Source organism: Narcine bancroftii, chromosome 14 (genome assembly GCF_036971445.1).
Source record: "Narcine bancroftii isolate sNarBan1 chromosome 14, sNarBan1.hap1, whole genome shotgun sequence".
In the NCBI taxonomy this organism is placed as follows: domain Eukaryota; kingdom Metazoa; phylum Chordata; class Chondrichthyes; order Torpediniformes; family Narcinidae; genus Narcine; species Narcine bancroftii.
In genome coordinates, this window is record NC_091482.1 from 45,830,393 (window position 1) to 46,072,627 (window position 242,235).

A 242,235-nucleotide genomic window follows, 5' to 3' on the forward strand; every position below is an offset into this window, starting at 1 on the left:
CCCAAACTTTCCTCCACTCACCTTAAACAGATTTCCCCTGCTCTTTTGATGCCTGGGAAATACCTTGAAGGGGTCACAGATAGATAGGATGGTCAAAGTGAATTCATCTTTGGTCTTCTTCACTCAGACCACAGAGTATGAAAGTTGGGATGTCATGTTGCAGTTATATGAGATGTTGGCGAGGCCCCCCATTTGGAGGATGGTGTTCTGCTTTGGTCACCGCGCTGCAGGAAAGATGTTGTCGAGCTGGAGAGGGCGCAGAGAAGATTGATGAGGGTGTTCCCAGGACTTAGGGAGAGGTTGAGCAGGCTGGGGCTTTATTCCTTGGAGCGCAGGAGGATGAGGGAGTGATCTCATGGTGTGTACAAAATCATGAGAGGGTGTACACAAAGAGTGTTTTGCCCAGAGTTGGGGAATTGTTAACTGGAGGACATGGATTTAAGATCCATGAGGAATTAGGAAATGGCTTTGGGATCATGACTGTGGATTCATCATCTAAGTCATATCTTGAGTCAGAAATGTTTACAAAGGCATGGTATGATGTGAGATCACGTGCAGGGGCCCATTGGCTTGTAATTCTGTTGGGGAGAACTTTGGATGTGGCATTAGCTTCAGAACATAGGAGAACAGTACAGGCCCTTCAGCTTACAATGTTGTGCCGACCACACAAACCCACTCCACAACAATTTAATCTTCTAATTTAACCTTTCCCCACCTCATACCCATAACCCTCTATTTTTCGAACATCTATGTGACTGCCTAAGAGTCTTTTGAAAGCCCTCCGGCAACACATTTCAGGCACCTGCCACTCTTTGTGTAAAAAAATAATGCCGTCTCCCCAGACCTTAAGCAAATGTCCTCTGGCATGTGCTATAGCTGCACTCCTGATCCACTCTACCAGCACCGCTCGTGATTTTATCAACTTGCTTAACCTTTCGTTGTTAGACGTACTCTCCAGTCTTGGTAAATCTCCTCTGCTCCCTCTCCAAAGTTTTTGCAAGAAGTCATGGTTTCTCAAATTGAAATGTTGCTACAATGTTCAAAGCTTGGTTTGGATCTGGTTGCTAGAACTTCTCATTTGCATGAGTTACATCTGTTGGTTATGGTCAACAGCCAAAATGTGGTTCCACTGATTTAAATTAAGCCAAATATGTAGACGGGAGTACAGCTGGCAGCTCGAACATTCAGTGCTGACAACTGAAGTGCTTGGAGTACCACAGGATGAATACGTCTGTAAATCTAATACTGACAGCACAGACAAATAACTGAGGAAATGATCTTGCCACAGGAACATTCACCAAGTACCAAGCCAAGAATTAATTATTTTACTTTGGTTTCTGTCGACCAGGCTTCCTTTTGTGAATGGTGATTGCACATCTCAGAACTTCTAAAATTCTGAATTGGGGTTTACACTCGGCAGAGACCGGGCAGCTCCGGGTCAGCTCCCTGATGTCTTTGACCGAGTAAGGGAGATTGCGGGTGCTAATTAAGTGGAAGAGCATGGTTGTTGTGGAGGACTTGGAGGTGGTCCAACTGCGCATTGGCGCATGTCCCCCAGGTCAGGGCAGTGGGAGGCTCTGAGATCCCCAGGCCGATACAAGATCTTGTAGTTGTAGGCAGATAGCCCAATTCTTCACCTCAGGAGCTTGTCATTCTTTATTTTTCCCTGCTGTGTTATTGAACATAAAGTCGATTGCACATTGGTCAGTCAGCATGGTGTACGGTTTTCGGCCAGGCAAGGCCTCCAATGGCGCATAGCTTCAACTATGGCCTGGGCCATCTTCTCAATGGCTGAGTGCTGGAGATCGGGGCCCTGGAGGGTCCAGGAAAAGAATGTCACAGGGCTGCCCACCTGGTTGAGCGTGGCAGCCAGGGTGAAGTCAGATGCATCCCTCTCCACCTGGAAGAGGCTGGATTCATCCACAGCATGCATGATGTGTGAACAACTTCTGCTGATGAGAAAGGTGGTAGATTTCATGAGGGGTTAGGCTTTGTCCATGTAATTCAGGATCCACTGGGTGTAATACAAAAAGAAACCCAAGTACCTTTACAGGGCCTTAAGTGTATGGGGCAATGGGAGATCCAACAGGGGGCGCATGCGATCAGGGTCGGGCCCAATGATGCCATTCTCCAACACGCAGCCCAGGATGGCCAGCTGTGAAGTGCTGAACACTCACTTCTTTCGGTTGTATGTGAGGATGAGGCTTTTGGCCATCGGAGAAATTTCTGCAGGTTAATGTCATGTGGTCACGGCCTCAGATGGTCACATTGTTCAGGTAGGGAAAGTGGTCTTTAGCCCGTAGTCATCCACTATCCGGTCTATCTCCTTCTGGAAGAAAGAGATGCCATTGGTAACCCTAAAAAGGACTCGGAGGAAGTGGTAGAGGCAGTGTATGGGCTGCCCTCTGGGCAGATCTGGAGTTGGTGGTATGCTGACTTGAGGTCAATGGTTGAGAACACCCGAAACTGGACGATCTTGTTCACCATATTGGCGATGCGGGGGAGTGGGTAGGCATCCATCTGGGTAAAACAGTTTATGGTCTGACTGTAGTCGATAACCATATGGTGTTTCTCTCCACTCCTGTGCCCTCCAGGGGATGTGTTTGGTTCTATGATCCCTTTTGCCAGAAGCCATTTGACTTCGCTTTAATGAAGGCTGTATCGCCTGCTCTTGCAGTCAGGGGTGAGGGTCTCGAACAGGGGGTGGGACCCAGAGGGTAGAGAGACCACAGGTCATGTTCGAAGGGGAGGTCAGATGGTTTAAAAATTGGCAGTTGCAGACTGTGAGGGGTGGGTGTGGGCCATCAAACTGTGTTTGGACGCTGTTGAGCTGGCTCTGGGAGTTCAGTCCCAGTATGACTGGTGCGCAGAGCTGTGGCACGATAAGGAGTTTAAAGTTCTTGTTCTTAGTTAATGTCTTGGTGCAGCTGCTGTGGATCTCAGCTGAGTGAGATTTGGAGGATAGAGAGACTTTGTACTTTGCCGGGGTAACCCCAAGGTAGGAGCGCTGCATGAAGCCTCTCCATGCTCCCTGCATTAAATAGGCAGTTCTTGATGCAACTGTTTACCTTGATATCTATCGTGGCCCTGGCCATTTGATGTGGGCTGTCCTGATCCAGGGTAATCAAAGCCAACTGGTCGCTGTCTGAATCGCTGCTGTAGAGTTGGCTCAGGGCACAATCCAAGATGGCTGCTCCTCATCACCAGAAGTGATCCCATTCTATTTTGATGCCCCCATGGTCCCACCGAGCCATTTCCCATGACTGAAGTGAAGCAGAGATGAAGCCAGAAGTGGTGCGGTCCAAGATGGCGGTGGCTGCCAGCTGCATGTGGCACTGCTGGAAGGAGATTGGGACCTACAAACCTTCCCATAGTGTCGCTTCTTCCCACAGATGGAGCATGTGGCGTTTTGGGCCAGGCAGCTCTTTCCGGGATATTTTGGATGACTGCAGAAGTAACACTTCAGGTGCTCGATGGCGGCACCGGTGACCTGTGATCCAACATCCCAAGATGGTGGTGCCCATGATCCCCACATGGTGGCTGCATTTCCTGAGAAGACCTCCGTATTCAGCTGCGCTCTTGAGCTACTTCCAGCAACCTTCAATCGCCCTTTTCCAGAAGTCTCTGACTAATCTGATCAGACTTGAACCCACCGCACATGCATCGTGTATCAGTTCTTCTAAGTGGACAGCAGCAGAGATCTCCATGCAGCCGCAGGCTTGCCCCAGGACCCGCACGTACTTATTTACCGATTCACCAGGTGCTTGCTACGACTGCCAAGATGGCACCTGGAGTAGATAACATTCGTCAGGTCTGACACTTGGCTCGATTGCAGCAAAGTAAGTGGTGCAGTTCCTGATCATCTGAAAAATGTGGTGGCCGACCTGAGCGAAGAGTAGATCTCATTTGTCTTCCTCCCTCTACACGTCATTGCGCCCCATGGAAGCGTTGAGGCAGGGCAGCCATTGATCGAATTTGACTGAAGCCTCTGGATCTTTAGAATCGGTGTCCAGTTTATCTGCTTATGTTGCCTTGAACATGACCCATAAATTTAAGATGATTAAATTGGAGCTCTATCAATCAACCACATTATGCAGAGTTGTGATTAATAGGCTTTAATCACCTTAAGACATCAACACATCTCCCATGTTGCTGGCCCAGTTCCAAGGCACGTACTATATAACCATATATCAATTACAGTATGGAAACAGACCATATTGGCCCTTCTAGTCCACACTGATTTAAGTTAAACGTCATTAGTTCCACCTACCTGCTCCCTGCCCATAACCCTCCAACCCTCTCACATCCATGTACTTATCCAACCTCCTCTTAAATAACAAAATTGAAGGACCTGAGGGAGGAATTTGGGTGTAACAGCGTTAATGAGGATTTTCGTGGTGGGGGAGTAAAAGGTGTGGGGGGGGCAGCTCATACAATACATAAATACAGACAGTGCTAATAGCGATACAGTGGTTGCACCACATACACAAGTGAGCTGGAGAAACTAGGAAGCTAAGGGTAACCAATTCTTCAGGTCTGAGGCCTTAGACAAGCCCTCCACCCTTATCAGTAATTCCAAGTGAAGCAACATTTCACTTGTGAAGCTACAGGGGTCGGCTACTGTATCCGATGCTCCCGACGTGGCCTCCTTTATGCCAGAGAGACTGGACCTAGATTACGAGATTGGTTCGTTGAGCACCTTTGGTCTGTCCGCTGCCAAAGCAAGGACCTCCCAGTGGCCAACCATTTTAATCCCACCCACCATTCCCACACTGATGTATCTATCCATGGACTCATGTGCTGCCAAACAGAGCTACCCACAATTTGGAGGAACAACACCTTTTATTCTGTATGCACACACTCCAACCAGACGACATTAACATCAATTTCTCCAGTTTCCATTGAACCCCACCCCATATCTCTTTCCCCATCCCTCTGTTTCCTTTCCTCCCATTCTCTTCCCTGTCCTATCAGAGAGCTACCATCTGTCCCATCACTTCTCAGCATTTCTTCTGATCTCCCCTCCCACCTACATCCTCCTGTGACCTCTTATCTGTCAGCCTATGCTCCATCCCTTGCTCCTTCCTCCCTTCTTCCCCCCACCCCCACCTTTTTATTCAGGCACCCGCCTGTTTTCGCTCAGACCTTGACGAAGCCCCTGTGTCTAAAATGTTGGCGACCCTGTGTTTCCTCTAAATGCAGCATCACCTGGTGAGTTTGCCCAGCACTTTAGTGCATTGCAAAAAAAAAGGAAAGACAGTTATCAAGTTTTAGAAAACTCTGGTCAAACAACACCATGAATTTTGCACCCATGAAGAGCTCATGAACTTTATCCACTTTGCAGCTAACGTTCACCCTGACATCAGGTTCATTAGGTCCATCTCTTGCAATGCTCTCCCCTTTCATGATCTCTCAGATTCCATCTTGGGAGAAAAAATTTTCTACAGACATCTTCTACAAACCTACTCACCCCCTACAATTACCTTGACTTCTTCCACCCTGCAAGGATTCTACTCCTTTCTCTCTATCTCCGTGGCATCTACTCCCAAGACAAGATCTTCCAGTCTAGATCATCCGAGCTGTCCTTCTTCTTCAAAAACAACATGGCTTCCCCTCAGCCCCTGCCCGCATCTCCTCCATTTCCCGCCCATCTGCCCTGGCCCCCTCTGCCTCCAGACACAACAAAAGCTGGATTCTCCTTGTCCTCACCTACCACCCCACCGGTCTCTGCATCCAACATTTTCTGTCACTGACACATCTTTCTCTCTCCTCCCCTCTCTGCTTTCCACAGGGACCACTCCCTCTGTGACTCTCTTGTCCACTCATCCCCATTAATCATCCCCTTGGCATCTACCCCTGCAACTGCAGGAAATGCCACACTTGTGCCCACCCCTCTCACCATAATTCGGGGCCTCAAATAGTCCTTCCAAGTGAAACAATGTTTGACGTGAATCTGCAGGAGTCATCTACTACATCGGAGAGACTGGACACAGACTGGGAGATCGCTGAGTTGAGCACCTTCGCTCTGTCCGCATCGATGACAGGGAACTCCCGGAGGCCAACCATTTTAATTCTGCGTCTCACTCCCATGCTGACATGTCTGTGCGAGGCCTCGTACACAGCCAAACCAAGGCCACCCGTAAATTGGAGGAGCAAAACTAAATGCTCCATCTGGGCCCTCTCCAACCGGATGGCGTTAAAGTCGACTTCTCTGATTTCTGCTAGACCACTAACCGTTCCCCCTCCCTTCCCTTTCCATTTGTCTCCTTTACTCCAGCTCTCCACCCTTTCCCTCTATTCAGAGAGCAATCCACCTCTTTCCCCAATTTACTCTTATGTCCTTCCTCACTTATTACCTCCTCCCCCTAACCCTCCTCATCACCATTTTATACAGGCACCTGCCTACATTTTGCTCACACCCCAATGAAGAGCTCAAGCCCAAAATGTTGGTTCTTCATCTTTATCTTTTCTCCATAATGTCCACTGTTTGACCTGCTGGGTTTTTCGAGGGTCGTGTTTTAACTTCAACCATGGGGTCTGCAGACGCTTGTGCTTTTAATTCTCCATCACGAATTTTGCATTCCTTTGAGAACCAAGGGGGATATTTGAATTCTGCGGGCTGTGTAAAGGAAGGAGAAGGAGGTCTCCGGTTCAGATCTTCAGCTACTGCCTTGTCTGAATTATGAAAAAGCAAGGAGTGACGTGACCAGAAATTCATTCAAGCTCAACACCCATTCACAAAGTGGGGTGCACAGAGTGCAATCTTCTACGACTCGAATCTCTAACGCGTGTCTACAGAATGCATTAGATCGCTGGGATAAAGCAAGCTCAGGAACTTAATTTAAATGGTGGTGCATAGGTGGAACAGGCACTTTTACCATGTTAATTCTTAACGCAGAATAAATTATGTGATATAAACCAGCACAGTATGGAGGAAGTGGAGGCTCTGGCAGTATTTAACAAATAGTTGGATGCATCTACAAAGGCATTCTCTGGATGGGTGAATTAAGATGGAATGAAACATCTTTCCGGTTCACAATAACTCAAGTGGGGGGGCCATAGGCCTCTGCTTGACAAAATGAAGCATATTTAGGTTTCTGTTGACATGTCGTCCCTACATCTGATATCCAAACAGGCTGAATGGACTCAAAGATTTTCTATTCACAACTCATTAAAAAAAACAATAACTGATCACAGGCATCTTAACAAAATGAAACCTTTATTAGCTGGAGAAAGAATTGCTAAAATGTTAAGTTTTATCTCTGGGTATATTCAAATCACCAGATATTTATGCAGCCTCTCTGTACTTGCTTTGCTTGAATTTTAATTCTTGTGTGAAAAAGTTGAGATATTGAACAGTTCGTGGAGCTTCATACATTGTTAAGGAAAACATTGGGAATATTTACTCGAAGGATCCATCCCTGATAAATGGTGTGTGTGGATTTAACTGGTGACAGAGGATTGGAGCTGGGTATTCAGGTGCGCAGTTGAACTTTGGTGCCCTCATTACCCTGTCCCCCAATGGTTGTTTTGGGGAAGGAGAGGTTTGTTGGGTTCCAACCGTGAAATTCTGCATGTGATCGGCAAATAGTGAAGAGTTAGATGTCGGTCTCTGCGTCCAAAGCTCCTGCCTTCCTCCAATGCACAGAGCTTGGGAATAACGACCAAGAGGGGACGCCATATATCAGTCAAGTCACAACCAACACAGCATAACCGATTTTCTGTTCTAAAGTATCAGTGGATTTTGAGTCAAGTTGCTTTCACATCATTTTAACACTCCGATACCAAATGTATCTTGTTTTTAATGAAAAACAGCATAGAAAATAACTTTATATATTCATAGTACATAATTTGTATATACATGATTTCAAAACTGCAATACAGTTAACAAGAAAGTTGCAGTCATTCAATCAGTGTATAAAAGTTCACGGATTTACATATTATTGCTTTTTTTGTGACATCAACCACAGGTGACTCAAAACAGAGAATCTAAAAGGCAGCACCAAAGGTGAAACTTTGCAGAATTAATGCTGTGATTTCAAATGTGGAGTGGAAAGTATGAATTAAAGGAAGAATAGATGAACATATCTTAAAGCGTAACAACAAAATATGTCAAAAGCGCAAAAGTCCTTAAATGACAGATTTATTAACAGATGAAATGCTTATGAATGTACATGAATTTCCCCTCCTCATGGTTATGATGGGCATGTTACCTGTTTATTAACATATGCGTTCTCTGAAGTAAAGAAGATGAAAGGTGATCTCACTGAGGGTTTCGCAAGGGGTTTTGGAGAGAGTTGGAGTGCCTCAAACTGAAGGTCAGAACATCAGGAGAAGGCTTTGCCCATTGAGAAATCCTCCGCTCCTGCTGGCAGCGGACAGTTAATACATTTGATCATTAGGTCTGGGGCCACTGAGAGAATCAGTGGACATGGACTTAGGCTGGGAACTTGGAAATGACGTATAAGGATCTATTGAACGGCGGATCAGGTATCAAGGAACAGATGGCTGACTCCTGTCCAGATTCTTCGTCTTTTGATAAAATAGTGAATGAAGCAAATTCCTCTGACCACACAGTTCATTATGATGAAATCTCCAATTACAAAATGGATCTACTTAAAGGGAGAGCAGGTTCCTAAGTACTTTGCTATCCACCTATTTCGAACCGCATATATTGTTTACATTTTTGCCTCCCATTTTAGATTCTGCAGTTGTATACAAAATCGTGAGAGGAATAGATCGGGTGAACATGGAGACGTCTTTTGCCTTGAGCAGGGGAATCGGTAACCAGAGGACATAGGTTTAAGATGGGGGAGATTTAACAGGAACCTGAGGGGTCATATTTTTACACAGACGATGATGGGTGTATGAAATGATCTGCCGGGGTGGTTGAGGCAGGTAGTACTGAAAAGTTTTAGTAAAAAATTGGACAGAAACATGGGTAAGATGGGTTTAAAGCCGTGGTTCTCAACTTTTTCTTTCCACTCACATATCATTTTAAGTGATCCCTATGGCATCGGTGCCCTGTGTAAGGGATTGCTTAAGGTGGGATATGAGTGGGAAGGGAAGTTTGAGAACTATTGCCCTAGACTCAATTGTTACTGAAATATTTTGCTTTGGAGTTGTGAAACCGTGCACATAACGAGTCAATGAGGTACGATAAAACTAGTGGTTTTCAACCTTTTTCTTTCCACCCATTACCCTTGTCATAGGGATTGCTTAAAGTGAGATGTGAGTGGAGAGAAAATGGTTGAAAACCACTGGTTTAAAGGGATATGGGCCATACGCACATGGGACTAACTTTTTAAGAAAATTTAGACAGACAGAACGGTAACAGGTCATTTCAGCCCACAAGTCTGTGCCGTCCAATTACACCTAATTAACCTACAACCCCTGGTAAATTTCAATTAGTGTGGATGGGAGATTTGGGTTGGCATGGGCAGGTTGAGCTGAGGGGCCTATTTCCCTGCTGAGTGACTCCGTTGTTGCCTCTTTTCTAAATCCACGTTGTTAAGCAACCCAGTGGCAGAAATTAAACTTCAAAAGCAGAATACAGCCACACAGCCGGGATTCCATCACACATCAAGAACAAACTCCGCAGGAAATATTCATATGCTATAATAATTCAGAAGAATTGTCATAATGATTACAATAAAACTAGAGGGGCATAGATTTAATGTGAGAAGGGGGAAGATTTCAGAGGATCCGAGCAGCAAACCTTTCTCTCTGAGGTTGGCGCATACGAGGAACGAACTGCCGGAGAAAGTGGTGGAGCTGGATATATCACATCATTAAAAAAAAAATCCCGACAGGAATGGGTTCGAGGGATATGGGTCAGACATAGGCAACTTGGTCAGTAAGGATGAGATGGGCTGAAGGACTTGTTTCCCTGCTGTGCGACTCGAAGAAAGGTTTCTATAAATTGCTAAGCCCTGGTCAAAGTTGTCCAACTGATCTAATTAATCTAACACGGAATTGACTGACTGAGTTACATTATGTTGTTTAGACTGCATCGCTCGATGACTTGGAGCTTTCCAAAGATCTGAGGCCCACATGTTTCTCCACACGGAAAAGCAATGTTTAACCACCCATGTGACAATATCCCAGGCAACTCTGAAAGAGGACGTGCCACGTTTCTGAAAAATATCGACTTTGTGAAATAACATTTCCCAACCTTATTTACCGTGGTCTTGGAGAATCCCAAGAGGAAGCATGCTCTAATTTCACTGGAAAGCAGTTAAAAATCTTTTTTTTAATCTCAGGGCAGCAATAGCCAACACCAGAGGACATCCGTTTAAGGTGAGTGGAGGATAGTTTAGAGGAGACGTCAAAGGTCAGTTTCTTTTACACAGAGTGTGCTGGATGCTTGGAATGTGTTGGGGGTGGGGGTTGATGATGGTGGAGGCTAAGTACAATGGGGACATTTAAAAAACTTAGAAAGGCACATGGATTTAAGAAAAATGGAGAGTTATGGGCTGTGAGGGAGGGAAGAGTTAGATTGATCATGGAGTAGGTTCATTTTGCTGTACTGTTCCACCCAAATGCTGGCAGGTGTAAAAACACAGTGCTGGAGAAACTCAGCAGGTCACCCAGTGTCCTTTCTACTGTAAAGATACATCACCGACGTTTCGGGCTTGAGCCCTTTGTCAAGATAGGTATCTTTATCTTTTGCTCAGACCTTGACAAAGGGCTCAAGCCCGAAACGTCGGTGTTGTATCTTTACAGTAGAAAGGACACTGGGTGACCTGCTGAGTTTCTCCAGCACTTGCATTTACTTCAACCACGGGGTCTGCACACTTTCACTGGGAGGAGGTGATTTATTAGCATTTTAGCCACCTGCTTTTTGAGAGGTGAGGGGAAACAGTCAATTGTCGAACAAATTCACAAGGGGGTGTGTCTTGGTGAGCTATGGACAGGGTTTGGTTGTTTGACCGATGGACATCTCACCAAGACTTGGTATGCAGCTCTGTCAGTCTTACAGGAGAAATTTTGAAGTGTAGTAGAGATCACCCCTGGAAATGAAGCGCCTCAGAGCTTGCCACGGTGTGTAGCTGCTTTCAGGTGCGTTCTCTGCCAAGAATGCGCCTGCAGAAGCGGATGAAGAGCTTTGGCATCATCGTTCAGGTGGCAGCCCCGAAAGCACTGTATTGTCCAGCTGAATGGGAGACGCCTCAGAGTGCATACCAACTCCTGTCCACTGTAGCTTTCAGGCAGCTGCATTCAGGTGCCTAGGGGGCCTTCAGTGCTCTGGCGATGATCCCTCCTGGAGGAGGGTTAGAAAGTGCACTTCGGAGGCACCTCCTGCTCTTTCAGGAGGGTATCCTGAGAGCTGCATAGGGGTAGAATATCAGGGTATTCTGGCCACCTGAAAGTGCCTATAATGAGCACTTCCTGGACTGAGCACAGTGGAATGAGAAGATCTTGGCCAAGGGTATCTCTCCCTGGAACCTTGGCACAACATGCCAGAATGTTCACCATTGTCCACTTGCTACCAGACATGGGAAGATCAGGCCCTAATGCTGAGGAGGGTTGTGTGTGTGTGTGGGTGAGGGGGTGGGGGCGGTGGGAGAGGTGGGAAATAGAATTCTTACCCTGTCATCCACACTGACCCTGAGTTCACCCCAGCAGCAGGATCAGCAGAAACGTTGCCACACAGTGAGTGGGATTCGACCCTGTGCCCACTATGTGACCTGACAAGGATGGAGAGGAATTAGGCCAGGGAACTTGCCCACACCATGGCCAGGGACGGAGGACACCATGGCCACCAGGAATACTTTGAACACCCTGCAGGTAAAGGAGGGGACTCCTCAGAGAGCTGAGAATGTTGGTCAAAGTAGCAGTGGCCAAGGTCAGCAGCTGAGGGGGGCTGGATTCAGCACAGGAATGCGAGTGCCAGGTCGAGGGGGAAGTTGATGGGGCAAAGGGGTCCAAGGTGGGTCAGAGCCCATCCGTGAAGCACCTGCAGGTGCATTTGCAGGCCAATAATTGGACTTAAAACCATCTGGAGTCATAATAGTCTCCAGGGATTGGGGGAGAACAGAACGCTGGGGCTTGCAGCACTGCCCCAAACTCTGAACGCTCCCTCCTGGTCCCAGACCTGCTCAGGTCGCCTTTGCTCTGACCAGCTGATAAGGTATGCGCACGTCTTAAAGGGGAAACCGCTCGGGCGTGGAGTCCCCAGCCTGGGGTAAGGTGTGGAGGCCGCCTTCTAAGGGTCCGGAAACCTTGGCAGCATGGTCGAGTCCACTGAGAAATGACCAGCACACAAACTCCCAAGCAGGCAGCTAAAGATTGACAGCAGGGCTGCCGACCGGCCCGAGTCACAAGGTCCTGGCTTCTCCTCAGCCCTTCTGAAGCCTGACCCGTTCAGCTCGTCCACTCTCTGGCTCTGGGCTGGTCTTTCCTGGCCTTGTTTTTGTGTGCGAAACCAGCATTTTTGTTTTCCCTCCGCGGCAAGTCTCAAACTGCTGGAAGTAAGAATTAGTCGGACACTTGCAATGGCACCATTTGGGCCTGTGGTATAGCAAGGCTCCGCACTTTACAGAATACACAAGAGTGAGAAGGATTGAAGGGGAATCGTGTAATGATTGGCTGAGATTATTGTATTTTCTCCAAATACACAGTATTTGTGGTACAGATACATTCACTAGTATCGTTTCTTTTACATTTTATAAGATAAAGCTTCCACCATATGCTGCACAACCATTGTTGGGTGTGAGTTTCTTGCAAGTAAATGAGGGTTTCCACTGTCTCCACGGATAAAACACCCAGATGGCAGCCCGCTTAAGAATTCTTCTGCTGAATTTTGACAGTCACCGTTTTGATTTCAGTGTATTCCTTCAGTCCATATTCTCCCCTGAAGATACAAAATCATATTTGTCACTTTCGGTGTTTTGAACATCACTATTGTAAATTTTTCCAAAGCTGGGGTGGGTGGGGGGGGGAAGGTTTAATTTGCACATTTAACGGAGGACGTGTCTGCAGAAATTCAACAGCACACTTTGGTGAGAAACACAGCGTTCTGAAATGCGAGTCAATCAACTTACATCTCTCGGCCATTGCCAGACATCTTAAATCCCCCAAAGGGACTCTGGACGTTTAAGGCATTGTAACAATTAATCCTGCAATAAAGAAAGAAGGAATTTAATTTGATTTCAATTGCTGTTCGGGGAAATGTTTGCAGCTACAAACCGCTTGCCCTGGGATGAGTTGTAACGGGATTGGCGGCAGGGAAGTGTTGCAGACAAGGCAAAGCTGGACACGGGGACACAGGGAAGGGGGAAACACAAGCAATGAGGAGCAGAATAAACCCGAACGAATCAGGGCAGATTAAACTTAAATAACGCCACGTTTCAGTCCTCTTCCAAAACCTTAATGAAAAGTTGCCCTGTGTCAGTAATTATAGTACAGTGCAAAGGATTCAGGTCTTGGACTAATTCCTGCTCTTTACATTCTTTGGTGCCGAGCCAAGATTTCTAAAATATGAGTCAATTTGGAGCACGCTTTAAATGAGTTGGTGATTTGATGTTATCAGTCCAACAAAATCTGATTTTATGTATGTAAAGCTCACACACATTCATGGTCAATCAAACAAAAATATGTCCTGCATTTTAGCATTTGTCCATTAAAAAAAATACACGTTCTGCATTAAATTGTTTCCAAAAACATGTCTCCGTTGGATAGCAGATGATATGATGTAATAAATGGGATTAAGACTCATTGTAATTCAATGAGAAGTGATGGAGTTGCTGCATTTGAACGGGTCCAGCCACAGTGGTGTCACATCAGGTAGAAAATGCATCCATACAAACTTAGGTGACTATCTGCCTCAGCACAACGGAGCACTTCTGAGTTCAAATCGAATTGCTTTCCACCGAGCTCATTTCAAAGTTGGCTCCTCACTCGTGTTAAGTGGTGGGATCAGTGCCGTCTCTGGACGTGCGTGTGAGAAGGCAATGTTTTTCTGCATACATTTCAATGCTTTTATTGGTACACTCATTCGCAGTCGGAGTGTTAACCCCTGAATAATAATAAAATAGGTTCAAATTGACTTCGAGTCCCCCCCCCCACCACATAGCTATTATGCACATTATTAACCTTGCAATATTCAAATTCCCAAAGGAAGTAAAGGGTAAAAGGTAAGGGGTCACTAGGGTTGGTGTCACCCACAGAGGTAACTCATGGTGTCACCCCCTACCCCATGGACCTCCTCCCATACCAGACCACCCAGAATTCTTAAATGTGTTTTGTACTAAATTTTACTCATAAACCAGAATTCCCTACATCACTGAACATAACGGCAATAGTCATGAGATAAACAACTAACAAAATTAAAATTGCATCTTGAAATACGCATGGCAGCAAAGAAAACAACAGCGTGTGCTGGTAGCGACGAAACCACGTGATTCGAAGCGTCCATTGTCATTGGGTAATAATGGCAACTCTGACCGGAGCACATTAGAAGGTAAATGAATTTCAGCCTTGTAGGTGTATTGATACATGGAAGCTTACGAAAAATATTTTTGTTGTTATAACTAACTACAGGGATATTTTTTTATAAAAAAGTAATATATTTCTGCTGAAACATTGGCCAGAAATTTTATAGACACTCATTATGGTGTCACCCCACCCCCTCAGATGGTGTCACCCGGTGTGGTCCGCACCCCCGCATGACTTTCACTTCCTGAGAATGCTGCGTGACCTGTTAAGTTTCTCCAGGGCGTTTGTGTGTTGCGTTCGACCCCAGCATCTGCAGACATTCTTGTTTAACAACATTAATTTAAGTTTGGATCTGAGCAAGAGATAACCTGAAATTGTATCTGGAAGCAGATACAATTGAGCTTGTATCTAATCATTTCCGATCTGCAGATTTCCAGTCCCTACCTCAAAGACCCATTCCATTGGGTAGGCCTGGATCTCTGGGGGAGGTGGCTGGATGGAATTGGCTGCAGCTGCCTTCTGACCCAAAACCAAGACCAAATTCAGGACAGGAAGGGTCTGCAAAATTTTGGCTCAAGCGTACTCCATGCCCCACCCCTATTAGCAAGTTAGACCAATGAGTAACCTGGTCTTTATCCCTCTTACACACATTACATTTCCCACTCAATCACCAAGACAGCAGGAGATATAGACTTTTTTTTCACTCCACAGCAAAAGCCCAAAATACAGAAGATATGCACAATTCCAACCACACTACAGGCAAAGAAAACAACTCAAAGATCAAAAGAATTCTGGACATGCAGAAAATCATTGAGCTCTCTAACTTATAAACGATATTCTCACATGATGTTTCATGTCTTGGAATTTGTTCATCCTGACGACAACACAAGACATCAGATGAGGTAAGTGAGATGGGCCCAGAGAAGGAAGTTGGAAACCATTTAAAACAGGAGGTTGGGCAGTAACTTGTGCCAACAAGAGCTTGAGCTGCAGTCTGTACTGTAACGGGATTGCCAAGTTTCTAAAGTAGAGTGATTCAGAAACACACCAACTGATTTAAACAACCCAAATCTATTGTTTAGAGACTGCTCCCCTCACACAGTATTAGAATGAGACTTAATTCACAAGGTGCCAGAGAGGCAACAACCAATCTCAGTTGACCCCTAAAACACATGAGAGATATTGTCTGCAGATTTACTAAAATGTTGCTTGGATTGCAGTATCTTGAATACAGAGAAAGATTGAGTAGACTGGGTCTTTATTCATTGGAGTGTAGAAGGTTGAGGGGGGATTTGATAGAGGTATATAAAATTATGAGGTAAATGTGAATAGGGTCTTCCCCTTGAGGGTTGGGGAGGTTGGAATGAGGGGTCATAAGTTAAGGGTCAGGGGGCAAAAGTTTAGAAGTAACGTAAGAGGAAGCTTCTTCACTCAGAGAGTGGTGGCTGAGTGGATGACCTTCCAGAAGAGGTGGTTGCAGCAGGGTCAATTCTGCCATTTAAGAAAAGGTTGGATGAGTACATGGATGTGAGGGGGTTGGAGGGTTATGGCCAGGGGAGCAGGTAGGTGGAACTAGTGGAGTTTCACGTAAATCGGTGCAGACTAGAAGGGCCGAGATGGCCTGTTTCCATACTGTAATTGTTATATGGTTATATAAGTGTGAAATAACACATTTTTACAATGAAGAATGAGGGAGTGCATCGCAGAACACCCTGAGAAGGCAGAAAGGCGATTGTTAGGGCCATGACAGACATTTTTAACTCATTACTGCAGGGCAGGAGAAGTTCCAGAGGATTGGAGGATGGCAGATGTGGTGTCGTTGTTTAAAAAGTGCTGCAAGGATAATTCGGGTAACTACAGCCCTGTCAGCCTGTTGTCAGTGGTGGGGAAACTGCTGGAGAGGATGGTCTCCAACAAACATTTGGATGGTCAAGTGAAATTTGGGGAGAGCCAATATGGAAATCAGGTCCCAAAAACCTCAAAGATGACAGCACAGGTAGACAGATTAGTGAACAGAATGCTTTCATTGGTTGGGGTATTGGATACAAGTGCTAGGGCATCATGTAGAAATTATATAAGATATTGTTGAAACCACACCTGGAATATTGTAGCAGTTTTGATCTCCTTGTTGTAGGACGGATATTATACATTCCTATAGTAAGGTGACCAAAATGACACACAATTTTCCAAGTGTGGCTTCACCAATATCTTACAAGGTTAGAAAGGGTACAGGAGAGGTTTGCAAAGGTGTTGCCAGGATTGGGGAAGTTGCATTAGCATGAGAGACTCGAAAAACCAGGTCTGTTCTCCTTGGAGCACAGGAGATAGAAAGCGGATCCTGTTGAGATCTACAATATCACGAGGGGCATTGATACAGTGAAAAATGATAATGTTTCCTAGATTGGGAGAATCTAAGACAAGTGGGCCTAACTGTAGGTAAGGGAATAGCATTTAGAAGGTGGTGGGTACAAGGAACGAGCTCCCAGACAGAGTGGTGGAGGCAGGTACATTAATTAGCCTCCTTTAAAAAAGCATGGATAACTGCAAGGATAGGAGGGGATTGGAGGGGTGTTGAACCAACATGGACGAAAGCAGGATGGAAATATTGTTCAGCGTGGATAAGGTGGGCCTGTGAGCTTGTATCCATTGTAAGAGGAGGAGACAATAGAGGTCTACAAGATTATGAGAGACAGAGGTGGACTGCCAGCACTTGTTTTCCAAGGTAGTGTGATGTTTCTTTTTTATTGTAATAAAGAAACCTGGGTTATTTTTAAACAACTATCTTTATCAGCTATCAACTCAAGACTGTGTGGAGGCATCCATCTTGAATCCAACCCAAGCTGGCACAAACTAGTCTCCAATCCCCTCTAGTGGCCAGGAAGATCACTAGCACTATATCTTTCAGGCAGGAATGGCAAACACCAGAGGACATAGGCACAAAGTTAGGGGAACATCAGGGGTAAGGTTTTTATACTGGGAATTGTGGGTGCCTGGAGTACCTTCCCTGGGATGGTGGTGATGGAGTCTGGAATATTAGGGACATTTAAGACACTCTTAGACAGGCACATGGATGAAGAAAAAATAGAGGGTTATGGGGTAGGGAGGGTTCAATACTTTTTTTTAAGGATATATGTGTCGGCGCAACAGTGAGGGCTGTTGTGTTCTATGTTCTATCAATCTGGATGAGTCATTAAGTGGTGTCATGGGGACAGAAAACAGAAAGACTTAGGCACCCACAAAAAGACCCCTTAAAGTGATAGAGTAAGTTGGAAACTGTCTCCATAGCAGACTTCATGGCTCTATAAATAGAGTGTGATATCTTGGTGACCTGGTAAATATGAACACATCCCTGGATAAAGGCAGTTTTGGGGCATCACCCTATCAAGGCCAGACCCTGATGAAGGGCTCAAGCCTGAAACATGGGTTATATATCTATCTTTGTTACATAAAGGAAATCGTTTGACCTGCTGGGTTTCTCCAGGGTTGTGTTTTTACTTCAAACACGATGTCTGCAGACAGGATGGTGATTTATTGGAATAGAACACAGAGCCATACAGCATAGAGACAGGAACTTTGGCCCCCCGTGTCTGCGCTGAACATGACGTCCAAATCAAACACGCTGATAGATATCCGTTCATCCCCTTCATAGTGATCTGTCGATCTGGAAACCTCTTCAATGCTACTGTTGAATTTGGTTCCAATATTAAGAATGAGTGAGCAGATGTAGATAAAGGGAAATTTAATACATTCAGTATTAGGGGAGAAACTGTTTCCATTGTCAAGAGGTTTGGTGTGACACGTCTTCTAAATTCCCCAATAAAAATAATTCAGGTGCGTGAAGATATCGAATTCCAGTATTTTTTTTTCCCAGGAGATTACCCAAATCTTCCCAGAAAGGCCTCACTTTAGGGCATGACCAGGCTGAATGCAAGAAAGTAATTCTTTTTAGACATTTGAGTGAACCCGCTGCTTTTGCAAATGTCTAACCAAAACTAGAAATCCTCAGCAGCAAAGCTTTGCTTTCCTGGTGGGGAAAGCATTGATTCAATATGGATATCGAGAACCAGGCTCCTCTCTCAGAAGCTGACTTCTGATCTCATTTTAGACAGCTATGTTTCCACCATACCAATGGAACTGCATATGACCTTACCAGACTGTTCCGGCCTGCATGGCTGAAGACACTGTCAATGCCTTATCAATATCCTTCGTGAAGACAGCAGCTACCAGCCCAAACTGAGAATTATTGGCCCTTTTCACCACCTCTTCCATGGTCTTAAACTTAATGATGAGTTGAACTGGGCCAAAAATCTGAAATAAGAGAAAGAAAGGCTCAGAATGATAATTGGCAGCATGAATAGGAAGACAGAATGTATAAACAGGGAAGATTTGGTGGTTTAGCCTCTTGTACCTCTTCCTTTGCTATCTGCATATCATCAGTCACGTTTGAAAACACAGTCGGCTCAATGAAGAACCCTTTCTTTCCCAATGATTTGCCACCGCACTCCAGCTTTGCTCCTTCAGCAATGCCACTGAGTACAAGTTCAAGGACTTTGTCGCATTGCAGTTTGTCAATCTGAAATCAGAGCATGAAACCCATCACTGCCAGCTAAAGGGTTCTGCACTTGGCAGAATTCTGCTTCATCAGGCACGCAGAAAAGAATATAACAAACAGGAGAAAAATACATGTTTGCGATGTACTGTAGAGCTCTTTTGTACTGTTAAATAAAACAATCTTGCATCAAACTCTAAAGGATCCAATGTCATCATGTCCCAAGACCAGCCCCATTGAAAATAAACTTTGATATGGTGCTGTGAAAGGTGCATCAGGATAGCGTAGTGGCTAGTTGAACTGTGACAGAGTAGTATATAGATATGTTTTTGGGAGATAAATTGGGGCAGGTTTGTTAGAGTAGGTCACATATAAACACTTTAAAACAGATCTTATTTGAAATACTGGAGCTCTGCTAATGCTAGACATATCAGCTCCACAGCTTTTGCAAGAGCTTTGGAGAGTGCCCAAGAGACTTCACTAATGAATTGTTGATACAAAAAGGCAACAGATGAAAGATCTTGTTGGAGCCACAGATTGTCTGGAAGAGAACTTGCTGTTCTAAGAGGGTCATGTGCTTTTTCAAGCAGAGAAAGTCAAACATGCTTTCTCTCTAAGAGAGAGAGAAAGAGATCACTTCTTCAGTGTTACAGCCAGCAGAAGCAGATGCGACTGGAACAAGACAAGCTGGGAAGCTTGTGGAAACCCCCATTTGGAAGACAGGCTGGTCAAGGCCCTTGTGGTTCATGAAAGAGGAGAGGACTGGCTGTTTAATGTTTCATTTGGAATAAAAGAAACAAAAAAGAACTCTGTGGTGACCTGAAAGAAAGAGGTTATCACATGGAGAACCCTGAAAGGAGCAAGTTTTGTCAGCAAGATACTGGAGGGCCTGATTAAAAAGAAATCAGTTGTGGATGTACTGGAACAACAAATCGACAAGAACCTTCCTGAGCAGTAACCATTTACCTTTCAAGCACCAAAGCCTGGTGAACTTTATCAATGTTAAATTCTGTGCACAGTCTAAGAATTGCCTGCAACCAGTGAACTTGGAGGAGTGAGAAGTGAGATTGGACTGTGAACCAAAGAACTTTTCTAAACTTACATACACGTGTGCTTATGTTTAAAGATAATTAAAAGCAACTTTTGTTTAAATAACCATTGTCTTGGTGAGTATCTATTGCTGCTGGGTTTTGGGGTCCTCTGGGCTCTAAACAAAACACCTTTCCAGTGCCTGTCAGGAGTTTCCACATTGTGTCTGCGTGGGTTACCTCCGGGGCCTCTGGCTTCCTCCCACCGTTAAAAAATGTACTGGGGGTTGTAGGTTGATTGAGTGTAATTGGGTGGTATGAGCCTGTGGGCCAAAAGGGCCCGCTAGTGTGTTACATGGCTAAAAAAAACCATGCAGAGCGGAAGGAACGTTATCCCAAGAAGTACAAACATTGGAAGTTTTCTGTCTCTGGAATGCAATGCTAATATGTGCACGGTTTATGAAGATTAACGTTAACTGTTTCCTTCAGATGCTTGTAATCTGATGGGTAAGACAGGATGAACATTGTGTTTTCATTCTCTGAACAAAGACTCGGAGCTCCTAAGAAACTGAGATACAGCGTGATATGAAATCTCCACTAATCATAAAAGTGGATGAATATTGACACAGCAATATTTTTGTTTGCTTTACTCGACAAAATCTTACTTGAGGCCCTTGCTCAGTGGCAGGATCAAAAGGGTTTCCCACTGTTCTTCTCTGTGCACGCTCTGTACTCTTTTGGACAAACTCCTCATAGATTGGCTCCTCCACGTAGATCCGGGATCCTGCTGTGCAGCACTGGCCTTGGTTGAAGAACACTCCCTGATGAGCCTGCTCCACTGCATAGTCCACTGTGAGAACATGACAAGAACCAGGCAAAAGGGTTAGTACTTCTGCATCATTAACAGCCTTGACAATAAATTGTAAAATGTTCCCAAGCAAATGTTTACAACATCAGTAAACTACATATTTCTAAAGTAAATATCACAAAAAAATTAGGATAATGCAGTACAGCTTTTTATTTTCATCATGAACATCTGTGGGCTGAGAGGATAGTGTTCCCCTAGGGTATGAATAGGTCTGAGACTTTTCTCTGACATTTGAATGCTTGGCCACGAGGAACTAGCCAGTTCTTCCTTTATAAGTTCTCGTTGGTCAGTGTCTGTCAGACCCGCTGTTTCTGTGTTTACTTTTCTCTTGTCGTGTCAACTCTCGCCAGGAAGACAAGAGGCAAAACGGCTCAATGTGGCGGTTTCATCTTATTCGTTCCCTGCCGCACGTCCCAGGAGGAGAGGGTTCCTCACGCTCACTCAGTGGGCTCTTGGAAAGCAGGAATGAGTTGCAAAACATCAGCACCAGGCGACACAACTCTGATCAGAACTTTAAACAACAGGCAGTGTTCAACAAGCAGCACGAGGATTGGCTTGTGTCCATTCAACCCAGACAAAGTTTTGTGTGTGTGTGTGAATGTCCTTGTGTGTGCGTGCATGTGCATGTGTGTGTGTGCACGCGCATGTGTGAATGTCTGTGTGTGTGTATGTGTGTGTGTGTGTGTGTGTGTGTGTGTGTGTGTGTGTGTGTGTGTGTTTTTATCTATGTGTGTACATGTATTTAATAGGCCTGGCACGTGTTTGTGTGTGTGTGTGTGTGTGTGTGTGTGTGTGTTTTTATCTATGTGTGTACATGTATTTAATAGGCCTGGCACGTGTGTGTGTGTGTGTGTGTGTGTGTGTGTGTGTGTGTGTGTGTGTGTGTGTGTGTGTGTGTGTGTGTGTGTGTGTGTGTGTGCTCTCACCTCCATGTGTAGATGTGCTGGTGCGCCTTAATTATACACAATATTGTATATTTTAAGATAAACCTACAATCAGCATCTGCAAAGATAATGTTTGGGCTCTTTCCGCCCAGCTCCAGTGTAACTCTCTTCAAATTGCTTTTCCCAGCTGCTTCCTGGATCAGTTTGCCAACCTAACAGGAAATGCAAAATGCAAACGTTAGTATATATAGATGTCAAAACAGCCTGTGACCAAAGTCAATAAAGGCAAAGTAATAAATCTTAGATAGAGAGAAATATCTTGAATATTCTTCAGAAATGTTCTGTTAATTTGTATTGAAACAGATTGGTTGAGGTAAATGTTAACCAGGGACATGGGCACCTTTGGTTTGACACCAGTCATAACTTGCCACCAGTGTGATATATGTGAGAGGAGAGGTGGCTTCACACTGTCACAGCTGCTGCCCATTCACAGACCCCATTCCATGGGCAGTCAGAGACTTTAATGCTTTTTCTTTTTAAAGCAGCTCACACTCAAGGCCCACTGGAAGCCCTGCCGAGTGACGGATGGGTTTTGTAGTTAATGCAGCTGTTATCTCAGAGAGTTGGGTGGGTGGGATTTTCACTCCTTCTATTTACTTTGATGGTCGTCCACATCCAACTCACGTGAGAGTGTGGACGCATGTCGGGCATTCAGATGAGGAGCTGATTACTTCACCAGGCGAAGAGCGCCTTCATGTGCAGGAGAGTCCGAGGGATCGGTTTAAATGGTTGCCCACTTGTGGTGGTGTGGTCAGCGTAATACTAATACAGCGCCAGCGACCCCAGGTTCAAATCTGGCGCTGTTCATAAGGTGTTGGTACATTTTCCCACATTCCAAAGGCATATAGGGTTAGTAGGTTAATTAGTCATATGGATGAACTTGAGCACCACGGGGTCATGGGCTGAAAGGGCCTGTTATTAAATTTTTAATTTAGACAGACAGTACGGTTACAGACCCTTTCGGCCCACAAGCCCGAGCCGCCCAATTACACCCATGTACCCCTGGTACATTTTTGGATGGTGGGAGGAAGCCATAGACCCCGAGGAAAACCCACGTGGACTCAGGGAGAACATACAAACACCTTACAGACCGTGTGGAATTTGAATCCTGGACCCAGTGGCTGGTGTTGTAAAGGTGTTGTGGTGTCCAAAGTGGGCAGCCCATTTAAATCAATCCATCTGACTCTTTTGGCCAAGTGCACAGCGACAGGGTTGGAAACGCTCCAGGAGGTGTAGGTGAATTGGGACTAAATTGGGTGGCACAGAATTGTGGGCCAAAATGGCCTGTTACTGCGCTGTACGTCTAAAAATAAATAAATAACTAAACTGCTACGCCAACCGTGCCTCCCTCTATCGTGCTGTACGCCTTAATTTTTTTTTAAAAAGGCACCTATAAATAGCAATTACACTGGCAAAGGTAATGAAATTACAAAAATCACTGAGCGTCCTGGCTCATTTGCTTGTGGTTTTTGTACAAGGAACAGATGGCAGAACTTGGCAATACTTAAAGACACAATCAGCGTGAACACTCGCTCTGCTTTCTGTACAGATCTAACTGTGTCTCAGCTTCTTAGGCAGTGACCCCCTGCTACATTCCCATCCAATTTCCACCTGGAGGAGACCATGACTGCTTTCTAAAGGAATGCTGTGGGATCAGGCCCCTTTCCGGAGAGGGGCTTCAGACCCGGCTCTTCAGAGCATCAATAAGAGGGTACTGAACTGCCAGACGTATCGCCTTTTGAAGAGATGTTAAGCTGTAGAGCCTCAAGATATTAGAGAGTGCAAGGGAGATTTACAAGGATATTGCCAGGCCTTGAAGAAAGGAGTGCCAGAGAATGAGGGAAAATTTGAAAAAGGTATCCAAAATTATGAGGGTCATAGATTGATAAAATGCAAGCAGGATTTTTCCACTGAGGGGAGGTGAGACAGGATGTAAAGCAGTGGTTCTCAACTTTTTTCCTTTCCACTCTCACACCACTTTAAGTAATCCCTATGCCATCAGTGCTCTGTGATTAGAAAGGGATTGCTTAAGGTGGTACATGAGTGGAAAGGGAAGGTTGAGAATCACTGCTCTAGACCCAATTGTTACTGAAATATTTTGCTTGAGAAAAATTGTCACTGGCCCATTTCCTTTGGAGTTATGAAACCGTGCACATATCGAGTCAATTAGGGATGATTCAAACTTCTTCTTTCCACCCATATACCACCTTAAGCCATCCCTTATTAATCACAGAGCACCTATGGCATAGAGAATACTTAAAGTGGCATGTGAGTATTTCACTTTTTCTTTCAAGGTTGAGAACCACTGAACTAGAGGATATGGGTTAAAGGTGAAAGGTGAAATATTTAAAGGGGACATTAGGGGAAACCAGTCAAAGAGTGGTGAGAGCATGGAACGAGCTACCAGCTGAAATGGTGAATGCAGGGTCTATTTTGATATTTAGGAAAATTTTGATGGGTACATCAATGGGATGGGAATGGAGGGCTAAGGTCTGGTTGCAGGCCAATTGGACTGGGCAGAATAATAGATTGGCACAGACTAGACAGGCCAAAGAGCCTGTTCCTGTCCTGCAGAGTTCTATGGTTCCATGTAAAAGATATTGGTCTTAAAATGCACAAGTTCCTTGCTCATTTTACAAGTAGAAAATGTTCATCTGAGCTTTCAGGGTGTGGTGCTGTGGATATGGGGACTCACTGCATTGGGAATAGTGCCAATATATACAGAAAATTTCTGATAATCCATGGTCTTTGGGTCTGGCAGATTTTCATGGTGATTGGAAGCTACTCGTACTGACACCCCAGTGCATTTATATTTCACAGTTTTGTCACATTTCACATCTCCATCCCTTGATGAAGGCCTCAAGCCTGAAATGTCACCTCTGTATCTTTATCTTTGCTACATAACGTACACTGTTTGACCTGCTGAGTTTTTTCAGCGTTGTATTTTTACTTTATCACATCCTCTATCACCCTGGTAACAACGTCTTTGCACTGCCACCTTTGGCCTGAACACCAACACCTCCTCCCCCTCCCCATTCTTCCCCCTTTTCTCTCCCCAGTCTTTAATTCAGACCCCTTACACCTTGAGGACTGGCTCAGACCCAAGACGTCAGTAATATATCTTTACCTCCTATGGATGCTGTGAGATGGGCTGAGTTCATCCAGCATTTCTGTGTTTGTTTTACCTCAAGGATCAAGAACAGTTCAGGGCTTTTGTACTTCCCCTTGTAACACTAATCACGGACTGCTTCAACACCACTGAAGGATGAACTGCACTATTGCAAAGTTGTTTTCTTTTAATTAGGATTTCTGCAAATATTTGTTATCTATCCATCTTATGCAATTATTGTATCTTTTAATTTAATTTAATTAGTTTACTATTGATAGTTTTTCATTACAAAGGATCTGTTCAGCTGCAGTCCACGTGTACATTACACAGTATGTAGGACAATAAATATTTTAATTTTACTTCCATTAAGTAAGGCTAGTTTTTGCAGATTTTCTTTTTAATAAGTACCAGTTCGGCTGCAGCAAGTAAGAATTTTAATGCACAATGTGTAATAAACTCATCCTCATTAGCATAATATACGGCTCAGTAAACCTGGAAAAGGGAGTAATTTAGAGAACTTGTGAGTTATTAGTTCATATGAAGTCAAGTTTATTGTCATCTGATGGTACAAGTACAACCTGATGAGTCAGCGTTCTCCAGTCCTCAGTGCAAAACACGCAGACACACAACCAGACATAACACACATACAGACGAACAATACATATGCAGGACAAGTATTCATCTATACAAATATTGTTTTGTACATATTAGAGCCTCGCAGGGTCAGTGTGAGCAGTTCCTTTGGTCATTCAGCATTCTCCCTCCCCGTGGGTAGAAGGTGTTCCTCAGCCTGGTGGTGCTGGCTCTGATCCTCCTGCATCTCTTCCCTGATGGGAACAGCTGAGAGATGCTGTGTGCAGGATGGAAGGGGTCCTCACTGATTTTGCGCACCCTCTTCAGACAACCATTCTGCAGCAACCGTACCACACTGTGATGCAGCTGGCCAGGATGCTCCTGTAGAAGGCTGACATGATGGTGGCCAGTAGCCTTGCCCACTTCAATCTGCTCAGTGTTCATGCTTCACTATGTGGAAACCAGCTGAAATATACAAGTCCCTATGGACATTGCTATTGGCTGCAAGCCTCCGCTGTTCAATACTTTCTGGACACACAAACCAAGCCCACATTCCAGCCCCGACTGTGGCTCTTGTCCTTCTTGCACACTACTGTGTGAGACAGTCACTGAAACCTAAGGATGTCTGAACAATCGGATCCTGGATTCTCTGAGTTTTGTTGGGCCTGCTCCCAAAAGAGATTGAAAGGCCACTTCAGACCACTCCACCACCGCACTCCTGCACCTCATATGATCGGGAAGTTGGTAAAGATACCACCTTGATGTTGTCCCACAGAAAGCAGCAAACCTCGCCAAGCCCATCAAGTGTGTCAACCTCCGATCCATTGAAAAGATTTGTACGAGTTGCTGCCTCAAGAAGGCGGCCAACATTGTAAAAGACCCCCACCCCCCCCACCCCTCCCCCCGGTCTGCAATCTTCTCTGGCTGCTCCATTCGGCCTGAAATCCAGCCCCTCCAGGTTCCAGAACCATTGTCCCCAACACCTATTCGTTTCTTGAACCTCCCCATATTACTCTAACCATACATGACTCCACAACCACCCACTGAAACATCACATTTTTGTGCATTAACTGCAACAATGAATATTTATCTACCTTTTCATATTTATTATCTTTTTCCACATTATGGCATATTCTGGTATTTTTAATTTAAGTAGACATACAACATAGTAACAGGTCCTTCCAGCCCATAAGTTCATGCTGCCCAATTAACCTATACCCCGGTATGTTTTGAACGCTGGGAGGAAACTGGAGTCCCCAGAGGAAACCCACGCAGACACAAGGAGAACATACAAACTCCTTACAGACAGAGCCGGATTCGAACTTGGGTTTACTGGCACTGTATGTGGTGATTGTTACGCTAACTGTGATGCAACAATTAATACTAAGGTTGATCATGTATCCTATGTACCAGCAGGTAAGAATTTTGGAACATTGTACATATGCTAAGACAATAAATTCCAATCTCATCATCTCAAGCTTCTGGGGCACATTTCACTTCCCCTGAACTGAACCTGTGGCCCAAGGCTGTGCATTATTCTCAGCCCCTTCTCTGCCCTGCCTCAGCCCCTCTCACCCACGAGCAGGCTAAAGTCCACCTTCTCCCCAGGCATGGCCAGATCCTTGACCATCCAAATGAGACCGGCGAAGCCATGGTCCCACCACCAGGGCCAGTGAACTCGGTGGTCCCACAACCAGGGCCAGTGAACGCAGTGGTCCTATGACCAGTGCTGGCAAATCCAATGGTCCCACCACCAGGGCCAGTGAACCCAGTGGTCCTATGACCAATGCTGGCAAACCCAATGGCCCCACCACCAGGGCCAGTGAACCCAGTGGTCCTATGACCAGTGCTGGCAAATTCAATGGTCCCACCACCAGGGCCAGTGAACCCAGTGGTCCTATGACCAATGCTGGCAAACCCAATGGCCCCACCACCAGGGCCAGTGAACCCAGTGGTCCTATGACCAGTGCTGGCAAATTCAATGGTCCCACCACCAGGGCCAGTGAACCCATTCGTCCTAAGATCAGTGCTGGTGAACCTAGTGGTTTCAAACTTTTACTTCTACTTGTACTCACTTCCTGAACAAAAATGATGGCTGCACTTGCTTATGTGGCTCCAGCTGAGTGGTAAGTCTTGTTGCTGTGGCCCTACCATGGTGAAGTAGTCCACAAACAGTGACCAGGGCTCACTGATGCCACATCCCCACCCTCCTCTGATGGCCTTTCAGACAGCTCCTGGTCAGCAGATCCTTCCGCAGGAATCGTCTCCCTATGTGACTCCCTTGTCCACTCATCCCTTCCCACTAAGCGCCCCCGTGGCATCTACCCTTCTGCACGCACCCATACTGCCTCCATCACCATCATTCAGGGCCCCAAACGGCCTCAAACAGACCTGACAACTTCACTTGTGTGTTTGCAGGTGTCCTCTCCCCTATCCGGTGTTCCCGTTGTGATTCCTCTACATCGGAGAGACTGGGCGCAGAGTGGGAGATCTCTTCATTGAGCTCTCTCTGCTGTGGATCTCCCAGTAACCACCCATTTAAATTTCCAGCCCCATTCCTTTCCTAATATACCTGTCCATGCTTTTGGAGGAATAACACCTCATATTCTATCTCGGCACCCTCTGACCGAATGGCATTAACATTGACTTCTCTGATTTCGTTTAGCCCCCACATCTATCCCTCTATCTCCTTTAGTGCTCTGACTCTCTGTACAGGTTTTCAACTCCAAACTCATGGCATTTGAAAACACGCACCAATGGAAAATGGGGCTAGTCTGGGAGATCAAAAGTGTTCAAGAAAGAGTCATTATTACGTGCTCCCAGTTCATTTTGATTTGACTGGGACTTTCACTTTAAGGGAATGAATCAAGCTGCAAGCCCTGCAAGCTTTGGAGGTTGACTGTGGGCTGACCGGCTGGGGACAGCGTGTACTCAAATTCACTACTTCTGAAGAGAGAGGAAGGCCCTGGAACCCAGGTGCAGAGACCAAGTGACCAACATATTGAAGAAACAGTAAACTGTTAAGGAAACAGCACTTGGAGAGCATCTCTGTGAAGGGATACTGTGCTGAAGTGGCCTCATGTGGTAATAGTCAATTTGTCTGATTTCTCTCTGTAAGGAGAATGAGTATACCCCACCGTAACCAAAGGAACAGTCACTTTTGACGGGGGATTAGTGTACCCCACCTTGACCAAAGGGAAGGTAATTTTTGAAAGGGGATTAGTATACCCTACCTTGACCAAAGGGAAGGTCACTTTGAATGGCTGACCCACAAAAGTGTTCTGAAAGCAGAGGAATACTGCATTTGAATCGTGACCATTGTGAGGACCATTTCAGCTGATCCATGAAAGAGTTCTGGAAACTTTGTGAAAATCACTTGCCTGATAAGGACATTCCTTTGGAAGCACCTCAACAAGGATTTCATAAGTTTACAACCGTCTGTCACCCCGGTCTCTCCCACCTACTCAATAATTGATCAATTTAAGAGTCTTCATGTCAACAGTGGATTTCTGAGTCTGGATTTCAAACTGATGTTCCAGAATTGGCCCTGAACTGTAATGGTTTGGAATATTTTCCACACACAGACACACACACATAAGCATAGTTGGGGGTTAATTTTATATAAAGTGTTATATAATTTGGTGATTAATAAATTAAAATATTATTTTAAATACAACACTGTCTGGGCTAATTTCTATTGCTGTTGTTTGAGTAAATAGCAGGTCATCAAATATGTCAGATGGACTCCTGGATTCACTCCCTCTCCAGTAGTCAAGAGGATGTGCGATTTCAGTAGGTGCTCACTAGGCTTCAGCACTAACCGAGTTTGCACTGTGGCGTTGAGCAGGTGCTTTGCTTAAAAGGACATTCACTGGGAGTGTTGCTTAAATAAGGATCACAGAATTACTGAGGATCCCGACCATCCATCACACAGAATCTTTGACCCATTACCATCAGGAAGGAAGTACAGGAGCATCAAAATCAGGACGGCTAGGCTGAGAAATACCTTCTTCCCACAGGGTGCAAGATAGATGAATGTAATCTTGTAATCTTGCAAATTATTCAGAATGTTTTACATATTTATTTTATATTATATTTTTATGTATGGATGTTATTATTATGTGCTGTGTGAGAAATATAGTGTGTGTGTGTGTGTGTGTGTGTGTGTGTGTGTGTGTGTGTGTGTGTGTGTGTGTGTGTGTATGTTTCTGTCCTTCAGCTGCAGACCCCTCGCTGGTGTGTGTGTGTGTGTGTGTGTGTGTGTGTGTGTGTGTGTGTGTGTGTGTGTGTGTGTGTGTGTTTCTGTCCTTCAGCCGCAGACCCCCTCGCTGATGTGTGAGTATGTGTGTGTGTGTGTGTGTGTGTGTGTGTGTGTGTGAGAGTGTGTATGCATATGAGTGACTGAGTGTGTGTGTGATGTGTGTGTGTGTGTGTGTGTGTGTGTGTGTGTGTGTGTGTGTGTGTATGTGGAGAAACACAGTTTTGTCTGATCGTAAATTTACAGTCAGTTGATTATAGTCTTGAACTGGAATCCAAGTCACATTGAATAATTTATCTCATAAAAATCCAACCAGCGTTTCCAATGTTTTCAGTGTTTTTACTGAATGATCTCATTAAACATCCTTCTGAGAGTTGTGATGATTGCAGGGTTCGATTTACAACTTCCATATAAATTAAAACAATAAGTGGAGCACTTCAGGACTTGCCAGTTAATCACATGTGAAATGACATTGTGTCCTTATCCCTTAATATATGAGCAAATAGGCAGAAGGCAAACTCTCTGCAAATAAGATTGATTTCCAGTCAATCTGCTTGATGTTGCTCAATAGTTTGACTTTGGCCAAGAGACTGGGCAACTCCCTTGTACTTTTTTTCTGAAAACTGCTGTTGAAAAATTCTCTTCCCCTGCACCAACCAGATTGAACCTCAATTCCCGTCTTTTTCTTGGCAAATTGATCTTTCATAAAGTTGCTTTTCTCAGCAAAATTATGATGTTTTGAACTTCTCTTAATTGCTCTCTCATTCCTTGCCCTCATGTCCCATTCACCTATCTCCTTACCTGTCCAAGCACCCACCCCTAACAAAACCCCAAACATAATTCTAATTTTAATTTAGAGATACTGCATTGTAAAAGGTCCTTCCACCCTGCAAACCCTCACCGCCCAAATTCACCCACGTGACCAATTCTCCTCCTACGGCTTCGGAACTTAGGTGGGAACTGGAGGACCTGGAGGAAGCCCATAGAGAATGTACAAACTCCCTGGCACTGCAATAGGATTGTGCTAACTGCTCCACTAACCGTTCCACCCTATTCTGTCCACTATCACCCTGCTGTACCTCCTCTTCAATTTGTTCACGTGTTCAACCCTCCCCCAAATCGTCTCCTGAGCTATGATATTTCTCTCCTACTACTTCCCTGCCCAGCCAACAAACCTCACTCACATTTTGGCCACCTGCATCCCTTCCCACCAACCTTGTGAGCAAGTTCTTTCCTCCAAGAAACTCACTTCCCTGTATCCATGGGGTGATTAGAGACATCCCTCTTTGACTTTCTCTTCCCTTGACAGTTCCCTGCCTGAAGAGCTGATCTTCGACTCAGTTTCCACTTTGAACAACTTTTAAACTGTCCAAATTGCAGTAAGTTCCGACTTCAGCAAGTTTGTGTTAATGTTTACAAGGAGCACTCTACTGGAAGTTAAATGTTCAGCCCCGGCATTTGGAAGGAACAGTCCATGCCCTTTCACACTGTAGACTCAGAACACATACGGTATGTGGTTTCCCTTTATGGGAAGACTGATGCTCAAACCAAAGGAGACTCCAGCACTGAAACAGGCCATATGGCCCATATAGTCCATACCAAATTCTTATTCTGCCACTGACCTGCACCCAGTCCATATCCCTCCATACCCCTCCCATCCATGTACCTATCCAAAGTTTTTCTTAAAGGTCAAAATCTAGCCCTCATTCACCACTTTAGGTGGCAGCTTGTTTCACACTCTCATCACTCTGTGTGAAGAAGTTCAGCCCAATGTTCTCTTTCAGCTTTTCACCCTTAACTTACGGTCCTCTGGTTTGTATCTCATCTAACCTCAGTGCATTTACAATATTTACATCCCTCAGAATTTTGTGTACTTCTATCAGATCTCCCCCTTTCTCCCACGCTCCAGGGAATAAAGTCCTGACCCTGTGGTTCTCAACCTTTTTCTTTCCACTCACATACCACTTTAAGAATTCCCTATGCCATCGGTGCTCTGTGATTGCTTAAGTGATTTGTGGGTGAAAAGAAAAAGGTTGAAAACCACTGTTTTAATCGTCCGTCATTGACTCGTTATGTGCACAGTGTCAGAACTCCAAAGGAAATGGGCCAATGACAATTTTTCTCAAGCAAATTATTTCAGTAACAATTGGGTCTAGAGCAGTGATTCTCAACCTTCCAACTCACATCCCACCTTAAGCAACCCCTTACTAATCATAAAGCACTGACGGTATAGGGATTGCTTAAAGTGGGATGTGAGTGGAAAGATAAAGGTTGAGAACCACTGTCCTAACCCATTTAACTTTCCCCTGTAACTCAATTCCGCAAGACTCAGCAACATTCCTGTAGATCCTACTCTATCGAAATGTACAGACAATACTCCAACCTTGAGTGCTTCTCCACATGTCACTGATGGAGATTAACCTTCCTCCAATTTAACCTCACTCTGCTTCAATTAAAGTGAATCAATACAGGACCCACTTTACTCTTCAGTTTGGGCTAGTTCAGTCTCCCAGCCACCTCACAAAGACCACACAAACTTGCAAATCTTGACTGTTTCCCCATTTTCTCTTGGGCTCTTGTCAGATCTCAACAGAGCAATGCATAACAAAAATTAAGAATGCAAGAAATCTGTAGAAGGAATGGAACAGCAAAAAAAAAGCTTTGAGAATTGCAGAAACAAAACTCCCACACACCTAAAGCTTTAAGAGCCCAGCTGGGACGTGGGATTTGTGGTCAGCTCTTCTCAATTTGGTGATCTCTATCTATCAGTGTGATGGTACAGATTCTATCACCAATGTGTATATGTACAGATTGTAGTGTAGGATGACTGTGATTGGCTGAGAACGTCGCCATGCATACTGGCAGGTCTTAAAGGGTTGCTCCAAGCCAGACCAGGTCATTCTGGACTGGTCGACTTACTTGTGATACGCTCCAGTCTTCTAGTTAATAAAAGCCTTGGTTTGGATCAACAAGCCTTTGATTCTTTCGACGCGCTCTACAATCAGCATCCACAGGAAGTAAAGGGGTAACCAACATTTCAGGCCTGGGACCTTAGGACGAAGGGCCCAGGCTCAAGACTGGTTACCCGTCACTTCCTGGAGATGTTGCATGACCTGCTGAGTGTCTTCAGCATGTTTGAGCATTTCACTCAACCAGCATGTGCAGACTTTCTTATTTAACTTTGGTCTCTATCACTGTGGTCAGAAATTCAGGCCATAGACCTTGGCAACATGAGGATCGGCATCAGGCCAGTTAGATCTTGGGCCACTGAATTAAACTATGGCTAATTATCTCCATTCCTCTCAAAACTCTTTTCTCATTAAAAAGCAAAATCATTCAGAATTAAATGGGTGGCAAGCTTAGCATAGCAGTTTGTGCTACAGTGACAACGACATGGGTTCGAATCCTGCGCTCTCTATTAGGAGTTTGTATGTTCTCAACATGACCTGAGTGGGGTTTCCCCGAGTGCTCTGGATTTCTCCCACCCTCAAAACAAGTATGTAGCTTAATGGGGGTGTATTTGGGGCAGGATAGGTTAGTGGGCCAGAAGGGTAATTCTAAATTAAAAAAAAAACAGTGAGTTACCCTTAACTTGGCGTGCGCAATCTTTGGAGAGGGGTGGGGGGGGAAATCAAACTTCTTTCCTATAATTCCTTTGTGCTAAAAGATGCTTCCTACCTTTTCTTGTTGGATGTGCTGGCTTTAAGTTCCCATGTTCTTGAGCTCCCCTATGTGCCTGCAGATTTTGCTTAAAACCATTTGAAAGGGGCTAAGGTGAGTGGGGAATTTTGGTTGGCATGGGCAAGTTGGGCCTTAGGACCTGTTTCCATGCTGTGTGACTTTACACTGTCTCGTGTTCCAGTTTCACCACCTCCCCCACCCGAAGACCAAGACCAGTGATGGTTTTGGCACTCCGAGTCTGATTTATTGACTACCCCACTTGGATCCTTCACTCTCTAATTGGTCACTGTCAAGAAAGAACTCAGCTTTGACTCTGAGGCTGCAAAATTTAATGAGCAGGTCTGTCTACATAAGCCAGCGCCAGGGCCGTTTATTATGAATGCCAGTTTGGTTTGGGTGGCAGAGTTAATGTGGCGGTTAACGCAATGCCTCAACCACACCAGCAACCCGGGTTCAAATCTGCTGCTGTCTGCAAGGAGTCTATGTGTTCTCCCCATGTTTGCATGGTGTTCTGGTTTCCTCCCACATTCCAAAAACTTAGAGGGGTAGGATAATTTGGATGGTGCGGTGTCATGGCCTGGTGAGGCCTTTTAGCATGTTATATTGCTGAATTTAAACTATCTTCACATCCATGTCGGGGGGTGCGGACAGAGTTGGTCAATGAACCAGATTCACCAGATTTCAGGTCACTCTCCTGAGCTCCACCTTCAGCCTCCAGCACTCTTCCCTGTGTGTAAAGCCTGTATTTACCCTCAGGCCCCCATGTCAAGTCAAGTCAAGTTTATTGTCATCTGATTGCACAAGTACAACCCAATGAAACAGTATTCTCCGGTCCTCAGTGCAAAAAACGCAGACACACAACCAGATACAGACATATAGACAAAAAATACCCATTCAGGACAAGGATTTTCTCCATACAAATAAATAAATAATAGTGTCTTGTACAAATGAGAGTCTCAGATAATTAGTGGGAGCAGATCCTTTGGTCGGTTACCATCCTCATAGTTGATGCAATCGTGAAGCGGGCTTGCCAGTGGTTATAGTTCGTGAGGGTTTTGAGAGGATTTGGTACATCACCAAAGACTTGAAAACCTCTGGAGGAAGTACTGTGGAGACCATTCTGACTGGTTGCATCACTATCTGGTATGGAGGTATCAATGAACAGGACAGGAAAAGAAAAGTTGTGAATCATGGGCACCAGACTTCACTTCATCGAGGACCTCTACAAGAGGGGGTGTCTTAAAAAAGCAGCCTCTATCCTCAAGGACCCTCACCACCCAGGCCCTGCTCTCTTTGCTCTGCTACCATCGGGAAAGAGGTACAGGTGCCTGTAGACGATCACCTAACGGTACAAAATCAGCTTCCTCCCCTCTGCCATCAGATTTTAAATGGACAATAAATCAGAGACACGACCTCACTTTTTCTTCTTTTGCATTAATGCATCTTTTTTAAAATGTAATTTATAGCAATATTTGCAGCCGAACTGTTGCCATAAAACAACGAATTTCGTGACGTTCATGGCGATAAATTCCAATTCCGATTCACTTCTGTCTTACATGATGCTGGAGAAACTCAGCAGGTACAACAGCGTACTTTGTATAGCACAGATACATCGCCAACATTTCGGGCTTGAATCCTTCATCAACACAACGTCTTCTGAAGTTTCGGGAGCTCTGTTGAGCGGGCGGCCAGGACCCAGGCTGGAGTTAGCGATCGAAGCAGCGGGAGGTCCAGGGCCCAGCGGTAGAGGCGTGGGGAGCTCTGGATGGCAGGCAGCCGAGTCCAAGATGGTTGGGGGGGGGGGTGGTGTCGCAGAGGCTGCAGTCTCTATGGAGGCAAGAATACAATCCTCAAGCCCAAAACGTTGCTTATGCATCTTTATCTTTTGTTATATAAAGTGCACTGTTTGATCTGCTGAGTTTCTCTGCTTTGTCTTTTCACTTTAACCATGGAGTCTGCAGACTTTTGCGTTTTACTACTCAGCTCAGTCTTCTCAGCTCTTTTCTTCTTTGTCAGTACAGATAATGTTATTTCTCAAATGTAAAAGCAGAATTTACTTTATTGCAGTGAAATATAAGCTTTGGAGCTGGCCAGATATGCTGAAACATGACATCAAGCTCAGCCGGTTTCCATTTAAGCTTTTAATGGTTTGAAAGTCAATGGGAGTAATTTCTGCACTGTCTCTTGAAGCCTTGCAGCTGGTTACTGCAGGCAACTTAGGTAGAACATAGAACCACTAATCACAGAAGCAGGCAGCACAGGTGGAGACCATTCAGCCCATAGTGTGCTGACTCACCCTTTGGCTTCATCGGTATAGAACTCCTGATCTGCCCTCACATCCTGTCCTGCCATGAGGTGAAAGAAGGGAGTCTGCAGGCACTGTGATTGTGGTGAAGGCACAGAAGAGCGAGAGAAATTCGCCCATAGGAGGCAAAGGTATATAATCGAAGTTTTGGGCCTGAGCCCTTCCTCAGGGTATGTCCGTCCTGTTTCAGCTGCTCCCGAGGTAAAAAAAAAAGTACCAAAATGCAGCTGCTCCCTGTTTGACATATTTCCCCTTCTGATGGTTCTTTGACCCTTGAAGCCCATCAAGGACTTTTCGGACCATGAGCTCATGCAGCCCAATTAAACCCAATTGACCTACATCCCCCTGTACATTTTGAAGGATGAGAGGAAACGGGAGCACCAAGAGGAAATCCACGCAGACAGATTCCCGACAGATAGCACCAGATCTGAACCACGGTTATTGGTGCTATAACAGCGTTGCGCTAACTGCTGCCCTAGTGAACAAACATCTTCTATAATTCTAAAATCTCTTCTCAGCCTTTTCTCTGCTCCAGTAGCAATAACCTGTGACCAGAAACTCCTTTGGAGCACCTCTTGTGTTTGGGCACAGTGCAGAACTTGACCAGGAACCCAGAGGGTGGCGTGCGTTTCGCGATCTTTGACGCATTTTACACACAGATGGCTGGAGCCCACTGAGCATGCTCAGTGACATCACACAACACACGACAGCTCTACTGTGAACAGGATGCCTGCAAATGGAGACAGGCTCTAAGCAAAGGACTGAAGCTTGACACAGTGTGAAAGCCATAACCCGTAAACAGTAGCGACTGAGGGGTCCTTCCCTGGGAACCTTGGTTAATATTTCGTTGTTATTGGTTACTTCCAGCATTCTATCCTCTCCTCTCTCCTTACTTGACCTGACCATCTCCCCATCATCCTTCTGAGCTCCCCAATGGCCCCTTATCCTGGATTAGCTTCCTGACGACAATGTCCCCAAACACAGAAAACAGGTCCTTCGGCCCTGCTAGCCTGTGCTCTGCCTACCGATGGGCACCAAAGCCGCCCATATCCGTTCCATCGATGTCCCTGTCCAAATTCTTCTTAAATGTTAAAAATGAGCCTGCATTCACCACTGCAGCTGCTAACTTGTTCCACATTCCCACCACTCTCTGTGTGAAGATGTTTCCCCCTAAACTTTTCCCTGTCCACCCTTAACCCATGTTCTCTGGTTTGTATCTCACCTATGCTCATTGGGAAAGCCTAGTTCCATTTACTCTGTCTTCTTTGGCTTGGCTTCGCGGACGAAGATTTATGGAGGGGGTAAAAAGTCCACGTCAGCTGCAGGCTCGTTTGTGGCTGACAAGTCCGATGCGGGACAGGCAGACATGATTGCAGCGGTTGCAAGGGAAAATTGGTTGGTTGGGGTTGGGTGTTGGGTTTTTCCTCCTTTGCCTTTTGTCAGTGAGGTGGGCTCTGCGGTCTTCTTCAAAGGAGGTTGCTGCCCGCCAAACTGTGAGGCGCCAAGATGCACGGTTTGAGGCGTTATCAGCCCACTGGCGGTGGTCAATGTGGCAGGCACCAAGAGATTTCTTTAGGCAGTCCTTGTACCTTTTCTTTGGTGCACCTCTGTCACGGTGGCCAGTGGAGAGCTCGCCATATAACACGATCTTGGGAAGGCGATGGTCCTCCATTCTGGAGACGTGACCCATCCAGCGCAGCTGGATCTTCAGCAGCGTGGACTCGATGCTGTCGACCTCTGCCATCTCGAGTACCTCGACGTTAGGGGTGTGAGCGCTCCAATGGATGTTGAGGATGGAGCGGAGACAACGCTGGTGGAAGCGTTCTAGGAGCCGTAGGTGATGCCAGTAGAGGACCCATGATTCGGAGCCGAACAGGAGTGTGGGTATGACAACGGCTCTGTATACGCTTATCTTTGTGAGGTTTTTGTGAGGTCTGTCTATACCCCTCATAATTTTGTAAACCTCGATTAAATCTCCCCTCATTCTTCTACGCTCCAAAGAATAAAGCCCTAACTTGTTTAATCTTTTCCTGTAATCAGTTCCTGAAGTCCATAGTACATCTTTTCTGCATTCTTTCTATCTTATTGATATCTGTCCTGTGGTTAGGTGACCAAAACTTCACACAATACTCCAAATTTGGCCTCACCAATGTCTTATACAACTTTACCATAACATCCCAACTCCTATACTCAATTCATTGATTTATGAAGGCCAATGTACCAAACCCTTTCCAAATATTCTCTGGCCCTTTCCTATCCAAATCGTCCCTAGAAGTAAAAACATAACGCTGGAGAAACTCAGCGGGTGAAACAGTGAACTTTATGTAGCAAAGATAAAGATACAGGACCGACGTTTCAGGCTTGAGCCCTTCATCGAGGTATGAGCAAAATGTAGGCAGGCGCCTGACCTGTAAAAATGCAGTTTGTTTAATATGACTCCACTTTTAAAATGTGTTGTGGGAGAACTTGCGCTTAATTCTACCATCATGTTTATTTTATTGGTCAAAGATGATTGAACCAGACATTTAATGTTTTTTTTAATTTGGAGATAAAGCACGGTAACAGGCCCTTCCAATCTACTAGTCCATGCTGCCCAATTACACCCACGTGACCAACTAAACCTACTAACCTTGTACATCATTGGAATGTGTGGGGAAACCAGAGCCCCCGAAGGATCTCCACGCAGACATGGGGAGAAAGTACGAACTCCCCACAGGCAGCGCCAGGTTTGAACCTGGGTCGTTGACGGTGTAACTGTGTTGTGCAATTAAAAAATGCATTAAAAATAAAAACAGAAAATGCTCAAAACACAGGGACAGGCAGTATCTGTGGAAAGAGAGACAGGGTTAATGTTTCGGAATGAATTGGGTTTGCACCCAAAACAGTAACTCTGTCTCTCCCTCTCTCTCTCTACAGATGCTGTCCGACCTGCTGTGTGTTCTGGCATTTTCTATTTTTACTCCAGATTCCCACCATCTACAGTTTAACTTTTAAAAAACTTATTGATAGAATCTGCCTGCTTTTCAGGTTAAAATTGTGATTTTAGTTTTATTAGCGATTGACACTGATTTATAGGAGTGGGCAGAAGTGTGAGAGATGAAGGTAAGATTGGAAGGTAATCATTGAATGACTTTAGTTTTAATCAAAGCTGGATGTTAGAAGAAGGGAGGGGAGAACAGCAGGGAAAGGAACTCTGGAAGTGAGCTGGAAACAAAGAATGTTTTTGAGTGTTGTCTCGATTAGAGAAAGAACCCACAGTAATGCTGGAGGAACTCAGCCTGTCTCACAGCATCCATAAGTGGTAAAGATACATAACTGACATTTCACGACTGAGCCCTTCATCAAGTTAAGAGCAAAAATCAGACAAGCACCTGGGGGAGAAAGGGTCTGAAGAACACAGTGGTATTAGTAGCATGAATGGCAAAGGGTTGGCTGTTATGGTGCCAACGACCCAAGTTTGAATCCCACGCTGTCTGTAAGGAGTTCATACGTCATCCCTGTGTCTGCCCGGGGTTTCCTCAGGGGGTTCCACCTTTCTCCCATGTTCCAAAAACGTACCGGGGGTGGGGGGGGGCTGTAGCTTAATTGGGTGTAATTGGGCAGCACAGACTCATGGGCCGAAAGGGCCTGCTAAATTTAAAGATGTCATCAGGTGGCAATGTTTCTGTGTGCAGAAGTGTGGAGGAGGTGCTGGACAAGCTTCTCCAAAGGGGTCAGCAACCCTTGCATTGATTTCAGCTTTCCAGTGGTGGTGAAGTAAGAGCCAGCTTTGTGATTAATAAATGAAAATGCCCCAGGCAACTTGAGCAACACAGGGGACTCACAGTTACTGAGACCAAGAATAAAAAAGGATTAGGGTGAGGCCACCAGATGTTTCAGGCAATAATCCATGAAGAGGTTGCCACATCATCTTTATTTATAGCGTTGGTCGAACTCAATCAAAACTTTCACAATATTCCTCAATCTCTTTCCATACAAAAATAACATGTCTTTCTCTTGATATCTGACCGGACCACCTCGGGATCACACAGAAAGATGAAAATAAGCGAGAGTTTACAGCTCATCTATTTAACCCCCTATCATAGAACGCTTCCACCAGCGTTGTCTCCGCTCCATCCTCAACATCCATTGGAGCGCTCACACCCCTAACGTCGAGGTACTCGAGATGGCAGAGGTCGACAGCATCGAGTCCACGCTGCTGAAGATCCAGCTGCGCTGGATGGGTCACGTCTCCAGAATGGAGGACCATCGCCTTCCCAAGATCGTATTATATGGCGAGCTCTCCACTGGCCACCGTGACAGAGGTGCACCAAAGAAAAGGTACAAGGACTGCCTAAAGAAATCTCTTGGTGCCTGCCACATTGACCACCGCCAGTGGGCTGATAACGCCTCAAACCGTGCATCTTGGCGCCTCACAGTTTGGCGGGCAGCAGCCTCCTTTGAAGAAGACCGCAGAGCCCACCTCACTGACAAAAGGCAAAGGAGGAAAAACCCAACACCCAACCCCAACCAACCAATTTTCCCTTGCAACCGCTGCAATCGTGTCTGCCTGTCCCGCATCGGACTGGTCAGCCACAAACGAGCCTGCAGCTGACGTGGACTTTTTACCCCCTCCATAAATCTTCGTCCGCGAAGCCAAGCCAAAGATAGCAGCTAAAAGGATTGCAGAGTTTTCCCATCACCAGGTTGTGAGCAAGCCATGAGCAAAGAATCTTTATTGGGCTTGTTGCAATTGGACAGGTCTTTGGTGAGATTGTGCCTGGAGTGTTAGTTACAGTTTTGAAAGAAATGAATTTGCCATAATGGGAGAAGGCAGGAGAATGGGATTGAAAAAATAGTAAATCAGCTATGACTCAATGGGCCAAATAGCCTCATTCCAATTCTATGTCTTATGGTGTGAGGAATGTAGGCCATAGAACATTACAGCACAGTACAGGCTCTTCAGCCCACAATGTTGTACTGACCCATGTAAATCTACTCCACAATCATCTAAACTTTCCCTCCCTCACACACATAACCCTCTATTTTTCATACATGCATTTGCCAATCTAGAGTCTTTTGAATATCCCTATTATTCCAACCCCAGAAATGCATTCCAGGCACCCATCATTCTCTGTGTAAAATAATTTACCTCTGACACCTCCCTTAAACTTTCCTCCATTCACATTCTCAGGTATCTGGTTTGCAACTAATGAAGTCCAGCAGACCATACACCTTCTTAACCACCCTGTCAACTTGTGTGGCGACCTTGAGGGACCTATGGACCAGGATACCAAGATCTCACTGTTATTCACACTGCTAATAATCCTGTCAGTTCATCTTCACAAAAAATTTGAGGAAGCTTCCTGAGACAGAATCTTGACATGAGATTGAGTATTCATTAGATGTGGTCTCATCAAAATGCTTAATGATTTGACATGCTAGAAGCAGGGAGAAGTCAGTATTGATGACGTCTTGTTGCAAATGGCTGAGACAGAATACAAGGCATTGATCTTCTTCTACCCTCCCACCTACTTTCTCATCTACATTTACCTGACACTCCTTCCCATTCCTACCCTCCTTTCCCCACCTCAGGCCCGAAGCCTCCACTGCCTTTTACTTCCTATGGCTTATTTTAAAATCTCATCATCGCGGGGTCTGGGCAACACCTGTGGTCGGCAGCAGCCTCAAGGGATTGCAGACCTTCCTGTGAGGCAGAGGATTGCTGCAGGGCCACCAGAAAACGAGGAGACCACCACTCATTTGAGAAGGAGAAGCAGAGGAGATGACCCACAGGATGGCGACCAAGGTGGTGGACCAGTGAGGGGTTCTGCGGCTGAAGAACTCACGCTGTTGGTGACTTGAGGCAGGGAAGCCATGCAGGATGCTGGCCACTGGGGACAGGCTGGAGACCGGCTGAAGAGATGGCAGGTATGGGGACCGCGATGCGAGAGGGTGCTGAGGGAGCTGAAGGTTTCCTGATCGTGCCAGAGATTTGGAACTGGAACTTGGGTTGCCAATGGTTTGGACTGAAGGCTGTGGGAGCGCTGGAGGCGAATCTACGAACACCTGACATCTCTGAAGGGAGTCTCTTTTGCTTCTCTTTCTCTGACTGTAAGGGGCACTGGGCAATTTCTGCTGATGCCCTACGGTAGATTAAAGGGAATCTCATGTACATTCTCTGTGTTATTATTTGGCAATAAAAGAATCTTGAATCTTGAATGCTGCGTAACCCAAGATGAGCCCTGACCCTAACAAACAGGCCTGATCTTGTTTCCTTTGTTCTTCCGCTTGCTAACGGCGAGGTGGACAAAGTTGACAGATGATCAGTGGATTCTGGCTCAGATTAAACAAGGAAGCACTTTTGTCATCATTGACTAGAACAAAAAAGAAAAAAAAACTAGTAGAAGATGCGGAGACAGTCTTGAGGAAGCTTGTGGAGTGGTGGGGGGTGGGGGATGGATGGATTGAAGCACGACGTGATGGAGTAGGCAGTTAGCTGGCAGGCTGTCATGAGACCCTACTGGGCTGCATGCTGCAGATTCTTATTGGAGAGTGGATGAGCTTCTCTGTGGTATTTGTACCAACTCAAATGTCAATTCTGTGCAAAGCAGCTGCTTTCAGATATTCGGATCAAAACAGGAAATCAAAAGCTAATACGGACAAAGTTTACAATGGCTGTAAGTCACAGTAACCATCTGGTTTTTGTTTGTCTTCATGAGAAGGGGCTTTAGATTTACAATCACTTTAGAACCATAAAACACTACAGCACAGGGACAGGTCCTTTGGCCCATCTAGTCAGTGGCAAACTTTATTCCACCTAGTCACGTCGACGTGCACCTGAACCATAGCCCTCCAGACCTTTCCCATCTTTGTACCTATCCGTAATCTTTTCTTAAATGTTGGAATCAAACCCACCTCCGCTGGCAGCTCGTTCCACACTCCCACCACTCTCTGAATGGAGACGTTTCTCCCAATGATCTCCTTAAGCATTTCACCTTTCACCCTTATCCCTCTAGTTCTGGTCTCTGCCAACCTCAGTCAAAAAATGCCTTTAACTGTACCCCTCACAATTTTATATACCTCTGTCAACCCTCTCTCAATCTCTGATGCTGCAGGGAATAAAGTCCTAACCTAATATACCTCTCCATACAATGTAGCTCTTCCATTGCAGCCTCACATCTTGGTGTCACCTGCAAATAAGCTGATCTAATTCATCACATTATTACCCAGATTGCTGAAACAGCAACATTTAAAAGAGGAAAACTAATATTAAACTGATAAGAACAGATACTACACTTGATCTTAGCCAAAAGGCCGAGAAGCGATGAGGAAAACTAATATTGATGTAAACGGCGCAACATAAATCCAAGCAAGTCCAATACTTTGGGAAAACAGAACTCTTTACTACTACTAAAATCTTCTTGGCTCCAGAGTTATTCCCAGTGCTTTTATAGCTCAAAAGGACAAGGAATAAAACACTTTGAACCTCCCTTTGACAGTAAAAATGGAGAAAAAATAAATCTATCAAAGTGTTTGTTTCTGGAAGGATTAAGACATTTGATTTTGCCTTTTATATTGCCGGCAGCTGTTGCATGAACATACTGTGCTGGATGAGAAACACAGTTTAGACAGATTGTCTGTCCAAAGACGCATCTGTCCCGAATAAATGATGATGGTTAATAGATTCCTCTGACTGCTACAATTCTTCATACCCTGCTCCACCCTGTATAAAGCTCAGAATTTACAAAGGTCTCTGCCCTGATACTCATTCCACTGCATTCATTTCACTTTACTCCACTCTTTCATTTGCTGTCCATGTAAATTTAGTTCAAAATTTCAATTTTATTTATAAACCCTCCCACAAGAGCCCCTGCTCCCCCGATTTTGCTGTTAATTTTAATTTAATTTAGACTTGCAGGCCCTTTCGGCCCACGTGCCCGGACCACCCAATTACACCCGATTGAGCCACAAACCCTGGTGCATTTGGAAGGGTGGAGGAAGCCGGGGCACACGGAGGAAACCCTCACAGCCGCAGGGAGGATGTCCAAACTCAGTGCAGACAGCGACCAGTTCGGACCCCGGATGCTAGTGCTGTAACAGCGTTGCGCTAACTGTGCCAATTATCGCACAACAATATTAAATCATGAGAGAAATAGATTGGGTGAATGTACAGCCTTTTGCCCAAAATAGGGTCATCAGTAACCAGAGACATAGGTTCGGGGGGGGGGGGGGTGGGGGAGAGAGGGGGAAGAGATTTAGCAGGAACCTGAAGGGCAACTACGGTGTGTGGGACGGGCAACTGGAGAAAGTGGTTGGGGCAGGTGCTATTGCAATGTTTAAGAAACAAATTGAACGGATACATGGATTGGATGTGTTTAGAGAGATTTGGGCCAAGCGCAGGCATGTGGGACTCGTTTGGGTGGGACATTTTGGTAGGTGTGAATAATTTAGGCCAATCTATGTATTGTTCCAATTTTTTTTCTTAGAAGATGTAATAGTACCCATCTCAACCACCTTGTCCAGCAGCCCATCGTGTAAAAACGTTCAGGTCAATTTTATTGTCATCTGATTGTATAAGTACTACCCGACTGAAGTGTTCTCCGGTCCTCAGTGTGAAACACACAGACTCACACACACAGGCAAACAATACATATGCAGGACAAGTATTTCACCATTACAAATAAATAAATAAATATGATTTTGTGCATATGATGTGAGCAGTTCTTTTGGTCGTTGCATATACCTACCGCTCTCTGTGTAAAAAACGTACCCTCGATCATGTTAAATCTCCCTCCACCTCACTTTAATCCAATGGTTACTGATTCTCCTACTCTAGGCAAAAGACTCTGTGCGTTCATTAATCTATTCCTCTTGCATGAAGCCTTCAAAGTCAAATCCAGAAATCTTCTGTAGATTTTACTCTGGGCTTTGTACCATAACCTGGTATTATGAACTACTGCAGGTCATTTTACCCATGCTGGTTTGAACTGTGAAACAGATGACCACAAAATCCCTTGAAACACCTCAAGGGTGGCCCAGTTGGCGTAGGATTTAGCGCAAACGCCTTTACAGTGCCAGCAATTGGTTCGAATCCTGTGCTCTCCGTAAGAAGTTTGTATGTTCTCCCCATGCCTGTGTGGGTTTTCCCTGGGGGGCTCCAGTTTCTTCCCTCCATTTAAAACATACCAGGAGTGCAGGTTAATTGAGTGTAATAGGGCGGCATGAACTCGTGGGCCAAATGGCCTGTTACCCTGCTGTATGTCTACATTTAAAAATAAGATAAGACTAACAGGATTACACCATTGAGTTTGCTGGGCCATGGCTGATGTATTTTTCCATTCCACCCCATTCTCCTCCTCATAACATTGGACGCCCTTATTGATCAATGTGCAGGTGATACCAAAATAGGTGGTGGGGAGGTGGTTCGGGAATACCGAAAGGCGGCAGAGAGACTTGGATAGATTGGGAGAATGGGCAGAGGTGGCAGATGAACACAATGAATTCCACAGATTCACTACTCTACTCTCTGGCTGAAGAAGTTTCTCCCTATCTCTGATCTAAAGGGACATCCTTTTATTCTGAGGCTATGCCTCTGGACTCAGACTCTCCCATTGCTTGGAACATCTTCTGACACCAATACCATCAGCTTGATCCTATACCATTACGGCTTGTGACAAACAGATCCTGTTTGAGGGCAATGATTACTGAACTGAACAGAAACGTAGCTGAGCTGTTCCTCAGTGATTCACCACATGTCCACAACTGGATCAGTCAACGTGAGCAAAGTAGAGGACACTGTGTTTGTCAATGCCTCGTAAAAGATCGTTAAGACTGAAACCATTCAGCATTCCACAGCTGGACAAGTCAAATCAAACAGCAAAAATTTCATTTCAAGTCAGACAGAGCATTACAGGATTCAGGGATGTAGTGGAATAGTTTGGCAAGAGGACAAAGCAGTGGTTGTCTGCGGCAGCGCTGTAGACTCTGTTAGCGCCTCTATTGATGAGAGGGGACAAGGAAGTGAAAGCTGGGAAAGGAAAAATGAACATCTCAGCAAATCTTGTTAAATGAAAAAATCAAGGAGCAGTGGGCCCATTGCCCCATCGAGTGCTCTGCCATTCTATCCATGAGCTGATCCATCCACTCACTCAGCCCCACTCCCTGGCTTTTTCCCATAACCCCTGATGCCCTGAATAATCAAATACCTTCAATCTCTGCCTTAACTACACCCAATGACCTTGCTTCCACAGCCTCCTATGGCAACAAATTCCACAGACTCGTGACCCTCTGGCCAAAGAGTTTTTTTCCACATCTCTTTTTTTTAAATTGACAACCTTTTTTCCTGAAGTTGTGCCCTCTTGTCCTAGAAACTTCCACCATGGGGAAATATCCTTGCAAATCTACTCTGTCCAGGCCTTTCAGCTTTCGAAATGCCTCTATGAAGTCCCCCCTCATCCTTCTGTACTCCAATGAGTGCAAACCAAGAGCGGACAATCGTCTCTCATATACTTGCCCTCTCATTCCTGGTTTCATTTTAGTAAACTCTCTCTGAACCGTATCCAACGCCAGCACATCTTTTCTCAAATAAGGTACCCAAAACTGTACATAGTGCTCCAAGTGAGGTCTTACCAGTACTTTATAGAGTCTCAACATTACCTTCTTGTATGATGTTCCTCTGTAAATGAATACCAACATTGCATTCACCTTCACCACCAACTCAACCTGGAGGTTAACCTTTAGGGTATTCTGCACGAGGACTCTCAAATCCCTTTTCACCTCTGAATTTTGAATTTTCTCCCCATCATAAATAATAGTCTGCCCATCTATTTCTTCTACCAAAGAGAGAGTGGATGGTTATGGCTGTACACTTTTCAACATTGTGTTCATTTGCCACCTCCGCCCATTCTCCCAATCTATCCAAGTCTCTCTGTCGCCTTTCGGTATCCCCAACTCCACCTCCCCACCACCTATTTTGGTATCAGCTGCACATTTACCCACAAAGCCATCTATTCCATAATTCAAATCATTTAGACACAACGTAAAGAGAAGAGAGCCCTGCAGAACACCACTGGGAACAGGTAACCACCCAGAATAGGATCCCTTTATTCCCAACCTGCCATTGCCCTAGCCATGCTGGTAACCTTCTTGTAATTCCATGGGCTCTCATCTTGTTTAGTATATGTGTGGATAAGTTTGGATCCATGAGGGGCGTGTTTCCTCAGCCGTGGCAGCTGGTGTGTAATGGTCCAGAGGGAAAATTGATCAGTTACCAATGCCTCCCCTCAGTAACCCCCAATTTTCTGTGATTTCTGAGAGTAATTGAACATTCACTCCCACTGGGGTTACACAGGACTGAACATTCACACCCACTAGGGTTTGTCTGCAGCAAGTAAGAATTTTGCCACATATTTCCATTTCACACCTGGTATCCTGTTTGATCTAACTTCTAGAGTAGCCCACTGCACAGATCCTTAACGAATGCCCTGCTCCAATCCACATATACAACATCTACAGCTCAGCTCTTGACAACCTTCTTGGTCACATCTTCACAGCCAGTCTCCACAGTCACTCTTTGTGCAACCGTGCTGCATGTTTTATTTAATGTCCAAAATGACATCCGTCTCATTGATTGATCAAAGCAACATTTTGGACGAGGTGCAATAAAAAAATCAACCATTGGGATTATCTTTCAATTATCGGCCCGCCTAAGGGATTATACTCCTCACCTCACTGAATCGAAAAGCTGTGGGAAGGCTGAGTAATGAAATCACCTGGAATGATGCAGATGGAATTCATCCACAGGAAAATGACGGTCATCATGAGAAACGTCCCCTGTGGGATTAGACTTAATGCAAGAGTATCCATACAATTAGAGTTAACTGATCCACAAGAGATACAGTGTAAACCATAATTTTGTGCAAAATCCAGGCACCACATCTCCAGCAGCATAAAAATTCACAGTAATGGTGGTTAAAGCAAAGTAAGAAAATGAATTGTGATTATGGGTCCAACAGGATTTTTAATACAACAGGCAAATCAAATTTACTCACAGCAACTTTTTGCTTTTCAATCAGCTTCCCTACGTTTACAAAAATATAGAATTCACCACCACGAGAGCTGACCGTACACAATGCTGAGAATTACACAATGACTAAATATTCCCGTACTTCCACACTTCCATACAAAATAGAAAGCCAGTCGTCCCTTTGAGTCAATGCTAGTTCACATTCCCCACAACTTTTCTCTATCACCTATGGTCACCAGGCTCCCATCAACCCCTCTCAGACATATTACCCACCACTGACACTCCAGGGGCAATTAATGCATGAGCCTATCACCTTTGGGATGCGGGAAGAGCATTCAAGAGGAACCCATGCGGACAAGGGGAGAATGTGTAAACTTCACACAGCACCTGAGGGCAGGATCAGCCTGCACACCGAGAGCTGCGAGGCATTACCTCTAACAGCTGCCCCCCAGTTCACCCCAATTGTCTGCAATTTCTGAGAGTGACAGAACATTCACACCCACTGGGGTTAAACACAGGACTAAACATTCACACCCACTGGGGTTAAACACAGGACTAAACATTCACACCCACTGGGGTTAAACACAGGACTGAACATTCGCACCCACTGGGATTAAACGCAGGACTGAACATTCACACCCACTGGGGTTAAACACAGGACTGAACATTCGCACCCACTGGGATTAAACGCAGGACTGAACATTCACACCCACTGAGGTTAAACACAGGACTAAACATTCACACCCACTGGGATTAAACGCAGGACTGAACATTCACACCCACTGAGGTTAAACACAGGACTAAACATTCACACCCACTGGGGTTAAACACAGGACTGAACATTCGCACCCACTGGGATTAAACGCAGGACTGAACATTAACACCCTCTGGGGTTAAACACAGGATTGAACATTCGCACCCACTGGGGTTAAACGCAGGACTAAACATTCACACCCACTAGGGTTAAACACAGGACTGAACATTCACACCCACTGGGGTTAAACGCAGGACTGAACATTAACACCCACTGGGGTTAAACAGGATTGAACATTCACACCCACTGAGATTAAATGCAGGACTGAACATTCACAGCCACTGGGGTTAAACACAGGACTGAACATTCACACCCACTGGGATTAAACGCAGGACTGAACATTCACACCCACTGGGGTTAAACACAGGACTAAACATTCACACTCACTGGGGTTAAACACAGGACTAAACATTCACACCCACTAGGGTTAAACACAGGACTGAACATTCACACCCACTGGGATTATACGCAGGACTGAACATTCACACCCACTGGGATTAAACGCAGGACTGAACATTCACACCCACTGGGGTTAAACACAGGACTGAACATTCACACCCACTGGGATTAAACGCAGGACTGAACATTCACACCCACTGGGGTTATAGTTAATGCCTCATTCTTATTCTAGATCCACCATTGATGGGAATACGCCCAATTATTCATTCATGCCACCTCAGGATTTGTAGCTAATGTCAGGCCCTGGATTGTGCAAATGGATGAGCGTTCACAGTCTCTGGGATGACCCTCAGTCTCAGAGCATCCACGGTCTGTGGGAGACCATGGTCCAAGCATTCAGCCTGTTCTGGGAATGTACTCTACAAGCTTCATCATGCACATGCTCAGTGGTTTGAATCAATGACTGAATGTCCAGGGCCTCTGGATTTGGGAACTGTTTTCTTTCAATGATCGTCCAGAACTATTGATTTTATATCGTCTGTTAACTCACATATCTTGGGAAATAATTCTCTGGGGTTACCCTCAATGTCCGATCTTCCACAGAATCAAGGTTCATGCTCAAGGAATGAGTGTCCACAACTACACAGCCCTTGAGGATCAATGTCCATAGTCCTTGTGTTTAGTCCCAATCATCCACAAGGGTTAGTGCCCACGTTACTCAAGGTTTAGTGCTCAATGTCCTTGCATAATACAGAATACTACTGAGCAGGGTCGGCACCAGAATGAATGTTAGAGGGTGGTCATTAGCGTGTTGTGGGGGGGCGGGGGTTGCACAGGGGAACACATAAACTCACTCAGTGGGGGGGCGGGAGGCAGGACATACCTGTCGACAGGGATAGGGCATGTTGTTGGATGCTGGGACCTACCTGTCGACACCATCCGCCCATTCCGATGTAGGAGATGAGGGCACTGCTTTTATTGCCTCAAGCGTCACTAGACGCTATTGATGTTTGGCGCACGCTAGTGACGTGGCCAGGGGGAGGCGGAGAGTCACTAGCATGCGCCAAGCTAGACACTAGTGATCCAGAAGGGGGCTGGTTTGACAATGAGTGATGGCCATGACTGTATGGGCGGGCACAGAACATCATTTGGGTAGGGCAACGCTCACTGATATTCCTTTTGGCGCCAACCCTGCTACTGAGTACTACCACATACCATCAAATACCACAGAATACCAGGGTACCACAGAGTATCACCACCATCTAATGAGTACCACCATGTACCACCGATTACCACCAAGTACCACCGTGTACCAAGTACCACCATGTACCACTGATTACCACCATGTACTGAGTACCACTGTGTTGTACCAAATACCACCGTGTTGTATGAAGTACCACCAAGTACCCTCAATTATCACCGTGTACTGAGTACCACCATGTTGTACCGAGTGCCACAGTGTTTAATCGTGTGTACTATTGGGATGCCTCAATTTGTAAATATTCCCTGTAAAACCATCAACAATTTGGAATGTTGATGAATTTGTGAATGTATTTTTATGGGAGGATTAAACCCTTCCAAAATATCTATAACTCACATCACCCAGCTTTTTCGATTGAAGAAATGTTGCCTCATGACATCTTGCAGAAGTGTTTCCCTTTCACTCATGAAGGAATAAACTTCATTTTCATTGTCATCGAATGGCACCATCAGTGCCCCCCACCAAGGCAGTCCCACATTGGTATCAGGTCTCAAACAAGGTGTTAAACTGATACCCTGTCTGCTTGTTAAATAGCTTAGTGACAGGATTGAAAGGATTGGTGTCCTGGTCGATGCTCATCCATCAAAACCATCAACACAAAACTGATCAAGAGAAACCCAAGAGTTGCAGCTTCTGTGATCATGAGCCAACAAACATAGCTGGATGGTGTAGCAGTTAGCGCAGAGCCTTTACAGCCCTGATTGCGATCAAGACTGGGGTTTGAATCCCAAGCTGTCTGCAAAGAGCTTGTACATTCTCCCTATTTCTGTGTGGGTTTTTCCCAGGGACTCCTGTTACCTTTCATGATTCAAAATGTACTGGGGGCTACTCGGGGGCCGAAATGGCCTGTTACCGTGCTGTATGCCTAAATTTAAAGGATTCAGGTCAGGCAGCATCCATGGAGAGAAATGGCCAGTCAATGTTTTGTGTTGGGAGCCTTTCCCCAGCTCAATCTGCTGCATCCTGCAAGCTTCTCATTATGAGCACGACTGAGCATTTGCCTCAGTAAAATCACGATGCTGGAGAAACTCAGCAAGTCCAACGGTGTATATTATGTAGCAAAGATAAAGATGCACAACCAACGTGTCGGGCTGGAGCCCTTCCTCCATCAAGGTATGGTTAAAATATAGGCACGTGCCCGAACAAAATGATGGGAGCGATGGACAGGGGGAGGAGCACAGGTCCACAGGAAGGAGGTAATAGGTGGATAAAGTGAGGGAAGGTATAGCAGCAAACAGGGGTTGGGGGGATGGCTCTGTGAAAGGAGACTAAAGGGGTGGAGAGCTGGAGGAAAGAAGACAGAGGGGTGGGGAAGAGATGGAGAATGGGGAGTGGGCTCGGTGAAACTGGAGGTCTACATTAATGTCATTAATATAGGGGTAGCCTTGGTTTGGGAGTGTACGAGTACATGGACAGACTGAAATAGTTGGCCACTGGGAGATCCTCATTTACCTCACTGTATGCTTATTGGTTCACGCTGTGCACAAATTAGCTGTCCTGTTTGCCTTCAAAACAATAGTGAAAACACTTCAAAAATCCCTGGTCTCTGAAAGGAAAGAACCACTTGAAATAAACGTTGGCTGCAGTTGATAATTTCTACATCAACATAAATGTCTTTCAACATACAACCAATGTGAATGGTATATCAATGAATGTGTACCTCCGTAGATCCAGTAAAGGCAACCTTGTCAATGTCCATGTGGGAAGCAATGGCTGCACCAGCTGTCACACCAAATCCAGGTAAAATATTGACCACCCCTGGTGGAAATCCCGCCTGGGGAAAGAGGATTACATCAAGGAGGCTCAGTTAACGGCAGCTCGCACTTCTCACATTAGCCAAGACGGTGAAATACAAAGCTGAGAGGACCAACCTCTTTAATGAGAGAGCCCATGTAGAGGGCGGTGAGCGGTGTTTGCTCTGCTGGTTTGATGACCACTGTGTTTCCGCAGCACAGCGCTGGAACTATCTTCCAGGCAAACATCAGCAGGGGGAAGTTCCACTAGAAGAACAGGAAGAAGATTAAAACAGGTAAAATAATCACATCCTGTAATAGGACTATAAATTCTACACCAGAGTTTAATCGCATTGTGATGCACCATCAGTTACCACAAAAGACTAAGGTTGTGAAACTGATTGGCTTTTATTGACTCTAGATTTGAGCAGCAACCAACCTCATGGCAGAAAGAGTGGGAAGCACGCAAAGGGGTAATGGGTAGGATTGGCCTTGGGATGCGTGTCCAGCCGGCAGTAGCCAATCACAGCATAACAGTGGTTGATGGGTAGTACAGTTAGCGTAGTGGTTAGTGCAACGCTGTTACGGCGCCAGCAATCCGGGTCTGAATCCGCTGAGGTCTGTAAGGACGTGCATGGGTTTTCCCTGGGTGCTCCAGTTTCCTCCCACCCTCCAAAACGTACAAGGATGATAGGTTAATTGGGTGCAATTGGACGGCATGGGCTTCATGGGCCGGAAGAGCCTTCCACCATGTTTTAAGTTTAAAAAGAAATAAAATACGAACCATTTCCTCCAATTTACTGCTAATCCCCATGATATCCCTCTGCCTATTTCAAACAATTTAATCCTTCCACTTAAAGGACAAAGGAATGTTTATTTTTGATCCATCAATAATCTCCATTCTTAGTTTGGAGAATGAAACAATGTGATACCATGTCAAGAATAATATTTGCAATGTTCTCTTTGGCCCTGAAATGCTTCCTTGGATTAACTACATGGTATTTTACTTTAGATTTTATGTTATAATTGTATTATATTTTATTTTCACTCTAGTTTATTTTAATGTTTACAATTCCCATGAGAAGAGGCTGGGAAACGACATTAAAAATTGTCCGTTGTGTTTGGGTTTGTTTACATTTTTGGGTAGATGGATCATTTTGTGAATTCTGGGCACAAGCTGAAGGCTTTTTGCCACGTCGATGTAGATGGAGGTTCCCACAGGATCTGTGTTTGTGATTTGCTCCTGACCTGGCCAAGGGGTAGCATCCCCGAAACCTTGTCTGCTTTGCTTCCCACAGACCCTGCCTGACCCTCGGAGTGCTCCTAGTCATTTTTCCTTTTGGTTTTTATTTTAGCTTTTCCATCATCTGCAGTTTTTGGTTTGATTTTCATTCTGCTATCACCTTGTGGCTTCCCTCTAGCCTCAATGTCTGATTAGCCATCACCCACTTGCTTCTTCATCAAGAAGTAGGAGGAATGTGTTACCTTGGTATAACCTGCTCCCTGTCTTTCTCTCCTTTCCACTGTTGTCCGCTAACTTCCTGTGGGAATTTCCAAGATTTTATGCCAACAGTGTGGTTCCAAGAGCAGACTCAATAATACAAAATATGGCCTGACTTCACTGATGAAGTATTGAGTCTACCCATGTAACTCGCTGACAACTTACGTGGAACCCTCTTGGCTGCAGGCATAAGATTTCTCATGCTTTATAAATGCCCTTGTCATTGATTTCAACTCTGTAAATATATATTTTTAAAAGTATCAAAACCGGACAGAGAGGGATTGAGATTTAAACCAGCAAAGCTTGGGAGATAAACAGTAAAAGAAGATTTCACCATCTCATTCACTCTCAACGAAGCAAGGTGAAGATAAGCCTAGTTCTTGCTTTCACATATTTGAATTATTTTAAAGCTCATCACTTTAGTGTGGGCGGTACGGTTAGTGCAAAGCCAATACAACACCAGCGACCCAGGATCGAATCTGGCGCTGTGTGTAAGGAGTTTGTACATTCTCCCCATGTCTGCACAGGTTTTCACCAGAGACTCCGGTTTCCTCCCACTGTTCAGAATGTGCCAGGGGTTGTAGGTTAATTGGGCAGTACAGGCCAGTGGGCTGGAAGGGCCAATTACCGTGCTGTATGTCAAAATTTAAGTTCAGATTTTATCTGAAAGAAGCTGACAGAAGGCATGAGGTTCTGACATGTTAACTCTGAAGTCCTGACTCCATACAATGGGACAGTTTGCAATCTACTTAACAAGTATATTTAGCTTGATATACCTATTTGTAGAGAATATCTAGCACTGTATTACCCCTAGTATATCTACCACTATACAATACCTAGTATATCTACCACTCTACTACCCCTAGTATATCTACCACTATACTACCCTTAGTATATTTACCACTATACGATACCTAGAAAATCTACCACTATACTACACCTAGTATATCTACCACTATACTACCCTTAGAGTATCTACCACTGTACTACCCCTAGTATGTCTACCTCTATACTACCCCTAGTATATCTACCAGTGTATTACCCCTAGTATATCTACCACTGTACTACCCCTAGTATATCTACCACTATTCGACACCTAGTATATTACTACTATATTACCCCTAGTATACTGCCAAGCAACAGGGCATAAAGGAATGCCTTAGAATATTTGGGGTATTTAATTGTACAAAGTAAATCAAAGGATTTATTTGAGTTACAAGAACACAAGATACATATTTTCCCCTTACAGTAAAATTCAACCAAATTTGAAATTAATGGTTACATGTAAATTTTAATTGTAGATGTTCAGCCCGGTAACAGGCCCATGAGTCTGTGCAGTCCAAATTAACCTACAAGGGTGGGAGGAAACCAAAGTAAACCCATGCACGCAGACACGGGGAGAACGTACAAACTCCTCATGGACAGCTCCAGATTTGACCCCGGGTCACTGGCGCTGTTACAGCGCTATGCTAACCACTAAGGTAACCGTGCCATTTTATTTAAGAATCATTTACCTTATGGCAGACAAAACTTGAAGTGTGTGTCAATAAAAGAAACCTTGAATCATGAACAAGAAACTACTTTCATGTCGGGATCAAACAATGATGACATTTAAAAACACTTGCAATTTGCGGCATTTTGTACAACATAAACACTTTCCGCTGATGATTAATACTCACAGGGATGATCTGTCCACACACCCCAATTGGCTCATGTCTTGTAAATGTGAAATAATCTCCATCTGAAACAGAGGTTTGTAATTACTGATCATTCTCATTTGAGTTTGGCTGCATGAGAATAGCATTAAAAACTCTTGAGCTTCCATATAACCATATAACCATATAACCACTTACAGCACAGAACAGGCCAGTTCAGCCCTACTAGTCCATGCCGTAGCAAATCCCCACCCTCCTAGTCCCACTGACCAGCACCTGGTCCATACCCCTCTAGTCCCCTCCTATTCATGTAACGATCCAGTCTTTCCTTAAATGTAACCAATAATCCCGCCTTGACTACGTCTGCCGGAAGCTCATTCCACATCCCCACCACCCTTTGCATAAAGAAATTTCCCCTCATGTTCCCCTTATAATTTTCCCCCTTCAATCTTAAACCATGTCCTCTAGTTTGAATCTCCCCCTTTCTTAATTGAAAAAGCCTATCCACATTTACTCTGTCCCTTTTAAAATCTTAAACACCTCGATCAAGTCCCCTCTCAATCTTCTACGCTCCAGAGAAAAAAGCCCCAGTCTGCACAACCTTTCTCTGTAACTCAGACCCTGAAATCCTGTCAACATTCTCGTGAACCTTCTCTGCACTCTCTCTATTTTGTTTATATCTTTCCTATAATTTGGTGACCTAAACTGTACACAGTACTCCAAATTTGGCCTCACCAATGCCTTGTACAATTTCAATGTGAATGAAAATTCTGAAGGCCATTCCTGATCTTTCCAACATGGATAAATAAATGGAAACCCCTTTTAATTCAGATCCCGGCATGCTGTTTTGCTCAGACCTTGAAGAAGGGATCAGGCCTGAAAGTCAGTGTTCTATCTTTACCACCTCTTCCTCCTGGGTTCCTCCAGCAGTTCTGTGCTTTTACGACAATTTGCAGATTTTTGGGTTTCACTGCATAAAAGTTCACAACACGGTACAGGCTCTTCAGCCGCCTGGGCCCTTCCCCCACCCCCCCCCCCCCCCCCCCATTTCATTGAATAGAATAAAGTGACGTTGTAATGTTAATTAACAGATTATGGGTCCCCAAGGGGTCAAAAATGCCAGGGGGTTGATAAACGCTGAGGGAGTGGGGGGGGGGGGGGGGGTCCAGTGAACCTTTGGGGTCAAAAGAATTGTAGAGCTCAAGATCCCTGCTCCTGCCGGCAGCCCGAGGTCCCCGCTCGTGCTGGCCCCCCCTCCTATCGGGCCCCTAGGCTTAAGCCTCGTGGATAATCTGCCTCTGTCTTCTGCCCACAGTGTAGTGTTGACCCAAAACCTACTCTAACTACGGCCTAGAATTTCTCGACTGCATAACCCTTCATTTTTCTCAATTCCATGTACCTATCTAATAGTCTCATAAACAACTAATTAAGGTTAGTTGTAAGGGAAGGTTGTGTGTGTCTTAAAATGCATTGAAAGTATTGGCTGGAACTTTTAAAATTTGTTTCAACATTCTGATTGTTAATATATGACGGGCACTAGTTACATATTTTAAAAATTCCTTTTTACCCAAACTACTTCCCATTTTTGCAGCTGTTCGTAATTGATGACTTCTTCCATCCACTTGGACCAGAAGTGAGTTAAGCACTAAGATCCCAGATCCAGGCCAAGACTGAAGCTGCAGCTGGTCTGCTCATTCTTCGATGTATGGGGTACCTATCCTCTCCAATAATTTTGTCATGACAAACATTTGCTGAGTGGGCACATTCATCTCATTTTGTTCACAGTCAAGGGATTTTTAACAAGAGTGAGTGCTGTTTTGAACCCAAATGTTTACCTTTGTCTCAGAGTCAAAAATCAGTCCAACATTGTGATGTAAACAGCACGAACTTTCCTTCGGAATGGATAAGTTCTTAGAATATTTCTGTTGGGAACGTATAGATATAGGCACAGTGTCTTGGACTTCAACGCAATCCTAATATAGCTGAAATGACATTTTAAAATTTAGACATACAGCACAGTAACAGGCCTTTCTAGTCCACGAGCCCATACTGCCCAATTCCACCCAATTGACCAATGACCCTGTGCATTATGAATGGTGGAAGTAAACTGGAGCACCCAGAGGAAACTCACGCAGACACGAGGAGCACGTACAAACTCCTTACGGATTTGAACCCGGGTCACTAGCGCTGTAATAGTGTTGCGCTGACCGCTATACTGACTGTGCTGCCCTGTTGCGCGACCTACAAGGGAAGTTACTTCTGGCCAGTCAAACTCAATGAAGCCACAAAAGCAGAGGTGTAAGGGTAAGTGCAGAGGTATAGGGAGAATCTGAGGAGGAATGTGTTCATCCAGAAGGTGGATGGAATCCAGAGCACACTGCCCGAGGGGGTGGCGGACACAGAGACTCTCACACCACTCCATGAATATTGGGCAAGGGCTTGAATCACCAATACTCGAAATCAATGCTGATCAGTTGAACTTCTACAGATGGGCACTTTATCGTCCATCTGGACATCATGGGCCATTTCTGCACCGTCTGATTCTACGGCACTGAACTAAAACATTGACATTTATTTCATTAGGATGTTTCCACTTTAACTAAAGAGCTGCAGAGGGAACACTTAATTGTTATTTTAAGAAGAGTTTAAAAAATGGAGCAGAAAATGATCAGATTGTTTAAGTGCGTTCCTGCACCCTCACCTCCTTCCAATGGTCCTTTGTCCTGCCTTCCTATTTCCTGCATGGGCCTGGACAGTGGACACTGAAACCCTACCCAACTACGTTGGCTCAAGGACAGGGTGAGGGTTAGATGTTCGGCATCCTGGATGCCACCGATTTCTTGACCAATAGCCATACACTTGCCCTTTTCACATGGTACTTGCTGTGCATATTCCAACATTTCTAATCTCATATTAGCAACTCCCAAAATTCCTCATTGCTTGTAAGAACTTTGTGACATCTGGTGGTTAAAAAGGAACTATATGAATGCAAGGATTTTATCCCTTCTGCCCCGAAGTCCACACTTCCATCATTGCTATAGGTAGTTGTGCTATAAACTACCCCAGGACCACCAAAGGATCTGTCTATGCCATTGAAACATCACTTTTGTTATTGCACATTTATTAATCTTCCCTTTGATATTTATGATCCCTTATTCATTTGTGGCAAACTAAATTAAATTTGCTGCATCTCTGAACCTGGCATCTGCAGCAAGAAATTGTACCTAAGTGTATGACAATAAACCCAGTCAGAACATTAACCACAGTTTGCAACAGAGCTGCTGGGTTTCTGACATTAACTGGTGCACCCCCCCCCCAACCCCCACTCCAAATTTCTGTGAGGCATTTTAAGTATTCACTGTCTTGTGACCCGCCTTATTGGTGAGTTCACCAATCTACTGCCACACATTGAAGATAAAAGATGGATCCGTCTGCTCAGCTGCTCATAATTTAAACGTATTACTGCAATTTGGTGGACTAATTTTGAAAATCTATGTTGAAATTTCCAAGAGATTTCCTATGGAATACGATGGAAGTTGGGTCTTTTACTAATTCAACAAAGGATTTTGCTTTTCTCAAGTGGGCACAGAGGAACAATTTATAGAGCCATGCAACAAGACATAATCAAAGTCTACAAGATTCTGAGAGGCATAGATAAAATAGACAGCCAGCATGGGCTTTAGCAAATCTCTGGGGGCATTTGTAAAAAGTGAGGGGAGGAAAGCTTAGGGGAGGCATCAGGGGTAAGTTTTTTTTACATAGAGAGTAGGTGTCTTGAATGCCTTGCCAGGGGTGGTGGTGGAGGCTGGTACAATGCGGGCATTTAAGAGACTCTTAGACAGGCAAATGGATGAAGAGAAAAATAGAGGTTACAGGGTAAGGAGGGTTTAGATATTTATTTTTTGGTAGAAATATATAGGTTGGCACAACATCGAGAGCTGAAGGGCCTTTTCTGTGTTGCAATGTTCTATATTCTATAATAGAACAATAGCACAGAAACAGGACTTTCAGCCTATCTAGGCCATGCCAAATTATTCCACCTAGTCCCTCTGTCCTGCCCCTGGAATCTACCCCTCCATACCCATCCCAATCTTCTCTTAAACGTCAAAATCTAACTCGCATCCACCACCTCTGCAGGCAGCTTGTTCTACACTCTCACTACTCTCTGCATGAAGAGGATCCCCCAATATTCCCTTAAATGTATCACCTTTCAACCTTAACCCCGCCCCCCACCATCCTCCTCCCAAACTTAGTGAGAAAACCCTGTTTACACTTACCCTATCTACACCTGTATATCGAATCTACCCTCATTCTCCTACATTCCACGGAATAAAGTCCTAGCCTATTCTACCTTTCCCTATAACTCAGCTCTTCAAATCCAGGCAACATCCTTGTAAATTTTCTTTGCACCCTCTCAATCCTTACTTCAGAGGCACAAGAGTGAAATGCCATTTCCGCCAACAAATCCGCCAACGGGAGTCCACTTGCTCTTGACTTACATACTTAAACGCTTGCACACAGAAACTTAAATCAGAGTCACTGCTGAACACCCAGAACTCTGTACTAGTGCTCAACCCACACCAGCTCTTGACACTTGGGTGTCTGGAATATGTTGAGGGAGGCACAGTGGCCAATTGGCCAAAACTCAATGCTTTGCCACCTGCCAGAGTTTCTTGCTGTGGCACCTTCAAACTTGTAAATTAATTGGAAAAGCGAATGCATAAATCAGTTGCATAAATTAGTCACCAGCTGAAGTAATTCTAAAAAAATAATTTCAACATAAAAGACACTGAGTGAAGGAATACTGCGCCATTAGAGCATTTCCAAAATATGTTTAATGCCTCACTGCTGACACTATCAGGTGTCACTATTAATAAGGGTAAACAAACAATAATATTCCGTCACTCTCAGGACACAGAATCATCTCCAGCCATGTGGTCATTAAGTCGATGTCATTTTGATGAACTAGCCAGGAGAAATATTTAATGTAGAGGTGCAGCAATAGTAACAAGTCCATGCCATCGAAATATACCAGTGTGACCATTCAACCCACTAACCCCGTTATGCCTTTGGAACTTGGGACCCGAAGAGAACTCAAGCAGACACAAGGAGAATGTACAAACTCCTTACAGACAGCGCGGGATTCAAATCTGGATCCCTGGCGCTCCAATAGAAGTGTGCTATTGGCCACGCTAACCATGCCGACCAAATATTATTGGACGTTTCTATTTTATTTTGCGTCAGCATCAGGATAAAAGATCCAAGAGAAATTATCATTTTATTTTCAGACTGATTTACTGTGCATATTTAAGACTGCCTGAGGCTTTTTTTTCCACCAATGTTACTTCTTTGGGGTATTGAGATAAGAATCTCCTCCTGGACCACTTTCCTTCTCGCTGACAACAGCTCAAACCACTTAAATAATTTTGTTTTTTGAAACAACAGAAACAGGCGAAAAATAACTGGAAAGATGTTAAAGTTCAGCATGGTTCTTTGGTATTTTAATAGGCACCCATTGATGGTAAGTTCTTCCCTGTAAATGAATTGATAAACAAACCCATTCTCACGCTCAGAATGTCAGGGCTAGCAGAAAGAATTATAAATCACGGACTCAGAAAGGATTGTCTAAACACCAGGGGGAATACACACATCACATGTACTTCAGATTAGAACTGAAATCCAAAAGTGGGCTCGTTTTGAATTATCTACCAGTGGTTTGAAAATGACTAAACATCATTTTCTGAGCAGTTTTAGACAGGGAGAGGTTAGGGAATTAATGAAGAAGTGGTGCAAGAAGGTCTAAAATTACACCAGAGATTTACTTCAAAATGACAGAGGAGAGTCTGACTCACATCGAAGCAGTGATAGTTTTATTATCAAAGAATTTAAGATTAGTTGTGCTTGAAAGTGGTGATTTCAAAAGCCCTTTAAATACCCACCTACTTTCAAATATTTTTTGGAGACCGTAATTATTTCAGCTGGTCATGGATTATTCGAAGATTTATCATTGATCATAACTCAGAGCGTTTATCAGACGTCTGCCCTGCCTTCACAGACTCATGGCATGTGCGTTTTACAAAGTAGAGCTGCTTCACCTCTCCCACATGCCAAAACATCATAAACCAGGAAGACATCTGGCCCTGACTCTGTCATCATTTCTGCCAATTCTTTCATGTGTTACCACTGTACACAGCCACATCAAAAAGGCAAAACTTCGTCATTGCAACCCTGAAATTCACTGTGATTAAACACTTTAATTAAGCACTGCTTTTTAAATTGCCTCAACTAAAAGGGATTCCTTTTTAAAAAAAAACTTCTGTTAAACAATTGATTAAGTGAAGAAAAACTCGAGGGGCTGTGTCTCTACAGGCGTTATGGGAGTGCAGGAGGGAAAGGCTACGAAGGAGATGGTGAGATCCACTGACACAAGATAGAACATAGAACATACAGAACATTACAGCACACAGTGCACAATGATGTGCTGACCTACGTAACCCTACTTCACAACAATCTAATCCTTATCTCACACCCATAATGCTCGAAAGTATGTTGTACCAGCCTCCACCACCATCCCTGGCAATGTATTCCAGGCACCCACCATTACATGTAAAAAAAAACTACCTCTGACATCTCCCCCAAAACTTTCCTCCACTCACCATAAACAGATGACCTCAGTATTTGCTATTGCCTCGCAGGGAAAAGATGCTGGCTGTCCACCCTATCTAAATCCTTCATAATCCTATATACCAAGTCACTTCTCATCTTCTGTTTCTCCAAAGTGTAAAGCCCCAGTCAGTTAACCTTGCTCCATTAGACATGTTCTCCAATCCAGGCAATATCCTGTCTCTGAAGGTTCTGCCTTCTGATTCTCTCCTTTTGGTGGGGGCCCAGGAATGCATCTTTCTTTGTCTTTTCGGGGCAAACACGGGAAAACAAATGATGTGCACGTTGTGTATGTGACGATAAAGGAAGTTTGAACTTGAACCTTTTCTTTTTGATATGTCCAAGTTACCTTTTATAACTAACTAACAAGGATGCACACAGTGGCCAGAAACACACTTCCCTTTAGCTGGCCATGCAGTAGGGAATTGCTGAGAAAATGTTCTTTGTTGGACAGCTTACCTGTTCTGCTAAGTTCTGCACCTGCACATTGTGGTAATGTGTCTCAGCATCGTCACCGACATGGTTAGCGTAGTGGTCAGTGCGTCAGCGATCTGGGTTCAAATCTGCCGTTGTTTATAAGGAGTTTGTACGTTTTCAGTATGACCGCATGGGTGTCCTCCCACGTTTCCCAAAATGTATGGGATTGGTTATTCACATGGGTGTATTTAGGCAACATGGACTCCTGGGCTGGAAGGTCCTGCTGCTGTGATCTGTCTCTAAATTAAAATTAAACCCACCATTGACTTTATCACTGAGTCAGCAGGCCAAGCATGAGCTTTTATCTGGCCCACAATGTGTGGTGTAACCTCAATCGTTTGAATTGTATAAGTAAGTACTTTCATTTTTATTTGATCCAATTTAATCCCTTAAATGTTTTTGTCACTTTATTATTCTGTAACATTTTTGTTTATGGAGCCATACAGACCCTTCAGCCCGACTCGCCCATGCCAATCAAAAGGTTCCACCCACACTAGCCCCACCTGCCATAATTTGGCCCATATCCCTCTCAACAGCAGTTTTCAACCTTCTTTTTCCAGTCACATAACTACAGAGTACCGATGCCAACCTCGGGTCAGTAAGGGATTACTTAAGGCGCTGGGTGGGTCACGTCTCCAGAATGGAGGACCATCGCCTTCCCAAGATCGTGTTATATGGAGAGCTCTCCACTGGCCACTGTGACAGAGGTGCATCAAAGAAGAGGTACAAGGACTGCCTAAAGAAATCTCTTGGTGCCTGCCACATTGACCACCGCCAGTGGGCTGATATCGCCTCCAACCGTGCATCTTGGCGCCTCACAGTTCGGCGGGCAGCAACCTCCTTTGAAGAAGACCGCAGAGCCCACCTCACTGACAAAAGACAAAGGAGGAAAAACTCAACACCCAACCCCAACCCACCAATTTTCCCTTGCAACCGCTGCAACCGTGCCTGCCTGTCCAGCATCGGACTTGTCAGTCACCAACAAGCCTGCAGCAGACGTGGATATACCCCTCCATAAATCTTCGTCCGCGAAGCCAAGCCAAAGAAAGAAAGGTGAGTGAAAAAAAGATGATGAGAACTGCTGCTCTAACCTCATCCTGTCTATGGATCCATCCAATTTTTCTTAAATGTTTCAATAGTACTTGCCTCACCTCCTCCGGCAGCCCGTTCCATACACTCTGGGCATAAACCGCCCTCTGTGTGAAATAGTAACCCCTCAGCTTCCTGTTAAATTTCTTCCCCCTCACCTTAAACCAGTGGATCGCAATCATTTTTTTCTCACTCACATACCATTCTATGCCATAGATGTTCTGTGGTGAGTAAGGGATTATGTGAGTGGGGGTAAAAGATGGAGAACCACTGCCTTGAACCTCTGTCCTCTGGTGACTGATTCCCCTACACTGGGCAAAAGACATTCTGCATTCACCCAATCTATTCCTCTTCTGATTTTGTAGACTTCTACGAGATCATGTAAGAGAACAACATTGAGGGACAAAGGGCCTGTACTTTGGTGTAGTGTTCTATGTTCTATCACCTCTCATTCTCCGGTGCTCTAAGGATTAAAGATGCTGTTTCCCTGTATCTCTTGATTATTCTCAAATAATATTTTCTTTTTTATATATTTTTAAATCCTTTTGCTGTTCTAAAATGCACCTGAACAAAGTAGTGCCTTTCATGGCAACAGACCATTACAAGGAAATGAGAGTGGTTTGGAGGCAGTCCTGGGCTCATCTGCCTGAATCCGAGTTCCTCCACCTCAGGGGATGGCCACAGGAGAGAAACGTGGAGCTTACTGGGACCGCCAAATGTTGGTATGGCCAGGGGATTAGAGAAAGGGGCCATGCCGAATGGAATACAATCCAGCCCAACAATATGGAGTGGGTTTACATGGACGGGCACAACATCATGAGCTGAAGGACATGTACCACACACGAACATGCAGGAGAAACTCAGCAGGTCATGCAGCATCCATAGGCTGCAGAGGGTAGCAGAGGGTATCTAAGGTTTCGGGCCTAGCCCCTTTGTCAGGATACAAGCACAAACAGGAGGGAGGTGGGGGTGGGGGGGGAATGGATGGTGGAGGAGAGGACGGAGGAAGGGGCAGGGAGAGGAGCACAGGCTAACAGGTGGATGCAGATGGAAGAGAAAGAAGGTGAGAAGTGATGGATGAATCCAACGGAAGTAAAGGGTCACCAATGTTTCGGGTCTAGGATGGGAGAATAGAGGGGGGAACGTAAATATAATATATTTACTCTCAACTTTACTAAGGGAATGTAAGCAGCAGTGATCATTAAATTGTCCACAATGTAAAAGGTTCCATTATTGTTAAGTACAATTACATTTAGATTTATCATACATGAAACTCTTTAACTTTGTCTACTGTAAGGAAGTCAAGGAGTCGCCACTTTGTCCAGCCCCCCTCATAGAAATGAGGCCCCAGCGAGGAATGAACTTACGACACCTGATTTACAAGACCAGTGCTCTAACCACTGCGCTATTGGAGCCAATGTGACATTCAAGCATGGGGCTTGACCAGGATGCTCATTTTGGAAGCTGGTCAGCACAAAATCGATTCCCAATATCCTCTGAGGGCACAAAACTGTGTCACTGTTGCCCATGAGTTATAATGACATTTAAATACTCCAATACACATAAGCCAAGAACTTCCTCAGAGCCATCCAATGGATTACCGTCGAGGTATCGAGCAAACAGTGAGAAACTCAGCAGGTAAGGGGGAGAAACATTTCAGGTCGGGACCCTGTATCGAGACTAAGATATAAAAGGTGGAATGACTAATCTTCACTGTGAGGTGTGGTTTGGGTGGCATGTTGTTCACAGTTCCACTCTGACTGCAGCCTGAGCCTCCACAGCCCCAACCGATACATAACCACGGGCCTGGCCTTCCCGTACCCGTGGTCCTGTGGCACATGAAGGACAGGCAGGCAAGGGTCACTGGAGCAGAGCATGGGGGCACGGGCTTGGGAGTAGTGTTGGCCATGAACATTGAGACGAGAATGAGAGGACATGGGTTAAGGGTGAAGGGTGACATGTTTAAAAGGAGTGTGGAATGAGCTGCCAGATGAAGTGGTAAATACAGGCTCCACTTGCGTGGTTAGCGTAGCAGTTTGCGCAACGCTGTTACAGTGCCAGCGATCGGGACTGGGGTTCAAATCCCGTGCTGTCTGTAAGGAGTTTGTATGTTTTCCCTGTGTCTGTGTGGGTTTTCCCAAGGGCTCTGGTTTCCTCCCACCGTTCGAAATGTACCAGGGAGTGTTGGTTAATTGGGTGGCATGGGCTTGCGGGGCAAAATGAACTGTTACCATGCCCGATGAATAAATGTTTGAAAAATTTGAATAGGTACATAGGTAAGATATACATAGATTAGATCTGTTTCTTCAGTATAAGGGTATTAAAGGTTACGGAGAGAAGGCGGGGACGGGGTACTGAACTTTAAGATCAGCCATGATCTCGTTGAATGGCGGAGCAGGCTCGAAGGGTCAAATGACCTACTCCTGCTCCTATCTTCTATGTTTCTATGTTTCTAAGACAAGTATGTGTGGCTATGGTCCGGACATAGATCAATGGGACTATGCAGAGTAATAAATATGGAATGAAACGCGAAAGTCTGCAGAGGCTGTGATTGTAGTAAAAGTGCTGGAGGAGCTCAGGCCCAAACCGTTGGTTATATATCTTTATCTCCTATGGAAGCTGCGAGACCGGCTGAGTTCCTCCAGCATTTCTGTGTGGATTGATTAGAGTAATAGTTTGGCACAGACTAGATGGGCTGAAGGGCCCGCTTATGCGCTGCAGTGTTCTATGGCCCAATGGAAAGTTGAAGAGTTGGACAGCAGCAGGAGGGGAGCGGAGATCAGAGGAAAGGGGTGGGATCAGAACGTGAGGGGGCATGGATCGGGGGCAAAAGCCAGTGGGGTGAGGGGTTCGTTCAGTGTCGGGGCAGCCACTGATATAGGAACATTTCTCACATGCCCACAGCAGCCCATCCCAGGTCAATGCATGGGAGTGAAGCCGTGTTCCCCTGGGAATACTCCGTCACTGGGTCAATGTTGGCCGGGTTCCTATTTACATGGGGAATGGATATCATTGTTTGCGAATTTCACATCAGAGCTGAAATAATAACTCGACACTGGAAGTGCCAGGCAGAAGCTCTCACTTGGCTAGTTGTGGCCAGGAAATGAGATGCTCTGTGGGCTCACACACCTGGTGCTGAATGTTAGGACTCGGGCCTGAGCTGCAGGGAGAGGTTGAGCAGGCTGGGACTTTATGCCTTGGAGCACAGGAGGACGAGGGGCAATCTCACAGAGGTGGACAAAATCATCAGGGGCATAGATCGGGTGAACGCAGAGTCTTTCGCCCAGAGCAGGGGAGTCGTGAACCAGAGGTTTAAGGTGAGGAGGGTGGGGGGAGGTTTACCAGGAGCCTGAGGGGTAACTTTTACACACAGAGGATGAGTGTGTGGAACGGGCTGCTGGAGCAGGTGGTTGAGGCAGGAGCTATTGCAATGCTTGAGAAATTTGAATAGATAAGATGGGTTTAAATTTTTTTAATTTAGACATACAGCATGGTAACAGGTCCTTCTGACACATGAGCCTGTGCCACCCAATTATACCCAATTAAACTACATCCTCTATACATTTTTCAAGGGTGGGGGGAATTTGGAGCCCCCAGGAAAGAAAAACCCATGTGAACATGGGGAAAACTCCTTATCAACAGCTCCGGATTCAAACGTCAGTTACTGGCACTGTAACAGCATTACACTAACACCATTAGAAGTTTAGAGGGTTCTGGGTCAAATGCAGGCGGGTGGGACTAGTGTGGGTGGGAGAATTTAGTCGGGGTGACGGGCCTGTTTCCACACTGTGTGACTCTATGAGAGGGAGTGCAATGAAATCTCTGGGGGAAAGCCAAACAGGCTGAGCTTTTGGCCTGGCCAGTTACTGGCATCCACCAAATGGACACTCACTAGGACACATGTAGGGCATTCGGCCTGAAAATGCAGGTACCAAAATCACCCTCCAAAATGCCTGAGTGCATGGCTCAGCTGACCCATGTACTCAGCTGGGAGCACATGGAAATGTCTCAACAAAAGCTCTGCCCTCTAATATTTTTTCCATCTACTGAAGACTGAGATGGTCATTGTTTTTCCTTCTCTGCAATCAGTATCCAAATTAAATTAGGTTGGGTAGTTTTCATATAGGATAGAGAATGTGGAGCCCAAACCCAGAGTTGGCAAAGCGAAGTTGTCTCGTGCATGCCCCAGAGGTACTCCAGTCAGAGATTCATCGGAGACCAAATCGAATGGCTGCAACATGAAATGTCAACCCTCTTTCTTCTAGACACTGCGTGATTCTCTTGTCTTAGTACCCAGTCAATGCCAACAAGCACAACCAGGTGGCACGGTTGTCATGGTGGTTAGCGCAATGCTGCTACAGTGCCAGCCCCAGGTTCATATCCCATGCTGTCCGTAAGGAGTTTGCATGTTCTCCCTGGGTCTGCATGGGTTTTCCCCAGGGGGCTCCAGTTTCCTCCCACCCTTCAAAACATACGGGAGGTTGTAGGTTAATTGGATGCAACAGGCTTGTGGGCTGAAAGGGCCTGTTGCTCTTTGTCTATATTAAAAAAAAATTAAATTTAAATTTGAAGTCCAAAGTTATTTTTATTTACAACATGGTAGAATTCGATTCCTGGCTACAAAACCTGTGCTGCCTAATTCACCTATCAAATACTCTACTTTTTTTTAAGAGGGCAGGATGAAACCAGAGCACTTGGAGAAAACCTATGCATGTCATGGGGAGAACATCCTAACTCCTTACAGACAGCGCTTGATTCGAACCCAGATCGCTGACGCTGTAATTACGTGGCGCTAACTGTGCCTCTGCAGGTTGGGACCTGCATTCTACCCAATAGAAGTGAGATATAATTCTGAGTCATTTTCATATTTAAAATGAGGAGAATATGCCAATGGAGTTGGCTTTCTCATTAAGAAAAAACTCAGGGGACATTGCATATAATATTGACACATTAATATAAAACGGTTATAAACTTGGATCAAAGTGAAACTGCAAAATCAGTGAACTGGGTAGGTCTAAAATCTAAAGTGCATCTGACATCTTTTTGGAAATAGTCTGATGCGCAATGGTAAAGGCTCCAAAGTTAAACTTATTTTGCCAACTTCCTGTCAATTTGAAGTGATTTCAGATGTTCAACACAAAATGTGGCAAACATAATCCAGGAATCAAATCAAGGACAGACAACTGTGTGCAGTGAAGCCAAGGATTTGGATTGTCCAGCTAATTAGACAAAGAAAGTAAGGCTTCCTTTTCATGTCGCTTTTGGAATGTCCCCAAATGCTTTGTAACCAGTGAAGTATTCCCGAAGCAAAGGCGCTGATGTGATGCAGGAAACACAGAAACCAATTTGCACACAGCAAGCTCTCACACAAGCACATCTATTTATCGCTGGGGCATCTCGGTGAAATCCCTGCTCTCCTTCCAGTTAGTCCCCTGGTGGGTTCACATCCATCAGAGGGAGAGAGAGAGAGAGAGAGAAAGAGAGAGGGGGGAGGGGGAGCTCATGCTAGAATGAAAATGCAGACTGAAAACTAGACTGAAAAGTTCTGCATCCTTCTCTACATTGGAGTGAATGGACACAGATTGGGAGATCGCTTCTCCAAGCACCTTCATTCTGTCCGCACCAGTGACCAACCATTTCAGTTCCGTGTCTCATACTCACATGAATGTCCATGGCCTCATGTACTATCCCACCAAGACCACCCGTAAATTAGAGGAACAACATCTGATTTTCTGACTGGACACTCTCCAGCCAGAAGGATTTAACATAAACTTCTCCAGTTTCTGCTAACTTGTTCTCATTTTCCCCTTTCTCCCCTTCCCTTTGTCTTCTTTCCCTCAGCTCTCCACCCCCTTCACTCTCCATTCACAGAGCCATCCCCCCCTCCCCATGTTTGCTGCACTGCCCTCCCTCCCTTAACCTCCTGCCTGTGGGACCGTGCTCCTCCCCCATCCCACCTCTTTACCTTTTTATTCCTGCGCCTGCCGACATTTTTCTAAACCTTGATGAAGGGCTCAAGCCCGAAACACAGGTATTATCTTTGCTATGTAAAGGACATTGTTTGACCTGCTTTTTACCGAGAAGTAAAGCTATGCAGTTTCCAGGCAAATTGACTTCATTCAATAAGATCTCATTGCAGTGCACGAGAGCACTGGCAAATCTCAGCAGCAAACATAGGAAGTAAAGGGCAGTGAACATTCCCGAGAGACAGCTCAGGTCTGAATGTTTTATGGACATACATACAGGATGGTAACAGGCCCATGAGCCCGTGCCACCCAATTGACCTACAATCCCCAGTATGTTTTGAATGGTGGGAGGAAACTGGAGCACCTGGAGGAAACCCACACAGACATGGGGAGAATGTACAAACTTCTTACAGACGGTGTGGGATTCGAACCCTGGTCCCGATCACTGGAGCTGTAGCAGTGTTGCACTAACCACTGCTAATTGTGCTGCCCTTGTTGGTTATCGTTTGCTTCCTGTGGGTGTTGCATGATCTGCTGAGTTTCTCCAACATGTTTGTGCACTCATCCCCAGCACCTGCAGACTTTCTTGTTTAGCTCCATGATGTGTGTCAACAGATTATTCGAATCAACCTGTGTCTGCAACAGCAGACTGACCCACCCTTGATTATTGGAAATTACTCCTCAGTGATCAGAAAGACTTTATTCTTTGCCTTACCCATGTCTTCAGATCCTGGCGCCTCTAAACCATATTCCAAGCATCGCCAAGTAATAACCCTTGACAGCAGAGGGAAGTAACAATCAATTGAATGAACTCCCAGAGAACATGCCCTTCCTTTAACTGTGATGCACTCTGGCCCCGGGACCAGGTTGTAGATGTAGACTGGCAGTGGATCCAACAGAGGCCGGAAACATCATTCATGTGCCAGGAGGCTTTGATCAGAGTGGATTCACTGCTCAGGTTAAGGTAGAAGGGAGCAACTGTCTTGTAAAACTCTGGATTTGTTTGGGAAGCTCTTGCAACTGTTGAATCATTCTCCACCAGTGTTGTCTGTGTACAGCAGTCCTGCCCTATTGAGAGATTCCATCCCCAAACTCCACCTTGGGAAGCCAGACCAGCATATAAATAGGAACAATCATCTGTCAAAGGCCTTCTCCTGGTCCATATTAACCAGGCAGATCTCTATCCCGCATTTAGGCAGTCTGGAGTATTGCAAAGCCTGGGCGAGTCTTTCCCACCACTCACAGTGATTACTATAACATCCCTACTCCTGTGCTCAATACTTCAATTTATGAAGGCCAATGTGCCAAAAGACCTCTTTATGATCCTATCCACCTGTCATTTTCAGGAAATGATGTATCTGTAGTCCCAGTTCCCTCTGTTCTATCACACTCTCCAGTGCCTAACGTTTACCAAGTATGTCTGACATCGAGGTTTGTCCTTCCAAGATGCAACACCTCACACCTGTCCACCAAATTCCACCTGCCCATTTTTCCAGCAGGTCCAGGTCCATCTGCAAGCTTTGAAAGTCTTTCTCACTGTCCACAACACCTCCAAACTTGCTGATCCAATTTACCACATTATCATCTAGAGGTTTCAACTTGTGCAGAAAGAATGGGCTAACCTTGCCAATGTGACCAATGTGGTGTAATAGAAGTAAATGAAATTATGAAAGGGTTGACAGTCAACCTCGATTTCCCATGATAGGGATATCTATAACTAGAGGCTGAACATTTCACACACAAGAGTAGTTGGTGTCTGGGATAAATGGCCAGAGGTGATGACAGGAATGGCAACAGCATTTAAGAAGCATCCGGTCAGGGGATGAATGACCAGGGGATGGAGGGAGGGGGAATGGACACAAGGAGGTGGAATTGGTATGTTAATCAGTATTGACATGGTGGGCCGAAGGTTCTGATTCTACACTTTACAACTCCAGGACTGAACCATCTTCCTTAAGACTGCTGATCTCAGAAGAAGAGGGGAATCGGGATTGGAATATGATATTGGAAGACTCAAAGACTGAGGATTGAAGGCTCTTTCCCTCTTGGAACTGCTTCTTCATCGACTTCAACAGGAGCAGATGCTACTGCTGCTACTTTACTGGAGTTACCATGCCTCCGGGTGGCTTTCTGACCATTCTCGAGGATGACAAATATTTTGTTATTCACATCCATCACTTCCACCAAAGAAGGCCTTCATGATTCTCTCATCAACCCTTGAGATTTTCGGTGTTTTCTGGGATTTGCCGTTTCACATTTAGTTTCCAGGTCCCACAGGTTTGTATCTTCCACCATTTCAGTTTGGACGTAGCATTGAGTTTGCTGAGATCTCTCTTAGGCCAGCGAAGCATCCTGGTGGATGCAGCTGATGCTAATAACAGACATGTTGTGGGCCCTGACCCCTCACCGGGACTGATAGAGTGGAGGAGAAAGAGTACGTAGGTCAATGGCGGGGATTGGAGGACCGGGGAGAGGTGAAGGGTGATGGACAGGGGCAGTTGACTGAGAGAGAAGCAAAAGGGTGGGGTGGAGGAAGATGAGTCATGTAGATGAGGTGAGTGATAGGCAGGGACAAAGGCCACCAGAATTCCCCTCCACACTCATACTCCTCACGAAGGGTTCCTACCAGCAACGTTGACCATTCATCTATTCTACCTGCTCGACCCACAGAGCTTTTCCTGCAGATTGTGCATTACTCCAGGCTCTCGTGTAGGTCAACAGGTGATGTGCCTGCCCAGAAAGTGGCTGAGAGCTGTCACCTGCAGGGGACAACCTTTCACCTTCTCTCCAACCTCACAGATGCTGAGGTGGCTTCTCCACACAGGCCAGAGGAATGGCTGCTATGGCCTCCTGACCCGGATTGATTAGCCTGTGGGACCACTATTGTGGCCACTGCCCATGGTTGTCGAAGAGCACTGTGCTGCCCTCCCAGCGAGGCAATTTAAAGACGCTTCACAACCCAAAGCTGTGGCCCTGCACATCTTTTAACATTAAACACACAGTCTCTGGTCACATCACCATCAGTCCCTTTGCCCCGATTGACCACAGGATGTGCAAACAGCTGCCTTTACCCGGCAAGTTCCAGGAATCAGTTGCATCCACAGAGCTGAGTTGCATTTGAATAGTTCCTGAGCCATCCACTGGAGTGTGACTGAATTTGCTAATTGCCCACCACATTCCACAGACTGAGATTTTCACCCTCGTTGCTAAACTACAAACACATTTAAAGATTTAACATACATCCAAGCTTATATTGTATAATCAAAGGTATTTTAATTATGGAAGTAGTCTGGACTCCAACCCCAAAATTGTCCACATGCCACACATGAATTTAAATAAGTTTTACACTTGAGAATAGTTCGAATCTGGTGCTGTCTGTAAGGAGTTTGTACGCTCTCCCCGTGTCTGCGTGGGATTCCTCCGGGTGCTCCGGTTTCCTTCAAAACATACGGGGGCTGTAGGTTAATTGGATGGCATGAACTCGTGGGCCAGATGGTCTGTAACCGTGCTGCATGTCTAAATTTAATTTTAAAGTCACTGTCAGTAAATCTCAGCCCAGTACAGAATGTGCCGGTGAATGACCATCACAAACACCAATGATTTACTGACCAACTTCAACCTCATTTATGTGCTGTTCACAAGGTAACATTGTTGAAAGTGTTAAAGACTGTAATTCAAACTTTGAAGTGTTGATATAACCAGCACTGATCATCCTCTTTAACCGTGAAAAGTGATTTAAAAAGCCGACTGCCATTCCTCCATTGCAGAATAAAAGAAGGGAGGGATTTTCCAACAATAACTTTGAATTTTAATTTTTTTCTTCTGAAGTGTGTGGATGCTATTTAAGCTACATTTTAACCCTAATTCTAGAAGAGGGTGCGCAAAATCATTGAGTCCCCCTACCATCCCTCAGCTGCTCCCGTCGGGGTAGAGATACAGGAGGATCAGAGCCAGCATCACCAGGATGAGGAACAGCTTCTTCCCACGGGCAGTGAGGACACTGAATGACCACAGGAACGGCTCACACTGACCCTCCGAGACTCTCATATGCACGAAACATTTGTATAGATGGATACTTGTCTGGCATATGCATTGTGTGTCTTGTCTGGTTGTATGTCTGCGTGTTTTGCACCAAGGACCAAGAGAACGCTGTTTTGTCAGGTTGTGTCCTTGTACAATAAACCTGACCTGACTTGTGAAAGTCCCATCCTTGTCTAGCTTTCTGAATCAAATGTTAACTATTATCCAAACTTTTAATTTCCTGTACTTCAATCTAATTGGCTACTTAGCCCACTGATGTCTTCAGTGCTCCACAAGTCTGGAATTCAATGCAACAGTCAGGTCAGTCTTAGGGGAATCTGTGCCACAGACTGGGCTAATTCCTCATGGGAATTTATCTGAGATCAATAACCCCCTGCTCCACAAACTTCAAAATCCAGAACATAATATTTATGCTAGTTTTGTTGGTTTTTAATACATTGCTCTAATTTCAAGCAAGGAATGAAGTACAAAAATCTGCAGGCATTCTGGATGTAGTAAAAATGCCCAGAAATGCTGCAAGACCAGCTGATTGCCTCCAATATTTCAGTGTGCTTTTACGAATTTCAAACAAAACAATCAACCTACCAACTGGAATTGTCTTCCCGTGAATCTTGTCAGTCCATCCAGCGAAGTATCTCAGCGTTTTTATCACTCCCTGCAGGTCAACGTAATAAGCCTGGAGAAATGGTTTTCCCCCATCTAGAGATTCAAGTGTCTGCACAGAACATAAAGCAATTCAGTGAGAGGATAAATCAAGCCCTAGACAGAATGTGAGATTACAGCCATACCTTTCACAATATTAATCACTGGATTGACAAAGCGATGAGTGTGTTATTGTGATTAGGATCGTAAACCTGATTATTCCTATATCCCAGGGAAGGCTGACATTTAGGGGTTTCATTTCCTCCAGTGGGACGCCGGTTAATGCATTCACAGGACATACTCCAGTACATTAAAGCAAGGCAGAAGGAAACCCTGGCTGAATGCATTCCCAGATTACTACCAGAGGAAATGAAGCCCTCACTAGGTTTGTAGCAGGTGCATTATTATTTGGAGTATTAAGAGAATAATTTACTAAACTGGAGAAATAAGCAGTATGGGCTGATATCAGTTCATCACAGGAGGAATGGCCCTCTGGGTGGGGTAGTGGAAGCGAACACTCTGACATCAGGCAAGAAGCAGCTGGATACGAGAATGCAAAGGGCTAGGGGAGTAGATAAGCTGGTATGGACCATCTGGCCTTCCCAGAGGCATCTGCAGGGATTTAAACATGACTGCTTTGAGAAGGGTACATAAACATGTGTCTTTAACGTGCCAAATGATTAGTTGTAAGCTGTGCTGCCCAACTTCATTCTGCTAGCCCCTCCCTGCTGCACATGCCTTTGCGACTTCCTCATCAGGATCTATCTTACAATTTAAAGGAATAGCGCAGATCTATTTCAAGGAAGATTTACGGACAAAATATAAGTTAAAGCAGCATTATCCCCTAACTGCATTTATATTGTCAGTGTGGATACTTCACCCACATTTTCATCTGTCACGTCAATCAATTCATGAACCTTTGTGCTACGGGCAAACAAGCCAAGGAATGTCACAAACTTTGTAAAAAATATTCTTTTGCCAATTCATGAGTATGTTGTTTTACTGCCCAGAATTTTAAAAAACTTTTTCTCAAAAATATATAGAATCCTGCTTCTAGAGTCAGTAGACCAGACCGTTTGAATTTTTGAATTAATTGACATGAATATGTCACAAAATTTGTTCTTTTTGCAATAGCCCTTATGGGTGCGAGTATCGCAAACGAAGAGACATTTAAAAAAAAAACTAGTGCAAAGGAAGAGAAAGGGAGGTCGTGTCTGGGGTTCATTGTCTGTTCAGAAATCTGCTGGCGGAGGAAAAGAACCTGTTTTTGTGCCCGCTGGGTGCTCGTCTTCAGGCTCTGGTACCTCCTTCCCGATGGTAGCAGAGTGAAGAGGGCCTGGGCTGGGTGGTGGGGGTCCTTGGGGCTGCTTCTTTGAGACACCGCCTGTTGCAGATGTCCTTGATGGAGTGAAGATTGATGCCCATGATGAGCTATTGACCTAGTTTTATGGAAATGACCCTATTTCAATGCTCAGACCACCAGTGAGAGAGCTGGGGAACTGAAATCATTTGGTATTAGTTTTGTCCGATGCATGTTCTGTGATATATAACTATGTTTCTTGCACCATGGCAAACTGTTAATCTTTTAGGAATGAGCTGGTGATATTTTGCTTGAGAAAAGTTATTGAATGTTAAAAGAGAGTCACAGTTAAGGAGCTCAGCTGAGGTACCCTACCTTAAGTGTGCTCATGTTCATGTTGAAAGGTGCATGTTATTAAGGTCCTGATGAATGGTCATTGACTTCAAAAATTAGATCTGTTTCTCTCTCAACAGATGCGGTCTGATCTGTGAAGTGTTTCCAACAGCTTCTGTTTGAATTTCGGACTTTCTGGATTTGCACCACTTGGATTAAATGCTCTTCCCTTCGTTGGGATCTTGTCATGAAAGATTGGCTTTGATTTTAAACTTTTTCTTTTGCTCACTTTGTCAGTGGGAAAGACAAGCTTTCTGTGTTCCTCCGCACCAGAGCAAGTAGGTGATAAACCACCTCGGAGATGGTGTGACCCTCTGCACCAGAGCAAAGACATAGCACTGTTCTGCAAGGTCCTATCGCCCAGTCATGATGCTGATGGCTCCATACAGGATTTAAACAGCCAATTAAAGGAGCCATCAGTGATTTTTTTTAAACATCCTGCAAGCATAGAGGTCTGTAATCAAGATGGAGGTGCTGGGTAGCATACCATGAGGGTCCTGCAGATCTGCTCAGGGCACCAGAACCGAGGAGAACATCTCCTTTTGAGAAGGAGAAGCAGAATAGATGACCCCACAGGGAAGTTGACCATGGCAGTGGACCGGCAAGGGGCTCAGTGGCTGAAGAACTATACAGGCTGTGGGCTGCGTAGTCGAAGGACTCACAGCAGGCTGCGGGCCAGTGGACTGGCTTATGGGAACTAGATATCAGATAAAGCACCCCAGAGATGGTGTATCCCACCACAGCAGAGTGAGTGGGTGATAAACCACCTTGGACATGCACCTGGACACTCACAGCAAGCTGAGGTCGATCCCGTTCCACTAGATCTGCCAGTCTGTCAATTAATCGGCCCCTCTCTGACGCATCCATCCTCCTCCACACGGATCCTGGGCAGAAGGCCTGTCGTGCAGCCTGAACAGCCTTATCCACATCAGCCTGTACAAACAGTGTAAAGTATCATACATATGCTGTGTATACAACCACGGATTCAGTACTGTTCATGGAACTTCTTGTGACCAGAATGACTTCAAATCTCCATTCCCAGTTCACAATACGTACCTGTATTTGGGACAGAAATTACTCATCTGCAAGCAGTAATAATTACACTTTTCATTTCTCTGTTTAAATACAATGACGCAGATCATTTTAGGGGATTTGAAACTCCTGGGCAGAGGCTAAATTGCACCGCTTTCCCAACACTTCATTCCCAAGTTCACTGCAATAAGAATGCTCACAAACAGATGTGGAACTGCACGCTCATTTTGGTTTTAAATTTAATGCATTTGCATTTATTTGTTTCTCATTGCTTCCTCGATAATTTTTTTTTACATTTTCTTTTCAAAATAACTTAAATTTTTATACTTATTTTTAAATTTAGAGATACAGCATGCCATTTGAATACACCAACAAGGTCTAGGAGCGGGAGTGGGCCCACTGGACCATCGAGTCTGCTCCGCCATTCAAATCATGAGCTGATCCATCCCCGCCACTCAGCCCCACTACCCGCCCTTCTCCCCATAACCCTGTCAATCTCTGCCTTCAATGCACTCAACGACCTCACTTCCGCAGCTGCCTGTAGCAACAGTTGCACAGACTCACGACCCTCTGACGAAAGAAAATTTTCCGCATCTCTGCTTTAAATTGATGTCCTTTTATCCTGAAGTTGTGCCCTCTTGTCCTGGACTTCCCTACCATGGGGAAACATCCTTGCCACATCTACTCTGTCCAGGCCTTTCAGCCTTCGAAATGCCTCCTTGAGGTCCCCTTTCATCCCTCTGTACTCCAAAGAGTAACTTCTTTCAACCTTCTCCAACGCCAGCATGATTTTTCTCAAATAAGGTGCCAAAAACTGTACATAGTGCTCCAAGTGAGATCTCACCAGCTCTTTAGAGAGTCTCAACATTACATCCCTATTCTTGTACGCTGTTCCTCTGGAGATGAATGCATTCGCCTTCTTCAACCTAGAGGTCAACCTTTAGGCTATCCTGCACGAGGACTCCCTTTGCACCTGCAAATTTGAAAGTTTCTCCCCATCTAATAATAATCTACCAACCTATTTCTTCCTCCAAAGTGCATGAACATTCACTTTCCAACATTGTATTTCATCTGCCAACTCTTTCCCCGTTCTTCTAATCTATCTAAGTCTCTCTGCCACCTTTCGGTATCCTCAGCACCATCTCCCCTACCATCTATTTCGGTATCATCTGCAAATTTAGCCATCTATTCCATAATCCAAATTATTATTATACAATGTAAAGAGAGATGGTCCCAACCACTGGTGACTGATAACCAACCCATGTGACCAATTAACCCACCAATCCTTTACATCTTCGAAACGTGGGTGGAAACCTGAGCACCTGGGGGAAATTCATGAGGTCACAGGAAGAATGTACAAACTCCTTACAGACAGCACTGGATTCGAACCCAGGTCATTCGCGCTGTAATCGCTTTGTGCTAAGCGAACCATCCAAATTTAATTCTTAATTTGTTAGTGTTTTTGAATGTTTGTAACTGTCAGAGGCATTCATATATCTTGATAGCACTGGCAACTGGTATATGGGTCAGCACAACATCGAGGGCCGAGGAGCCAGTACTATTCTGTATGCAATGTGAGGAGTAGAATGAACAATCTCACAAAGTCAGTCTGGTGCTGAGGTTAGCCAGTTTCAGTTTGAAAGTATCTGTACCATTCTCGCCCCCATCTTGTAGTGTGTCTCCATTGATTTATCGTTCCTTTCTTAAGTTGTAAATTTTGTGTGCTAACAACATCTCGAGGAAGAGTTTTGGCTCAAAAAGTCGACCTCTCTTTGTCTCTCACAGATGCTACTCGCCCTGCTGAGTTCCTCCAGCAGCTTTGTTTAGCTTCAGATTTTGGCATCTGCACTCTCCTGTGTGCCTCCCGAGATCCCTACGATGGGGGTTACTAGCCTCAAGCAACTGAAAACTCCAGTTTAATTCACATGAGCAGAAGCATTTAATTCAGCGAAGATGCTTTCATCAAGATCTCTGTGATTCCTGTGCTGCCAAGATTGCCACAGAGCTGTGATGCAAGAGAATGCCAATGCCACAAGGCTTCATGCAAAAAACACAAACAATTCCAGAAGCAACAGATTTCCCAGGTGCTCCGAGCGAATCAATCCACATCATCTCTTCCACATCATCAGCTCTAAAGTACATCAGATCCGAACAGAGTTTGCAGTGTAAATTCACCAATAATGTTCCAGCAAGTGGAACATGGCAGGGAGGAGTTTGTACACTCTCCCCGTGTCTGTGTGGGTTTTCCCCAGGGGCTCTGCTTTCCTCCCACCATTCAAAACGTACAGTGGTTGTAGGTTGTTTGGGTGTAATTGGGCGGGACGGACTTGTGGGCCGGAAGGGTCTGTTACCGTACTATAGGTCTAAAATGAAAATTTTAAAATATGAATTAAACTTTCACCCTTTTTGCACAAAGATTGCACATTGTCTTTCCATAAGTCATGATACAGCATGCACAAAAAATAAGTTACCTCTGTACAACATTACCCAAGTATGAGCAAGAACTCCAGCTTTACTAATTATTACAAATCCCATTGGCCTGAATTTTAGCAGAGCAATTTATTGTCTAATGCTTTTCAAATATTATTGGCTATGTGTTCACAAATTAATGGGGTGATGTTGGAACAATTGTTGGTGCTGTGAGAGTCGAGTTTACCTTGTCAGCCTCTTGAACATCACAGATTTTCTCTCCAGTAGATGGGTTGTAGGTTGACAAAGTCTTTCCACTTGCTGAATGATGCCACTCGTTGTTGATGAAAAGCTGGTGAGACAAGCAGCGTGAAAAGCCCGTCAGGAGTCTGTTGGCTCAGGGGAGCTAAACATTGTTATTTTTACTGTCTTCAGACATGTACCAAATAGTTTCCTATGCTCCTGTGGCTCATTGGCTTGTTTGTGGCTGCCACCTTGAAAATAGCTGATTACTGCCAATTAAGTTCATCCGTGAGTGAACCACGGAATGATGCAGAGGAACAGCAGGCTTCATTGTAGGTGCGTTCGCCCCTTCAAAGAGTTGCATATTTTTTCCTGCATCTCTGCTGTACAGTAAAGCACAGAATTCTGCAGACGGCGTGAACGCTGGAGAAACTCAGCAGGTCAAACAGTGTACTTTATATAGCAACGATAAAGGTACATAGCCATTGTGATAGTTCAGGATACTATCACCAATGTATATATTTGTATATATTTACATATAGTAATAGTGATTGGCTGAGAGCTGTAGCCACGCCTACTGGCAGGTCATAAAGGGCTACTCCTAACCAGACCCAGGTCAGTCTGGACTGGTCGACCTTGATGTACTACATTCCAGTCTATTGCTAATAAAAGCCTTGGTTTGAGTCAACAAGTCTTTGAGTCATTCGACGTGCTACAGCCAATGTTTTTGGCTTGAAGGCTTCATCAAGGTCTGAGCAAAATGTAGGCAGGTGCCAGGCACCAGGTAATGCTAGTTAACATTGAACAGCAGATCAAGCTGGAGGGTCCAGGAGCCACCTCCTGCTTCTATTGAGTGTTTATACTTTATCAATTGACAATTAATTTTATCCCAGACTAATTTCTCCAAAGAAACCACTGGTGAGACCTCACAGAGTATTGTGAACAATTTTGGGCTCCTCATTTAAGAAAGGTTGTGCTGACATTGGAAAGGGTTCAGAGGAGGTTCACAAGGTTGATTCCAGGAATATGAGGGGCGTTTGATAGCTCATTGAAATTTAGGAGAATGAGGGGTGATTTCATTGAAACATTTTGAACATTGAAAGGCATGGACAGAGTAGGTGTAGAAAGGTTGTATCCCATGGTGAGAGAGTTTAGGGCAAGAGGGTACAACTTCAGGATTGAAGGGCGTCCACTTAAAACAGAGATGCGGAGGAATTCTTTTCAGCCAGAGGGTGGTGAATCTGCGTAATTTGTTGCCACAGGTGATTCTGGAGATATGGTCATTGGGTGTATATAAGGCAGAGATTGATAGGTTCTTGATTATCCAGGGCATCAAAAGTCATGGGGAGAAGGTCAGGCAGGGGGCTGAGTGGGGAAAATAGATCAGTTCATGATTAAGTGGCAGGCAGACTCGATGGGCTGAATAGCCTGTGATTTTGCCATCAGCTCTGTGAAGCAAACTGGCCCCATCTAGAGTGGTCAAATCAGTTGTATCCTAGTTATGACAACTTACCAGGAATCCCCAGGGGGATTGCACTTTCTATGGAGTACTGCACCATTGATGAGAACCGGAAACATGGGAGGTTGGTTTGATGGCCTCTTGTTTCAAGCTGCAACCACTGGGAGTGCTGGGTCTGCTGGGTGCTTTTGACATGTAGGGAAAGGGAGTACTGGTTTGGGGTGGGATCAAGGTGACAGCAACCGAAAGCCTGTGCTCAGAGAAGTCAGGCTGGTGTTGATCGACCCCTGAAACCCATCAATTGAATGGTTGGGAGGGCGAATCTTCTGAACAAGATGATAATGAGTGCTTAATGTCATATACATAAATACAATGTGCAGATGCAAGGAAATTCTTGCTTTCCACAGCCCAGCGCACAGTTATATTAAGGCCAACCTGGACCATAGGTGTGAAACAACTAGACCAATGGTTCTCAACCTTTTTTTTTCCCCATTCACATACCACTTTAAGTAATCCCTTACTAACCACAGAGCACCTATGGCATAGGTTTGCAAGGGTTTGCTATGTAAGGGTTTACTTCAGGTAGTATCTGAGTGGAAAAAAAGATTGAGAACCACTGACCAGCAGCCAGTCCATAGTCCTCCATACCTCTCCCACCTGTGTGCCTGTGCAAATTTTAATTAAATGTTAAAACTGAGCCCACATTCACCACCTCAGCTGGCAGCTCATTCCACGCTCCCACCACTCTCTGTGTGAAGAAGTTCCCCCTAACCCTAATGAGACTAAAGTAAAATGGGGACAATATTTTGATTGTGAAAGGGGAAAGAAGCTGTGGAGGGGGCAAGAGTTGAAAGGATATTTGTCAGAAGGTGGGGGAGTGCAGAGTGGCAGGTGGATAGTGAAGAGGAGGGAGGAGATGAGTCTGGGAGTAAGAAAGAGATGGACCAGATGAAGTGAGTGACCTAAAATGAGAAAATCCCTCTGCACTATAGGTGTTTGGGTTGTTTAAAGCTTCACCAACAATAAAAACCACCCCCCCTCCCCCAGTGTCTATTGTGAATTAGTAAACGGCAGCATGACATACAGATGCTCTGCCCACAACAACTTGGAGCCCCCTGAAAGGTGCAGGCTTCGGACCACTGTCCACCAGTTTAAAACCCTGCCCTCTCACTTGCATTTCTATAACACCTTTCCCATCCCTCCTCCACCCCTCAACCCCCACCCCCAGCAATGAGAGGCACAAGGTATCAATTATGCACTGTTCACGAACACAGGGATAGCCCCGTGATCAGGGTTTTCCAAGCTCCAATTCCCAAAGAGGTGAAAGTCACAAAATTGCGGTCAATGTCGCCTCTCCTGGCTAGGACACTGGGGTTGGGGGCCGAGGAGAGAATGGGGCAGAGGGGGTTGCTCTCATCCACTTAACATTGGTGGAACTGACCTTGGTGGAGGGGTGTAGTATTTTACTGACAGAATGCTAACAGCACAGTACAGGCCCTTCAGCCCACAATGCTGTGCCCACCCCACCCATAAATACCCATCCCAGACTCTATTATGTACTAAACAATATTTATTTATTTGTAGAGATGAAATAATTGTCCTGTATATACATTGTTTGTCTGTGTGTGATGTCTGGTTGTGTGTCTGCATGTTTTGCACTGAGGACCAGAGAACGCAGTTTCATCAGTTTGTACTTGTACAATACACTTGAGGTGCATGTCTAAAAGTCTCTTAAATGCCCCTATTGTTCAACCTCCTCCAATGGAAATATATTCCAGACACCCACCCCTCTCTGTGTAAACCCCCCCCCCCCCAGTGCTGAACGTCTCCCTTGAACCTTCCTTCCTTCACTTTGTACAGACTTCCTGAGCCCCCAGAAGACTCCTCCTTCCCGCCTGAGCTGAACCTGGGGTGAGCTGGTCCCCACACCAGTCCTCCCCTGTGTTGCCTTATCCCGTCCAACCCGCACCAACCGTGCCATTTGGGGCCCCGTGAGCTCCCGTGGAGTTGGAGGGGGGGGGGTTGCAACCTTATCCCGGCGCCCTTTGAAATGGGTCCATCTCTCACCTTGAGAGAATCTCAACATTCCTCGGCGCAACCATTGCTGAAACTGCACTTAATCTCCACGAAGATCATCTGCACATGAGAATCGACGGTTTAATGCAGAATTAAACTCTTTTGTGACAAACAGCACAGACTCTCTCTGAGTTTGGACATGAACTGAAATCGACACCTTTTGCTTTGAGTGTCTTCGGTATCAGGCAGGCAAGGAACACGGCCAGTATAAGCCAACCTTTAAACAAATCCCACTGAGAGCCCCTTCTAATGGGGTAAAGTGATCCCATGGATACTTTTGTTTTACTTTTGACATCTTATCGAAGTCATTAAGATCTCCCCTTTATATTCTGTTTAAGTCTGCACAAGAACAGTATTTATAATACTCCCCTGTGAGCCGCAGATGGATGGATAACAGTCTCTAAATATTTATATAATAGAATTGTGATTAATGGAACTCAGGTACGTAAATTTAATCAGTCTGCGAAATGGGGATTAGCCACTTCCAAGGATAAAAAATAGCAAGAGCTGGTCACTGGATATAAATTAGGGGAGAGCTGGACAATGGATATAAAATAAGGGAGAGCCGTTCACTGGATATAAAGTAGGGGTGAGCTGGTTCCTGGATATAAAACAACAGAGACCTGGTCCGTGGATATAAAAAAGCGGAGAGCTGGTCCCTCGATACAAAATAGGTGAAAACTTCTCACTGGATATAAAATAGTGGAGAGCTAGGCCCTGGATATAATATAGGGGAGAGCTGGTCACTGCATGTAAAGTAGCGCATATAAAATAGCAGAGTGCTGGTCCCTGGAAAAATATAGAGGAGAGAGGTCCCTGAATATAAAATATGGGAGATGTGGTCCCTGGATAGAAAACAAGGGAGAGCTGGTCCCTGGTTATTAAATATCGGAGAGATGGTCCCTGGACATAAAATAGTGGATAGCTGGTCCCTGGATATAAAATAAGGGAGAGCTGGTCCCTGGATATAAAATAGTGGATAGCTGGTCCCTGGATATAAATTAGGGTGCACCTGTTCCCTGGATTTAAAATGGGGCAGAGCTAGTCCCTGGATATAAATAGGGGAGAGTTGGTCCCTGGATATAAAATGGGGCTGAGCTGGTCTCTACAAACAAAATAGGGGAATGATGGTCCCTGATAATAAAATATGGTAGATCTGGTCCCTGGATATAAAATAGCAGAGCGCTGGTCCCTGGATATAATATAGAGGGGAGATGGTCCATGAATATAAAATATGGGAGATGTGGTCCCTGGATAGAAAACAGAGGAGAACTGGTCCCTGGCTATTAAATAGTGAAGAGCTGGTCCCTGGATATGAAATAGGGGAGAGCCTGTGCCTGGATATAAAATAGTTGAGAAATGCTCAGATATAAAATATGGGACAGCTGGTCCCTGGATATAAAATAGCAGCGAGCTTGTCCCTGAATATACAATATGGTAGAGCTGATCCCTGTTTATTAAATTGGGAGAGCTTTTCCCTGGATATAAAGTAGGAGAGAACTGGTCCCAGGAAATAAAATAGTGGAGAGATGATGGTCCATCGATACAAAATAGGTGAGAAATTCTCACTGGATATAATAATGGAGAGCTTGTCCCTGGATATAAACTAGGGGAGAGATGGTCCCTGATAATAAAATAGGGGAGATCTGTTCCCTGGTATAAAAATAGCGGACAGCTGGTCCCTGGCTATAAAATAGTGAGAGCTAGTCCATGGATATAAAGTAGCAAGGAGCTGGTCTCTGGATAGAAAATAGTGCGAGCTGGTCCCTGGATATAAAGTACCAGACAGCTGGTCCCTGGATATAAAATAGGGGAGAGCTGGTCCCTGAAATTAAAATAGCGGAGAACTGATGCCATGATAATTAATAAGGGAGATCTGGTCCATGATATAAAATAGCAGAGAGCTGGTCTCTGGATAGAAAATAGCGAGAGCTGGTCCCTGGATATAAAGTAGCAGACAGCTGGTAGATCTACCAGTATGGTAGATCTGGTCCCTGGATATAAAATTGGGGGGAGATGGTCCATGATATAAAATAGAAGAGAGCTGGTCCCTGCATATAGAATAGCAGAGAGCTGGTCCCTGTTTTAAAAAGAGGGGAGTTCTGGTCCCTGGATATAAATAAGAAGAGATCTGGTTCCTGGATATAAAATATCAGAGAGCTGGTCCCTAGATATAAAATATTGCAGAGCTAGTCCCTGAATATAATATAGGGGAGAAATGGTCACTGGATATAAAGTAGCGGAGATCTGGTCCCTGGATATAAAATAGCGGATAGCTGGTTCCTGGATATAAAATAGGAAGGAGCTGGTCCCTGGATATAAAATGGGGCAGAGCTGGTCCCTGGATATAAAATAGGGCAGAGCTGGTCATATTTTATATGACTGTATAGAGGAGAGATGGTCTCTGGATATAAAATAGCAGAGAACTACTCCATGTATATAAAATATGGGACAGCTGGTCCTTGGATAAAAAATAGCAGCAAGCTTCTCCCTTGATATACAATATGGTTGAGCTGATCCCTGGTTATTAAATAGGAAGAGATTTTCCCTGGATATAAAATAGGAGGGAACAGGTCTCAGCAAATAAAATAGGGGAGACTTAGTCCATGGATATAAAAGAGGGTGGATCTTGTCCCTGGACAAGCGTGATTTGGTCCCTGGATATAATATAGCAGATAGCTTGTCACTGGATACAATATAGGAGTGAGATAGTCTATGAATCTAAAATAAGGGAGTGTTGGTCCCTGTATAGACTATAGCGGAGAGCTGGACCATGGATATAAAATAGCGGAGAACTTTTACCTGGATATAAAATAGGGGAGAGCTGGTCCCTGGATATAAAATAAGGGAGGTCTTGTCCCTGGATGTAAAATAGGGGAGAGCTAGTCCCTGGATATAAAATAAGGGAGGTCTTGTCCCTGGATGTAAAATAGCAGAGAGATGGTCATGTATATAAAATTGTGGAGAGCTTGTGCCTGGATATAAAATAGGGGAGAGCTGGTCCCTGGATATAAAATGGGGCAGAGTTGGTCCCTGGATATAAAATGGGGCTGAGCTGGTCTCTAGATATAAAATAGGGGAGTGATGGCCCCTGATAATAAAATATGGTAGATCTGGTCTCTGAATATAAAATAGCGGAGTGCTGATCCCTGGATATAATATAGAGGAGAGATGGTCCATGAATATAAAATATGGCAGATGCGATCCTGGATAGAAAACAGAGGAGAGCTGGTCCCCGGTTATTTAAGAGGGGAGAGCTGGTCCCTGGATATAAAATAGGAGAGAACTAGTCCCAGGAAATAAAATAGAGGAGACTTAGACCATGGATATAAAAGAGGGGTGATCTTGTACTTGGAGATAATATAGCGAGATTTGGTCCCTGGATAAAATATCGCAGATAGCTTGTCACTGGATATAATATAGGAGTGAGATGGTCTCTGAATATAAAATAAGGGAGTGTTGGTCCCTGGATAGACTATAGCGAAGAGGTGGACCATGAATATAAAATAGCGGTAAGCTTGACCCTGGATATAAAATATGGTAGAGCAGATCCCTGGTTATAAATAGTGGAGATCTTTTACCTGGATATAAATTAAGGGAGGTCTTGTCCCTGGATGTAAAATAGCAGAGAGCTGGTTGTGTATATAAAATTGCGGAGAGCTTGTGCCTCGATATAAAATAGGGGAGAGCTAGTTCCTGGATACAAAAATAGGAGAGAGCTGCTCACTGAATATAAAATAGTGGAGAGCTGGACTGGCTATAAAATAGGGTAGAGCTGGTCCCTGGATTATATAATATGGGAGAGCATATCCTTGGATATTAAATAGCGGGGAGTTGGTCAATGGATATAAAATAGCGAGAGCTGGTCCCTGGATATAAAATAGTGCAGAGTTGGTCCCTGGAGATAAAATAGGGCCGATCTGATCCATTGATGCAAAATACCGAGATCTGGTCCAAGAATAGAAAATAGCAGAGAGCTGGTCCCTGGATATAAACTAGTGAGAGCTGGTCCCTAGATGTAAAATAACAGAGAGCTGGTCCTGGCTATAAAACAACAGAGAGCTGGTGCCTGGATATAAAATAGAGGAGATCTGGTCCATTGATACAAAATACCAAGATCTGGTCCAAGGATATAAAATAGCGGAGAGTTCAACGCTGGATAAAAAATAGGGGACATCTGTTCCATGGATATAATATGGCAGAGAGCTGGACCCTGCATATAAAAGAGCGGAGAGCTAGTCCTGGAATATAAAATAGCAGAGAGCTCATCCCTGGATATCAAATAGCGGAGAGACTATCACTGGATATAAAATAAGGGAGAGCTAGTCCCTGCGCACAAAATACGGGAGATCTGGTCCCTGGATATAAAACAGTGGAGAGCTCGTCCTTGGATGTAAATTAGGGGAGAGATGGTACCTGGATATAAAATATTGAGAGCTGGTCCCTGGATATAAAATAGGGGAGAATTTATCCCAGGATACAAAATAGGTGAGGTTCTGTCCATGGGTATAAAATATCAAGATCTGGTCCCTGGATATTAAATGGCGGAGAGCTGGTCGCTGGATATAAAATGATGGAGAGATGGTCCCTGGATATAATATAGGGGAGAGCTGGACCCTCGATATAAAAGAGCGGAGACTGGTCCCTGGTTATAAAATAGCAGAAAGCTCATCCATGGATATCAAATAGCGGAGAGACTGTCAGTAGATATAAAATAGCAGAGAGCTTGACCATGGATAAAAAATAGAGGAGATCTGGACCTTGGATATAAAATAGGGGACATCTGGTCCATTGATATAAAAAAACAGAGAGTTGGACCATGGATATAAATGAATTGAGAGCTGGTCCCTTGTTATAAAGTATGGGAATGCTGTTCTCTGCATTTAATATATGGGAGATCTGGTTCCTGAATATAAAAAAGATGACGCCTGGTCCCTGGATATAATATAGTGGAGATCTGGTCCATCAATATAAAATAGAGGAGATCTGGTCCCTGGTTATACAATATGGTAGAGCAGATCTCTGGATATAAAATAGGGGTGAGCTGGTCCCTGGATATAAAATATGAGAGAGTTGGTCCCTCGATATACAATATGGGAGAGGTGATCCATGGTTTTAAAATAGGGGAGACCTGGTCCCTGGATATAATATAGTGGAGATCTGGTCCGTCAATATAAAATAGAGGAGAGCTGGTCCCTGGATATACAATATGGTAGAGCAGATCTCTGGATATAAAATAGGGGTGAGCTGGTCTCTGGATATAAAATAACAGAGAGCTGGTCCCTGTGCATAATTTAGTGAGAAATGTTCTGTGGCGTTTCAATAGTGGAGAGTTGGTCCATGGATGTAACATATGGGAGTCCTGCTCCCTGGATATTAAATAGGTAAGAAATGTTCATTGGATTAAAATGGCGAAGAGCTGGTCCCTAGATATATAATAAGGGAGAGATGGACACTGGATATAAATTAGGGGAGAGCTAGTCCCTGGATATAAAATAAGGGAGGTCTTGTCCCTGGATGTAAAAGAGCAGAGAGCTGGTCGTGGATATAAAATTGCAGAGAGCTTGTACCTATATATAAGATTACAGAGAGTTGGTCCCAGGAAATAATAGAGCAGGAGCTGGTCCCTGGATATAAAATAGGGGAGATCTGGTTTCTGGATATACAACATGGGATAGCTGATCCCTAGATATAAAATAGGAGAGAGGTGGTGCCTGGATATAAAATAGGGTAGAGCTGATTCCAGGATACAAAAATAGGGGAGAGTTGGTCCCTGGATATAAAATATAAGAGAGTTGGACCCTCGATATTTGATACAAAATACCAAGATCTGGTCGAAGGATATAAAATAGCAGAGAGCTGGTTCCTGGATACTGGACAGCGAGTGCTAGTCCCTTGATGTAAAATAGCTGGGAGCTGGTCCCTGGATATAAAAGAGGAGAGATCCGGACCATTTATACAAAATACCAAGATCTGGTCCCAGGATATAAAATAGCAGAGAGTCCGATGCTGGATAAAAAATGGGGGACATCTGTTCCATAATATGGCAGAGAGCTGGAACCTGGATAGTAAAGAGCGGAGAGCTGGTCCTTCATCATAAAGTATGGGAGAGTTGGTCCCTGGATTTAATATAGGGGAGAACCGGTTCCTGGATATTAAAAAGATGACAGCTGGTCGCTGGATATAGTATAGGGGAGATCTGGTCCGTGGATGTAAAATAGAGGAGAGCTGATCCCTGGACATATGATATGTGAGAGTTGCTTACTGCTTACTGGATATAAAATAGTGGTGAGCTGGTCCCTAGATATATAATATGGGATAGCTGATCCCTAGATATAACATTTGGGAGAGCTGGTGACTGTATATAATATAGCGGAAAGCTGGATGCTGTATATATAATAGGAGAGAGCTGGTTCAAGATATATAATATGTGAGATCTGCTCACCGGATATAAAATAGGTAAGAACTGCTCACTGGATATAAAATGGCGACTATCTGGTCCCTGTATATAAATTAGGGGAGAGCTGGTTCCTGGAAACAAAAATAGGGGAGAGCTGCTCACTGAATATTATATTGTGGAGATCTGGTCCGTGGATATAAAACAGAGGAGAGCTATCCCTGGACAGTTAATATGTGAGAGCTGCACACTGGATACAAAATAGTGGAGAGCTGGTACCTGGATATAAAATATTGAGAGCTGGTTCCTGGATATAATATAGTGGAGGTTTAGTCCCTGGATTTAAAATAGGGGAGATCTGGTCCATGGATGTAAAATAGGGGAGAGCTAGTACCTGGATATAAAATTGAGAGCTGGTCCTTGGATATAAAATATTGGAGAGTTGGTTTCTACATATATAATAGGGGAGAAAGGTCCCTGGATATAAAATATCAAAGAGCGTGTGCCTGTAAATTAATTATCAGTGAGCAAGTCCCTGGATATAAGGTAGGGGAGTGCTGGTCCCTGGATTAAAAATAGTGGAGAGCTGGGCCCTGGATATAAAATAGGGGAGATTGTTCCATGGATATAATATGGCAGAGAGCTGGAACCTGGATATAAAAGAGCAGAGAGCTGGACCCTGGTTTTAAAATATGGGAGAGCTGGTTCCTGCATTTAATAAAGGGAAGATCTACTCCCTGGATATAAAATAGTGGCAAGCTGGTCCTGGCTATAAAACATCAGAGAGCTGGTCGCTGGATATAAAATAGCAGAAAGTTGGTCCCTAGATATAAAATAGAGGAGATCTGGTCCCTAGATGTAAAATAGGGAAGAGCTGGTACATGGATATAAAATATAGAGAGCTGGTCCCTGGATATAAAATTGCGGATGTTTGGTCCCTATCTATAAAGTAAAGGCAAGCAGGTCCCTGGATATAAAATAGTGGAGTGCTGCACCCTGGATATAAAAAAGGGGAGAACTGGTCCCTGGATATAAAATAGGGGAGAGCTGATCCCTGGATATTGAACAGCGAGTGCTAGACCCCAGATATAAAATAGCTGGGAGCTGGTCCCTAGATTTAAAATACGAGAGATCTGGTCCCCAGATGTAAAATAGGGGAGAGCTAGTACCTGGATATAAATAATGGAGAGCTGATCCCTGGATATAAAATAGGGGAGATCCAGTCCCTGGATATAAGATAGCAGAGAGCTGGTCCCTGGATATCAACTATCGGAGAGCCAGTCACGGGATATAAAGTAGGCGTTATCTGGTCCTGGATATAAGATAGTGAAAGCAGATACCTGAATATAAAATAAGGGAGATCTGGTCCCTGGATATAAAATAGCAGACAGCTGGTCCCTGGATATAAAACAGGGGAGAGCTGGTCGCTGGATATATAATAGCAGAGAGCTGGTCCCTGGGTATAAATTAGGGGAGAGCTGGTCGCTGGATATATAATAGCAGAGAGCTGGTCCCTGGGTATAAATTAGGGGAGAGCTGGTCTCAGGATATAAAATAATAGGGGAGTGCAGATCACTGGTTTAAAAATAGCAGAGAACTGACTGGACCCTGAATATAAAGTAGGGAACATCTGGTCCGTAGATAAAAAATAGCAGAGAGATAAAAAAGAGCTGGTCCCTGGTTATAAAATATGGAAGTGCCTGTCCCTGCATTTAATATAGGGGAGATCTGGTTCCTGGATATAAAATAGATGACAGCTGGTCCCTGGATATTATATAAGGAAGATCAAGTCTGTGGATTTAAAATAGTGGAGGGTTGATCCCTGGATATAAAATATGGGAGATCCGGTTCTTTTAAATAAAATAGCAAGATCTGATCCCTGGATAGGAAATATCAAAGAGCTGGTCCCTGAAAATAAAACAGTGGAGAGCAGGTCACTGGATATAAAGTAGTGGAGTGCTGGTCACTGGTTTAAAAATAGCGGAGAGCTGGTCCCTGGTTATAAAATAGGGGACATCTGGTCCGTGGATATGAAATAGCAAAGAACTGGACCTTGGATAAAAAAAGAGCAGAGAGCTGGTACCTGACTATAAAATATGGGAGAGCTGGTCCCTGCATTTAATATAGGTATGATCTGGTTCCTGGATATAAAATAGATGACAGCTGGTCCCTGGATATATAGGGGAGACCTAGTCCGTGGATTTAAAATAGAGCAGGGTTAGTCCCTGTATATAAAATATGAGAGATCCGGTTCATTGAAATAAAATAGCAAGATCTGCGTCCTGCATATAAAATAGCAGAGAACTGGGCCTGGATATAAACTAGCGGGAGCTGGTCCCTGGATATAAATTAGGGGAGTGATGTTACCTGGCTATATTAAAGCGGAGATCTGATCCCTGGACATAATATATTGAGAGCTGGTCCCTGGATATAAAATAGTGGAGGACTGATCCCTGAATATAAAATAGGAGATTTCCGGTTCATTGATAAAAAATAGCAAGATTTGGTCCCTGCATTTAAAATAGGGAAGAGATGTTCCCTTGATATAAAAAAGTAGAGATATGGTTCTTGGATGTAAAATAGTGGAGAACTGGTACCTGGATATAAAATAGGCGAGGTTCAGTCCATTAGTATAAAATATTGAGATCTGGTGCCTGGATATAAAAAGGTGGTTGCTGGATTTAAAATAATGGAGAGCTGGTCCCTGAGTATAATATAGGGAGAGCTGGTCCCTCGATATAAAAGAGCGGAGAACTGGTCCCTGGATATAAATTAGCAGAGAGCTTGTCCCTGGTATCAAATAGCGGAGAAACTGTCACTGGATATAAAATAAGAGAGATCTGGTCCCTGGATATAAAATAACAGAGAGCTGGTCCTTGCTATAAAACAGAAGAGAGCTGGTCACTGGATATAAAATGGTGAGAGCTGGTCCCTGGATATAAAATAGGGAAGATCTAGTCCCTGGATGTAAAATAGCAGAGCTCATCCCTGTATAAAAAAAAGTACCGAGATCTGGTCCCTGGATATAAAATAGCAGAGAGCTGGTCCCTGGGTATAAATTAGGGAAGAGCTGCTTTCAGGGTATTAAATAATGGAGAGCTGCACCCACGATATAAAATATGGGTGAGCTGGCCCCTGCATTGAAAACAGCAGAGAGCTAGTTCCTGGCAATAAAAATAGCCTAGAGCTGGCCCCTGTGTATATAATACAGGGGAGCTTCTCGTAGGATATAAAATAGTGGAGATCCGATTCATTGATATAAAATAGCAGGATATGGTCCCTGGATATAAAATAGCAGAGATCTGGTCCTTGAAATAAACTAGCGAGAGCTGATTCCTGGATATAAAATAGCTGAGAGCAGGTCACTGCATACAAAGTACTGGTGAGCTAGTCACTTAATATAAAGTAGGGGTGCCTGGATCCCTGGATATAAAATAGCAGAGAGCTGGTCACTGGATATAAAATATTGAGAGGTGGTCCCTGGATATAAAATAGTGGAGGGTTGGTCCCTGGATATAAAATAGAAGAATGCTGGTACCTCAATATAAAATAGTGAGAGCAGGTCCCTTCATATAAAATACGGCAGCAATGTTCCCTGGATATATAAAAGGGGAGATCTGGTCCTGGATATACAATAGCGAAGAGCAGGATCCTCTATATATAATAGGGGAGAGCTGTTCCTGGTTATATAATATGGTAGAGCTAGTCCCTGGATATAAGATAACAGAGAGCTGGTCCCTGGATATAAACTTGCATGAGAGCCAGTCACTGGATAAAAAGTAGGAATTATCTGCTCCCTGGATATAATATAGCAAAAGCAGATACCTGGATATAAAATAAGGGAGATCTGGTCCCTGAATATAAAATAGCAGAGATCTGGTTCCTGGGTTTAAAATAGGGGAGCGCTTGTCCCTGTATATAAAATAATGAGAGCTGGACCCTGGATATAAAATGGGTGAGGTCCGGTCCATGGATATAAAATAGCAAGATCTGGTCCCTGGATATAAAAGTGCGGAGAATTGGTCCCTGGATATAAATTATCAGAGAGCTCGTCCCTTGTTTCAAATAGCAGAGAGATGGTCACTGGATATAAAATAGTGAGAGATGGTCCCTGGATATAAAATAGGGGAGATCTAGTCCCTGGATATAAAATAGCAGAGAGCTGGACCCTGCATACACGATACCGGAGATATGATTCCTGGATTTAAAATAGCAGAGAGATGGTCCCAAAATATAAAATAGCAGAGTGCTGTCCCCTGGATATAAAATTGTGAAAGCTTGTCCCTGTACATAAAATACTGAGAGCTGTTCCATGGCTTTTAAATTGTGTTGAGTTTGTCCATGGATATAACATAGGAGAGATCTCTCCATGGATATATTATTGCGGCAAGCTGGTCCTAGTTATAAAACATCAGAGAGCAGGTCACTGGATATAAAATAATGGAGAGCAGGTCCTTGGGTATAATATAGGGAGAGCTGGTCCCTCGATATAAAAGAGCAAAGAACTGGTCCCTGGATATAAAATAGCAGAGAGCTGGTCCTGGCTATAAAATAGTAGATAGCTGGTCGCTTGATATGAAATAGTAAGAGTTGGTCAGAGCTCATCCCTGGATAAACAAAATACCATGATTGGTCCCTGGATAAAAAATAGCAGAGAGCTAGTCCCTCAATATAAAAGAACGGAGAACTGGTCGCTGGATATATAAAAGCAGAGAGCTGGTCCCTGGATGTAAATTAGGGGAGAGCTGATCTCAAGATATAAAATAGTAGGGGAGTGCTGGTCACTGGTTTAAAAATATCGGAGAACTTGACCCTAGATATAAAATAGGGGACATCTGGTCCGTGGATATAAAATAGCAGAGAGCTGGACCTTGGATAAAAAAGAGCAGAGAGCAGGTTCCTGCATTTAATATAGGGGAGGTCTGGTTCCTGGATATAAAATAGATGACAGCTGGTCCCTGGATATTATGTAAGGGAGATCTAGTCCGTGGATTTAAAATAGTGGTGGGTTGGTCCCTGGATATAAAATATGGGAAATCCGGTTCATTGAAATAAAATAGCAAGATCTGGTCCATGGATATAAAATAGAAAAGAGTTGGTCCCTGGATATAAATTAGGGGGGATTTGGTCCTTGGTTATAAAATAGAGGAAAGCTGGTCCCTAGATATAAAATTGTGAGAGCAGGTCCCTGGATATAAAATAGGGGAGAGATGTTCCCTTGATATATAAAAGAGTAGATCTGGTCCCTGGATATAAAATAGGGTAGAGTAGGACCCTGGATATAAAATAGGAGAGAACTAGGCCTGGATATAAACTAGCGAGAGCTGGTCCCTGGATATAAATTAGGGGAGATTTGGTCCCTGGTTATAAATTGCGAGATCTGGTCCAGATTATAAAAGAGGGGATTGCTTGTCCCTGGATATAAATTATGGGAGATCTGGTCCAAGTATATAAAATATCAGAGAGCTCGTCCTGGCTAAAACAGCAGAGAGATGGTCGCTGGATAAAAAATATCAGAAAACCAGTCCCTAGATATAAAATAGTGAGAGCAGGTCCCTGGATATAAAATAGGGGAGAGCTGGTCCCTGGATATAAAATAGAGAAGAGCTGGTGCCAGGATATTAAACAACGATTGCTAGTCCCTTGATATAAAATAGCTGGGAACCAGACGTGGATATAAAATAGTGGTGAGCTAGTCACTTAATATAAAGTAGGAGAGAGTTGCATCCCTGGATATAAATTAGACAGAGCTCGTAACTTGATATAAAATATTGAGAGCTGGTCCCTGGATACAAAATGGTGGGGGGTTGGTCCCTGGATACAAAACAGGTGAGATCCGGTTCATTGATATAAAATAGCAAGATCTGGTCCCTGGATATGAAATATCAAGGAGCTGGTTCCTGAAAATAAAAGAGCGGAGAGCAGGTCCCTGGATATAAAGTTGTGGAGTGCTGGTCACTGGTTTAAAAATAGCGGAGAGCAGGACCCTGGATATAAAATAAGGTACATCTGGTCCGTGGATATAAAATAGTAGAGAGCTGGACCATAGATAAAAAAGAGAGGAGAGCTGGTCCCTGGTTATAAGATATGGGAGAGCTGGTCCCTGCATTTTATATAGAGTAGATCTGGTTGCTGGATATAAAATAGCTGGTCACTTGATATTATATCGGGGAGATCTAGTCCGTGGATTTAAAATAGTGGAGGGTTGGTCCATGGATATAAAATGTGGGAGATCCGGTTCATTGAAATAAAATAGCAAGATCTGGGTCCTGGATATAAAATAGCAGGGAACTGGGCCTGGATATAAACAAGCGAGAGCAGGTCCCTGGATATAAATTAGGTGAGATTTGGTCCCAGGATAATATCAGACAGCTGATCCTGGCTAAAACAGCAGAGAGCTGGTCGCTGGATATAATAAATTGAGAGCTGGTCCCTGGATATTAAATAGTGGAGTGTTTGTCCCTGGATATAAAATAGGGGAGTTCTGGTCATTGATAAAAATAGCAAGATCTGGTCCCTGCATTTAAAATAGGGAAGAGATGTTCCCTGGATATAAAAAAGGCAATATCTGGTTCCTGGATGTAAAATAGTGGAGAGCTGGAACCTGGATATAAAATAGGTGAGGTCCAGTCCATGGATATAAAAAAGCAAGATCTGGTCCCTGGATATAAAAAGATGGAGAGCTGGTTGCTGAATATAAAGTAATGGAGAGCTGGTCACTGGATTAAATATAGGGGAGAGCTGATCTCGCGATATAAAAGTGCAGAGAATTGGTCCCGTGATATAAATTATCAGAGAGCTTGTCCTTTGTATCAAATAGCAGAGAGACTGACACTGGATATAAAATAAGGGAGAACTGGTCCCTGGATTTAAAATAGCAGAGAGGTGGTCGCTGGATATAAAATAGTGAGAGCAGGTCCCTGGATATAAATTATTGAGATCTGGTCCCAGGATATAAACTATTAGAGAGCTGGTCCTGGCTAAAACAGCAGAGAGCTGGTTCCTGGATAAAAAAATAGCAGAAAGCCTGTCCCTAGATATAATATATTGAGAGCTGGTCCCTGGATATAAAATAGTGGAGGATTGGTCCCTGGATATAGAATAGTGGAATTCCGGTTCATTAATAAAAAATAGCAAGATCTGGTCCCTGCATTTAAAATAGGGAGAAACCTGGATATAAAATAGGGGAGATTTAGTCCATGGATATAAAATAGGCAAGGTTCAGTCCATTGGTATAAAATATTGAGATCTGGTGCCTGGATATTATAAGAAGGAGAGCTGGTTGCTGGATATAAAATAATGGAGAGCTGGTCCCTGGGTATAATATAGGGAGAGCTGGTCCCTCGATATAAAAGAGCGGAGAACTGGTCTCTGGATATAAATTAGCAGAGAGCTCGTCCCTGGTTCAAATAGTGGAGAGACTGTCACTGGATATAAAATAAGGTAGATCTGATCCCTGGATATAACATAGCAAAGAGATGGTCTCAAAATATAAAATAGCAGAGTGCTGTGTCCTGGATATAAAATTGTGAAAGCTTGTCTCTTGAAATAATATAGTGAGAGCTGTTCCGTGGCTTTTAAATAGTGCATGAGTTGGTCCATGGATATAACATAGGGGAGATCTACTCCATGGATATATGATTGCAGCAAGCTGGTCCTGGCTATAAAACATCAGAGAGCTGGTGGCTGGATATAAAATAGTGGAGATCTGGTCCATAGATGTAAAATAGGGGAGATCTGGTACCTGGATAAAAAAAAATAGCAGACAGGTGGTCCCTCAATATAAAAGAGCAGAGAACTGGTCCCTGGATATTTAATAGTGGGGAGACTGTCACTGGATATAAAATATCAGAGAGCTGGTCCTGGCTAAAACAGCAGAGAGCTGGACGCTGGATAAAAAATATCAGAAAGCCGGTCTCTAGATATAAAATAGTGAGAGCAGGTCCCTGGATAAAAAATAGGGGAGAGATATTCCCTGGATATATAAAAGCGGAGGTCTGATCCCTGGATATAATATATTGAGAGCTGGTCCCTGGATATAAAATAGTGGAGTGTTGGTCCCTGGATATAAAATAGGGGAGTTCCAGTTCATTGATTAAAAAAATAGCAAGATGTGGTCCTTGCATTTAAAATAGGGAAGAGATGTTCCCTGGATATAAAAAAAGCGAGGTCTGGTTCCTGGATGTAAAATAGTGGAGAGCTGGTACCTGGATATAAAATATTGAGAGCTGGAACCTGGATATAAAATAGAGGAGAGCTGGACCCTGGATATAAAATAGGCAAGGTTCAGTCCATTGGTCTAATATATTTAGATCTGGTGCCTGGATATAAAAAGGTGGGGAGCTGGTTGCTGGATATAAAACAATGGAGAGCTGATTCCTGGGTATAATATAGGGAGAGCTGGTCCCTCGATATAAAAGAGTGGAGAACTGGTCCCTGTATATAAATTAGCAGAGAGCCTGTCCCTGGTTCAAATAGCGGAGAGACTGTCACTGGATATAAAATAAGGGAGATCTGGTCCTTGGATATAAAATAGCAGAGAGGTGGTCCTGGCTATAAAACAGAAGAGAGCTGGTCATGAGATATAAAATAGGGAGAGCGGGTCCCTGGATATAAAATAGCAGAGAGCTAGTCCCTGGAAAAAAATAGCAGAGGAGGTCCCTCGATATAAAAGAGTGGAGAACTGGTCGCTGGAGACATAATAGTAGAGAGCTGGTCCCTGGGTATAAATTAGAGGAGAGCTGCTCTCAGGATATAAAATAGTAGGGGAGTGCGGGTCACTGGTTTAAAAATAGCGGAGAGCTGGACCCTGGATATAAAATATGGAACATCTGTTCTGTGGATATAAAATAGCAGAGAGCTGGTTCTTGGATAAAAAAAGAGTGGAGATTTGGTCCCTGTTTATAAGATATGGGAGGGCTGGTCCCTGCATTTAATATAGGTGAGATCTGGTTCCTCGATACAAAATAGATGACAGCTGATTCCAGGATATTATATAGGGGAGATCTAGTCTGTGAATTTAAAAGAGTGGAAGGTTGTTCCCTGGATATAAAATATGGGAGATCTGGTTCATTGTAATAAAATAGCAAGATCTGGTGCCTGGATATAAAATATCAAAGAGCTGGTCCCTGAAAGTAAAAGAGAGGAGAGGAGGTCCTTGGATATAAAGTAGTGGTGTGCTGGTCACTGCTTTAAAAATAGTGGAGAGCTGGATCGTGGATATAAAATAGTGGAGACATGGACCTTGGATAAAAAGAGCAGAGAGCTGGTCCCTGGTTATAAGATATTGGAGAGCTGGTACCTGCATTTATTATAGGTGAGATCTGGTTCCTGGATATAAAATAGATGACAGCTTGTCCCTGGATATTATATAGGTGAGATCTAGTCCGTGGATGTAAAATAGTGGAGGGTTGGTCCCTGGATTTAAAATATGAGAGATCTGGTTCATTGAAATAAAATAGCAAGATCTGAGTCCTGAATATAAAATAGCAGAGAACTGGGCCTGGATATAAACTAGCGAGAGCTGGTCCCTGGATATAAATTAGGGGAGATTTGGTCCCTGGTTATAAATTGCGAGATCTGGTCCAGATTATAAAAGAGGGGATTGCTTGTCCCTGGATATGAATTAGGGTAGATCTGGTCCCAGGATATAAACTATTAGAGAGCTGGTCCTGGCTAAAACAGCAGAGAGCTGGTCGCTGGATAACAAATAAGAGAAAGCCGGTCCCTAGATATAAACTAGTGAGAGCAGGTCCCTGTATATAAAATATGGGAGAGATGTTCCCTGGATATATAAAAGCGGAAATCTGATCCCTGGATATAATATATTGAGAGCTGGTCCCTGGATATAAAATAATGGAGGCTTGGTCCCTGGATATAGAATAGGGGAGTTCCGGTTCATTGATAAAAAATAGCAAGATGTTGTCCATGCATTTAAAATAGGAAAGAGATGTTACCTGCATATAAAAAATGTGAGATCTGGTTCATGGGTGTAAAATAGTGGAGAGCTGGTACCTGGATAGAAAATATTGAGAGCTGGAACCTGGATATAAAATAGGGGAGAGCTGGTCCATGGATATAAAATAGGCAAGGTTCGGTCCATTGGTATAAAATATTTAGATCTGGTGCCTGGATATAAAAAGACGGGGCGCTGGTTGCTGGATATAAATTAATGGAGAGCTGGTCCCTGGGTATAATATAGGGAGAGCTGGTCCCTCGTTATAAAAGAGCGGAGAAATGGTCCCTGGATATAAATAAGCAGAGAACTCGTCCCTGGTTCAAATAGCGGAGAGACTGTCACTGGATATAAAATAAGGGAGATCTGGTTCCTGGATATAAAATAGCATAGAGATGGTCCCAAAATATAAAATAGCAGAGTGCTATTTCCTGGATATAAAATTGTGAAAGCTTGTCCCTGGACATAAAATTGTGAGAGCTGTTCTGTGGCTTTTAAATAGTGTAGAGTTGGTCCATTGTTATAAGATAGGGGAGAGCTACTCCATGGATATATAATTGTGTCAAGCTGGTCCTAGCTATAAAACATCAGAGAGCTGGTCGCTGGATATAAAATAGCAGACAGCTGGTCCCTGGATATAAAATAGGGGGGAGATCTGGTCCCTAGAAGTAAAATATGGGAGATCTGGTACCTGGATATAAAATATTGAGAGCTGGACCCTGGATATAAAATTGCAGAGATTTGGTCCCAAAATATAAAATAGGGGAGAGCAGGTCCCTGGATATAAAATAGCAGAGGGTTGGTCCCTAGATATAAAATAGGTGAGATCCACTTCATTGATATTAAATAGCAAGATCTGGTCCCTGGATATAAATTAGGGGAGATTTGGTACCTGGTTATAAATTGCGAGATCTGGTCCAGATTTTAAAAGTGGGGATTGCTTGTCCCTGGATATGAATTATCTCCCTAAAATATGGGAGAGCTGGTAACTATATAAGTAATAAAGGAGATGAGCACCCTGGATATAAATTAGTGGAGAGCTGGCCCCTGGATATAACATAGCTGAGTGCGTGATCCTGTATATAAATAGCGAGATCTGGTCCAGAATATAAAATAGCGAGAGCTGGTCCCTCCATATGACATAGGGGAGAGCTCGTCCTTGGATATAAAATATGGGAGATCTTATCCCTCGATATAACATAGCGGAAAGATGGTTCCTGTTTATAAATAGTGGAGAGCTGGTCTGTGAATATAAAATAGGGATGAGCTGGTCCCTGAATATAAAATAGCGAAATCTGGTCCATTGGTATAAAATAGCGGAGATCTGGCCACTGCATACAAAATAGGTGAGAGCTGTTTCCTGGATATACAATAGGGGAGAGATGGTCCCTGGATATTAAATAATGGAGAGCTGGTTCCTGGATATAAAATTGCGGAGCAGGTCTTTGTATATAAAATATTGGCGAGCTGGTACCTGCCTATAAAAGAGCGCAGACCTGGTTCCTGGATAGGAAATTGGTGAGAGCTGGTCGCTGGTTATAAAATAGGGGACAGCTTGACCCTGGATATAAAATAGTGGAGAACTGGTCCTTTGATATAAAATAGGGGAGATCTGCTGCCTTGATTTAAAATAGGGGAGAGCTGTTCCCTGGATATAAAGTAGCGGATAAATGGTTCCTGAATTTAAAATAAATGAGAGCTGGTCCCTAAATATAAATTGGGGGTGAACTGGTGGCTGTTTATAAAATAGTGGAGTGCTGGTCCTCGGATATAAAATAGTCGAGTGCTGCTCCCTTGATATGAAATAACTGAGAGCTGGTCGCTTGATATAAAATTGCGCAGAGCTGCTCTCTGGATATAAAGTAGGGGAGAGCTGGTACCTGTTTATACTATAGGGTAGAGTTGGTCCCAGGATATAAAATAGCGGAAAACTCTTCACTGAATAGAAAATAGGGGAAAGCTTGTCCCTGGATATAAAATAGCGTAGAGCTGGTCCCTTGATATAAAGTAGCGGAGAGCTGGTCCCTGGATATAAAATAGCGGAGATATCGTCACTGGATAGAAAATAAGGGAGAGCTGGTACATGGAAACAAAATAGCGATATCTGGTCCTTGGATATAAAATAGGGGACAACTTGTCCCTGGATATAAAATAACGGAGAGTTGGTCCCTTCATTTAATTATGGGAAAACTGTTTGCTGGATATAAAATAGCTGAGACCTGGTCCTTGGATATGAAATAGTGGAGTGCTGGTCCCTCTATATAAAATTGCGGTGAGTTGGTTCTTGGATATAAAATATTGTAGAGCCGGTACCTGGATATTAAATAGAGGAGAGCAGGTACCTGGATATAAAATAGTGACGAGCTGGGGCCTGGATTTAAAATAGGGGAGAACTGGTACCTGGATATAAAGTAGAGGAGAGCTGGTACCTGGATATAAAATAGCGTACAGATGGTTCCTGAGTATAAAATCGCGGAAATCTGGTCTCTGGATATGAAATAGGTGAGAGTTAATCCCTGGATGTAAAATAGAGATCTAGTTCCTTGATATGAAATAGAGAGCTGGTCCCTCTATATAAAATAACGGAGAGCTGGTCCCTGGATATAAAATAGGGTTGAGCTGGTGCTCGTAATATAAATTATCGAGAGCTTGTCTCTGGACTTTTGAAAAGGGGAGAGCTGGTGCCTAGACAAAATAGCGAGATCTGGTCCTGATTATAAATTATCTAGAGCTGTTCCCTGCACATAGAAAAGGCGAACGCTGGACCCTGAAAAATAAAATAGTTGAGAGCTAGTCCATGAATATAAAATAGTGGAGAGTGGGACCTTGGATATAAAATAGCAGAGAGCTTATACCTGTATATAAAATAGCGGAGACCAGATCCCTGGATATAAAATTGACGAGAACTGGTCCCTGGATATAAAATAGTGGAGTCTTTGAGTCTGGATATAAAATAACTCTATCTGGTCCCTGGTTATAAAATTACTGGTATCTGGTCCCTAGATATAAATTAGTGGAGATCTGGTCCCTAGATAGGCATCATTGGAGAGTTGGCTGCTGGACATGAAATATCGGAAATCTGGTCCCAGAATATAAAATAGGAGAGTGATGGTCCCTGAATATAAATTAGCGAGAGCTAGTCTCTGGAAATAAAATAGCGAGAGTTGGTCCCTGGATATAAAATAGGGGAGAGCTGGTCCTTGGATATAAAATGCTGTGAGCTGGTCATTGGATGTAACATTTTGGAGATCTGGCCCAGGGTATAAAATAGGGGAGAGCACGTACCTAGATATGAAATAGTGGAGAGCTGGTGCCTGGACAAAATAGCGAGATCTGGTCCAGATTATAAACTATCGAGAGCTGTTCCCTGCACATAAAATAGGGGAGCGCTGGTCCCTGAAAATAATATAGGGGCCAGTTAGTCCATGGATATGAAATAGTGGAGAGTGGTCCTTGGATATAAAATAGCGGAGACCGGGATCTTGGATATTAAATAGGGGAAAACTTGTCCCTGGATATAAAATAGTGGAGACTTTGTGTCTGGATATAAAATAGCGAGATCTGGAACCTGGATATAAAATTAGCGAGATCTGGTCCAGAATATAAAATAGGTAGAGTTGGTGCCTGGATATAAAACTACGGGCAGCTGGTCCATGGATATACATTAGTGGAGATCTGCTCCCTGGATATGAAACATTTGAAAGCTAGCTGCTGGACATAAAATAGGGGAGAGCTGGTAGTTATATATATGTAATAAAGGAGAGCTGCACCCTGGATAAAAAATAGTGGAGAGCTTGTTGCTGGATAAAAGATAGCGGAGTGTGGTCGCTGGACAGAAAATAGTTGAGAGCTGATCATTGGATATAAAATAGGGGGAGGCTGGTCCTTGGTATATAACAGAGTAGATCTGGTTCCTGGATAAAAAATAGCGGAGAGTTGGTCCCTGGATATTAAATAGCCGAGAGCTGGTCCCTTGATTTAAAATAGGGGAGATCTGGTCCATGAATATAAAATAGCAGAGAGTTGGTCTTTGTATATCAAATAGGTGAGAGCTGGTCCCTCTACATAAAAGAGCGGAGAGCTGATAATGTGTATATAAAATAGGGGAGAGCTAGTGCCTGAATTTAAAATAGCGGAGAGCTGGCCCCTGGTTTAAATAGAGGACAGCGGGTCGCTGGATATCAAATAGCGGAGAGCTACTCCATGGATATAATTAGCGAGATCTGGTCCAGTTTGTAAAATAGTGAGAACTGGTCCCTGCATATGAAATAGGGGAGAGCTGGTCCCTCGATATAAATTAGCGGCGAGCTGTTCCTTCGATATGATATAGCGCAGAGCTTCTCACTCGATATAAAATCGCTGAGAGCATCTCTCTGGATATAAAATACCGTATAGTTGGACCCTGGATATCAAATATACGAGAGCCTGTCCATGGATATAAAATAGCACAGAGCTGGACCCTGGATATAAAATAGCGGAGAGCTAGTCCATGGAATTAATATAGGGGAGAGCTGGTCCCTGGATATAAAAGAGAGGATAGTTGGTCTTTGATATATAATAGGGGAGAGCTGGTCCCTGGATATAAAAGAGAGGAGAGTTGGTCTTTGATATATAATAGGGGAGAGCTGGTCCCTGGATATAAAATACCGGATACCTGCTCCCTGAATATAAAATAGGGGACAACTGGTCCCTGGATTAAAAAAAAAGCAGAGAGCTGGTCCCTGGATATAAAATAGTGGAGAGCTCGTTGCTGGATCAAAAATAGCGGAGAGTTGGTCGTTGGATATAAAATAGTTGAGAGCTGGTCATTGGATATAAAATAGGGAAGGCTGGTCCTTGGATATAAAACAGAGTAGATCTGGATCCTGGATACAAAATAGCGGAGAGTTGGTCCCTGGATATAATAGAGCGCAGAGCTGGTGCATGGAATTAAAATAGGGGCGAGCTGGTCCCTGGGTATAACGTAGCGGAGAGATGGTCCCTGGATTTAAAATAGGGGAGATCTGGTCCATGGATATAAAAGTGCGGAGAATTGGTCTTTGGATATCAAATAGGGGAGAGCTGGTCCCTCCATATAAAAGTGCGGAGAGCTGATAAGGTGTATATAAAATATGGGAGAGCTAGTGCCTGAATTTAAAATGGCGGAGAGCTGGGCCCTGGTTTAAATAGAGGACAGCTGGTCGCTGGATATCAAATAGGGGAGAGCTGGTTCCTGGATATAAAATAGCGAGATCTGGGTCCAGGATAAAATATCGTCGAGAGCTGGTCTCTGGATATAAAATAGTGGAGAGCAGTTCTCTTTGAATACAATAGCGAGAGTTGATTCCTGGATTTAATACAACGGAGAGCTGGTGCATGGATATGTAATCTGGAGAGCTGGTCCCCGGGTATAAAATAGGGGAGAGCTGTTTCCTGGATATCAAATTGTGGAGAGCTGGTCGCTGGATATGAAGTAAAGGAGATCTGGTTCCTGTATATAAAATAGCGGAGATCTGCTCCCTGGATATAAAATAGCGGAGAACTGAACCCTGGTTATAAAATAGGGAGGAGCTGGTCCATGGATATAAAATAGCGGAGAATTGGTGTTTGGATATCAAATTAGGGAGAGCTAGTGCCTGAATTTAAAATAACGCGAAGCTTGTCCCTGGTTATAATATAGAGGAGAGCTGGTCCATGGATATAAATTAGTGCCTGGATTGAAAATAGAGGAGAGCTGGTTCCTGGATATAAAATAGCGGAGATCTGGTGTCTGTATATAAAATAGGGGAGAGCTTGTCCCAGGATGTAAAATAGCGGAGAACTGGTCCATGAATATTAAATAGGGGACAGCAGGTACCTGGATATAAAATAGTGGAGAGCTTAACCAAGGCTACAAGATAGTGGAGAGCAGTTCCCAGGAGATAAAATAGTGGAGAGTTAGTCCATGGATATAAAACAGTGGGGAGCTGGTCCCTGGATCTAAAATATGTGAGAGCTTGTCTCTGGATATAAAATAGCGGTGAACTGGTCCCTGAACATAAAATAGTGGACAACTGGTCCCTGGATATAAAATAGTGGAGAGCTCGTTGTTGGATAAAAGATAGCGGAGAGTTGGTCGCTGGATAGAAAATAGTTGAGAGCTGATCATTGGATATAAAATAGGGGAAAACTGGTCCTTGGATATAAAACAGAGTAGATCTGGTTCCTGGATACAAAATAGCGGAGAGTTGGTCCCTGGATATTAAATAACGCAGAGCGCGTCTATGGATATAAAATAGTCGAGAGCTGGTCACTGGATTTAAAATAGGGGAGGTCTGGTCCATGGATATAAAATAGCAGATAGTTGGTCTTTGTATATCAAATAGGGTAGAGCTGGTCCCTGTATATAAAAGAGCGGAGAGCTGATAATGTGTATTTAAAATAGGGGAGAGCTAGTGCCTGAATTTAAAATAGCGGAGACCTGGGACCTGGTTAAAATAGAAGACAGCTGGTCGCTGCATATCAAATAGGGGAGAGCTACTCCATGGATATAAATAGCAAGATCTGGTCCAGATTGTAAAATAGTGAGAATTGGTCCCTGCATATGAAATAGGGGAGAGCTGATCCCTCGATATAAATTAGCGGAGAGCTGTTCCTTCGATTTGACATAGCGCAGAGCATCTCACTCGATATAAAATTGTTGAGAGCTGGTACCTGGATATAAAATATGGGAGAGCTTCTCTCTGGATATAAAATAACGTATAACTGGACCCAGGATATCAAATATGGGAAAGCCTGTCCATGGATATAAAATAGCACAGAGTTGGACCATGGATATAAAATAGCGGAGAGCTAGTCCATGGAATTAAAATAGGGGAGAGCTGGTCCCTGGATATAAAGTAGAGGAGAGATGGTTCCTGGATATAAAAGAGAGGAGAGTTGGTCTTTCATATATAATAGGGGAGAGCTGGTACCTGGATATAAAATAGTGGAGAGCTGGTCCCTAGATATAAAATAGGGTACAGCTGGTGCCTGTAATATAAAATGGCGAGAGCTTGTCCCTGGATTTTAAAAATGGCAGAGCAGGTGCCTGGACAAAATAGCGAGATCTAGTCCTGATTATAAATTATCTAGAGCTGTTCCCTGCAAATAGAATGGGGGAGGGCTGGACCCTGAAAAATAAAAGAGTGGAGAGCTAGTCCATGAATATAAAATATTGGAGAGCTGGTAGCTGGCTATAAAATAGCGCAGATCTTGTCCCTGGATATGAAATTGGTGAAACCTGGTCGCTGGTTATAAAATAGGGGAGAACTGGTCCATGGATATAAAATAGCAGAGAGTTGGTCTTTGTATATAAATTAGGGGAGATCTGTTCCCTCGATATAAAATAGCGGAAAGCTGGTCCCTGGATATAAAATAGCGAGAGCTGGTCCCTGGATAAAATATCGTCGAGAGCCTGGTCTCTTGATATATAATAGTGGAGAGCAGTTCCCTTGGTATAAAATAGCGAGAGCTGATTCCTGGATATAATACAAGGGAGAGCTGGTGCATGGATTTGTAATCTGGAGAGTTGGTCCCCGGGTATAAAATCGGGGAGAGCTGGTCCCTTGATACAAAATAGGGGAGAGTTGGCCCTTTGATATAAATTAGTGGAGAGCTCTTTCATGGATATCAAATTGTGGAGAGCTGGTCGCTGGATATAAGGTAGTGCAGAGATGCACACTGAACATAAAACAGGGGAGAGCTGTTCCTTGGAAGACAACTGGACGCAGGATAAAGGATAAAGGAGTGATTGACCCTGAATATAAAATATAGGAGAGCTCATCCCTGGATATTTATTATTAGAGAGCTGGTCGCTGGATATAAAGTAGAGGAGAGATGGTTCCTGGATATAAAATAGAGGAGAGTTTGTCTTGGATAATAGGGGAGAGCTGGTACCTGGATATAAAATAGCGGAGAGCTGGTTCCTGAATATAAAATAGCGGAAATCTGGTCCCTGGATACGAAAGAGGTGAGAGCTAATCCCTGGATATAAAATAGAGGAGATCTGGTTCCTTTGATATAAAATAGAGAGCTGGTCCCTCTATATAAAATTACGGAGAGCTGGCCCCTGGATTTAAAATAGGGTTGAGCTGGTGCCCGTAATATAAAATAGCGAGATCCTGTCCCTTGATTATAAAAAGGGGAGAGCTGGTTCTTGGACAAAAGTGCGAGATCTAGTACACATTATAAATTATATAGAGCTGTTCCCTGCACATAGAATAGGAGAGCGCTGAACCTTGAAAAATAAAATAGTGGAGAGCTAGTCCATGAATATAAATTAGTGGAAAGTGGGACCTTGGATATAAATTAGCTGAGAGCTTATACCTGTATATAAAATAGCGGAGACCAGTCCCTGGGTATAAAATTGGCGAGAACTGGTCCCTGAATATAAAATAGTGCAGACTTTGTGTCTTTATATAAAATAACTATATCTGGATCCTGGATATAACATTTGCGAGATCTTGTCCAGAATATAAAATAATGAGTGCAGGTCCATGGATATAAAATTACTGGTAGCTGGTCCCTAGAGATAAATTAGTGGAGATCTGGTCCTAGGATATGCAACATTGCAGAACTGGCTGCTGGATATAAAATAGGGGAGTGGTGGTCCTTGGACATAAATTAGCGAGAGCTAGCCCCTGGAACTAAAATAGCGAGAGTTAGTCCCTGGATATTAAATAGGGGAGTGCTCGTCCCTGAGTATAAAATAGCAGAAAGTTGGTCCCTGGATATAAAATAGGGTAGAGCTGTTCCCTGGATATTAAATAGCGGACAGCTGGTTCCTGGATATATCATTACGGGGAGCTGGTACCTGGATATAAAATAGCGCAGATCTGGTCCCTGGATTTGAAATCAATGAGAGCTGGTTCTCGGATATAAAATAGGGGAGACCTGGTGCCTGGATATAAATAGCGAATTCTGGCCCAGATTATAAAATATCGAGATCTGGTTCCTGGATATAAATTAGGGGAGAGCTGGTGCCTGGATATAAAATAGCGAGAGCTGGTCCCTGAATATAAAATAGCGGAAAGCTGTTTCCTGGATATAAAATAACGGAGATCAGTTTCCTCGATATAAAATAGCGGAAAGCTGGTCTCTGCATATAAAATAGCGGAGAGGTGGTCCCTGGATATAAAATAGGGAGGAGCTGGTCCATGGATATAAAATAGCGAGAGCTGGTCCCTGGATAGAAAATAGGGGAGAGTTGGTGCCTGGATAAAATAACGCAGAGCTGTTCCCTGGATATAAAATAGCGGACATCTGTTCCCTCGATATAAAATAGCGGAAAGCTGGAACCTGGATATAAAATAATGGAGTGCTTGTTCCTGAGAGCTATCCCTGAATAAAAATAAAGCGGAGAGCTATCCCTGGATATAAAATATGGGAGTGCTGGTGTCTGTAAATAAAATAGTGGAGACGTGGTACCTGGATATCAATTATGGTTAGGTGGTCCCTGGATATGAAATAGCGGAGACCTGGTGTCTGTACATAAAATAGGGGAGAGCTTGTCTCAGGATATAAAATAGCGGAGAACTGGTCCCTGGATATAAAATAGGGGGGAGCTGCTCCATGGATATAAAATAGCGAATGCTGGTCCCTGGATAAAATAGCGGAGAGCTGGTTCCTGGATAGGAAATAGGGGAGAGCTGGTTCCTGGATATAAAATAGCGCAGAACTGGTCCCTGAATATAAAATAGGGGACAGCTGGTACCTGGATATTTAATAGTGGAGAGCAAGACCAAGGCTACGAAATAGTGCAGTGCAGTTCCCGCGAGATAAAATAGTAGAGAGCTGGTCCCTGGATATAAAATATGTGAGAGCTGGTCTCTGGATATAAAATAGCGGGAAACTGGTCCCTGAATATAAAATAGGGGACAACAGGTCCCTGGATTTAAAAAATAGCAGCGAACTGGTCCCTGGATATAAAATAGTGGAGAGCTCATAGCTGGATTAAAGATAGCGGAGAGTTGGTCGCTGGATAGAAAATAGTTGAGAGCTGATCATTGGATATAAAATAGGGGGAAACTGGTCCTTGGATATAAAACAGAGTAGCCTGTCCATGGATATAAAATAGCACAGAGTTGGACCATGGATATAAAATAGCGGAGAGCTAGTCCATGGAATTAAATTAGGGGAGAGCTGGTCCCTGGATATAAAGTAGAGGAGAGATGGTTCCTGGATATAAAAGAGAAGAGAGTTGGTCTTTCATATATAATAGGGGAGAGCTGGTACATGGATATAAAATAGCGGAATTCTGGTCCCTGGATATAAAATAGGTGAGATCTAATCCCTGGATATAAAATAGAGATCAGGTTCCTAGATAAAAAATAGAGAGCTTGTGCTTCTATATAAAATAACGGAGAGCTGGTCCCTGGATATCAAATAGGGTCAGCTGGTGCCCGTAATATAAAATGGCGAGAGTTTGTCCCTGGATTTTTAAAATGGGAGAGCAGGTGCCTGGACAAAATACTGAGATCTGGTCCTGATTGTAATTATCTAGAGCTGTTCCCTGCAAATAGTATACGGGAGGGCTGGACCCTGAGAAATAAAAGAATGTAGAGCTAGTCCATGCATGTAAAATATTGGAGAGCTGGTTCCGGGCTATAAAATTGCGCAGATCTGGTCCCTGAATATGCAATTAGTGAGAGCTGGTCGCTGGTTATAAAATAGGAGAGATCTGGTCCCTGGATATAAAGTAGCGGAGAAATGGTCGCTAAATTTAAAATAAATGAGATCTGGTCCCTGGATGTAAATTGGGGGTGTATCCAGCTGTTCACTGGATATAAAATTGCGTAGAACTACTCTCTGGATGTAAAGTAGGGGATTGTTCCTGGTTATATAGGGTAGGGTTGGTCCCTGGATATATAATAGCGGAGAGCTCTTCACTGAATAGAAAATAGGGGAGATCTGGTCCATGGATATAAAATAGGGGAGATCTGGTCCATGGATATAAAATAGCAGAGAGTATGTCTTTGGATAGCAATTAGGGGAGAGCTGGTCCCAAGATATAAAATAACGAAGAGCTAGACGCTGGATATAAATTAGGGGAGAGTTGGTCCCTGGATGTAAAATAGCGGAGATCTGGACCCTGGATATAAAATAGGGAGGAGCTGGTCCATGGATACGAAATAGCGAGAGCTGGTTCCTGTATAGAATGTAGGGGAGCGTTGGTGCCTGGATATAAAGTAACGCAGAGCTGATCCCTGGATATAAAATAGAGGAAAGCTGGTCCCTTGATACAAAATAGCGGAGAGCGAATTCCTGCATGTAAAATAGGGAGGAGCTCATCCCTGGATATAAAATAGCGAGAGCTGGTACTTGGATAGAAAATAGCGGAGACCTGGTCCCTGAATATAAAATAGGGGAGAGCTGGTACCTGGATAGATAACAGTGGAGAGCTTGGCCAAGGCTACGAAATAGTGGAGAGCAGTTCCTAGGAGATAAAATAGTGGAGAGCTAGTCGATGGATATAAAACAGTGGAGAGCTGGTCCCTGGATATAAAATATGTGAGAGCTGGTCTCTGGATATAAAATAGCGGGAAACTGGTCCCTGAATATAAAATAGGGTACAACTAGTCCCTGGATAAAAAAAAATTGAAGAAAACTGGTCCCTGGATATAAAATAGTGGAGAGCTGGTTGCTGGATTAAAGATAGCGGAGAGTTGGTCGCTGGATAGAAAATAGTTGAGAGCTGATCATTGGATATAATATAGGGGGAAACTGGTCCTTGGATATAAAACAGAGTAAATCTGGTTCCTGGATACAAAATAGCGGAGAGTTGGTTCCTGGATAGAACATAGAGGAGAGTTGATCCCTGGATATAAAATAGGGTTGAGCTGGTGCCCGTAATATAAAATAGCGAGAGCTTGTCCCTGGATTTTAAAAAGGAGAGGGCTGGTTCCTGGACAAAAGAGCGAGATATGGTCCAGATTATAAATTATATAGAGCTGTTCCCTGCACACAGAATAGGGGAGCGCTGGTCCCTGAAAAATAAAATAGTGGAGAGCTGGTCCATGAATATAAAATAGTGGAGAGTGGGACCTTGGATATAAAATAGCAGAGAGCTTATACCTGTATACAAAATAGCGGAGACCAGATCCCTGGATATAAAATTGGCGAGAACTGGTCCCTGTATATATAACAGTAGAGACTTTGAGTCTGTATATAAAATAACTATATCTGGACCCTGGATATAAAATTAGCGAGATCTGGTCCAGAATATAAAATAATGAGAACTGCTCCCTGGATATAAAATAGTAGAGACTTTGAGACTGTATATAAAATAACTATATCTGGTCCATGGATATACAATTATTGGTATCTGGTCCCTAGATATAAATTAGTGGAGATCTGGTCCCAGGATATGAAGCATTAGAGAACTGGCTGCTGGACATAAAATAGGGGAGATCTGGTCCAGAATATAAAATAGGAGAGTTGTGGTCCCTGGATATAAATTAACGAGAGCTAGCCCTTGGAACTAAAATAGCGAGAGTTAGTTCCTGGATATTAAATAGGGGAGTGCTGGTCCCTGAGTATAAAATAGCAAGAGCTGATGCCTGGATATAAAATAGGGTAGAGCTGTTCCCTGATATTAAATAGCGGAGAGCTGGTTCCTGGATATAAAATTACGGGGAGCTGGTCCTGGAATATAAAATATTGGAGAGCTGGTACCTGGATATAAAATAGCGCAGATCTGGTCCCTGGATATGAAATCGGTGAGAGCTGGTCCTCGGATATAAAATAGGGGAAAGCTAGTGGCTAGATATAAATAGCGAGATAAGGTCGAGATTATAAAATATCGAGAGCTGGTCGCTGCATATGAAATAGGAGAGCGTTGGTCCCTGGAAATAAAATAGTGTTGAGTTGGACCTTGGATATAAAATAGCGGAGAGGTTGTCCCTTGATATAAAATAGCGGAGAGCTGGTCCATGGATATATAATTTGGAGAGCTGGTGCCTGGATATAAATAGCGAATTCTGGCCCAGATTATAAAATATCGTGATCTGGTTCCTGGATATCAATTAGGGGAGAGCTGGTCCCTGGATATAAAATAGCGGGAGCTGGTCCCTGGATAGAAAATAGGGGAGAGTTGGTGCCTGGATATGAAATAACGCAGAGCTGGTCCAAGAATATAAAATAGCGGAGAGCTGGTTCCTGTATATAAAATAACGGAGATCTGTTCCCTCCATATAAAATAGCGGAATGCTGGAACCTGGATATAAAATAATGGAGTGCTTGTCCCTGAGAGCTATCCCTGAATGTAAATAAAGTGGAGAGCTATCCCTGGATATAAAATATGGGAGTGCTGGTGTCTGTATATAAAATAGTGGTGAGGTGGTACCTGAATATCGGTTATGGTTAGGTGGTCCCTGCATATAAAATTGCGGAGAACTGGTGTCTGTATATAAAATAGGGGAGAGCTTGTCCCAGGATATAAAATAGCGGAGAACTGGTCCCTGAATATAAAATAGGGGACAGCTGGTACCTGGATATCAAATAGTGGAGAGCTAGACCAAGGCTACGAGATAGTGGAGAGCAGTTCCCAGGTGATAAAATAGTGGACAGCTAGTCCATGCATGTAAAATATTGGAGAGCTGGTTCCGGGCTATAAAATAGCGCAGATCTGGTCCCTGGATATGCAATTATAGAGAGCTGGTCACTGGTTATAAAATAGGGGAGATCTGGTGCCTGGATTTAAAATAGGAGAGATCTGGTCCATGGATATAAAATAGCGGAGAAATAGTCGCTAAATTTAAAATAAATGAGATCTGGTCCCTGGATGTAAATTGGGGGTGAAGTGGTAGCTGGATATGAAATATTGGACAGCTGTTCACTGGATATAAAATTGCGTAGAACTACTCTTTGGATATAAAGTAGGGGAGAGCTTATCCCTGGTTATTTTGGGTAAGGTTGGTCCCAGGATATATAATAGCGGAGAGCTCTTCACTGAATAGAAAATAGGGGCAAGCTGGTCCATGGATATAAAATAGGGGAGATCTGGTCCATGAATATAAAATAGGGGAGATCTGGTCCATGGATATAAAATAGCAGAGAGTAGGTCTTTGGATAGCAATTAGGGGAGAGCTGGTCCCAAGATATAAAATAACGAAGAGCTAGACGCTGGATATAAATTAGGGGAGAGCTGGTCCCTCGATATAAAATAGCGGAGATCAGGTCCCTGGATATAAAATAGGGAGGAGCTGGTCCATGGATATGAAATAGCGAGAGCTGGTTCCTGTATAGAAAATAGGGGAGCGTTGGTGCCTGGATATAAAGTAACACAGAGCTGATCCCTGGATATAAAATAGCGGAAAGCTGGTCCCTTGATATAAAATAGCGGAGAGCTGATCCTTGCATGTAAAATAGGGAGGAGCTCGTCCCTGGATATAAAATAGCGAGAGCTGGTTCTTGGATAGAAAATAGCGGAGAACTGGTCCCTGAATATAAAATAGGGGACAGCTGGTACCTGGATAGATAACAATGGAGAGCTTGGCCAAGGCTACGAAATAGTGGAGAGCAGTTCCTAGGAGATAAAATAGTGGAGAGCTAGTCGATGGATATAAAATATGTGAGAGCTTGTCCCTGGATTAAAGATAGCAGAGAGTTGGTCGCTGGATAGAAAATAGTTGAGAGCTGATCATTGGATATAATATAGGGGGAAGCTGGTCCTTGGATATAAAACAGAGTAGATCTGGTCCCTGGATATTAAATAACGCAGAGCGGGTCTATGGATATAAAATAGCGGAGAGCTGGTTCCTGGATTGAATATAGCGGAGAGCTGATCCCTGGATATAAAATAGGGAGGAGCTGATCCCTGTATATTAAATAGGGTTGAGCTGGTGCCCGTATTATAAAATAGCGAGAGCTTGTCCCTGGATTTTAAAAAGGGGAGGGCTGGTTCCTGGACAAAAGAGCGAGATATGGTCCAGATTATAAATTATCTAGAGCTGTTCCCTGCACATAGAATAGGGGAGCGCTGGACCCTGAAAAATAAAATAGTGGAGAGCTAGTCCATGCATATAAAATAGTGGAGAGTGGGACCTTGGATATTAAATAGCAGAGAGTTTATACCTGTATAAAAAATAGCGGAGACCAGATCCCTGGATATAAAATTGGCGAGAACTGGTCCCTGGATATAAAACAGTAGAGACTTTGAGTCTGTATATAAAATAACTATATCTGGACCCTGGATATAAAACAGTAGAGACTTTGAGTCTGTATATAAAATAACTATATCTGGACCCTGGATATAAAACAGTAGAGACTTTGAGTCTGTATATAAAATAACTATATCTAGACCCTGGATATAAAATTAGCGAGATCTGGTCCAGAATATAAAATAATGAGAGCTGGTCCCTGGATATAAAATTATTGGTATCTGGTCCCTAGATATAAATTAGTGGAGATCTGGTCCCAGGATATGAAACATTAGAGAATGGCTGCTGGACATAAAATAGGGAAGATCTGGTCCAGAATATAAAATAGGAGAGTTGTGGTCCCTGGATATAAATTAGCGAGAGCTAGCCCCTGGAACTAAAATAGCGAGAGTTAGTTCCTGGATATTAAATAGGGGAGTGCTGGTCCCTGAGTATAAAATAGCAAGAGCTGGTGCCTGGATATAAAATAGGGTAGAGCTGTTCCCTGATATTAAATAGCGGAGAGCTGGTTCCTGGATATAAAATAGGGGAGAGCTGGTCCTGGAATATAAATTATTGGAGAGCTGATACCTGGACATAAAAAAAGCGCAGATCTGGTCGCTGGATATGAAATCGGTGAGAGCTGGTCCCCGGATTTAAAATAGGGGAGAGCTAATGGCTGGACATAAATAGCGAGATATGGTCGAGATTATAAAATATCGAGAGCTGGTCGCTGCATATGAAATAAGAGAGAGTTGGTCCCTGGAAATAAAATAGTGTTGAGTTGGACCTTGGATATAAAATAGCGGAGAGGTTGTCCCTTGAATAAAATAGCGGAGAGCTGGTCCATGCATATATAATTTGGAGAGCTGGTGCCTGGATATAAATAGCGAATTCTGGCCCAGATTATAAAATATCGAGATCTTGTTCCTGGATATCATTTAGGTAAGAGCTGGCCCCTAGATATAAAATAACGGAGAGCTGGACCCTGGATATAAATTAGGGGAGAGCTGGTCCCTGGATATAAAATAGCGGAGAGCTGGTCCCTAGCTATAAAATAGGGAGATACTGGTCCCTATATATAAAATAGCGGAGAGCTGGTCCTTGGATATAAAATAGCGGAGACCTGGTCCCTAGATATGAAATAGGGAGATGCTGGTCCCTGGATATAAAATAGCGGAGAGCTGGTCCCTGGATATAAAATAGGGAGGAGCTGGTCGATGGATATAAAATAGGGAGAGCTGGTCCCTGTATAGAAAATAGAGGAGAATTGATGCCTGGATATAAAATAATGCAGAGCTGGTTCCTGGATATAAAATAGCAGAGATCTGTTCCCTCGATATAAAATAGCAGAAAGCTGGAACCTGGATATAAAATAATGAAGTGCTTGTCCCTGAGAGCTATCCCTGAATGTAAATAAAGTGGAGAGCTATCCCTGGATATAAAATATGGGAGTGCTGGTGTCTGTATATAAAATAGTGGTGAGGTGGTACCTGAATATCGGTTATGGTTAGGTGGTCCCTGCATCTGAAATTGCAGAGAACTGGTGTCTGCATATAAAATAGGGGAGAGCTTGACCCAGGATATAAAATAGAGGAGAACTGGTCCCTGAATATAAAATAGGGGACAGCTGGTACCTGGATATAAAATAGTGGATAACCTGGATATAAAATAGTGGATAACTATCTCAGGTGATAAAATTGTGGAGAGCTAGTCCATGGATATAAAACAGTGGAGAGCTGGTCCCTGGATATAAAATAGCGGGGATCCGGTCCCTGAATATAAAATAGGGGACAACTGGTCCCTGGATAAAAAAAATAGAAGAGAGCTGGTCCCTGGATATAAAATAGTGGAGAGCTCGTTGCTGGATAAAAGATAGTGGAGAGTTGGTCGCTGCATAGAAAATAGTTGAGAGCTGGTCATTGGATATAAAATAGGGGAAAGCTGATCCTTGGATATAAAACAGAGTAGATCTGGTTCCTGGATACAAAATAGTGGAGAGTTGGTCCCTGGATATTCAATAACCGATAGCTGGTCCCTGGATGTAAAATAGGGGAGATCTGGTACATGGATATAAAATAGCAGAGAGTTGGTCTTTGTATATCAGATAGGGGAGATCTTCTCCTGCTACGTAAAAGAGCGGAGAGCTGATAATGTGTATATAAAATAGAGGAGAGCTAGTGCCTGAATTTAAAATAGCGGAGAGCTGGGCCCTGGTTGAAATAGAGGACATCTGGTCGCTGGATATCAAATAGGGGAAAGCTACTCCATGGATATAAATAGCGAGATCTGGTCCAGATTGTAAAATAATGAGAACTGGTCCCTGCATATGAAATAGGGGAGAGCTGGTCCCTCGATATAAATTAGTGGAGAGCTGTTCCTTTGAAATGATATAGCGCAGAGCTTCTCTCTTGATATAAAATTGTTGAGAGCTGGTACCTGGATATAAAATAGGGTAGAGCTTCTCCCTGGATATAGAATACCATATAGCTGGACCCAGGATATCAAATATGGGAAAGTTTGTCCATGGATATAAAATAGCACAGAGCTGGACCCTGGATATAAATTAGCGGAGAGCTATTCCATGAATTTTAATATAGGGGAGAGCTGGTCCCTGGAGATAAAGTAGAAGAGAGATGCTTCCTGGATATAAAAGAGAGGAGAGTTGGTCTTGGATATATAATAGGGGAGAGCTGGTACCTGGATATAAAATAGTGGAGAGCTGGTTCCTGAATGTAAGATAGCTGAAATCTGGTCCCTGGGTATGAAATAGGTGAGAACTAATCCATGGATATAAAATAGAGGAGATCTGGTTCCTGGACATAAAATAGAGAGCTGGTCCCTCTATATAAAATAACGGAGAGCTGGTTACTAGATATAAAATAGGGCACAGCTGGTGCCTGTAATATAAAATGGTGAGAGCTTTTTCTTTAGGAGATAATGCTGGACTACGTCTTTGTCCTCTTATATCTGGCAATGATTCAACAAAATTCATTGGTTCACGATCAGTTTCAAAAAACCGAAATTGATAGTCTCCATAAAACACCTTCAACACTGCAGGGTAACAAAAAGTAGACTTATAACCTTTATGCCACAAAACTTCTTTAACTGGATCGAATCGACGTCAATGTTGAATGACCGCTTGTCTCAAATCAGGATAAAAAAAAGCCTGCTATTCTGAATCAATAATGGGGTTTGTCATTGTCTCGCATTTTGTACTGTGTCGAAGTATTGCTTCTCTGTCCAAATAACTCAAACATCGAATTATTACCGGTCTCGGTGGTTGACTAGCTGAGGGTGTTCTTCTTAAAGCTCTATGGGCTCTTTCCAGTACCAATCTCCCAGAGAAAAATTCTTGCCCTAATATTTGTGGTATCTAGTCTTTAAAGAAATGAAGAGGATCTTGTCCTTCTATATCTTCTGGCAAACCAACAATTTTTACATTATTCCTTCTGCATTGATTCTCCAAGTAATCTATTTTTCTTTCTAGCTCCTTCTCACTTTCTCCTAGTTATATGTTTGATTTTCCACCTTCAACACTTTTTCTGTGTTAGAAGTCACTTGTTGTTTACAGGCCAAAAATGCAGTCTGAATTTTTAAAAAATCTTCACAATATGCATCCACACGTGTCGTAACCATATTTAATTCTGAACTTATACCAGCATTCATTTGAATCATTTCATTCATTTGAGATGTCAACAAATCCATTCCAGGTTTTATAACAGCTTGAATAATAGCATTCAATTGCATACACTGTGAATTGGTAAAACTCAGCTCTGCTCTCTGACATAGTGGCAGAACAAGGTTCTGGTTGTTGTGGAAACGGAAGAAATGGCAGAAATGAGAAAAACGGGAATGGAAAGAGTTTACCTCCTTCTGAAATGGGATCTTCGAGATTGAAATCTTCTGGATGAAAAGAAGAATTTTCTTTTTTTTTGTTATTATGATATTTTGATGTTATTGACTGTTTGGCTGGGGAGGGAGGGATTTGCACTAAGTTCTTTACTAGTCATCAGCCACTGGTGGGTGACCCACACTCAATATTTGTTTAGGGGATTACTAACTGTTGGTAGTTTATTTTGGGAGGGAGATTTTCTTTTTTTTAATTATTTTTTTATTTTATTTTCATTTTAATTTGTGATTTATTTTTCGTTATTATTGGTATTTAGTTATAATAGTTGATATGTGAAAGTTGAAGTTTGCTACTTTTAATGTTTGAGGATTAAATAGTCCAATTAAGTGTAAGCGAGACTTGGTGTATATTAAGAAAATGAAAATTGATATGCCTTTTTACAAGAAACACATTTGAATGTGAAGGAAAGCGTGAAATTAAAAAGAGACTGGGTTAGCCATGTATATTCTTCTTCATTTAATTCTAGAACCAAAAGTGTAGCAATTTTGATACATAAAATCTTATCCTTTGAATTACAATCAATGGAGGAAAAGGCAGGATGTATTCTTAAATTGAATTGTAAGATTTTTAGTGAATTTTAGACTTTACTTAATATTTATGCCCCAAATGCAGATGATGAAATATTTATTTCAGATGCATTTTTATGTTTGGGTCAGGCTAATGATAATATTTTAGTTGGTGGTGATTTCAATTGTGTTTTGGAACCTTTATTAGATAAATCTCCGAAGAAAGTTAAAAAATCTAAGATGGCAATTCAGGTCCAAGCATTGATGAAAGATCTTAATTTAGTAGATATTTGGAGACATCTAAATCCAACAGAGAAAGATTTTTCCTTTTATTCATCTAGATATGAATCGTTTTCAAGGATTGACTTTTTTTAGTATTGGCACATTTACAAGGGAAAACACAGCAAGCGGAATATAAAAGTAGGGTGATTTCAGATAATTGTCTGTTATATTTTAGATATGAAACTTTTGAGAAAACTCAAATAGCTTATCGTTGGAGATTTAATATAATGTTGTTAAAAAACTATGGAATTTATTGATTTTTTTAAAAAACAAATTCTTTTTTTGAAAGAAAATTCTAATTCTGTTCAAAGTAAGTTTGTATTATGGGATGCTATGAAAGCCCATTTGAGAGGACAAATAATTAGATATACTTCTAAAATAAAAAAGAATTGATTAAATCAAAGTCTTGAATTAGAGAAACAGATTGATGAGTTAGAAAAGGAATTTCAGAAAGATGTTACAGAAGATCAGAAAATAGAATTATCTAGGCTGAAATTGAAATATAATACTTTGCAATCTTATCAATTCGAATGTGTGATTAATAGGACTAAACAACAGTATTACGAATGGGGAGAGAAAGCACATAAGGTATTGGCGTGGCAATTAAAGAAAGAACAGATATCAAGGATTATTAATGCTGTTAGACAGAATTCTCTTATTACATAAACCTCATGAGATTAATTATGAATTTTATTCATTTTATAAAAAGTTATATACATCTGAAGAAAAACAAGAAACTGGATTGATTGATCTTTTTTTATCACAGTTAAATTTACTGATATTAGAGGATGGAGATACACAGGAGTTAGAAGAACCATTTACTGATTCGGAAATTAAAATGTCTATGTTGGAAATGCCGAATGGTAAATCGCCTGGTGATGATGGATTTTCGGTTGAATTTTATAAAATATTTTATGATGATTTATCTATAGTGTTTGGGGATCTATTATGTCAAGTTGGAGAACATTATGAATTACCTGAGCCTTGTTCTAGTGCTTTAATTACAGTAATTCCTAAAAAAAGATAGAGATCGTTTGAAAGTATCTTCATATAGACCAATTTCGTGGTTAAATATAAATTATAAAATAATAGCTAAAATATTAGCGAATAGATTGGCTAAAATTTTACCAAAGGTGATTCATATTGATCAAACAGGTTTTATAAAGAATAGATATGCTTCAGATAACATTTTGCACATGATTAGTTTGATTAATATATTTTGACAATCTTTAGATCACCCAATGGTGATATCCTTAGATGCAGGAAAAGCATTTGATAGAGTTGAAAGGAATTTTTTGTTTAAGGTTTGATCCTTGTTTTATTGGATGGATTAGGGCTCTATATAGTAAACTGGTAGCTAGAGTATTGATGAATGGTTTGATTTCGGAATCTTTTAAGTTAACTCGATCAATTCGTCAAGGATATCCTTTATCACCAGCTTTGTTTGCGTTAGTGATTGAACCCTTTGCACAGTTGATAAGACAAAATACACAGATACAAGGTATGAAAGTTTTAGATGAGGAGTATAAAATTAATTTATTTGCGGATGATGTATTGGTGTATTTAATAAACCCAGCTCAGTCACTTTTGCATTTGAAGGAATGTTTAATACAATATGGATGTCTTTCTGGATATAAAGTTAATTGGGAAAAAAGTGAAATATTACCGGTAAGTGAAGGAGATTATTCAGTTTATAAGAATATTATTAATTTGAAGTGGACTGATCGAATTAAATATCTGGGTATAATTTTGAATGTTAATTATCAATCTTTATATAAATTAAATTATGCTCCATTAATGAAAAAAAAATAAAACTGATTTGATTAAATGGAAAGATTTACCTATTAATTTAATGCAAAGGATAAATTCAATTAAGATGAATATTTTTCCACGTATACAATATTTGTTTCAATCTATTCTGTATTTATTTGATAAATTTTTTTTCGAGATTTGAATAAAATGGTTAGGGAGTTTTTATGGAGGGGTAAATTTTAGAAAGTAGCTTTGAATAAATTAACTTGCAAATATGAGTTAGGGGGACTATGTTTACCACATTTTCAAAATTATTATGAAACAGCCCAACTTAAATTTATTAGTTCATTGATGGATTTGGTACGGCCTCCTAGTTGGGCTAAAATTGAGATGGCAAGTATTTCTGAATTTGAAATACATCAATTTTTGTTTAGGTGGAATATAAATTTGTTACAACAATATAATGTGCCTATACTAAAACATTTAATGAAATTATGGATAAAGAAAAATAAAATGATAGGCTCTAGGGATAAATTATTGGCCTTGACTCCATTGTATAATAATCAACTTATTTCTTTTTCAATACATAATCAACCTTTATTGCATTGGAGATTTAAAGGTGTGAAAATTTTGGGAGATTGTTTTAAAGAGGGTAAATTTTTATCTTTTAATCAGATGAGGGAAGATTTTGGTATTGATAAGAACTCTTTATTTCTTTATTTTCAAATTCGATCTTTGGTAAAATGTATGTTTGGTAGAGATATGATTTTACCTAAAATGACTAAATTTGAGACTTTTCTTATGAAGGTACCAGAGAAGGTTATATTTCATTTATGTATCAAATATTACAGGATGGTATAGATAGAAAGGGTTGGGATAGATCTAAAATTAAATGGGAAACGGATATTGGTTTTATTTTTTCTCAAGATAATTGGTTAGATATTTGTTATAATAGTGTAACTAGATTGATAAATGCACATTACGCAATGATTAATTACAATTTTTTACATCAATTATATTTGACACCTGAAGAATTAAAAAAAATATGGTTTTAATTAATCAGATTTGTGTTTTAGATGTGGTGATACAGTTGGAACTTTTTTCATGCTGTTTGGTTATGTATACATATACAATCTTTTTGGAAGAAAATTCAATCATTTTTAGAATTCCTGTATAAGATTAAAATAGTTTTAAATCCAACAGTATTCCAACCTCTGAAAGGTTTGGGATTAGATAAGTTCCAGCTTGCTTTTGTATTTTTACCTTTATCCGTAGCAAAAAAATGTATTGCTAGTACGTGGAAAGATACAAATATGATTGATATTAATAGATGACATAATGAGATGAAAAATTGTTTAATAATGGAAAAAAAATTATGTATGTTTCACGTGATAATTGTAATTTTTTTATTAATAAGTGGCTGTTATACTCAGAATTTTACATTTCAATTTATATTGACTAGATTTTAATATGTATATTTTACATTTTCTTTAATATTCTTTCTTTTTTCTTTTTTTATGGCTCTCCTTAGGAGAGTTGGCTGAAGGGGGTGGGGGTTATTTTCTTATATATATAAAAGTTCATGTTCATGTTTAATTGCTGCATATGTCATATATTATTTGTTTTTTTGAACGAATAAATAAAGTTTTTAAAAATAAATAAAATTGTGAGAGCTTGTCCCTGGATTTTAAAAATGGCAGAGCAGGTGCCTGGACAAAATAGCGAGATCTGGTCCTGATTATAAATTATCTAGAACTGTTCCCTGCAAATAGAATGGGGGAGGGCTGGACCCTGAAAAATAAAAGAGTGGAGAGCTAGTCCATAAATATGAAATATTGGAGAGCTGGTACCTGGCTATAAAATAGTGCAGATCTGGTCCCTGGATATGAAATTTGTGAGAGCTGGTCGCTGGTTATAAAATAGGGGACAGCTTGTCGCTAGACACAAAATAGTGGAGAGCTGGTCATTTGATATAAAATAAGGGAGATTTGGTGCCTGGATTTAAAATAGGGGAGAGCTCTTCACTGAATAGAAAATAGGGGAAAGCAGGTCCATTGATATAAAATAGCGGAGACCTCGTCCTTCGATATAAAGTAGGGTACAGCTTGTCCCTGGATATAAAATAGCGCAGACGTGGTCCCTTGATATAAAGCAGCGGAGAGTTGGTCCCTGGATATAAAATAGCGGAGATATCATCAGTGGATAGAAAATAGGGGAGAGCTGGTCCATGGATACAAAATAGCGAGATCTGGTCGCTGGATATAAAATATGGGACAGCTTGTCCCTTGATATAAAATAGCGGAGAGCTGGTCCTTGGCTATAAAATATTGGAGAGCTTTTACCTGGATATAAAATAGAGGAGATCAGGTACCTGGATATAAAATAGTGGAGAGCTGCTCCCTGGACATAAAATAGCTGAGACCTGGTCCCTGGACATAAAATAGTGGAGTGCTGGTCCCTGGATATATAATTGTGGTGAGCTGGTTCTTGGATATAAAATAGAGGAGAGCAGGTACCTGAATATAAAATAGTGGAGAGCTAGTGCCTGGATTTAATATAGGGGAGAGCTGGTGCCTGGATATAAAGTAGAGGAGAGTTGTTCTTGGATATATAATAGGGGAGAGCTGGTACCTGGAAATATAATAGGGGGGAGCTGTTCCATCGATATAAAATAGCGCAAAGCTGCTCCCTTGATATAAAGAGAGATGGTATCTGGATATAAACTAGGGGAGATCTGGTCCCTGGATATAAAATAGGCGAGAGTTGGGGCCTGGATATAAATAGCGAGGTCTGGTTCAGATTATGAAATATCGAGAGCTAGTCCCTGAATATAAAATAGGGGAGCTGGTCCCTGGATATAACGTAGGATAGAACTGGATATAAAATAGTGGCAAGTTGTTCCGTGGATATAAAATAGGGAAGAGATGGCTGCTGGCCATATAATAGGGGACAGTTGGTCCATGGATTGAAAATATGGGAGAGCTGGTCCAAGGATAAAAAATAGCGGAGAGCTGGTCCCTGTATATAAAATAGGAGAGAAGTGGTCGCTGGATAGAAAATAGGGGAGCGCAGTTCCCTGGTTATAAAATAGCGAGATCTGCTCCCTGGATATAAAATAGCAGATACCTGGTGCATGGATATATAATTTGGAGAGCTCGTCCCCGGATATAAAATAGGGGAGAGTTGATGCCTAGATATAAATAGCGAGATATGGTCCAGATTATAAAATATCGAGAGCTGGTCGCTGCATTTAAAAGTGGAATGAGCCCAGGTCCCTGGAAATAAAATATTGGAGAGCGGGACTGTGGACATTAAATAGCCGAGAGGTGATCCATGGATATAAATTAGGGGAGAGCTGGTCCCTGAATATAAATTAGGGGAGAGCTAGTCCTTGGATATAAAATAGCGAGATCTAGTTCCTGGATATAAAGTAGCCGACAGCTGGACTATGGATATGAAATAGGGGAGTGCTAGTGCCTAGATATATAATAACGGAGAGGTGATCCCTGGATATAAATTAGGGGAGAGCTGGTCCCTGGATATAAAATAGGAGAAAGCTGGACCATGGATATATAATTTGGAGAGCTGGTGACTGGATACAAATAGCGAATTCTGGTCCAGAATATAAAATATCGAGATCTGTTCCCTGGATATAAAATAGGGGAGAGCTAATCCCTACATATAAAATAACGGAGAGTTGGTCCCTGGATATAAATTAGGGGAGAGCTGCTCCCTCGATATAAAATAGCGGAAAGCTGGACCCTGGGTTTAAAATAATGGAGTGCTTGTCCCTGGATATAAAATAACGCAAAGCTGGTCCAAGGATATAAAAAAAAGCGGAGAGCTGGTCCTTGTATATCAAATAGGGGAGAGCTGGTCCCTTGAAATCAAATAGTTGAAAGGTAGTCCTGGGATATAAAATAGTGGAGAGCTGGTCCCTAAAGTTACTAAAGCGGAGTTCTGAACTCTGGATATAAAGTAGCGATATCTGGTCGCTGGACATAAAATAGGGGGAGGTGCTCCCTGGATATAAAATAGCGGAGAGCTGGTCGCTGGATATCAATTAGGGGGAGGTGGTTTCTGGAAATAAATGAGCGAGAGCTTGTATCTGTATAGAAAATGGGGGAGAACTTGTCCCTGGCTATAAAATACCGGGGAGTTGGTCCCAGGATATAAAATAGGGAGCGGTGGTCCCTGGATATAAAATAGCAATGAGCAGGTCTGTATATAAAATAGGAGAGAGTTGGTCCCTGGATATAAAGCAATGGAGAGCTGGTCCCTGGACAGAAAAAAGGGGAGAGCTAGTACCTGAATATAAAATAGCGGAAATCTGGTCCCTGGATATGAAATAGAACAGATGCATTACCTGGAAATTAAAATAGAGAAGAGCTGGTTCCTGGGAGAACTAATGACTGGACAAAATAGCGAGATCTGGTCCAGATTATAAAATATCGTGAGCTGTTCCCTGCACATGAAAGAGTGGAGTGCTGGTCCCTAAATATAAAATAGTGGAGATCTGCTCGCTCGATACATATTGCGGAAAGCTAGACACAGGATATAACAAAATAGAGTGGTTGTCCCTGGATATAGAACAACGCAAAGCTGGTGACTGGATATAAAATAGGGGAGAGCTGGTCCCTTTAAATAAAATAGGGGAGAGGTGGTCCCTGAAGTAAAAAAAGGATGAGAGCTGGTCTCACGATACAATGTAGCGAGATCTGGTCACTGGTTATAAAAGAGGGGAAGGAGGTCCCTGGATATAAAATAGGGGAGAGGTGGTCCCTATATATAAAATAATGGAGACCCGGTCACTGGAATAAAATAGGCGAGAGCTGGTCCCTGGATATCAATTAGGGGGATGTGGTCCCTGGATATAAAGTAGCGGAGAGCTCGTCGATGTATATAAATTAGCGGATAGCTGGTCCTTGGATGTAAAGTTTTGGAGAGCTGGTCCCTGGAAATTAAATAGTGGAGAAGTGGTCCCTGGATGTAAAAGAGCGGAGAGGAGGCCCCTGGATATATATTTTGGAGAGCTGATGTCTGGAGATACATATAGCGAAAGATTATAAAATATCGAGATCTTGTCCCTGGATATAAAATAGGAGAGAGCTAGTCTTTAGATATAAAATAATGGAGAGCTGATCCCTTGATAAAAAAAAATAGGGGAGAGCTGGTCCAGGATATCAATTAGCGGGAGCTGGTCCCTGAATATAAAATAGCGGAGAGCTGGTGTCTGTATATAAAATGAGGGAAAGCTGGCCCATGTGTGTAAAGTAACGGAGATCTGAACCCTGGATATAATATAGGGGGCGGAAGTCCATGGATATAAAATAGCGATGAGTTGGTCTGGAGATAAAAGAGGAGAGAGCTGGTCCCTAGACAATATAGCGGAGAGTTGGGCGCTGGATATAAAATGGCGGAGAGCTGGTCCTTGGATATAAAATATTTGAGAGCTGGTCTCTGAAAATAAAATAGGGGAGAGCTGGTCCCTGAATATAAAATAACGAGAGCTAGTCCCTGGATTTTAAATAGGAGAGAGCTGGTAACTGGACAAAATAGCGAGATCTTATCCAGATTATAAAATATCGAGAGCTGTTTCCTGCACATAATATATGGCTGCGCTGGTCCCTGAAAATAAAATAGTGGAGAGCTCGTCCATGGATATGAAATAGTGGAAAGTGTGACTTGGAAATAAAATAGCGGAGAGTTTATCCCTGGATATAAAATAGGGGAGAGCTTGTCCCTGGATATAAAATAGGGGAGAGCTTGTCCCTAGATAAGAAATAGAAGACAGCTGGACGCTGGAAAAATTAGGAGAGATTGTCCATGGATATAAAATATAGGAGACCTTATCCCTGGATATTTATTATTTGAGAGCTGGTCGCTGGATGTAAAATAAAGGAGAGCTGGTACCTGGTTATAAAATAGCGGAAAGCTGGACCCTGAATATAAAATAGGGGAGATTTGGCCTCTTGAAATAAATGAGTGTAGAGGCGGTCCCTTGATATAAAATAGGGGGGAGCTGGTCCCTGAATATAAAATAGCGTAGATCTGGTCCCTAGACATAAAATACCTGAGGGCAGGTGCATGAATACATTATTTGGAGAGCTCGTCCCAGGATATACATTAGGGGAGAGCTGGTGCATGAATATAAATAGCGAGATATGTTCTAGATTATAAAATATCGAGAGCTGGTCACTGCATATAAAATAGGGGAGAGCCGGTCCCTGGATATAAATTAGAGGCGTGCAAGACCATGTATATGAAATAGTTGAGAACTGGTCTATCTATATAAAATAGCGGAGAGCTAGTCCCTGAACCGAAAATAGGGGAGAGCTTGTCCCTCGATATAAAAGAGCGGAGAGCTACTCACTCGTTTTAAAATAGCGGAAAGCTGGACCCTGAATAATGGAGTGTTTGTCCTTCGATATAAAATCACGCAAAGCTGGTCCCTTGATATAAAAAAGAGGAGAGGTGGTCCCTGGATATAAAATAGGGGAGATCTGGTCCACTGAAATAAAATAGTGGAGTGGTGGTCTCTTGATATAAAATAGGGGAGATCTGGTCTCTTGAAATAAAATAGTGGAGAGGTGGTCCCTGGATATAATATGGCGGAGAGCTGGTCACTGAAGTTAAAAAGGGGAGACTTGGTCTCTGGATACAAAGTAGCGAGATATGGTTGGTGGATGTAAAATAGGGGTAGGTTGTCCCTGGATATTGTTAGGTCTGCTTTGTTCATGAATGAGTGAGACAAACACCAGGCTGAGTCGAAATCAGGGTTCTTTGTTCTTTATTACCGGATTGTAACACTTGCGACCAACCAGGTTAGTCGGAGAATGCATTCTGCCGTTATCAGCAAAATGGTGATTTTTTATACCCTTGGATATGTGCTTAGAACATCATCATATCATTACTTGTCCAATGACTAAAACTGTTGCTATCCTTTCCCTGCTAGCTTCCTGCCTCTCAATCCATCAATGTCTCTCTTATCTTGTAAGTACAAGGATGCATTCACATCTTGTTACTGCCCCGTACATTCCCATCTCATGATGTTTTACCTAACAGGAGTACAAGGACACCTCCCCTTCTTGTTACAGCCTTGTACAGGGTAACTCCCTACACATTCCCATCTCATGATGTTTTACCTTACAATATATAAATAGGGGAGAGCTGGTCCCTGGACATCAATTAGCGGGAGTTGATCCCTGGATATAAAATAGCGGAGAGATGGTGTCTGTATATGAAATGAGGGAGAGTTGGTCCATAGGTATAAAGTAACGGAGAGCTGAACCTTGGATATAATATAGGGGGCGGAAGCCCCTGGATGACAAATAGCGATGACCTGATCTGTATATAAAAGAGGAGAGAGGCGGTCCCTGGATATAAAGAGTCGGAGAGCTGATCCCTGGGTATAAAATAGCGGAGAGCTGGTCGATGTATATAAAATAGCAGAGAGCTGGTCCTTGGATACAAAATATTGGAGAGCTGGTCCCTTGATATAAAATAGGGAGACCTGGTTACTGAATATAAAATAGCGGAAATCTGGTCCCTGGATATGAAATAGGTGAGAGCTGTTCCCTGCATATAAAATAGAGGAGAATCGTTTCCTGGATATAAAATAGGGTAGAGGTGGACCCTGAATATAAAATAGCGAGAGCTGGTCCCTGGATTTAAAATAGGGAGAACTGATGACTGGATAAAATAGCAAGATCTGGTCCAGATTATAAAATATCGAGAGCTGCACATAATGTAGGGCAGCGCTGGTCCCTGAAAAAAAAAGTGGAGAGCTAATCCATGGATATGAAATAGTGGAGAGTGTGACTTGGAAATAAAATAGCGGAGAGTTTATCCCTGGATATAAAATAGCGGAGACCTGGTCCCTGGATATAAAATTGCGGAGAGCTGGTCCCTGCATATGAAATAGAAGACAGCTGGACGCTGAAAAAAAATAGGAGAAATTGTTCCTTGATATAAAATATAGGAGACCTCGTCCCGGGATATTTATTATTAGAGAGCTGGTCGCTGGATGTAAAATAAAGGAGAGCTGGTGCCTGTTTATAAATAGAGAGATCTGGTCCAGATTATAAAATATCGAGTACTGGTCCCTGCATATAAAATAGGGGAAAGCTTCTCCCTGAATGTAAATTAGGGGACAGTTGGTTCCTGGATATAAAATAGCGGAGAGCTGATCCCTGGATATCAATTAGGGGGTGGTGGTCCCTGGATGTAAAATAGCAGACTGCTGGTATCTGTATATAAAATGGGGTAGAGCTGGTCCCTAGGTATAAAGTACCGGTGAGATGGTCTCTGGATATAATATAGGGGGTAATGGTCCCTGGATAAAATATAGCGGAGTGCTGGTCCCTGGATATAAAATAGGTGGGAGCTTGTCCCTGGATATTTATTATTAGAGAGCTGGTCGCTGGATGTAAAAGAAGGGAGAGCTGAAGCCTGAATATAAATTAGTGGAGAGCGAGACCATGGATATGAAATAGGTGAGAGTTGGTCTATCTCTATAAAACAGCGGAGAGCAGGTCCCTGAATAGAACATAGGGGAGAGCTTGTCCCTCGATATAAAAGAGCGGAAAGCTGGACCCTGAATATATAATAATGGAGTGTTTGTCCTTCGATATAAAATCACGCAAAGCTGGTACCTGGATATAAAAAAAAAGACCGAGGGGTGGTCCCTGGATATAAAATAGATGAGATATGGTCCCTTGAAATAAAATAATGGAGAGGTGGTCCCTTGATATAAAATAGGGGAGAGCTGGTCTTTGGATATAAAATAGCGTAGATCTGGACCCTGGATATAAGATGGCGGAGAGCTGGTCCCTAAAGTTAAAAAATTGAGAGCTGGTCTCTGGACACAAAGTAGCGAGATATGGTCGCTGGATGTAAAATATGGCTAGGTTGTCCTTGGATATAAAATAGCGGAGAGCTGGTCCTAGGGTATCAATTAGCGGAGAGCTGGTGTCCATTTGAAATGAGGGAGAGCTGGTCCATGGGTATAAAGTAGCGGAGAGCTGAACCCTGGACATAATTTGGGGGGCGAAAGCCCCTGGATATAAAATAGCCATGAGTTGGTCTGTATATAAAAGAGGAGAAAGATGGTCCCTGGATATAATATAGCGGAGGGCTGGTCGATGTATATAAAATAGCGAGATCTGGACCCTGGAAATAAAATTAGTGATATCAGGTTCAGAATATAAAATAGCGGAAAGCTGGTCCCTGTTTAGAAAATAGGGGAGAGCTGATCCCTGAATATAATATAGGGGAGAGCTGGTTCCTGGATATAATATAGGTGAGAGTTGGTGCCTCGATATAAATAGCGAGATCTAGTCCAGATTATAAAATATCGAGAGCTGTTCCCTGCACATCAAAAAGGGGAGCGCTGGTTCCTGAAAATAAAATAAAGGATAACTAGTCCATGGATATAAAATAGCGGAGAACTTATCCCTGTATATAAAATAGGGGAGAGCTAGTCCCTGGATATAAAATACAGGAGATTTGTGTCTGTATATAAAATTGCGTGATCTGGACCCTGGATATAAAATACGGTAGAGCTGGTCCCTGGACATAAAATAGGGGAGAGCAGGTAACTGTATATAAAATAGTGGAGACTTAGTCCCTGGATAAAAAGAATAGCGAAATCTGGTCCAGAATATAAAATAGCGAGAGCTGGTTCCTGGATATAAAATTGCGGAGAGATGGTCGCTGGAAATAAAGTGCACAGCTGGTCCGGGATATAAAAGAGGGAAGAGATGGCCGCTGGTCAAATAATAGTGGAGAGTTGGTCCATGGATATAAAATGTGGGAGAGATTGTGCCAGGATAAACAAAATAGCGGAGACCACGATCCTGAATATAAAATACGGGAGAGCTGGTCGCTGGTTAGATAATAGCGGAAAGCTGGTCCCTGTATTTAAAATAGGAGAGAACAGGTCGCTAGATATAAAATAGGAGAGAGAAGGTCCCTGAAAATAAAATAGTGGAGAATGGGACTGCGGATATTACATAGCGGAGAGGTGGTCCTTGGATATAAAATAGCGGAGAGAAGGCCGATGCATAAATAATTTGCAGAGCTGGAGTCTGGATATAAATTACGAATTCTGGTCCAAATTATAAAATATCGAGATCTGGTCATTGGATATAAATTAGGGGAGAGCTGGTCTGTTGATATAAAATAGCGGAAAGCTGGTCCCTGGATGTAAAATAGGGGAGAGCATGTCCTTCGATATAAATTAGTGGAGTTTTGGTCCTTGGATTTAAAATAGCTTAGAGCTGCTCCCTCGATATAAATTGCGGAAAGCTGGACCCAGGATATAAAATAATGGAGTGCTTGACCCTGGATATAAAATAACGCAAAGCTGGTCCCTGGATATAATATAGGGGAGAGCTGGTCCCTTGAAATAAAATAGTGGAGAGGTGGTCCCTTGATATAAACTAGGGGAGATCTGGTCCCTAAAGTTTAAAAAGCGGAGAGCTGCTCTCTGGGTACAAAGTAGCGAGATATGGTCGCTGGATATAAAATAGGGGGAGGTGGTCCATGGATATAAAATAGCACAGAACTGGACCCTGGATATAAAAGAGCGGAGAGCAGGTACATAGATATAAATAGGTGAGAGCTGGTCACCAAATATAAAATAGAGAACTTGTCCCTGATTATAAAATAGGAGTGAGCTGGTTCCTGAAAATGAAAATAAAGGAGAGCTGGTCCTTGGATATAAAATAGGGAAGAGATTGCCGCTGGTCATATAATAGGGAAGAGTTGTTCAATGGATATAAAATATGTGAGAGATGGTCCCAGGACAAAAAAATAGCGGAGACCTCGTCCCTGGATATAAAATGGGAGAGAACTGGTCCCTGGATATAAAATAGCGAGAGCTGATACCTGGATTTTAAATAGGGTAGAACTGGTCGCTGGATATAAAATAGCGGAAAGCTGGTCCGTGGATAACATTTAGGGGCAGGTGGTCCCTGGATTTAAATAGCGGAGAGCTAATGTCTCTATATAAAATGGGGGCGAGTTGGTCGCTGGTATAAAGTACCGGAGACCTGGTCCCTGGATATAATATAGGGAGCGGTGGTTCCTGGATATAAATTGCAATGAGCTGGTCTGAATATAAAAGAGTAGAGTGCTGGTTCCGGGATATAAAGTAGCGGAGAACTGGTCCCTGCATATAAAATAGTAGAGAGCTAGACCATGGATATCAAATAGGTGAGAGCTGGTACCTGGATATAAAAGAGCGGAGATCCGGTACCTGAATATAAAATAGGGGTGAGCTGGTCGCTGAATATCAAATATGAGAGAGCTTGTCTCAGGATAAAAACAATAGCGGAGACCTCGACCCTGGATATAAAATAGGGGAGATCTGGTTGCTGGTTAGATAATAGCGGAGAGCTGGTACTTGGATATAAAATAGGAGAGAACTGGTCGCTGGATATAAAATAGCAGAGAGCTGGTCCATGGATATATAATTTTGAGACCTAGTCCCTGGATATAATATCGGGGGCGGTGGTCCCTGGATATAAAATAGCGATAAGATGGTGTGTATTAAAAATAGGGGAGAGCTGGTGCCTGGATATAAAGAGCGAGATATGTTCTAGATTATAAGATATCGAGAGCTGGTCACTGCATATAAAATAGGAGAGAGCAGGTCTCTGAAAATAAAATAGTGGAGAATGGGACCGTGGATATTAAATAGCGGAGAGTTGGTCTCAGGATATAAAATAGCGTAGAGCTGGCCCATAGATAAATAATTTGGAGAGCTGGAGACTGGATACAAATTACGAATTCTGGTCCAGATTATAAAATATCGGGATCTGCTGCCTGGATATAAATTAGGGGAGAGCTGGTCCCTTGATATAAAATAGCGGAAAGCTGGACTCTGGATGTAAATTAGGGGAGAGTTGTTCCCTGGATATAAAATAGCTGAGAGCTGCTCCCTCGATATCAATTGCGGAAAGCTGGACCCAGGATATAAAATAATGGAGTACTTGTCCTTGGATATAAAATAACGCAAAGCTGGTCCCTGGATATAATATAGGGGAGAGCTGGTCCCTTAAAATTAAATAGTGGAGAGGTGGTCCCTTGATAAAAAGTAGGGGAGATCTGGTACCTAAATTTTAAAAAGCGGGGAGCTGCTCTCAGGATACAAAGTAGCGAGATATGGTCGCTGGATATAAAATAATTGGTGTGGTCCATGGATATAAAATAGTGGAGAGCTAATCCCTGGATATCAATTAGGGGGAGGTGGTGCCTGGATATAAAATAGCAGAGAGCTGTTTTCTGTATATAAAATAGGGTAGAGCTGGTCCCTGGTATAAAGTAACGGAAAGCTGGTCCCTGGATATAATATTGTGGGGTGGAGGGGGGGGGGCAGTGGTCCCGGGATATAAAATAGCTATGTAGATCTGTATACATCTGCATACAGATTTCTGTATATAAAAGAGGAGAGAGCTGGTCCCTGGATATAAAGTAGCGGAGAACTGGTCGATATACAGAAAATAGCGGAGAGCTGGTCCTTGGATGTAAAATATTGGAGATCTGGTCCCTGGATATTAAATAGTGGAGAGGTGGTCCCTGGATATAAAATAGCTGAGAGCAGGCCCATTAATATTTAATTTGGAGAGCAAGTGCCGGATATATATAGCGAATTCTGGTCCAGATTATAAAATATCGAGATCTGGTCACTGGATATGAAATAGGGAGAGCTGGTCCCTTGATATAACATAACGGAGAGCTGCTCCCGGGATATAAATTAAGGGAGAGCTGGTTCCTTGATAAAAAAATATAGGGGAGAGCTGGTCCCTGGATATAAAATAGGGTAGAACTGGTCGCTGGATATAAAAAAGCGGAGACTTTGTTTCTGGTTATAAAATAGCGAGATCTGGACCCTGGATATAAAATTAGCGAGATCTGGTCCAGAATATAAAATAGCGAGAGCTGGTCCCTGGATATAAAATTACAGGGAGCTGGTCCCTGGATATAAATTAGTGGAGATCTGGTCCTTGGATATGAAACATTGGAGAGCTAGCTGCTGGACTTAAAATAGGGGAGAACTGGTCCTTAGAATTGCAATAAAGGATATCTGCGCCTTGGATATAAAAATGAAGATCTGGTTCCTGGATAAAAAATAGGGGAGAGCTGAATCGTGTATGTAAATAGCGAAATCTGGTCTAGAATATAAAATAGCGAGAGCTGGTCACTCCATAAGATATAGGGGAGAGCAGGTCCCTGGATATAAATTATGGGAGATCTTATCCCTGGATATAAAATAGCGGAAAACTGGACCCTGTTTATAATATAGCGGAGAGCTGGTCGCTGAAAATAAAATAGAGGAGAGCTGGTCCATGGATATGAATTAGCGAGAGCTGTTTCCTGGGTATAAAATAGGGGAGAGTTGGTGCCACTGTATGAATGTCGAGATCCAGTCCAGATTATAAAATATCGAGAGCTGTTCCCTGCACATCAAAAAGCGGAGCGATGGTTCCTGAAAATAAAATAGTGGAGAGCTATTCCATGGATATGAAATGGTGGAGAGTCGGACCTTGGATATAAAATAGTGGAGAGCTTATCCCTGGATATAAAATAGGTGAGAGCTTATCCCTGGATATAAAATAGGGGAGAGCTGGTCCCTGGATATAAAATAGGGGAGAGCTTATCCCTGGATATAAAATAGGGGAGAGCTGGTCCCTGGATATAAAATAGGAGGGAGCAGGTAACTGTATATAAAATAGTGGAGATTTAGTCCCTGGATAAAAAAAATAGCGAAATCTGGTCCAGAATATAAAATAGCGAGAGTTGGTCACTCCATAAGAAATAGGGGAGAGCTGGTCCCTGGATATGAATATCGAGATCTAGTCCAGATTATAAAATATCGAGAGCTGTTCCCTGCACATCAAAGAGGGGAGCACAGGTTCCTGAAATTAAAATAGTGGAGAGCTATTCCATGGATATGAAATGGTGGAGAGCTAGTCCCTGGATATAAAATACGGAGCCTTTGTGTCTGGATATAAAATAGCGTGATCTGGACCCAGCTAAAATAGTGGAAACTTGGTCCCTGAATTTAAAAAAATAGGGAAATTTGGTCCAGAATATAAAATAGCGAGAGCTGGTTCCTGGATATAAAATTGCGGAGAGCTGGTCGCTTGATATAAAAGAGGGGAGATGTGGATGCTGGATATAAATAGCGAGGTCTGGTCCCTGGATACACAATAGCGAAAACTGGACCCTTGATAAAAAATAGCGAGAGCTTGTCGCTGGACATAAAATAGGAGAGATTGTCCCTGGATACAAAATATAGGATATTTCGCCTCTGGATATTTATAATTAGAGAGCTGGTCGCTGGATGTAAAAGGGAGAGCTGGTGCCGGTTATAAATAGCGAGATCTGGTACAGATTTTAAAATATCGAGAACTGGTCCCTGCATATAAAATAGGGGAGAGCTGATCCCAAGATATAAATTAGTGGAGAGCTAGATCATGGATATAAATTAGGTGAGAGCTGGTACCTGGATATAAAAGAGCGGAGATCTGGTCCCTGATTATAAAATAGGGGTGAGCTGGTCGCTGAATATCAAATATGGGAGAGCTTGACCCAGGATGAAAAATAGCGGAGACCTCGACCCTGGATTAAAATAGGGGATAGCAGGTCCCGAGTTAGATAATAGCGGAGAGCTGGTACCTGGATAAAAAATAGGAGAGAACTGGTCGCTGGATATAAAATAATGGAGAGGTGGTCCCTTGATATAAAGCAAGGGAGGATCTCGTCCCTAAAGTCTAAAAAGCGGAGAGCTGCTCTCTGGATACAAAGTAGCGTGGTTTGGTCGCTGGATATAAAATAGGGGAGAGCTGATTTATTGAAAGAAAATAGTGTAGAGGTGGTCCCTTGATATAAAATACGGGAGAACTTGTCATTGAAGTTAAAAGAGCGGAGAGCTAGTCTCCTGATACAAAGTATAGAGATGTGGTCGCTGAATATAAATTAGCGGAGAGCTGATCCCTTGGTATCAATTAAGGGGAGATGGGCCCTGGATATAAAATAGCGGAGAGCTGGTGCATGGATATATAATTTGGAGAGAACTGGTCGCTGGACATAAAATAGCAGAGAGCAGTTTCCTGAATATAAAATAGCGAGATCTGGTCCCTGGATATAAAATAGCAGAGAGCTGGTGCATGAATATATAATTTGGAGAGCTGTTTTCCTGGATATAATATAGGGGGCGGTGATCCCTGGATATAAAATAGCGATGAGCTGGTCTGTATATAAAAGAGGGGAGAGCTGGTGCCTGGGTATAAATAGCGAGATATGATCTAGATTATAAAATATCGAGAGCTGGTCGCTGCATATAAAATAGGAGAGAGCAGGTCCCTGAAAATAAATTAGTGGAGAATGGGACCGTGGATATTAAATAGCGTAGAGGTGGTCCCTGGATATAAAATAGCGGAGAGCAGCCCCATGGATAAATAATTTGGTGATCAGGAGTCTGGATATAAATGACGAATTCTGGTCCAGATTATAAAATATCTACGTCTGGTCCCTAAATATAAATTAAGGGAGTGCTGATCCCTTCATATAAAATAGCGGAAAGCTGGTCCCTGGATGTAAAATAGGAGAGAGCATGTCCTTGGATATAAACTGGTGGAGAGTTGGTCCTTGGATATAAAATAGCTGCGAGCTGCTCCCTCGATATAAATTGCAGAAAGCTGGACCCAGGATATAAAATAATGGAGTGCTTGACCCTGGATATAAAATAACGCAAAGCTGGTACCTGGATATAATATAGGGGAGAGCTGGACCCTTGAAATAAAATAGTGGAGAGGTGGTCCCTTGATATAAAGGTGGGGAGATCTGGTCCCTAATGTTTAAAAAGCGGAGAGCTGCTCTCTGGATACAAGGTAGCGAGATTGTTCGCTGGATATAAAGTAGGGGAGAGCTCGTGCCTTGAAAGAAAATAGTGTAGAGGTGGTCCATTGATATAAAATAGGGGAGAGCTGGTCATTGAAGTTAAAAGAGCGAAGAGCTGGTCTCTTGATACAAAGTAGAGAGATACGGTCGCTGGATATAAAATAGGTGGAGGTGGTCCGTGGATATAAAATAGCTAAGAGCTGGTGTCTGTATATAAATTGGGGAGAGCTGGTCCCTGCATACAAAATAGAGGAGATTCGGTTCCTGGATATAAAATAAGGGAGAGCTAGTCCCGGAATATAAAATATCGTGAGCTGGTCCCTGATTTTTAAATAGGGGAGAGCTGGTGTCTTGACAAAATAGCGAGATCTGCTCCAGATTATAAAATATCGAGTACTGTTTCCTGCACATAAAATAGTGGAGAGCTGGTCCTTGCAGGTAAAAGAGCAGAGAGATGGTCCCTGGAAATATAATAGGGGAGAGCTGTTTCTTGGATATAAAATGCGCACAGCTGCTCCCTCGATATACAATCGCGGAGAGCTGGTACCTGGATATAAAATAGGAGAGAACTGGCCGCTGTATATAAAATAGAGGAGAGCAGTTCCTTGAATATAAAATAGCGAGATCTGGTCCCTGGATAAAAAATAGCGATGAGCTGGTTTGTATATAAAAGAGGGGAGAGCTGGTGTCTGGATATAAAATAGGGTAGAATTGGTCGCTGGGTATAAAATAGCGGCAAGTTGGTCCATGGATATAAAATATAGGAGAGCTGGTCCCAGGACAAAAAATAGCGGACACTTCGTCCCTGAATATAAAATAGGGGAAACCTGGTCCCTGGTTAGATAATAGCGGAGAGATTTTCCCTGGATAAGAGCCAGCTCTTCAGAGCTTGACGTCCTGCTTTGCGGAAACTGCCAAAATGTTTGGCCTGGAAGTCAGCCTGAAGAAAACTGACGTCCTCCATCAGCCAGCTCCCCACCATGACTACCAGCCCCCCCACATCTCCATCGGGCACACAAAACTCAAAACGGTCAACCAGTTTACGTATCTCGGCTGCACCATTTCATCAGATGCAAGGATCGACAACGAGATAGACAACAGACTCGCCAAGGCAAATAGCGCCTTTGGAAGACTACACAAAAGAGTCTGGAAAAACAACCAACTGAAAAACCTCACAAAGATAAGCGTATACAGAGCCGTTGTCATACCCACACTCCTGTTCGGCTCCGAATCATGGGTCCTCTACCGGCATCACCTACGGCTCCTAGAACGCTTCCACCAGCGTTGTCTCCGCTCCATCCTCAACATCAATTGGAGCGCTTTCATCCCTAACGTCGAAGTACTCGAGATGGCAGAGGTCGACAGTATCGAGTCCACGCTGCTGAAGATCCAGCTGCACTGGGTGGGTCACGTCTCCAGAATGGAGGACTATGGCCTTCCCAAGATCGTGTTATATGGCGAGCTCTCCACTGGCCACCGTGACAGAGGTGCACCAAAGAAAAGGTACAAGGACTGCCTAAAGAAATCTCTTGGTGCGTGTTAATTAACCACCGCCAGTGGGCTGATCTCGCCTCAAACCGTGCATCTTGGCGCCTCACAGTTTGGCGGGCAGCAACCTCCTTTGAAGAAGACCGCAGAGCCCACCTCACTGACAAAAGGCAAAGGAGGAAAAACCCAACACCCAACCCCAACCAACCAATTTTCCCCTGCAGCCGCTGCAACCGTGTCTGCCTGTCCCGCATCAGACTTGTCAGCCACAAACGAGCCTGCAGCTGATGTGGACTTTTACCCCCTCCATAAATCTTCGTCCGCGAAGCCAAGCCAAAGAAAGAACATGGGAGAGAACTAGTCACTGGATATAAAATATGGGAGAGCAGTTCCCTGGATATAAAATAGTGAGATCTGGTCCATGGATATGAAAGAGTGGAGACCTGGTCCATTAATATATAATTTGGAGAGCTGGTGCCTGGTTATAAATAGCGAGATCTTGTCCATATTATAAAATATCGGGAAGTGGTCCTTGCATATAAAAGAGGAGAGAGCTGGTCCCTAGATGTAAAGTACCGGAGAGCTGATCACTGAATATAAAATAGCGGAGAGCAGATCCTTGGATATAAAATATAGAGAGCTAGTCACTGGATATAAAATAGGAGAGAGTTGGTAACTGGATAAAAAATAGCGGAGAGCTGGTTCCTAAATATAAAATAGGGTTGAACCGGTGCCTGGATATCAAATATGGGAGAGCTGGTCCATGGATATAAAATATGTGAGAGCTGGTCCCTGAATATAAAATAGCGGAGAACAGGTCCCTGAATATAAAATAAGGTTGAGCTGGTTCCTGGATATAAAAAAGCGGAGTGCTGGTTCATAGATATAAAATAGGGTAGAACTGGTCGCTTGATATAAAATAGCGGCAAACTGGTCGGTGGATATAAAACAGTGAAGAGATGTCCGCTGGTCATATAATAGGGGACAGTTTGTCCATGGATATAAAATATGGGTGAGCTTGTACTAGGACAAAAGAAAATAGCAAAGACCTCGTCCCTGGATATAAAATGAGAGTGAACTGGTGGCGGGATATAAAATAGGGGAGAGCAGTTCCCTCGATATAAAATAGTGAGATCTGGTCCCTGGATATAAAAGAGTGGAGAGCTGATCCATGCATAAATAATTTGGAGAGCTGGTGCCTGAATAAAAAATAGGAGAGAGCTGGTCGCTGGATATAAAATAGGAGAGAACTGGTCGTTGGATATAAAATAGGGGAGAGCAGTTCCCTGGATATAAAATAGCGAGAGCTGGTCACTGGGTATTAAACAGGGGAGAGATGGCGCCTGGATAAAATAGAGGGGAGAGCAGGTAACTGTATATAAAATAGTGGAGATTTAGTCCCTGGTTAAAAGAAATAACGTGATCTGGTCCAGATTATAAAATATCGAGAGCTGTTTCCGCCACGTAAGATAATGGAGAACTGGTCCATGAATATTAAACCGGGGTTAGCTGGTTCCTGGATTAAAAAGAGCGGAGAGCTGGTCCCTGAATGTAAGATATGCGTGAGCTGGTTCCTGCATATAAAACAGCGGAGAGCTAGTCATTTGATAGAAAATAGGGAAGAACTGGTCGCTGGATATAAAATAGGTAATAGATGGACGCTTGTCATATAATAGGGGAGAGTTGGTCCATGGATATAAAAAAAGGAGAGCTGGTCCTAGGAGAAAAATATAGGAGAGATTGTCCATGGAATAAAATATAGGAGACCTAGTCCCTGGATATTTACAATTAGAGAGCGGGTCGCTGGATGTGAAAGAGGAGAGAACAGGTGGCTGGATATGAATAGCGAGATCTGGTCCAGATAATAAAATATCGAGAAGTGGTCGCTGCATATAAAATAGGAGAGAGCTGGTCCCTGGATATCAAATATGGGAGAGCTTGTATCGGGTTATAAAATAGGGAAGAGATGACCGCTGGTTATGTAATAGGGGACAGTTGGTCAATGGATATGGAATATGGGAGAGCTGGTCCCAGGATAATAAAGAGCGGAGACCTCGTCCCTGAATATAAAAAAGGGGAGAGCTGGTCCCTGGTTAGATAATAGCGGAGAGCTGGTCGCTGGATATAAAACAGGAGAGAACAGATCGTTGGTTATAATATAGGGGAGAGCAGTTCCCTGGATATAAAATAGCGAGAGCTGGTCCCTGGATTTTAAACAGGGGATAGATGGTGCCTGGATAAAATAGCGAGATCTGGCTGAGATTATGAAATATTGAGAGCTGTTCCCTGAACATAAGATAATGGAGATCTGGTCCATGAATATTGAATAAGGGTGAGCAGGTTCCTGGATATGAAAGAGCGGAGAGCTGGTCCCTGAATAAAAAATAAGGGTGAGCTGTTTCATGGATATAAAACAGCGGAGAGCTAGTCCTTTGATATAAAATAGGGAAGAACTGGTCGCTGGATATAAAATAGCGGCAAGCTGGTCCGTGGATATAAAATAGGTAATAGATGGACGCTTGTCATATCATAGGGGAGAGTTAATCCATGGATATAAAATATGGGAGAGCTGGTCCGAGGACAAAAATATAGGAGAGATTGTCCATGGATATAAAATATAGGAGAGATGGTCCCTAGATATTTACTATTAGAGAGCGGGTCGCTGGATGTGAAAGAGGAGAGAGCTGGTGGCTGGATATTAATAGCGAGATCTGGTCCAGATAATAAAATATCGATAACTGGTCCCTGCATATAAAATAGGAGAGAGCTGGTCCCTGAATATAAAATAGGGGTGAACTGGTACCTGGATATCAAATATGGGAGAGCTTGTCCCGGGATATAAAATAGGGAAGAGATTACCGCTGGTCATGTAATAGGGGACAGTTGGTCAATGGATATGGAATATGGGAGAGCTGGTCCCAGGATAATAAAGAGCGGAGACCTCGTCCCTGGATATAAAAAAAAGGGAAGAGCTGGTCCCTGGTTAGATAATAGCGGAGAGCTGGTCGCTGGATATAAAATAGGGGAGAACTGGTTCTTGGGTTATAAAATAGGGGAGAGCAGTTCCCTGGATATAAAATAGCGAGAGCTGGTCCCTGGATTTTAAACAGGCGAAAGATGGTCGAGATAAGAAAATATGGAGAGCTCTTTCCTGCACATAAGATAATGGAGATCTGGTCCATGAATATTAAATAGGGGTGAGCTGGTTCCTGGATATAAAACAGCGGAGAGCAGTTCCTTGTATATAAAATAGGGTAGAACAGGTCGCTCGATATACAAAAAAAGCGGCAAGCTGGTCCGTGGCTATAAAATAGGTAATAGATGGCAACTTGTCATATAATAGGGGAGAGTTGGTCCATGGATATAAAATAGGGGAGAGCTGGTCCTAGGACAAAAAATAGCGCAGACCTCGTCCATGGATATAAAATAGGATAGAACTGGTCGCTGGATATTAAATAGGGGTGAGCGGTTCCCTGGATAATAAATTAGCGAGATCTGGTCCCTGGATATTAAAGAGTAGAGAGCTGGTCCATGGATATATAATTTGGAGATCTGGTACCTGGTTATAATTAGCGAGATCTGGTCCAGATTATAACATATGGGGATCTGGTCCCTACATAGAAAAGAGGAGAGAGCTGGTCCCTGGATATAAAGTAGTGGAGAGCTGGTTCCTGAATATAAAATAGCGGAGAGCAGGTCGATGTATATAAAATAGTGGAGAGCTGGTACTTGGATATAAAATATGGAGAGCTAGTCTCTGTATATAAAATAGCGGAAAGCTGGTTCCTGAATAGATAATAGCGGAAATCTGGTCTCTGAATATGAAATAGCGGAGAGCTGGTCTCTGAATATAATATAGTTGTTAGCTTGTCCCTGGATATGAAATATAGGATAGCTGGTCCATGGATATAAAATAGTTGAGAGCTGGTCCCTGAATATAAAAGAGCGGAGAACTGGTCACTGAAAATAAAATAGGGGTGAGCTGATTCCTGGATATAAAACAGCGGAGAGCTGGTCCCTGGATAAAAAATAGGGTAAAACTGGTCGCTGGATATAAAATAGCGGCAGGCTGGTCGGTGAATATACAATAGAGAAGAGATGGCCACTGGTCATGTAAGATGGGAGAGTTGGTCCATGGATATAAAATATGGGAGAGCTGGTCCTAGGGAACAAAATAGCGGAGACCTCGTCCTTGGATATGAAAAAGGTTCCTGGTTAGATAATAGTGGAGAGCTGGTCGCTGGATATAAAATAGGAGAGAGCAGTTCCCTGGATATAAAATAGCGAGAGCCGGTCGAGATTATATATTATCGATAGCTGTTTCCTGAACATAAGCTAATGGAGAGCTGGTCTATGAATATTAAATAGGGGTGAGCTGGTTCCAGGGTATAAAACAGCGGAGAGCTGTGTCATGATAATGAATATGTATGAGATATACCTGAAGTCACGTGGTATGAGAGAGAGATAAGAACACAAGCAGGAGAACAAAGGAAACCGGAGAATAAAAAGACACTAAGAAGTTTACCTGATAAAACTTGTGTTTAATGTTTCATTAACTTCACATTTCGGGCCACAAATGTGACATTGGCGACGAGGATGAAAGAAGCTTGAAGAAAATTAAAGACTATACAAGATTACAGAGGATTGCAGACAACTTCAAGGTGATAAGAATTTTCTCTGTGACTCAGCACTTTTGGGGCTGGAATATTTCCTCATGGCTGGTGCAGACGGTGACTTTCTAACACATAGTGGAATTGCTCATTTTGACCGGACTGGTGATGCAAGCACTGTAAGTGTGAAGTGGAAGGCATGGCTGGAAGAATTTGAATCTTATGCCGACAGTCGTGGCCTATTTCTAGATACTGGTACGGTTGAACAAAAAGCGCAGAGAAGGGCGTTACTTCTTTTCACTGCAGGACCCTCAGTTCGGGAAACATTTAAGACACTTTTGAATACTGGAAGAAAGGATGAGTACCAGAAAGCGGTAGATGCATTAAATGCACACTATGTAGTTACACCAAATGCTACATTTCAATGCCATTTGTTTCAGAGAACGAGACAAGAAGATGGCCAGACAATTGCTCAGTACGTGATGAGACTATGCCAGCTAGCTGTTGGATGCAATTACATGCCAGCTGATTTGGACAACCAATTATTGGATCAAGTCGTATAGCACTGCAGATCAGATAAACGCAGAAGACGTCTACTGGAAAGAGGGAGTGAGTTGGAACTCACCAATGCTTTAACCATTGCTGCTGCATTAGAAGCTGTTAAAGGGCAATTTCATACCATGACCCTGAAAGACAACTCAAGCCAGCAAATTAAGAGGTTCTCACATCGCCATAATCAGCCAAGATATACGCCGACACATGACGTGGAGTGTTATCGATGTGGAAACCGAGGTCACTTTGGAAAAGACCCATATTGCCCGGCCAAAGGCAATGTTTGCAGAAAGTGTGGAGGTAAGGACCACTTTGCAAAGAAGTGCAAAAGCAAGTCCAATGCAGACCAGAAGAGGAAGAGTACAACTTCCAAAGGCAAAGCCTGGGGGAAAGGAAAGTATCCTGGAAAGAAAGATACCATTCGCCAGATAGACAGTGACGATGATGATACCCAGGAGGAACAGAGTTGTTACCAATTTACGTTGAATGAAGTACATCATGAGAAGGTCCCAGTGATCATTGGTGGAGTGACAGTGCAGGTCATTGTAGACTCAGGCAGTGACAGTAATGTGATTGATCGACATTTATGGGAGAAGTTGAAAAGGAAAAAGATCATCTGTACCTCAAAGAAGTGTTCCAAGAAACTGTATCCATACACAGCAACCAAGCCATTGCAGACCATTGGATGTTTTACTGCAACTTTGAAGCTGGAGATAAGTACACCGAAGCAGAGTTTATGGTCATAGAAGAGAGGGGAGAACCATTGCTGAGTAGAAGCACAGCGCAAGACCTGGCAATACTTCATATTGGAGCTTGTATCAATTCAATTCAGTCATACGAGGATATGAAGCAAGAATTCCCCGCAGTCTTCCAAGGAGTAGGAAAGCTGAAAGGTCGACAATTGAAGCTAGCGGTAGATGAAACGGTCAAATCCAAGGCACAACCAATGTGCCAAACTCCGTTTGGACTTCGTGGGAAAGTTGAAGCCAAAATTAAAGAATTGATCGAACAAGACATTATTGAACCGGTGGAACATTCGACACAATGGGTCAGTCCCGTAGTGATAGTGCCCAAACCAAAGGGTGACATAAGACTATGTGTTGACATGAGAATGGCCAATGAAGCTATAATTAGAGAACGACACCCTATACCAACAGTGGAGGAAATACTTCAAGAACTAACTACCAGCAAGGTATTCTCAAAAATTGATCTGAAATGGGGCTATCATCAATTAGAGCTGGATCCAGGTTCCCGAGATGTGACAACATTTGTGACTCACTGTGGATTGTATCATTACAAGAGACTATCATTTGGAATTAATGCAGCTTCAGAGATCTACCAGTATGAAATCCATCGAGTGATTCAAGGCATTCCTGGAGTTGCCAACATTTCTGACGACATCATAGTCCATGCACCAACGAAGGAAGAGCATGACAAACGGTTGAGATGTGTACTATCTAGACTACAGGAAGCAGGCCTTACCGTGAATGGAAATAAGTGTCAGTTCGGTGTATCAGAAATGGACTTCATGGGACACAGACTTACACGGGAAGGACTAAACCCTCCAGAGGTCAAGGTGAAAGCTATTGCAGAGACACGTGCACCTCAGAACGCAACAGAGGAGGGATTGGTCAATTTTTGTGCAAAGTTCATTCCTAATTTTGCTACAGTAGGAGAACCACTAAGGAAACTAGCCAGGAAAGGTGTACCATTTCATTTTGGATCTGAGCAGAAGAAAGCGTTCACAGCGCTGAAGCAAAGCCTGACAGATGCAAAAACTCTTGGATATTACGATCCGGCGGCATCAACCAAAGTCATAGTGGATGCCAGCCCGGTTGGTTTAGGAGCCATGTTGGTCCAGATGCATGATGGAGGACCAAGAATCATTGCCTATGCCAGCAGATCGTTATCAGATGTGGAAAGAAGATACTCTCAGACAGAGAAAGAAGCACTCGGACTTGTATGGGCCTGTGAGAGGTTCCATGCATATTTATATAGCATTGAATTTGAACTCATCACAGATCATAAGCCATTAGAGGTGATCTATGATCCTAGATCCAAACCATGTGCCAGTATAGAGAGATGGGTATTCAGACTACAACCCTACAAATATAAAGTAATCCACATTGCAGGGAAAGCAAACATTGCTGATCCGCTGTCCAGATTGGTGAAGGATGGTGGTCCACAATCCAAGTCAGAATTGGGAACAGAAACAGAGAGCTTTGTACGCTTCATAGCTATTCAGTTGACACTGAAAGCTGTGACTACGAAGGAGGTCGAGAGAGAATCCGAATGTGATCCAGAACTCATGGAAGTAAGAGAATGCATACACAGTGGACAATGGGACAAGTGTACTCACAGGCTTACATTCCCATTAGAGACGAACTTTGTTGCATCGGACAGTGTGTACTGAGAGGTTGCAGATTGGTGATACCACAAAGATTGAGACCGAAGATCGTATCCTTAGCGCATGAAGGACACCTAGGTATTGTTGGTACCAAGCAAAACCTCAGAACCAAGGTATGGTGGCCAAGTTGTGATAAAGACGCAGAGAAATTTGTTAAAACTTGTCATGGATGTCAAATCACAAGTAGGAGTAATCCGCCCGAACCGATCCAGAGTACGCAACTTCCGACAGGACCATGGATCGACATAGCTGTTGATTTTCTTGAACCTTTACCGACGGGTGATTCAATTATGGTAGTGATAGATTACTACAGCAGATACTATGAGTAAGTGGTGTTGAAGTCCACAACCACTGAAAAAACAATACAAGCGTTAGCAGAGATATTCACAAGATATGGATTACCTGTTACATTATACTCTGACACCTTAAGACCACCTGGATGCATCCCCGATCCAAACACTGGCACCTCCTGGACTACATCCTGGTGCGAGAAAGTGACAAACAAGATGTGCTCCACACCAGGGTCATGCCTAGCGCGGAATGCCACACTGACCACCGGCTGGTTCGCTGCAAGCTCAACCTTCACTTCAAGCCAAAGCCCAGGAACAATAAAGCGCCCAGAAAGAGGTTCAATGTTGGAAACCTGCAGTCAGACGAAGCGAGAGGAAACTTCCAGGCAAACCTCAAAGCAAAGCTCGACGTTGCAACCCGCCTCACGGACCCGTCCCCTGAAACCCTCTGGGATCAGTTGAAGACTACCATACTGCAATCAACTGAAGAGGTACTGGGCTTCTCCTCCAGGAAAAACAAGGACTGGTTTGACAAAAACAGCCAGGAAATCCAGGAGCTGCTGGCAAAGAAGCGAGCTGCCCACCAGGCTCACCTTACAAAGCCGTCCTGTCCAGAGAAGAAACAAGCCTTCCGTCGTGCATGCAGCCATCTTCAGCGCAAACTCCGGGAGATCCAAAATGAGTGGTGGACTAGCCTCGCCAAACGAACACAGCTCAGCGCGGACATTGGTGACCAGGGGTTTCTACGAGGCTCTAAAGGCTGTGTATGGCCCCTCACCCCAAGTCCAAAGCCCGTTGCGCAGCTCAGACGGCAAAGTCCTCCTCAGCGACAAGATCTCCATCCTCAACCGATGGTCAGAACACTTCCAATCTCTTTTCAGTGCCAACCGCTCAGTCCAAGATTCCGCCCTGCTCCAGCTCCCTCAACAGCCCCTAAGGCTAGAGCTGGATGAGGTTCCCATCCTGGATGAGACATATAAGGCAATTGAACAACTGAAAAGTGGCAAAGCAGCAGGTATGGATGGAATCCCCCCAGAAGTCTGGAAGGCTGGCGGCAAAACTCTGCATGCCAAACTGCATGAGTTTTTCAAGCTTTGTTGGGACCAAGGTAAACTGCCTCAGGATCTTTGTGATGCCACCATCATCACCCTGTACAAAAACAAAGGCGAGAAATCAGACTGCTCAAACTACAGGGGAATCACGTTGCTCTCCATTGCAGGCAAAATCTTCGCTAGGATTCTACTAAATAGAATAATACCTAGTGTCGCCAAGAATATTCTCCCAGAATCACAGTGCGGCTTTCGCGCAAACAGAGGAACCACTGACATGGTCTTTGCCCTCAGACAGCTCCAAGAAAAGTGCAGAGAACAAAACAAAGGACTCTACATCACCTTTGTTGACCTCACCAAAGCCTTTGACACCGTGAGCAGGAAAGGGCTTTGGCAAATACTAGAGCGCATCGGATGTCCCCCAAAGTTCCTCAACATGATTATCCAACTGCACGAAAACCAACAAGGTCGGGTCAGATACAGCAATGAGCTCTCTGAACCCTTCTCCATTAACAATGGCGTGAAGCAAGGCTGTGTTCTCGCACCAACCCTCTTTTCAATCTTCTTCAGCATGATGCTGAACCAAGCCATGAAAGACCCCAACAATGAAGACGCTGTTTACATCCGGTACCGCATGGATGGCAGTCTCTTCAATCTGAGGCGCCTGCAAGCTCACACCAAGACACAAGAGAAACTTGTCCGTGAACTACTCTTTGCAGATGATGCCGCTTTAGTTGCCCATTCAGAGCCAGCTCTTCAGCGCTTGACGTCCTGCTTTGCGGAAACTGCCAAAATGTTTGGCCTGGAAGTCAGCCTGAAGAAAACTGACGTCCTCCATCAGCCAGCTTCCCACCATGACTACCAGCCCCCCCACATCTCCATCGGGCACACAAAACTCAAAACGGTCAACCAGTTTACCTATCTCGGCTGCACCATTTCATCAGATGCAAGGATCGACAATGAGATAGACAACAGACTCGCCAAGGCAAATAGCGCCTTTGGAAGACTACACAAAAGAGTCTGGAAAAACAACCAACTGAAAAACCTCACAAAGATAAGCGTATACAGAGCCGTTGTCATACCCACACTCCTGTTCGGCTCTGAATCATGGGTCCTCTACCGGCACCACCTACGGCTCCTAGAACGCTTCCACCAGCGTTGTCTCCGCTCCATCCTCAACATCCATTGGAGAGCTTACACCCCTAACGTCGAAGTACTCGAGATGGCAGAGGTCGACAGCATCGAGTCCACGCTGCTGAAGATCCAGCTGCGCTGGATGGGTCACGTCTCCAGAATGGAGGACCATCGCCTTCCCAAGATCGTGTTATATGGCAAGCTCTCCACTGGCCACCGTGACAGAGGTGCACCAAAGAAAAGGTACAAGGACTGCCTAAAGAAATCTCTTGGTGCCTGCCACATTGACCACCGCCAGTGGGCTGATAACGCCTCAAACCGTGCATCTTGGCGCCTCACAGTTTGGCGGGCAGCAACCTCCTTTGAAGAAGACCGCAGAGCCCACCTCACTGACAAAAGGCAAAGGAGGAAAAACCCAACACCCAACCCCAACCAACCAATCTTCCCCTGCAGCCGCTGCAATCGTGTCTGCCTGTCCCGCATCGGACTTGTCAGCCACAAACGAGCCTGCAGCTGACGTGGACTTTTTACCCCCTCCATAAATCTTCGTCCGCGAAGCCAAGCCAAAGAAGAAAGATACTCTGACAATGATCCACAATTCATTTCAGAGACATTTACAGAATACATGAGGACCACAGGTATCCACCATCATAAAGTAACTCCGAAATGGGCGCAAGCCAACGGAGAAGTAGAGAGACAAAATCAGTCCATTGAAAAACGATTGAGGATTGCACACGCAGAAGGACAAAATTGACGAGAAGCATTGCTATCTTATGTGGCTGTCTATCGAGCAACGCCTCATGCAACCACTGGAAAAAGTCCTGCAGAAGCATTTTTTGGGAGAAAAATCCGCACAAAAATGCCAGAAATAACGGAAATCCGAGACGACCAGGAGATGAGGGACCACGATGCTGAAAAGAAAGGTGCAGCAAAGCTGTACACAGATTCGAAACGTGGAGCCAAGTACTCAGACATCATGCCAGGAGATAATGTTCTAGTGAGGCATGAAACTGGTGGTAAGCTAGACACACCTTATTACCATTAACCCTATACTGTTGTATCCAGAAGTGGCAGTATGGTGACAGTCAAGTCTCCAACTGGAGTCCTGTATAAGAGAAATGTATCAGGTGTAAAAAGGTACCAGTCCAGAGATACATCGAGCGAAGAGGTTGAAAGGCCAATACGAGATGCTGAAACTGAGAGACCTGATGATGTTCCAGAGGCAGTTACCAGCACTCCTGATGAAGTGACTAGAGCGCTAGAAACACCCGAAGCTGAGGCAAGCAGTATTTCCGACGCTGAGAGTGAACAACCGAGAAGCGACGACAATATCGCAGGCAGGCCGAAACGAAACCGGAAAGTGCCCAAACGATACGAAGACTTTGTGCCATAGTTTTAATAAGAACTTTGGGACAGTATTTTAATCTTATATCATAAAGTGCATGTATGAGTGCTGTAGGAAGTAAACTTTATGTAGTTGAGTTATAGTATTACCATTAGTTACGATGTTTGTAAGTTTCCGAGGGATATTGGTAAGTGAAGATAAAGTTTATTTCTGATTAAAGGAGGGATGTCATGATAATGAATATGTATGAGATATACCGGAAGTCACGTGGTATGAGAGAAAGAGATAAGAACACAAGCAGGAGAACAAAGGAAACGGAAAATAAAAAGACACTAAGAAGTTTACCTGATAAACTTGTGTTTAATGTTTCATTAACTTCACATTTCGGGCCACAAATGTGACAAGCTGGTCCTTGGATAGAAAATAGGGTATAACTGGTCGCAGGATATAAAATAGTGGCAAGCTGGTCCGTGGATAATAAATAGGTAATGAATGGCCGCTTGTCATATAATAGGGGAGAGTTGCTCCATGGATATAAAATATGGGAGAGCTGGTGCTAAGACAAAAAATAGCGAAGACCTCGTCCATGGATATTAAATGGGAGAGAACTGGTCACTGGATATTAAATAGGGGTGAGCGGTTCCCTGGATATAAAATAGCGAGATCTGGTCCCTGGATATTAGAGTGGAGAGCTGGTCCATGGATATATAATTTGTAGAGCTGGTGCCTGGTTATAAATAGCGAGATCTGGTCCAGATTATTACATATCGGGAACTGGTCCCTGTATAGAAAAGCGGAGAGAGCTGGTCCCTGGATATAAAGTAGCGGAGAGCTGATTCCTGAATATAAAATAGCAGAGAGCAGGTCGATGTATATAAAATAGTGGTGAGCTGGTCCTTGGATATAAAATATGGAGAGCTAGTCCCTATATATAAAATAGCGGAGAGCTGGTTCTTGAATAGATAATAGCGGAAATCTGGTCTCTGAATATGAAATAGCGGCGAGATGGTACTTGCATACAATATAGGTGTTAGCTGGTCCCTGGATATCAAATATGGGATAGCTAGTCCATAGATATAAAATAGCTGAGAGCTGGCCACTAAATATAAAAGAGCGGAGAACTGGTCACTGAATATAAAATAGGGTTGAGCTGGTTCCTGGATGTAAAACAGCGTAGAGCTGGTCCCTGGATAGAAAATAGGGTAGAACTGGTCGATGGATATAAAATAGCGGTAAGCTGGTCCGTGGATATAAAATAGGTGATAGATGGCAGCTTGTCATATAATAGGGGAGAGTTGTTCCATGGATATAAAATGTAGGAGAGCTAGTACTAGGACAAATAAATAGCGAAGACCTCGTCCATGGATATAAAATGGGATACAACTGGTCGCTGGATATAAAATAAGGGTGATCGGTTCCCTGGATAATAAATTAGCGAGATCTGGACCCTGGATATTAAAGAGTGGAGAGCTGGTCCATGGATATATAATTTGGAGAGCTGGTGCCTGGTTATATATAGCGAGATCTGGTCCAGATTATAACATATCGGGAACTGGTCCCTGCATAGAAAAGAGGAGAGAGCTGGTCCCTGGATATAAAGTAGTGGAGAGCTGGTTCCTGAATATATAATAGCGGAGAGTAGGTCGATGTATATAAACTAGTGGAGAGCTGGTCCTTGGATATACAATATGTAGAGCAAGTCTCTGTATATAAAATAGGAGAGAGCTGGTGGCTGGATATAAAATAGAGGAGAGCTGTTTTCTGAATATATAATAGCGGAAATCTGGTCCCTGAATATGAAAAAGCGGAGAGCTGGACCCGGAATACAATATAGGTGTTAGCTGGTCCCTGGATATCAAATATAGGATAACTGGTCCATGGATATAAAATTGCTGAGAGCTGGTCCCTGAATATAAAATAGAGGTGAGCTGGTTCCTGGATATAAAACAGCGGAGAGGTGGTCCCCGCATATAAAATAGGGTAGAACTGGTCACTGGATATAAAATAGCGGCAAGCTGGTCCGTAGATATAAAATAGGAAAGAGATGGCCGCTGGTCATATAAGAGGGGAGAGTTGCTCCATGGATATAAAATGTGGGAGAGCTGGTCCTAGGGAAAAAAAAATAGGGGAGATCTCGACCCTGGAGAAAAAATGGGAGAGAACTGGTCGCTAGATATAAAATAGGGGAGAGCAATTCCAAGGATATAAAACAGCGACATCTGTTCCCTGACCTTAAAATTGCGGAGAGCGAGTCCAGGATATATAATTTGGAAAACTGGTGCCTGGATATAAAAGAGGAGAGAGCAGGCAACTGCATATTAAATAGTGTAGACTTGGCCCCTGGATACAATAATAGGGAAATTCGATCAAGGATATAAAATATCCTTGATATAAAATTGCGGAGAGCTTGTCGCTGGATATGAAAGAGGGGAGAGCTGGATGCAGGCTATAAATAGCGAGGTCTGGACCCTGGATACACAATAACGAAAGTTAGACCCTTGAAAAAAAATAGAGAGAGCTGGTACCTGGATATAAATTAGGGAAGATCTTGTCCCTGCATATAAAATAATGTAGAGCTGGTCCCTGGATATATAATATGGGAGAGGTTTTCCCTGGATATAAAATAGCGGAGATCCAGTTCCTGTATATAAAATAGGGGAGAGCTGGTCCCTATATATAAAATGACGGAGAGCTGGACCCTGGATATAAAATAGGCGAGTGTTGGTCTATTGATAAAAAAATAGCGAGAGCTTGTCTCTGGATTTTAAATAGAGGAGAGCTTGTGCCAGGATAAAATAACGTGATCTGGTCCAGATTATAAAATATCGTGAGGTGTTCCCTGCACATAAAATAGTGGAGAGCTAGTCCATGTACATGAAATAGTGCAGAATGGGACATTCAATATAAAATAGCAGAGAGCTGATCCCTTGAATTAAAATAGCGAAGAACTGGTTCCTGGATATAAAATAGGGGTGAACTGGTTCCAGTATATAAAATACAAAAATCTGGAACCCTGATAGAAAATAGCGAGAGCTGGTACCCTAATATAAATTAGGGGAGATCGTGTCCCTGGATATAAAATAGGGGAGAGCTGGTCCCTGGATAAGAAATAGAAAACTGCTGGATGCTGGATAAAAATAGGAGAGATTGTCCCTGGATATAAAATATAGGAAACCTCGTCCCTGGATATTTACTATTAGAGAATTGGTCGCTGGATGTAAAAGAAGGGAGAGCTGGTGCCTGGATATAAATAGCGAGATCTGGTCCAGATTATAAAATATCGAGAATTGATCGCTGCATATAATATAGGGGAGATTGGCCCCGGATATAAATTAGTGGATAGCTGGTCCTTGGATATCAAATAGGGGTGAGCTGGTCCCTGGATATCAAATATGGAAGATCTTGTCCCTGGATATAAAACAGGGTACAAATGGACGCTCGATATAAAAAAGCAGCAATCTGGTCCATGGATATAAAATAGGGAAGAGATGGCCGCTGGTCATGTAATAGGGGAGAGTTGGTCCATGGATATAAAATATGGGAGAACTGGTCCCAGTATAATAAATAGCGGAGACCTCGTCCCTAGATATAAAAAAGGGGAGAGCTGGTCCCTGGTTAGATAATAGCGGAGAGCTGGTCCCTGGATACAAAATAGGAGAGAACTGGTCGCTGGATATAAAATAGGGGAGAGCAGTTCCCTGGATATTAAATAGCTTGATCTGGTCCCTGGATATAAAATAGGGGAGAGCAAGTCCCTAGATATAAAATAACGGAGAGGTGGTCCCTGGATATAAATTATGGAGAGATGGTCCCTTGAAATAAAATAGTGTAGAGGTGGTCCCTTGATGTAAAATTGGTAAGAGCTGGTCCTTGGATATAAAATAGCGTAGAATTGGTCCCTGGATAGAAAATAGTGGAGATCTTATCCCTGAAGTTAGAAAAGCGGTGAGAAGGTCACTGGATGCAGCGTAGCGAGATCTGGTCGCTGGATATGAAATAGGGGACAGCTGGTGCCTTGAAATAAAATAGTGCAGAGGGAGTCCCTGGGGAGTCTTCCCCAGGAAGACCTGGTCCCTGAAGTTAAAAGACCGGAGAGCTGGTCTCTTGATACAAAGTAGCGAGATCTGTTCGCTGGATATAAAATAGGGGGAGATGGTCCCTGGATATAAAATAGCGGAGAACTGATCCCTGGATATCACTTAGGGAGAGGTGGTCCCTGGATATAAAATAGCGGAGAGCTGGTGTCTGTATATAAAATTTGGGGAGAGCTGGTCCCTGCATATTAAAAAAGAGGAGATCTGGTTCCAGGATAAAATAGGGGAGAACTGGACCATGAATATAAAATAGCGAGAGCTGGTCCCTGGATTTTAAATAGGGGAGAGCTGGTCCAGATTATAAAATATCGAGAACTGTTGACTGCACATAAAATAGTGGAGAGCTGGTCCATGGAAATAAAATAGCGGAAAACTGGTTCCTGAATATAAAACAGCGGAGAGCTGGTCGCTGGATATAAAATAGGGGAGAAAAGGTCCCTGGATATAAAATAGCAATAGCTGGTCCCTGGATTTTAAATAGGGTAGAACTGGTCGTTGGATATAAAATAGCGGAAAGCTGGTCCGTGGATATAAAATAGGGAAGAGATGGCCGGTGGTCATATAATAGGGGAAAGTTGGTCCATTGATATAAAATTGGGAGAGCTGATTCGAGGACAAAATAATAACGGAGATATAAAATGGGAGAAAACTGGTGGCTGGATATAAAAGAGTGGAGAGCAGGTCCATGGATATATAATTTGGAGAGCTGGTGCCTCGATATAAAAGAGGGGAGAGCTGGTGCCAGGTTATAAATAGCGAGATATGGTCCAGATTATAATATATCGGGAACTGCTCCCTGCATATAAAAGAGGAGAGAGTTGTTCCTTGGATATAAATTAGCGGAGAGCCGGTCCCTGAATATAAAATAGCGGAGAGCTGGTCGGTGTATATGAAATAGTGGTGAGCTGGTACTTGGATATAAAATATTGGAGAGTTGGTCCCTGGAAATGAAATAAGGGAGAGCTGGTACCTGGATATAAAATAGCCGAGAGTTGGTTCCTGAATATAAAATAGCGGAAATCTGGTCCCTGGATATGAAATAGGTGAGAACTATTCTCTGCATATAAAATAGAGGAGATCTGATTCCTGGATATTATATATAAAATAATGGAGAGCTGGTCCCCGGATATAAAATAGCGGGAGCTGGTCTCTAGAATTTTAATAGGGTAGAGCTTGAGCCAGGACGAAATAACGTGATCTGGTCCAGATTATAAAATATCGAGCGCTGTTGCGTGCACATGAAATAGGGGAGCGCTTGTCCATGGATCTGAAATAGTGGAGAGTGGGACCTTGGATATCAAATAGCGGAGAGCTTATCCCTGGATATAAAATAGCGGTGACCTGGTCAATGGATATAAAATAGGTGAGAACTGGTTCAAGTATATAAAATACCGATATCGGGACACCTGATTAAAAAAAAAATAATAGCGGAAATATAATAGGGGAGTGCTTATCCTTGGATAGAAAATAGCGCAGAGCTGGTACCTGGATATAAAATAGGGGAGAGCTTGTCCATGGATATAAAATAGGGGTGAGCTGGTTCCTGGATATAAAAATCGTCCGTGGATATAAAATAGGGAAGAGCTGGTCCCAGGACAAAAAAAAAATAGCGGAGACCTCGTCCCTGGATATAAAATGGGAGAGAACACGTGGCGGGATATAACATAGCGGAGAGCTTGTCCCTGAAGTTAAAAAAGTGGAGAGCTGCTCTCTAGAAACAAAGTAGCCAGATCTGGTCGCTGGATATAAAAAAGGAGACAGCTGGTGCCTTGAAATAAAATAATATAGAGGTAGTCCCTTGATATAAAATAGGGGACAGCTGGTCCCTGAAGGTAAAAGAGCGGAGAGCTGGTCTCCGGATACAAAGTAGCGAGATCTGATAAATGGAAATAAAATAGGGAGAGGTGGTCCCTGGATATAAAATAGCGGAGATCGGATCCCTGGATATCAATTAGGGGGCGGTGGTCCCTAGATATAAAATAGCGAGAGCTGGTCTCTGGATTTTATATAGGTTAGAACTGGTCGCTGGGTATAAAATAGCGACAAGCTGGTCTGTGGATATAAAGTAGGGAAGAGATGGCCGCTGCTCATATAATAGGGGAGACATGGTCCATGGATATAAAATATGGGAGAGCAGGTCCCAGGACAAAAAATAGCAGAGAGCTCGTCCCTGAATATAAAATAGGGGAGAGCTGGTCTCTCGTTAGATAATAGCGGGGAGCTTGTCCCTGGATATAAAATGGGAGAAAACTGGTCGCTGGATATAAAATAGCACAGAACTGGACAATGGATATAAAATAACGGGGAGCTGATCCCTGGATATAAATTAGGGGGATGTGCTCCCTGGATATAAAATAGCGGAGAGCAGGTGTCTGTATATAAAATGGGGGAGTGCTGGTCCCTGCATATAAAATAGAGGAGATCCGGTTCCTGGATATAAAATAGTGGAGAGCTGGTCCCTGAATATGAAATAGTGGAGTGCTGGTCCCTGGAATTTAAATAGGGGAGAGCTGGTCCCTCGAAATATAATAGGGGAGAGCTTTTCCTTGGATATAAAATATCGCAGAGCTGCTCGATCGATATAAAATCGCGGAGAGTTAGCATCTCTAAATAAAATGGGGAGAGCATGTCCCTGGATATAAAGTAGCGGAGATCTTGTCCCTGGATATAAAATAGCACAGAACTGGAATCTGGATATAAAATAGTGGAGTGCTGGTCCATGGATATAAAATAGGAGAGAGCTGGTTCATGAATATATAATAGCGAAAATCTCGTCCCTGGATATAAAATAGCGGAGAGCAGGTCCGTGTATATAAAATAGTGGTGAGCTGGTCACTGGATATAAAATAAGGGAGAGCTGGTACCAGGATATAAAATAGCCGAGAGTTGGTTCCTGAATATAAATTAACGGAAAACTGGTCCCTGCATATAAAATAGAGGAAATCCGGTTCCTGGATATAAAATAGGGGAGAGGTGGTCCCTGGATTTTAAAGAGTGGAGTGCTTGTGCCTGGACAAAATAACGAGATCTGGTCCAGATTATAAAATGTCGAGAGCTGTTCCCTGTATATCAAATAGGGGAGCGCTTGTCCCTGAAAATAAAAGAATGGAGAGTTAGTCCATGGATATGAAATAGCGGAGAGCTTATCTCTGGATATAAAATAGCGGAGCCTGGTCCCTGGGTATAAAATAAGGGAGAACTGGTTCCTGTATATAAAATACCGAAATCTGGACCCAGGATATAAAATAGGGGAAAGCTTGTCCCTGAAAGAGGGGAGAACAGGTAACTGCATATAAAATAGTAGAAACTTGGTCCCTAGATAAAGAAAATACCGAAATTTGTTCCAGAATATAAAATAGCGTGAATTGGTTCCTGTATATAAAACTGCGGAGAGTTGGTCGCCTAGATATAAAAGAGGGGAGAGCAGGATGCAAGATATAAATAGCGAGGTCTTGTTCCTGGATATACAATAGTGAACACTAGACCTTTGATAAACAATAGCGAGAGCTGGTACCTGGATATAAATTAGGAGAGAGCTTGTCCCTGGATATAAAATAGTGGAAAGCTTGTCCCTGGATATAAAATAGGGGAGAGCTGGTCCTGGATATGAAATAGAAGACAGCTGGACGCTGAATAAAAAAAATAGGAGATTTAATAGGATATAAATTATAGGAGACCTAGTCCCTGGATATTTGCTATTAGAGAGATGGTCGCTGGATATAAATTAGTGGAGAACTGGTCCCTGAATATAAAATAGGGGAGAGCAGTTCCCTGGATATAAAATATCGTGATCTGGTCCCTGGATATAAAATAGGGGAGAGCTAGTCCCTAGGTATAAAATAACGTAGAGCTGGTCCCTGGATATAATATAGGGGAGAGCTAGTCCCTGTATATAAAATAGCGGAGATCTGGTCTCTGGATACAAAGTAGCGAGATCTGGTTGCTGGATATAAAATAGGGGGGGGGGGGGTCCCTGGATATAAAGTAGCGGAGATCTTGACCCTGGATATAAAATAGCACAGATCTGGACTCTGGATATAAAATAGTGGAGTGCTGGTCCATGGATATAAAATAGGAGAGAGCGGAGAGCTTGTCACTGGATATAAAATAAGGGAGAGCTGGTATCTGGATATAAAATAGCCAAGAGTTGTATCCTGAATATAAATTATCAGAAATCTGATCCATGGATATGAAATAGGTGAGAACTATTCTCTGCATATAAAATAGAGGAGATCCGGTTCCTGGATATCAAATCGGGGAGAGCCGATCCCTATATATAAAATAATGGAGAGCTGGTCCCTGGATATAAAATAGGTGAGAGCTGGTCCATGGGTAGAAAATAACGAGAGCTATTCCCTGGATTTTACATAGGGGAGAGCTTGTGACTGGACAAAATAACGAGATCTGGTCCAGATTATAAAATATCGAGAATTGTTTCCTGCACATAAAAAAGTGGAGAGTTGGTCCATGAATATAAAATAGGGGAGAGCTGGTCCCTGGATATGAAATAGAAGACAGCTGGACGCTGGATAAAAAAAAATAGAAGAGATTGTCCATGGATATAAAATATAGGCGACCGATCCCTGGATATTTACTATTAGAGAGCTGGTCGCTGGATGTAAAAGAGGGGAGAGCTGGTGCCTGGATATAAATAGCGAGATCTACTACAGATGATAAAATTTCGAGAACTGGTCCCTGCATATAAAATAGGGGAGAGCTGGCCCCTGGATATAAATTAGTGGAGAGCTTGTCGCCGAATATAAAATAGGGGTGAGCTAGTCCCTGGATATTAAATATGGTAGAACTTGTCCATGGATTAAAAAATAGGGTAGAACTGGTCCCTCGATATAAAAAAGCGGCAATCTGGTCCGTTGATATAAAATAGGGAAGAGATGGCCGCTGGTCATATAATAGGGGAGAATTAGTCCCTGGATATCAAATATGGGAGAGCTGGTCCAAGGATAATAAATAGTGGAGACCTCATCCCTGAATATAAAAATGGTGAGAGCAGTTCCCTGGTTAGATAATAGCGGAGAGCTGGTCCCTGGATATAAAATAGGAGAGACCTGGTCGCTGGATATAAAAAATAGCGGAGAGCTGGTGCATTGATATATAATTTGGAGTGCTGGTCCCATGATATATAATAGGGGAGGGCTGGTGTCTGGATATAAATAGGGAGAATTGGTCTAGTTTATAAAATATCGAGAGCTGGTCGCTACATATAAAATAGTAGTGAGGTGGACCCTAGATATATAATAGTAGAGAGCAGGACCAGGGATATATAATTTGGAGTGCTGGTGTCTGGATATAAATAGCGAATTCAGGTCCAGATTCTAAAATATTGAGATCTGGTCCCTGGATATAAAATAGGGGAGAGCTAGTCCCAAGATAAAAAAAATAACGGAGAACTGGTCCCTGGTTATAAATTATGGAGAGCTGGTCCCTTGATTAAAATAATGCAGAGGTGGTCCCTTGATGTAAAATTAGGGAGAGCTGGTCCTTGGATATAAATTAGTGGAGAGCTGGTCCCTGAATATAAAATAGGGGAGAGTTGGTCCCTGGATATAAAAGAGGAGAGAGCAGGTAACTGTATATAAAATAGTGAAAACCTGCTCCCTGGATAAAACAAATAGCGAAATTTGGTCCAGAATATAAAATAGCGAGAATTAGTTCCTGGATATAAAATTGCGGTGAGAACTAGTCTCTGCATATAAAATCGAAGAGATCCGGTACCTGGATATAAAATAGAGGAGAGCTGGTCCTTATATATATAAAATAACGAGAGCTGGTCCCTGGAATTTAAATAGGTGAGAGCTGGTGCCATGAAAAAATAGCGAGATCTGGTCCAGATTATAAAATATCAAGACCTGGTACCTGCACATAAAATAGTGGAGAGCTGGTCCCTGAAGATAAAATAGTGGAGAGCTAGTCAATGGAATAAAATAGGGGAGAGCTTGACCCTGGATATAAAATAGCGGAGATCATGTCCCTGGATATAAAATAGCACAGAACTGGACTCTGGATACAAAATAGCGGAGAGCTGGACCATGGATATAAAATAGGTGAGAGCTGGTCCCTGAATATAAAATAGGGGTGAGCTGGTTCCTGGATATAAAATAGTTGAGAGCTGGTCCCTGGATATAAAATAGGGTAGAACTCGTCGCTGGATATAAAAGAGCGGCAAGTTGGTCCGTGGATATAAAATAGGGAAGAGATGGCCGCTGGTCATATAATAGGGGAGAGTTGATCCTAGCATATAAAATATGGGAGAGCTGGTCCAGGACAAAGAAATAGGGGAGACCTCGTCCCTGGATAGAAAATGGGAGAGAACTGGTCGCTGGATATAAAATAGGGGAGAGCAGTTCACTTGATATAAAATAGCGATATCTGGTCCCTGGATTTTATATAGGTTAGGTCCAGGATATTTAATTTGGAGAGCTGATATAAAAGAGGTGAGTGCTGGTGCCTGGTTATAAATAGCGAGATCTGGTCCAGATTATAAAATATCGGTAAGTGGTCCCTGCATATAAAATAGGAGAGAGCGAGCTGGCGCCTGGATATAAATTAGTGGTGAGCTAGACCATGGATATCAATTAATGGAGAACAGATCCCAGGTGATAAAAGAGTAGAGAGCTACTCCATGGATATGAAATAGTGGAGAACTGGTCCCTGGATATAAAATATAAGAGAGCTGGTGTGAATATAAAAGAGGAGAGAGCTGGGCCCCGGACATAAAGTAGTGGAGAGCTTGTCCCAGGATTTAAAATAGCGGAGAACTGGTCGATGTATATAAAATAGCAGACATCTGCTACCTGGATATAAAATATTGGAGAGCTGGTCCCTATATATAAAATAACGGAGAGCTGGTCCGTGGATATAAAATAGGTGAGAGCTGGTCCATGGATAGAAAATAGCGAAAGCTCGTTCCTGGATTTTAAATAGGGGAGAGCTTGTGCATGGACAAAATAACGAGATCTGGTCCAGATTATAAAATATCGAGAGCTGTTCCCTGTACATAAAATGGGGGAGCGCTTGTCCCTGAAAATAAAATAGTGGAGAGCTAGTCCATGAATTACTGGAGAGTGGGGGCTTGGATATAAAATAGGGGGAGAGCTTATCCCAGGTTATAAAATAGCGGACCCTGGTCACTGGATATAAAATAGGGGAGAACTGGTTCCTGTATGTAACATAACGAGATCTGGAACCTGGATATAAAATAGGGGAAAGTTTGTCCCTGAAAGAGGGAAGAGGAGGTAACTGTATATAAAATAGTGGAGACTTGGTCCCTGGATTTAAAAAATAGCGAAATTTGGTCCAGAATATAAAATAGCGAGAGCTGGTTCCTGGATATAAAGTTACGGAGAGCTGGATGCAAGATATAAATAGCGAGGTCTGGTCGCTGGATACACAATAGCGAACACTCGACTCTTGATAATAAAATAGCGAGAGCTGGTACCTGGATATAAATTAGGGAGATATTTTCCCTGGATATAAAATAGCGTAAACCTGGACCCTGGATTTATAATATGGGAGAGCATGTCTCTAGATATAAAATAGCGGAAATCTTGTCCCTGGATATAAAATAGCAGAGAGCTGGTCCCTGGATATAAAATAACCGCTGGACGCTGGATAGAAAACAGGAGAGATTGTCCCTGGATATTTACTATTAGAGAGCTGGGGGTCGCTGCATGTAAAAGAGGGGAGAGCTGGTGCCTGGTTAGAAATAGCAAGATTTGGTCCAGATTATAAAATATCGAGAACTGGTCCCTGGATATAAATTGGTGAAGAGCTAGACCATGGATATAAAATTGGTGAAAGCTGGTCCTTTGATATAAAATAGCACAGAATTGGTCCCTGAATTTTAAATAGGTGTGAGCTGGTCCCTGGATATAAAATATCGGAGACCTGTTCCCTGGATATAAAATAGGGGAAAGCTGGTACCTGGATATAAATTAGCGACGGCTAGTTCCTGGATATAAAACAGGGGAGAATTGGGGCCTCGATATAAATAGAGAGATCTAGTCCAGATTATAAAATGTCGAGAGCGGTTCCCTGCACATCAAAAAGGGGAGCGCTGGTTCCTGAAAATAAAATATTAGACAGCTGGTCCCTGGATATAAAAGAGGGGAGAGCAGGTAACTGTATATAAAATAGTGGAAACTTGGTCCCTGGATTAAAAAAAAAATAGCGAAATTTGATCCAGAATATAAATTAGCGAGAATTTGTTCCTGGATATTAAATAACGGAGAGTTGGTCCCTGGATATAAAATAGGTGAGAGCTGGTCCATGGTTAGAAAATAACGAGAGCTGGTCCCTGGAATTTAAATAGGGGAGAGCTGGTGCCATGAAAAAATAGCGAGATCTGGTCCAGATTATAAAATATCAAGATCTGGTTCCTGCACATAAAGTAGTGGAGAGCTGGTCCCTGAAGATAAAATAGAGGAGAGCTAGTCAATGGATGTAAAATAGCGGAGCTCTTGACCCTGGCTATAAAATAGCGGAGATCATGTCCCTGGATATAAAATACCACAGAACTGGACCCTGGATACAAAATAGGGGAGAGGTGGTCCATGGATATAAAATATGGGAGAGCTGGTCCCAGGACAAAAAATAGCGGAGACCTCGTCCCTGGATAAAAAATGGGAGAGAACTGGTCGCTGGATAGATAATAGGCGAGAGCAGTTCACTGGATATAAAATAGCGAGATCTGATCCCTGGATGTAAAATAGCGGAGAGCTAGTCCAGGTTATTTAATTTGGAGATCTGATGCCTGGATATGAAATAGGTGAATGCTGGTGCCTGGTTATAAATAGCGAGATCTGGTCCAGATTATAAAATATCGGTAAGTGGTCCCTGCGTATAAAATAGAGTGAGAGAGCTGGCGCCTGGATATAAATAAGTGGTGAGCTAGACCATGGATATCAATGAATGGAAAACAGATCCCAGGTGATAAAATAGTAGAGAGCTACTCCATAGATATGAAATAGTGGAGAACTGGTCCCTGGATATAAAATATAAGAGAGCTGGTCCCTGGATATAAAATAGAGGGCGACGGTCCCTCGATATAAAATTGCGATGAGCTGGTGTGAATATAAAAGAGAGAGCTCTTATGTCCCCGGACATAAAGTAGCGAAGAGCTTGTCCCAGGATTTAAAATAGCGGACATCTGCTACTTGGATATAAAATATTGGAGAGCTGGTCCCTATATATAAAATAACGGAGAGCTGGTCCATGGATAGAAAATAGCGAGAGCTCCTTCCTGGATTTTAAATAGGGGAGAACTTGTGCCTGGACAAAATAACGAGATCTGGTCCAGATTATAAAATATCGAGAGCTGTTCCCTGTACATAAAATAGGGGAGCGCTTGTCCCTGAAAATAAAATAGTGGAGAGCTAGTCCATGGATATGAAATACTGGAGAGTGGGAGCTTGGATATAAAATAGCGGAGAGCTTATTCCTGGTTATAAAATAGCGGAACCTGGTCACTGGATATAAAATAGGGGAGAACTGGTTCCTGTAAGTAACATAACGAGATCTGGAACCTGGATATAAAATAGGGGAAAGCTTGTCTCTGAAAGAGGGGAGAGGAGGTAACTGTATATAAAATAGTGGAGGCTTGGTCCTTGGATTTAAAAAAAATAGCGAAATTTGGTCCAGAATATAAAATAGCGAGAACTGGTTCTTGGATATAAAATTGCGGAGAGCTGGTGTCTAGACATAAAAGAGGGGAGAGCTGGATGCAGGATATACATAGCGAGGTCTGTTCGCTGGATACACAATAGCGAACACTAGACTCTTGTTTAAAAAAAATAGCGAGAGCTGGTACCTGGATATAAATTAGGGAGATATTTTCCCTGGATATAAAATAGCGTAAAGCTGGACCCTGGATTTATAATATGGGAGAGCATGTCTCTAGATATAAAATAGCGGAAATCTTGTCCCTGGATTTAAAATAGCAGAGAGCTGGTCCCTGGACATAAAATAACCGCTGGACGCTGGATAGAAAACAGGAGAGATTGTCCCTGGATATAAAATATAGGAGACCTCGTCCTTGGATATTTACTCTTAGAGACTGGTCGCTGCATGTAAAAGAGGGGAGAGCTAGACCATGGATATAAAATTGGTGAAAGCTGGTCCTTTGATATAAAATAGCAGAGAGTTGGTCCCTGAATTTTAAATAGGTGTGAGCTGGTCCCTGGATATAAAATATCGGAGACCTGTTCCCTGGATATAAAATAGGGGAGAGCTGGTCCCTTGAAATATAATAGTGGAGAAGTGGTCTCTTGATATTAAATAGCGTAGATCTGTTCCCTGGATATAAAATAGCGGAGAGTTGGTCCCTGAAGTTAAAAAAGTGGAGAGCTGGTCTCTGGATACAAAGTAGCGAGATATGGCCGCTGGATATAAAATAATGGAAGTTGGTCCCTGGATATAAAATAGTGGAGAGCTGTTCCCTGGATATTAATTATGGGGAGGTGGTCTCTGGATATAAAATAGCGATGAGCTGGTCTGTACATAAAAGAGGAGAGAGCTGGTCCATGGATATAAAGCAGCGGAGAGCTGGTACCTGGGTATCAAATAGCGGAGAGCTGGTTCCTGGATATAAAATAACGGATAACTGGTACCTTGAAATAAAATAGTGCAGAGGTGGTCCCTTGATATAAAATTGGGCAGAGCTGGTCCTTAGATATAAAATAGCGTAGAATGGTCCCTGGATATAAAGTAGCGGAGAACTGGTCCCTGAAGTTAAAAAAAAAGCGGAGAGCTGGTCTCTGGAAACAAAGAAGCGAGATCTGGTCGCTGCATAAAATATAGGGGGATCTGGTCCCTGGATATAAAACAGCGGAGAGCTGATGTCTGTTTTTAAAATGGGGGAGAACTGGTCTCTGCATATATAATAGATGAGATCCGGTCCCTGGATATAAAATAGGGAAGAGCTTGTCTCTGAATATAAAATAGCGAGAGCTCGTCCCTGGATTTTAAATAGGGGAGATCTGGTGCATGGACAAAATAGCAAGATCTGATCCAGATGATAAAATATCCAGTTTTTTCCTGCACATAAAATAGTGACGAGCTGGTCATTGAATTTAAAATAGTGGAGAGCTGGTCCTTAGATATAAAATAGCGGAGATCTCGTCCAGGATATTTAATTTGGAGAGCTGGTGCCTTGATATAAAAAAGGTGAGCGCTGATGCCTGGTTATAAATAGCGAGATCTGGTCCAGATCATAAAATATCGGTAAGTGGTCCCTGCATATAAAATAGAAGAGAGCTGGTGCCTGGATATAAATTATTGGTGAGCTAGACCATGGATATCAATTAATGGAGAACAGATCCCAGGTGATAAAATAGTAGAGAGCTACTCCATAGATATGAAATAGTGGAGAACTGGTTCCTGGATATAAAATATGAGAGAGCTGGTCCCTGGATATAAAATAGAGGGCGACGGTCCCTCGATATAAAATTGCGATGAGCTGGTGTGAATATAAAAGAGAACATAGCTGGTCCCTGGATTTATAATATGGGAGAGCATGTCTCTAGATATAAAATAGCGGAAATCTTGTCCCTGGAGAGAAAAGAGAGCTGGTCCCTGGACATAAAATAACCGCTGGACGCTGGATAGAAAACAGGAGAGATTGTCCCTGGATATAAAATATAGGAGACCTCGTCCTTGGATATTTACTATTAGAGACTGGTCGCTGCATGTAAAAGAGGGGAGAGCTGGTGCCTGGTTAGAAATAGCGAGATTTGGTCCAGATTATAAAATATCGAGAACTGGTCCCTGGATATAAATTAGTGGAGAGCTAGACCATGGATATAAAATTGGTGAAAGCTGGTCCTTTGATATAAAATAGCAGAGAGCTGGTCCCTGAATTTTAAATAGGTGTGAGCTGGTCCCTGGATATAAAATAACGGAGACCTGGTCCCTGGATATAAAATAGGGGAGAGCTGGTACCTGGATTTAAATTAGCGACGGCTAGTTGCTGGATATAAAATAGGGAAGAACTGGGGCCTCGATATAAATAGGAAGATCTAGTCCAGATTATAAAATGTCGAGAGCAGTTCCATGCACATCAAAAAGTGGAGCGCTGGTTCCTGAAAATAAAATACTGGAGAGCTAGGCCATGGATATGAAATAGTGGAGTGTGGGACCTTGGGTATAAAATAGAGGAGAGCTTAACCCTTTATATTAAATAGGGGAGTGCGAGTCCCTGGATATAAAATACCGGAGAGGTGGTTCTTGGATATAAAATAGCGGAGAGCAGGACAATGGATATATAAATCGGAGAACTGTTGCCTGGACATAAATATCGAATTCTGGTCCTGATTATAAAATAACTGAGAACATGTCCCTGGATAGAAATTAGGGGAGGGCTGTTCCCTGGATATTATTTAGGGGGAGGTGGTCCCTGGATATAAAATAGCGGAGAGCTGGTGTCTGAATATAAAATGGGGGAGAGCTGGTCCCTGAGTATAAAGTACCGGAGAGCTTATCCCTGGAAATAATATAGAGGGAGGTGGTCCCTGAATATAAAATAGCGATGAGCTGGTCTGTATATAAAAGAGGAGAGAGCTGGACCCTGGATATAAAGAAGCGAAGAGCTAGTTTCTGGATACAAAGTAGGCAGATCTGGTAGCTGGATATAAAATAGCGGAGAACTGGTCCCTGAATATAAAATAGGGGTAAGCTGGTCCCTGGATATCAAATATGGGAGAGCTTGTCCCTGGATATAAAATAGGGGAAAGATGGTTCCCACATAAAAAAAAACGGAGAGCTGGTCCCTGGATAAAATAGGGGTGAGCTGGGCCTAGGATATCAAATATGGGAGAGCTTGTCAATGGATATCAAATATGGTAGAGCTTGTTCCTGGATATAAAATGGCGATAAGCTGTCTGTATATAAAAGAGGAGAGAGTTGGATATACATTAGTGAGACCTGGGTCCTGGATGTAAAATAGGGGACAATTGGTGCCTCGACATAAATAGCGAGATCTCGTCCAGATTATAAAATATCGAGAGCTGTTCCCTACACATCAAAAAGGGGAGCGGTGGTTCCTGAAAATAAAATAGTTGAGAGTTGGACCATGAATATGAAATAGTGGAGGATGGGACCTTGGATATCAAATATAGTAGAACTTATCCCTCTATATAAAATACTGGAGAGCTGGTCCTTGGATGTAAAATAGCGGGGAGCAGGCCCTTGAATATATAAATTGGAGAGCTGTTGCCTGGATATAAATAGCGAATTATGGTGCAGATTATAAAATAACGGAGAACTGGTCCCTGGATAGAAATTAGGGGAGAGCTGGTCCCTTGATATAAAATAGCGGAGAGTTGGTCCCTGCATCTAAAATAAGGGAGATCTTGTGTCTGGATATAAAATAGCGGAGAGCTTAATCCTCGATATAAAATAGCGGAAGTCTGGACCCTGAATATAAAATAATGGAGGGCTTGTCCCTGGATATAAAATAGAGGAGAGCTGGTTCCTTGAAATAAAATAGTGGAGAGGTGGTCTCTTGATACAAAGTAGCGAGATCTGGTCGCTGGATATAAAATAGGGGAAGGTGGTCACTGGATATAAAATAGTGGAGAGCTGTTACCTGGATATTACTTATGGGGAGGTGGTCTCTGGATATAAAATAGTGATGAGTTGGTGTAATGAAAGATTCTAACTGTGTTTTTTTAACTTTTGAAGCCTTTGCTTCTACAAGGCTGAGAACTTGCTTGTGTTTTAGAATCAGCAGACATAAACTAAATTCTACCGAGGGGCCAAAGATGCAGTTATCTGACGAAAAGACATCTGTGTACCAAGAACATTTAATCTTCCTGCTTGTTTTGGTCACAGACTGTCAGAGGCCTAGCCTTGATGCAAAATAACCCATTGTATTCAAAGTGATAAGCTGAAAATTATGTTATTCGATAGAAGCCTAGCATGCTAGCTTGCTCGCTTTTCTTTCTTGCTGTGCTGGGAATAGGTGCTTGGCTAAGCAGTTTATGGGTAATAGAAGCCATGGTCCCGCTGCTGAAGTTTGAGACTCTCCGAGAGGTGGCAACATCTCTCAGCAAGAAGAAGAACTTCTAGAGTCCAGCCAACGTCCCGGTCGGGGGAGGTGGAGAAGCTGCTACCGGCGCCCTGACAACCTATTACAAGTGTGCAGACGTTGCCTCGCTTCGGCAGTTGGGACCAGTCCAGGCGTTGATAAGTATAGTTGAGAAGAGCTTGCATATTGTAGTTTGAAATCAGCTTTTTGAATTTGTCATAAATATTTGTATAAACTGAACTGCTCTCAGAGTGTGCGTCTGTTTTCTTTCGGTAGCTCAAACACTGTGACCAATCTAAGACGAACAAAGTGAGAGGTATAAGTTTACCCAAGACAGCTGGTCTGTACATAAAAGAGGAGAGAGCTGGTCCATGGATACAAAGTAGCGGAGAGCTGGTACCTGGGTATCAAATAGCGGAGAGCTGGTTCCTGAATATAAAATAACGGATAACTGGTCCTGGATATAAAATAGTGGAGAGCAGGTCCCTGGATATAAAATACGGGAGAGCTGGTCCCTTGATATAAAATAGTGCAGAGGTGGTCCCTTGATATAAAATTGGGCAGAGCTGGTCCTTAGATATAAAATAGCGTAGAATTGGTCCCTGGATATAAAGTAGCGGAGAACTGGTACTTGGAGTTAAAAAAGCGGAGAGCTGGTCTCTGGAAACAAAGTAGCGAGATCTGGCCGCTACATAAAAAATAGGGGGAGGTGGTCCCTGGATATAAAACAGCGGAGAGCTGATGTCTGTATATAAAATAGGGGAGAGCTCGTCCCTGCATATATAATAGATGAGATCTGATTCCTGGATATAAAATAGCGAGAGCTCGTCCCTGGATTTTAAATGGGGGAGAGCTGGTGCATGGACAAAATAGCATGATTTGGTCCAGATGATAAAATATCAGAGTTTTATCCTGCAATAAAATAGTGACGAGCTGGTCCCTGAATATAAAATAGGGGTGAGCTGGTTCCTGGATATAAAACAGCGGAGAACTGGTCCTTGGATATAAAATATGGAGAGCTAGTACCTGGATATAAAATAGCGGAGAGCTGATGAATATAAAATAGGGGTGAGCTGGTGACTGGATATCAATTATGGGAGAGCTTGTCCCTGGATATAAAATAGTGATGAACTGGTCCCTAGATATAAATTAGCGAGATCAGGTCGCTGGATATAAAATAGCGGGAGGTGGTCCCAGAATATAAAATAGCGGACGGCTGGTCCCTGGATATCAATTAAGGGGAGGTGGTCCCTGAATACAAAAGAGCAGAGTGCTGGTGTCGTCTACAAAATGGGGGAGAAATGGTCCCTATGTATAAAGAACCGGAGAGCTGATCCCTGGATTTCATATAGGGGGCGGTGTTCCTTGGATATAAAATAGCGATGAACTAGTCTGTATATGAAAGAGGAAAGAGCTGGTCCCTACATATAAAATAGCGGAGAGCTGGACCCCGGATATAAAATAGGGGAGAGCTGGTCCCTACATATAAAATAGCGGAGAGCTGGACCCCGGATATAAAATAGGGGAGAGCTTGTCCCGCGATATAAAATAGCGGACAGCTGCTCCCTCGATATAAATTAGCGGAGGTGTGGACCCTGGATATAAAATAATGCAAAGCTGGTCCCTGGATATAAAAAAGCAGAGAGCTTGTCCCTGGATATAAAATGGGGGAAAGCTGGTCCCTTGAAATAAAATAGTAGAGAGGTGGTCTCTTGATATTAAATAGCGTAGATCTGCCCCCTGGATATAAAATAGCGGAGAGCTGGTCCCTGAAGTTAAGAAACCGGAGAGCTGGTCTCTGGATACAAAGTAGCGAGATCTGGTCACTGGATATCAATTAGGTCTCTGGATATAAAATAGTGGAGAGCTGGAGTCTGTATATAAAATGGGGGGAAGCGGGGAGCTGGTCACTGGATATAAAGAACCGGAGACCTGGTCTCTGGATATAATATAAGGAATGGTTGACCCTGTATATAAAATAGCGATGAGCTGGTCTGTATATAAAAGAGGAGAGAGCTGGTCCTTGGAGATAAAGTAGCGGAGAGCTTGTCCCTGGATTTAAAACAGCGGAGAGCTGATTCTTGAATATAAAATAGCGGAAATCTGGACCCTAGATATGAAATAGGTGAGACCTGGTCCCTGCATAAAATAGAAGAGAGTTGGTCCCTGGATATCGATAAGGGGGAAGTGGTCCCTTGATATGAAATAGCGGGGAGCTGATGTCTGTATATAAAATGGGGGAGAGCTGGTCCCGGAATATAATAGAGGAGATCCGGTTCCTGGATATAAAATAGCGAGAGCTCGTCCTTGGATTTTAAATAGGGGAGAGCTGGTGCCTGGACAAAATAGCGAGAGCTGGTCCAGATTATAAAATATCGAGAGCTGTTTCCTGCACATAAAGTAGGGTAGCGCTTCTCCCTGAAAATAAAATATTGGAGAGCTAGTCCATGGATATCAAATACTGGAGAGTGAGACCTTGGATATAAAATAGCGGAGAGCTTATCCCTGGATAAATAATAGCGGACCCTGGTCCCTGGGTATAAAATAGGGAAGAACTGGTTCCTTTATATAAAATACCGAGGTCTGGACACTGGATATAAAATAGGAGAAAGCTTGTCCCTGAAAGAGGGGAGAGCAGGTAACTGTATATAAAATAATGGAGACTTGGTCCCTGGATAAAAGAAATAGCGATATTTTGTCCAGAATATAAAATAGCGAAAACTGGTTCCTGGATATAAAATTGCGGGAAGCTGGTCCCTGGATATAAAAGAGGGGAGAGCTAGATGCAGGATATAAATAGAGAGGTCTGGTCGCTGGATACACAATAGCGAAAACTAGACCCTTGATTAACATAAAGGAGACCTAGTCCCTAGATATATTCAATTAGAGAGCTGGTCGCTGGATGTAAAAGAAGGGAGATCTGGTGCCTGGTTAGAAATGGCGAGATCTGGTCCAGATCATAAAATATCGAGAACTGGCGTCTGGATATAAAATAGTGGAGAACTGGTCCCTGGATATAAAGTAGCGGAGAACTGGTCCCTGGATATAAAATCGCGATGAGCTGGTCTGTATATAAAAGAGGAGAGAGCTGGTCCATGGGTATAAAATAGCGAGATCTGGTCCCTAGATCTAAAATAGCGGAGAGCTAGTCAAGGATATATGATTTGGAGAGCTGGTGTCTGGATATAAAAGAGGGGAGAGCTGGTGCCTGGTTATAAATAGCGAGATCTGGTCCAGATTATAAAATATCGGGAACTGGTCCTGCATATAAAATAGATGAGAGCTGGTCCGTGGATATAAATTAGGTGCGATCTTTTCCCTGGATATAAAATAGCTTAGAGCTGGACCCTGTTTATAAAATAGGAGAGAGCAGGTCCCTGAAAATAAAATAGTGGAAAATGGGAGCGTGGAAATTAAATAGCGGAGACGTGGTGCCTGGATATAAAAGAGGGGAGAGCTGGTCCCTGAAGTTAAAAAAGGGGAGAGCTCGTCTCTGGGTACAAAGTAGCGAGATCTGGTCGGTGGATATAAAATAGTGGGAGGTGGTCCCTGGATATAAAATAGCGGAGAGCTGGTGTCTGTATATAAAATGGGGGAGTGCTCGTCCCTGCATATTAAATAGAGGAGATCCGGTTACTGGATATAAAATAGGGGAGAGTTGGTCCCTGAATATAAAATAGCGATAGCAGGTCCCTGGATTTTAAATAGGGGAGAGCTGGTTCCTGAATATAAAATAGTGAAGAGCTGGTCCCTGGATATAAAATAGCGAGATCTGGTCCCTGCATATAAAATAGGATATATAATTTGGAGAGTGGGTGCCTGGATATAAAAGAGGGGAAAGCTGGTGCCTGGTTATAAATAACGAGATCTGGTCCAGATTATAAAATATCGGGAACTGGTCCCTGCATATAAAATAGAGGAGATCCGGTTCCTGAATATAAAATAGGGGAGAACTGGTCCCGATATATAAAATAACGGAGACCTGTTCCCTGGATTTTAAATAAGGGAGAGCTGGTGCCTGGACAAAATAGCCAGATCTGGTCCAGATTATAATATATCGAGAGCTGTTCCCTGCACATAAATTAGAGGAATGCTGGTCCCTGACAATAAAATAGTGGAGAGCTCGTTCATGGATATGAAATAGTGGAGACCATGAATATAAAATAGCGGAGAGGTTATCACTGGATATAAAATAGCGGAGACCTGGTCCCTGGATATAAAATAGGGGAGAACGGGTCCCTCTATATAAAATACCGAGATCTGGACCCTGGACATAAAATAGGGGAGAGCTGGTCCCTGGATTTAAATAGAGGAGAGCTTGATGCTGGATATTAATAGCAAGCTCTGCTCCCAGGATAAACAATAGCGAAAACTAGGCCCTTGATAAAAAATACTGAGAGCTAACCCCTGGATATACAATAGTGGAGAGTTCGTCCCTGGATATTAATTATTAGAGAGCTGGTCGCTGGATATAAAATAGGGAACATCTGCTCCCAAGATATAAATAACGAGATCTGGTCAAGATTATAATATAGTGAGAACTGGTACCTGCATATGAAATAAGGGAGAGCTGGACCCTGGATATAAATTAGCGAAGAGCTGGTCCCTGGATAGAAAATAGTGGAGACCTGATCCCTCAATGTAAAATCGCAGAGAGCTGGTACCTGGATATAAAAGAGAGGACAGCTGCTCTTTGGATATAAAATTGCGTAGAGCTGGACCCTGGATATCAAATATGGGAGAACTTCTCCCTGGATATAAAATAGCGAAGATCTTGTCCCTGGATATAAAATAGCACAGAGCTGGACGCTCGATATACAATAGCAGAGAGCTGAACCCTGGATATAAAACAGTGGAGAGCTGGTCCCTTTATGTCTTTATACCTTTAGAGTTTCAAATATTTAAATGATTATTAAACATTGAAAAAGAAACAAGCTGATTGTTACAATCGAGTTAAAATGGATAATTTATCTTTCGACCCTAAAACCCCATATTTTTAACCAAATCTTTAACAAATGCTTCAATATCGGCATATCATATTGCTGTAACAAAATCAAATTCAAACGAAATATAAATTCATGTATTTCAACCCCAGAAACACACACCATCTCCACTTTAGCCCAGCTAGGAGTCTGTTCAATCTATTCATAAATTTCAACTGGGCCGCTTCATAATAATTTCTTTTAATCAATTGAGAGAAAGATTTGATATACCTGTAAACTCTTGGTTTGTGTATTATCAGCTTAGAGCTTTGATAAAAGACAATTATGTTAGAGAGATGATTTTACCTACTTTGTCGAAATTTGAATCCTTGATTTCCTCTATACCGAAAAAGGGTTATATTTCAGTTATGTATAATTTGTTACGTATGGATAAACCAGATTGGGAGAAATCTAAACTAAAATGGGAAGGTGATTTAGTATTTATTTTTCCCGAAGATGATTGGGCGAATATGTGTCAGGCCAATGTAATTAAATTGACTAATGAACGATATGGAATGGTTAATTATAATTTTTTAACATCAATTATATTTGACCCCAGAAATGTTTTTAAAAAAAATGGGTTTAGTCATTCGGATTCTTGTTTTAGATGTGGTTCATGTATTGGAACATTTTTACATACTGTATGGAACTGTGATAAAGTTCAATTATTTTGGCAAGGAATTAAAGTAGTTTTGGAGAAATTATATAATTTTATACTACCGTTAGATCCAACGATTTTCTTGTTGGGAAATTTGTATTCGTTATGGAGAATAGGATTGGATACAATTCAAATTGCTTTTGTCCGTTTGGTGTTATCAGTAGTGCGCAAATGTGTTGCTAGTACTTGGAAAGATGATACTGAGATTAATATAGCACGTGGTATAATGAATTGAAAGTATGTGTTGTTATGGAAAAGTTACGTATAATTTACGTAATCCAGCTGATCCCTGGATTTTAAATAGGGGAGATAATTATTCTTTCTTTGTTAGTAAGTGGTCTCCGTATTTGAAGACTCTGCATTTAGATATACTTTGAAATGTTATTAACATTTACAATTTTTTTATATTATCTTTTTTTTTGCTCCTGCTAAGGGAGCTGGCTGTAGGGGTGGGTGGGGTGTTAATGTAAATTTTTCTTTGATTATTTCTATACTATATGTTATGTTTTTGTAATCTTTTAAATAAACTTTGCAAAAAAAAAAAGACCTGGTCGCTGGATATAAAATAGGGAAGAGATGGCGGCTGGTCATATAATAGGGGAGAGTTGGTCCCTGGCTATAAAATATGAGAGAGTTTGTCCCTGGATATAAATGGGTGCAGCTGCTCCCTGGATAAAAAAAGATAGCAGAGAGCAGGTCCCTGATTATAAAATATGGAAGAGCTGCAAGCAGGATATAAAATAGCGGAGTGCTCGTCGCTGGATATGAAATTGGGGAGTGCTGGTACCTGGTTAGATAATAGCATAGAGCTGGTCCCTGGATATAAAATAGGGGAGAGCTGGTCATTGGATATAAAACAGAGTCGATCTGGTCCTTGTATACAAAATAGCAGAGAGATGGTCCCTGGATATTAATTAGGGGGAGGTGATATCTGGATATAAATTAGCAGAGAGATGGTCCCTGGATATAAAAGAGCGCAGAGCTGGTGCGTGAAATTAAAATAGGGGAGAGCTGGTCCCTGGGTATAACGTAGCGGAAAGATGGTCCCTGGATATTAAATAGCCGAGAGCTATCCCTGGATTTAAATAGGGGAGATCTCGTCCCTGGATATAAAATAGGGGAGATCTGGTCCCTGGGTTTAAAATAATGGAGAGCTGTGCCCTGGATGAAATAGCAGACAACTGGTCACTGGATATAAAATAGGGGAGATCTGGTCCATGGATATAAAATAGCGGAGAGTTGGTGTTTGGATATCAAATAGGGGAGAGCTGGTTCCTGAATATCAAATAGCGAGATCTGGGTCCTGGATAAATATAGTCGAGAGCTGGTACCTGGATATAAAATAGTGGAGAGCTGGTCCCCGGATATAAAATAGGGGCGAGCTGGTGCCTGGATATATATAGCGAGATATGGTCTAGATTATAAAATATGGAGAGCTGGTCGCTGCATATAAAATAGGCGAGAGCAGGTCCCTTGAGATAAAATAGTGGTGAGTGGGACCCTAGATATAAAATAGCGGAGAGGTGGTCCCTGGATATAACTTAATGGAGAGCTGGTCCTTGTATATAAAATAGCGGAGAAGTGCTTCCTCGATATAAAATAGCGGAAAGCTGGAACCTGAATATAAAATAAAGGAGTGCTTGTCCCTGGATATAAAATAGTGCAAAGCTGGTCCCTGGATATAAAATAGGGGAGATCTGGTCCCTGGATATAAATAGCGCGATCTGGTCCAGATTATAAAATAGGGGAGAGCTAGTCCTTGGATATAAAATAGGGCAGAGCAGGTCCCTTGAGATAAAATAGTGGTGAGTGGGACCCTAGATATAAAATAGCGGAGAGGTGGTCCCTGGATATAACTTAATGGAGAGCTGGTCCTTGTATATAAAATAGCGGAGAAGTGCTTCCTCGATATAAAATAGCGGAAAGCTGGAACCTGAATATAAAATAAAGGAGTGCTTGTCCCTGGATATAAAATAGTGCAAAGCTGGTCCCTGGATATAAAATAGGGGAGATCTGGTCCCTGGATATAAATAGCGCGATCTGGTCCAGATTATAAAATAGGGGAGAGCTAGTCCTTGGATATAAAATAGGGCAGAGCTGGTCCCTGGATATAAAATAGGGGAAAGGTGGTCCCTGGATATAAAATAGCGGAGAACTGGTCCCTGGATTAATCATTTACATGGCGAGTTGCGTCCCCCTCTCCCCACCCCCCACCCCCCACCCCAGAAATTCCTACCCGCTGGCTGCCTGGAGGCATTTGGTACCGCGCCGCAGTTCATCCACAGTGGGAAGTGGGATCTCCTCCACTCCATCTGTCATCGACACCCACCCTTCTGAACACCCTGGTTTCAACAGCTGGGGAGTAACTGGGGCGCCCGCGGGTATGAAGATACGGCAGTGGGATTTGAGCAGAGCCAAAGCGCGCAGCCCGCAGATAACATCTGGTTAGTGACACAGCGACCTCGTTTTCTCAACCCTCCCTCTTCCCACCCCGTTATCCCCAAGCCGTCCGAGGGATGGCTGGTGGGATACATTTCATTTTCAGCGGTGGGTTCGGGTCTGCGCCTTCCACTGACATCAGTGGCGTTTGCCGGGACTCGCTCTCAATAACGACATTGGCTTGCAAGAAATCGAAGTTATACAGAACAAGATAAGACGATGCTGCGTCCATTTCACGTTCAACCCTGATTCAGAAACCAGTCCTGAACTCGGCGAGTTCACTGTGTTTGGGAAAGAGGATATTTAACCGTCACACAACTCACTCTGAACCACCTCTTCTATTCACCGAATGACCCAGTGGAAATTTCAATTGCTGTGTTTGTATTTTTTGAGGTCCCTCCCATTGAAATAACTGCCCCCCTGCGTGTGAGAAGGTGAGGTTTATTTGCCATTTGAAACGAACACGGTCCAATATCCATGACATTTATCCAGAATCAGAATTCATTGTCGTGAACGTCACGAAATTCGTTGTTTTGCGACCGCATCGCAGGGCAGATATTGCTATAAATTACATTTCAAGAATAAATAAGTTGTGCAAGATAGTAGGAGAAAGTGGGGTTCTGCCTGTGGTTCATTGTCCATTCAGGAATCTGATGGCGGAGGGGAAAAAGTTGTCCTTGTGCTGTTGGGAGTTGGTCTTCAGGCTCTTGCACCTCCTTCCTAATGTAAAGAGGGCATGACCTAGGCAGTGAGGGTCCTTGAGGATAGAGGCTACTGTATTAAGACACCTTCTCGTGTAGGGGTCCTTGATGGAGAGAAGTCTAGGGCTTGTGATGTCAGAGGCAGAGTTGATAACTCTGAGGATTTTTTTTTCCTGACAGTGGTGCAACCAGACAGAATGATCTCCACAGTACACCCGTAGACATTTTTGAGAGTCGACATTTTTGAGAGTCTTTGGGCACAAACCAAATCTTCTCTTGAACTACAGCCACTGGCAAGCCTTCTTCATGATTGCATTGACATCGAAGCCCCCCCCCCCCCCCCCCAGAGAGATCCTCGGAGATATTGACAACCAGGAATTTCTTGATCCTTCCGCTGCTGACCCCTTGAAGAGGACAGGTTCTCCTGCTTTCCCTCCTCCTGAAGTCCATAATCAGCTTCTTCATTTTGCTTATATTGAGTGCACTCAACAAGCTGATCCATCTCAGTCCTGTACGCTTCTCATTGCCATCTGCGATTCTGTCGATGAAGCTAATGAATACTTCTGTTCTTGTGGTGCATTCCCCATCTTTTATTAAGTATGTTGGCAGGTGTCATTTTACTGTAAAAGGTAACCAACCTGATGCTGAGCCATCCACGTCACCACTCTTTGGAAACCCCTCTGAATTACACTTCACTGCAGTGAATAGTTTGCTGCTAAACTTAGAGTGTTTTAAATCCATAATTTAAACCATGTCTCATTGTCCAGAGATGAGGACCATCAGTGTTTTCTATGACTAGTTGTGTGGGCCAAATGGGTCTCAAGGCCAAGTCCATCTTTGCTACAGACACAAGGTTTCTTCCTAAACAAAGATATTCTTGTCAATTTTTAACTGAGCTAACTAACCAAAGAAGTTCTGGATTATGTTGAATTAACCTTGCTCTGACAGAGGCTCTAAGTGGCCTTAAGTCCCAGAAAGGAAAACTGATCCAAAATCTTGCTCCAATTCCAATTCCAAGTCTTGATCCTGATCATGAATGAACAGAACATCAGCAAGCAAAGAATTGCTGGAGGAAGTCAGCAGATTAGAGAGTATCCATGGGTAGATATGGTCAATCAATGTTTTAGGATGGGACCATTTATCAAGACTGAACATCAGACCCAAAACATTCTTCCTATGGCTGCTTTCGGACCAGCTGAGTTCCTTCAGCAATTCTTTGTCCGCTCCAGATCCTGGAATCTGCATGTTCTGTGTTTCTCTACATCACTGAGCTCAGATACATTGCTTCTCACCCTGACTGATCTCCATAAACCTGTTGACACTCACTCCCCAAGGCTACATGAGTAACACGTTGAGTGATAGTCTACAGAAATTGATTGATCTCTGTGGAACAATACTGTAACACATGACCAGCACTTCAAGAATCAAGATATATAATGGTTTGAAATCAATAAAGTCCAGAAAAATTTAAACAGTCTTATTTCTGGCATTCAACATTCATTATTTTAGTAATTGCTATTTTAGTATTTCTTTGATGAATGTAAGAACATTATGCAATCAGCAACTTTCTTTTATCCATTGTTCAGATATAAAACTAAACACACACACCATACACCCTCACACACACCCGCCCACACCATACACACACCCGCCCACACCATACACACACACCCACCCACCCTCACTATACACACAAACCCACCCCCACACAGTTCCTGCTAGTGTAAGAAATTCATTCTAAGCACTACATAGTACATGACAATATATATTGGGCCAATGAAAAAGATAAGGAGAAATAAAATTTCATGGAGACACAGGAGACTGCAGATGCCTGGGTATAGAGCAAAAGCCATTGGCTGGAGGAACTCAGCAGGCAGAACATTACTTATGGGAGAGAAAGAACATGAACTGAACCCCGATGGGGGTTCCAACCCAAAACATCAACCATTCTTTTTTCTCCCATGGATGCTGCTTGACCTACTGAGTTTTTGCTTTGCATAAAATGCAGTGGCCAATCAGCACCTAAACCCATTCCTCCGTACAATTAGATCATGGCTGATCCACATTTTAGCCCCTACAGCTTGATTAATTGTGCTTTGGGGACCCAGACCAAAGTCAGTAGAGACATGGAGGAATAGTGAACAGGATTTGGTGCTCGATACAAATAAAGATTATCAGTCGTATCCATTTTCAGGAACTGTTAATGTAGATTACGATTTCAGATTTATTGTCAGAGTACATTCACAACATCACATACAACTGAGATTCTGCGGGGGCAGCGGAATTACCACTAATTGGTAGTGCAAAAATAAACTGTACACAACGCATTCATGTAAAAAAGAACAAAGAACTTTAAACAGATAATGAATGTAAACAAACTGACTGTACAATAGGAAATAAAATCATTAAAGTGCACAAGTAAGAGTCCTTAATTGAGTTTGTCATTGAGGAGTCTGATGGTGGAGGGATAGCAGCTGTTCCTGAACTTGGTGTGTGAGTCTTGTGACCTCTTTCCTGATGGCAGCAGTGTGAACAGAGCATGTGCTGGGTGGTGAGGGTCTTTGATGATTGCTGCTTTCCTCCAACGACAGCATTCCCTGTCGATGTTCTCAATAGTGGGGAGGGTTTTGCCTGTGATGTCCTGGGCTGTGTCCACTACCTTTTGGAAGGCTTTATGCTCAAGGGAATTGGTGTCCTCACACCAGGCCATGATGCAGCAGTCAGCATACTTTCCACCTCACCTCTATAGAAATTTGCCAGATCATCACACATGTTCAGTTGTAATCCCTCACCCTAACATCATTCAAGTTGCTCATGTATGGTACAAGAGCTGAAAACCAGTATCTGATGTGAAATGACAGTAAGATGTCAAATCGTCAATGTAAATGAAATTAATTCAGGGATAAGGCATCTCCATCTCAAGCTGACAATACAAGCCCAGTTTTCACAATTGGTTATTCTATCTCAACTCTAAAAATGGTCGTATCATTGCCACATATTCCAGGCTTTGAGTTACTCCGTGAAAAATGGGGAAATGCCATCAATGTAATAATTCTTTTTTTAAATCACAAAGAATTTCAACAAAGCCGTAAAATATGGAAAATATTAGAAAAAGGAATCGTCGACTGTTTCTCTTTCAACAGTCACAGATCTGCTGAATATTTCCAGGATGACCTGCTTTCATATCAGATTTCCAAAATCTGCCTTAATTTCACTTTTATTTGTTATACAAATATAACTTCTACACATTTTAATAGAAATGAAAATACATTTTCCTTTAATTCACAGTGGAATCTGGCAAATATCACTGGTGGCTGGGTAGAGCCTTGTGACTTCATAACATATGGTTTTGGATATTTATTGTACCAGATTTACATACAGAATATAGATTTTAAGACTTTATTCCCCCTCTGTGAATTACATGACATGATGTCAAAACAGCTTCCAAAATTACAATTAATGTAATTTCAGCTCTATTTTAAATAGCTTCAGAATTAAAAAAATTTAATTGTGGCAATGGCATGTTTTAAAATTATAGATTACATAGAACAATTATTAGCCATAATTTTACTTTGGATTCAGAAAATCCTGTGATAAATTTACATTTTACTCTCAAATTTAATGACATAACTTAAGCAATTAAATTATAGCTTTTATTATTTAGTCCCAACATCCCAGCCTACATGATTCCAGAATGTACTTAGTGAACATTTACTGCATAGAAATGTTAAAGTTGGTTCTAGTCCTGATCAGTTGCAAAGGGATGACCTATCTTGAGGCACAATCCTTCGAATTCACAACGAAGAGCATCAGATTTATCAGATTATATTTCAAAAGCAAAAAAAATTGAGCAAGTATGGCAAAACATTTACATATCAGAATTATTAGGCACATTAAAATGATTTAGAAGTTTTAATTACTCCAAATGCTGAAATGAGCTGGAACACTGTCCATTCACTTACAGGCAGTAAAGGCTGCCACGATGTTGTACCGACCCACTCCTCAACAATCGAATCCAGGGATGGCCAACCTTCTAATTATTAATTTAGACATTATAATGGTATGGATTGTATATAGTCATTGGCCGGTAAAGGCATGGGCTGGCCCACCTCCCTGATGACTCCTCCTCTGTGGCCTAGGCCATAAAGGTCGAGCCACCTGTCCCTTCCCTGCACTTCCCTAGCTTGATCTAGGCCAGCTCAAGTCTTATGTGCAATAAAGCCTATCGTTCCCCTCAATCTTTGTCTTTATGAATATTGGGGCAATTGGTAGCGCCCAACAATTTATTGTACATAAATTTTAAATGTCTCCAGTAATGGAGAAGTTGCTGCACCCCGATTGGCTAGAGGTGGATCCCCAATCCCGGGTGCATCGAAACAACGGTGGATCAGTTGTTTGAACAACTTCCTGGAGGCCACTGCTGGAATGGTCAACTCAGACAGGAAGAGGCAAGGGTCAGCCAGAGGGCTTTCCAGGCCATCAGAATCTGCAAGACTTACACTGAGGCAATGGCTGAACTATGGACGCAATACAACCCAAGATCAACAAGGTCTACTCTTGTTACCTCCTTGCGTCCAGAAAACAGCAGCCTGGTGAGTCAGTAGAAGAGTTCATCCGAGCCCTGATCACACTGGGAAAAGACTGTTTGGGGAAACCCACGGTCCCTGTCCCGGGACGATTGCATGTCAGGGTTGAGGTGGGACTATATCCAACAACATCTCCTCGAGGAGGATCAACTCCCACTGAAATGGGTGATCCAACTGGCCAGGACTTTAGACTCAGCCCAGCACCACGTGGAGTTGATCACGGGCAGAGGTGGGCTGAAAGGACCACCATCCTGGGAGTCGGTGTCGGGGCAGACCTGACCACAGCTGCAGTGGTGCCAGGACCCATGAGATGCCACTTCTGTGGGCAGGCAAGACATCTATGACATCTCTGTCCTGCGAAAGGAGCTACCTCCACAGGCTGTGGGAAAATGGACCGTTATCAATGAGTCTGCAGGTCTAGAGCCCCATCCCAAAGCTGTGCAGCGTGTATGGCTGAAGAGCTTCCGGTGCTGGCTGCATGTGTGGTAAAGGGGGCACCATCTTACTCGTTGTGGGCCCCATCCTCTATGCAGCGGCAGCCCTCATTGACGATGTCACTTCTGCCCCCGACAACACCACTTCCGCCTTCTTCATCGACGTTGGCAGCATGGTCAACATGGAGGCTGCCATCTTGTATAATCGGGCCTCTCCACTGACGACGAAAACGACGCACCTATACTGGCATCGATCACCTTGAACCAAGCCAGCCCTTACCCGATCATGAATTCCATGATGCAGATCAAGGAGAATGGGCACCAGTCGAATTGCCTCTTCATTTGTGGCAGTACCAAAAGTTTTAGCCACCCCGAGGTAGCCCGTAGACTTTTAATACCCATTTGGCTGATGACTGGATCCATTTCGATGGCGGCGAAAGACCAGTGACCTTGTATCCGGGGGTCTGTGTGGCATCACTGATGGTGGGGGTGGGGGTTAGTGTTATAAGGACTTCTTATTGTTGGTCATGCCCCAGCTCTGCGCACCAATCCTCCTGGGCCTCGACTTCCAGAGTCAGTTCAGGAGTGTGACAATGGCATTCGGGGGCCCCAAACCACTGCTCACAGTTTGCAACCCACAGCTTACAGGACCCCCCCCCCTACCCCAGTCAAGCACCCAGCCTCCTGCACTGACCTGCAGCTTCACTACCCTGCGGGTGGCCCCTCCATCACTATTTGCGAACCTCACCCTGGACTGTAAACCAATCACCAATAAGAGCAGATGCTACAGCGCTGAGGATATGGCATTCATCTGGGCTGAGGTTCAATGACTCTTGGCAGAGGGGATCATCATCCCTAGTTCCAGCCCCTTGAGGGCACAGGTCTTCATGGTCAGAGGGGCAGACAAGCCCTGAATGGTGATTGACTACAGTCACACCATCAACTGCTTCATCCAGTTGGATGCATACCCTCTACCCTGGATAGCCAACTTGGTCAACAAAGTTGCACAATACAGAGTCTTTTCGACCATTGACCTCAAGTCGGCCTATCATCAACTCCCCCTTCACCCGAGCGACTGTCTCTGCACTGGTTTCGAGGCCGATGGTAGACTTTTTCACTTCCTGCAGGTGCCTTTCGGCGTTACTAACGGTGTCTCTGCTTTTCAGAGGGTCATGGATCGGATGGTGTAGGAGCACAAGCTGACAGCGACGTTCATACCTTGTCAATGTCACCATCGGGGGCCATGACAACCAGGACCATGATGTGAACCTCGCAAAGTTCTTATGTACAGCCAAGTCTCTCAACATGACGTACAATAAGGACAAGTACGTGTTCAACACAGACTGCCTGGCCCTTCTCGGATGCATTGTGGCATATGGTGTCATTGCCCTGGACCCTGACCGCATGCGACCTCTTATGGAGCTCCCAGTCCCAAACCCGCTAAAGGCACTGAAGAGGTGCCTGGGGCTGTTTTCCTATTATGCACAATGGGTGCCCAATTAAGCCAATAAGGCCCACCCCTGATTAAGGTCCACAACCTTCCTGTTATCGTCAGAAGCCCAAGCTGCATTCTATCAGATCTGAGGGGACATCGCAAAGGCCATGATGCTGTGGACGAGTCCATCCCTTTTCAGGTGGAGAGCGAGGCCTCTGATTTCACACTAGCCACTACTCTTAACCAGGCAGACAGGCCAATAGCATTTTTCTCCCTCACCCTGCCCGGTCCCGAGGTACTGCACTCCTCCGTCAAGAAGGAGGCACAAGCGATCATTGAGGTGGTGTGCCATTGGCAACATTACCTAGCTGGTAAACGGTTTACCCTGCTGACAGACCAGAGGGCCATGGTCTTCATGTTCAATAGAAAACAGCGGGGTAAAATCAAGAATGACAAATGAAGATTCGTAGGTGAAGGATCGAGCTCTCCACCTATAATTACGACATCTTGTAGCGACCAGTAAACTCAACGATCCCACAGATGCCCTATCCCAGGGGACCTGCGCCAGTGTGCATCTCGACTGCCTCCAGGCCCTCCACAATAGTCTGTGCCACCCCAGAGTCACAAGGTTGTACCACTTTATCAAGACTTGGAACCTTCCATACTCCATTGAGGATGTCAAGTCCATGACCTGAAGCTGCCAGATCTGCACTGAATGTAAGCTGCAGTTCTACTGTCCCAAAAAGGCACATCTCATTAAGGCCACACGCCCTTTTGAACGGCTCAGTGTTGATTTCAAGGGACCCCTACCCACTGCAAATAGGAATGCATACTTCCTGACGGTGGTGGATGAGTTCTTCAGGTTCTCCTTTGCTATTCCCTGCCCGGATATGACCTCAGTGATAGTAATCAATGCACTGTGCCAGCATCTTTTCCCTATTCGGGTACCCCGATTATATCCACAGTGATCAGGGATCCTCATTCATGAGTGAAGAACTTTGACAATACTTCCTGGCCAGAGGCATAGCCACCAGCAGGAACACCTGCTATAACCCCAGGGGTAATGGCCAGGTGGAAAGGGAGAATGCCACCATCTGGAAGGTGGTGCTGCTGGCCCTTAGGTCCCTCTGGCAGGTCGTTTTGCCCGAAGCGCTCCACACCATCCGATCACTCCTGTGCATCACAACTAACTCTACCCTGCATGATTGGCAAATGGTTCCTCCATTCCTCCTTAGCTGGCAACCCCAGGGCTGGTCCTACTATGGAGACATGAGAAGGGCCATAAGACAGATCCACTAGTGGAAGCGGTACACCTCATACACACCAACCCTCAATACATGTTTGTGAGATACCCCGATGGTCACGAGGACACTGTGCCTATCCGAGATCTGGCAAGGGCCAGAGATCCCGAAACTGCTTTGCCCGCCACCAACCAACCCACGGAGCAGACCACCCCACACGGGAGCACAATACTAGAGGCCGCCTCTCCGCTCCAGGAGTCGGTCCTCTGGGAGACATCAAACACCCTTCCCCCAGGAGCCCTCAATCTGCACCTCGACCCAGACTGTTTCCTCCCTCTGCCCACATCCCAGGACAGCTTCCCCTCCCGAACAGCAGAGCACGTACACGCCTGTCCCCCATCGGTCCCACAGAAGGAGGAAGTCGCTGGTGCAACTGAACCTCTAGTTAGACAATTTTTTTTTTGTTTTGTCTGTGGATCCCACCTTGGAAAAGAAGGGGGGGCAGGGATTCTATTTAAAAAGAGGGGGTGAATATAATGGTATGGATTGTATATAGTCTTTGGCCGATAAAGGCACGAGCTGACCTGCCCCCCTGATGTCACTCTCCCCTGGACTCCTCCCCTGTGGCCTAGGCCATAAAGATCGAGCCACCTGTCCCTTCCTTGCACTTCTGGGCCAGCTCAAGTCTTATGGACAATAAAACCTATCGTTCCCCTCAGTCTTTGTCCTTGTGGTTCTTGGGGCAACTGATAGTGCCCAACAGACATACAACACAGTATCAGGCCATTTCAGCCCACAAGTCCATGCCACCCAATTAACCTAGACCCACAGAATGTACTCCTGGACCGAAATGGCCTGATACAGTGCTGAATGTCTAAATTAAAAGTCAAAAGGTTGGCTACCCCTGATCTTTCCCAACCTCACACCCATAACGCTATATTTCTTACATCCATATGCTTATCCAAAAGTCTTTTGAGTATCCCTGTTGTACCAGCCTCCAACACCACTATCTGGAAATGCATTCCAGGCACCCACCACACTTTCTGTAAAAAAAAATGTACATCCGAAATCTCCCCAGACTTTCCACCTGTGAGATCTAACCTTCAGAACTTGTACAGATAAATGAATACAAGCCTATGATAGATGGCAGCATCAAGATGTTTAGATGACATGCTGAGTTCACCTTCATTTTAACCTCCAGCCGATTCGACAACAGATGGGCCTTTCACCCAGGTGGTCACTATGGGTGTGGTAGAGATGCTAGGGCCAAAGGTCACTGAAGCCTGAGTTGATGCAGCAGTGAAGCAGCATCCGTGGGAGAAAATGAAGGGGGTGATGTTTCAGGCCAGAACTCCAAACATCGACCATTCTTTTTCTCCCCCGGATGCTGCTCGACCTGCTAAGTTTCTCCAGCAGGGTGTATTTTTGTTCTAGATTCCAGCATCTGCCATCCCTCACGAGTTTGGGATCAAAGGAGGTTTCGGGCCAGAACTCCAAACATCGACCATTCTTTTTCTCCCCCGGATGCTGCTCGACCTGCTAAGTTTCTCCAGCAGGGTGTATTTTTGTTCTAGATTCCAGCATCTGCCATCCCTCACGAGTTTGGGATCAAAGGAGGTTTCGGGCCAGAACTCCAAACATCGACCATTCTTTTTCTCCCCCGGATGCTGCTCGACCTGCTAAGTTTCTCCAGCAGGGTGTATTTTTGTTCTAGATTCCAGCATCTGCCATCCCTCACGAGTTTGGGATCAAAGGAGGTTTCGGGCCAGAACTCCAAACATCGACCATTCTTTTTCTCCCCCGGATGCTGCTCGACCTGCTAAGTTTCTCCAGCAGGGTGTATTTTTGTTCTAGATTCCAGCATCTGCCATCCCTCACGAGTTTGGGATCAAAGGAGGTTTCGGGCCAGAACTCCAAACATCGACCATTCTTTTTCTCCCCCGGATGCTGCTCGACCTGCTAAGTTTCTCCAGCAGGATGTATTTTTGTTCTAGATTCCAGCATCTGCCATCCCTCATGAGTTTGGGATCAAAGGAGGTTTCGGGCCAGAACTCCAAACATCGACCATTCTTTTTCTCCCCCGGATGCTGCTCGACCTGCTAAGTTTCTCCAGCAGGTTGTAGTTTTGTTTTAGATTCCAGCATCTGCAGTCCCTCACGAGTTTGTGATCAAAGGAGGTTGACAGGCATCCCCCGAGGCCCCACTCCTGGCCAGTCTACTGGTATCAAGAGTCGCTGACCAATATTGGGGCCCCCCCAAACTCAACACTAATATCTTGGCAATACAAAAGGTGCTCAGGCAAGATAAAAAAAGACAAACTTTATTATACTTCGATGAAAGTCTCAGGACTGAAACATTGGTTATGTGTCCTCCTATGGACACTGCAGGGCTTGCTGAGTTCCTCCAGTGTTACTGTGTATTAATGTTTATTTTTATTTACCTTTTAGAAATATTTAAAAAATAGAATTGCACTCCTTAAATCTTGGAGTGGTGCTGAGAAAGATGGGGAAGGGTGGTCAGTAAGAGCTTCAGTATTTGACAGAAAGAGGTTTTGAGTGAATTCAGTGCAAAAAGATCGACTTGAAAAGTCAGAGGATCATTCACATCTGGTTGGATTTTGGCAACCACAATCTTTGAACATTGTTAGTACATCTCTGTCCCTATCTCCACCCATCCTCTCAACCCACCAACTAATGTGCTCACCCTTCCCAATGTTCTGGTTTCGAAATGTCATGTTTTGCTTTGGAAAGGGTGGAGGGAATGAGGAGGATGATTTTCCTTTCAGTAGCCTGGCCTGATTAATCAGCAGAAGCGGGAACTTTTAATAGTTCCAAACAACAATATTTTATATATTGTCAATTAAGTTGAACTTGTTATTGCCTGTCATCTTGAATTGCTTTTTATGAGATTCAGAATGATGGAGTATCAATATTATGGTATACAGAGGATGACAGAAGATCCAAAACACTAATGGCATCCTAAAGAAAGGTTGTCAACGCCTTTACTTCCTCAGGAGGTTTGGTATGGCATTGAAAACCCTAACAGATTTCCGCAGATTTGTGGCGGAAAGTGTGCTGACCAGCTGCATCACTGTCTGGAATGGAGACACCAGTACCCCCTGAGCATAAAACTCAGCAAAAGGTTAATGGACACAGCCCAACATATCACAAACAACATCCTCCCCATCATTCAGAACATCTACAGGGAACGCTGCTGTCGGAGCTCTGTTCTCACTGCTGGGTGGTATCGGGGGCCACAAGACTCACATCACCGGGTTCAGGAACAGATGCTCCCCTTCTACCATTGGACACCCCAACAACAGAATCAATCAAGGACTGATTTAAGGACTCTTACCTTGTGCACTCTATTGATGTGTTTTCCCTCTGTATTGCACAGTCAGTTTGTTTGCATTCCTTTATTGGCTTACATGTGTATATTGTTGTACAGTTTATTTTTTGCATTGCCAAGAAATGGTAATTCTGCCTTGTCCGTGGGAAAAAGAATCTCAGAAGCCCCTTTCAGGTGGCCAGAATACCCCAATGTAAAACCGCTTAAAATACCCTAATGCAGCTGTTGGGAGGCCACCTGAAAGCGGAGAACCCTGACCCGAGGAGTACCTCCTCGGGTAGGTGTATTCTCCACTTCCAAATGCTCCCCCAGACACCTGAAAGCGGGCAGGACTACGGCCACAGTTGACAGGAGCCGGCGTTTGCTCCGCGGCGCCTCTCCCTGCTGCGGACCTTTCGGGTGCCAGAACAGCGCCTTCAGCGCTGCCACCTGAACGTCACTTTGCACACACCCGAAGCCGGCTCCGGATCCACATTCTCCCAGCTATTCTACCTGAAAGCGGCTAGAGTTGCATGTGATGTTGCGTATGTTCTCGGATAATAAATCTGATCAGAAACAAAATAGGAACCTATGTTCCTTTTCAACGAACACACATTTGTGTGAAAATGATGTAAAGCTATTAAATATCGGGTTTTAATTTCTGCATCATTTTTATAAACATATTATGGACATTACTTGGGGAATTACAATGAGCAATGTTTCTAAACTTTATACACTGGAATCAAATTCTTATTGCTACAAGCTTTAAACCATTTAAAGTAAACAAATAACTGTTTCCAATCCAATAGCAGATAATGGCATTTGTTACAGGCGTGTTTCTACAACGTTGCAACAGTAATGCCAGTCACTCATTTCTTTTACACCAGTAATGAAGGATTCTTTCACATGCTGTGTATTCCTTTTTTTAGCCCAGACATCCACTAGTCAATGCTTTTCCTTTAATTATGTACATTAAATTATATAGAATTTAACAGCACAGAAACAGACATTGGCCTGACCAGTCTGTGCCAATAAATTCAACGTATTCTTCTGTTCTATTCTCCTTTCTGCCTCTTCTTTATTTGCATTTCTGTGATTTTCCAGCTATTTCTGGTTGTGAGGAGTTTATTTTCTGGCTTTGTGTGGAGACATTGGTTTTAAATTTCTCATTAGTTGTTCCTTTATATGTTTTTTGTTAGAGACAGGTGGAAGTATCTTTTGCCAACCTTACTTTTCATGCACTATTATTTTTTATTATTATTTTATTTTTATAGTAATGTCGTAAGATGGTTATAATATGAATGTTTGCACCGTGATGCTGCCACAAAACATCAAATTTCATGACTTATTCATGACAATAAATCCCAATTCTGTTGAGCCTCTCCATAATTCTAAGGCCCAGTCAGATCACCCCACAGAATTTGTGGTTTTAGACCAAATTGATTCAGCCTGTTAAACCTCGGAGCTAATTCTGCCCGTCCAGTTCTGCTGCCTTCCTTGTTAACCCCTTTGGTAGTTTCTTCAGTGCCTCTTAGAATGCTTGGGAATGTTGAAGAATGACATCTAAATGTTGCTCTATCCAAGTTCAATATTATTTCTTGACTTTTATACTTTCATAAATCTTTAAACTTTAGAACATGTAGAACAAAGAACAGTACAGCTTTGGAACAGGACATTTGGTCCTCAATATTTATGACAAGGTGCCAGATTAAACTAAATCTCTTCTTCCTGCACCCAGATCTATATCACTTCTCTCCCTGTACATTCCTGAATCTATCCAGAAGCCCCATGAGCTCTACAGTTGCATCTGCTTGCACTGGCAAACCATTCCAAACACTGTAAAAAAAAAATAGAACACCCCACACATGGGTGTCGCGGTTGGTGTAGCAGTTAGTGCCGCACCTTTACAGCGTCAGCCATCGGGACCGGGGTTCGAATTCCACGCCATCTGTAAGGAATTTGAACGTTTTCCCCGTGCCTGCGTGGGTTTTTCCTGGGAGCTCTGGCTTCCTCTGCCATTTGAAATGTACCGGGCGGGTGGGGGGAGGGGGGGTAGGTTAATTGGGAGTAATTGGGCAGCACAGACATAATAACCTGTTACTGTACTGTATGTCTAAATTGAAATCTCTTTTGGCCTTTCTCCCTGTCACCTCAGTTCCATGTCCTCTAGTGTGTGGCACCGTTACTCTGAGGGAAAGATTCCGACAGTCCACTCCATCAATAACTCTCAAATTTCTAAACTTCTATCAGGTCCCTGCCCCACCAACCCCCCCCCCCCCCACCCCCGGCCTCTGACACTCCGAAGAAAACAACCCAGATTTGTCCAACCTCTCCCCATGTTGTATACCCTCTAATCCTGGCAAATCTTTTTCTGTACCATATCCAAAGCCTCCACATCCTTCCTGCAATTAGGCGACTGTTGCACAGAGTACTCCAAGTGTGAACGAAACAAACATTTTTTTTTGGAATGTTTATTGCTTTTTGCTAAATTGCATTACTATCTTTCGATGGTTTTCCCTCCTCCATATTTACTCTGCCAGTAGGTGAGGTAATCAGTTACACTTTCCAATTCAGTGCTCTGAGCTTCACACAGTGTGTCATTGGTTTATAGCAGTGGCGTAGTTAAAATATAAATAAAATGCACCATCCAATCACAGCGTAAACAACCAAAACAACTTATCTCACTGAGCCGAACAAGACTGCATGAATAAATAGTGCCTCCCATTTTAAGGACAAACTGGATTACAATAACGTATATTTTTATGGTGGTTTTAGCATTAAGGAATGTCAAAAGATGGATGGAAAAACACAACACTGGAGAAACTCAGCAGGGCAATGTCCTTTATAGAACAAAGATAAGGATACATGACCAATGTTTTGAGCTTCAGCCGCTCATCAAGGTGTGAGCAAAATGAAGGGCTCAGCTCTGTACCTTTATCTCTGCTAAATAATGTTTGACCTGCGGAGTTTCTCCAGCTTTGTGCTTTTACTTCAATTAATGGGGCCTGCAGACTTCTGTGTTTAACTCAAAATATGGATGCAGTACCATATTAAAATATCTTGTGCACCTACATGAGACTCTTAGCACATTTTGATACAGTTCTATTTTGGGAGATGTTGGCTTGGGTAATGAAAGGAGACTGGTATTTAATAACATCTTGTGCAAGGAGAGAGTGGAAATATTTTGGGGGGAATGAAGGGAGCTCAGGGTTCTCAAAGGTGAGGTCACAGTACTGAAGGAGATCCAAGGTGCCCAATGAACCAAAAGGAGCAATTTCTTGAGAATTGGACAAAGTGGCAATGCTGAAACAATGGAGAGGTTGGAAATGAAGGATGGAAATCTTTCATCTTTTGTGCTAATTAGACATAAATGTGAAAGCATTTCACAACAAAACCCTGCATCCAGGAAAATGCATGGTGAGGAGAAGGTGAAAACTGTGGCTGAAGTAAAAACACGACTTTGGAGAAACTCAGCAAGTCAAAGGTAAAAATACAGGACCAATGTTTCAGACTTGAGCCCTTCATCAAGGTCTGAGCAAAATGTAGGCAGTTGCCTGAACAAAAAGGCTGGGGTGGGGGTGGGGGTGGGGGGGAGAGGCAGGGGGAGGAGCACAGTCCCACAGGCAGGAGGTAATAGGCAGACCAGGGAGGGAGGGCACAGCAGCAAACAGGGGTAGGGGGTTGACTCTAGGCAAACTATTAATGCAAAATGCTCACTCCTAAATACCCAAGGGCATATTACAACAATCTTTTCTCTTTGCCAATATTATTTATTTACTGAAATAAAAATACTTGTTCAGTACACACCCTGTAATATATCTTGCACTTGTGTCCATGATGAACATCTTCTGCTACTATTTGACTCTATAATTTAGAGTTGGTCCAACTTTGAGCTCTCGTTCTTTACCTGCTCCTGATATTTGGACCAGAAGTGAGTGCACCAAGTCTATATTCAATCAAACACTGAGATAATGACTGTAAACTAAATTATATTGTTTGCAGGAAGGAAAATAAGACACCAAAACCAGCTGGTAAATGATTGTGGTGTGGCAACCCACTTACCAGCAAACAAACTGGCTTCCTAAATGACAGATGTCCTGTGGAGAGCACAGGAAATTGCCGTGCATCCAACCCAGGTTTTCAATCGGGGCTGATGACATCACTGATGAGGTCACTTTCTGACCATGTGACAGAAGCAGTGATGTATATAAGCCCAACATGCAAGCCTGGAGGTGTCAGTCTTGCACTAAACTCCACAGTGTGTACATCGACTTCCCAGTGTATACATCAACTCGACAATTTGTACACCGATTCCACAGCGTGTAGACTGACATCTACAGTAGCTTAGCATAAAATACTTTGTTACTGTGGCACAATTCAGAATAAGGCACAATATTTTAATTATGACCTTCTTCCTGGACATTATGTCAGAATCAGAATGTATTGGCATGAACAAGTCATGGAATTTGGAGTTTAATGTCAGTGTTTATGAAACAAACAAAAAAAATTGTCCTCAGGAAAAACAGCATCAAGTAAACTCAACTATTACAAACATCCAGACGGCAGAGAATAGATCCAGACATTTATTCCCAGGGCAGACAATAGAGGGAGGTAGGTGTTTTTATTTATCTGGGAACACTTAATCTAAAAGAATGATCTGCGCATGAGACCCATCAATGGATGGTAGTAGATGAATCAGTATTTTAACTCTCATTGATCTGTTTTATTTCCTTTTAATGTTCAATAATCTTTCCATTGATTTACAAAGTGCTACAATAGCTGGAGAATTAACCACAAGCATTTCTCACGGATGCTGTGGGATGGTTTTGTATTTTCAGCCTCACACATGTTTTGGTACCGGAAGAGTTTCCACATCCCAAATAATGTCATCCCACATGAGGAATAACTTTTGGTGAATAGAGGATTGAATGAATGGGAATTTCTTGTGTTTTAATTAATTTAGTAGCTGGTTGCAACCGCATTCCATTAAAAAAAATAATAATTCCTTTCTCATATGTGGCTTCCTGCTTTGAGAGTTCTCGACTCCCATGCTCGGAGATGCAAGCATCGAATGCTCAACTAGTTCTGAAGCATTCGCAGCTGTTTGGCTCCTCGTGTCTTCCAATTCCTGGAATGACACAGTTTTGTAAATGCTCTATGGCCTCATGCATGCTGGGCACCTGTGCCTAAGATAATGCAGGAAATTTCACATCCTGTTCCAACTTCAGAACTTCATTTCCGTCTCTTTGGAACATTCAGAGCTGACAATCATCATTGTAATGGAAGAAGCATGAGTCTGGGAAATATAAGTGTAGTTTGAGGTGCATTCAATTTCACAATATAAATGTTGTGCAGAGTTAACAATATAAATTCTGAACAGTTATACTATGGCCATTTATCAATTGTTATTAAAATTTGTGATACAATAATAATCTATGCTTGACTCCAAGCATAATCATTAGTTTATAACATATGTGCCATGAAACTGTATACACAACAGTATTACGAGGATCCTGAACAGATATGAAACTAGAATTCCTACTGAAATAGGAGAATCTCAACATTATAGTTACTGCAATAAAGCCATGGCCATAAGGCTAATTAAATGCAGTTTTCATCGTTCCATCGTGCTTTATGTTATCACTCAAAAGGTCATGCAAGGATCAAATTTCAAAATCACTGCATTATCCCCCCAGATTGACTTTAATGTGTCCAAAGGCAATGAACTTCATTTATGTGTGCATGGAAAAAACAATGTACTCTCTGGGAAATTAACACCAATAAGGTCAACTATGGAATGGGCTCAGCATTTGTCTCTTGTTATGTTCTGATTTAGTGCACATGCATACCTACCTGGAAAAATCAAAATAACTCACTGGAATCGATAATTCTGGCAGGAAATGGTGGTGTAATGGCGATCGTAAATTCATAACTCTATCTTATTGAAGATTATATCATATTTAAATACACGGCCTCATGTCAGTCTCCCTCCCCTCTCTCTCTCCTCCTCTTACTCTCTCTCCCCTCTTCCTCTCTCTCACACCTCTTCCTCTCTCTCCCCCTCTTCCTCTCTCTCCCCCCTCTTCCTCTCTCTCCCCCCTCTTCCTCTCTCCCCCCTCTTCCTCTCCCCCCTCTTCCTCTCTCTCCCCCCTCTTCCTCTCTCCCCTCCTCCTCTCTCTCCCCTCCTCCTCTCTCTCCCCCCTCTTCCTCTCTCTCCCCCCTCTTCCTCTCTCTCCCCCCTCTTCCTCTCTCTCCCCCCCTTCCTCTCTCTCCCCCTTCCTCTCTCTCCCCCCTCTTCCTCTCTCCCCCCTCTTCCTCTCTCTCCCCCCTCTTCCTCTCTCTCCCCCCTCTTCCACTCTCTCCCCCCTCTCCCTCTCTCTCCCCCCTCTCCCTCTCTCTCCCCCCTCTCCCTCTCTCTCCCCCCTCTTCCTCTCTCTCCCCCCTCTTCCTCTCTCTCCCCCCTCTTCCTCTCTCTCCCCCCTCTTCCTCTCTCTCCCCCCTCTTCCTCTCTCTCCCCCCTCTTCCTCTCTCTCCCCCCTCTTCCTCTCTCTCCCCCCTCTTCCTCTCTCTCCCCCCTCTTCCTCTCTCTCCCCCCTCTTCCTCTCTCTCCCCCCTCTTCCTCTCTCTCCCCCCTCTTCCTCTCTCTCCCCCCTCTTCCTCTCTCTCCCCCCTCTTCCTCTCTCTCCCCCCTCTTCCTCTCTCTCCCCCCTCTTCCTCTCTCTCCCCCTCTTCCTCTCTCTCCCCCCTCTTCCTCTCTCTCCCCCCTCTTCCTCTATCTCCCCACCTCTTCCTCTCTCTCCCCCCTCTTCCTCTCTCTCCCCCTCTTCCTCTCTCTCCCCCCTCTTCCTCTCTCCCCCCTCTTCCTCTCTCTCCCCCCTCTTCCTCTCTCCCCTCTTCCTCTCTCTCCCCACTCTCTCCCCCCTCTTCCCCTCTACCCCTCTCTCTCCCTCTCCTCTCTCTCCCCTCTCCTCCTCTCTCTCCCCTCTCCTCCTCTCTCCCCTCTCCTCCTCTCTCTCCCCTCTCCTCCTCTCTCTCCCCTCTCCTCCTCTCTCTCCCCTCTCCTCCTCTCTCTCCCCTCTCCTCCTCTCTCTCCCCTCTCCTCCTCTCTCTCCCCTCTCCTCCTCTCTCTCCCCTCTCCTCCTCTCTCTCCCCTCTCCTCCTCTCTCTCCCCTCTCCTCCTCTCTCTCCCTCTCCTCCTCTCTCTCCCCTCTCCTCCTCTCTCTCCCCTCTCCTCCTCTCTCTCCCCTCTCCTCCTCTCTCTCCCCTCTCCTCCTCTCTCTCCCCTCTCCTCCTCTCTCTCCCCTCTCCTCCTCTCTCTCCCCTCTCCTCCTCTCTCTCCCCTCTCCTCCTCTCTCTCCCCTCTCCTCCTCTCTCTCCCCTCTCCTCCTCTCTCTCCCCTCTCCTCCTCTCTCTCCCCTCTCCTCCTCTCTCTCCCCTCTCCTCCTCTCTCTCCCCTCTCCTCCTCTCTCTCCCCTCTCCTCCTCTCTCTCCCCTCTCCTCCTCTCTCTCCCCTCTCCTCCTCTCTCTCCCCTCTCCTCCTCTCTCTCCCCTCTCCTCCTCTCTCTCCCCTCTCCTCCTCTCTCTCCCCTCTCCTCCTCTCTCTCCCCTCTCCTCCTCTCTCTCCCCTCTCCTCCTCTCTCTCCCCTCTCCTCCTCTCTCTCCCCTCTCCTCCTCTCTCTCCCCTCTCCTCCTCTCTCTCCCCTCTCCTCCTCTCTCTCCCCTCTCCTCCTCTCTCTCCCCTCTCCTCCTCTCTCTCCCCTCTCCTCCTCTCTCTCCCCTCTCCTCCTCTCTCTCCCCTCTCCTCCTCTCTCTCCCCTCTCCTCCTCTCTCTCCCCTCTCCTCCTCTCTCTCCCCTCTCCTCCTCTCTCTCCCCTCTCCTCCTCTCTCTCCCCTCTCCTCCTCTCTCTCCCCTCTCCTCCTCTCTCTCCCCTCTCCTCCTCTCTCTCCCCTCTCCTCCTCTCTCTCCCCTCTCCTCCTCTCTCTCCCCTCTCCTCCTCTCTCTCCCCTCTCCTCCTCTCTCTCCCCTCTCCTCCTCTCTCTCCCCTCTCCTCCTCTCTCTCCCCTCTCCTCCTCTCTCTCCCCTCTCCTCCTCTCTCTCCCCTCTCCTCCTCTCTCTCCCCTCTCCTCCTCTCTCTCCCCTCTCCTCCTCTCTCTCCCCTCTCCTCCTCTCTCTCCCCTCTCCTCCTCTCTCTCCCCTCTCCTCCTCTCTCTCCCCTCTCCTCCTCTCTCTCCCCTCCTCCTCTCTCTCCCCTCCTCCTCTCTCTCCCCTCCTCCTCTCTCTCCCCTCCTCCTCCTCTCTCTCCCCTCCTCCTCCTCTCTCTCCCCTCCTCCTCCTCTCTCTCCCCTCCTCCTCCTCCTCTCTCTCCCTCCTCCTCCTCCTCTCTCTCCCCTCCTCCTCCTCCTCTCTCTCCCCTCCTCCTCTCTCTCCCCTCCTCCTCTCTCTCCCCTCCTCCTCTCTCTCCCCTCCTCCTCTCTCTCCCCTCCTCCTCTCTCTCCCCTCCTCCTCTCTCTCCCCTCCTCCTCTCTCTCCCCTCCTCCTCTCTCTCCCCTCCTCCTCTCTCTCCCCTCCTCCTCTCTCTCCCCTCCTCCTCTCTCTCCCCTCCTCCTCTCTCTCCCCTCCTCCTCTCTCTCCCCCCTCTTCCTCTCTCTCCCCCCTCTTCCTCTCTCTCCCCCCTCTTCCTCTCTCTCCCCCCTCTTCCTCTCTCTCCCCCCTCTTCCTCTCTCTCCCCCCTCTTCCTCTCTCTCCCCCCTCTTCCTCTCTCTCCCCCCTCTTCCTCTCTCTCCCCCCTCTTCCTCTCTCTTCCCCCTCCCTCTCTCTCCCCCCTCTTCCCCTCTACCCCTCTCTCCCCTTTCTCTCCCCCTCTCGCTCCCCTCTTCCTCTCTTTTACATAATAGCATTTTACATAATAAACACTTTACTATCCCACGAGATTAATATATTTATTAGATCTTTTGCGTGAGACATATGTGATGCAAAAGGAGGAATCAAAAACACATGTAAGCATCAGCTTCACCTCTCCGGAATAGAAAAGGTAACCGGTGCCTTTTACATTCCATGTAAGTGCCACTCCCGAATGCAAGTTTAGTTGGTGCCCCACCCCCCCACTCAGTCTTGAATCACACCCCTCAATGCTGCCTATTCTAGAAGGCTGTCAGGTTCTCTCATGAAGATAGCCTGATAGTTTAACTTAGTTTGTGCCACCCATCAACCACAATCAGAGAGAATCATGATTAATAGGCTTTAATCACCTTAAAATGTTAGCACAACTTGCGTGTTGCTGGCCCTGGTTCCAAGGCTGGTACTGAGGGAGGGGTTTGGATGTAGCAGCCTTTATGGGGATATCTGGGAGGGAGGAGTCACAGGTTCAGGGGTGGGCCAGCCCATACAGCACATACATAGTGGGAGCACCACACAAAATTAAGATTGGCAAATCTTGTTGAATTTTTTGAGGAGCTGACTAGGAAGGTTGATGAGGGCAGAGCAGTAGATGTTGTCTATATGGATTTCAGTAAGTCCTTCGATAAGGTTCCACATGGAAGATTGGTCAGGAAGGTTCATGGCGCTAGGTATTAATGTCAGATAGGTTCAACAGTGGCTAGAAGGTATATGTCAGATAGTCATGGTGGATAACTACCTGCCAGGATGGAGGCCTGTGACGAGCAGTGTGCCTCATGGATCGGTGTTTACCCTTGTTTTTTATCATTTGCATTAATGATTCAGATGATGGAGAGGTAAATTGGGTCAGTAAATATGTGGACGATACAAAAATAGGGGAAGTTGTGGATAGTGAAGATGGTTTTTAGGGACTGCAGAAGGATTTGGACGGCTTAGAAGAGTGGGCTGAAAGGTGGCCGATGGAGCTTAATGTAGATGTGTGAGGTGCTTCATTTTGGGAGGAATAATCAAAACAGGACATATGCAGTGAAGGGGAAGGTATTGAGGAATGCAGAGAGATCTCGGAATAACAGTATATTGTTCTTTGAAAGTGGATTCTCATGTAGATTGGGAGGTGAAGTAGGCTTTTGGTATGCTGGCCTTTATAAATAATAGCATAAAATATAGGAACTGGGAGGTCATGTTGAGACTGTTCAAGGCATTGGTGATGCCAAGTTTGGAATATTGTGTGCAGTTCTGTCCCCAAATTATAGGAAGGATATCAATAAGGTAGAGAGGGTGCAGAGAAGATTTACTAAAATGTTGCCTGGATTGCAGTATCTAGAATACATGAGTAGACTGGGTCTTTATTCATTGAAGTGTAGAAGGTTGAGAGGGGATTTGATTTAGGTATTTAAAATTATGAGGGGAATAGATAGAGTAGATGTGAATAAGCTCTTCCCCTTGTCGGTAGGAGAGATTGGAATGAGGGGTCATAAGTTAAGGGTTAGGGGCAAAAGTTTAGAAGTAACATGAGAGGAACCTTCTTCACTCAGAGAGTGGTGCCTGATTGGAATGACCTTCCACAGAGGTGGTTGCCGCAGGGTCAATTTTGTCATTTAGGAAAAGGTTGGATAAGTGGGTGGATGTGAGGGAATTGGAGGGTTATGGACAGGGAGCAGGTCAGTGGGACTAGAGGAGATCACTTAAATCGGTGCGGACTAGAGGGGCCGAGATGGCCTGTTTCTGTACTGTAATTGTTATATAGTTGTTCACTAAATATTCTTACCATCAACAACATACATTAATTGTCATTAATTTGTGATCTAATGAGTACATTTTCTCTTCCTAATAAAAACCTTTGTATTCAGATACGATTATACTTGAGGCACTGTGAGCAGAAGTGGAGATGGGTTTCTAATATTGCAGATAAACTCTGTGCTTCAGGAAGAATCAGTGTGGGTAGAGGTACTAAAATCCTGCACGCATATTGTTCTCATCTATGCATGGACATATGTTGTCATATACAGAGGTACAATCTACGGATATAATGAAAGTTTTACTTGCTGCAACTTCCCAAGGCATAAAGGTGTCAAAATATTTTTACTATTTACCTAAGCTTGTGCAAATTCCAGGTAACTATGAAACAAATTGTTCAATTTGGAAAGATTGGTATTGGATCATTTTGAGCTTACCAAGACAATCAAGTTTTGAAACTTTACTTATGGAAGGTGGTAAAAAGAAATTATTTCTGAAATGTATAAACTGCTACAAATAAAATGCCTAAATTAGATAGTCATAAATCGAGATTGAAATGGGAAGTAGATTTGAGAATTACAATTGACCATGATGACTGGAGATCTATTTGTAAGGATAGAATATCTAAGATTATTAATGTTCAATCTAGGTTTGTTCATTATAATTTTTTGCATCAATTGTATTTAACTCCTCAGAAATTAAAGAAATAGAATTTACGTTCTTCAGATTTGTTTTAAATGTTTTAAAGAAGTAGGCTCTTATTTTTACATTTGACTTGGTTATGTGATTAGGTTAAACTTTTTCAGAGATGCCTTAAGGAATTTTTAGAGAAAGTTTTAAAGATTCAATTACCAATGGGCCCAACATTGTTTTTATTATGTTAAAAGGTTGAGTTTGATTTTGAGGTTGACTAAGTATCAAATTGTGTTTTTAAGGTTGGCAATAGCAGTAGCAAGGAATGTGTAGATATTACTTGGAAAAATTAAGATTGATTTGGGTTTGCAGAGGAATTGAAGTCATGGAACTGGAAAAAATAATGTATAATTTACATGATAACTATCTTTATTTTTCTAAAGTATGGAGCCCCTATTTAGACTATATGAGTTTTAAATTTTGAAATCCCTGAAGCTCATCGTGCTGGGGTTACTTTGATCCATGGTGGTTTGCTGTATTTTTTATGTTAAATCTCCACTTTCTTTGTCTTTTTCTTTCTTTGGGGTCTTTGGGGGTGAGATGTGGGTGGGTATGGGGGGAGGGAGGGATAATACATTGTACATTTAAATTTGTAAATAAAGTATTTAAAAAATGTTCAATTTGGTAAATTTAATGCAGTTTGATATTTTTAAACCCTTATCTTTTTAAAAGTTAGTTTTATATCTCTGAAAGTTGCACTATTGACTGGCACAAAGTGGCTGGGTTAAAATTACTTTCTCAAGTTTTGCTTTCACTGGACAACCCTGACAGGGTATTTTGTGGCACCTCTCAGGAGTATGAGCTGGTGCAGGTGACATGGCTTGTTGCAAACAATCACTGGCAAAGTAAGGAAACTCAATTTAGTCCGAAGATAAACAGTTCAGAGTGGAGGGGGGTGGGTGGGAACAGTAACTATAGCAAATTTAACCACCCACCCCACACCCCCTACATCAAAATAAAAGCAGGGAACTTTCACTAGAAGGCTACAATGAGTGGAGAATTGTACACAAACCATCTGTACAACATCCATCTCACTCAGTGTTTGACAGAATGGGGAAATTACTGATTGTGTCTGCTCTGGTTGAATGGTATAAAACTGAACCATGAGTATCGCCTTGTTGATTAACACAGAGTTTTAATTGTTTTTAAAGTCTAATAATACAGCATGGTAGAGGGCCTTTCCAGCCCATGAAACATGTGTTGCCCAATTACACTCAATTAACCTACCAACCCCATACGGTTTGGAGGGGGTGGGGAGAAAACCAGAGAAAACCAAATCAGGTCATGGGGGGAATGTGCAAAATCCGAAGAGGCAAGTGCCGGATTCAACCGGGTCACTGTGATAGCGTTATGCCAACTGTGCCACTCCATACAGTTGATTTAACCTGCTCAGATCTCTTCCACCTGATGTTTCTCAATCTCCTGTTTCCTTTATAATGGTATCAATCAACAAATAGGCCTGTAAATGATATATTTCCTCGAAACAACTTTCCCTCACACAGGCCTAAATATCAGCTGGCATTTGGAGGCTCTGGGTATATTCCCAAAAGCATGACACTTGAATACAGAGTTCTGAAGACCAGTGAGTAGAGGCAGGGGCCTGAAGTCCAGTGGATGATTGGGGAGGTTAATGCTTTAAGCAAAAAAATAGTTCCTTCAGCCGATGGGAATTTTTTTAGTAAAGGGGTGTCTGCAGCAATCAAGGGGCTTCCAGAATATCTCCCACTGCTTCCAATTTGATCTCAGTAGTCCATGCTGACAAATGATCCTCAAATTCTTGATCTGCATTGTCCAGGAGCCCAGTCAGGTTCCACCACACCATGGGATGCTTGGTTTGTGGAAATGTCTGAGAATGTGCTTAAATCAGGCACAAAATTTGGCTTGGACAAGTAGAGGGCCTATAAGGGGGTGTGGGGTAGTTCTGGTTGTGTGCTCACCAATGCGTGTGTGTCAAAATCAGACACAACTACAACACACGTGTGAATGAACTTGGCATGGCCAGAGACGTGGGCAGGGACTCAGGGACAATAGGAGACCCCATCCAAGCTAATCACTAAGATAATAAACTTTTCTTATAATTTAATAAACCCTTTCCTGCCCCAAATGATAACTCCTTTATAAAATATTTTCAAACCGATTCATTTGAAACCATATATATCATGTTCATTTGTTCCCTCAAGATAAGAATTGTTTAGCGAACTATGTTTTACCACACAGTAAAGATTTTTACATGCAGTTACCATGTTATAAATTTAAATTAAATTTACACACACAGCATGGTAACAGGCCCTCCAAAAACATCCATTAACCTGCATACCCTGTACCGTTTTGAAGGGAGGGAGGAAACCAGAGCCTCGCAGACACAGGGAGAATGTACTAAATCCTTAGATGCAGCACTGGATTCAAACCCGGGTCCAGATGCTGTAAAAGCATTGCGTCAACCATGCCACCCGTTTTGATACAGCATCCAGTGTAAACCCTTTTCCCTGGTTTGAATGATCCCAGAAGGTCCTTTCTCTGCACAAATCAGTTTGCGCAAGGCTGTAGCACCTAATAACCACCAAGCCCACTGTCTGCAAATGTTATGTTATGGAAAGTCACATTAACAGAGAGTGTCCCTGGCAAAGTAATGACACTGGAGGCAGTGACAGTGTAAGAGTGGAACGGCCAGATAAAATAGTGTGATTATTCCCTTTACAAGACTCTTAAAAACAGGGTTGCGATTTACCCATGAGTCATACTAGGTAATAGTGGCTGCTGGAAAATATTATCTTTTAATACTATTGTGAATGATGAGGTATTCCTGATGAGTTTTTATAGTTTCAATGAGTCACAGATGTCTTTTTCCCTTTTCTTTGTTGTCACACAAATCTGGACTATTTGCATCTCCAACCATCAGCAGGAAGTTAAAAAGCGTTTCCAATCTTCACTAATAACAGGACGCACCCCTTCAAACCATTACATCAAGAATTATTTCCATATACCGTACTCTTGTCTTTGAAAATTTTGTTTAGCATTTCCAACTAATCTATATTTTAGTATATTTCCCAGTAATTATGCTGATCTTTGAATTTCAAATCAATTTCCGCTTATTTATTAAACATTACTAAACTCACATAACCATCCTTATTTGTTTCACAAGAAGTTGATTTATGTTTATATTGGTAATCAGCTTAAAGTATTAGTACAGTCTAGACTTTATAACATTGCATCTTCATATACACTTTCACTATAGTTAAAACTCCACGCCAGGATGCATGGCCTCACGTACTGTCCCACCAAGACCACTCGTAAACTGGCTTCTTCAATTTCCCCTAGCCTACTCTCCGCTCTCCCTTTTCCCTTTCCCTCCTGTCGTCTGTCCTCCAGCTCTCCACCCCTTCCATCAGAGTCATCCCTCCTTCCCCTGCTGTCCCTCCCTTATCTACCCATTACCTCCTGCCTTTGAGAGCATACTCTTCCCCCTAACCTTTTGTCTGGGAGCCTGCTGACATTTTGCTCAGACTTTGGTGAAGGGCTCAAGCCCGAAACGTCAGTTCTGTACCTTTACCTTGGCTAAATAAAGGACACTGTTTGACCTGCTGAGTTTCTCCAACATTGTGTTTTCACTTCAACCACAGAGTCTGCAGACATTTGTGTTCTTCAGGATACATGGAGAAAGTTCAAGACAATGTCAGGAAAATATTTAGAGGTCACAAAATGACCTGGGGAAATGAGAAAGTAGTTTTATTTCACCAGCTGATAAGTCAGAAACTGGAATTGGTTTATTCCACAATGTACATTTGCCAAAAACTAGCTTCATAAAGAATCAAAAGCAGTTCTTGAAAACTACTTTTGCCTAGAAATGGAAGGTGGTCTAGCTTCCAAAAAACAATAAATATGGAGTATTAATCATTTCTGAAAAGTAGTCTCCCACGAAAATCTTGTGAAGATTATTTACTCTGGTATTTTTTGCTATTTTGTTTTAAATCTGTAAATTAGATTAAAAGTTAGTTCTAATTACAAACTTTCACATTCTAAACACAATCTACCAAAATTATTCTCATGTGTTGCATTCTCTGTTACTCGGAATAAAACTCAGCCTAAACAGCTGAGCACAGTTGATGCAACCCTGCAAACCGAGCCACCCCTTTAGATTTCAGCATGAAAAACAGAGAGGCCTGCCCCAATTCCTTTTCCAGAGACATCATGAATGCCATTCTCAGATTGATTGACCAGGAGGCATCCTTGAGGGATGTGGCAGGCCTCATGGAGTGAAGAAAAGTATTGGCCAAGATATATACCATTCCCTTCCTCCCAACATCTCGGATGAGACTGGCATGAAATCAGCAAACAAATGGAAATGGATTGTTGTGGAATGGGTGTTATTTTGAGCTGAGAGTTGAATAACAGAGATCAAATGGTTGAATGTATAACCCACAACACACCATCAGTGCTTTGCTTTCACAGCGGGATCACAAATGGCTGCATACATTTTCTAAATTATCCAACTCAATGTTCTTCCATTCAACACTGGAGTCTTATGAAATTTCTTTCATTTTGTGAACGTTTTGAGAAGGGCCAATCCACGTCGTATTGAATAGCGAACAGGTAGGACGAGAACAATAAAGTCTGCTTTGGCAGCCACTGCTGTTCTGTAATCTACCAACAAGATGTTGTTAGATTGCAAAGCAGCAGGAGGTGTGGAGATGGGAGAGTTGGGGAAACAAATCTGCTCCCTGAAGATGATTGTGAATGAAACATCTTTGATTCAGCACTTGTTTTGCCGATATTTTGAGGCTCGGAAATTAGACACTCCGATGTGGCCTGCTGACGGTTACTTTGTGTTAGAATGTTAACATGCCTTATTATTTTAATTACAAATAACAAAACTACATTTTGCATTCCAAAGTCATTCAAGAGAGGCGTAAAACACAAAAGTCTGCGGACACTGTGGTTGAAAAACACAACGCTGGAGAAACTCAGCGAGACAACTGACATTTCAGGCTTGAGCCTTCATCAAGGGTACCTCAAAAACATCGGTTCTGTATCTTTATCTTTGCTATATAAAGTCCACTATTTGACCTGCTGAGTTTCTCCAGTGTTGTGTTTTCGTTCAAGAGAGACCTTCTGATAATTAGTCTGAGTAAAGACGAGTAAAGACGAGGTTCAAACAGTGTAGGCTGTGGCTGCATTGCTACTGATCAGAGCCAACAAGGATTATAAGCATTAGGAATGTAAAAGCAGTTAAGTCTTGGTGAGAATGCTCTGTGGGAGGGCTGTCTCACATTGATAGGATGGGAGGAGAGAACACTGACTATCTTTTACCATCTCCCATCAATCTATTATGAAACTGGGAAGGGAACTTGACATTTTGTTATGGAACAAAATACTTGCGCCAAATGTTTGCACTCATGTGACCCTTCAATTGGTCATGAAATTTGCATGTGACAACAGAGCAAGCATAGGGCACCAAAATGTTTATTTTCCTTCTCTAACAACTTATCTGTGAGGCACTTTTCGATCCCAAATGTTTGCTGATTTCCAGAATTTGGGATGCATCACCTTAGCAACTTACAAAATTGTAACTAAAGACAAAAGTGCTAACATTTTGCATTGGCTTGTTTATGTCGTGGTCTGATTTTAGATCAGTCCAAGGGAAAAACAAAGTACCTGCTACTTTGCCAACTCACATGCAACAATACAATTTACATTTACACAATTGGCAATTTTTATTTTTTTTTTTCACAGAATCTTGGGGATTACTCCAAAATAAATTAGCAAACTTACCTCCGATGTGATCGTTTACACAGGGGCACTTTTACACAGCCTTCCTGTGTTGAGGAGTTTGTCGGAGGGGGAAACGTTGTATTGATTAGACCTGTTTCTTACAGAGTGGCTGCGGTCAATTTACACTGCAGCCACTCTGTAAAAATGTGTAGGGGTCCCAGTGGAAAAATTACGGGATGAAATTTACATAATACATTCCGTCTTGACATTTTTACACTGCCCCTGGACAGCAGCTGTGTAAAAGGACCTAATTAGATTTCATGCCTTTTCTGTTTTAGTGATTAGATAACATGCTCTGCATTGTTAGAAAACGTGCGAGAATGCTGTCACAATCATTTCAGTAGGGGTTTTCAGACTGCAGGCATCTGACGGCACAGTCAAGGAACTCTGCACAGATAGTCTGAAAAGGAATGTGCAGGAATTTGGAGTCAGTTCCTGCCCCGCGATTTATCCTGCAGGACCCCTACAACTTTTTGGAGGAAGCCTGCAGTGTAAATTGTACTGGAAACATTAGTTGACGGTCATCCACTCTACTGCACGTCCAACCCCTGGGACTGTGGCACTCAGGGACTTGAGTTTGAAAAGGCGTCCAGTATGAACAACCACACAGTCAGTAATTACGTTAATATTTTCAGCGATTTGCAGTCTGAAAAACCAATAGTTAACTGCAGCATTCAAAGAGTAAAAGATGCAGCATTGCAATGATGGATCTTGTTTTTCCAGCCTTGAGCCTATCTGTGGAGCAATGCTTAATCATCTTTCAAGACATCGCTATCTTAAACGACCTAAAATACAAGGTGCCCGTCAGATGGGCGACATGCAGATAATGAGAAGATAAACGGCATATATTACACATAGTTATAGAACATTCCTTTTTGCAACACATTAATTAAAATGGGGCGGCACAGTTAGCATAGCCAGTTAAGTGCAACACTATTACAGCACCAGCGTCCCAGGGTCATTGTCTGTAAAGAGTTTGGATGTTATCCTCGTGCCTGCATGAGTTTACCCTTGGTGCCCCGGTTTCCTTTCACCCTCCAAAACATAGTGAGGGAAGGAGGTTAAGATTGTAGGTTTCTTCCCACCCTTCCAAACATACAGGGTGGGGGCGGGGGGGGGTTAATTGGGTATATTTTGGTGCCACGGGCCTGTTACCGTGTTGTGTGTCTAATTTTTTTTTTTTAATTTACAAATACTGTGGAAATTTAGGTATTTATCGGTATCTGTACATAAAAGTCGTTTTGCTTCAGTATACATAGGTTAAAATTATTGTCTTATACATGTATATCTTTGTATTGCAATATACAGGAGATTCCATTGCTCCATGGCTGAATGAAAATTCATGTTGTCCCCTCATCACACAGGGCAGATAGCAGGAATGTCACCTTCATTCGCAACAGCTCCATTTGGCCCAATTCCCCCTTCCTTGGCAATGATGAATCACCGGCAGTATCCTACCTTGGCCCGTTTGATCTCAGCTCAGCAAGACTTAGTTTTGATCTGAAGAACTGCAGATCACTTGGGTCAGAGACAAATAACAGAGCCACTGACCTGCACAGTGGTAGAAGATATAATTTAGGCCAAAGTGCTAAATATACTTGTTGAACTTTCTCTGCACGTGATCCATGATGCGTTGATGCCACAGACTTCACACACTTTCCTGAATTCAGGCAACTGATGTTGAAATGACATTCGCATTAGTCTGGCTATTTGTAACAATTCTTATCACTTGAGTGTTGTATTACCTGTGAATATCTCCTACTGATAAAAGTACTGTATGAATTCTGTTCTATCATCAACAAATGTTTTGCTAAAAGATTTGGTTTTGAGTAATTAATTTAAACAGACTCCTTGACTACCATCAGATGAAATAAATGTAATGACCATTATAGTTTAGGTGCCAGATACAAGAGGGCACTGGAATGTGGTTGACTTCATTGGTGTTTTAAAAGAGCAAGGAAAAAAAAGTCATGACAGCTCAAAGTGATTAACCTTTCCATGAAGCTAGGCATGACATTCTAGGTAAAAATTTCAAACAAAGCGTCAGCAGTTATGAGATAAAGGTGTGGAGTAACAAACTCCAGTACTGAAGCAAGGCAGTGACCTGAGGCTTTCCACGATAAGTGGTCCTTTCTTCTCTAGTCCATCCATCTCCCTCCTCTGCTCAAATCCTTTCACAAATTTAATACAACAATACTAAAATGTGGAGGAAAGCTCATTCACTGCTCCTGCTGTTTACAAGTCAGGATTTATGCCCAATAGATTGAACTTTGTGACACAAAACGACTAAATGGCTGGAACCACCAGCAATGCTTTCATTTGTGAAATTTATCACCCAGACATATAAATACTTATCAACATGTGGAGGTGTGGAAGGCCATATTAATTACAACCAACACATGGAGCCTGATAACCCGCCATCCTTTAAAGAAGCTTCAATGAACACGGGATTGGAGAAACTTAATTCATTGCAACCCTTTGGTCTTGTCAGGAATACAATATCACATCAATTCAATCCATTTAGCAAGGTTTAAAGTCTCTAGAGAGGGAAATGAAGTTTAATGTTGTTGTTATTCCAGGTTCACGATGCCCACTCTCCCTGTGAACAGCAGCTGGGAGACAACTACAAAAGACCCCCACTCACACACAGCCACTTTATATAGAAAGGAAAAGGTCTTTACCCAGGAATAAGTTATCAAGGACATGTTTTTCTAATGAGGCATTCATGCTTAAGTAGAAAAGAAACATTGACTCAATGAAAACATCCAGGAAAATTAGGTCCAATTTGTACTTGGTCAAAGTGTGAGCCCATTAGAAGGGTAGTGTCAGATTTCACCAAAGCAATTTACTACGAAAATACTTGATCTGTGACCATTATCCAATTCTAAAATGTTTTGCACCTACTGTTGGAACTATACTAAGCACTCAAAGACCTTCAATCATTATTTAATCTGAAAAAAAAATATTTTCAATGAGCTCAGTTAAAATATCTACAAGTTTGGTCACTGTTGAACAATTTTACGCGATACATGTATTCTACCACTAGCCTGACTAATGGATTTTTTGCTATGTCTTGAAAATTACTTCAGGTTTTATCAGTGACAAGAAAGAACAGAATAATATCTGTCGTACAATATCCGGAGATCAAATGGCAAACCAGCTCTGTCAGTTTGGTTCTCTGTAACATTGGAGTATTGAACCAGGGCTATCAGCTAATAATGCATTGAATTTACTGCAGGAAAAAAACATGGTAAATGCTGGAGGAACTAAGCCGATCTCGCAGCAAAGATATATTACCGAGTTTTCAGGCTTGAGCCCTTCAAGGTAGGAGGAAAAAGCAGGCAGGCGTCTGAACTAAAAGGAGGGTAGATACAACAGGGTTGGCGCCAGAGGGGGGCATGGTGGGATGCTCATTAACTCACTCAGAGGGGAGGAAGGGTGCTGTTGGATGCTGGGACCTATCTGTCGACGAACATTAACACCATCTGCCCCTCTGACGTAGGAGGAATTGCATCAAGCATCACTAGGCGCTACTGACGCTTGACGCACACTAGTGACGTGGCCGGGGCGGGTGGAGTGTCACTAGCATACGTCAAGCTAGATGCTAGTGACACGGGAGGGAGTGGGGGCGGGTCTGATGGTGGCGACCTGATATTCTATCCTTCTAAATTAAAATCATACCAGTGGAATGAAGAAGTAAATAAAGGTGATGCATTGAGTGCCATAATCATTACATGTGGTGAGTGCAATTACCCTCCTTAAGTCGTTAGGCTATTTGTCAGACTACCTATTTTGTTGTGGGAGTTTTCCTATCCACTGAGTCAGCTTCATCACCAATTAAGTGGAAAGATCAATTCTTTCTGTAGTACTTTTCATGATTGGTTAAAACTGATTTAAATAGGTTAATAGTTTTGTTAAAGGATTACACACAGAAACCTGATGAGAATCGATTGTCCATTAACATAAGTGTATAACCCCTTTTTAGAGCAAAAAAAGTAAAATGATTTACACAAGAGAATGTCTCAAGGTCAGAACAGATTTTAAGGAAGAGATGACATTGTGAGTTACGATCGAACAATTTATGTCAGTTTCAGTTGCTCGGTAAGTTTCCACCTGATAATGGAGTGGATAAATGTTTCCATTTCCTCTTAGTTGATTGTGCCAACAATTCATCTGTATTACATGTTGAAAGTGTAAAGGGCGGAAGACAGTTTATGGAATGTACTGTAACACTTCAATTAATACTCAGAAAAATTGAAATTAGCCACAAGCAATAAATCCTACAATTTCCTACCAATTTTCTCAACACTGATGTAAAGGGGCCTATCGATAACTCAGTCCTGAGTTCACACTGGCCCAACTCTCATGGATCCCAAAACCTCCATGCCTGCAATCCCACACATTAATCAATCCAGTTGTCACTCTGTGTATAATTCCGGGGTTACTTATTTCTAATAAAAAACACAAAAATGCTGGAGGAACTCAGCAAGTCTTACAGCATCCATAAGAGGTAATGACATATAACCGACATTTTGGGCCTGAGTCCGACTTCATTTTTACTAAAATCACAGCGTCCGCAGATTTTTTGTGTATTGCTTTACTTAATTTTAAAATTATCTGCCCACACCTGCTTGTGAGATGTCTGGGTTTTTACATCACTAAAATTTCCCCAGTGTTGTCGATCTCTTCCTGGTCCGTGTCCCATTAAATGGACAGAAGCCGGTGTCATAAAACTGGTCTCAGGCTATGGAGCTAAACTTAGCCAAGATCCCCACAACTAATGACTAGTCATCGACTTCCACTTGATGGGAAGGGTAACCAGTGATGCCCCTGCGGTGAATCACTGACAAACTTCACACTCGCACAAAACTACTGGCTTGAGAGAGTCAAGAGATGCTTTCCCCTTAAACAATCAAGTTATGTGGTTAGTAAATAGAATTTAACCTTCATATGGTGCACTTTTTAATTTCTTCAAAATCTAAAATAATCCAAAAATGCTCAATATTTGTTTTATAGTCACAGCTGCCAGGTCTAAGACAGAGGAATAAATCACAAGGGTGTGCAGACACTGGTTGAAGTAAAAACACAACACTGGAGAAACCCAGCAGGTCAAACATTGTCCTTCATGAGACAAAGATAAAGATATAGAACCAACATTTCGGCTTGAGCCCTTCAAGGTAAGAGCAAAATGTAGGCAGGTGCCCGAACAAATGGCAAGGGACATGGGGGGATGGGGTTGTGGGGGTGGGGAGAAAGTCTAACACCCAATTGTTCATCTGAACTGAGCTGCATTGATCAGTATAGAAACCAGAACTAGGGAGTCTAGCAGCATGTTTTATGCTGCAGGTTGTGGTGGGGAGCTGTCCATTCTACCCAGGACCATCTCTGCACACACACCAACTAGTCTATGCATAAATGTGCTGGAGAAATGTGGCAGGTCTGGTTTCTCTCATCAATACAGCTCGGTTCAGATGAACATTTGGGTATTAGACCTCCATCCCCTCCACCCCACCATTTTGTTCGGGCACCTGCCTACATTTTGCTCATCCTTTGATGAAGGGCTCAAGCCCAAAACGTTGGTTCTGTATCTTTATCTCTGCCATATAAAGTCCACCGTTTGACCTGCTGAGTTTTACCAGCGTTGTGTTTTTACTTCAACTACGGTGTCTGGAGACTTTCGTGATTTACTTCACATTATTTGCACTCTTTAATTTGGCAAGGTGTGAGGTGTAGAGCGTCTACCTGCTGTTCCATTCAAACGTTTGCAGAATGCTTTACCCTGTAAAAAGGCTGCAGTTTCCAGTGGCTGGTCGATGGTTCAGATCATGTGCGGTGACGGCTGTGCGCGTTCACAGTCACCCGAGACCGTGTGAGGAGCCAGTCCTTCCCCAATCGCCCACTTCATGCTCAGAGAGACCGCGGCACGGGCAGAGAGTCCCGTGTTTGTCAAAGACAGATAGTACGAGCAGACAGTGTTGTGTATGTACAGGGACAGAGCTGAGTATGTGCATAGATAGAGAGATACTCCCACAAAGGCATGGGCATTCATGCATATTTGCAGAGATATGGAAACAGCTCAGCGTCTCTGCAAAGACAGAAAGTCAACTACACCTAGGGATCGTGTTGTGTATCTCCATAGAGTTCAATCAGAAAAACCGTGGACGGTGTAGTACACAGATGTGCTGGAGAAACTCAGCAGGTCACGCAACATCCATGGGAAGTAAAGGGTAACCCAGGTTTTGGGCCTGGACCCTTGGTTGAAGGGAGATGTCTGTTCTGCGTTATATAGCAAAGATAAAGACGCAGAACCAACGTTCCGGGCTTGAGCCCTTCATCAGGGAATGAGCAACGTTTTGTTCGGGCGCATGTCTACCTCGATGAAGGGCTCAAGTCCGGAACGTTGGTTCTGCTTCTTTATCTTTGCTACATGAAAGTCCACTGTTTGACCTGCTGAGTTTCTCCGGCACTGTGGAAATCGTGTTGTTGGTCAAGGTGAGCCTGAACCCCACTCCACTCTGAACGTGTGGGCTGGGCGAGGGAACCAGGCCACCGCTGGAAGTCTCCGAGCCAGTGGCTCTCCTTGCAAAAGAACCGCCTGTGCGGTGTCCGACTAACTCTGGGCAATAACCGAGTGGGGAAACGCGTGCTTTCATAATAATAGCCGGAAGATATTAGTGGCTGGCAGATTTGAGTACACTCTCTAGGGAGAATCGAATGGACATTTTGTTGCCTCTATAAAGGAAGGCATTTTTTTAAAGATTAAAACAAAACCACGGTAAATACGAGGTAAAGAGATATCACCTCGAAACTTCAAAGAAAACGAACCGCCTTGAGGAAGGGCTCATCGGGGATATCTCTTCCCCGCCTGTGGACACTGCGAGGCCGGCTGGGCTCCTCCAGCGTGTCTACAACAATCCCAGCGTCTGCGTCCTTTCGTGTTTCACTCCATATTGTTAAGATACTCAAGCCACCCTCTCTCACAGGCCACAGGTGATCAAAGAAGGCTGCAGATGTACGGGTCAGACGGCATTGGGGATTCGGCCCGAACCGGCGACTTGTCCCCGAATGCAGCCTTGCCTGCGGAGTCCGCCCGCACCGCTGGAAAGGCAAGGCTGCGTTAAGCCTCGGGTGGCCACAATGGGCAGCGAGGATAACCACCCGCCTTCACCGAGCGCCCGCCAAGCCAAGTTAAACACGCGAATTACAGCACTTTGTTCACCCCAAATAGTTTGTGGCCCTTCGATGCCACTTGTTTTTAACCGTCCCGTCCTAACAAAGACCGGGTGAGAAGTGTTCGCCGGCTCTCCGCGCTCCCCTTGGCCCGAATGAAGCGATCCCCGCCCGAGACTCGGCTAGGGAAGTTACCAGATGGCGGGAGAGCAAGGTTTCATTACCAATTAGATCTAAAAAAAAATCCAAGGCTCACATTACAAACCTTGCCTCATTTCAGCTGTTTGTTTTTCTTTATAATAAGTGGGAAAGTGGATACTGCATGAAAGCGCCGGCTGGGGGTGATTCTATCCCCAAACCACAGAATGGCCATAAATCTCCCTCACTCCCCGCCGAGACCCAATCGTGCGCAGAGAATGGTCCCAGCAGAATGCATCGTGCCCGCATTACTCCGACAGAGTTTAATCGAGTTTGCAAAGGTAAGATTCGCAATTTCAGAGGGAGGGGGGGTGGGGAAACATAAATTCGCGTTTATGGAATTGGAAATCCAAGCCGGAGATTGTTGGGTTCTTGATGAACCAGGGCATCAAAGGTTACGGGGAGATGGCCGGGCGTGGTTGAATGGCGGGGCAGACTCGATGGGCTGAATCGCCTTTATGTGCTCTTATGTCTTATGGTCTGAACGCGGCCGCTGACAGTGTGTTATTTATACCTAGAGATTTTATTGATCGCCCAATACAACTCAAGTAACACGAGAAAACTACATGGAAGCAGATATTTAGTTCCTCAGTTGGACTGTAAAACGGCGTGAAATTAAGAAAACACTCCAGTCCGATTGTGGCTTCCTGGGTTGAACGGGTCGGTCAGCGGTAGAACACCGACCAAAAGTTGGGGCGACGGTTTCCCTGGGACCGAGTCGCATGATCACGAGCTACGGAGAGGATCCCGCAACCCGACCGGTGTCGTCCACCACCACCCCCGGAGACCCCAGCCTGGCGCATCCCACCCAGATCGGAGGCGCTGTGGAATCCCCTCGCTAACACCCATCAGGATGCCGGCACCAAGCTAGACCCTGACTCTAACCTCTCTAGCCTTGCTCACAGAGGGCCCACCTTCAATATCTGTTGCCCTTTTATTTATTTTCTAAAAAAAGATATCGCCCTTTAGTAAAACTCTAGAATCTGCAGTAAAGTGGCTGGAGTAAATACACGACGCTGGAGAAATTCAGCTGGGTCAAACAGTGTCCTTTATGTAGCAGAGAGAAAGATACAGAACCGACGTTTCGTGCTCGAGTCCCTTCATCAAGGACTGGAGAAGTGTCGACAGGCGCTTGTACCTCCAGCCCAAAACGTTTAGGTTTCGCGGTGATATCTCTTTACCTCGTATTTACCGTGGTTTTGTCTTATAAAGCCCACTGTTTGAGTTTCTCCAGACAGAGTGATGGCCATCCGCCGAGAGGCTCCGGATGAAATGTCTCCGCGCTCCCGTTGTCAGTTTTATTACCCTCTGAAGAGGTACCTCGGGATCTAACCCACCTGCTGTTCTTATCGTCGTCTTTTTTAAAAGGGGGCAAATAAACAAAGGTCGGCGGCGCTCGGTGCTGGAGGCGGGAATGCCTGGACACCGGGTAAGGGTGGAGTCTCTTCCAGGGTTCGCACCGAGTGCGGGCGAAGGTGGTTCTGATACACTGTGTTGTGGGCTCCCACTGAACCCTCGCTGTCCCGAATGAATGAACCCCCGTCTGTGTGAACATCTCCAGATATCAAACAACGCTCAAGTCTCTGGCCGACTTTACCTCCTACGAGACCTGCTGAGCTCCTCCAACATTTCTGGGTGGTGACTACAATCACACAGCGTCTGTCTCGATTCTCCTGCTTCACCCCTCATCCAGATATCAGGACATAGTGGACAGCGGGTCGGGAGGGGAAGCAGGCGTCTCAGTCAACTGTTGTCTGCATGACAACTCCTCGCTTGATATCAATATACATTGCATAAATATATATATAAAATACCCAGCACGAACCTTGGTGTGCTTGATTTCCAGGTTGGGGGTTGGAGACGGGAGGAGTTGGAGAGACGCGATCAGAGCGGGCGGGTCAGCCTTGAGCTCGCTGGGCCGTTCGATCTCACTGGAAGTCATGTCGACCGATGCACACAGTCCGGCTCACGCAGGGTGTCGATTTGTTTTTCCGACTTTTGCTGATCGGAGATTCTGCCTTGTCTAGTGCGCTTGAGTTTTGTTTATAAGCAGGTGTCCGTCCGTGACTCCCTCTCCTATTGGGTAACAGCAGGAAGGGGGATGGACCGCAAATCATATGCTCCAAAAACAAGAATCACCAGTCGCACTCTTGCCGTTTCATGCAAGGCTGGGCCCATTAGAGACCCTCTCAGATTATTATTTCATCGTCGAAGACACTTCGCATCTGTACTGGCCGAGATCCTATATGCGTAGAGCCAGCTTTCTAGCGGTGGTCAGGGTGGGTGGGGGGGGGGGGGGAGAGGAAGGGAAGGAGGGAGGGTGAGAGAGGGAGGGATAGGAAGGGAGCAAAAGAAGAGGGGAAGAGGTAGGAGGGGAAGAGAGGAGGAGGAGGAGGGAGAACGAGAATCTGAGGCTATTATATACATGAAACTATATTTATGTGTTTATATGTATAGATGAAATACTTGTCCTGTATATGTATCGTTTGTCTGTATGTGTGTTTTTCTGGTTGCGTGTTTTCCACCGAGGACCGGAATACGGTGTTACGTCGGGTTGTACTTGTACAATCAGATGACAATAAACTTGAGAGAGTGAGAGATTTCATTCCATCGCACATGGATCCACCTGAACCTAAACCTGAAATGGCCAAATGAGTTGAGTTCAGAACGAGCTGGGGTAGAGTTGGGACAATGTCCAACTTCAATTTAAAATACAAAGTAACCGCGCAGGAAATAAACGTCTCCCCCATTCTCCGATCCCACCGACGGGTGCCACCCATAACCACAGAACAGAAACAGGCCCTTCGGGCCATCGGATCTGTGCCGAACTGTCCAGTTTCATCCACGCACCCGATGCATATTCTTCCATCCCCCTCCCATCCATGTACCTTCCCGCAGTTTTCTTAAATGTCGATATTGAGCCCGCAATTCACCACTTCAGTTGGCTGTTCGGCCACAATATTTCACCCTTAACCCTTCGCCTCTAGTTCTCACCCAACCTCAGTGGAAAAAGCCTGATCACATTTCTTCTATCTACACCTCTCATGATAGTTCTATCAAATCTCCCTCCTTCCCCCCCACCCCCCCCCCCAATTTCTCCGCACCCACTGACGGGTGCCACCTGTGAAGAAGTGGTAAACATAAAAGGGGTCCTCTGTCCGGGTTCCATTGTTACAAAAGGTCACACCGCACCGTCCACATGGGCCAGGGCGAGCCCCGACTTTAGAAAGCCCGCTGCTTTTCACTTTACATACGCGCACTTCATGTGAAAGAATATTCCAAGTGACAGCGATCTGTCCTGGTCAGCAGCGGGCAGCGAGTTCCACTGTTCGTCCGATTTCGCCATTTGCCATCGGTGCCCTGCATTTCTGGATGAATTCCGACCTGCAGACAGATCGATACAGAAGACCCTCATCGGTGTGATGCCTTTTTCTGGCTAAGATGTTATCGTTGGAAAGCGTTTTGTTTGGCAAGAGGGTTTGTAAGGGAGATTACACGCCTGTTGTTTTTCGGCGTTGTGTGAGACAGGGAATATTAAATGGGACCCATTAACAGTGTAACTGTGTTTGGAGCAGAACTCTCCTTCCCCAGTCAATCTCAACTCAGAGAATCGCACCGACAGCTGCTCCGAGCTGAGGCCCGATAGCGGATGCAGGCTGTGCAGCGACAGCGGACCCAAGTTGCGGACCGACAGCGGGTCCGGGCTGCAGACAGATAGCGGGTCCGGGCTGCAGACAGATAGCGGGTCCCGGCTGCAGACAGATAGCGGGTCCCGGCTGCACTCAGATAGCGGGTCCCGGCTGCGAACAGATAGCCGGCTTTTCACAACCTCCAGACCTAACCTAGCTTTTCCGCAGATGGGACTTCTCCTTGCCAATAACAACCACAGCTTTAAGTACACAAATCATCTTTTTGCGGAACGAAGCTGGACGAACTGGGCCCAAGATAAACGCGCGTTTCACTAACAGTCGGGATCTCCGCACATTTGGATCCTTCCGTTTAAAACTTACAACCGAATAATTGTCCGCTTCATTACAGCAATGCCCCTGGAGATAAGGGAGGTGCGGGGCGAGGGGGGTGAACTTCCCCCACCGTTAAATCCCCTCTGAGGTTCTCTCCTCGCTCATTTCATTCCGAACTTTCCAAATCTATCCGCACGAGTCAAGAGCAGAACTTTGAATAAACAATATTTCCACCATTCTCGGCACGGTGCAGGCCCTTCGGCCCACAATGGCGTGCTGATCCACATCAATCTAACCCTTCCCTCCTTCACACCCGTAAATAACCCTCTAATTTTCTCCCATCCGAGTGCCCATCTCAGAGTCCCTGCTGTACCAGCTTCCACCACCACCACCCCCGGCGACCCACCGGCCACCTCCTTTGGGTAAGAAGATGAGAGTTGCCTGATCTGGGCCGGGATTAATTTGTTCTCAAGGTGCCTCAGGCAAGAACGGCAAGGAGAAAAGGCTCCTTCGCCCAGCCGTTCTTCTGAGAACCGAGATTAAGGCGTTGCAGTATGATCTTTCAACCATAGTTTCGATGTAAGCCTTGGGGATTTATTGCAACAATATAATAAACTAGTAAAAACACGATGCTGGAGAAACTCAGCGGATCAAATGTAGCAAAGATAAAGATACATCACCAACATTTCGGGCTTGAGCCCTTCATCGAGATGACCTTGTATCTATAATCTTTGCTACATAAAGGACACTGTTTGACCCGCTGAGTTTCCCCAGCCTTGTGTTTTTACTCCAACCACGGTGTCTGTAGACTTACAAGAAACCAGGACTGGTTTGGGAATTTCCCACAGGTGACGGATCCGTCCCTGCGGAATCAATAGCAAACGTGTTATTGATGTCGAAAGCCCCGAGACGTAACATTGGGGCTCCGCGGAAATGACACATCTTTAAACCTGGCGGCAAATCATCGATCTCTTTGCAATGGAAATGACCGCCTCAGCCCTGCGTTTGTCAATGTTCATGGAATTGCTGGGAATCGTGCAGTGTTACATAGTTATCTTTTCCTTGAACAGAAAAGCTGTTTTCTTGCGGCAGAGGTTGACATCAAAGAAGAGACTGACAGAGATGAATGTAATCAAAACATCTCACCCGCAAGTCATCAGTTGAAACACACACAACAGACAAACAAGAACCCGGGTCCAGTGAACAACACCAGGCAGGGAAAGCGTACATGCTGCTCCTCCTGCCGGCCGCTCAGCGATACACTCGCTACCGTCCACGCCCAATTGTCACCTGTCAGCTTTGAGAAAAGGGTCTCACGAAGAGAACTAGACAAGTGTCAAACGTCTTTGCTAGAAACACCTTTGTTGGCCACCATATAATTATTATTTAGCTAAACACAATATGCTGGAAGAACTCAGCGAGTCAGGAAGAAAAATATGTTTGTGGCCTTTATCAAGTCTGATTTCTTTATTATTTTATTCTCACTTCCTTTTATCTTTTCCTGTCTTATTGTGGAGTTGGGTGCTGTATGCACCTAGGAAGCAAAAGCAAGTTAGACTTTCATGGCACCGGTGCATTTGTACTGTTGCATATGGCAATAAACCGTTTCCATTCATTAGAGAAAATCAAACGCTGGACGCTTGAGCAGTCCAAGAATGGCTGCAGGACCTCAGCAGTGGGTTAAAAAAAACAGTCAGTCAACGTCCCGGGACTGGACCCTTTATGGAGACTAAAATAAAAATGTGAAATTGCATGTGTAAAGGGGGAAAGATGTTGGGGGAAGCGGCCAGGGAACAGAAGGCGGAGAGGCAGAAAGAGAGGGAGAGGAGGGAGAGAAAGAGAAGGAGGAAATAAAGAGAGAGAAGAGAAAGAGGAGAGGGAGGGAGAGGATGAAATAGAGAGAGGGAGGGAGAGAGAAGAGAGGGAGGGAGAAATAGAGGGGGGGGGGTTCATTCCATCGCAGGTGGGAGGGGAGCAAGAGGAGGGAATGTAGGTCGTGAAATCACAAAAGCTGGGAACGGTGGAACCACATGAGGCCGGAGATCACCTAGAATTAAAGAAAGCAAAGTTCATGCCGTTTGGTTTAAGGCGATCACCTCAAGGCCGCTCGCTCATCTCCCTTCCCCCTTCACACAGGATTTTTAAAAATATCTTGGTCTTGATGAAGGACCCGACTGACCATTTTCACCCACGGATGCTATCAGACCTGCTGAAATCCTCCAGCATTTCATCGTCCACCCATTGTTGCCCAACCCGAGCTCCGAGATGGTCATTCCTTCTGTGTGACAAGTGAAATCCACACCGGTCCTCAATGTCAGCAGGCGCATGTGTCAAAGTGGATCCCATTGCTGCATTATTCTTATCTGGCTGATCGTTTATCTGACTGGGTTTGTATTGGTTCCGTCCAGTCGGTTTGAGGCACCACGTGGAGTCTCACCCGGGACGCGTTTCGCAGTCCAGACATCTTTGGTACCTTGTAACCAACACGCGTCCCACGACAACAAACTCACCTCCACCCCTTTCATCTGAAGCCCAGCACCGCGGATGGTGCAGTTCCCCTCGGTTGGCCAGGCGCTGAAACACCGTGTCCTGTTCCTCCCCTCTCGAACTGCCCGGTGCCTCGCAGCGGGCGATGGAATTGGTAACTTGGCCACTTTTATGGACTGGAGCAGATGGAGAAAAGCGGGACCAAATTGGTCGGAGAAGGACTTTAACACAAATGGGAAAAAAATGCACGTCTGCCTCTTTGTCAACACTTGTTTGTAGGCAGCCAACGAAACATATCGGAGGGAATAAAGCGCGTTGAAGTCCAAAGACCCCGTTACAACAACGGCAATTAAATCTGTGACATAATTTGATCCCAGTTTGAAACAAACGCGCCATTTCTGTTCAGAGAACAGTCCCCGTTCTCTGGAAGGCATCAGACGAGGATTTCATTAAATCGGTGTAAAACTGGGAGCGGGCTGCAGGTGAGACTGGAAGATTGTCTGCAAATGACTTACTGTGATTGAAATGACTTTCAGGGGCCTGGGATTTCCCCAAACTTAGGCCAACTATGGATTGTGAGCGTGGAGACTTGGTTCAGTGGGAATATTCAGTGGAGGAGCATCCGACCTCTGATGCAGCCAGTTCAGCAGCTTTAAGCTGTCATTTGTGAACATTTAGTAAACATTTAGTGCTGGAGAAACTCAGCAGGTCACTGTTGAGACCTTCATCAACAGTGAATATGGATTTGTATTTTTTCTCTTCCTTTTATACTGATTATATATTTTTCTCTGTGTTAGTTATATTTAAATTGTTGCTGATATGTTTTATGATCCTGGGAAGCTGCGGCAGTTAAGACTTTCATTGCACCTGTACTTCATACTTCAGTATATGACAATATTGTGTTTTCTTTTTAATCTCAAAGGTACAGCTCTTCTACTGAGCCTTGCTGTCTATTTGTACCCTTCATGTTGTGCAAGCTCAATGACTTTTTCCACAGAATGGATCTGAAAGAGAGGGGAGAGATTTAAAAAGGTCCCGAGGGACACTCACAGGGTGGTCTGTATCTAGCATGAGCTTGCAGAAAAAATTGTAGAAGCAGGTGTTATTTTAACATTCAAAAGATATTTGGATTTATGGATGGGGGTGGAGGGGTTAAGAAAGGTATGGACCAAATGTAGGACCAACCCAGAATGCCAACTTGGTCAGCATGGATGGGTTGGGCCATGGGGCCTGTTCCGTGCTGTATGTCTCCGTGACTCTCCTACCTGTGGATGAGAACCTCACCTGACAGGCACAGCTGAGGCCTTTTCCACACAACCCTCAGGGACACAAAGTGATCACTGAGTCAAAAAGACCTTCGACTGACAGATGATCTCTCATTCACAACAGCCACCAGGGTACACGATTGTTCAACTACTCATTAATTCCTACCATCGTTTTCAATAACTTGTCCCTGTTTCTAAACATTTTAAAGGCAAATATTTTAAAACCACACTTGCTGAAATCCTTTGCATTTTTCAGAAATTCTTCATGATAAACTAATGGACAATTTATATTTTTATGTAAATTTATTTTAATATAACTTACAAGTTGTTAGACAGCCCTCAATATAAGTAAACTCAGAATCAAAATGATCCCATGTCACGAAATTTGTGCAAACATTACTATAAAATTACATTTCAAAATAAACAAATTAGTTCAAAAATAGGATAAAGTGAGGTAGTGTCTGTGGTTCATTAATCGTTCAGGAATCTGATGGCAAAGGGAAAGAAGCTGTCCTTGTGCTGCTGGGTATTCATCTTCAGGCTCCTGTACTTTTTTCCCGACGGTAGCAGTGTGAAGAGGGCATGGCCTGGGTGGTGGGGATCCTTGAGGATAGAGGCTGCTATCTTCAGACACCATGTCTTGTAAATGTCCTTAACGGATTGGAGACTGATGCCCATGATGGCGTAGGCTGAGTTAACAACCCTCTGGAAATTTTTTTTTCCCTGTCCATACCAGACAGCGATGCAACCAGTCTGAATGCTCTCCATAGCAGAAATTTGGAAGAGTCTTTGGTGACATACCAAATCTCCTTACAAACTTTGTCCACTGAGGTAAATGTTCCTTTCTCATGTAATATCTATGATAGACTTGTAAGGAAAAGGTTTGTGATATGTCAGTGAGATAAGTCATTGTTTCTCCCCCCAGCACTAACTGCAGCTGAGGAAAATCCAGGTGGAGACATTCCCTGGCACCATTGACGATGGCTTGCACTCATGTGTCTGAGACAAAGGGAAATGAGCGGGTGTATGTGGGCAACTCCAGCAGGTTTGGCTGGAAGAGGGTTCAGGGCAAATTTTACCCAGAGTGCAAAGTGACACTGCATCCAAATGAATGGTCTATTGAGCATTGCTTGGGTCTGTCCAATTAAGAGTTCCATGTTAATTTTTTTCCAAGTGCTTGTCAGAAGATAGCTTTAATTAATTGTAGAGGATTTTTTTTTTAATTAGAGATACAGCACAGTTATAGGCCCTTCTGGCCCACGACCCTGTGCCGCCCAAATAGATCCATATGACCAATGAACCTACTAACCCCTATAGAGTGGAGGGTCATGTGGGAACCGGATCAGAAGTCACCACATCTGTCAATCAAGGTCAAGACCACCCACACTGAGCACTCACCTTGTCATTGGCCTTTTCAAAAAAACACACACACACACACACACACACACACACACATTGCCACTGGCTCCTTTAAACACTTGCCCTATTTTAGGGAGACCACTGTCCAGCAGAGGGGTATACCGTCCAACCTATGAACCCAAGCTCCACTCCATGTCATGAGTCAGAGCTTGACACTAGAGAATCGATATCAAGGTGTGTGCCTGTGGGGCTTTGTGGTGAACTCCAATGGACCGTCATGGTACCATGTTGCTTCCCCTTAACTAATCTTAATGCCGTACCTGCATTGGGTCGAGGGGTGGTGGGTACTGTCATTGCATATTCTCTACATTACCTTTACACAAGCATGGTTTATAGTCATTGCTTGTTTACCTGTTCCCAATGTACTTTGTGAGAGTGAGTGGTGTGATTCTCCGTGGCAAATTTCCCTCATGGGCAAATAAAGATTTTTGTTACAACAGATCTGTGTCCAGACTCATTCATTGCTCTTAGAAGCCATTGAACTTGTTCTTTATGCAACAATCCCACACGTCTTTGGAATGTGGGAAGAAACCAGAGCACCCGGAGGAAATCTCTGCAGAGACACAGGAAGGTACAAACTCCTTACGGACGGTGGCAGATTTGAATCCAGGTCACTGGCTCTGTAATCACATTCCACTCACATTAATCATGCCACCCCATGAGTTCTGTCTCTTCTGGCATTTTTACACAGAAACCAGAATTATTCCAAAGAAAGTGAGCCTGCCTACCTGCAGTGTGCACTTTCACTCTATCCCTAACCCTAATGTGTGGCAGAGTTTGTCGGAGGGGGAACATTGTATTCATTGGGCCTGTGTCTTATGGAGAGGTTGCGGTTAATTTACACTGCAGCCGCTCCGTAAAAACGTGTAGGTGTATGAGTGGAAAAATTATGGGATGGAATTTGCATTAAAAAATTCCATCCCAACATCTTTACACTGCCACTGGAGCAGAAAATTTCCTGAAAAAGTACCCAACAATCCTTTGATCCAAGATGGGAAATGGATCCAGGCCTTCCCAGTGTAAAAAATTGTGAAAACTGTGAAAGAGTGTCAAAGCTTGTTGAAGGTATTTGACATTCTTACAAGCTCAAGAAAATAAAGCTGCCATTATACCTTTTAAATTTTATCACCTAACAAGATCGGGTTGGGGCAGCATGGTTGCCATGGTGGTTAGTAGAACGCTGTTACAGCACCAGTGATCAGCACCGGGGTTTGAATCCCACACTGTCTGTAAGGAGTTTGTACGTTCTCCCTGTGACCATGTGGGATTTCCTCAGGGGCTCCAGTTTCCTCCACCTTTCAAAACGTACCGGGGATGTAGGTTAATTGGGTGGCGGAGACTTGTGGGCCGAAATGGCACATTACCATGCTTTATGTCCACATTTAAATTTTAGAAAAAAATGTATGGTAAAAATAATTAAATGCATTGATTTAACTTGCATGAGAAAATCAAAGGTAAATGATCTGAAGGTTTTCTGCCTTGTGACCATTCTTTACTCACGGGACATGCATCTAGTTCACTCTGCCTGTATCCCTGTGCAACATCCAAGCAACCTGTTGACTCTGATCTACTGTTGGACACTGTGAGGTATCAAGCTTTGGGGCATTATTGGGAGATCAGCTGCAATTAGAGGTTGGGGGCTTTTATTTCCCCATGGAGCAATAGAACATTACAGTGCAGAAGCAGGCCCTTTGGCCCATCTAGTCCAATCTCATTGACCTGGCACCTGGACCATAGTGCTCAATACCCCTCCCGTCCACGTACCTGTCCAAATGTTTCTTAAACGTCAAAATGGAGCCCGCATTCACCACTTCAGCTGGCAGCTTGTTCCACACTCCCACTACTTTGTTGGGAAAAGTTCTCCTCCAATGTTCCCTTTTAATCAGCCGTTCTCAATTCTTTTTGTGGCTGTGGCCCTCTTAGGGCTCTGCTCAAAGTTTATGGGCCAGCTTCCCTGTGAAGCAGTCTGGTTTAGTTGGTTTCTTCCGCATTTCAGTCTATGACCCTCAGGGCTGCTTTAAAATTTCACCCTTAACCCTTGCCCTCCAGTTCTTGTCTCACCCAACCTCAGTGGAAAAAGCCTGCTTGTATTTACTTAATCTATACCCCTGATAATTTTACCTCCCCTCATTCTCCGACATTCTGACACTAGCCTGTTTAACTTTTTCCCGTAACTCAGTTCTTGAAGTCTCGGCAACATCCTTCTCTCCCTGAGAAACTGGCAGAAATATTATCCATCTTAGAACATAGAACACAAGTACAGGCCCTTCAGCCCACAATGTTGTGCTGACCCATGTAAACCTGCTCCACAACAATCTAAACCTTCCCTCCCTCACACACATATCCCTCTATTTTCCTTACGTGCATGTGCCGATCTAGAGTCTTTTTAATATCCCTGTTGTTTCAGCCACCGTCATCACCACTGGCAATATATTCCAGGCACCCATCACTCCCTGCATAAAAAAAACTTAACTCTGACATCTCCCCTAAAATTTCCTTCACTCACCTTAAATGGATTTTCTCTGGTGTTTGCTATTGTTGCCCCGGGAAGAAGGCTCGAGTGATTCATTGCCTGATTCAAGGCAGCGAAGTTGCGTCTCCACACAGTCCTCAGATTGCTCCTCTTATGGGACTGAAGGCGCTGCTGGTGAAATGGACATTTTCTGTGGATGCAGCTGCTGAATGCTGGTCTCACAAACTGTCGGGCGAAGAGGACAATATGGATGGGCTTGCTGCTGGCCAGGAGAGCCAGAGAAATGACTGGGGCACGTGCTTTAGCTTGAACTGTGTTTTCTAGTCAACACGTCTGAGGAGAAGATTGGATTAAAACATTTTGAGACTTACCAGATGAAAAGTCCCCCATTACAAACACATTACAAAATGTGTTTTCTCCTGGCACAGTTAGACAGCAGTGCAATTATCTCCAGGCTAGAGAGGGGTTTGCAAGGACTATGGATGAATATCCTGAAGTTGTCTCATCCCACACGGTGGAGGAATACAAAGGTGATCACTCAGAGGGAAAGGAGTACAATCAAAGGTCACTGCCTCGTTACATTGCCACCAACCTACTGCAGTGGGATGCATCAGCTCACCGCCTCCCCATCTCCAGCTCCTCCTTTTTGGTCCTGCAAGGAGGGGATGGTGCAAGTGATGCAAGCAGAAGACTTGGGCAGGTTGAGATAGATGCTCACTGATCTTCAAGATGGATTGAGCAGATGGGATCCCTTGATCATAACAAATTTGAGAGGGATTTATTTCACTGAATGTGGGCAGTTCATGGTTGACCAGGATGAGCTCCCAGTTGCCTTCACGGGCATTGCACAAGTGAACTTGGACTCAAATGTGCAATGCTTTGCAAATGACTGATCCTCATAAGTGATGAATAAAATTGTGGCTGAAATTGTTAAATGGCAGAAATGCTGAAGGAACTCAGCAGGTCTTGCAGCATCCACAGGAGGTAAAGATATGTATGGGGCCTTCAAGGGATGAGGACCTCAGGTCCGAAACATCAATTACATATCTTCACCTCCCACAGACACGGCGAGATGGCTGAGCTCCTCCAGTGTTTTTACTACGATCACAGCGTCTACCAGACTTTGGTGCTTCACTTTGTTAAATTATAGCCCAGAGGCCAAAATTTGGGGGGATTGATCTCATTGTCCATGGAAAACTAGCTTTGCTCCATTCTTCATAAAGGATGATGCAGTAAAACCTGGCATATGGAACCCAGTTCTATTTCGAATCACAGTCTCCTGGGAGGAGCCTGGAGAAGCATTGGACAGATGAGAGATTCTGTGAAGCAGTCACTGAGATGGAAAAGTACTGCAGATGCCTTCTCCTTTTAAAATCACTCAACGGTCTCTTAGATGCCTGACTTGGTGGTCACCTCCCTGTTTGCTGCCAGGTGTGTGAAGACAGTGTAGCTCCTCGCTCAGGTATAGATCTTGATGTTTTGTGTATTCGCAGTTAGCACAATGCTGTTACAGGGCCAGTGATCCAGGTTTGAATCCAGCACTGTCTGTAAGGAGTTTGTACGTTCTCCCCATATGGGGTTGTAGGTTAATTTGGGTGTAATTGGGCAGCACGGATTTAAATGGCCAGAAATGGCTTCTATTATGATATGAATAAGTGCGGTGGAAATGACCATAACCCAGCTCTGTCGAGTAGGGGATAGATAAGGAGGACAATATCAGGGGTCTTCCCTCCATCATTTTTAATACAAACCTATTCCTGCCCGACTGTTCATCAAAGTGGTCCCTCGCTGATGTCCAACTCTGTCCTCAGCTTTAAACCCCCCCCCCTTGTGAATTATTCACAATTATTTTCAATTGCCCAAAATAAGTTGAACACAAGGGCAGCAAATGTCCAACCCTTTCTGATATTAACTCTCCCCATTTTCTAGTTGTCATTGGGCTCTAAATACACACATGAACCATTAAAAAGTCACCTGTACTTTGACCTAGTAATTCCACCCCATCTCACCGTCACTGAAAACCTTCCCTTGGATATCCAGTGCTTCTCTCTGGCTTGCTGGATAAAAGCTATAATGATTTCCTGCAAATGATCCTGAGCTAATCCCACCTAATTTGATCTCAAATTCTTACTGCATTGTAATCGAGCATCCAGGCTCCTTCATACATGGATTCATGACCAATGTTATCCACCTCTGCCAATTTCATGTGGCTGCAAACCAACCTGATCCTGGACTAGTTTTAGCCTGTCATTATTGTCCATTGTGACAAGATACTCGGTCATAACTGCATAGCATTCTACAGCAGGAAAATGGGGCCCAACTTGCCCACGCCTACCAAAATGTTCCACCCACGCAAGACCCACTTGTCTGCAATTGACACATATCTCTCTAAATCCATCCAATCTATGTATCTGTCCAATTTATTTCTTAAAAATTGCAATAGTATCTGCATCAATCACCTCCTCCGGCAGCCCATTCCAAACATCCACCACCCTCTGTGTATAAAAGGTACCCCTCAGGTTCCTGTTAAATATCTCTCCCCCTGTCACCTTAAATCTATGTCCTCTTGTTACCGATTCCCCTGCTCTGGGCAAAAGGCTGTGTTCACCTGTTCTATTCCCCTCATGATTTTGTGCACCTCCACGAGATCACCCTTCATCAGCCTGCGGTCCAAGGAATAAAGCCCCAGCCTGCTCAACCTCTCCCTGTAGCTCAGGCCCCCGACTCCTGGCAACATCCTCGTCAATCTTCTCTGCACCCTCTGGTTGCAAAATTTGCAACATTTTGTAATGGCATTTTTGTTGGATGTCTTTTCTTCCTTTAAAATTCCCTTTAAATCAACAATTGTAACAAGGTCTTGGCTCCTTCTTATACATTTCTCCTGCAGTTGCACGAAGTACATTCGGAATATCCGACCATTTCTGCTACCTTAAGGAAAGAGGTAGCGGTGCCTCAAGACTCGCACCACCAGATTCAGGAACTGCTGCTACCCCTCCACCATCAGACTCCTCAACCACAAACTCAATCACTTAGGGACTCTTACTTGTGCACTTTATTGGTTTTTCTTTGCTCTCTCTGTATTGCACATTCTTTACCTCTTAACCGTTCTTTTATTTGTTTACATGTTTATACTGTGTATGGTTTATTTTTTGCACTACCAATTAGTGGTAATTCTGCCACGCCTTCAGGAAAAGAAATCTCAGTGTTGTATGTGACGTCATATATGTACTCTGACAATAAATCTGAATATGCAAATAATGCTGAAATAAACTGCACTTATCAGGGTTAACCGAATGCAAAATGTAATGCTGGTGTCCAAGGTCATTTGTGCAGTCATGACATTGAATGCAACCATAGAGCCATAGAATACAGGACAGAAACAGGCCCTTTAGCCCTTCTTGTCTATGTCAAATTATTTAAAATTTAGACATGCAGCACGGTAACAGGCCATTTCGTGCATGAGTCCGTGCCACCCAATTTTCACCCAATTAACCTACACTCCTGGTACATTTTGAATGGTGGGAGGAATCCGGAGCCCCCGGGGAAAACCCAGGCAGACACAGAGAGAATGTACTGACTCCTTACAGACAGCGCAGGATTTGAACCCTTGGCCCAGCAATCTGCAGTCTGTGTGGGTCCTTCCACTGCCATTTGGCAACAGCCTCACAGCCTATGTGGTCCTTCAGCCGCTGAGCCCCTCGCTGGCCCGCTTCCCTGTGGGGTCGTCTCCTCTGCTTCTTCTTCTCAATATGGGGGGGGGAGGTGGGTGCTGGGGGGTGATTTCTGGTGCCCTTTGCTGGCCCACTGCTCCCCAGAGTCTGCAACCCCTCCTGCCCAAGCACCATCTTTGGTGCAGACCACCGTGGTTACGGGATGTTAAAGAAAAAACATTGGTTCCTCATATAGGCTGTTTAAAAGTCTGTACAGAGTTGTCAGCATCAGGACCGGGCAGTAGGACACAGTGGAGCAGGGCAGTGTCTCTGCTCACCACTCTCCCAGGTCTGCACCAGCGCCATTGCTGTCCTTATAGCAGGGTTGGCCAAATTTGCTTAATGCAGGAACCACAGATGATAAACTTCATATGTTTGAGAGCTGCAAGACATGAAAAAAATATTACATACACGTTTTTACTCTTACATGCACAGTTTATTACAAAAAAGATATATAAATGTTAAGAATTACATGTACGTTCATGTACGTAGTTTTTTAAACTGCTAATTTGTATTAGTTTCAATGATCAAAAGTTCACATACAGTGTATACTCATGTAATAGTCAAATTTTGTGGACTAATTTTTAGGGTAAAATTTAGGGGTTTGACTATTACACACAACCTAGTTTTGACCGCGTTAAGTACCTACGTCACTTTGGATGTCAGGAGTTCGGATGGACGGCTGGGTGACCGGGACCGGGTGGCAAGTCTGTGGTCAGGGAGTCAGGGGGCTGGGACCAATGGTAAATCCACGGTTAGGGCCTCAGGTGCTCGGATGGATGGGCGGCCAGGGCCAAAAATAGGGGTCCGTCTTTTACGTGGCATCGACTATTGCAGACATATATATGGTAAATATTTTCAATTGCAAGCCATGCCCACTACCACCGCCATTGTGAGGACCAGCGCAGCCAACATATTTCCGTGAGCCGCACAATATATCAAAGGGCTGCATGTAGCTCTTGAGCTGTGGTTTGGCCATCCTGGTTTAGAGCATTTCTGGTATTGCTGCTATTGTTTTTTGGATGGGTCCATTTATGGGAGTCTCAGTCAATATGTGGAAAATTAAAACCTCCTACAATCACAAGCTTATGTTTCCTGCAGCTGTCTGCTATCTCTCTACAGATCTGCTCCTCCAATTCTTGTTGACTATTGGGCGGTCCAAAATACAACCCCATGCGAGTGGTCATACCATTCCTGTTCCTCAGCTCCACCATACAGCCCCAGTAGACAAGCCCCCTAGTCTGTCCTGCCTGAGCACAGCTGTGATATTTTCCCTGATGAGCAATGTCACTCTTCCCCCTTTCACCACGCCCCCCCCCCCCACCTCCCATTCTATCACTCCTAAACCAACAGAAGCCTGGAATATTGAGCTGCCAGTCCTGCCCCTCCTGCAACCAAGTTTCACTCATGTCCACAATGTCATAATTCCACATCTCAATCCATACTCTAAGCTCATCCGCCTTTCCTACTCATTGAATGAAAATAGATGCAGCTGAGAACATTTCCATTGCGTACAACTTCCAGCGGTGCATGCAATTTTAACATAATCTTTTCTCTCCTCCACTCCTCTATCTGCTCTGGCACTTTGGTTCCCCTCCCCCCCAAATCTTATTTAAACCCACCGGAACAGCACTAGCAAACCTTCCCGCAAGGATAATAGTTCCCATCCAGTTCAGATACAAACCATGCAATTGGAACAGGTCCCACTTTCCCTGGAAGAGAGCCCAATGATCCAGAAACCTGAAGCCCTCCCTCCTGCACCAGGTCTTTAGCCATGTATTAAGTTGCATTATCCTCCTATCTCTAACCTTACCCAGCATGTGGCAATCCTGAGATCACAACCATGGATAACAGGGTTAATACCAGAACATGTTTTAGAGGGGGCATCTGGCTGCTCACCCTCCTCCTGAGATAACATGCCATCTGGGATACTCAAACCCTTCCACAGAACCACTTATCTATCCCCCTAACTATGGAATCCCCTATCATTGCAGCTCGCCTCTTCTCCTCCCTTCTCTTCTTAGCCACAGGAATAGACTCCATGCCAGAGACTTCCGTGCCAGATACTAGTTCACTTTGGCTTGTCCCTGGAAGGTCACCCTGTGCCCCCCCACCCCCAACAGTATCCAAAATCGTATACTTCTTATTGAGGGGAATGGCCAGCAGTGTCTGCCTGTTCCCTTTCCCTCTCCTGACGGTCACCTATCTACCCTCCTCCTGCCTCCAAGGTATAATAGTGTCCCTGACTATCACTCTCTCTGCCTCCTGAATGATCGAGAGTTCATCCAACTCCAGCTCCAATTCCTTAACCCAGTTTGTCAGGAGCTGCAGCTGGATGCACTTCTCGCAGATGAAGTTGTCATGGATTCTGCTTGTAAAGGTTAAAACCTTGTGTTTTTGATTCTTAGTTAATGTTATGCTTGTCTCTAAGAAAGACTATTGTTTGTAGTGTTACATAGTGACAATAACGTAACATGTCGTAATATCCGAGCAGACGAAGAGTTTGCATTTCATTCTTTGATGAACTATGAAGAGAATGTGAACTCGAGATAATTTTCTTTGAATTCATCTTATTTCTTCTTGTATATCTCTTTAAAGTTGAATATCGTTATATCTTTAAATACAGTAAATGCATTTAATTCATTGTTATGAAAACCTTAATGCAAAGTTATGCAAAATGTTTATCCTTTTTATCAACAAATTAAAACTACATAAAGCTGCATCAACAAAGTTTGGTTTATTGGATTAATAAGATAGTAACTTGGAATATCATCCCCATGTTCCCTTGAAGATGACACGATTTGAAATTAGAAAATACTAGAATCTGGAAAGGATCATCTATAGTGCTGGCTTCCCTAACAACCCACGTTCTACAAGTGAAGCATTCATTCCTCTGCCTGCCTTGGCTGCCATTCCCATTGTCAATGATTAGAGGAAAAAATATATCTAAAACCTGCCCTTACCTGCTGAATCCTTTTTGTTCCTCAAATGGGGTGGCCCTTTCTTAGTTTAACTCCTGCACCACCACCTCATTCACTATTCACCAAAGCCCCTTGAGCCAAACCCTTTCCACTCTGACCATGACCACTCCCTCAGTGACCACTCCCCAATGACCACTCCCTCACTGACCACTCCCACAATGACAACTCTCTCAGTGACCACTCCCCCAATGACCACTCCCTCAATGACCACTCTACTGCACAGACCCTCACTTTTATAATGATGTTCGGGTCACCTGACCTCGATTGCTCTTCAAATCTTGAACTCGGCTGCCCAGACAACTGCTATCAGTATAATTAGTTTAACATCTACTTCCAGATGAAACAAGTTCTCTGAGAGCATTGATATGCCATGATCATTGACCATGAGAAAGTAATGACCCCCATGTTCGGAATATTGGCTGTGCTCAGAAATATTCAGTGTTTTGCAGGGGCCATAAACTGCCTCCAGTCTTCTTGTTGTGGCCTCCTCTACATCGGAGAGATTGGATGCAGACTGGGGGATTGATTCATTTAGCTCTGCCTGCTGCAATGGTGGGGATCTCCCAGTGGGCAACCATTTCAATTCCACGCCCCACTCCCACATCAACATGTACAGCCAAATGGAGGCCACCTGCACGTTGGAGGAACAACACCAATCTGTGCAATCTCCAACCAGATAGCATTGACACTGACTTCTTAGTTTCTGTTTGGCCCCTCCACTGACTCCCTTTCCTTCCTTATCCCTTTCCCTCTTTTCCTCCAGCTCACCACCCCCTACCCTCTCCATTCAGAGAGTTATCTCCTCCCCTATCATTTCCCACCTGGTTTCTCTTCTGCCCTCTCACCTATGACCTCTTGCCTGTGGGCCTGCACCCTTCCACCTCCACCTCCCTCACCATTTTATTCAGGCACTTGTCTGCTTTTGGTTCATACCTTTACAGGCGGCTCAGGCCCGAAATGTCGGTTACCTATTTTTGCTACATAAGGAACGTTGTGTGACCTACTGAGTTTCTCCAGCACTCCTGGGTATTGAACTACAATCACCGTGTCTGCAAACTTTCTTGTCTAACTCAATATTGATTAGTTGTTCTCAGGTGAGAAACCACAAAATCTGAAAATGTTCAACATTCATACTGCCCAGTTCTCAAAAAAGATTGATGTTCACTCTTCAAAACATAACTAACCAACCATACCCATCTGAGTTTCTCCAGAACTTATGTGCATTGCATTCAACCCCACTGTCTGTAGACAATCCTGCTTAAGTCAATGCTTCGAAACTTGACCAGACCCAAAATGCTGACTGACCATTTCTACCCTCGAGTGCTCTCCTGACGTCCTGAGTTCCTCCAACAGATTTTTGTGTATTTCTCACCAGCGAGCAGGTTATTAGAATGTAGGAGCCACATGATGGCACTGTCGACAAAACTTTGCATACCATGATGATGGTTGAGATAAGACTGGTGCCAAGCAACTGGCTAAATTCAATCTCCTTTATCAGCTGGATATGAAAAGGAACGGTTTTGCATTGTTGAGTCGATGGCAGTGTTGCAACTCTACTGGAACATCTTCACTAGAGACGTGATGACATCATGGGAAAGTACAACGCTGGAGAAACTCATCAGGTCAAACAGTCTACTTTATGTAGCAAAGATGAAGATAGAGGACCAATGTTTTCGGCTGGAGCCCTTTATCAAGGGATGAGCAAATGGCAGGCAAGCGTTCAGCAGAGGTAAGGTGGTGGATAGTAAAGAGCGGGAGATTTCCGTGTTCATCTTTGGTCGGCTGCCATTAGATTTCATGGAGACAACACGGATAACATCCAAGGACATTACCTCCTAAATGCAGCCAATTTGGCTGTTACCTGCTTTCTCCGTCATGGGACGTTGGCTTCAACAAGACAAATCAGCAATGGGAAAAAAAATTGCTATTTTATATTTATATTGTAAACTAAGGTGATCCAATGAGTTAACTCCATGAAAGTAGTGAATAATAATGATAAAGAACCTTCAAAGGTATGTATGGTAGCTGGACCCTCAAAGATATGTATGGCCACTCGACTAGTGTTCAAGATACCAAACTAATGATCTGGGGACGTGATCCAATAGACTAGCAAGCCACTAAACTGTATCAAGCTACTAAAAATTAAGTAAGAATAGATTGGATGGGCAACCCAGTATTGGAGTAGGCATTCTAAGTCAGGTTACTGCTCACCTTGACTAATCTTCTTAATCGGCGTGTTCACCAGGTGGACTTTCAAATCCATTGGGCTGGATGTGATTTTGTCTTTTTTCAAACACCAATGTCCTCGTTCACTACCGTTATGAAGTTAACTCATTGGAGCACCAGAGGTTAACGACATTGCTTTACTTTACAATGTAAAGCCCATCGCTTTTCTCCACTGTGGATTTGTGCTGTTGAAGCTCATTCTCCTCAACTGACCCCATTCCTACCCTTGTCTTTGTGGATACAAATCTTCAGACACAATCACAGCGGGGGAGCATTGCTCAGTGGGGCTACCTTGCATGACATAAAGAGGGGAGTGTTGCAATATTGTGGCATGACAATCAGTTGATAAAGAGTCATTCGATAGTGAGGGAAGGTTTTACAAGGGAACACCACTTGATTTGTAGTTGCATGATATTGTCTTTAAAGATATCTGAAGTGGAGTTTCTCCAAATATAGTGAATCACTTTTATATAATAGCATCATTTCTATATACACATAAAGTGGAATTACAGCCAACATTTGGGAAGTCGTACTAATAAAAGTTTCCAGTCCAGAGTATAGTCCAAACCAGTGATCACTGAAGGCTCCTCATAGTTAATGACTCCATTGAGCTATCACTGGAATGTTTTTCAAACCATTGTGAGTTTCCAAGCACCAGTTGCATTGCATAAAAAATGCCATAGGCACCAATTCTTTACGATAAAAAGGTTTGATTCTAATTGAATTTGTTACTTGATTTATTTTAATGTTAATAATGTGACCTCCCACATAAAACTGACAGTTTTATGAAACTTCCTCTTTGACCTTGCTCTTCATTCCAAGACATACTCCGTAATTGATATCAGCTTCATTCTACAGCCATTGTAAATCTAAAAACCCCCCCGACCATGGCTGAAATTAAGCTAAATGGCAGCAGAATATAATGGAGAAAAATTTACTTGCTGCAAGGTTCTACATAAAAATAGTCCCCAAGGACATGATGTATATAATTTAAATAATTTGCAGTGCAAATACTGGGGCAAAAATCTGTCGTCCTCACCTGTTGTACAGATGTGCTGTTCTGGTGTCCATTTACCCTCTCTCTGTCCGTTCTATCAGATAAAGTAGACAGTTACTGGAATAAAACAATCTGTAATCGATAAAATAATAGGTTTAGGATTAGTCACCATGGTGAGATTAGAAATAAGCAGTAAAAAAATTACCTCTATCGTGAAGTGTATTTAGGCTCAGCGGTATTGTGTTTAATGTCTGAAAGATGGTCCCCGACATACATCCAAGTTCCGTTCTGACCGACTGGTCGGATCTCAAAACGGACGTAAGTCAGACGTATGTTACTCCGGGCCGATGTGTTCTTGAACTGGAGCCGTGACACTTCGACAACAGCCCAGCACGCCTGGCACTGAAAAGATCCATTGTCCACCATCACCGGCACCCGACCTGTGCTCACCTCCCCTACCTCGAACACTGGGTCCACCACCAGCTTCGTGACATTATGCAGCAGCGGCTTCTCGGAGATCTCCCGGCCCGTGACCACCACCATGTTGATCCATCAAAATAACAGCCTCTGGATCCCATGGACCTGACATGTAATTTTTATATTTACATATATATTTTATTTATTCTTTATAATTAGTAATTTTTTTTGGTCCTGTGTATGGATGGTCATAAGTCACATAGGTGGTAAATAGGGACCACCTGTATATTGCATGAAAGCATTCATCAGAACCAGATTTTTGAATTGTAAACTAATTACAATCCCATTAATTGATTTGCCAGGTGTGACAGCACAGCTTCTGCTTGTGAAATGAAGTTCGCACCTCAATGTCAGACTGGATGTGGTCAGGTTTGAGGAACATTGAACATGGAGCAGGGAAGCACAGGAAAAAGCACCTCAACTCATCAAGTCTGTGCCTATTGACATGATTCCCATCTGCCTACACGTGGTCCACGTCCCTCCATTCCCGGCCTGTTCCCGTGCCCATCCAAAGGCTTCTCGGCCATTGCTGTCGTAGCTGCTTTCGCCATCTCTCCCTGTAGCACATTCCAGGAACCTGCCACTCTTTGTGTCAAAAACATGCCTCACAAATCGCCTCTGAACTGCCCCCTCTCATCTCAAACCTATGCCCCCAAATATCAGTATTTCCACCCTCAGACAATAACTCTGATGGTCCACCCAATCAATACTCTTCATCATTTTATTATCCTCTATCAGAGCCTCCCAGTTTGACACTCCAGAGGAAGCCTCTCAAGTTATTCCACCTCTCCTGTCTGAGAAAGCAAGTGTGAAAGTCATGGATACAGCACTTTCTGCTCAGGTGTCACAGACACAGCTGGAAATTCTATCTGTGAGTTAAAATTTACTAAAACCATACCAAAAGAATGCAAAACCAATTTGATTTGGGCATCACATTCGGCAAAGATACTTGGACTGAAGGCCTTCTTCCTGAGCTGCACTGGAACCAGTAGGTTAGGAAAAAACTCAATGGAGTTGTTAACTCAGCCAGGCTTCAGTCTTCACTCCATCGAGAACATCTGCAAGAGGCGGCCTTTTAAGAAAGTAGCCTCTGTTCTCAAGGGCCCCCACCACCCAGGCCATTCCCCCTTCACTCTGCTACCATCAGGAAAAAGGTTCAGGAGCCTGAAGACGAGCTCTCAGTGGCAGAAGGACAGCTTCTTCCCCGCTGCCATCAGATTCCTGAAAGACACTGCCTTACTTTTACGTTTTTTCTTTTTATTTGTCAGGTGGTTTATTTGAATGTTTCCCCCGGTGACGCTGCTGAAAAACAATGAATTTTGTAACATGTTCATGACAATAAATTCTGGTTCTGATACTGTTATATGTTAATAGGTTTCCACAGTTACATCGAATCCTAAAAGCCATAAATTACAAATGCATTGAAATAACATCACAATTACGCCTGCTCTGTACCTGAATTTGGAGAGGAGGGAGATAAATTGTTGCCTGCCTACACCAGAAGGAGTGCAAGCCCTCCTCCCCCATGGTTAAAACTGCACCACATTCCGAGCACCAATCTGACTCTGTCGCTACCTTTGGCAGATACCATTGACATTGTGAAGGTGCCATTTCAACTCCTTTCATCATGGTTTCCTGGAAAAGTAAGACCTGTATTTATCTAGCATGACAGAGTATATAGAAATGTTTTTTTGGGAGATAAATTGGGAAAGGTTTTTAAAACAGATCTTATTTGAAATACTGGAGATATAGTGGCTTTTTACACCTTTTTGCAAGAACTTTGAAGAGTGCTCAAGAAATGACACTAATGGATTATTGTTTATCAAGGCAACAGTTGAAAGAGCAGGTTGGAACCGCTGCAATCTGAAAGGAGAATTTTCTGTTGTAAGAGGGTCATGTGGTTTTGTAAGCAGAGAGAGTCAACGGGCTTTCTCTCAGTCAGAGTGTTTGTGTGTGTGTGTGTGTGTGTGTGTGTGTGTGTGTGTGTGTGTGTGTGTGTGTGTGTGTGTGTGAGAGAGAGAGAGAGAGAGAGAGAGAGAGAGAAGCAGAGATCACTTGACAGTGACAGCCAGTAGAAGTGGGATTGGAACCGAACAAGCTGGCAACCGTTTGGAAGACAGCCTGGTCGAAGCCCTTGTGGCTTATGCAAGAGGATAGGACTGGCTGTCTAATGTCTCACTTGGAATAATAGAAACAAAAAGGAACTCTGTGGTGACCTGAAAGAAAGAGGATACCATCTGGAAAACCCTGAAGGGGCAAGTTTCATCAGCGAGACACTGAGGAGACTGATGGAAGTGTCAACACATCTCTCTCTGAAAACTGACAAGAACCTTCCATTTACATTTCGAGCACCAAAGCCTGGTGAACTTTATAAATGTTAAATGTTATACTGTGCACAGTATAAGAATTGCCTGCAACCAGTAAACTTGAAGGAATGAGAAGTGAGATTGGACTGTGAACCAAAGGGTTTTTCTGAACTTATACACACATTACATACACGTGCGCTTAGAATTAGAAGGGGGTTAAGTTAAGTTAATAATAAGTTAAAGTTTGATTCTGTTTTCATGTTTAAAGATAATTAAAAGCAAGTTTTGTTTAAGTTACCATTTGTCTTGGTGAATATCTACTGTTGCTGGGTTTATGGGTCCTCTGGGCTCGTAACACTGGCATCATCTGTGACCTCATAATTATCCACAAGTGCATTGAAGCCAATAATCTTCAAATGAAGCCACTGTTAGGGCATAAATGCAAGAAGGAGGGAATCATTCTGTTCCTCCAGTCTGCTCCACCGTTCACAGCTGAACCCTCACCTCATTCCTACGTTCTGCAGTCACCCAGGTGATTCCCTTCAGATCAAACTTACCTGTTGTTGTGAGGTTGCTTTCACCCTTCAACTCAGATGCAAGTTGTGACAATCTGCTCACGCTTACTCAAAGTTTATTCCCGTAATAGCTTGGAAATCTGCAACACAATTTTCAGTTCTTTTTTCTTTATACATTAAATAGCCTGCTATTTTTCTCTTCGATCTCTAAATGAGCTTCCAACAGGATTTGTAAAAATGAGACGGAGAGTAACAAAGCATTTCTGGCATTGAAATAGCACGTAATAAAAACACAGACTGCATTAAGTGATTTTAATGTTGGGCAAGTGTTAAAGGTATTTCAAATGGTTTTATGTAGGCAGGGAGATTCAGTTACAACTTCGGCAGCATCTTAACTTAATGTTGGTATCAGATGAAGCAAACATTCGCCCTTTTACATCCTTATCGCAGGGCTCACTTTTGTTGAATAAGAATATGGGCTCTTTACAGTTGAGAATATTGCCATTCCCTTCCCTTCCCTTCCGTTCCCTTAAAGCTTTTCCCGTGAATATTGGGGACAGAGTCCGTTTCCACCGTAGCTGAGTTGGCTCCTAAACCCTTATATCCTCACATGACAGGGACATTGTACATCCTCCCAAGTTTTTCGACCTCTGTACATTGTAAACCTATAAACAGCACAATGTCATGTGATTTGAGTGGCCACAGCAGCTCACCTGCATGCACTCATGAATTGAAATTTCTTCTTCATTATCTGTGGCCTATTTGCTTATGCCAAAAAATAATTCCCATGACAATCATCTTTCCAAAGATATACTTTTAACTATTGTGTTCAGTTACTCTTTTCATCTAAACAACTAATAGAGTTTAAAATATAAGATAATATTTAACCTATGAGCCAATATTTTTATTTGTAAAGTGAAAAGTATTGATTTTTTTAATGCCTCTCCTTGCCCCTTTCCCACTTGCTGTCGATAGAAGACGTACGCTACCTGCTATGGCATCTTAATTATATTTCAGCCACTAAGTATCTATTACACACTCCAAGCTAGCACGCTATGAAGGTCATGGGAATTCAAATAGCAAATTACACGTGGTCACTCAATTTTGATCACTAATCTCAGAGTTCAAAATGGCATCAACTGGCCCACTAGTGTAAACGAGGTGAGAGGTCACCTGAGGTTAGGTAAGACAGCCGCCAACCTCGGTCATACCAGCCCCAAAGTTTCTCACAATCACCTTAATCTTCACGTGACATTGTAAGACACTGCCCCAGTCTCATTCTGAGCTATGCCACCCATGGAATTATATATTTTTTAGAGCTATAGCAGAGTAACAGGCCCTTCCTGCCCATGTGCCGGGCCGAGCAATCTTGAGGGTAATTGGGCGGCACGGTCAGCATAGCAGTTGGCGCAACGCTGTTACAGCACCAGCGATCGGGACCGAGATTTGATCTGGCGCTGTCTGTAAGGGGTTTGTGCGTTCACCCCGTGTCTGTGTGGCTCTGATTTCCTCCCACCATTTGAAATGTACCAGAGGTTGAAGGTAATTGGGTGGCACAGGCTCATGGGCCTAAAGGTCCTGCTACCGTGCTGTATGTCTAAACAGCTCTTCTTCCAATTAGGTTCCTCACTGCCCTTTGAACTTCACAGGAATTTTTCAATTTCATATTTGCACTGCCCTGATTATTCCATGCAGCCACTGGTAATGAGGATCAACTTTTGTTTCCTCTTTATGCTTTAACAACATATCTTAAATAGCGGGTAATGATAAGTCAGATACAAGATGGAGAGGGAGAATGTGATTGTGTGGTGCTAGAATAACAATCTTGCTCTCAACATTAGCAATACCAAAGAGTTGACTGTGGACCTTAAAAAAGGAATGTGGAGGGATCGCACACCTGTCTTCATTGGCAGACAGCGGTATGGAGGGTGAGCTTCCAATCACTGAGCTTTCATGAGACCTCTTTTGGGACAGCACATCAAAGTACCTGCGAAGAAAGCACACCAATGTCTCCACTGTATAAGAAGTTTGAAGAGACTGCCCAACTCCTATACTCAGTACTTTTATTTATGTGACAAAAGCGCTCCACAATCACATACGACTGGGTTAAATGCAAATGAAGCAACCTGCTGTTTGACCAGGTAGGCCAACGCAGACACAGTCCCAGGGTCGGGGTACTGTCTGGGGACAAAGACCTCCAGGTTCCTCTTCTTCAGGATGGGAGTGCATTGCAGGTGAACGTACAAAGGAAAGGAAGGGGTAGAGGAGAGGAAAGAACAACGGAAGATCTATGGAAAGGTGGAAGACAGACTAAACTAAATGACAAAGAGATTCGATTAAAGCAAAAGTGGATAGGAAAGAAACAAAAGTGTTGTTGAAGGGTGTCAGCCAAAAACATTAATCATTCTACTTCTCCCAAACAAAAAAGGTTTGAGGCTTGTAAAATGCATTAGTGAGAGCACCGAAAATTTACTATGTCTCTGAACGAACACTTGCAGTACAACTTGAACAATGGCTTCTTCCTTCATGCCACAGAGGATCACTAGAGTCTCCCTCCTTCCACCCCCGCCCCCCACCCCATCAAGGTGATCTACCAAGATCATTGCCTGAAGAGGGCACACAAAATCATTGAGGACCCTTTCCACCCTGCACATAGCATCTTTCAGCTGCTCCTCTTGGGAACAAAATACAGCCAGCACCATCAGGTTGAGAAACAGCTTTTTCCTACAGGCAGCGAGAATGCTGAATGACCAAGGGAACTGCTCACACTGACCATCTAAGACTCTCATATTCATGAAACAATATTTATTTATTTGTCTATATGAATACATATTGTTTATCTGTATGTGGTTGCGTGTCTGCGTGTTTTGCACTGAGGATCTGAGAACACTGTTTCATTGGGTTGTACTTGTGCAATCAGATGACAAGAAAACTTAACTTGACTTAACTTGATTGAAAATTACCTGGGTAGCTCCTCTCCACAAAAAGCATAGCAAATCCAATCTGTCTCATTCCTGCCCCAATCTGGAAGGTCTCATCACAGAGCTGTTAAGTGGCGCTTACACAATAATAACCTGTTCATCTGTGCTTGGTTTCGATTCCACCCAGTCTATGGTTTTGGATCTTAACATAGTCTATTCCAAACAAGGACATAAGGACCAAATTCCATGGGAAAGTAGGTAATTATTGCCTTGGAGACCAAGAAACCCTGCTGAAATTGAAGACAACTAGAATTAAGGGGAACTTCCTCATAGATGGAGTGATCTCAGCCCCAGGTGGTCTGGAAGGTTGTCTACTCCAACCACCCTCAGCATCACAACTTCCCAAGTGTCAAGCATTTGCTGGTACCTTTTCATTGTAACTTCTATTTACAATTCTTAATACAAAAATAAACTGTTCTTGCATGAAAACCTGGCAACCTGGGTGAGGTGAAAAAGCAGTGATGTACCACTGGGAGGCAATGCCCATTTCCAGTCACAAAGGATCTAACCACTGGACCCATTCCCTCGCCAAGCCCACGGTCATCAACATCCTGGAGCTTAGGAAAGGGCCGAACCAGTCACTTTGACAAGGTAATAAGATGCTGCATTAATCTAAAAGCTTAATTAAGACAAGTGCAGATCAATCAGAGGATTATTATTACATCATCAGCCTCTGAACTCAGGGCTTGCTAATATGGAGCAAAAGGTGAGGCATTATCAAAAGTGTTTTATGGAACAATAATGTTGAAGTGAGTGGCTCCTGAGTTTATGGTTGACCTGACTTGCTAAAATCTGATGATACATATTCTCCCATTAGCATTCTTCAAGCTAATATTAAGAATAAAATGTGTTGTGACATTCATTAATGACTTGATACGGTATGCATTCCATCAATTTAATTATGTGTAGTGAAAGGGTGACTACTCGATGAAATCAAACTATAGCACAAGCCTGTCGAGTTGCACAAGATGGGTTACTGCAGAAAACAGGCCTTTATTTAACCATAAAATATTTTATTCACAATAAATTTTTTATAGAAAGAAAACTGTTCAAAACTCTTTGTACCCTTCAATATATTTTACATTAATTTCTATGTACATCATTGCCACTACTGTGGCTCCTTGTCATTACTCCCCCTCTGTTATTTGAGGGGCTTTCTCTCAAAGCCCAGAAATGGGAGGACTCTAGACCATCCCTTGGGGCCACAGCACATTTAAGTAAAAGCCTTGTTTTCTTTTCACTTTACATAGCATAAGTATTTAATATGTTTTTTTTTTATGTAGGTGTATGGGAAAAAGCAAAACTTGACTGCTTCACAGGGAAGGAGGCACATAGACTTGGAGCAGAGTCCTGGAGGGGAGGGGCCTACAGCTGAAAAAAGGTTGAGAATGGCTGCTCTAGACTGTGGCCCTTCCCCACAGCGCCATCGCATTGGCTGCCTCACTGTATCCCTCAGCATGTACTCCTGCAGCCTGGAAGGTGCCAGTCGGCAGCGTTCTCTCACTGACATCTCCCTGTGCTGGAAGCTCAACAGGTTTCGGGCTGACCAATGGGAGTCTTTCGCCGAGTGGATGGTCTTCCAGCAGTTCTGGGTGTCTGACTCTGGGTGCATCTCCAGGGACAGTCCATAGATCAGAGAGTCCACTGCTGCTGGGGATGAACCGTGGCAAGGTCCCTTGTATCCTTCTCCACACACTCTTAGTGAATCTACATTATGCGAAGAGGTGGGCAACTGTTTCCACTCCACCGCAGTCATTGCTGTGGGTAATGCAGGGTCGGCATCAGAAGGTATGTTAGAGGGGGCCCTTAGCAATTTTGAGTGGGGCTTGTTTAGTGGGGGGGATGCTGGCAGGGACGTGTTGATGGGAGGGGGATGTGTTGGCAGGCACCTGTTGATGGGGGGAGGTGCTGGGTGGAACCTACCTGCCATTAACACCATCTACCCCTCCGACATGGGGCACGAGGATGCTCTTCTTAATTGTATCAAGCATCACTAGACACTACTGATGTTTGATGCACACTAGTGACACAGCCAAGGGGGCAGGTGGAAAGTCATTAGCCTGCATCTACCTAGATGCTACTGACACAGGAAGGAGTGGGGTGGTTCTGATGGCCAGGGATGGCTGCGACTATATGGGAGCACAGCACTTCGTTTGCGGGCAATGCCACATATGGCCCCCTTGCCACCAACCCTGGGGTAATGTTCCTATTGTACAGGAAGAATAGGAGACCAGGAGAGCTTCTCTCACCACCATTTTTGATTTACAGAGAAATCAGCTTACAGAAATGGAATGCTGATGTAACTGAGGGATTACCTGTACCACATTTAACATATCATGGATTTAGTGGAAGGTACAATATAACAGAAGCATCACTCTCCTATTGGAAATAGGTG

General features: G+C 43.6%; 1 protein-coding gene, 1 long non-coding RNA gene and 1 pseudogene across 4 annotated transcripts; all 3 read right to left on the minus strand.

The window, feature by feature from the left end:
• Positions 1 to 10,741: 10,741 nt before the first annotated feature.
• aldh1a2 (aldehyde dehydrogenase 1 family, member A2) lies at positions 10,742 to 214,331 on the minus strand. 3 transcript variants are annotated; one of them, XM_069912020.1, is made up of 13 exons: positions 213,867 to 214,331; positions 79,384 to 79,488; positions 76,476 to 76,628; positions 73,946 to 74,075; positions 55,149 to 55,210; positions 52,107 to 52,235; positions 51,896 to 52,009; positions 21,878 to 21,980; positions 20,682 to 20,866; positions 18,848 to 19,012; positions 18,590 to 18,747; positions 13,047 to 13,121; positions 10,742 to 12,856 (listed from the first exon to the last, which is right to left on the minus strand). In XM_069912020.1, the coding sequence occupies exons 1-13, from the start codon at positions 213,981 to 213,983 to the stop codon at positions 12,784 to 12,786; spliced, it is 1,569 nt and encodes a 522-aa protein (XP_069768121.1). In that variant the 5' UTR covers positions 213,984 to 214,331; the 3' UTR covers positions 10,742 to 12,783. The 3 variants fall into 3 exon arrangements, with proteins under 3 accessions (XP_069768121.1, XP_069768123.1, XP_069768124.1); XM_069912022.1 differs by having other exon boundaries at positions 76,488 to 76,628; positions 213,867 to 214,328; XM_069912023.1 differs by lacking the exon at positions 213,867 to 214,331 and adding an exon at positions 79,580 to 79,834.
• LOC138750049 (U2 spliceosomal RNA) lies at positions 42,933 to 43,062 on the minus strand (annotated as a pseudogene).
• Positions 214,332 to 227,541: 13,210 nt separating the features above from the next.
• LOC138749420 (uncharacterized) lies at positions 227,542 to 235,668 on the minus strand. The gene is made up of 3 exons (XR_011348624.1): positions 235,494 to 235,668; positions 233,604 to 233,693; positions 227,542 to 227,739 (listed from the first exon to the last, which is right to left on the minus strand). It is a non-coding gene; the product is annotated as an uncharacterized lncRNA (long non-coding RNA).
• Positions 235,669 to 242,235: the final 6,567 nt, after the last annotated feature.

Bases quoted from the DNA above. Each gene is read 5' to 3' on its own strand.
- aldh1a2 (XM_069912020.1), bottom strand. From the start codon at position 213,983: ATGACTTCCAGTGAGATCGAACGGCCCAGCGAGCTCAAGGCTGACCCG. The intron at 76,629-79,383 runs GTAAACTCGACT...CTGTTTGTACAG, and splicing joins ATGTTCAAGAGGCTGACAAG to GCTGATGTGGATAAGGCTGT. The intron at 52,010-52,106 runs GTTGGTCCTCTC...CTCTTTCCCCAG, and splicing joins TGGGCTCTCTCATTAAAGAG to GCGGGATTTCCACCAGGGGT.